The sequence below is a fragment of the Delphinapterus leucas genome, chromosome 9, assembly GCF_059928025.1.
Source record: "Delphinapterus leucas isolate spDelLeu-1000000601 "Yukka" chromosome 9, BTC_Dleu_Yukka2, whole genome shotgun sequence".
Lineage (NCBI taxonomy): Eukaryota > Metazoa > Chordata > Mammalia > Artiodactyla > Monodontidae > Delphinapterus > Delphinapterus leucas.
Window position 1 is genome coordinate 99,397,893 of NC_143137.1, and position 288,358 is coordinate 99,686,250.

Here is a 288,358-nt window from a genome sequence, read left to right on the forward strand (position 1 = left end):
TTTCCAGTCCAGGCATTACGGAGACTGCGTTAAGATTTGATACTGTGTAATATGGGGATACTGCCTTCATGGATTTTAAGAACTATTTGAAGACGCTAACTTTTACAAAAGGATATGAAACATCACGATGTGCTCTAATGCGGAGATAAATAGAGCTGGGACAAGGGGGAGCTCTTTTGAAAACCAGATTTAGAGAAGCGTCAGTGTTGGCTGAGCTCCTCGGGGGTCACTGAATGTTCTGTCCTTGTCGTCCAGGCACAAAAACTCACTTCCCTTTGTGCTGAGATAAAACGGGTGGAACATGCCGGACTCACTCCCTCTCCAGAGCAATGCATCACATTAAAACAGGGCACTGCTTCCACGCAGCACCCAGGGCAGGGCAGCAGACAGCTGGACTGAAACCGACCTGCACCTTCTAGCTTCTCAGTTTGGTGGCAAGAAGACCACCTTGCAGGGCTGTCATGGGAGCAAGACGAGACTGCATGAAGGTGCCCAGCGCGATGCCCACTGCAGGGAGGACCGAGTGAAGAGCACCTGTGCTCAGGTGAGGGCCTTTAGGGACTAGCTTGGGTTGGAGGCCGCCAGTCCCCTGGGGTGTTTGACAAATTATTGGAATGTGACCTCGGAGTCAGGAGGCCCGGCGCCTGGACCGTGGGAGGCCTGCTGGGTACAGTCTTGTGATTGATCAGGAGGGCCCCGATCAGCCGAGGGTGGGACAACAGGGCAGTGCAGGGGTCAGCGACCCGGCTCCAGAGCCCAGCCAGCTGCCCTCGGGCTCTGTGTGTGGTGAGCACACAGAGGGTGCAAAGACCACTTCCTGTTCACACTGGGTCTCGGGACCCAAGGTGGACCTGCAGGTGCTGCTGTCAGTTGGGATCCTGTCACTGTGGAGACGGGCGAAGAGGACCCGGATACTGAATGGGTCCCACAGGGCACTGTTGGCAAAGGGGGAGTGGCTTCCACTAAAAACAAGGAATTCCATTCATCTTTTCATTTGAAAAGACATCTTAGTTTTAAGAAGTCTTCAGTGTCTTTTCTAGGGACTCTGCCAGTATCAGGTAGTTGGGTTGAAGTCTGATGACAGGTAGGCAAACTTTTGAAGCCACTGTTGATCTTCAAAAAAAATTTTGGATGGATAGAGGAATTGAAATGTGAAGTGTTCCAATTGTTACATTTCTAAGGTCACACTATTAGGTGAGGATTCTTTTTTTTTTTAACATCTTTATTGGAGTATAATTGCTTTACAATGGTGTGTTAGTTTCTGCTTTATAACAAAGTGAATCAGTTATACATATATATATGTTCCCATATCTCTTCCCTCTTGCATCTCCCTCCGTCCCACCCTCCCTATCCCACCCCTCTAGGTGGTCACAAAGCACAGAGCTGATCTCCCTGTGCTATGCGGCTGCTTCCCACTAGCTATCTACCTTACGTTTGGTAGTGTATATATGTCCATGCCACTCTCTCGCTTTGTCACAGCTTACCCTTCCCCCTCCCCGTGTCCTCAAGTCCATTCTCTAGTAGGTCTGTGTCTTTATTCCCGTCTTACCTCTAGGTTCTTCATGACCTTTTTTTTTTTTTCTTAGATTCCATATATATGTGTTAGCATACTGTATTTGTCTTTCTCTTTCTGACTTACTTCACTCTGTATGACAGACTCTAGGTCCATCCACCTCATTACAAATAACTCAATTTCATTTTTTTTATGGCTGAGTAATATTCCATTGTATATATGTGTCACATGCAAATGAAGCAACTGACAAGGGATTAATCTCCCAAATTTATAACCTGCTCATGCAGCTCAATAACAAAAAAACAAGCAATCCAATCCAAAAATGGGCAGAAGACCTAAATAGACATTTCTCCAAAGAAGATATACAGATTGCCAACAAACACATGAAAGAATGCTCAACATCATTAATCATTAGAGGAATGCAAATCAAAACTACAATGAGATATCATCTCACACCGGTCAGAATGGCCATCATCAAAAAATCTAGAACCAATAAATGCTGGAGAGGGTGAGGAGAAAAGGGAACACTCTTGCACTGCTGGTGGGAATGTGAATTGGTACAGCCACTATGGAGAACAGTATGGAGGTTCCTTAAAAAACTAAAAATAGAACTGCCATATGACCCAGCAATCCCACTACTTGGCATATACCCTGAGAAAACCATAATTCAAAAAGAGTCATGTACCACAATGTTCATTGCAGCTCTATTTACAATAGCCAGGACATGGAAGCAACCTAAGTGTCCATCATCGGATGAATGGATAAAGAAGATGTGGCACATATATACAAGGGTTCTTTTTTGAGTATACATTTCAGGAAGCCTGAGCTGTCAGGGAAGCTGCCAGGGGAAGGTTTTCTATGGCAGCTCCTGAGGTCTTTGAGAAACGGCCCGGGGGGTGTGAGGACCCACAGTCAGGGTTCACAGGCATTTGATGTAAGATCGATGGACATGGGTGGGGCAATAAAAGCTGCTTTACCCTTGAGCGTGAGGGAGAATCTCTAGGAATACATGGAATTTCATGGATCTCATCCAGGAATACCAGCTTTTGAAAAGAACACTTCGGAAACATGATGGTGACACTTCCGTGCTATCAGCCCAACCCCAGTGGGCCTTAAGTTCTTTCACAGAAAGGCCAGCAGACGGGAATACAAAGCTACTTTTCAAATGCCTGAGGTCACTTGAAGATTTGAAGCCTGGGTGGGAAAGCTCCCCTGTAACCACCGTGGGGAAGTGGAGGAGATGCTGGGGGGAGTCCTGAAATGCACTTCTTATCTGTGCCCCTTCAGTTCCTTCCTGCCGGCTTCTCAGAGGCAAAGACAGCCCCAGGGATTGCATTTCACTGTACCGCCTCCTCTGGCTGACGGTTAAGAGAGGGGTGTTCGTGCTGAATCTTCAGGCCAGAGCAGCCCGGGACCTTGCAGTCCTTAGAGGGACTTGGCCCTTGCTCTAAGGCGAATCCCTCAGACGGACTGCAGGCTTCCTCGTGGGGCTCCAAGGCCCTGGACACGCTTGTCTCAGATTTGTGGTGAGGTTTTCCATGCTCCTTCCCTGCCTCTTCTCCTTCTGCACCCCTGGGGCCAACATCGTTAGCTAAGCACCGTGTTCTTTTTCACAAGCCTCAGACCCTTGAGGGCAGCTGCTTCCAGGTGATGAGCTGGCACCTGAACAGAGGCTGAGATCTTTCTAGACTTGCCTTTTCCTGCACCCCATGTCCTCACTTTGCTCTTAATTCCTGATTTGGGGCTTTGCCTACCTAACTCCGTTTTCTCGTGTTGTTATTTCCGCCTAGAACGCTCTCCCCACAGCCCAGCAATTCCTGCCCTCAGGCTGTGGGATGCCCAATGAACAACACGAACGCGCTTTCCTTTCTTCTCATAGGAAACTCGTGAGCATCCACGACAGACAGAAATGGAAAACAGCTCTATAGGGTGATAGCAAAAGAAGACCCTACCCCAATTTCCTGGGAAACTTTGACTCACATCACTGTTAATAAAGGCCAGTTAGGAAGTTAATTCTGAACTGTGTGTCCTTCCCCCCGCCCCGCCCCGCCCTGCGTCTCAGCCCAGGAGGGAGGGGTGGAGAGTATGGGGATTCATACCGCTGGCTTCCTGTAGCGGGACGGCGGCCACACCCTCCAGGATGCCGGGCTTGGATGTTCGGGAACCCTGTGCCCAACCAGATGGAATCTCCCAACACACATGTGGACAGTGTGGGCTGCAGACATGCTCCATACCCTGTTTTCATCACGGGGACCAGCCCTCGAGAGAGCTCTCCACTCAAGGATCTCTCCCTGCACGTGTCCATCGCCCTCTGCAAGAAAACATACAAACTCTGGTGTTTCCAGCAGCTGTGCTTTACTGCACCCTCCCAAAAAGCAGGATGTGCCTCTTCTCCCAAACAGGTCCAGCTCCACTCCATGTCAACACTTACAGCGGTGTAGAGAGTTTACATGGAAACCCCCTCACTACAAAATCCTCTACCTTTTTTCTTTTTTTCCCTCTTGGAGTCAGCAGCCTCATCTTTCCACCTAGAAGGCAGTGTGTCCGGGCCCCTCTGGCTGGGCTGGCTTCAGCCCTGTCTTCCCAGAGTTCTTCACACCATCTCTTTTCTTATGTAGCGTGATCTCCATAATTTGTATCTTCATTTTCATCCCTTTGCTGGTTTAAAAAGGATTCTCCTTGGGATTTACTCCCTGTACCAGATGCTGTTGGTACTATCCAATGTCTGTTCTCCCAGCTTTCTACAGTAAATGAACTCAGGGTGTTTAGCTGGACACGTGGCCACCACAACAGACCCCATCTCCCAGCGAGCGCGGCTCTGTGAGTACAGGGCACCAAGGGGATGTAGGCGAGTGTGGACACATCTTCTGTGAGGCGTCCTCCAAGACAGGAGGCGCACCCTTTCCTGCCTTTGTCTCCTTTTTGCCTGGAATGTGGATGTTATGGCTGGAATTAGAACAGCAATCTTGGAGGAAGAGTTAAAAGCTGTGTGCTGAGGACAGCAGGTGCCACAAAAGAGAAAAAACGGGCCCCGATAGACGATTAGAACTTCTATTTAAATGAAAACAATTTTAAGTTTTCTTTTCAAAACAAAGTTTAATAACATGTATACATAGGAGAGACCCAGGAAAAGTAACTCCTAAAATTTTCTTTATCGTATTTTTTCCTATATACATTATGATTGGAAAGAACTTTAAATTCCATGATTTGAGACTTATTTAAAATTTTAGTTTCTCTCTTAAGACTTCTGTTATTTTCTCATATCAAAGAAAATAAATAAAATAATTGATAATTTGAGTCTTAAAATATTCCACTGTTTTGATAAAAAAGATTATTGGAGTACTGGTAGCAGAGGTCAGATTTGGACACCTGATTTGTTTCTAGGTGTTCAAATCTTTAACTGAGCCTTCCGTTCAGCCTTCTGTAAAATAACTGAACTCTGAGACTTCCCTTGACAGCAACACGTGAGGAGCAAAGGAGACAGAAATTAGGGTGGAGGGGTGCAGGGGGTTATTCCCAGAGGGAGAAGAAAGTCAGTTCTTTTCCATGTTCCTGCTTTTCCGAAAGCGGGTCAAATGTTTCTGTCTGGGCAGAATGTCGTTGCTGGGTCTTCTACTCATTCCTGATGAAACTTAGACAAAACAACGAGACATGCCTGGGCCCAGCCCCTTGGACAGGGTTCAGAGCGCAGGCCAAGGGCTCCTGCCTGTGGGGGTGGGGCTCGGGGTGGGAAGACAGACTCTCCTTGGCTGGCCTCCAAGTTCTGAGGCCTAAAGCATCTGGAGCCATGTGGGGGGAGCGGTGGCCACGGCGCTCGACGGTGCTGGCCAGCCCCTGCTTTTACGGTCTGCGTGCTCCTGTCACTTAGTGGGACGAGGGGTGAGCCTTCTGCTTGATCCTCCCCCCTTAACCTTAAACTTGGGTCATGGACTGAAAGGAGGCAGCTCTGCAATCATACTTGATCTGGTAGAACCAGAGGAAAAGGCTCTTACTAATCCAGCTTTTCTGGTGCTCTGAAATTCAGAGGTGCAAAGTCTTAGCAAACCCAAAATATAATCAGGCCTCTGTTACAAAAAATGTGCAAGGTTCTGGTTCTCTGGCTCTCCTAGACTTTTTTTACCCAAGGAAGTTCCGTTTCATTCCCAGAACCATCTCTCTTCCCAGTCTCTCAAACTGAACGGTAACTGTTATGTAATGTACAACCCCCTGTGCTCACAGCAGGGTACAGGGGCTCGGAACCCAGGAGAGACAGCTAAGGTAAGAGCTACGCGTGCACACTCAGGAGGGCCTGGCTAAGTGAGAGGTTTATTTGGCATGGGAGGGCTGTATGTGTTGCATCTGTGAAAACTTGATAGGGAAGGTGGAGTGTGAGTTAAATCCTACAGGATGGAGGCGGGTAAAGGTCATCCCAGGCAGAGCACAGCTTCTGGAGGGCGTGAGTGAGCAGGGATTGGAATAGGAGATGGTGTGGGCAGCAGTGGTGGTGGGGGGATGGTGTCACACAGATAGAGACACCAGACAGGGGCTACTTCCTACAGGCAATATTCTGCATGCAAAGGGCAGTTTTGTATAATTTTGGAAGAAAAAAGTGATGGATGAGCTTGTGTGTGTCAGAAGCAAGAGCAAAATACAAAGATGCTTTAGGAGTGACAGGACCCACATCCTGGTGGTGACGTGAGGAGACCACAGTGCAAGAGGTGCTGAGGGAGAAGAGGGTGGGTGTGAACTGGGGCAGTGCGTGCTGCCTGGTGAAGGTGAGGCAGGGCTGGGGGCCCCGTGGGAGGACGCAGCTTCCTGCCTAATTGTGCCCAGTGTTTTCTGGAAGTGAGCTGGAAGGTCAGCCTCAGGGCAATTCCCTAAGGAAAGAATTTAAAACTCCCATCGCAGGCTGCCCCTGTATCACAGTCAGAGCAAGCCTTCCTGCAGAAGAGGGGTCAGGGCGATTTCCAGACTGACTGGACATCTCCAGGGTGGAGAACCCAGCACAATGAAAGGGAAGAGGCTCATTCAGCCCACGTTACTGTGAAATTTCGGAACTCATACGACAAAAGAAAATATTAATGGCTTCCAGAGAAAAATAAATACCAACAATAAGAACAAAATCCCACCACCCGGTGGCAGGATTCAAAATATTTAACACTTGGTATGGCCTGGGCACTGGCCCATCAGAATGGATGCCACTGGAAGTAGCTCTCCAGTGGGGTCTTGCTATACTGGGTATTAGCCCTTTAGCTGTTTGGATGGTGGAAAGGTCTAAAGGTCCAAGAGGAGCATCTGCAGGATGCTGGGACATTCCAGGGCTAGGGCTGGGGCTGGGGGTCATAGGATGCTGACCATGTACCAGCTGGTACAGAAGAATTTCTGTATTTTAGCAACAGGTGTGGTTGTGTTTCGTGTGGCCCAGCTGACTACCCGTCCTGCCTGCTTCCCACCCCACTCCACCAAAGCAGGGAAATGAATCAAAATGGTACTCTCAATACTGATTCAGTGCCTTTGGGTGTCTGAGAAACAAAAATTCAAACTAGAATTTTTTACTTAGCCGCATTATCTATCAAATACAAGTTATTTTCAGAATTGCAAGGCTTCAGGAAACGTACTTGCAGTACAGTGATAGGTTCAGGTTTGGTGGGGCGTGAAGCCTGTAAAATCTGGGGGGCCTCTCTTTCAGAAAAACATTAAAAATTACTGCTATATAATTAGATACAAAGTGAATAGTTATTTAGAATCATATGAGAAATCACAACTAAATACAAATATTAGCCTTAAGTATTATAAACAAAATCCAGAAAAAATTTGATTCACTGACTGATCATATATTGATTTGATCATATATTTTGATCATATATTTTCCCCATACTTTTTTGTTGCTTCTTCATAGGACAACAGTTTTATAGTATTTTTGTGGAGAGAAGAGAAGCATTCAGTCCTTTCTCTGCTATGGTTGGTCAAAATTTGTTATTTCTTACTGATAGTATAGGAAACTCCGTGTTCATATTGGGATATGACCTCAGGGCCTGCAGGGGCATGGCCTGTTGGGGAGAGAGGTGACGCGGTGAGTGGGGTGGCTCGTGGAAGCCGTTCGTTCTCTGGCTTGGCAAGAACCCAGCTCTCCATGGTGGTGGAGGTGCCGCAGCTCAGTGTGTTCCCCACTCAGCTTCCCCTCAGCCAGATTTCAAACACGCACTGGGGCTGCTCCACCGCCACCCAGCAATGTGGGGAATGTGACCGAACACAGGCGGGAGAGAGACGTTGCCTTAAACGGTTGCTGTTGAAGGGTCTAATTTTTGAAGAATTTATAAAAACACACAATCATGTGACTCTAAGGCAAAGGCCCTTCCTTCCCAGGCCCTTGGAAGAGGCTCATTAACAGCACAGTAAATCCACTTTAACTCCTGTGTCTGTCCTGGGAAACTAGTGCAAGGCGGTACTCTAGCAAAAACAAGGAGAAAATAAAAAAAGGGAGCTGAGGGGTCTAGGAAACAGTGGGTCCAACTCAGGAGCGCTCTGAAGAGAGTTCCTGGGAAACAGCAATTCTCAGTCCTAGAAAGAGCACGTGTTCACAGATTTGGAAGAAGGGGGCTCCAGGAGTACACGCATACGTTTCTCCAAAACGCAGGCCATGGATATCGTGAAGATGCCCAAAGGATTCCATGAAAGAGCTGAGCCATAGATGGCCAGTCTATGCATATGGGTCATCAAAAGCTCACACCACTATGATAATGTACACTTTGCAGTAGACTTAAAAAAACACTAAGATGGAAAGAAAACCAGATGTCCAGCTGACGCTTAACATCTCTGACAACTAGGAATCCTAATTTGTAAATCAGAGCAGATGTATTTCCCATTTGACTTTGATTAATAAATGAACATTGGCGATGATGTTTTAAAAAAGAAATACCACCTGTCTATAATTAATGAAGAAAGAAATAGAGATGTAAAGATGCAATTTAAAAATTATAAAGGTCACAAATAGATAAATTGAAAAAGGTATTATACACCTATATTTCATATACATATGTATGTAGTAGGTGAATGTGTTATGGGGAAAGATATTGAGGGTGTAAGCAAACTAAACCATCATTCAGCATAACAGTGGATAATATGTAGAGCTGATAAATCCAGAAGCAGCTCTGTGAGCTTGTTATTGGGAACTTCAGAGGCAGCCACAGAAGCAAATCAGAAGTGATTGAATCAGGTTGCTCTGGAGAGCAGGGCTGAGGGTAGGGGTGCAGGCAGGGACAAGTGGCTTTCTTTATCAGTGTCTCTCCTTAGTTGATTTTCAGAAAACGTGTACATGTTATTCTGATTGAAAATACATTTAAAACATTTGGAAAAGAGCTCAGGTTAGAAGCCTTACTTGAGTGGGGACCACGGGGCTCATGGATGTAACTGCACGGCACTGCCAGGCTTCCTTAGCTGTGCCACCTTGTTGTAGGTGTGTGTGTCTTTGTCAGCTCAGGCTGCTATCGCAAAACACCACACTTGGGGGGCTGCAACAGTAGACGTTTGTTTCTCACAGTTCTGGAGGCTGGAAATCCAAGATCAAGGTGCCAGCAGATTCGGTTCCCTGTGAGGCCTTCTACCTGGCTGGCAGATGGCTGCCTTCTGGCTGTGTGTTCACGTGTAGGGGAGAGGAAGCAAGCTCTCTGCTGTCTCTTCTTACAAGGGCACGAATCCCACCATGAGGGCCCCACCCTCATGACCTCATCTAAACCCAGTCATCTCCCAGAGGCCCCATCCCCAAATGCTACCACATTCAGGGCTAGGGCTTCCACATATGAATTTGGAGTCCAAAGCCACATGCAAGTGGGAATGTTGATGTGCCACTGTTACAGGGTGTTAGGTTTGGATTTAGAAAGTGTTTGGGTTTGACCGAGGCCACATGGCAAGTTCATGGCAGAGCCTGGGTTCCCGTCTGCAGGGCTCTTGTCTGTGGAGAGATGCCCACACGGTGCAGTGGTGTCCGTGGGGTCAGATAAGTCTGAACAGTGCTAAATAGCCCATCTCTCTCTCCCGGCACCTTGCAGAGTTCCAATTCATTAGCAGTTCAATGTTTCTGAGGAATTGGCAAGAAAGAAAACACCTTTTCCCCAAGCATACTTTTTCCCAAGGTAGCAATTCTTAAGCTTTTTAATTTCAGGACTCCTTTTCATTCTTAAAAAAGTACCAAGGGCTTCAAAAAGCTTTTGTTAATATGGTTTAGATCTATCAATATTTATTGAAGAAGAAATTAGAGGTAGGAAACTTTAAAAGTATTTACTAATTCATTTAAAAATAACAATAATAAACCAAATACATGTTAACATAAATGAACAACTTTATGAAAAATAATATTTTCAGAAGGAAGTTTAGTGAGAAAAGTGGCTCTGTTTCGTATTTTTACACACGTCTGTGATCTGTTGGAGTGTGGTCTTATGGTGGAAATGTTTGCAGAAAATCCACAAAAAGGAGGAGTATTTAAATAGCCACTTTGGATAATTATGGGTCTTCTTTTTTGATACTGCACCAAAACTCAACAGTAGTAGTTTCTTACAGGTTAGTTGCAATGTGGAATTTGAAACATGTCAATTAAATTTTCATACTCTGTTACATTAAAATCCATTGTTCTATCTTGCAGTTTGGATAGATGTTTTATCTGTGTATTATTTTGTCACATTTTGTGACATTAGCCATTTGGAAAACGCTGGATCCTTGAGGTGTGAAATTTATCAAAGGTTGACACATTTCATTATACAGTACTGAAAAATCACATCTGTTACTATCACCACTGATCTCGTTAACAGAAGTTACTAGGTCATGGGAAACGGTCAAGCTCATGGTGGCAGATTCAAGTTTTCCAAATTCTAGTTTTTGTTAAAAAGCTTGAATTTTCTCACTGGCAGCACTTACTCTCAGTTATTTCCTTGAAGCATCAGGCTTGGTTTGTCCATTTTTGAGAAAATGTCTGCCTAATACCCATGTGTGAATAACATATTTGTCTATCAGTTGTTCTTTCAAGTAAAACTGGTGTCCATGAGAAAGCTGACAAGCTCCGCCCACAAAACCCATACCATCACCCTTCAGCACACGGCACACACGCCTTCTCATTTCATCTCACACAATAGTAAAAGGACATGTATTAATGGGCCAAGATTTAATGAAATTAATAGTTTTTTTTTTTAACCAGTTTATCTAGAACATTCTTAAGAGAAACTGACATCACTTGTCGCTGGTGTTAACGTTTCTTTATTCGTGACTGTGCGTGCCTGGCGGGGAGGGCACGTGGCTTCTGGCAGTTTGCAGCTGGTGCGTCGACGCGTGCGAAGACTCCAGCGGGCTTTAGGCGCACTGCGTTTGCACTCTCAGTGTGAGTGTCAACACTGCGAGGTTTCCATCTTTATTTTGTATTTTGAGTTGGCGCTCTACTTTAACGAAGAACTTTCACTTCTCCTTATTTATGTGTCTTACATGGCTATGGACTCATGAACTCCTATTGATTCAATGAGTTATAATCTGTTACGATCATCACTTATTTTGTTGTTCAGATTGTTATAGCTTCGGAAATCTCTTGAAACTGGTTCTCATCTGCTTCTTCCTGCCCCCCACACACTCCCATCACACGTGGTCTTCCTGTCCTGTGCCTGTCACCACTAGCTCTGAAACTGCGAGACCATGTGGACTCTGGGCCATGACAAGTTCTCCTCGCGTTTCAGCTTGAAAGTGATGTCTTTTTCTCTGTCACTTACGGCATTTTTTCAACCTTCAGCTTCACGTGGCCTTTGCCTGGAAGGGAATTAGTTTGTAATGGAATCTTTTCATTTCAGGAGATACATCAATATTTATATTATTTTGGAATTTCAGCCCAGGTACTACTAAAAAGTTTGTTTCCACAGGTTATTGACTCAACACAAGATCTGGTTGCTTACCTAGAAGAGTTTCTTTTGTAGAGGTGACGTTTCTAAATTCTCCTTCGTACTGACATCAGACCGAGTGTTTATAATATATTAATGGCTATGTTTGCCAAACCAAATGAACCAGTCATTGTCTTCACAGAGTGTAAGTTGCGAAAGAGACATGGCAGATACACCTAAAGAGGGGAGCTTTTGGTTAATGCATTTTGTTCTTTTTGTTTTTCTTTATTATTTACTTTTCATTGACATTTGAACATGGACAGGGGTGAAAAGTAATGACAAACTAGGAAAGTAACAGTTCCCAGCACCTGCGAGTACAGACAAGGTCCTGCTCTGGGCCGTTCACATGCACTACACCTGCCAGGTGTGTGCTGGTGGCTCCCGGCTTATGACCGTTTTCCATCACAAAGAGGAGGCCCCGCAGCACGGATAAAGCTGGACGGGCGCTGGCACGGGGCCAAGGCCTGTGGAGCTGGCTGGCATCGGGCCGATAAGACAGGCCGCCGAGCACAGGTGGCAACGCTGGGCCGTTCTGACTCGGGCAGCCCTCGGCCGGCACTGTCTGTCCCTCGTGCTCCAGGACAGCCGTGTGGACGCCACTGGGCCAGCCGGGGAGCGGAGAGCGGTGCAATCGCTTCCGAAGGAGGAGCGGCTGGGTGGCCAGGACAGCAGTGGCCGCGGGAGGCCGCCGTGGTCCGCACCGAATGGCCGCAGTTTGTGCCGCGGCCGTCCTTGTTTGTTGGAAGCAAGGAGCGCGCTCTGAAATGCGTAACGAGCGGCTGCGAGCGCACGTCCCCCGCGGGGCTGCGTCAGGGTTCCAGCCCCCACGTGTGCCTGGTGATCTCTCCTCGCTGCCGCCCCCGGTGCACGTGCTTCTGGAAGGAGAGGAGGGCTGAGCGTGGCAGGGGGAGGGGACGTGGGGAAAGCCTGAACTAGGCAGCCCGGGTCGGTGGGAGAAAAGGGCAAGAAGTCTCTTCTGAGAAAGCGCCTCTTCACCACAAGCCCGCCCTTCGGCACCAGCCTCCGCGGCCTTTCGCGGGCCGCGGGCCTCAGGCTGGCGGCTGGAGGCCTTGGCCGGAGTCCAGGGAGGCTGAGCGGCCGCCAGCGGGCCTCCACGGACAGAGCCACCTGGCTCTCCTGTCACCTCGTCGAGACGCTTTTGCCTTCAGGAAATCAGCTAATGACACTCAGCCTTGTTCCAGAATCCCAGCTGGAGCCCTGGGCTTTGGTCTGGCACCCGCTGGAAGCCCGGGCTGAGCCCTGGCCCGCCTCCCAGGCCCGCGTCTGCGGCTGTGCCCGCTACTGTGTGTCTGTGATGGCCAGACGACAGGGCAACAAGGGAGGGGAAGGGAAAGCAGGGCAGGCAGCCATCGCCTCTTATTCTTCTCAATTTTGACTCACTGTTCTGCTGTCATAACTTGGTTATCACTTTTCACGAGAATGTGAGTCATCCTAGAAGACATTTGTTTCCCCAAATTGACATTCAGATAGCTATATGTTCTTTCAACTTGTACACCTTCCGAACTTATAGGAAGAGAATCTCATTTTACATAATCCTGTACGTACCATTGGGGTCCCCTTACAGCGTATGGCTTCCTCATGTTTGGGAACAGGCATTCTATAAAATATTTGCTTTGAATCGATGAGAAAATAATTGTGCTTGTAGATTACAAAGCCTGATTTTCTTGGAGATGAGTCCTTTGAAAATGATGGAGCGCATTTCCATAGAATCATTGCCCTTTTGTAGAAGCACCCAGTCTGCCTGGCGTTTGTTTCACATACGCTTGTAAGTCATGTTAATGGCTACCTTGAGGCTCTCACTGCCAAGAAAGTGGCTCCTCGGGTTATAACCCAAGCAGGCTTCCTTCCTTTTTTCAGAGAATATAAAACAAGGTAAGCAGAACAGTGCTTTCCCACCCTCTGTGTGAAATCCTCAGCTCCTTCTTCCCTTGTACTTTTTTAAAAAAAATAAATTTATTTATTTATTTTCTTTTTGGCTGCGTTGGGTCTTCGTTCCTGCATGCAGACTTTCTCTAGTTGTGGTGAGCGGGGGCTACTCTTCCTTGCGGTGTGCGGTCTTATTGTGGTGGCTTCTCTTTGTTGCAGAGCACGGGCTCTAGGCGTGCAGGCTTCAGTAGTTGTGGCTTGCAGGTTCTAGAGTGCAGGCTCAGTAGTTGTGGTGCTCGGACTTAGTTGCTCCACGGCATGTGGGATCTTCCCCGACCAGGGCTCGAACCTATGTCCTGTGCATTGGCAGGCAGATTCTTTTTCTTTTTTTTTTAACATCTTTATTGGAGTATAATTGCTTTACAATGGTGTGTTAGTTTCTGCTGTATAACAAAGTGAATCAGCTATACATATACATATATCCCCACATCTCTTCCCTCTTGCATCTCCCTCCCTCCCACCCTCCCTATCCCACCCCTCTAGGTGGTCACAAAGCACTGAGCTGATCTCCCTGTGCTATGCGGCTGCTTCCCACTATCTATCTATTTTACATTTGGCAGTGTATATATGTCCATGCCACTCTCTCACTTTGTCCCAGCTTACCCTTCCCCCTCCCATTGTCCTCAAGTCCATTCTCTAGTAGGTCTGCGTCTTTATTCCCATCCTGCCCCTAGGTTCTTTGTGACCTTTTTTTAAATTTTATTTTTAGATTCCATATATCTGTGTTAGCATACGGTATTTGTCTTTCTCTTTCTGACTTACTTCACTCTGTATGACAGACTGTAGGTCCATTCACCTCACTACAAATAATTCAGTTTCGTTTCTCTTTATGGCTGAGTAATATTCCATTGTATATATGTGCCACATCTTCTTTATCCATTCGTCTGTCGATGGACACTTCGGTTGCTTCCATGTCCTGGCTATTGTAAATAGAGCTGGCAGGTGGATTCTTAACCACTGTGCCACCAGGGAAGTCCTTCCCTTGTACTTTTAAAGTGGGAGGACAGGAGAGATGCTGGCATCCAAAGCAGGGGCTGTGCTGAGACGGTTTGCAGACCCCGTGAAGAGCGGAGCAGTTCTGTGCTTTGTCTCCCAGCAGGATTCTGCTGTGTTTGAACAGCACGCACTGTGGAGCAGGCCTCTGCTCGCATCCTAGCACTGACGTCCAGTAGCTGTGTGTCAAGTAACTGAATCATTAAGAAAGTGACCTACTGTATTTCAGATGCAGTTTCCTCATCTGTGAAATGGGAACAACATCACTGAGGTGCTGACTTTGGCAGGATGTGCAAGACACGAGGCCGGCGTCCAGGACAGGACAGAAGTGCAGTGAAGCTCCAAGATGCAGAGGAAGGTAACATCTGGATCCAGATTTCTTCTTCTGTACTTTGAACCTTCTCCAAAAATAGGTATCCACATTTGTTTGTTTTGTTGTAGACAGACTGTCTGATCTTGGGACTTTACAGGTGGTAGACCTTAAGGACCCTCTAACCCAACCCCTCATTGTAGGGTGGATGCGGGTTCACCCAAGGTCACACCCAGCAGTGTGTAGCAGAGCCCAGGTGAGCCCCTTGGATAAGGAGGGGAGGGTGTGTTCCTTCTCCAACCTGGAGATAAAATCACGCTCACTGATGAAATAGGTGCAGAGATTTCTTTTGCATTCTAATTTTAGCATCTGTAGAGTCAGCATGAGCTCATTTCTGTTTTCTGACAAAGGGGAAGGTCTTCGACAGAGGGGAAGGTGTCTCCTGCTGAAAACGTGCGGTGGTCTGAAGCCTGCGTGGCTCCAGGGAAGGGGGACCCTGATGGGCTTGGCAGGCACTCGGGGTGTGGGCCACGTTTCCTCTGGCCCCCAGAGGAGAAGACACGGTCGTGGGGTTGATTCTGTAGTCTGGAGGCGGCTCAGTACCACCCTGGAAGCCAACAGCCTTAAAGCTCCTTTGTTACTGGAAAATGCATATGGATGGGTTGGACTCAGACAGAGGATTTTGCTGTTTTGGTGAGAAGAAAGGCAGTCTGAAGCTCCTAGCACCTGCAACTAGTCTAGGTCCACCTCCAGCCCAGACTCGGGCTTGGTGAAGCACGTTAGTAAAGGGATGAGACATCTCTGGCTGCTGAGAACATGTGGGGGAATGTGCACGAGGAACAGGCAGTACAGCGTAAACCTTTCTCTCACCCTGGAGTTTGCCAGTAATGTTTCTGCTTTCTTGGATTTTTCCTAAGTTAAAGGATGCTAGAATTATGGAGCCAGAAAGGACCATGTGGTCCAGCTTCCTCCTTTCAGAGCTGAGCAGACTGTGTTCAGAGAGGAAAACTCACTCAAAGGCACACAGTGAATGGCTTGCAGGCTCCGGACCAGACCAGATCTTGTAGCTCCTGTTGCAGATGACGCTCCACACCTGTAGTGCCACAAGCACTCACGTTTCTTGCTGAAGTTTGTTTATTAAGACCATATGGAAGGTGATTTGAGGCTGAAGTCACATGCATTCAAGATCAAAGGAAATGTGGCTCATCATGAGACCCGTCTGTAGGCTGTGATGACGTCATTTTGGAACCCACTAAATGTACTCTTCAGAAACATGACCGTTTCCATTTTCTGCAGAGCTATTTAAAACCAGAGGAGCAATGACATCATTTTTGACTTATAAAAATAGCTCCTGTCTCTCCTAGCAAACATTATACACGCAGCAGCCCTCACCTACCTGGCCGGGAAATACCCTGACGCTATGCAGTGTGATGAGATGAGCCATCACCAAGTCCATCGTGGAGGACAGAAAGCCACTCAGGCTGAATGCAGGAGGAACAGGGCTGTAATTCTCATCAACTCTTGCCTGAATGTAAAAGGAACAACAGCACTGAAAATGAATTAACAAGCACAAGCAATCTTACCAACATATGTAGAATGGAAAAAGCAGCCCCAGGAGACCACCTAAATTAGAGCAGTAAAAATCAAGCAAAATGAAATACTATACCGTTTAGAAATTCATTGATTTGTGATAAAACACAATTCCGGATGGTGCTTACATCTGAGAAGGCTGCAGGGCGATGTGATAGGAAAGATGCAAGAAATTGATGATGTTCTTATTTGTAAGTTGGGGAAAAGCCGGGGAGGGGTAAGATATTAAGCCAACTTCTGGACAGGACCTCTGACTTGGTAGCAGTCTTTACTAAGCAAGATGTCTTATTCCAACAATTTCAGACAATTTACTAGCAAGAGGATGCTCTTTATTCTATATTGTTTAGGAATGAAAACTCCAAAATACATGAGGCCATGGGCACAGTGCCTCCTCGTTTCTTGTTCTGTAGTAAATGGTCATCATAACTACTCATGCTGTGTTCTGTTAGATGGAGTAAGTTGGGGAGACTAAGAGGTAGAGAGTGAAAACTGAGCTGCAGGATGCAAGAGATGACAAAGTCACGAGAGGAAGTTTGTTTTTAAGTTTGTTTTAGTGAATAAATGCATTAAGGTGCTTGACAAGATGGCTGTTGCACCTCCAGGCAGCAAATCAGAATTCCAGGTGGGAAGTGGGCCCAGCCGGCTGGGGCCTGAAGCACAGACAATTTGCGGACTCTAGTGGATGGGCCACTCCTGTATGGAAAGAGGCAGGAGTAACCCAGAGCGTACCCAAGTCTGGCACAACTGAGTAGAATTCAAACCCAAGTCAAGAGAACGGGAAGGCAGCAAAAGAAGGGAGGGTCCTTCTTCTTGACCTTTCCTCCAGAACCACAGACATAGAGAAGCACCTGGGCAGGGAGGTGGAGAGGGTGGGGCTGTCTCTGCCCCATCACAGGGATGGATGTGGAGGAGGCTGATGAACAAGCAGAGGTGAGTAGAAGCCGAGGACTGTGTTAGCCTCCCTTCCCCAGGCTGCAGGCTCCCCTTCCGGCCATGTTGCCTCAACTGGGGTCAGCTTTGACAGGACCTGGTCACGTCCACCAAGGACGGGGTGGACTAGAGAGACTCAGCCCCACCCCCAGGGTGGAGGCTAGACTTAGTTGTCCTGCTCTGAGCGTTGCTCTCAGAATTCCTGGACTATACCTGGAGGCAGTTCTGGGTCACTGCATGTCTCCTAAGTCCCAGCTTTCCTCTCTGGTGCTGGCTGCGTCCGCCTGGGCCATGCAATCAGCTGTGCCTTGGTTTCTTGGCTGCCTTCTAGCTTCCTCCTGAGGCTGCTGCCTAGCCCTGCACTTTGACCCCCTTAGCTGGGCCCACACACCCTGTTCCAGTTTTCCAGTCCCTGCTCTATGGGTTGGACTCTGCTCTTCATGTCACCATTAGCTTTCCAGGGTTCTGCTCCACACTGGGTAGAACATGCTGGGTAACTGTAGGATTCCAACATCCCCGGCACCCCCAACATTCTGGGAACACACCCCAGCCATTGGGAGCTCCCTACATCAAGCCTCCATTGCCACCTGGCCTGATGGAGCTGTGATGAGACTACTGGTCACCGCCCTGTTGAATTTGTACCTTTCCCATTGTCCTGTTTCCCCACAGATTTCTCCTTGTTGCATGCACTGGCTATTATCTATCTGACAGCATCTCCTCTCTCTTATTTTCTTCTGTAGTAGCCCAGTTGTTTAGGTGGCAGAGATTCCTTGCTCCTGGGAGGGTGAGCGACTACTCCAGCCCAAATGGATGGAACACGATGGTCCTAGAAAGGTTTTGGTACTGTTGCTGCCCTCGGTCAGTGTTCTGACAGATGATATACAGTCAAACATCTAGACTTTCTGATCCAAAGGCACTTATTTGACATTCCTCTTTACCTATTTACCCTTTCCCCACCTTCTTTCCTGGAATTTTGGCTCGCCATCGGGAGGTATAGCAGCCGTCCTGCAAACTAGGATGATAATGAAAGCCAACGCCGTGAGGATTGTTGTTGTTGGAAGGGAGAGTCTGGTGCTCCTTTTTGTTTGAGGCCTGGAAGTCTTGGAATTTAGGCTGTTTTCTGACAAAGGGGAAGGTCTTCGACAGAGGGGAAGGTGTCTCCTGCTGAAGACGTGTGGTGGTCTGAAGCCTGCGCGACTCCAGGGAAAGGGGACCCTGATGGGCTTGGCAGGCACTTGGGGTGTGGGGCACTTTTCCTCTGACCCCCGGAGGAGAAGACACGGTCGTGTGGGTTGATTCTGTAGTCTGGAGGTGGCTCAGTACCACCCTGGAAGCCAACAGCATCCATGAGTTCTTCTCAGAAAGATGGCCCTGACTAATGACGGAACCTGCCAAGATTTTTCAGAACCCTCACTGCCACCGCCTCCTGCTGATTTATATGGGGATGTGTTATTCTGCCAGGAAAACCAGAGAAGCATTTTTAAGGCTTTTTAGGAATCCCATGAACCTCCTACCGCTTAAGTCCCAGGGCTGCTCCTTGGGTTTCCAGGCTCTGTGGGTGGCGTGGGCAGCAGGGCCACTGAGAATGTTTCCCTCACTCTTCTCACCAAGTGCTGGGACTTTGGGTACACTGGGAGGTTGCAGGGCGGATGTGAGCAGCTGGTGATGAGGGCAGCAGAGCCGATGGGTGTGCCTTAGCCCCAGAAGTGCCAGCTGAGGAGCGTGCGGCTAAGGAAACTGCCTCATCGGGAGGATGTGTGGTCCAGCACCAGAGAGGGAGCTATGCTGTTGAAACTCATAAAGCTGAGAGTAAAAATACCCCGGAGACAGACAAAGATATGAGAAAACATTTTTATGTCCTTAGGGAAAAGGAAGACCTAAAATAAGATGCTCAAAGCAAAAACCATAAAGAAAAAATAAATTTGTATAAACAAAGTTAAAATTATGTTTACCAGTGGTAATAGTTACCATATAAACTGTATGTGATTAGAAAATTGAAAATGAGAATCCAGGGTATGTAATGAACTCCTAAATGTCAATAAAAAGAAGACAGACAACCCAATAGAAAAAGGTCACAAACATAATTGGAATGTGTAATAAAATAAGAAAAATAAATATATTTTTAATGTTTGTTTACCTTTATTATATGTTTTACTTACAATAAGCATTTTATATGCAGATATAAAAATTTAAAAATGCCCGTCTTCACTAGGAGAATGCGAAAGCACAAACAAAGAAAGCAAAAACAAAATCAGGACTTCCCTGGTGGCACAGTGGTTAAGAATCCACCTACCAATGCAGGGGACATGGGTGCGATCCCTGGTCCAGGAAGATCCCACATGCCGCGGAGCAACTGGGCCTGTGCGCCACAACTACTGAGCCTGTGTTTTAGAGCCCGCACGCCACAACTACTGAAGCCTGTGTGCCTAGAGCCTGTGCTCCACAACAAGAGAAGCCACTGCAATGGGAAGACCGCGCACCACAATGAAGAGTAGCCCCCACTCACCGCAACTAGAGAAAGCCCACGCGCAGCAATGAAGACCCAACGCAGCCAAAAAAAAAGTAAAAAACAAACCAGCTATTTAAGAGTACACGATCCCGTGTACTCTGCATTGGCAGGTGGACTCCCTACCACTGCACCGCCAGGGAAGCCCCTCCAGTCTTTCACTATTACAAACTATTACAAACAATTTTGCAATGGACATTATTTTATATGCCATCCTGTGCACCTCTGCAAGGCTCTCTCAGGGGTACGGCAACAGGGAACTGCTTTGTCAAATCATGGGATATTTTAATTTAAATACATACTGTCAAATTGCCAGAAGAATATGAGGGGCCTATTTCTTAACATCCTTGCCAATTCTTAGTATTATCAAACTTCATAATTTGTGTCAATTCAAGAGCAAGCTACTGAATTATAAATAGAGGAACTACCCCTCCTCACCAAAAAAAAAAAAAAAAGAGAAAACAATCCATTGCCATCGGCAATATTTGACTCTTTTAAAAGAGGGATGAATTCACATTACGTGGGTATAGTATTAAAGGCTATCTACCAGAATTGCAGCATTTATTCAGAGACAGGAGTGCAGTGACACAGCAGTCACAGCCCTGTAGGGGCTGGTAAAAGGGAGACTCAGTGAGGAGGTTTTAGGGGTCCTTAGGATAAGTAAATACCCCCCGAGAAAAGGGAGCCACCTGAAGAATCCACTGTGGCTGTCCTGGGAATTCCTGGGGGCCTTCAGATTAGATATTTTAAAATCATCTGTGTCATCACAGGAAAAGGGGGGACATAAGAAACAAGCTGTAGGCTCTGGGGGAGAGCAGGGCTTTGTTAGCTTTGTTCCCATCACATTTCCAGGGTCCAGAGCAGTTCTTGGCCCGTGGTAGGTGCTCAGTAATGTTTGTTGAACAAATGAATGAATGAATGAAAACCCCCTAGTGGTAAGATCTGAACAAGTAGTTTCGACCCGGCGAATACAGGATTTATTTAAAATGCGCTTCCCTTTCCTTTGGGACGATCCTTTAATGGTTTTCAAAGGATGCTCCGCTTCTGTATCTCCTGCGTTCCAGTCTGTACTTTTTAGACTAAAGGATGTCATCTTAGCTCCCACACTGGTTGTTTTGTTTATTTGCTTGCCCTTTGTCAGGCTCTGTGGTTTCACCTTGGCCGTAACCGTTCCGGTTGTCAGAATGTCCTCTGGCAGCTGAGGGCGAGGCGTCGCCATGTGTGGCTTCTGGCCAGCTTTCTCATGGTATGGTATTGCCGATGGCAATGGATTTTTTTTTTTTCTGGTGAGGAAGGGTAGTTCCTCTTTTTATAATTCAGTAGCTTGCTCTTTTCCCTCAGCAGTATGGTTTGGAAACCTCTCTCCATCATGACATAGAAATTCAGCTAATTCTATCTAAATATTGCATAGTATTCCATAGTGTAACCATACCTTTTTCTGATGGTATGGTCCCACACGTGTGCGCGTGCCTTCAACTTTACTTGCTGTGGGACACCAGCCTTAGTGTCTTCACAGCTCTCTGTGCCTTTCTTGGCACAGAGTAGGGCCATAAATGTTTGCTGCAATGAGCCGGTGTCCTTCATTGCTGGTGTATACTCTGTGGGCCTGTCACTCTCAGGGGGCCCAGAATGACCCTATCCCAGGGTTGCTTGCTTTGACTTTGTGTCTGGAGCCCAGGCAGTATGCAGCTGACCCCCAGGAAATACCCCAGCTCTGTGGGCTCTGGTCCCAAACAAGGCTGACGTGATTTTTCCTATGTCCAAAGCAGCATTTTAAATGTTTCTTCATCTGTAATATGGGAAAATCATTTTTCTCTCTTAGTGTAGATATGCACTTAGCACAGCATCTGATCTATGTTAAAAATCAATATATATTACCAATGATTATTGTTTCTTTAGTTAATTCTTTCATTAGTCCAAGTATTCATTAGCACTTTACTAGTGTGTTCCTTTTGGTTAGTGTAATGGATGAAGCTTGGAATCCTCTTTTACTCTTGGATGTCAGCCGGCCTTTTTCAACTTGGGTACCTAGAGAGAATTTAGCTCTATAGGAAGAAATCTAAGCGATTATTGTCTTGATTCTCCCAAGGATGGTGCATAACTGCACAATTCTAGACGGGCAGGGAGAAGTTTTTTGTTACATATAGTGGATTCCTGCATTAAGGCTAAATTCTTTGGTGGAACTGGGTTGAGACTGGCTTTGGGATGTGCTGCTTGAAGTGAATATATTTAAGGAAACTCTTCCTAACGTCCCCCTGCTCCAACTCACTTTTCAAAACACATTCCAAATCTTTCTGTTGCCAGTTCCTGTAGCCAGTAAACTTAAAAATATGGTTCTGTTTCTTAAGCATTAAAAAGTTATGTGTTGAAACTTTGACCTATAATGGCAAAGGCTTGGATACTTAGATCAGTATCTCATTTAAAGAAACAAGATCCAAACAGAAATTCCAGGGCATACTTGGATCTCGCTTAAACTGTAGAGTACATGTGCTCTCACTAAAGTCTTTTATCCTCCCTGAGCCTCTTGCATCCTAAAGTGAAGAAGGCTCTCTGTTATAGACTGAATGTTTGTGTCCCCCCCCAATCCATACATTGAAAGCCTGTCCTCCAGTTAACGATGGTGTTTGGAGAAGGGGCCTCTGGGAGGTAGGGTTAGGTCAGGTAGTGAGGGTATGGCCCTTGTGACGGGATTAGTGTCCTTATAAGAAGAGGCACCAGAGAACTCACTCTCTCCCTCTGTCTGCCTCATGAGGACACAGTGAGGAGGCTTCTCTCTGCAAGGCCTAGAAGAGGCCGCTCTACCTTTGCTTTGATCTTGGATTTGTCAGCCCCAAGATCTGTGAGAAATAAATGTCTGCTGTTTAAATCACTCAGTCTGTGGTGTGTTTTTATGGCACCCCAAGCTGACTAAGACGCCCTCACTGTGGAGGGGCTCTGTCACCCCATCCTCAGTGATCGAGGAACCTGCATGCTTATCCCAACTCCCTGCTGGCCACATCCTCCCGCTGCCCGCAGTGCCCCAGCACTGCTTTCTCCTTCCACTGACCTGTTCCCAGGAGACAGTACCACAAGGATTTTGTCCTGGGGAGAGAGAGCAGGGAGAAGAGAAAACAAAACAAGAAATTGCTAAATGTTTTGTTGTGAGTGGAGGGAAGGGAACTGACATACATTAAATTTTGTCCCAACACAACTGCCAAAGTAATATATATTCATTATAAAAGCCAAACAACACAGAAATATAGAAGATAAAAAGTGAAATTCCCTCCTTGCTACTTTGTTATTTCACATACCGCTCCCTACTCACCACCCGTCTCCACCATTAATGGGCTGACACTAATATTTCCAGATGGTTTCCAGATTGTGTGCACACACACCCACATACACACACACTCAAAGGTAGGTATATACACTAACATAAGCTTTTAAAAATAACAAAAATGTTATTCAGCAATTTGCTTTATTTCATTTAGAACTATATAATGAGGATTTATCCTGTTCTTTGTTACAACTGCTCAGAATTCCATATTATGGATGCTCCATGATTTATTTAATAATTTCCTTTTTGATGGATATTAAGCATTTAAAAATTTTTTTTCTCTATTACAAATAATGTTTTACTGAACATTTTCATTCCTATATCTTTGTATAGTTGTTTGAATATTTGTCTTAGCTCAGATAGCCAAAACAAAACACTGCAGACTCGGGGCTTAAACAACAGACATGGATTTCACACAGTTCTGGAGGCTGGAAGTGTGAGATAAGGGGCCAGCGTGGTCAGGTTCTGGTGGGAACTCTTCCTGGTTTGCAGACGGCTGCCTTCTCACCATGTCATCATGTGGCAGAGAGCGTGTGAGCTCTGGTCTCTCTCCTCTTGTAAGGACACTAATCCCGCTATGGGGTCTCAGCCTCCTGATCTCACTTAACCCTAAGTACCTCCCAAAGGCCCCATCTCCAAATTCCAGAACGAGAGCTTCAACATGAATTTTGGGGGGGAGAGATGTTCAGTCAATAACAGTATTTTAATAGAGTTTATTTCTACAAGTGAAATTGCCGTATCAGAGGATATACACATTTAAACTTTTTATTGTCCTCCAAAAAGTTTATGACACTTTATATTCCTACCAAAATGTGTGGTGAAAAGTGTTTATTGTTTCATTTTAATTGGCATTTTCTTGACTGTTAGTGAGGTTGAGTTATATTTTCATAAGTGTTATGAGTCATTTGTAATTTCTCCATGAATTGTCCATTTATATGCTGTCAAAGTTTTAGTAGGGTGTTTAACTATTTTTTATGAGTCCATTGGAATTCTTCATATTTTAAGATATTAATCCCTGATATATCTCAAAGTTTTTTCTCCTTATATGAATTTTGATTTTTTTACTGCTATTTCTTTCTTTAAAAACTAAAAAGAAGGGGATTCCTGCCCCTAGCATGCACCTCCCCAGAATGGTGCCCTGCCAACATCCCCAACAGACGTTTTCTGCATCCTCTGGGACCCGCAGGGTTGAGGATTCCCCAGAGTCGGCCAGGTCCACGCAGTCCATCCTCTCTGGCTGAGGCAGCATGAAGTCCTTGGGGTTTTACAAGGCCAGGACCTAGCTGTGGATGTGGGAAGCCAGCCCGTCAGAACACAAGAAGTATTTAAAGTATGTGATGAAGATAACAAAGGCTATCTAAGCAGAGAGGACTTTAAAGTTGCTGTTGTAATGCTGTTTGTGTACAAGCCCTCCAAGCTGTGTGGCTGACAGGGTCTTGGTGCTCTGGCCGAGTATCAGGCCTGAGCCTCTGAGGTGGGAGAGCCGAGTTCAGGACATTGGACCACGAGAGACCTCCTGACCCCACGTAATATCAATCAGCAAGAGCTCTCCCAGAGACCTCCATCTCAATGCTAAGACCCAGCTCCACTCAACAACTAGCAAGCTCCAGTGCTGGACACCCTATGCCACACAACTAGCAAGACAGGAACATAACCCCACCCATTAGCAGAGAGGCTGCCTAAAATCATACTAAGTTCACAGAAACCCCAAAACACACCACCGGACACGGTCCAGCCCACCAGAAAGACAAGATCCAGCCTCATCCAACAGAACACAGGCACCAGTCCCCTCCACCAGGAAGCCTACACAACCCACCGAACCAACTTTACCCACTGGGGATAGACACCAAAAACAACGGGAACTGCGAACGTGCAGCCTGTGAAAAGGAGACTCCAAACACAGTAAGTTAAGCAAAATGAGAAAACAGAGAAGTACACAGCAGATGAAGGAGCAACGTAAAAACCCACCAGACCAAACAAATGAAGAGGAAATAGGCAGTCTCCCTATTACTAAAGAATTCAGAGTAATGATAGTAAAGATGATCCAAAATCTTGGAAATAGAATGGAGAAAATACAAGAAACGTTTAACAAGGACCTAGAAGAACTAAAGAGCAAACAAACAATGAAGAACAACACAATAAATGAAATTAAAAATTCTCTAGAAGGAATCAGTAGCAGAATAACTGAGGCAGAAGAGTGGATAAGTGACCTGGAAGATAAAATAGTGGAAATAACTGCCACAGAGGAGAATAAAGAATAAAAGAATGAAAAGAATTGAGGACAGTCTCAGAGACCTCTGGGACAACATTAAACACGCCAACATTTGGATTATAGAGGTCCCAGAAGAAGAAGAGAAAGAAAAAAGGGACTGAGAAGATACTTGAAGAGATTATAGTTGAAAACTTCCCTAATATGGGAAAGGAAATAGTCAATCAGGTCCAGGAAGCACAGAGAGTCCCATACAGGATAAATCCAAGGAGAAACACACCAAGACACATATTATAATCAAACTATCAAAAACTAAATACAAAGAAAAAATATTAAAAGCAGCAAGGGCAAAGCAACAAATAACATACCAGGGAATCCCCATAAGGTTAACAGCTGCTCTTTCAGCAGAAACTCTGCATGCCAGAAGGGAGCGGCAGGACATATTTAAAGTGATGAAAGGGAAAATCCTACAACCAAGATTACTTTACCCAGCAAGGATCTCATTCAGATTCAACGGAGAAATTAAAAACTTTACAGACAAGCAAAAGCTAAGAGAATTCAGTACCACCAAACCAGCTCTACAACAAATGCTAAAGGAACTTCTCTAGACGGGAAACGCAAGAGAAGGAAAAAGCCTACAATAACAGACCCAAAACAATTAAGAAAATGGTAATAGGAAAATACATATTGATAATTACCGTAAACGTGAATGGATTAAATGCTCCAACCAAAAGACATAGACTAGCTGAATGGATACAAAAACAAGACCCGTGTATACGCTGTCTACAAGAGACCCACTTCAGACCTAGGGACACATACAGACTGAAAGTGAGGGGATGGAAGAAGATATTCCATGCAAATGGAAATCAAAAGAAAGCTGTAGTAGCAATTTCCATATCAGACAAAACAGACTTTAAAATGAAGACTATTACTTAAGACAAAGAAGGACACTACATAATGATCAAGGGATCAATTCAAGAAGAAGATATAACAATTATAAATATTTATGACCCCAACATAGGAGCACCTCACTACATAAGGCAGATGCTAACAGCCATAAAAGGGGGACTCGACAGTACCACAAAAATAGTAGGGGACTTTAACACCCCACTTTCACCAATGGACAGATCAACCAAAATGAAAATAAATAAGGAAACACAAGCTTTAAATGATACATTAAACAAGATAGACTTAATTGATATTTATAGGACATTCCATCCAAAAACAACAGAATACACTTTCTTCTCAAGTGCTCATGGAACATTCTCCAGGATAGATCATATCTTGGGTCACAAATCAAGCCTTCGTAATTTTACAAAAATTGAAATTGTATCAAGTATCTTTTCCAACCACAATGCTATGAGACTAGATATCAATTACAGGAAAAAAAATAAAAAATACAAACACATGGAGGCTAAACAATATGCTACTAAACAACCAAGAGATCACTGAAGAAATCCAAGAGCAAATCAAAAAATACCTAGAAACAAATGACAATGAAAACACGATGGCCCAAAACCTACGGGATGCAGCAAAAGCAGTTCTAAGAGGGAAGTTTATAGCAATACAAACCTACCTCAAGAAACAAGAAAAATCTCAAAAAAAAAAAACCCAAAAAAACCCAACCTAACCTTACACCTAAAGCAATTAGAGAAAGAAGAACAAAAAACCCCCAAAGTTAGCAGAAGGAAAGAAATCATAAAGATCAGATCAGAAAGAAATGAAAAAGAAATGAAGGGAACAATAGTAAAGAACAATAAACCTAAAAGCTGGTTCTTTGAGAAGATAAACAAAATTGATAAACCATTAGACTCATCAAGAAAAAAAGGGCGAAGACTCAAATCAATAGAATTAGAAATGAAAAAGGAGAAGTAAAAACTGACACTGCAGAAATACAAAGGATCATGAGAGATTACTACAAGCCACTATATGCCAATAAAGTGGACAACCTGGAAGAAATGGACAAATTCTTAGAAAAGCACAATCTTCCGAGACTGAACCAGGAAGGAATGGAAAATATAAAGAGACCAATCAAAAGCACTGAAATTGACACTGTGATTAAAAATCTTGCAACAAACAAAAGCCCAGGACCAGATGGATTCAAAGGCGAATTCTATCAAACACTAAGAGAAGAGCTAACACCTATCCTTCTCAAACTCTTCCAAAATATAGCAGAGGGAGGAACACTCCCAAACTCATTCTACGAGTCCACCATCACCCTGATACCAAAACCAGACAAAGATGTTACAAAAAAAGAAAACTACAGGCCAATATCACTGATGAGCATAGATGCAAAAATCCTCAACAAAATACTAGCAAACAAAGCCAGCAGCACATTAAAAGGATCATACACCACAATCAAGCGGGGTTTAGCCCAGGAATGCACGGATTCTTCAATATATGCAAATCAATCAACGTGATACAGCATATTAACAAACTGAGGGATAAAAATCATATGATCATCTCAGTCGATACAGAAAAAGCTTTTGACCAAATTCAGCACCCATTTATGATAAAAGCTCTACAGAAAGTAGGCATAGAGGGAACTTACCTTAACATAATAAAGGCCATATACGACAAACCCACAGCCAACATCGTTCTCAATGGTGAAAAACTGAAACCATTTCCACTAAGAACAGGAACAAGACAAGGTTGCCCCCTCTCACCACTGTTATTCAACGTAGTTTTTGAAGTTTTAGCCACAGCAATCAGAGACAAAAAAGAAATAAAAGGAATCCAAATCGGAAAAGAAGTAAAACTGTCATTGTTTGCAGATGACATGATACTATACATAGAGAATCCTAAAGATGCTACCAGAAAACTACTCTAGCTAATCAATGTATTTGGTAAAGTTGCAGGATACAAAATTAATGCACAGAAATCTCTTGCATTCCTATACACTAATGATGAAAAATCTGAAAGAGAAATTAAGGAAACACTCCCATCTACAATTGCAATAAAAAGAATACCTAGGAATAAACCTACCTAAGGAGACAAAAGACCTGTATGCAGAAAACTGTAAGACACTGATGAAAGGAATTAAAGATGATACAAACAGATGGAGACAGACACCATGTTCTTGGATTGGAAGAATCAACATTGTGAAAATGACTATACTACCCAAAGCAATCTACAGATTCAGTGCAATCCCTATCAAACCACCAATGGCATTTTTCACAGAACTAGAACAAAAAATTTCACAAGTTCTATGGAAACACAAAAGACCCCGGATAGCCAAAGCAATCTTGAGAAAGAAAAAAGGAGTTGGAGGAATCAGGCTCCCTGACTTCAGACTATACTACAAAGCTACAGTAATCAAGAAAATACGGTACTGGCATAAAACCAGCAATGTAGATCAATGGAACAGGATAGAAAGCCCAGAGATAAACTCACACATATATGGTCACCTTATCTTTGATAAAGGAGGCAAGAATATACAATGGAGAAAAGAAGGCCTCTTCAATAAGTGGTGCTGGGAAAACTGGACAGCTACATGTAAAAGAATGAAATTAGAACACTCTCTAACACCATACACAAAAATAAACTCAAAGTGGATTAAAGACCTAAATGTAAGGCCAGACAGTATAAAACTCTTAGAGGATAACATAGGCAGAACACTCTATGACATAAATCACAGCAAGATCCTTTTGACCTACCTCCTAGAGAAATGGAAATAAAACCCAAAACAAGCAGATGGGACCTAATGAAACTTAAAAGCTTTTGCACAGCAAAGGAAACCATAAATAAGACGAAAAGACAACCCTCAGAATTGGAGAAAGTATTTGCAAATGAAGCAACTGACAAAGGATTAATCTCCAAAATATACAAGCAGCTCATGCAGTTAAATATCAAAAAAACAAACAACCCAATCCAAGAATGGGTAGGAGACCTAAATAGATATTTCTCCAAAAAAGATACACAGATTGCCAACAAACACATGAAAGGCTGCTCAACACCACTAATCATTAGAGAAATGCAAATCAAAACTACAATGAGGTATCACCTCACACCAGTCGCAATGACCATCATCAAAAAAACTACAAACAATAAATGCTAGAGAGGGTGTGGAGAAAAGGGAACCCTCTTACACTGTTGGTGGGAATGTAAATTGATACAGCCACTGTGGAGAACAGTATGGAGGTCCTTAAAAAACTAAAAATAGAACTACCATATGACCCAGCAATCCCACTACTGGGCATATACCCTGAGAAAACCATAATTCAAAAAGAGTCATGTACCATAATGTTCATTGCAGCTCTATTTACAATAGTCAGGACATGGAAGCAACCTAAGTGCCCATTGACAGATGAATGGATAAAGAAGATGTGGCACATATATACAATGGAATATTACTCAGCTGTAAAAAGAAACAAAATTGAGTTATTTGTAGTGAGGTGCATGGACCTAGAGTCTGTCATACAGAGTGAAGTAAGTCAGAAAGAGAAAAACAAATACCATATGCTAACAAATATATATAGAATCTAAAAAAAAAAAAAAAAAAGGTTCTGAAGAACCTAGGGGCAAGACAGGAATAAAGACACAGATGTAGAGAATGGACTTGAGGACATGGGGAGCGGGAAGTGTAAGCTGGGATGAAGTGAGAGAGTGGCATGGACATATATACACTACCAAATGTAAAATAGATAGCTAGTGGGAAGCAGCCGCATAGCACAGGGAGATCAGCTCGGTGCTTTGTGACCACCTAGAGAGGTGGGTTAGGGAGGGTGAGAGGGAGATGCAAGAGGGAGGGGCTATGGGAAATATATGTATACATATAGCTGATTCTCTTTGTTATACAGCAGAAACTAGCACAACATTTTAAAGCAATTATACTCCAATAAAGATGTTAAAAAAAAAAAAAACTAAAAAAAATTTAGGTGGCCGTGTTGCCAGTCATTTTCTTCATGGCTTTGGAGTTATGTTGTTATGTGTCAGCATCACCTTCCCTGAGATCCAAGAATATCCACATACATTTTACCCAATGCTTTGATTGTTTTGATTTTGTATCTTTAGATCTTTAGTCCATCTGGAATTTGAAATAGAGCTCTAATTAATTTTCTAATTAATTTATTTATAATTAAATGTATAAAAGTTTTCTCCGAAATCATTCATTGGGGAGCCTTTTATTCCTCCACTATCTGGAAATGTCATCACTATCACATGTTATACTTCCATGTACACGTCTGTTTCCAAAAATTCTAATTTTTTTCCTTTAATTATTTCCTGTAGCTACCTTGGTCCTATGCAGCTTTAATTATTTTAGTTTTATGTAGTGTATTTTTATATCGTTGATATCACTACTCAATTGTTTTCCAAATGTTCCTGGCTACTGTCGTGCGTTTTCTTTTTTGGATTCCAAGTTCTAAAACTTCTACTTCTCAAAATAATGATTGAAATTTTCAGTTGACTTTATCTAATAATTAGGAGAGAATTGGTATTTTTACAAGATTAAGTCCTCATATCCATGAATACAGTATATCTTTTAAGTCTGTTTTATGCCTCAGCAAAGTTCTATAGTTTTTGTTTTCATACTGTTCTTGCACATTTAAGTTTATATTCAGCTATTCTGTAGTTTTAGTGCTATTTTAAATGGGATTCTTTTCCATTACATTGTCTAATTAATGATTGATGGTATGCAGGATTAATGACACTTACAGGTGGCCACCCTACTGAGCTTTCTCATTTTATTAATGTTGGTTAATAATGTTTTCAGCCAGTTGTTTGGGGTCAGCAAACTTCTTCTGTGAAGGGACCGATAGGAAATATTTTTGGCTTTGCTGGTCATAGGAGCCCTGTTGCAGCTACTCAAATCTGCCACTGCAGTGTGGAAGCAGCCGTCGGCAATAAAGGAATAGATGAGACCATGTTCCAATAAAACTTTATTTACAAAAACAGGCTGCTGGCTGGATTTGACTATTGGGCATGGGACAGGGTTTGCTGACTATATTCTAAGGATGCAAATATATTGTATATGAATAATATGCTTTTCCTTGTCTCCAAAACAGTGGATTTCAGAAGAGTGTTGAATAATAGGCATGATAAAAGTCACTCTTGTTTTGTTCTTATTTGAGGTGTTGGTATCTCACCATTAAGTTCAATGTTTCTTATTAAATTTTTGGCAGATATTTTTACCCAAAGTGTTCTCATCTATTCCTAGGTTACTAAGAGATTTTAACAGCAGTGTGATTGAATTTTAGCAAATGCCATGTATCTCTTAATATTCACATTTTCCCTATTATTTCTTCATGAATATAAACAAAATATCTTATAATGAACTGTCCTTGAATTAATGGAAGAAATGATTCCATTTCCTATATTTCATTAAAGATTTCTATATCTACATTCATAAATGAAGCCATAATTTTCTTTCTATAATATTTCTTCGATTTTTTAGTACTATTCTAACTTTTGTAGAATGAATTGGGAAACTTCCCATCTTTTTTTATGCTCTGAAATATTTTAAGTGATATCAAAATTAACTATTCTTTGCAGGTTTGCTAGAACACCCAGAAATTATTTGGGTTTAGTGAACTTTTTCAATGATGGGCTGTGCCATTTCCATCTCCTCTGTTATTCATTGATCTTTATGAAGCAGGGTCGTCCCAGCACCTCTTTGCCCCGGATGGCTAAAGCCTGTGTGCTGCGTGGGATCCGTTCCACTTAGACTTGCTGTTGTGGAAACTGGTCAGCCGAGTGGTCGTGAGAGCAGAAGAAACCTGTCATAGGTTAAAATGTCTCCCCCATTTCTGCTTGAGTTCCGGAATGGTTAAATTATACAATAAGGAAAGACAGAGGAGAAGCAGAAAAGGCAAGCACTTTAGAGATAAAATAAGTGGTAAGGAGAGGCCCTGAGCCGCTCCGGAGTAGAAAAGAGGGCGGGTACCCCTCCAACTTCTACTTGCACCCAGAGGGAGCAGGGCTAGATTGTTAAAGGGCATCACTGGTTCAAGGAAAGAAGGGATTTTGCACTTTGGAAAATTCGATGGGCGTTTAAGGCTCCTGGAAACCTTGGGCTTTCCACTCCCTGCTGAGTTGTCAGGTTGCCTTTGCTGGGGCCACACCAGCTTCAGCTCCGGGTGTTGGGGACCCTGGCTTGTAGTGCTCTCTAGCTCCCTCCCCCTCACCACCCTCGGATCCCTGGATACATCCTTTCCTGGGGGCGGGGTAGGAGGTAGGCAGAGCCCCCCTGCAGCCTGCCCTCTGTCTTCATGCTCAGGTGCTGGTCCCCTAGGGATTCCTTGCCCAAGCGGCCCAGCTGACAGCACCTTATGGTGGAGACCACCTGCAGAGGTGGGGGGCCACCTGCTGTGCGTGGGGCTGAGCCACAGGTGAGACAGAGTGGTTGACGCATGGCTCCCATCTGTCCTGCTCTGCGACCTGCACGCGTGATGTGCCTTGACGGGACAGCTCTGTGCTTGGGCTCATCGGGGTTGACTTTCAGGAATGGAGTAAAAGATGTATTTTTGTTTTCTTTAGAACCTAGTATCCAGCTTTTCTAGCTCAGTGTCCAGGGCAGGAGGAAGAGGCTGCAGGCAGAACCCGTGACGGGACCTCAGCGTGGACCTGGCCGTCCTTGCACTGTTGAGTCTCCCACGGCGCCATGCCTGCCTGGTGGGCCGGAGGGCGAGGCTCCTTCAAGGTACACATTTACAAACTGCAAATGGATGCCCTCAGGCTCTTTATTATATTTTGTTTACTGTGTTTTTGAGGCAAGGGCAAAAATTAGATGTGATCTTACAGCTTTTCTACCCAAGTTTTTAAATGCCCTTTCCCGGGTGTGAAGGAACGAACTGGATGGCCTGGAGGACGAGCCAGGATATGACACAACCTGGAGAACTGGCTCAGGAGGACTTGCCCACGCCCTGAACAAGCGGAAAACCCAGGGAAGAACCGTCTCATCGTTTTCAAACCCTCCTATTCTTGGGAAAGCTTTTCTCTCTCCAGAGAGCTGTGATGACTTTGCCTTTGTGATTCCAAAGGCAGAATCCCTTCAAGCTGAAACCCCACGTGCACTGCGCTTCAGCTAGGGCTCCGGGGGCTGGGCCGGGGGCGGGGGAGAGCGGGCTGCTGCTGCGTTTGCCCTGAGGTGGGGATGGAAGCCACGACCTTCCCTTGGGGGTGACATTTCAGGCTCCAGGCAGCCGGGGCCCCAGCACTGTCCCTGTCTGCCTCCCCCTTCTCTCCGTGAGGGTTCAGCCCTGATGGAAGGCTGTGAGCTCTAAGAGGCCCAGGGCACCGAGCACACTAGGGGCTGGGGGCTCGGGAGGCCAGGAGGCCAGGGAGGCCTGGGGGTCCCACAGCGACCCGGAGAGGTCCCTGGATCCGCTTATGCTTCCGGAACCTGGTTGTCCTGAAGTCCTGCTGCCACCTGAATGACAGATGCCCCTCAGCCTGTGCTGCACGCAGGTGATAAATGATCTTCGGGATGCACCACACCAAACAAAGCTGCGCCTCCCCTGGAAGTGATGGGCGTCTACGCGGCCAGCATCAGGGAGGTTGTGACACAGGGGGAGCCTGGGCGGTGGCCTCGGGAGGGTGGCACGGCTCCGGGTGACTGCGCCCCCTGCCTGGGCACTCCCTCCCACCACCCCGCTGCCCCTTACGGCCAGTTCAGATGACCGACCCCCTCCGGTTCCCTGAGCCGCTCAAGGATTTAATCTCAACACAGCATCTTCCCTCAGCGCTGCTGGTTTCCTCCACGGGCGAGTGAGGAAATGGCTCAGGGCGGGCAGGCAGGTCTTCCCCGTGGTACGGGGGGTGATGGGGAGAGAGTCGGAGCAGCTGGGTCCAACGCCCGAGCACAGGGTTGTGGTTTGTGAACGTCTCTGACTTTCAGTGTTTATTACGGAGCAGAATCGCAACAACAAACTTCTGGTGTCCCGAGGAAACACAGCCTTGCTACAGACTCATCTCTTCCGCAAGGAGGCCTCTCTCTTGGAGGAGATCTGGGAAGGGGAGATCTTGGGACGTGTGCCCCGCACGACACAGCATTGAGACGGCTCCACTCGCTGAAGCGTATCAGGCCCTATGGTGTAGACGGCGGGAGCGGGAAGCCTGGGGAGCAGAGGGCATACGGTAACTCTCCATAATTTCTCCTCGGTTTTGCAGTTGTTGAAACTCAAACTGCTCTAAAAATAAAGTTTATTAATGAACGTTAAAAAGTTGTCAGGAAAGAGCATCTACAGTAGGTCAGATATGATTCATAACTAATATCAACACTGCATTAACAGGAATGCAATATTACTTTTTGTAAGGTAAGTATAAGTAACGAACAATGAATAGTATACATCTAATTTTTTAATACTCCATATACAATCAACATGTTTTGATCAACAGTGTAAACCATATAAAAGAAAATCTTGCTTTCCATTTGTACAAATATTGCTTTCATCATAGCAAAACTTTACAATGTTAAAACGTACCATATAGAGAGGCTATAAAAAGTATTGCTTGTTTCAAAACGAAGTTATTGGCGTCTAAGTTACATCATCACCTCTAATATCAGTCACCAGATCCATAGCATGTCTTTGTTTCCAAGAGTTTATATTATACAGCAAGATTACTCTGTAGCTAAATTAAGTCAAAAGGGTTTCTTTTTTTAGAAAAATAAATAAGTAAACGCACCTAAAAATGTGTAGTTTTATCTACCAGGTGCTAGGGTGGGGATTTTTAGTACTTCTGCTGGCAATTCAGATAGGAATGTATAATCTCGGAGGGCATATTGTGCTTGTGGAAGAGAAAATAGTACCAATTGCTTCAGATTTTATCCCACATGTAATATATAAAAAAAATATAAGACGTGTTTCTTAAAGCAAGCATCCTCTCGTTGGCTCTGGTTTTTACAAACGCCATCCACCTACTCATGCGATCTCCTTGCCGGCTCCTTCTGTGGCTAACTGCTTCCCTTCTCCCTGGGCAATAAAGGATGCACAGCGGCTCCAGGCAGGGCAGCCAGCTGGTTGCACAAGCAGCAAGGATGCTCACGATCAGTCCACTTTCAGTGGAAGGCATGGAAAAAAGGGGTCTGTTCTGTATTTCCTTTCGGCCCTCTCCCCTCTAGTGCTTGGGCACGTGCCCTGGACCCTCCCCGTCCAACCAGGTTCCTGACGCTCAGCGAGCGATGCTGGGTTTTTTAAAAAATTAATTTATTTAATTAATTTATTTTTGGCTGTGTCGGGTCTTCGTTGCTGCGCACAGGCTTTCTCTAGTTGTGGCGAGCAGGGGCTACTCTTCGTTGTGGTGCAGAGGTTTCTCATTGCGGTGGCTTCTCTTGTTGCCCAGCAGGAGGCTCTAGGCTTACAGGCTCAGTAGTCGTGGCTCGTGGGCTCTAGAGCGCAGGCTCAGTAGTTGTGGCGCACGGGCTTAGGTGCTCCGCGGTGTGTGGGATCTTCCCAGACCAGGGCTTGAACCCATGCCCCCTGCATTGGCAGGTGGATTCTTAACCACTGCACCACCAGGGAGGTCCCATGCTGGGGTGTTTGTGCTTGGGACTTCTCTCAATCCTCAGGTGTCTACAACTGCAGAATCTGCCTGCAAGTCCACACACCTGTGGCTAATCCCTAGGCAGGTGGTTCTCAGGCTTGGCTGAACATCAGAATGATTTTAGGAGTTTTACAAAGTGTAAATCCTGGGTTTTGCTGGCCTGAGGCACGGCTGGGCCTCAAGATTTTCAAGAGCTCCCCCCTCGATTTCACTGTGCAGCCGGCGTTGAGAACCCCATCCCTAGGGTGCGGGAACGGCTTAGTTTGGAAGACCGTTGGTGGCATTCATCAAACATGCTAAACATTATTAGGGCTCTGCTGGTATTTCTAGTCTATATTGTAATTGCATATCAATTGTAAATACGAAAATAAAATACTTTGCATCAAAGTCAGATTGGGATAGAGAAACCAACAAAGTGCTCCGCTATTGTTTTTCTCACATTTACAGGGTCCCGTTGGCAGGTGGGTGGAGTACGGCATGCAGCTGAAGTTGTGTATTAGTCGTAACAGTGATTCTTTCCCACTGAATTGCCCCAGAGTCAAATGAACCTGCTTCAGGCCAAGAAACTAAATGTGCTTTCCACCTTTTTCTCACTTTATAGATATGAAAAAGAGTCTCCTCTTCATCAGGACAACGACCTAGCCTAGCTCTGCAGTGATGTGCCTTTTTATGAGAGAGAAGGGAATTTCCTCTTGTTTCAGTCAAACCCCTTTAAACACAAATTTCCGTTTCAAATTTTGATTCTCTTGCAGTCTTTCTAAAGTAACGTATTTCTTTTAGTAGAAAAGTGAGTTTTCCTATAAATATACCTTACAAAGTTCAGTGCTGAAAAAGTTACAAAAATAGGCTAACATTTAAACATCTTGTTGGAATGTGTCTTTAATAGTAAAAAATCTGTGCTCCTGATGCAGCCGGTGTGATTGGTGAGAGAGGTAGGGGTTTCTATTCACTAAGGTTTTACAGCCCCAGCAAAGAAAAAACACAGATCATTATTACGTTGTAATAATGTGCTCGTCATCAGGAAAGAAATGCAGAGTAGATGTTAAGGGCAAGTTCAACAGCTGTCGCTTTGGGTGAGCAGCTCATTCCCCGCAGCAGGAGATGGATTTTTCTAATACTTCTTAGGAAATGAAACTGTCCAGGGCTTTCTCAAGGCTCAGATTTGGGTATCTGCCACTTTCAGGATCAGTTAGCTGCTGGTGACAAGGAATTAGAGGCTTCTGGAATGGCCACCAGTGGCTGAGTCTCCAGGCACACCAGGGACTGTGGGCTCGTTCTGGCCCTGCCTCAGGAATCTCTTCCACACACACAGTTTCTCTGATTCTGCCCTGACTTGGGGGCACGGTGTAGACGCCTAGGCTTGTACAAGGGAAGGTGACTTTAGAGATGAGGGTTTCAACTCTGGTTGCCCATTACAATCACATGGGGAGCCCGTAGAATTCCCATTCAGTTGGTCCTTTTGAGCTCACAGGGGGTCCTGGTGGGCAGCAAGGGTGAGAACCGTGTCACTGAAACCGAGCAGCCGCATCCTACACGCTGAGCGTGCCACGCCGGCCCAAGGCTGAGTCTCCCCTGCAGAGCCTTTCCTTAACATGGCTGCTTCCCAAACTCTGGTGCTCATTAGAGTCACCTGGGGGAGCTCTGAAAATCCCTGGGCCCAGGCTGCCCTGAGACAAATTCAGACCCTTTTTGGTTGGGACCCAGGAGACTCCCAAGGGCAGCCAGCCTGAGAACCACGACCTTTGTGCTTCTGCAATTCATGGTTCATGTCTGTCTGCAGTGGGGGCGGGGGAGGACTAAAGCTCAAAATTAAGAACTTTCAACAAATACCTAAGCCTTAGTGTCAGCTGCAATGCAACCTGCTGTCTCCACCACTGTGCTCCTAGCTGTAGTATCAGTGACAACTTGGACCAGAGCAAACCTAGAGTTTGGAAGATTCATCTCTGTCTTCCTGAGGTGACAGAACAATTTTTCATAGAGTGTGACAACAGGGACTCCTTAAAGATTATGTGAGAAGATGTGTGTAAGGCCCACTGGACAGCTGACCCTGGAATGACTCAGGCTGGGGCGCTGACCCTTCTGAGCAGTGGACCCGCCAGTAACTTTAGTAAGTCGGCGCTCTGGAGCCTCCGGTTCTTTATCTGAGGATTCAGCCAACTGGGGCTCGTGTAGAACTGTCATGTTCACTAGTGAAAAAATCCACGCCTAAGGGGACCCGCACCCATGTTGTTCAAGGGTCAGCTGTAAGTGTTAGCCTCCGACTCTTACTTCCCCCTGACCTGTGTCCAAAGGCCTGGTCTGGAGCTGAGCCGTGGGGAAGGGTTCCAGGGATGGCTGGGGAGGAAACAGAAGACAGGCTCTCTGTGGGACCTCGGGGCCTCGTGTCAACTAGGAGGAACCAAAGGGGTGAGCGTTAAGCCCTGAGGTCCGGCCAGTCAGAGCCACGACGTGGGAATCCTGGAGCCCTGGGAGCCCCCCTCCTGACCTCCCAGGGACCCCCGGACTGGACTCAGGCTCTCTTGGGCTCTGAAGCATCTACAGGCCCCCCTGCACCTCCTTGGACAGACGTAGTGAGACCATTCTAGGAAACACAATCTTTAAGAGAATTTAGCAACTACATTTTATGCAGGAAAACAAATACAAAGAAGAAAAAAGCTGAATAGTTCTCGCTGTTTTATTATGTTAAAGTATTTCAAATTACAAAAATACTAGGGTTTTACTGCTACAGTTGGACCAGCACCCTGTGGTCCTCCCTCACCATCTGTTTCCTGACAAGTAAGTGGCAGCAGAATGTGAATGGTTCTGTTTCTCAGGGCTGGATAGATAGTGGGCTAAAGTATTTATGTTCTGAGGTGAATAAATAATGAAAGTGGTTTACTGACAAGGACATAAAATTTCAGATTCTTAAGAGGTGTTGTTTAATCTTCCCTCAAATCATTTTCAAATCCCCCGTGGGGACGGACCCGAAGGGCCCTTGGGGAATGTAACTCCCAGGCCGGAAGGGGCAGTGGGCCTGTAGACCGGCTGCACGAGTGGTTCCTGCAGCAAATGCTTCCGTGGTTGAGGCTCCCTCTGCTGGGAATGCACTTTCCATTTTCCAGTGGCTGACGCCCTGGGGGGGGTCTTTTAACCCAACTCCACCACGGCTCCTCCAGGACCCGGTCCCCCTTACTCCCTGCTTTGTGCTGTCACGGTGCTGGGCTGACATGTCACGTCTGGCATGTGTCATATCGTTTTAAGGCTGGCGTTTGTGAGTCAGTTTTCTTCGCTAAACTGTGAATTTCGTGGAATCACGGATTATGTTTTGTTTGTTTATCTTCAGTACCTATGCCAGGCTGGTAAGGTGTTCAAGGGTATTTGGAACACGATGTGATGGAATTGAATTGGATATAGTTTATATTTCCACTGAGACAAGATAAAATACTTCGGTAACAAAACTGGGGCCCTGATCCATCTGAGTCAATAAATAACTTAAAAGCTAAAGGAAAATCGTGTATGTGGGATGTGGGATGGGCGGCTGAAAATATTGTCTGAAACACTTCTTCCTGGCTGAGGTGGATGTTGACTAAGAGTGTCTATAACACTGTCTACCAAGAAGGGTGTTAACGGTCAGGGTGCGGGGACACAGGTGAGAAAATGCTGGTGCCCTGAGCAGCAGGTCCTCCGATTACAGGGAGTTGTTTTAAGGGGAAATTGTTTTCTTCTTCTCACATGCCTATAGATGCTATGAAGGCAGCATCATCAAAGTCAAATTTCATATTTACCGCTTGAATTCCACACGACACAAAACTGCTGTCTCTATTCTAAAGCGTGTCAGCGGTGGTGAGGGCGAGACATTTCCGCAGAGCTGCCCCAGAGCCTGGACCCTTCAGCTTACCAAGGGAAGGAGGAGCTTCGGGGCCGCTTGCCAGCGAGGGGCAAAGTACCCTTGGAGGAAAAAAGCCTGGAAGTGAAATAAAAAGAAAACTATCTTCCATGAGTAGCTTGAACAAATTTTTTTTTTTTTTTTTTTTTTGTCGCAGGGAGCTAAAAGTTGCAAGAGCAGCTTCGTTTTTGCAGTCTCCCGATACATGCCTGTCCCCCGACCCCCAAAGGACTTGATGTATTTCCTCTGAGACTCAAATCTGGGGGATTGGTCCCTTTTTGCACTGTCATTCCATCTCAATTAAAGGCAACTGGTCTGAATGCTGACGAATGAAATATGAACTGATCTTGGTTAGCGTCCCCTCCTGCTGACAGGGAAAGCATACTGAATTTCACCACAGTGGAATGGAAAAGAAACAAATCTGATACTTGTAATTAGAAAACACTGGTCGACCAATGGAGAGTTAAGTACCATGGAGACAGACATTCATATGAAAGTAAGTCTGAGGAAGAATTCTACCCCCCCTGTTTCTTCCTTGCCCAGGAAGAGTTCCAAGTGGCTTATCCTCTTGCACCTGCCGTGATTTGATACAGTACCAGTCGGGCCTGCTTAGGATCCAGAGGACTGGTTCGTTATTCAACTGTCTTGCAGTGGAAGAATCTCCAAGCGGAGCCAATGGAATCAAGTGTTAGCTGGAAGACTGACCCTTGCTTCTTGGTCACAGGTGGGCCTGGGTCAACTCAGTGCCACAGGTGCTACGAGCAAGACTGTCCCTCATTGGACAAGCCCACTGACAGCAAAATCAATGACAAAACCCCAGAGGTCCCCAAGCAATAAAACTCCTTAAACATATTTAGTGTTTTTCAAATATACCTCATTGAAAGGTGAACTTCTGCCCAAATGGACAACATTCTTTCTGGATGCCTTTTGTGGAAGCCCCACAGTTTGAAGACAAAGGAATGTCCCTGCAGCTCCCCTAAGTGCATCCGAGTCGGGGGCACTTGTTGGCTGAAAGATGGGCTGATCACGGCAGATGTGGCCAAACCAGTCCATGGGTCCAAGAGTTAATGTGAGTATGGCTGACGGGACTGAGTAGCTGCCGTGGCTTGGTCCTGGGGAATGAAGGGGCTGGAATTTTTAGGGCTGAGGCCGTCCTCCGTGGTCAGGCCCCGGTAAGGTCGCTGCCCGCTGGTGCTACCCTTAGGTATTCTGCATTTTCAGCGGCAGAACCCTTAAAGATGCCATTTGACTTGGCTTCCTTGGGAAAGAAGGCCTGCTGGTAGTCAGGGTTGTCCAGGCTAATTTGGTGACCGCCCTTCTGTGCCCAGAGGGCAGGGCCGTCGAGCACACCGTTGGTGCAGGCGGGAAGGGTGGTGTTGAGATACTCAGGGCTGTCCACGGCATTGCTGTGGGAATTCTGGTAGTGAGGGTCTCTGCCTGGAGCCGGGTTTAGAGGCTGATTGCGATAGACGGGGTTCTGGACAGAGCCCGCGGGCCTTTTGGGAATAGACTGGTTTACGTATTCTGAAATTGAAAAGAAATCAGACGTAATCAGCAAAGCATCATCCTGAGCAGGATTCCACGGCTCATTCTGAAGCCGTGAATGTTCTTCAATGAGGCAACGGGTGACAGAAGCAGGGAAGCCTGGGGAGACGACTCTCTGGCTAAAATAAATTGTGCTGTTTTCTGTCCTTCTCAAAGCAATGGGCACGTTTATCTTTTGCCAATTTAAAGTCCTCAGAGGACAGCCTCCCTTGAGGGGTGCGTGTGTGTGTGTGTGTGTGTGTCTGGGGATGAAGCTTAGATTAGGGAAATACATGTTTCACAGGGCAAGAATGGAGCCAGGAGAGAGAACAGAGATCAAATGTGTCACACACACACCCACACATGCTCACACACTCACACATGTATATCTCTGCTGTTTGCTTCAAATTCTAGAAAATGTGCAGATTCATTCTATAGACAACCTGGACATGCCTTGAGCCCCTCAGAGACCCGTGCGCACGCCTAGCGGTTTCTGTCGATCGGCCTCTTCCTCCATCCATCGTGTCTGCACGCGTGCCACGGGCCCCACCTCGAAAGCAGCAGCTGGCCGGGGCACTGGGGACGGGGGCTCAGGGGCATGGCTGCTTCCAGAGCGAGGCACTCACCGGGCGCTGGAAGGAAGGCGTCATCTATGCTGTCCTCGTTCAAGGTGCCAGTGGGGTCTGAGCTGTACCGCTGCAAGAAGCTATCTTCCTGGAGGGGATAGCTCTGCTGGGGAGGAGATGAGGCAAGGTTACTCCAGCCAGTGCCGCTCACTTCGGCGGGGGTATCAGGATCACCTGACAGCCCGTTCACCTGCAGATAATGACTCAGCAGGTCTAGGAGAGGACCCACACCACCCACAGGCGGCCCACAGACCCCAGGGCAAGTGGCACGGCCCTGGCCAGGGCCGTCCAGCAGGGCTTTCTGCAATGACAGACATGTTCCGTAATCTGTGCGCGTCCACGTGGTAGCTACTATAACCACGTGTGTGAGGAACTGAATTTTAAATTGTAACTTAGGCAGCCACATGTGGCTGGTGGCTGCTACACTGGTGAGTGTGGGTCTAATCAAGGCTTCACACACCAAGCAACAGCATCACCTGCAAGGTGGGCTCACATACAGACGGCCAGGCCCCTCCCCGCAGATCCTGAGTCAGCAGGTGCGGGGTGCTGGCCCGACCGTTCGCATCTCTAACAACGCCAGGTCCATGACCTGCACGACGCGCTGTCCTTCAACTCTACTTTCAATAGCATTTTGATAAGTGATAGCTAATTGCTGGCCTTAGGGTAGGGATCAAACAACACAGGAAGGAAAATCCCAGCTTTCTGAGTTAGGGTGGGCATTTCTTATGTCTAATAGAGCCATGGTACAGAGCTGTTATTTAATTCTCCTTTACAGGAGTTGATACCTACCCCGTTTCTATCACCGCAAGCCACAGTGGGCGTGTTGCTGGTGGAGCTCTGAAAAAGAATCACAGCTGTTTACGGTGCACGTGGACGCTCGCCCATCCCCACTGAGAGCAGGTCGGGGTGGGGGGGGCCTCCGGGAGTGGGCGCGGTTAAAGGGGCTTGATTTCGTCTTGCCTCATTAGCTTTAGAAAAACTAGATTTAGTTCTGATTTAACGCTGTTCCTTAGTGGACCAGAAAAGGGTATGACCCAGTTGTTGCAATGCAGTAAGATAATTAATACACTGAATTGCTTCATTCTGATTTTGCCTTTACCGTCTGGTTAACGTCTACTTCTTTGTCTCTGTGTGAGTTCCACAAGACGGCTATCATTTTTTGCTAAAACTCAACCTGTTCAAACCAGGAGGCAGAGCTTGAACAAGAGTGACTTTGGTACCAGAGAACTGAGGAGGGGCGTCCGGGAGCTGGCGGGGCTGTGGAAGAAGCCCTGCTGGGGGATGAGGTACTCGTCCGCATCCACAACATCTTGCATGTCCTCTTCGTCCATCAGGGTGCGGTAGAAGTTGGAGTCCGTGGGGCTTGGCAAATGCATTCTCTCGTCCCCCTGGCACAGAGATTGTGAGGCCATTAGAAAGGTCCAGAGGGCCGCTGCTCCACCCACTGGCTGTCGAGGCGGGTCTGCTGTCAGCAGGTGTTTGTGTGTTTGCCAGTTTAGTTCTAATACACTCGTCCCCCCTCCCCCTGCCCGGGTCTGTGAAGTACAGCTCCTCCTTCCATGTCCCCAGACCTGGAACTAAGACACTGAAAATTCCCTGATGCCTCAAAGTCCTCAGAGGAAATGCAGACGGCTCAGGAGGAAAGCGGAAGGGCCAAAGCCGCAGCATTCACTGAGCGCTGTGCTGTGTACAATGAGAAGTATACATCTGGCCGTCTCCCCTGCTCCTGGCACAGAGCTCCTAAACCCCTGCAATTCCCTATGTGTCTCTTACGTCAACCAGGAGACTTCTGGAAGCACCTAAAGATGGGGGCTCCTGGCCAGTGGAGACAACCATGTGATCACACGGTCGGAACTTTCAGTCTCGCCCCTAACCTCCAGGGAGCGCAGGGGGACTAGGGGTCGAATCTACTGCCAATGACCAGTGATTTAATCAGGGCTATGTAATGAAGCCTCCATAAAAACCCAGAAGGACAGGGTTCAGAGCTTCGGGGTGGTGAACCGCTGGAGATCTGGGGGGAGTGGTGCACCCAGACAGCACGGAAACTGTGCCCTTCTCCCATGCCTTGCCCCGTGCATCTCTTCTGTCTGGCTGTTCCTGAGTTATACCCTTCTATATAGTAAACCAGTGATCCAGTAAGTAAAAAGATTTTCGGAGTTCTGAAAGCCACTCCAGCAAATTAACGGAACCCGAGGAGGGGATTGTGGGAACCTTCTGCCAGATGGTCAGATGCCCAGGTGACAACCTGGACTTGGGACGGGCATCTGAACTGGAGGCAGGGGAAGCGGCCCTGGAGGACTGTGGGATCTGACGCTGTCTCCAGGTGGACAGTGTCAGATCGAGCTGAACTGAAGGACACCAGCTGGTGCTGGAGAATTGCTTGCTTGGTGGTGTGGGGTCCCTCCCCTCCAACACACACACCCTGTGATTGCTGAGCAGAACCTTTAGGCGTTTGGCAAAGTGTTTTGCATGTATTATTTCACTGAATCTTTAAAGCAGCTCTGCGAGCTTAGTTTTGTTAACCTAACGTTGTAAGTACAGAGTCAGGGATCTGAAGCCAGGTTTGCCCGACACCAAAGCCCTGGTCCTCCAGGAGAGCAACATAAGGCTTTGGCTAAGGGGACCATGATATGAGCCGAGTGTGAGGGGCCCACAGGGGCGGCAGATGGAGCTGGGGGCCCCACGGCACACTCCACTTAGTCCACAGCTTGGGCTGCGCTTGTTCTAATGCACTGAGGATTAATGGTGTGACCTGCGAGACGGGGGGGCTGTGTCGGCACCGGACGGAGCACAGTGACATTTGATGCATATTAGATGGATTTTCCCAGTGGGTGTGCAGACTGGGATCTGGTACCTGGATGACAAGGTAGCGCTGGGGGTCTCGGGCCATTTTGGAGAATTCAATGATCAACTCACGGAACTTTGGGCGACTGTCTGCATCAATCATCCAGCCTGGGGAAGGAAGGAGGAAAGTCAGTGCAATTAGAACGCTGAAAGAAGTGATAAAGATGGCATCGCTGAAAGAAAGCACTTACGGTGAGATTCTTTTAGACAAATAAACGAGGACGAAACCTAATCTTTGAGACGGGCTTTTCAGTCTTGGCAAACCGGCACTGATTACTGTTTCTGTGAACTGCTCGGACTGTAGGGTGCCCTGAGTCCAAGTCTCTCAGTAAAGTCCTCCTTTGACATTCACCCTCATCCATATTCACTCAGCAGTCTAGTAAGCTGGAAACCAGATTCGGTTTAGGGAAAATTGGGGACTTTCTTAAGAACCTCGGCGTTTGGGAATTCCACACCCTGGTGCTTTCACTGTATTACACACTGAAGCAATCACATGTGCACGTGACAGGGATGCTTCAGTGCCTTCCATGGTGGGGATACTTCTGTCAACCGTGCCAGTGCATTTGAGTACACGATGATCCAAGTCTAGATTAAACATGCTGGAGGAACAGCTATCGACTGGAAATCCTCCCGATTCCTGGGGGTTATTTATTTTCTATCAGCAGGATGTCAAGCTATTCTGGGCCAGACTGCTATGTGACCTTACACAAATCATGTAACCTCTCTGGATCCCAGCTTCCGCAACCTAAAGCAAGGACGTTAAAAGTGATTAACTCTGTGGTCTAAAGTTCAGAAAGGCTTAATATTTACATTAACTCGATCACATTCCCTGTGCTACCTTCTGTATAAGTGCTCATCATACATGTAATGTTACCCGCAGAGCCTACTGAATTTGTGATTCTGACGGTGCGGTAGTGTCACAATCAAGCTACACATTCTTACTTGGATTAAAATGTTTACTTGCTACCACTGCAGAAGGCCTCACATAAATCCACTATCTGAAAAGGTTTACGTCAAAGCAGAAATGCCGATTCTATTAACCTCTTGTGGCTACTCATTGTTAGGCATTTAAAAACAGTCTCTCTGGTAACAGGCTTCAAAAAGTGGGGCAGCTTTTTCACTGAGCAACTCAGAGAGAAGAATATTTTGGTGCGATGGCTTATGGAGGACTTGGATTTTACTTGTTTGCTTGTGAACATGGGCAAACGTCAGCTCACAGCGCTCAGTGCGTCAGGTAAGTGCTTCCAGAAGTGTCTGAGGGGGTGTTTACAGATGTGCCTGCCTATGGACTGTGACAGCATGTCTTCAGGGCGTCGAAGGCCTGGGGCGCTTGGCTCAGGGCAGCCCAGGGCCAGGTGCAGCCGGCCACTCACACTTGACCATGATCATGTAGACGTCGATGGTGCAGATGGGCGGCTGAGGCAGGCGTTCTCCCTTCTCCAGGACGGTTGAGATCTCACTCGCGGGGATCCCGTCGTAAGGCTTGGACCCAAAGGTCATCAACTCCCAAACGGTGACTCCTAAGAGGGAGAAGCGTTGCTGTGTGAGTCAATAATAATCACTGCACCTTGTCTTTAGTCATCATTGTTGACATACTGTTTCTAAGGTTTAAAAACCCACGTCTGTGGCCTTGGGCAATTTGCTTGATGCTCGAAGTCTCAGTTCAGCTCCCTGTAAAGGGGGGTGATGACAGCGTCTGCCTCATAGGACAGTTGTGAGGACCAAACAAGATAACACAGCTGCAATGTTCAGACGATCCCAGGCAAATAGTAAGCGGCCAATAAATAGTAAACTTTAGTAGTAACAGCAAAGGGAATACCACCACTCTGAAACATACGGATTATGGTCTGTGGAGCTGGAGTTCCACACCCAGATATCATCGGCCCCAGGTGACTTACCAGCAAGGTTATCAACTGTGTTTTTAAAGAATAAAAAAATTGGAAGAAAAACCCCCCGTGTTCCCTTCGATAAATATAAAAACCCCATACTTTTAATTTCAACATCAATCAATCGTCATGATTAAAAAAGTCAAAGCAGGAGTAATTTTAGAATTGGTGTTTTTAAGACTGTTCCGAAGCTCTGATGGTCCTTCCACCTCCGCGCCTCCCTTGATGGAATTCTCTGCTCCAGAAGCACACAAATGCCGCGGGGAGTATGTCCCCACCTGGGCAGCGAGGTGCCACTAGCGATGAGTGCAGTGGGCCTGAGCCCGGGTTCCCAGACCACACAGGGAGGGACCAGACACAGGGACCCGGGGCCTTCCTGGTCTCCAACTAGTCTAACCACCCCTTTTCTTGAGATTGGCTTCTAAATGTGTATCACCACGGATCTGCATAGATTTTTCAGAGGTCATTCCAAAACCGAATGACCTGAATTAACACACAAAATGCAAGGCTGAAGAATGAAGAAAAGCAGTGGTCCAGGGACAAGAAAATAGATTCTTCTGTCCTGCCCACCACGGAATCAATATGGACTTGATGAAAGAAAGAAAATCTCATGTCCAGATCTTTAAAGTCGATCGGTCCTTCTCTAACTAGGTTTAGACATTGCGTTTAAACACACACAATGAATTCCTGTGGGAAGGCAGCTTTTCAGGTTTCGGAACAAATGGTGAAAGAGGGCGGTGTGTGTACCCGGTTGTGGGGTATGAGTGGGGCTGGAAGGTGCTATGAATTCTCTCTCTTTTCAACTCCTAAGCGGAACACATAGGTCCCTAACTGACTAAACTACTTTGCCTCGACTGGAGCCTAGACAGTGGTAACAGGATATGTTTTTAGCCTAAAAACTCAGGTTCACGTTGTAACAGGTCTGGCGTACTGCCAGGACAACAGATTAGAATCACTGACAACATGATTTCCACTGAGACGAAAGACACAGCGCCCCCGTGGTGATGCTGACTTTCTGATGTCGGTTGTAATCATTCACGGGGATTAAGTCACTGAGTCGGAGAGTTTTCATTTACTGGACAAACGTGGCCCAAGTGCGGGCTGCGAGTGGACACACAGGGCCAGGGGAGAGCGCAGCCGGTAGGCTGGGAAAGGCAGACCACTTCTGATCCCAACTGATCACGGTTAGGGGCTCAGGTTTTATCTGGAACATATGTGGAACACCAAAGAAGGATGTTAAGCAGAGAAGCGAACGTCTAATGTAGTTTAAAAATACATTTTCCTGCTGTTTGGAGAATAGATGAGTGGGTGTAAAACAAGCCCAGAGAAGACCCAGGAGGAGCCCCTCCTTGGTGTCACTGGAGGTGGGGGGGGGTGGCTTGGGCTGTGACAATGACAATAGCTCTGGGCAGGACCACAAATGGGAAAGCGGCATTTCTTCCCATCCCCCTGGGGGAGTAGACATTTCTTGAACATGACTGAAAATAAGGCATCAGAATAGCTTTATTTCCTTATCTAGTTCATTGTGAGCAGCTCAGCTCACAGGTATAAATGAAAATTCACTTATTCATTCACAAAGATCTCCGTCTTTGTAAAGCTTACATTATAGCAGAAAAGACAAAGACCCATGCAATTTTTAAAAATGCATTCGGAATATCAGGAAGTTAATAATGCTGTGAAAGAAATGCTAAATGGACAATCTCCTGAATGATTTTGTTTTTGTAATAATGGCTAAATTCCTCTTGGAGATTCCTTTCACTATTGCTCTCCCCAAATACACGTTTCTATGGAGGTGGGTGACCCCTTCACCTCTGTTGCGTTCACAGCTGGGATAGGCTGCTGTTGCATACATAGTTCAATGCACGTCAGGTGTTTTGCAACCTTTGGGCTGATTCTGGGTGACAGGGAGGACTGCCTGCAGTAACACAGGTGGAAGCACCCCAGCACGGCAGCCAGTGGAAATGCCTTCCTGAAAGGCAAGGCCCCTGCGGACTCAGGAAATGCTCTGTACAGAGGACGAGGCGAGAGCGCGAAAGGTGTGTCTGAAGACAGGGAAGCCCGTCAGAGGACGGAGCACAGGGCTGCGTGGGCTTTGAAGGAAGAAGAATCAGACCCCGACGAGACGGCCTTCACGAGAGCTGGAAACAGTAACTATTTCCCTTTCCTCACATTTCCCCACAAACACACCCTCACAGTGCATTTCCTGAAGCCATTCTCTCTGATACACAAAGATGACCGCTCACTATATGAAACCAAAACCACCGCGAGGTAGTCCATCATAAAACCACAGTTCTCTACCGGGAAACTCTTCCCCATGAAACCTGATTTGTCATCTCCCTCTGGTTCACTTCAGATTCAGGGCAAGACGTCGCCTTTAGTTGGATTTGGGGGTACAGGCGTCTCCTAGGTTCAAGTTCCTTCCCTCCCGTTACCCGCTCTCCTGACAAGCTCACTGTTCTCTCCACTGACACTTGGTACGGGAGTTAGACTCAGTTTCCTTTTTCACGTTTTCTAGTACAGCAGACAGACAGTGGTGATTACGTGATTGTTAAGTCACGGTCCTGGACGGCAGAGCGCACAACGCGCATGAACAACACAAGCCGGTGCGGCCTCAGCCCTGATTCATCAGCCTCGGGATTTCGACTCACCGTAGCTCCAGACGTCACTCTGGTGGGTATAAATTCGGTGTAAAATTGATTCCAAAGCCATCCACTTGATAGGCACCTTGGGATGATGAGAGAGAAAAGTAAGAAGACAACAGTTAGCTCCCCTCTGTTGAATAAAAGTAAATCACACCGGAATACATTACAAGCAACAAAGGTGATGAAGCCGGGCCACCCCCAGCCCAACCCAGGCCCAGTGCACCTTCCCAGCCGGTAGGGAGAGGCTTTAGTCTGGTAGAGAACAGGGCCTCTGTTAGGTCCAGCGCTGAGGCCCTTTGGTCCGTGGGCTGTTCTGCTGAGCTGGGTGCACGTGCTGGCACCCGGGGGCCCTGGCTGTGCCCTGTGTCTGTGGCTGTTTGCAGGGCTAGCTGCTTGGAGCCGTGCGGGCCACAGTGAGAGCGAAGACGGGAGCAGCTGAGCCAGGGCGTTCTGGAGGGCCTATCAGGACACCCGCACCCCTCGCTGCTGGGACAGCCCCCCTGGAGAAGCCCCGGGCCCGTCCGAGAGGAAGAAGCCAATGCGGCCGTGGCCAGCGCCCCTCGGGAGCTGCTGGAACAACACGGGGCCCTTTCTGTGCCGCTCTCCCAGCTGTTCTTCTGAACGGGCTTTACCCAGGAGTGGGAGGTTGACACCTACCCTTGGCTAACGGTCACCTAGCGATGGAGCTGAGCTCACGTGTACCGCCTCTGGCCTCTGAGTGTATCAGAAACCTCTTTACGCACCTTCCCAGCAAGTCCTGCTCCGCGGGCAGCTCTGGCTGCACGGCCAGAAGAGCCTGGCTGGACCCAGGTGCTGGTGGCAGCTGTGAGCTCACCCAGCAGGCCCCGAGGATGGCCCCCACACGGGTCAGCCTGCTGGCAGGGCAGTGCTCGCCCTTTACAGGCCCGCTCCTTACCTTGCCCCCCTCCGCGTGGTATTCTTTCTCCTCGGCGCCGAGCAGTTTGGCCAGGCCGAAATCTGTGATCTTGATGTGCTGCGGTGTCTTCACCAGCACATTCCTGGCCGCCAGGTCTCGGTGCACCAGGCGCCGGTCTTCCAGGTAGTTCATGCCCTGCAACACGGGGCGGCGCGGTGAGGGGCGGGTGCTCAGCGGGCTCCCCTGGAGGGCGCGGCGGGGATCAGAGGGCGGGCGCCCCAGCGCAGGGTGCAGCGTCACGTACGCGACAGCCTCCGAGCCGGAGCCTGTCTGCGGACAGACTGCCCTCCACGGACACAGTGACTTGCACCTGGTCACATCAGAGACCAGAGTCTACCTGCTCCACGGACGAAAAGGGGAAGAGATGAAGACATAGCTAGCTGCTGACTTACTACCTTCTCTCCATCCAGTTACCCAAGTTTCAAACTCAGCTGAACAAATAGAAGAGGCCAGTGACACAGCAGGAGCCCCGCCGTCGGGCCGTGACCTGGTTACACGCTGCTCGCTGCTTGGGACGGCCGACCCCACCTGCCCGGCCTCGCCTTCCCCGCGCCAGCGCGTCTGGGGCGCCACCTCCCCAGGACCCAGGGCTCTCATCACGCTTTCCTGGACCATCGTACGTGATTCACGACCAGTGAAGGTTTTGGTCCTGTTTTATTTTCTCTTTTTGAAATTGAAATCACATGGATATTGAATTTGCTTTTATGGATACAAGGTGCCACTCCCTACCCCCTCCCTGGCTGCCTCCATAACTGCTGGAATCAGAATCAAGGCTGGAAGAGAAAGAAAGACAGAATACTTGAGAAGTACCCAGCACAGTGCCCGACACACAGTGAATTCTCGGCTGTACAGTCAGCCCCTGGTACCCATGAGGCTGGTTCTGGGACCCCCTCTCCCTGCCACCCCCCTAACCAAAATCCGTAGATATTCAAGTCCCTTACAAAAAAATGGAGCAAGTGTTTGTTACCTACACACATCCTCTTGCATACTTTAAATCACCACTAGATTACTTACAACACCTCATACAATGTACATACTTGTAAACATGTAAATGCTATGTAAACAGTTGTTTGCACCCCGCCAATTCAACTTTTGTTTTTTGGAGCTTTCTGGAATTTTCTTCCCACATATTTTTGATCCACAGTTGGCTGACTCTGCAGATGCAGGACCGCGGCTACGAAGGGCTAACTGTGTGACCCTTCACCTCTAGCCCTTGTCCACGGCCTCCTTGGTGTCTCTGTCACCTGCCCTTTCTCCCCTGACAGGCGGGCTCACTTCCTGCCCCTGTTCATGGCTTGAAGCCTGCCCAGCTGAGCCAAGCTTCCCTTGGACCCTCGCAAGCTCTAACCCGTTGACATGAGCTTGGCAGCCCTCGCCCCTGTGCAGGGCCAGACGGGCAGGCAGGAGAAGCCAAGCCGGAGGGTCAAGCTCTGCACACGGCCTGTGTGGCTGGAACCACGTCCTCTCCTACTTGCTCACAAAGGCGCCTCTCCTCTCCCCAGCCAGGGAGGTGGACCACATTTCCAGCCTCCTTTACAGCCGACACTCATGAACTCTCCTCCAGTGAAGGGCAGGCACCACAGAAATGCTTACCGAAGGGCACAAAATGGAAATGAACGGGCAAAACCAACTCTGCATTACTCTCGAGCCTTTTGCATGTAGCTCTCTTCATTTTAGTGCAAATGTAGGGAATACCTCTGTAGATAAGGAGAGATCCCAAATTTTCTGGCAAATTCATTGCTTCCTTTTGCATAGATATTAGGTAAAAATTACTAATTAACTTGTCACATCAAACTGAAGTTTACAAATTTTCTTTCTAGAGTTAAACTAGCCATCACAGGAAAGCAGGATCTTATAAAGACACTACCCAGGAATTAGTATTTGAGGGCTATTTTTGAAGCTTTTAATGTTTTTCTTTTCTTGGGGGGGAAAAAAAGATTCCCATGTGTGCACTGTATTATCTAGAAAGCTCCTGAATGTTTAAGATGCTGTTTGATTTAAATGGTTCCTTTCTAAGATGTCTCAGGTGTCGGGAAATAAGGTTAATGGGCTCACGTCTATTCAAGAGGAGGTGGGCAGGTGCTTCCCTGGAATAGCACTTCCAGGTTAGGAATCATTCCTTCGGGATGGAGCGTGGAGAGGGAGACAGAAGCCGGGCTTCCTAGCAGAGGAGGACTTCCTACTCCCTGGCACCTCCCCCGCTTCACGGGGCTCCTTTCAGCAGCATCCGTCTCCCCTGTGGTTCACTAAGCCCACAGGACGACTTCAGAGGGCATTTCCAGCTACATTTAACTATCATCGTGAACTTTCTTTCTGCCTCTTTACGTGCCTAACAGAGGATCTGGTGCACTGGATACATTTTTTACAAAAGCTCGCTTAAGATGACGGAAGGAAGGGATGAATGAATGATAATAGCGGCCGACAGTTCCGAGCCAGGCACTTCAAACACACCTGCGAAGATGCCTCTCCTGGTGATGGGAGGTCTGGTACCCACACAACAGCCTCGACAGCTGCCCCAGGGCCCCAGAGCTCTGAGGCCACCACTGGGACCGTGCCCTTAATTTCCTGCTGGGGCCTCCAAGTGAGACTTGTCTGCAGACCCAGAGATTGCTTCCGACGGATGCCACACCCCAGCATCTTGGCCCTGTGCCGCCAAAGCTGAGCGTGCCCAAGGGCTGGTGGATGGGAATCTTAACAAAGGAACTAGCTCCACCCCCGCCCCTCCCTCCCCACCGCCCCCCCCAACCCGCCTCAGATTTTTAAAGGAGCAGAGCAACTGCAATACACTGCAACGTTTTCTCATAACACCAGCCTTCAGAGAAGGCTTGGGAAAGGGCAGGAAAGAGCAGTACGTGTCTGGAGCACACAGCTAGAGGGGTTTAAATCAGACATAATTTTGGGACAAGATTAGACTCATTTGAACTTAGATAAAACTCTATTCCTTGGTCTCTGTCCCACATAATATGGCGGTTTGAAAGGCCATCTCAGTTATAACTCTAGGCCCAGCGGAGTTATAGTTTAACCAGCACCAAAGATAAGAGCCCTGACATCGCTCGTAAACTCTCAGAATCCAAACAGAGAACCACAGGAAGCAATACCATCAATGTCAGCCTCATTGGGCCTCTTGGAAACGCATCCTCTCTGAGGTCCTCACTTTAACCTAATGGAACGTATTTATTTTGCTAGTTAACACAGGACAGCTAGGATGGATGCTGCAATCCTGAGGTTAAAAGGGGATCTGAAGAGCCACCCTGGGACCTGAAGGCACAGCAGACAAAGGATGCTTCACGAGGGTTTTAAAGACTTTCCTCGCACAACACCCGGGGAAGGAGAGAGGCCTGGGCTGGGTGTGACACATACGGACCGGACCGTATTCCCAGGCCCTGCAGCATCCTGCAACTCTTAGGAGGCGCCCAGAGCGAGAGGCAGGAATGCGCTGCATTTCTAGTGTATGTTTTCACCACCATGTGGGGAAGTGGTGGGTAGTGGGGGCGGACACTGACTTGGTGACTGCGGAGGTGGCAGGATAGGAAGCGGAGGGGTAGGCAGAAGGTTCTGGCAGAGTAAAGCAAAGCACGGCGTCCACACCACCGAACCCCTGCCCTCAGAAGAGGCAGGGAAGTGTCCGAATTTCCTATTCCAGGCCCCAACCTCCTGCTGTGTAGGGACAGGAGGCCTGCTAGGCTCACCAGCCTGTGGGCTCCACTCTGACCCGTGACATCAAGTGCTGGGGAAAAGCACAGACTTGGGAGCAAGGAGCCCTGGGGTGGAATCTCGATTTTGCTACTTCCTAGCTTGAGACCTGGGCAAGTTACTTCAACACCCCTTGCCTCGCTCTCCCCCATATGTAAAACGGGCTACTCAGAGGATTAAATGAGTTAATCCACATGGAGCACTTAGGACGGGGCCCAGAGAGTCCTCCCTCGGTGCTGTGATTGCCATCATTTCCTCCTAAATGCCAAATCCATCCTCTCTTCTCCACCCCTTGTGCCATGACCTGCAATTAGGCTGCTGCCACGTCCTGCTACACTTCCCGACAAAGTCTGATCATGAATAACTTCCCGCGTGGCGCCCTTTGCTTTCGTGATGAAGCGGCGCTTGCAGGTTCCTGCGGGGTCTTCCCTCCCCTCCGGCCTGCCCCTCAGCTCCCGGCAGCCCTCAGTGTCTCTTGGCCACCTCTCACTGCCGCCTCAGATGGTCCCCAGGACAGGGACGGGCTCTCACTCGTGTCCACAGCACCAGAGCCACGTCCAGGCTCCCGAGGGTGCAGGGCGGCCGCCTCACCACTGCCGTCCCCGCACCTGGCTGGCCGACTGAGCCCACTGGGCCGTGCCCATGTGACGCGTAGAGCAGCCTCTGGGAGTCTGGTCCCTCGGCTCTCCTGCTCTGACCCACTCATCTATTGCTGCACTGTTACCTCTGTATGGATCTGTTTTCCTCACCTGTTTGCAAGTTTGGGGAGATAGGAAATTTTGTCTTCTTTATATACGTATTTCACATGATGCCTGACACTGACAGATAAATGCTCAAGAAATCACCAAGTGAAATGACCAGAAGTCGATGAATGTGCTTTAAGAGTACAACAGCTTTTGGCTTTATAGTGACATACTGTAAAGCGATCATTTAGGTTGAGTTCAACTGCAATCTTGTGGAACGACGTGAGAAGAAATTAAAAAATAATTCAAATAAGTAGAATATGTGGTAACCGGATCTGCTGTGTGGCTCTGCCCCTGTCTGCGGTCTTGCTGCCCAGGGTTTTACGCAGGTACCTGCTCTGCAGCTGAATCAGCTCTTAGGAAGCGTCTTCCTCTCTAGCCGCGTGGATGGAGGCTGGAGGCCGGAGGCTGAATCACCACCCTCAGGCTGCACAGTTAGTCAGCAGGGTGGGGGCTGCCTGGAACCTCACCTTTCACCTTCAGGAGTCCTGATCTGGAGCACAGGAAAGCCAGGCGATGGGGGAGCAGACATGGGCGTGAAGGCCAGAGCCACCTGGGCCCAGACAGGAGGCCGTGCACAGGACGGTCAGCGTCTCCCCCCTGCCCCCAAAGGCTGTGCGAGGCTGACAGACAACGGCCCCTCTTCCAGCATGATTTTCATTCTCTCCCACCCCTGCTCATCTCTCACGACCAGGCTATAATTTGTCGATGTGGGTGTCATGACACGGCACCTAGACCCAGACATGAGTGGCCAGCACGCTCTGCTACGTCATCGGCTGGACCACCTTCCTCTCCTCACCTGGATGGGTCTTCTCTTCGCTGCTCTCGTGCCCCGAAAGCGCCTAGAAATGTGTGAGCAGTGAAAACTCTGGGGCTTTTTCAGATGAATTTAGACCAAACTTAAGTATCCCGTCTGCTTGAAAACTGGATCCTTCGAATGGAATATTTTCTGAAGTTCATCCTTATTAAGTCTCATCTCATAGAACGAACTAGGCGTAGTTCGGTGCTTCTGAAGTTGTGGTCGGTTTCCTTCTGACAGCATCCACCCACCCCTCGACCCCAGCCCCCAGCTACCTTCAAACCTCACCAGGGCCTGGTCAAGTATCTGAAACGTATATCATCTCTCTAAAAACTCACTTCTGTGAGATCTTAATCCAGGTTAGGTGAAAGAAAGCTCTGTGGTCCCAAAGGTTTGTGAAAATGTGAAATTAATCACAGCCTAGAGAGCTGATTTATGCAGGAGTTGGCAGTCATGTGCTCTGCGGTGCTCTAAGAGGAATGAGCCTGGCGCGGCAGCGGTGTTCTCTAAACTGAATTGATGACAGACAGCATCTTTTGCATGCTAACATTTTACTACATTATTATCCCATCTAATGATTTTGGGATTCACTAGCTGGCTTATGTAGCCAGGAAGAATGCATACGCTTTCCGCAGCACCTAAGTCACTCCCCGTGAGTGAGAGCCCCCCGTACCTTCCCGAGCCAGGAGCTTAGGAAGCGGTGATGAGGGAGCAGGTGACGTCTCCACGGCCTCCTGAGACTTGAGTCTAGAATCCACTCTCACCCTGTGTGGAAGGGCACCTCTGCTTTCCCAACCCCAGCAAGATTCCCCACTAGGCCACCTCTGTTTTTTTTTCTCTTGCCCGTGATATAATTTTATTTGTCCTCTTAGCAGTTTAGCCAGGACAATAAACCTGCGTAATGGTACCCAGGTCTCCATCAATACTGGAAAACTTCCCAAGAGAGCCTGTGCCTTTGTGAATCAGGGAGGACGTTTGTAAGTCAATAAATCCCACCTCGAAAACGCCACCAAGATTAGTTTCTGGTCAGCCACTAAGTGTTTCTGGGTAGTTTCACTTCTAACTTTTACAGAGAAAACTGTTCAATCCTTAGGTAAACAGTCACTAACCCAAGAGCAAATTTCTCTCTTTACAGCTGAAGAAACCATTACTTTCCTTTCCCTGCAAGGACAGACACTGCATCGCCACAGCTATTCAAGTACAGTGGCTTAGGTTTCTCTTGTGAAATAGGAAGCAGCTCCATTGCAGACAAATCTAACAGCTGCAACGTGAACCGACTCTGGATGAAAGTGAACCTAAACAGAGTTCAACAGGCAGAGCAGTGGATTGAAATAACAAGGTGAAATTCTGAGTAATATTATATAGAGCACTGTCTTGGAAAACTTGCAGGCCCTGGAAAGTCAACTCAGGAACTTTGGAAACTCATGGCTGACCAGGGCCCGGGCACAGCTGAACTCGCCCTGTGGTGGGCACTGCCATGGTCAGGTGTTTGTTTCTTCCTCGTGCTGGCAGAAGACTGATTTTGGGGGTCAAATAAACTTCCATCTATGCAGACACTTGTGAACAGGCAGATCTGAATGTAGGGTTGCCAAGGAGAGAAGGGGAAAAGCTCATGAACGAGAGAGGACCAGAAATAGGAGACGCTGCTCTAGGGAGAGAAAGTCGATATAGAACTAGAATGAGACAATGTTTCAGCTTAGATTTTCGTCACAAATCTAACTTAAATTAGTCAAAATATGGCGAAAAAACCAGAGAGGTGAGCATGGGGTGCGTACTGGGGCCCAAGTGGGCACCTCACAGAGGCTACCCAGCACCGTTCTCGCTGCCGGGAGGACAGACGGCAGAGGCCCTTCTGCGGCCACAGAGAGACAACTCGCCTAAGAAAAGCCAGAATTGAGTTGTGAATCTCCCAGAGTCACAAGCCCGGTTCCATACCGGGCAGAACTTGCCAAGGCTATGCGTCGCATCACATAAGAAGTCACTTTTGTGGAGCTGCCAACTGACACAAGATAATCAGAATATGCTAAATACCTAGGCACCCTCTGGTGAGCTGGGCCTCTTCACCCAGGCAGGTGTGCAGAGCTCTGGATGCCCTGCCTGACCGGGGCAGCAGCAGCCAAGGCCTGGCTCTGATGGAGCTCACCTCCCAGTTTCAAGTTAAACAAGTAAATAAACCAGGTCTTCGCAGGTAGCAAGATGCGTTTTTAAAAAATAAAGCAAGTTAAGCAAGGTAATAGAGGCTGCCTGGGGTGGAGGGGGATAGCTTTGGTGATTCTCCTGCCTTAGCTAATCAGGGAAGAGACTAAGGAAGAATTTCTGGGGACAGGAGTCAGGACACGAGTAAACCTCCAGGAAAAATGCCATATTCAGCGAAAACTACTTGGGGCTAAGGACCTCCTCCCCGACCCCAGCCTCTGTTCTGGGCTGAACAGCATCCTCCCAGATCTCATGCCTACCCAGCACCCCAGAATGTAACCTTCTTTAGACATAGGGTTTTGCAGATCTAATCGGCCTTGAGATGAAGTCCTCCTGGATTTAGGAATGACTGGCGTCTGCTAAGAGAGAGGGTGATCTGGACTCAGGCCTAGGGCAGGAGGCCACGTGAAGACCGGGCAGAGACGGGAGGGACCTGGAGCCACCAGAGCTGGGGAGGGAGGAAGGATTCTCCCCTAGAGCCTTGGGAGGGGCACGGCCCTTCTGACACCTTGATTTGGAACTTCTGACCTCCAGAACTATGAGTAAGCTTCTGTTGTGGTAAGCCGCTAAGTTTGTCGTGCTTTTTGGTGGCAGCCCTAGGAAACTAACATGGTCAGACAGAGAAATAACCAGGCTTTTCATGAGACCACAGCACGCGAGGCGCACAGGCTCTATCTACCAGGACCACTGCCTAGCGGCGGCCACGTAACTCCTCTGCTCTGTGACCGGGGTTACGGCCGAGAGCACCATGTGATGGGCGGGCGTCCGAGAGGCGCGCCCACACCGCCGCGTGCCGGAGCCTCCAGGGCTGTGGCTGAGACAGCGACCCCGGCGGGCACTGGAAGAAGAGGGTTGAGGCAGCCTCCCACCGCCAGCTTCACCCTTCACCCTGCACCGCTGACCCCGTCCTGTAGCGAGTGTCTCAGGCGGCTTGTGGCTGAGCGGAGCCCAGAGCACGTTTTCGTCTGTCTTTAGTCACCTTCTACACCTGCTGGGGGTTGAGCGAGCGAGTTCAGAGCATCCTCAGGAGTAAATCTGCAGGACCGAGGGTGCTGCCGCCCTGGGTGAGGCAAGCAACCAGGACCTGGATGGGGCCTGGGGGACAAGGGCCGCCCTGTCCTCCCTGGTTCCTGCAGGCTCCCAACACCTGCCCCGGGGCTGAGGGCAGAGCCTGCCCACAGATTCCATTCATTCAGCGGAGTGAACGGTATACCCACTGTCAGGAGAAACAGAATTTAGCAAGTTGGGTTGCAGACAACTGATGCGCTACTGGCCTGAAGAGAGGGAGATCTGAAATGGAAGAACAGTCCTTGTGAGGCCCTATGAGCAGCTAACACCTGGCTCATTGCTGTGCTCCTGGTCTCAGCCCCACCTGGCCACTGTCTGCCCCCTCAGCCCCTCCTTCGCTCCGGATCTAGCCTGTCGACAGGGGGACGCGTACGGTGCCCCATGAAGCAGCAGAAACGTCTGTTCACCTCCTGCCACCGCACGTCAGAGCCAGCACCTGTCTGTCCGCCCGGCCACTGTCACCTGACAGCCTTGGCCTGGTTTGCTGGCCTTGTGATCAAGTCCTGCCTGGGTGAAAGCCACACCTCCTCCTCTGCTCCAAATTACCACAGGATTCAACAAAAAGAATGCCAGGGAAATAAGAACACTAACATCAACCATACTGAGAGCCCCCAGTGCAGAGAAAACTGTGCAAACGTAGCTGAATAATTAGATTTTCAATGTGCAGGGGGATAGGCACTGATCTGATGCAAAGGACAACTGATTCAATTTAATCCAAACTAAAGAAGACTGCATGCCACGTACATGCATGTGCGCACACATACACACACCCTCTTGGCAAATTCTATGCTGTCCTAGGATGGAGAACGTAATGATTAATTTCTCGGTTGTCTTTATTTCCCCTTTGCCGCTGTTCTCCGGGGCTCTCCCTCAGGATCGCATCATCCCAGGAGGTGAGGCTGGGGCGGCAAAGCGACGGTAGCCACCAGTGCTGCCTCGTGGCCCTGCCGGCCCTCCCTGCAGAGCTGGGCGCCTGCTCCGAGCACGCTCCTCTGATTTACCTTTGCGATCTGCACGCACCAGTTGAGCAGGTGCTGGGAGCCGATGTTGTCCTTGTGCTCGCGGACATAGTCCAGCAGGCAGCCGAAGGGCATGAGCTGCGTGATGAGCTGCACCGTGGACGTCAGGCAGATGCCCAGGAGGCGGCACACGTGCGGATTGTCCACACTGGCCATCACGTAGGCTTCCTGGGGGGAGAGGAGGAGAGGGCGCATCAGAAAGGCTCCCCGCCGTGGCTAAAGGAACAGGCAGACAGACCCTTTCCGGGTACAGAAGTCAAACACGATTTTGAGTTTGGAAATGTGCACGTGTGGAGGACAAGGGTGCCCGTGAAACGTCTAGAGCAGTGGACGTTCCCGTGGGGTCTCTTGCACGCAAGGCTGTGGAGTGGCTCGATGGGAGACGGCGTCCTCTGAGCGCACGTGCGGATTCTGCATCACAGAGAGGCCCGGGCAGCGCTCGCCATCGGCAAAGCGTTGAGTGAAAATGAGACCTGATGTCTCCAAGTTTGGGCGTTGCTGAGTCCTTACGAAGACCTCCACCTCAAAGCCAAAGATGCCGCCGCTTAAAATGGTGTCAGGGCCGGTGGGAACCCGTGCTTGGGGCCCACACCCTGGTGAAGACTTGCCTGCTGACTCCGGAACCCCGGCCTTGGGCACCGTGGAAGGAGATGCTGAGAGCTCTGCGGGGGGGGGGGGGGGGTGTTGGGAGAGGGAGGGGGACCTCACCTCCCCACAGAGCACCGGGGGCAGAGAGGGGGAGCCACCTCCCCCCCCCCGCACTGCCGGGACCACAGGCACCGCTGCCACGCACGGCAGAGAAGCCCTTTCGGTGCTTCAGAGTTTCTGGCTCTGAACCGGACGGAGGACGTTACACCTACAGCGATCGCAGACTCCGCTACGGCCCAGGATTCGTTTCTGAAGAGGTGGCCTGCGTCGCCCCTTCTCAGTCTTGGGAAGGGAAATCCATGCTGCTCTGCAGAACCCGCTCCCCACAGCCCCGCCCCTGCTAAGTCGCAGGCTGCCGTGGCGGGAGCCTGGCACAGACCCACAGCCGTGGACTTTATCTGAACCCTTCTGCTACCCTTGGGTGGAGGAAGCTGATTTCATTTACAACCATGCACATAACTCGGCCTCGCTTTTGTCTGACTAAGAATTAGGGAATCCTCAATTTCCACCAAGAAACTCCATCTCTTTCCCTTTAGAATCCAAAGGGGGGGGTGACATTTTATACAGACACAGAAGGGACCACCTGGTCTCCAAGAGAAAGTTCAGAGGCGCCTCTCCCCACCTGACCGCTGCTGTGCTCGGGGTAGGGCCCTCTGTGCAGAAGGGAACACGGCCTGGGCCAGGTGAAGGCACGCCAGGGGGATGCTGGGGCAGGCACCGCAGGAGCCTGAGGTGACAGTGGTGACAGACAGGTGGAGGGGCATGCACACATATCCCTAAACACAAACGTGATGGCCTGAACCCCTCCCCTGGCCTCACTGTTCCTGGGGAGCCCACCAGGCCTCGCAAAGCCTCTCCTCCCACAGACCCCGTGGTCCTCCTCCTTCTCTGCTCCCCAACTCTGCTTGCCTGCACCCGGGAGGGCCTTTGTCTGGAATGCCCTTCCACCTCCTCTTTCCCTGGCTGACCCCTCCTCAGAGGGCATCCCTGAGCCCCGATCTAAGTTAAACTCTCCTGGCATCTTGCAGTTTCTCCCTTGGGGGAGCAGGCTCAGTACGGCCTGCGAACTTGTCAGAGATGCCAACCCTTGGGCCTCACCCGGGGCAGGTGTGCCGTGTGAGATGCACGGAGCTGGGGCTTGTTTATCACCTCACCTCCCCAACACCTGCTCCTGCTACGTCATTCCCGTGGTGCCCAACACATCTCTAGGCACAGAGCTGCCTCAGAAACACCACGGCCGAACGACACTGAAATCATACGAGACAGAGACCATGCCACGTCCACTACGGAAAGAAACCCACAGCTCTGACATCTGCTGCAGAGCCACCGTCTGTCTGGACGCTGCCCCAAGTGGAGACGCCCTGCTCTCACAGGCAGTCGGCCTTTCTCCTCGTCCGTGTTGTAAACGCGGCATCACAACAGCAGAGCAGGTGTTTAATACTATGGACCTTCTGACAGCTCTTCACCTTTGAGAAGGGCTACTGATAAAAAGTTAAAACTGGATAAGGCCTGCAAGTGGTTTCTTCTCAAGCCATTATTTGTCTGAAGAGGAAACTGAGGCCCAGTGAACGACGACCAGAGACCACATTTCTTATGTCAGGGCGGGGCCCACACCCGGGTCTCCCCCGACCCAGGCCCTCCCGGCCCTCCCCCGCTTACCCCACGCACCGCGAGGCCTTGTTGAGTGCTCTGGCAGATGGGCTACCAGAAAGCTCCACACCTTATGACACAGAAAGAGCACGTATATAAATATGTTTTGCATTCTCGTTCTGTTGCCTGCCCTAAATTTAAACTGGAAAGTCTATGGAAACATCAATAGGCCATGCGATCGCCAGAAAAGCACAAAGCACGTCTCTCCCCCAGTCTGGGAAACTGTACAACCATAACACCAAAGAAATCCCCTGGCTGTTCTTATTTTCTTAAGATCTGGTGGAGACTTGGAAACATGTTGTATTCATTTTAGAGGGGAGAGAAATCTGCAGATCAGAGCAGTCTGAGCGGCCCATCTGCTGCGGGCCGTGGGGAGCTGACCTGGGGCTCAGGGAGCAGAGCATGGGCGTGGGTGTCCGGCCACACAGAGCCTGGAGCCCTGCCAGGTCCCCGCTCCTATTAAAATCTGGTACAGCCACAGATTTCTGCCTCCCGAAGCCCGGGCACAATGGGGATGCTGTCTGGTGGTGTGTCCTGTTCAGTGTGTGCAGGAGTTAACATGAGCTTTGTTTTTCTTGGAATCTCAAAGGTGCACTGTGACCTATGGCAAGAACGCTTCGTATATTCCCCAGCCATCTCTGATCGGCCACCCCCACCAGGCGTGCAGACTGGCAGGCAGAGCCCACGCTCGGAGGCTCCCAAGGCTGAGGTCAGAGTCACGTGGCAGGAGGGCCTCTGAGGCTCGGTGACCTTGAAAGTCTATTATTTTGTCCAACCGTTGAAATTTGGGGGGCCTTCCTTCTTGCCGTCTCCCTCATCTGTGAACTAGTTTACGTGAAAGATTGGGGAGAAAGGATTCCACTAGACTTTAAACTCCTTCAGGAGAGGCAGACGCTTAACTTTAAGAATATTTCTGAAAGTGTCCCGTTAACTAAGCCACCACTGACCGCAGCGTGCGCCAGGGCTGGAGGGTGTGCGTGCTGGACCTCAGTGCTGGCCTGGGCAGGGGAATAAGAGTACGGGTTGCTGGAGCTATTTACAAGTGCGTGTGAGTGTTTCAAAGCCCACGTTCAGGGCTTCCCTGGTGGCGCAGTGGTTGAGAGTCTGACTGCCGATGCAGGGGACGTGGGTTCGTGCCCCAGTCTGGGAAGATCCCACATGCCACGGAGCGGCTGGGCCCGTGAGCCATGGCCGCTGAGCCTGCGCGTCCGGAGCCTGTGCTCCGCAACGGGAGAGGCCACAGCAGTGAGAGGCCCGCGTACCGCCAAAAACAAAAAATGCCCACGCTCAGCCCCCTGGGCTGCCTGTCACAGAATTAACTTGCCTTTTAACTCACTGTTGAAACTGTCCCTCAAATCACTGGCGGCTGCTTCAGCTTTCCCTTCCCTCAGGGGCTCCCCACGGCTGCGCCCACCCTGTGAGGACAGGCTCCCTGTGCGTGTGGGGCACAGGGAGCTTCGGGAAAAGCAGGCGGAAGGCCTCGGGCTGCCGTCCCTCTGGTTACAGCCACGGGACAGGTGGTAGAGCAGGAAGAAGAAACTGGGGTGGGTGGGGGGACGTAGGGAGAGAAGGAGAGCAGGACAGAGACAGCGCAAGAGGCGAAATGGGACTTTACACTTTTTCTTTTTTTACCTTGTCAGTCTTTCCTTTCTCTATCTTCTACCCCAACTCTGGCCCACGAAAGCAGATTTCCTCCAGTTTTAGGGGTCCTGGAGGGCCCTTCTCAGTGAAGCTACTTCCTTCCCAAAGTATAGCTACTGTATTGTTAAAGCTCACATCTCAACACCGTTTTGCGAAAGTTATTAGAATGTCTTAAATGAGTAACAAATGAATTAAGGAAGCAAATTCTGCAAAAAGATTTTCTTTTTAACAGTGTAGGAGAAGGAGCTAGAGGTTGAAAGTGAAGAGACTTCACAAATCACTTGTTTGTTGTACTTCTTGTGGTTATGGAAATAGGAGTCGACATTACGTTAACAGACTGTACGTTAATTTGTAAACTGTGAAAATGAAAGAAAACTTTGCCTGGTAAGCTACCATCAGTGTGTGAGACCTTCTGTTGCACTGTGTTAATACATCATCCTTCATGTAGAAGATACTGGGGTGGGACTTTCCTGCTGTGATGAAAGGAGAGGAGGCTGCCTGGAGAAAATGGGGTTGGAGAGAGTGCGCTCCTGGGAAGCTCACTGCCTGAACGCTTTTTTAAAAAGGCCTATGTTTGCTTTGCTTACTGTATATTCTGTGGGTTAGATACAAGAGTGGGGAAATGTTATATTTGACCTTTGTCCTTCGTGGCTGTAACACGAACTAAGTTCTCTAGATTTTTGACTCTGTAAAGGCAGTCGTTTTCCTTTTTCATTGACTATTTCCCTAATTCACCGCTGAGCCCCTCCAGCTCCTCTTTCACTGGCTCTGCTTTGGGACAAGAGCGAGAGAAACCCACATCCACCACGGCAAGCAGAGGCCAGCGCTGTTAGCCCGGGACCCCAAGGGTGTGTCCACCGGAGCTTCCTGAGCTTCTACCTGCAGAGGGCTCTGCCCAGCTCCAGGCTGGCCCCTCCTGCATCCAGCCTCTTTCTAAGACTGTGCAGCCCCCTCACTGGCTAGTGAGGGTCCAGGGAAGGTGGAAAAAGTTCAAGAGAATCGCAAGTAAACACATGTAACAATAATCTTGTGGAGTATTTCACAGAGTCCATAAAGCAGCAATCAGCAGACACTGGAAATAACCTTTAAATTACTTTGAGAGAAAGTACAGAAGGCGAGCAACAGATTACAGAGTTCATAGAGCATCACAGTGTCAATCCTAGGCACCTCTACAAAGCCATTTCAAAGATGAGCTAGCTGGTGGAAGAAAACGAACATGCATTTCAGAGTCAGAAGTAACCACGTGCTGGAATCCTACCCCAGCCACGTGACCCTGAGCATCAGGCTGCTTCATGCCTCCGTTTCTTCACTGAAAGCTTGGCGGGCACAACACCTAGAGCAGCACAGGCCCGCCAGCGGCAGTCACTGAGACGGCAGGGGTAAAGCCACGAGCACAGGGACGGCCCCCGGTGGATGCCCAGGGACCGCAGGCTTCCGTACTTTTGGGGGCCGATAAGAGAATGGAAGAGTGAGTCTTCTCTACGAGAGAGAATTATACCAACTATAGCCAGAAGGAAAAAAGCCAGGAAAAGTGACCATTTAGAATGCGGTGATGACAGAGTCTAAAACAGAGCAACGTCCTGCCAACCACAAAGAAAGGTGGCTTCTGGCTTCCAGGCCTGCAGAGAGCTAGAGAATAAAGCAGAAACTCACATCAAGAATTTCCTTGTTGGCTTTTGGAGATGTGGCTTCTCTTAATTCCTTGATAGCCACAGGAATTTTAACCTTCTCGCCTTCTGGGATCCAGAGTCCCTGTGACGAAGAGAGGTGAAGACATTGGCTGGCAAGCATCATACACGTAACATGCGGCTCCTAGGCTGGCTGGGCAACACTAGTGACCCCACCCCAAAGGGCGAGGGGCTCGAGCACAGCTCTGCACCCAAGGCCACCGGTGCTGGGAGTCACGACAGCTCAGCAGCTCTTTAGCTATCACGTTCCAGAAATCAGGGTAGTTAGACAAAACCCCTAAGCTCGTGCCAGTTACACAGTCAGCGTGAGTCATTTTGTCCAGATTTCTGAGATTCTGGGTCTAGGCCTAACTGAAATCAGACTATGCAATGGGGATGTAGGAGAAAGAAATGAAGAGGAAGCTGTTCTGAGCCGGGCTTTATTCAGATGCTGCTGTGCGGTGAGAGGCAACCCTCTCTCAGGCGGACTTGTGCCACCCACCCCTCGGAAAGCTCACACTGTCCTCCTGAAAATGTCTGTGCCTGTGTACAGATCTCACCGCACCAGTTACTTGTCACTGGGATTATAAAAGATTTCCTCTAACCGCACCAGTTACTTGTCACTGGGATTATAAAAGATTTCCTCTAGACAACTTGAGAAAAACACTGGCATTTCCTAAACCCTCAGTGACACAAAGAGCATGTGACCACGATAAAGACCACCGCGGAAGACGCCCGGGACCCTCGGGGGGCTCACCTTGTACACCGTGCCGAATGCTCCGGAGCCCAGCACCTTGACCTTTTTTAATTCCGTCTCCTTTAAGATCCTCAAGAGAGCTTGGTTGGGAGCTTCTCCGCTGGGCGTCAGAGGCTCGACAAGCTGTGACAGACAAGAGGAAGAGACGATGCCCGCCAGGCCGGGGAGAGGGGTGGCAGGTCCAGACACCAGGGGACAGAACTCGCGGCTCTCCCTCCGGAGACTGGGACGCCTGTTCTAAGGCACTTGGTGAGACACTCGGAAGGAACAGGGACTGACCCCTCCCCTCTCAAAAAAAAGGCATCCTTGAACAGAACAGCTCCTTTGCAATAAGTGCAATTTCTATTTCTGTGTCCGGGCCGAGAACACTCGGGGAAGGACAGTGTTCTGTGGTGGTCACTCTGCTAACCGGTCGGGCCCCGCACAGCCGTTTCGCTGTAGCTGCGGTGGGTCTCTCTTCCCAGGGCCTCTGGCTTCTGACACGTTGTCGGACACGGATGCCGGTTGAGAAATCACGGACAACACGGTCACAAACGTGGCTCCAAAAGGAGCAGCCGCTGGTGTGGACAATGGCATTTTCCAAAGTAACACCTCCTGAGCTCACATTTCTGTGCGCCAGCCTTCCCCTTGGCCGGCCCGAGCGCCCGCCCCACGTGGGCAGTGGGCGCCCCGGCTTGGTAACCGGCCGTGGGACTTACCCTAGACACAGCTGCATTCCCCTGGATACAAGTACTAACATGTGCATGTAGTTGCTTATAACTGGACATTCAGAGATTCTTCCGACTTTTTGTTCGCGATAAAAAGAGCACAGTAATACATCTTCAAAACGCAAGCCTCGGGCTGCCGCGCCTCCCCGCCCCCTGGCGCGCGGCGCTCACCTCGCGCTCCTGCAGCAGCCGGCGCAGCGTGCGCTTGCGGACGATGCGACGCCTGCGCAGAAAGAGGCCGACCCCCAGGGCCAGCACCAGGGCCAGCAGCAGGGCGCCCACCATCCCGGTGGCGATGGACGGAATCCTGGGCCTGGAACGAGGTGGACACGCAAAGGGGTGCGGTTTGTTACCTTGGCATTTCACATATTTCCCGTACGTTCTGATAGCATGACGTCATTTAGGGCTAGCTCAGAAAGTGGAATATGGCGCAGCTCGTAAAGGAGAAAGGAGGGCGGACTTCGAGCCCCAGGGCAGGGTTTCCAACTTCCTTCAGTGTAGGAGCCTGCTTTGTCGCATGTTTTACACTGAGGTATCATTTGGACTTCTCCCTATAGGATCATACTTTTCAGCTGTTGATTAAGAAAACACATCATTTAAAAAGTAACTCAGAGTTCAGTCATGCTTTTCATATGAATCTGTGTGGCTCCCCGGAGTGTCTCCACGCGTTTGAGGCACGCCCTCCGCACGTGACACTTGCGATGTCTGCTGGCCAGGCTGGAAGGAGGGACCCTTTCAAACCTGTGGAGACTTCCCGAGGGGTCCGGGGCTTTCAAGATGGGACCAGAGCCGTAGGAAGTGCTGTAGCATGAGTGTGGAGGGGGTGAGGAAGTGACAGGATTTCCACACGGACAGCAGAGCTGTCAGGGATGAGTGATGTCATCCTGCAGCCACCCCTCCCCCCATAGAGCTCGGGGAGAGCAAACACCCAAAACTCAGGTTCTAAAGCTCACGGGGAAAGAACGGTCTGAATTAGTAGATTCTGAATTTAGAATCTTCATAAAGCTTTTATTCTCCAGCACCTGTGCCATCTAAGCTTCTGGCAAACTTCATATTTTCAGGTAGAAATGTTAATGAATATCAAAGATTAATCAGTAGCACCGTTTGCACCTAAAAAAAGTGCCAGTGTTCTTACAGATTTCTCATAAGTGCGTCACATGTGCTTCACGTAAATAGTATTTATGACACTTTCTTCTTAGCAAGCGCAAAAGTCATCTCCTGAGTTATACCATCTTCCCAGTTAATGCAGTTTGAATTAATGGGTTTTTACCATTTTGAAGGGGACACTGAAAGATATAAGGAATAATTTGTACAGAGTATGTGTTCCATGGGAAGTAGGGGGAGTGAAAAGAGAAGAAAAGGATTAAAAGGGTAAAAATATAACAAAGAATGGTCGTTGACCGGTTTCAGGGTGGGGATGTGACGGAAAACCTCATTACTAAGACGCTGATGGAAGCACGAAGAGAGGACGAAGCTTGCTGGTGTCCTCGTGGCTCAAGTGAAGAGGGGCGTAAAAGGAAATCTTTATCTCTGAGAAACTGCCCTATTTGTCTTTCATGTCTCACTTGATAGCAGGAGGGATCAGTTATCTTGGCTAATTCTTCGGCAAGAGACTGAGCTGACTGGCACTGAGGAAGGTTGTTGGGGGGAGGAATTCTGTAAACATTACTGGAGATGGCAGAGGTTCCTGGACGTTTGGCTGCTGTCTGGGGATAACTGGTCAGTGTCTTGTGTATAATTCTGATTCTTCGATAGACATTATTAATTGATAGTATCACTCTTTCCTGATGAGTCTGAACAGGAAGTCCCAATTCTGCTTTTCTCTGTGCAGCATTTCAGGCAATGACGGCAAAGTGATCACAACTGAAATGCTGAAGGAAGTCCTGTGTTTAGGAAAGGAAGTAAGGGGAGAAAGTCTCCCAAGGTGGAGCTCTGTCATTGAACAGACGGGTCATTCAAACACAGGTTCGTGGTAGGGCCAACTGGGTCAGCGAGGAAAGAGGAGGGAAGCTGGAGGAGAAGGACCCAACAACCCTGGTGACCTAGGGAGCAGGGCTGCGTGTAGAAGTGCTGGGCAGTGAGGCTGGCTCCGCGTGGAGGGGCCCAGCACTCCTGTCCTGCCCTCCCCCCCGCCACCCCCCCGCCACCCCTGCCCCCCGGCCCCAAAGCACAGCCAGCAGCGTGGGCAGGGTGAGCTCTGCTAGGAATGCCCAGGCTGGCCCAGGGTGAAGTGAGAACCGGCCAAGGCAGAGGGCAGTCGGAAAAGGGAAAGCACCGCCCTCGCCCATAGCGCTCTTGGTCATTTCTGATCAGGTCATCACATACAGTGTCACACTTACCCACTCACTGCACAGCCTTCAGAACCTGGCCCAGCACAGCTGTAGGAATTGAAAGAGAAATACACATTTCGATCATTTTACTTCTTTAGCACTTTTTCTTGGAGAGTTTTTATTAAATCATAAGGCAATGCGTGTTAAATGACTTTCAAATCATTACAATCACACTGCATCTCAATATTGCTTAAGCATTTGTTTCTTATGCATTTATTCATTTGTTCATTCACTCAGCAAGTATTTTGGAGTGTCTACTTTGTGATAGGGATTGCTCTAGCATTGAACAAAGTAGACATTTCTGGTCTTCATTATTGACATGTTTTCATGTCTTCCATTTGACAGAGGTTCAGCGAGCCCACAGCTGGCTCTAGAACATCAATGTGGGCAGGAGGTAGAGGGAGCTGAGACCAGAACCATTTCCTGGGGCACACTGATTAAGGAGCGGGGTGGGGGGTCAGATGAGTGAGGACATGCATCTCAGGGGCAGGGAAACGGGGACGATGATTTCAGACCCAGAAAGCCAGGGGCTGGCTCCATCCACTTCCACACAACTGCGATGTTGTACGTCAAGCAGGGACATCATTTGTCCTAACGTGACCCCTCAGCAGCTGGGTTCCCGTTCTGTGGGGAACCACCATCTGTTATTTTGATTACAGGATGATGGTTGAAAAGGCAGACTAAGTTGGCTTTGAAGGACAGCAATGTTTGTCAATAAAAACGTCAACAGGAAAATAAAATATTCCAATTAAATGGAGAGGACTGATGTTCACGGCCTGGGGAAAGATGAAGAAGCCTGGTTCAGGTATGTGAAGGGGACCGGTGCTAAGTTAGATGCGCACTGTCAACTGGTTCTAATCATTTTCTGTCTCATTCCAAGGGCTCTGATCTCTGTACTCTACTCCTCTTGGTTCTGAAGGTCTGAGACCTCTTTTCCGTGGCGTCAGACAACGCAGTCTCGGCCCTGCAAGCTTTCGGGCCTTCACCCCTACACCCGACACAGGCTTCTTCAGGCAGTGGAACATGCAAGGAGTTCTCCTTTTTTCACAATCTTTTATCTCCTAGGATAATCGTCAGAGACAACATTCTCTAATGGATAACCACTGGTAAAATTAATCCCTCCTCAAAATAGCCCTCCTCACTAGTGTTTTAATATTTTCCCATAATGCCTGTTTAGTTTCCAGGCCGTAATAGAATGGGAACTCTATGCATAGTGGTGCAAACTGGAATTGCAAACTTTGGACAAGAAGCAGGGTCTCATGCAGCCTCTGAAAGTGCTGCTGGGAAACCTATGGGGTTTCTAGCAAGAAGCTATGGACAAGGGAGATGCTCATAGGGAGAGCTCGGCCAGTTTACATTTGAAGAGCTGATGGACAAGGGTAGTGACTGGACAGGTGCCCTAAGAGGGAACCACCTGAGTGTCAAAGGATTAAGGGGTCCTTGGGAAAGCTGGTGGTGCCCTGCATAATTCTGCAGAAATGACTGTCAAATATCAAGCAAAAGAGGCCATATCATGCTATCGTTTAATTTTGTCAGAAAAATTATTCCTTGTCTCCCACTTGATTTATTATTTTTTGTTACATGTAATTAAAATAGGCAAAATTTCGTGTCATTTCGTTTAATTTATTGGCATAAAATTTCAAAGAAACCATCCCCTGACGACTTACTATAAAATGTGGTTCCGTTTAAAAGTGGACCTGCGGACTTCCCTGGCGGCGCAGTGGTTTAGAATCCGTCTGCCAATGCAGGGGACACGGGTTCGAGCCCCGGTCCGGGAAGATCCCACATGCCGCGGAGCAACTAAGCCCGTGCGCCACAACTACTGAGCCTGCGCTCTAGAGCCCGCGAGCCACAACTACTGAAGCCCGCACACCTAGAGCCCGTGCTCCGCAACAAGAGAAGCCACCGCGATGAGAAGCCCGTGCACGGCAACGAAGAGTAGCCCCCGCTCACCGCAACTAGAGAAAGCCCGCGCGCAGCAGCGAAGGCCCAACGCAGCCAAATAAGTAAATAAATAAGTAAATAAATAAATAAAAGTGGATTTGCTTCAAGTTTGCTGACCCATTCCCTGGTGTAAGCAGACCTGCCCTGCGGGAAGGGCACGGCTTCTGGAAGCAAGCATGCGCCTGTCACCTGGGCTTTGTCACTGCTGGCTGATGAGTCGTGGTGACCCCAGAGCCTTTCTAAGTGTTTCTTGAACAATACAAATGGGGAAAGCAGCGCGTTCGCTCTTAGTCATCGTTGAGACTATGTGTTTGATAATGCTGTGCACATCGCGGATACACAATAAAAGAAATGTTTTCTTATTTCCCCTCACCTCGTCAATATTTCTCCATATTTAAAAAATTAAATCCATTTTTAATACGTAATTCCTTTGGGAGAAGATAGAGATAGTAATAACAAGATTACGGAAAACTATATATTTTTCTACCAATGCTATATGCTCACAGACACACACACACATAGAAACACATTTATTTCCCAAAGATAAAAAAAAACAGGAAAAATGTATTTATTTTATATAGGTAGGATAATTCTATTTTAGAGAATCTGCTCTGAAATTGCTTATTTTGGGGAATATGAAAAAAATAGACTAAATGAAAAACTAGCAAATTACAGTTTATACTATGTTTTGTAGAGTTTGCAGAGTGGTCCATATAACCAGTGTGCTGGTATACCCAAAGGGAAAAATATGAAAAATCTTGAAATTCCTACCAAGGAGGTATTTGGTAAAGTTCAGAATTCATTCTGGATTTTAAAAAAAGAGTTTAAAAGTAGGAATAGATAACTGTTTCTTTAACAAGATAACAAGAATCTCACACTAATAGCAAATATTATTCTTAGTGGTGATTTATTACAGCCATTCCCACCACCATCAGATATAAAATTCTCATGTCCACTACCATTGTATCTGATATTATTCTAGAAATTCTTGCCCTTGTAATATGATTTGAAACTTTTGGAAAAGAGATGCAGATACCATTACTGGAGATGATATAATTGTTTTCCTGGAAAATTCAAGACCATGAACTAAAACGCTAATTTCAAAGGAAGTTCAGTAGAGACCACCAATACGAGATGAATATACACCTCCGCCAAAAAAAATCAAAGGCTATCTTATATATTAGATATAATAAATGAGAAGATACACTAGAAAACAAGGTCCACTTCACAGTAGCAAAAATAAATACAAAATGTTTAGGCAGAACATGAAATAACACAACTAAAACTTTACTGAAATATAAAAAAGAATATCTGAATGTATGAAGAAATGATCATTTCCTGACTGGGAGTACAAAATATTGTAAAAATGTTAGCCCTACTCAAATTAATTAATTGGCTTTAGTGGGGTTTGTGTGTGTGTGTGTGTGTGTGTGTGTGTGTTAAACTTGGTAAAATATTCCAGATCACTTGCAACACACCAATGGCTTAGACTAAGATTAGAGGGAGAAGACAGTCACATGCAAACCACACAGGAAATGCCCAGGCTTCCTACATGTTAGCTGGGGAGTCAGCTGCCTGGGACTGAAACTCTTGGACCACAGGGTCATGGAATGATGGAGCCCTTCCATTTACCCTCATGATGGCTGAAACTCAAGAAGGAAGGTGAAACGACGGAAGTTGACCAGGGTACCAGTCATTCCCAAATCACTTGTCTCCAGGCCCAGGCTCTTCCAAATAAATGCAGTTAAAATAGGTTTTTTGTAAAAACTTAGGACATACTCGGAAAATTTTCAAGACTCCTGATGTTTAGAAGTCTAACTGCAAGGTTCTGCACCCCTTCAGAACACTAACCATCACTGTCACGGTCATAATTACCACCGTCACTACCAGCAGGACTGGCACCGTTACCTCCTTCACCAGCATTATAACCGCCACCATCGTTACTGCCACCTCGTCACCAGCTCCGCACCGCCATCTGTGCAATCGCTGATTGAGTGCTCGTGTGGTCCACGCACTATTCTAAGTACAGTACACGTATTAACTCAAGATCTCAAAAATCCTGTGAGCGATGCAGTCTTATTATCCTAATTTACAGGTGAGGAAAGTGAAGCACAGAGAGGTTAAGACACTTCCCCAAGTCCACACAGCTAGTAAGAGATGGCTCCAGAGAAGAGTAACGGTGCCAAATAAAGTTGAGGATTATAGAGAGATAGAAGGGAATGTGAAATATATGGGACAACTTCTCCTTCTGATTTCTAGTAGTCCAATTTCATTGTCAAATTTATCATGTTAGTAAATAAGATATATACGTTCTGAGTGCTTCTACTAATTACAGTCAAAAGTTTTAATTTCCCTATTAACAGCTTAGCAATCAACTAGCTAAAAGAAAAAGCACCTTTAGGCAACATTCCAGGCAATGTTATCTTCTATTAATTGTAAACCAATAAAAGATTCCCACAGGAATCCCAGTCATCTGGAAAGATATATATATATATAGAGAGAGAGAGAGAGACACCTTTGGGGATGGGGCAGGACCTCTGCTCTCGTTCCCCCTGTCCCTTATTCTTCTTGTTGGGACATGCTGGCACCGCAGAACAGGGCCCTGGCACGAGACACACCTGGAGAGGCTGAGAGGCTCTCCCGCCAGCACCACGATCTGCCCACGAGCGTATCATTGCTGCTGCCGTGGCTGTGGGTCCAGAACACCTGGAGGAACTGACTCAAATACAGACCTCTGTACTTGACTGACTGGAAGTCTGGAGACATTTTCAATCTACAAATTTGCAAGATGGGAAGCACCCCGTTCTGCCTTTTCCTTTGCAGACCCAGAGCTTCCCGCACTCACCCGTAGGCGCAGCTGGCGTGGCACAGGTGACACACGTGACTGGCATCTGCAAACTTCCAGATCAGGGTGCTGTTTTCTCCTGTGACTCCAGCAGGGCAGGTCTTGACGCAGTGAGGGCCATCGATGTTGTGGGCACACTTTACACAGCTGCCTGGTCCCTGCACCAAGGTGGAAAAACCGTTTCATAAATCAAACATTTACTTATGTCTCTCTCTTTTTCAGAATGAAGTAACTTTTTTTTTTTTTTTTTTTTTTTGCGGTACGCGGGCCTCTCACTGCTGTGGCCTCTCCCGTTGCGGAGCACAGGCTCCGGACACGCAGGCTCAGTGGCCATGGCTCACGGGCCCAGCCGCTCTGCGGCATGTGGCATCTTCCCGGACCGGGGCACGAACCCGTGTCCCCTGCATCGGCAGGCGGACTGTCAACCACTGCACCACCAGGAAAGCCCCAGAATGAAGTAACTTTTTACTTAAAATGCTTCTCATGAAAAAAAATCAAACGACGTGGAAGTTCTTAAAGTGGATAAGCTCTTCTGTGACTGTGCTTGCCTGATGTGACCACTGTTAACAGCTGAGAATAAAGTCTTCTTGACTTTAAATGTGTACTTTATATACATACATACATATATATATATATATATATATATATAAAACATGAAAGAAACTGTACTATGTGCTTTATTACATTTTACTCGATACACTGTGGGCATCTTTCCTTGTCAAAGCATTCTTGATTGGCCTACATGTATATTTATATCCTTATCGGTCAGATGGACTTCCTTGTGAATGGTGTTTGGAGTTGAGGGGGCCTCTGTGGGAAGCTGGACTCGCCAAGGCCAAGCTGAGAAAACCCACACCTACATTTCTCCAGTGTTGAGAAGGTGGCACGTGTAAGTGCAGTGGTGGCTGCATAATTAACCGTGCAACACGCTAAATTTGATTCTGTTGGTCAAATGTGAATGCGTCGATAAAACCCACAGAAATGAATGCACCGGGGCTGCTTGGGTTGTGTCCGCACACTTCACACAGGGCTGAAATAACGTGGGTAGGGGAGGGTCTGCCTGCTGGCTCAGTGCTCTCAGGTCTCAAAGACTGAGTATTCCCAGAGCCAGAACAATCAGATGACTAAGTCAGGCAGCATCGCCAGTTATCTTATTTCACTGATGAAAATTTAGCCGAACACCAACCTGAAAACCAGTGGTTTCCTTTGTAACCAGCCATTTTGGCAGCCTGTACCTCAAAACTGAGCCTTACCGTCTTTTGTCTGATTTAAAGAACTTCTGAAAAATGTTTTCCGTTACTAGATTTAGATATGGCTGTTGAAATTCAAATCCAAACAGAGCTCCTCATATAAATAATACTGAGAATTAAGAACATGGGCGCACGGGTGTGAGAGGGACCTGCATTCTCACACTCTCTAGAAGATTATTACTGAACATGTAGGTGTGAAACTGAATTTTGAAAACCTTTCCTTTGTGATTAAAAAATACTCTTCAGGGCTTCCCTGTTGGCGCAGTGGTTGAGAGTCCGCCTGCCGATGCGGGGGACGCGGGTTCGTGCCCCGGTCCGGGAAGATCCCACATGCCGCGGAACGGCTGGGCCCGTGAGCCATGGCCGCTGAGCCTGCGCGTCCGGAGCCTGTGCTCCGCGACGGGAGGGGCCGCAACATTGAGAGGCCCGCATACCGCAAAAAAAAAAAAAAAAAAAAATTCTTCAAATAACGATAAACTCATGTTAAATAAGAATTTGGTGATGTTTGATTAAGACAATAAAGCAATGAAGACAGATGTCAGGAACACTGAAGGCTGCCTGTGGGTGTGCCCCGTCCACAGGGCACCCTGATCTGTGGTGTGAGGACGGGCATCACCACGTGCATCTGGGGTTGGACAGAGAAGGGGAATGCCCGTGCCAGCAGGGTATGTGCTGACTTCCCCTCAGTCACAGCCCCCGACGGCTGTGAGATGGCACGGCCTCAAGTGTGGACGGGGAGTGTGCTGGATGCGCGTCCCAGTAGGCACGGGGTGACGGGGGTGAGGGTCATCCTTGCGGGCTATGGCTGACGTGTGGGGTGACATTAAACATGCTCCTTACGTGTCCCGTGCAGGTCACGTTCATGGCCTGAGGCAGGCATTCCGGATGGCACTGCACGCACTCGGAGTTTTCAATGAACTCCCTGGGCTCTCTGACGGGAGAAGACGGGAAACTGGTCAGTGCCGTCCCTGGAGACCCTGCTGCAGGATGCTGTCTGGGTTCACCTGTCTGAGAGCTCAGATGACACAAATCACCTCTCTTAGAAAGTCAAGACAGTTTTAGGTAAAAGTCGAATGGCCGGGAATTTAGGACTATACTGTAACGTAATAAACTGATTCTTGTCAGCGGAATCTTTGGTCATCTTCTCCTGGAACAAAACCATCAGCTTCCGTTATAATCAAAACATCTTCCCTACATTTTTTCTCCAGGTGCACTTTTTGAATATTAGATAAGCAAGGCAACACATGGGAAAAAAAGAGAAGAAAACAGTCCTTAAGGTATCAGTCCTTAAGATTTAAGATACCCCCTCCAATATCAGATTCATGGATATTTAAATTAAGCTGCAAAGAAATGGTATCTAGACTAATGCCTGGGAAAAGGAAAGACAGCTATTAAAAGTTTCCTCAATGGTTATTCCTAAAAACAGCAAGTAGGGAACACAGGCGTGAAAAATTTTGCTTGTACTATTTTAACCATTCCTCAAACTTAGATTAACGTTAAGCGACAAGCTGATGTTTGATTGAAAAGACACCGTAGTTGTGGCAGGTGTTAAGACGACTGGTAATTAACTAGGCAGTGAACAAGGAGTGTTTACCCCCAAAGACCGTAAGTCCGTGAGTCCTCTCAGGCAGATGGCATCAATTAAACCAAATACGTCATGGGACTTTTTCCCCGTGCTTCTTCTCTGGGTTACCACACCTACTGCAGGAGCCAGCCTCGCAAGTGGAACAGGTGCTTCTGGGCACTGGGGTTCTCTAATGGGCAGAGCCGGGCGCCACCGCCGTGGATATTTTAATCACCTTGTCGCTTCAAAGAGACGTCAGCACTGAAGACATGAGAGCTTAGTGTCTGTTTGCAGCTGTAAGGACTGCACCAATATTTCTTACTTGTTGAAACAATACTATCAATTATGCAAATTACTCTGTTAGGCTAATGAGCCTATCAGCTAAAGGTTCTTACAGAATTGAACTTGGTCTTCTCATCCTGCTTCCGAGTATTTCTGATCTGAGCTGTAGCCCAAGCCCTGATAGCGAAACAGAAAGGAAGATTTCCTAGAGCCATCTGTAACTCCTACGCTCTTCTCTATCATGAAATTTCTTTTTCTTTAAATTAAAAAAAAAAAATTGCCTCTGCCAGTCTCTATCCTTCCATTTTACTTTCCTATTAATTTATTTTAGTCATTATTTGTGGTCATTCAAAGCCTTACTCAATATCAAAATTCCCATAGAATCAAACAGACTGTACTTTTTATTGATTGCAATAAATTCAACAAATGTTATACAACTGTTTATTTCTTTGTCCATGGGTATCTTTGAAGTTCTTTGCACTGTTCAGTGTGTCTTGAACATAAACAAAAATTAACCAGGCGCTGTGTTTTGACACAGCAGGAATGCCGTGCCACAGTGGCCATGGTCTTGGCCATCTGAACATCTGAACCACGGAAGACTGTTCTGTTTGTCTTGGGGACATTGTGCAGCTAGGAAAAATATAAGATACTTCCAGATAGAGAGAGACTCTATAAATCGGATTGGATTAAGTAATGAAAAAAGTTTGTTCACTTCCCTTTGTGATTAACAGTTGTCAACAAACAAAAACAAAGGAAAAGGAAAAGAATCCGACTGATTAACCATAAACCTATAAAACAATCTTAAGTCTTATTTTTTTAAAATCAAAACATAGGGATTAAGAAACAAAGCCTCTTACCCCTTTAGAACGTTGCACTTCTCCACACACTCCTTGCCACGGCTGAAGTTTCGGCAAGACATGCAGTCTTTGGGTTTTGGGCCCCAGCAGCCCTCTGACGAGCACAGCGGGTCACAGACGTGGCCCATGGCCTCTGCGAAGACAGGGTGAGCCACACGGGTCAGCCAAGGAACAGTGGCCAAGGGCCCTGTGGGTGAGGTGCTCAAACACATGCTGGGCCCCCTGGTAGAAGCAGTGATGCAAGCAAAAAAGGGCTTCCGGAGGCCCACTGCAAGTCCCCTTTGCCCTGCTGGGTGCTGAGTGTACCTGGATGAAACACTCAGAGCTGCCGGAACAGCACGGGAAGCGTGTGGCTCCTTGCTGTGTGCGAGGCACACAGAATCTCACCAATCCTCTCAACTGCACTATGGTGTGGGAATCATTATTACCTCCATTTCATGGATGAAGAAGACAAAGCCCAAAGATTTACGTAAACTGATGAAGGTCTCAAAGCCAGGAAGGGCTCGAGCCAGGATGTGAACTCAGGTCTGCTTCTGCCGGTGGCCAGGGTCTCACAGCACAGGCTATGCCGGTGCAGGCCCCGCTTCAAAAGCTGACTATGGCTCAAAACTCAGAACTGGAAATGCCTGTGTGAAACAGTCATCCCATTCCAGTGTGTGTGTTTGAGTGTGTGTGTGTGTGTGTGTGCGTGCGCACGTGCACGTGTGTGTCTAGCTATAGTCACTGGGGATGAAATGAGCAGGGAGGAACACACAGCTAAAATGCAATATAACTGGGGGAAGAGGGGTGGGTCGGGATGGTGGGATGAACTGCCATGTATACACTAATATGTATAAAATAGATAACTAATAAGAACCTGCTGTATAATAAATAAAATATTAAAAAAATGCAATATCATTAATACTAAATTTAGTTCTGTAAATTACCAATAATTGATAGCCTAGACTTCAAGGCAAGTTCATCCTATGAAATGAGAATGATCTAGAAACAATTCTGATGAACTCCACAATTAAGAATATACAGGTTTCTTTTAATTTGCTTCTTTATGGATGTAAAAAGTAATTTTAAGGTTTGGGAATGGTTCTTCAATATTCTAAATCAAAATAAATGACCCGTTGGAACCATCTCCACAATTGACCAAAGTGATGACTCACTGCACTCTTTTTCACTCCTGTTGTTTGTAATTTTGGTTTTCTGACTTGAGGTCCCAAAGAGTTTTTTCCAGTTTATTGTATCTGCGTAGCACAACCTTCGGTTTCCTGAAATGATCACATCTCCATCACTTATCTCCTTGAGGGAGCGTAATCCCAAGGACGTTATATCCAGGCCAACAACCGCCAGAGAAAACTGACCACTAAGTTGGAGAGAAGAAAAACAATGTCGTGAAAAATTATGAAAACACAGCATCACTAAAAACTTTGCTTTTCTGTACCACTTTAGATTTACCACAAACTGCCTTCCACGGGTTGTTAAGTCATGTTGTGGAAGGTACGTACTGCAACTTTGGAAAATTGCAAGTGCTTTTTAAAGCTAGTTCAGGGAAGAGCTAGGTCCTTGTTCATTTAGTATCTCTAATCCCAGTGGCAGACCAGGGGCTGAATAAATGTCTTAATGTCATTATTTGATTGGCTGCATTTTAATTTTGCCTGGGAATTGAGAACATGTTCTAAGTTCTCAAATATCCAAATACACTTAAGAGATCATAGGTTCATTTTCCCATCCATCCATCTACCCATCCGTCCATCTATCCATCCACCCATCCATTTATTGAACAAACGTTTGAGGTAACATGTGACTCATTCTAATTCTAGGTTAAGTGTGTGTTTCCTATTCTCAAAGAACCTTTTGTCTAGCGATGACACAATCATATGAGTAGATAATTTTAACCCAGCAGGGGTACCACGGAGGCAAAGAGTAGGGGTCTAAACAAGTCTGTGGAGGGGGTCTCCCGGAAGTGGTGAGGCCTGATTGTCAGGACCTCGGGAGCAGGAACTATGATATTTTCTTTGCTACCCAACCCTGTGCTAGGATCCTATGGGGTGATCAGTACGTGTTCATCAAGTGACCAGGTCCAAGTTATTCCGACTGAATGGAAGGAAGTCCTGAACCACCTGCAGGAGAACGTGACAGGCACTAAGAACCATGAACTACTGCTGGAGGTGGGCGGGGCCTGGGAGGGGAGCCTGGGAGGGAGGAAGAGGCCAGAGAATGGACCACCTTAGACACCACACGGAGGAGGTTTTTGTCTGCAAATGATGGGAAACCATAGGAAGGAGATTTGCATTTTTAGGAAGCTCACTGGACACCAGGACGTGGAATGGGCCAGTTGAGACAGTACAGCAGAGAGAGTGATAATGAAGGCGTGAGATGACAGAAGGCAAAGCATAATTTGGAGACTCCTTCTTCTTCTTGTTTCTTTTTCTCTCCCCACCCTTTCCTCCCTCTGTCCTCCCACAGCCTGGCTCCTGTGTATTAGACCTGCGCCCCTGCTGTTAGGAATCCCCCCGAACTGTGCCCAGGGGAGGCAAGCCAGCAGAGACAAAGCTGAGGTCTTCCCTGCAGGGCAGGTTTGGCTTTGCTGAGAACCAGGGGTCACACTGCCCCAGGACGGACGGTGCATCCTTGGACTTCTCAGCACATGTGAAAAGGAAAAAAAGTCATCTTTATCTTATTTAAATCCCTAAAACTAAGCTGAGAGGTACATGCTAGTCACCCAAGAAAACTAACCTAAATCTCTCATCTCTGTATGAACTTTGGGCAAAAGAAGTATTCCTGAGAACTCAGCACAGGGGCCTTTCTGGGAAGTGATATGAGCTGCCTGTTTAGCATCAGTGATGCAAAGCCAAGATGGTTTTTGGAAAGTGATGCTTATTTCACATGTACTGTCGTCTGACTCTCTTTAATATTGCACAATATCATGTAGCCCTCTGAGGAGTCAATTATGGGAAAGAGTTCTCGGAACCAGACGGTTTCCAAGGCAGGTTTGAACAAGAGAGTCCCAAACTTCCCCTCACCACAAAACTCTGCATTACCCTTATTACGTTAAAGGTGCTTGTGTGTGTGTGTGTGTGCGTGTGTGCGTGTGGGTGTGTGGGTGTGTTTCACTCTTGGAGCTGGAAAAGTGGAAATCCTGAAAGAAACACTCAATGTTAAAAAGGCTCTCAGGTCCCCTGAAATGACTTGCTGAAAAGGATGTGTGACCTCAGTGCTGTTCTTGCCAGAAGTGCAAAACCTCAGCTGAATCAGGAGAAAACACTGGCTATCCTACAAGATGCCTGACCAATACGTTTCAAAAGGGTCAAGGCCATGAAAGACAAGGAAGACAAAGGAACTGTCACCGACTGCAGGGACCAAGGAGACGTGACAGCCGCGTGCAGTGTGGGCTGACGGAACACACAAGGCGTTCATGGAAAAACTGGCGAGATCCCAGAAAGTCTGCAGTTCAGTTACTACTGATTTCTTTACTTGATTCTTATGCCACGCTGATGTAGGGTGTCACCATCGGGGCAGCCGGGTGAAGGATGTGTGGGAACTCTCTGTAGTGTCTCTGCAGCACCTCTGTAAGTCTTATTTCAAAAACAAAAAATAAGGGTCTACCAGGCTTTGGCTGGGGTCAACTTACTGTTGCTTCGTCCTGCCACGTATGATTTCCAGGTTCTCAAAAGCATGGAGGCCAGTCCTGTTTGCAGGCCAGGCCTGAATCAGCAAAAACCCTACAAGGCAGAAGGAAGGTTCAGGCACATACCACTTAGAAATTTCTATTCTGTGTGTGAGACATTCTTGTAGGATTTTCAGGAGTGTCGATGAGCAGGAGAGGTGAACGTTCTTCTCGTCATCTTCCCGAGCACACGCACGCATGCGTCGCTGTGCACCAGGCACGCTGCCCCTGGGCCGCCGCCCGGCTCTCACCCCGCAGGCTGTGCTCCAAGGGCGAGACCCCAAGCAGGCTGCCGTGCTCAATGACAGCGGCCAGTGCCGAGCTGTAGCGCCACAGGGAGGCTGACATGGTATCCTTATTTAGTTCCAATTCTCCAAACAATTTAGTCTGATTATTTCTTTTTTAGGGATGTCGGAAGTGGAGCTCTGACGGGTCCCAGGCCCAGGCCTGCCGGTGGTAGAGCAGGACGTGAAGTGCGTCTCCAGGCCCGGGAGCCTGCTGTCCGCTTGCCGCTGCCCCCCTCCCTCTACCCACCACGTCCTGGGCTGGTCCTCGGACGGCTGGCCTGGGCTGGGCGGTGAGAGAGCAGACGTGTTCACACCACGTCATGAGTGACGTAACTCTTTGCCTAAAGAGCTCACCTCTCGAGTGCAGGGGAGACTGCATTTTTGAAAAATATCGAAGAACTGATGACTCATGAATGGTAGCATTTCAGAATAAATGTTTTTATGCCAAAGGAGAAGAAAATACTGCTAAATGTTCTCTTCATAAAACACTGATTTCCTGTTTATGTTCATATGATATGTTAGCGGCACACACCTGTTATTTCCTTTACGGTTTTTAGAATGTCCAGTTCCTTTGGGTCCAGAGGTGGAGTACGTGTGAAGGAATCACTGAAACAAGTAACAGGATGATCAGTAACAACCTGCAGGTGAACAAAGCTGATTTCATTTTTTTCTATTATATCAGTAACTCAAAAATCTTTACTTACCCCTTAAATGCTACTGGCAGGATATGAAGGTCTCCACTGATCGAGGTGCAATTTCTGAAGTGTTTAATATTTGTAGCATTTATGGAAAGTGTGTCTTTAAACTCACCAATTCCTATTCCGTTACAAACTGTAAAGATAAGGGAGGTGTTTATTCCACTCGCATTTGTTGAACTAAGAATAGCTAGTGTTCCACAGGCAGAGGGGAGCAGGCAGGAAACTGCAGCCGTGGGAACTATTGCCGCCATGCTGTCATTCATTCACTCAACAAACACTGCTAGGCCTGCTAGGGCCCAGGGACCATGGCGGGGTTGGGGCTGCAGTGGTTACAGGAGACGCCATGGCTGTCCTCAAGGAACCTGCTTTCTCCTCCTCATTTTCCCCACTTGGGCCAGAGTACAGTTGCTCCTGAGGACTCCAGCTTCCGTCTCCATGACAGTGTGCCCTGCGCCGTCAGTGCTGTCCTGTGCTCACCCACGTGCCCCTACCGACCCTCAACGCCTCCCCTCGCCTAACTGGGCCTGCGTCTTGGTCTTCTAACTGAAAGAAACAATATGCATAGATTTTTTTGTTTTTAATGGAAAGAGCAAGATGCATTCATCTGAGAAAACCTTGAAAACACAGAATAAAGGGGAACAAAATGACAAGCAATTCTCCTATGTACCTTTGATATTTTAGAAAATTTCCTTCTAGCTATCCTCCATGGTTACGTCACACTAGATATGGAGCTGGGTTTTTTTTTTTCCACTTATTATGCTGTGAACATTTGTCCTGTCATTAAAACCATTCACAAACATGGTTTTTAATGGCCGTCTGATGTTACATCATAAGAAATACTGGAATAACTCTTATCAGATAAATTGCTTTTCTTCCACAGTGTTTACTTAAGCCATGTGCTTTGATCTGTGTCCTATTGTGACCTCAGTCTCAGATGCCTTTTTCCACACTCTGAGCCCATTTATTAATTTACATTCACTCCCGAATTTCCATCTCAAATGTCAGCCCCCTCCAAAGCCCATTTATCTGTTGTGGCTCTACTTCTAGAACTCACAGTGCAATCTTTGGTACCTCTCTTTCAGATTGTATCTTACTTTGAAGAATAATCATGGAAAATCTCATGGTTTTTCAATGAGGTTTTGAAAGGGGAGGATGAAAGGATGAGGGTGAGGTCCTCCCCTGGCCTCACCCAGGCCTCCCTGGGGACAAGGTCCCCCCGGTCCCTCCGTCTCCCTCTGCTCCACTCTGTCCAGAGTCCCTGCTGCTTGGGTTGCCACCTGGCAGTGGGGCCTGTCCCATCAGCACCCCTGGACCTCCAGGCTCGCCTTGCACTGCATCTGCCTCACTGTGGGCTTGGGAATGGGAGGGCGAGGCTGTTTTAGGGTTCCAAGGCTCTGGCTGACAACAGAGTGAGGCCGGCTTCCGCACAAGAAGCCCTGAGGCAGATGCCTGCCAATGGGGACTTGCTGTTTAATTACAGGTTCGGAAGAGATTTCCACATGTTTGAAAGAATATCCATTCTCTCTCTGTTTAGGTGTGACGGTGATGGTGGGGTTACCTGAATTCCTAAATTTGGAGATAAATTACACATTCACCCCTAGACCGATCAGATTTGGAGAAGTTGTAGACCATCGACACACGCATTTTCCAAACTTTGTTTTCCTGGCATCGCCCTATACCCGAAGGGATCTGAGTTGGCCACTACTCCAGGATATGAGCTGGGGGTGGGTAGAAAATAGAGCATAATGATTACAGGAGAATCGAAGTGTTTGTTGAACACAAAACTAACAGAAGAAAGACAAAAATCATCTCTGATTTTATTGATCCATTTGAGGATGCTGACGGTATAACCCTCTCTCTCTTCAGGGGTTTAACTCTTCTACTTCCTCTGTGCCAGGCACTGCCCCAGGTTCTTATTTTCTTCCTTCCATGTCCCCTCTGCCGGGAGGTCTCCTGGAGCCAAAGGACACTCATCTCTCAGGGCCCTGACACCCCTGCCACACAGGAGCTACAAGGCCAGGTGGCCAGAGAGACCCGCTGGGAGCTCGTGGGTCTGTAAAGTGGGGATGGTAATGGCATAGGCCCCCTAGGGGGGCTGGAGGGACTCGATGACGTGGAGCACAGAGGCTGAGTTTGCCCCGTGAAAGAACACACGTGCAATGTAAGAGCACAGAGGTGGTAATCGGTTTCAGCTGAAATCAGAGATGCTTCTTAGGGAAGGTGGCCTCTGAAGCAGATGTTCAAGATAAGTGGTTATTCATTGAGGCATTTTTTTTTATAACAGCAAAACAGTGGAAACAATCTAAATGACCATATACAGGGAGACTGGCTGGATAAATTATGGTAGAGGGGATAGGGTATAGGGGATTATGGATAGGGTTCGGGGAGCGCCCAGCAGCTGCAAAGTAGGACGAGGAGGATTCATACGAAGTTATCTGGAGTGATCTCCAGGGTATGCTAAGTTTAAGTGGCAAGGTACAAAGAGTGTAGATGCGTCTTCTGTGGAACTGGAAGACGTGGTCTAGGCCTGCCACCTGCCAAGGACTCAGGTGCCAACTGGGGAGGCTCCCACGGGCCACATGGGAGACAGTCTGGACATCAAAGTGAATGATGACAGGAGGGATTACCATAAACTGAATAAAAAAAGGATTCAATGACCTCACATGGGTACTAAAAAAGCTATTTTAGAAAAGAATGTCAACTAATAAATGTAGAAGACATGATAGAAATAGGAAATCACTCCTTTATAACCACCAAGAAATCTGACGCTACTTCAAGCAAATCATCGAATTTGTCATCGTGGTAACGGGATGAAATGGCTGTGCCACCTGGTGGGACGCAATGAGGGGAAATGCTCCTGCCCACCTGAGTCCCGCCTGGAGGAAAACCATGCCCAGGCCAGACGAGGGACGTCCTTGGGTCTGCACAGCATCGGGGAAAAGGGGGCTGAGAAATGGTCCTGAATTGACGAAGAGCATGGAACCCACAGCCCTCAGCTGGACTCTGGATCGAAAAGCAGCTAAAAAGGACATATTGGGACAGTGGGGGAGTTGAAATTAAACTGAAAACTAGAATTGCACTGATCGATGTTAAACTCGGGATGAGAGTGAAGCCGTCTTTTGTTACTTAGGGGAATGTCCCGTATGTAGGAAAAGTGTGCTGGCGAATGTAGGGTGAAGTGTTATAACACCTGTGATTGTCACTGGGCTCAGAAAACACACACACACATACACACACACACAGACAGAGTGAGAGCAACGTGGCGATTACTGAAAATTGGTAAAGTTAAGTGCAGGGCATATGGGTGTTCATTACACTATTCTTGCAACGTTTCTGGGTGTTGTTTGAAAAATTTCTCTATAAAAGATAAAGTACAGGATAAGCACGGATAAATTGGCATTGAGGACACCCAGGAACAGGGCAGAGCGTAAAGGAAGGGACACGTTTCCGAGCCTGGAGATCCCCTCACATCTCGTCTGAGCGTGATGCCGAAGGTCTGGGGCCAGGGAGCAGAGACAGCCGCTTGCCCGCACTGGGCGGCTTCCCACCTTTGCCACAAGGTCCGTCGCACTTTTTACACTTGCGGACGCCGTCCTCCTCCACCTCCTGGCTCTCAGAGCTGCAGGCGCGGACGCACGAGCCGTGGTCCGTCACCACGTAGTTACCTGGGGGACAGTGAAAGGAAGGTGGCGAAGGCGGCACCAGGTGTTCCTGGGCCTCAGGACCCTCCATGACGGGCTGATCCTCTGGTTTTGTTTACTTTAAGGACAAAGAATGAAAGGCTGCAAACAGAGAGGGATGCGGGGTTCATGGGTTCTCAGGGCCTCCTCGCCAGGTACGGTGTCGGGCTGCTCGGGGCGCTGCCTGCTCGCTGGTCACAGTGTTCCCCCACTCCCTGCAGCCTGTGTTCCCGTAGGGTCTACCTTCAGGACTTGTGGTTGAAGCTTGACTATTTATTAAAAAATTGGAAGCTACACAAAGACCACGCTTCCACAGGGGCTGCCACACCCGGGGCTGCCCTCATCCCCTCCAGCCACCATGGGTGGCGGTGCCCGTGCTCGGCACCAGCCCCGACGCCGGTCACTGTCTCGTTGCTGCCGGTGCAGCAACGTGTTTGTGTTAATAACCTATTAACACAAATATTAGTCTATACTTTTCAGGAACTCTGTGTGTTCCCTGCGACTTTCCCAAGTGGATCCTCAAACTTATTTGCTGGACATTTGTCATTTTCCTTCTGAAAACTGTCTACTTTTGTTCTCTGAGGCTCTGAGTGGTTTCCTGTGGACTTTAAACTCTGCCCGTTAAGCTGTCTCTCAAAGAGTATATGTCTGTGTCATGACTGTGGTGAATTTTTCTTAGCTTGTCATTTACCTTACAGTGGTTTATTATTCTAGTTGTGTGTTCTTTTTTCTGTTCCAAATTTATAAAATTTCATGTTCACAGATCTGGTAGGGCAAACCTCTCCCTCATAATTGTTCTTAAACATTTTTTTCTTTTTCCTTAATATTCCCTCTTGGAAATCAAGATTGGTTTCTAAAACAATTTAATGAGACAATTCTACACTTCCTCTACCATGAAATAATTCATGTTGCCATTTCCCTAAATACCAGAGCCATCTGTAAAGCACAAATAGAAATAAGCAAAACCCAAGCCCAAATGATTAAACAAAGCCAACTGACTAGCAAAAACCCCTCTGCAGTATTCCTAAGGGCACAACCTTCACCAGATTTTTAACCACTAAAGAAGGCAGGTCTTCTAACTACTCTCTAACTTAGGCCTTTTAAATACCTGCAAAGAGCTAACTGGGAAAATGGCCCAGTGGTCATGGGTTTGTGCCAATCAGAAGATGGGATATTCTGGGCGACCACAGCTGGGGCTCAGGACACAAGAACTGACTCGAGGTTGGAGCAGCAGCTGTCCCCTCACCTGCCTGACGCTGAGGCGGACACAGGGACCCAAGGACACGTGAGCGGGGGACGCAGGGATGCCAGCAGGAGACAGAACAGGTAACGGGGTGCCTGACAACGAAAGGGTCCCCACGAGGGGCACTCACGGGGGCACTTCCTGACACAGGTGGCGCCGAAGCTGTACTTCCCCAGCGGGTTGACTTTCATCTCGTAGGTGGTGGGGTCGTACAGCATGAGTGGCGGGCATGTGTCCTTGCACGTGGCTCCGTCCCGGAACCTGCGGCAGACCTGTCAGGGGAGGGGCGGCGGCTGTTAGACTCCGTGCGGGGAGCTGCGGCCGCGGTTCTCTGCGTCCAGGTGTTTGGTCAGAGCACACACGTCTAGCAAAGTACTCTCGGTAGAGTCAGAAAGACCCTTCTCTTAAAAGCATGGTTTTTCTTAAATCCACTGTCCCAGCTGTCAGAGCTTACGGATTATGATGAGGGAAAAATACGTCTCCGTTAACTTTCAAAACAAGGCAGGAGTACACACACGAGAGTAGTTAACTCTACGGTGAAATTATTCTTCGGCTTAACTTACGTCAGGTTTCCCTCCTAAACAACACTTGAGGATACATTTTAGAATTTATTGCCAAACGCAGAGAACCTGGACTAGGGGGTGTTGTGCAGAGGGGACCAGACCACGCACAGAGGGGCCCTGACCAACAGCCTCGGGCCGTCTCCTTCCAGCCGCACATCAGGACCGGCCCAGACCAGCCGAGTCCAAAGCCTGGGGGGCCTGTCCAGCCTCTGGAACTTTAGCCTCCCTGTTCCTGAAAACCAGACTCTTTTGGATCCCATCCAAGGTGAGTCTCCCAGTCTGGAGCTCGCTCAGCTCTGACTCTGGGACCCCGTCTGTCCGCCCTGGTGTCTCGGGACTCACAAGGCGCCCATGATCAGATGTGTGGCACCCGCGGCCCACGGGGACACTAGGTCTCGCGTGAGCTTTCTGCAGTAACAGGGACAATAGCGAGGGCATCGGGACCCCACGGGGGGTGAGGAGGTGGGGGGTGGGCGTGGAGGGATATGCGCAGGAGGCCTCTGAGCCAAGGTGGAAAGAGCAGAGGCTTTAGGGGCGAAAGGCACAAATGGAGTCGCAGCTGTCCTGCCACTCGGGATCTGTGTGGCCCCTTAACTTCTCCGTACACATCTTAGGGGTCCCTGCGGCATCAACGCCCTAGGTTTGTAATGAGAATCGAGTGGAGCAATAAACAGTGAGACGAGGCTGGTGCTGGCCACAAGAGACATTAGGGGCCCATAACACACAGTTCATACTTTGGCTCATTCTATGCCCAGGTCCTGGGTATGGAGGCCACACACACTGTGCTGTTTAGAGCACTTAACAGGTAGGTACTTTACTCTCCACCACTGTCAGACAAGGAAACTGAGGCACGGAGAGGTCACATAAGTTGCCCAAGGTCACCAAGTAAGTGGTGAAGGAAGGCAGGACACTAAAAGATGCTTTGTCACCCGGGCGGCTACAGACGTCAGTCAGTACAGTGCAGTCACAGGAAGGCTCTCTGAATCTCGGGCCAGAGAAGCCGCTGGGGTGGGTATTACCAGGCAGTCACTCTCCCGTGGCCCCGTGCAGCCGGCGGCACACTGGCTGTGGCAGCAGTCGCTGGGGGACCTGCCGCGGCAGCGCCCGGAACACTGCTGGGCACAGATGACTTTGGTCACTGGAAAGAAGCAGAGGCCACCCATGAGCTGAAGGGTTCGGGAGGGAGGAAGGATGCCTTCCCCGGGACCTCACAGAGCACTTGCAAACAGCGGATGAAAGATGGATCAATTTGGTGATTCTGAGTCTTGGTCTTTCTTACTGTACTTTTTTTTTTTTTTTTTTTTCCTACTTGTTTCTCATCACTTAGGAGAACTGACTCAGATCAACTCTGGACTTTCAGACTGCTGAATTAGATACCGATGAGAATTGAGTTTGGGGGTGGGTAACAGAAAGCATGTACAAATAGCATGACGCCTGCCAGAAAGTAGTGTTTAAAAGGACATAACAGTCACATCACAATTAGACTTAAAGTTTTCAAGATGACACGTCCCCAGATTCCTTGGCCATTCACGCTCCCGAACTAGGATTCCCGCAGAAAAACCCCCTTGAAGAAGAAGCTACTCTTGCTTCTCTGGAGGTGGGTACTCAAGAGAGGGGGGCAGCAGGAGAGGCGAGGACGTGAGAGGTGCCATGACTCAGGTAACACAGACAAGCCCCCATTCCCAGGAAAACCTGCCAAACATATTGTTCAGAGAGAATGGCGGGTACACGGGTGGCCCACTTGCACTGACTTACGACAGGATGGAGTGCCAACAACAGCCCGCGCTGGACTAACTGCACACGGGGAGATTTGCAAGACTGTCATTCACATAACTGCTAACATCCGGCCTTAAAATCAACAATGCTTTCGGAGTCTTCAAAGGGAAAACAAATGCAAGTGTAAGGGGAGAAGACGGCCAGTGAAACTCTGCTCCCCGACTCACGTTTCTGGCAGTTCTCCTTCCCTGCACCCCAGCAGCTTCCATTAAGACAGACTGGATCACACTTTGGGCCTAAAATATAAAAGTAATCATTAAATTCATATTTTAGGGAAAGGGAACAAGAAACTGATGGCCCCTTCTCAAGCCCCTAGGCAAAGCCACATCCTAGAAACAAGGAAGTGCTTTCAAATTTCTTATTCTGTTTGTTCAACTGGTTGGTTTGTAAGATGATTTAAAAAAGACTCTCATGAGAAAAAAAAAAAGAACCAGGTACTGCTTTTATTTACATTTCAGTTGTGGAAGCTGAGGAGGAGAGCGATTATTGACTTGTCACAGGCCATGAAAACTGGGATTTAAATGGACTCATGGGTCCACACTTCAAATCTGCTTAGGCTTGGAGAATTTTCCAGCATCTCCCACAATGATGTTAAGGACGCCTCATCTGGGGGGATGGGTATGTACCAACCACATTCGTGCCGTGTCCAATCCTCAGTGATCCCAGGAGTTGGGGTCCTGTAAATAAATACTCCCAGACTCCACGCCAAAGAGAGAGAGGCCTGGATGCCACACAAAGGGTAGGACGTGCATGGTCTGTGTCACCTGGTTGATTATCTAAAACTTCAGCTATTAATTTGCAAGTTACTGTCTGAAAATATCTGTAATTGATCAATCCATTCGTGCAGTTTTTGTAAATGATTGACTATAAATGACAGCTACTAAGGGTTTTAATCTCATTAGTTGTGTTCTGTTTTCATCGGCATTAAGAAATCTGAGGACCAAGTGTTCTATATACAGACACAGAGAAGAGCTGACCACCAAATTTGTTAGAAAGAGATCAGCCATGCAGATCACTTCCATCGCAAAGACACAGTAACCAAGGGACTTAACATGTGTCCCAAAGTCTCCCACAGTCAGGAATAATTCAGTCTCTGGGAGAATTTCGGTTTCAAACAGAAGAGCTGACGATTTGCCAAGTGATTGTTGGACCAGGGCACCCCTTCAATAAGACCGACAAGGTTTACAATCGCTCCCGGGGTGAGAGGCATCAGTGCAATGCTGGCACTTCTTAGAATCCTGAAGGATGGGAGGACGAGCCCCAAATGGATGGTGCGGGTTGTACATTGTGAAGAGAGACAGATGGAGACAGAAAGAGAGAAAGAAACTTAAGAGGAAAGAGCCAGAGTAACACATAGATATGTTCAAAGTGGTTGTGTCTGTACAATGATATCACGTTATCTTTCGTTTTTACCTGATACTTCCCCATATTTTCCAAAATTCTATTATAAGCATATAATATGTCTATGAAAGAAAATATTTAAAATAAAAACGTTTAATGGCATCTTTCTGTAACACAGGAAAACATCTGCCAATCAAGGGATTCAAAGTCTGCTTATGATTCTATTCTTAACCTTCTGTGACAAAAAAAGAATTAGACATTATTTAAAATACAGATAATAGAAAAAAGCAAGAAGAAGAAATAAGACTATCCAGAGGTAATCAATATAGGCATATAAGTATATCTACATATAAGAATTAATATCACACTAAACACTGTATTATAACTTAAAAAAAAACTGATAAAACGTTATGACAATTTTTCCATGCCTTTAAAATGTCCTTCTGGGACTCCCCTGGTGCCACAGAGGTAAAGAACCTGCCTTCCAACGTAGAGGACGTGGGTTCTACTCCTGGTCAGAGAGCTAGATTCTACATGCATGCCGCAACTAAGAGTTCACATGCCACAACTAAGGAGCCTGTGAGCCGCAACTAAGGAGCACACGTGTCACAACTGAAGGAGCCAGTGAGCCGCAACTAAGGAGCCCACCTGCCACGACTAAGACCAGCACAACCAAGATAAATAAATAAAATAAAGAAAATTAAAGAAAAAAAGTTCACCACAAAAATACACAAAAGGAAAAAAGGTCCTTATTTTTAAAAAATGATGATTAAGATGGTAAATTTTATGTTAAGGGTATTTTATCATAATCAGTCAATCAAATCAAAGAAAAAACCAAAAAACAAAGCAGCTCAAGTTGATTTTTTTTTTTTTTTTTTTTTTGCGGTACGCGGGCCTCTCACTGCTGTGGCCTCTCCCGTTGCGGAGCACAGGCTCCGGATGCGCAGGCTCAGTGGCCATGGCTCACGGGCCTAGCTGCTCCGCGGCATGTGGGATCTTCCCAGACCGGGGCACGAACCCACGTCCCCTGCATCGGCAGGCGGACCCTCAACCACTGTGCCACCAGGGAAGCCCTCCAGTTGATTTTTAAGATCCATATCATCTCCAAATTCTGAGACCAAAAAAACCCCAAAAAACCCCCAAAAAGCAAAAACAAACACCCATGCATCCACTGCATAGTTGTAGAGAAACAGAAAAAGGAAATGATGATGGCTTCTTATTTTCAAGACCGAAAGGTCAGCGAGATCAGGAAGGCCGCCGGCTAAGCGGAGCTTAGAGTCCTCAGAGTTTCCCACTGCCAACAGCACTAATGGGGCAGCCCTGACCTGCAGCCTGGCCCTGGCCAGCCTCTCCCTTGCATGGGCTGCTTTACTGATGAATGGCAGGGACTAGGTAATGGGCACTAGTTAAATATGGACAAACTCGTTGCCGTATGCTCCCCAATTTTGCTGGGGGCTCCATGTGGGAGTGCCCAGGCCCAGCAGCAGGAGGACAGAGTTCAGCCCCCAAGCTTCCAGAGGGCCTGGCGCTACTTTGAGTCTCAGCAGCAAGTCAGAAGCTCACAAAAGCCTAGGCGGTCTCCTCACACAAGATGTGAGAAGCCCCCTCGCCAGGGGTGACATGCCGGGCTCTTCTCAATGCCACATGAGGGCTTAGCTGTCCTGGGGTGGGGGTGGGGGCGGGTGATCTGCCAGCAGGGGAGGTGTCACCATGAAAAACAGGTTTTTTTCCCCCCTGTCTTCTAGTGAGCATATAATCTGTTTACTATCAATATTTACTTTTGTATTAGATTAATATAACGTAATGTTAACTCTGCTTTCCTGATCCCCACCCCAGCTCCACAGCTCTGCCCACCTTAAGAGCTGCAGGTTGGGGGCAGGGGTCATGTGGAACACTTACATCTGCTCAGCTGGCTCTGAAATTCAATCGACATATTGCTTAGAAAGTCGGTGTTGACGATGTCCCTCCACTGGACGGTGTCCATGTTGCAGAGGATAGGGTTGTTGCTGAATCGCACGGCGCCTTGCAGGATCTCTGCGTGAGAAAGGAACCACCATGAACAAATGCGCCATCTCTCCTAAATTCTCCTGAAGTATGCATGCATTTCTTCACGTTTTGCCTTCTGCTAAAAGATGGCAACCTGCAAATGAGACTCCCCTTGGAACTTCACCGGGAGCAGTGGAAAATAACCTGATGGACTCCTCTGTGGAAGAGTCAGGGTTCCCCTGCCCTGGGTCTTTGAACCATGAATGATCAGAATTTCGAAATATGGGGAGGAAAGAAGATAATGTTTTAGTCACTTAGCATAAACGACAAGTGTACAGTGAGTCGGTGGTTCCCGGGGAGGTTGGTCTGGGCTGGACCGGAATGACCGTGTGATGACGATGTGAAAGGGCAGACGCAACAGGAAGGGCGGGTGGAAGGGAGGATGCTGTGAGGGGCTTTGGCAGTATTTCATTTGGAGAAAAGGGGGTGGGAGTGAGGTGCAGCAGAAGGGTGTGTACGTGTGAGGAAGAGACGGGACGGGCACCGGGAATGCCAAGATGTAAACCCGTTCAACTGTTCAAAGGAAGAGCTGGGAGGACACGAAAAATCAGGGGTGATACGAAGAGTCAAGCCTGAGCAGAGGACAAGTGTTTTATCCATGACATTTGTGTAAACATTTCCTGAATGACTTGTGTACACAGAGCACAGCACCAAGAGCTGCGGGGTCAGTGGAGATGAGTGATTTCTGTTGGTCCCTTTCTAAGAAGCGACATGCGTGGGAGACACAGTTAATGACCTCACGTCCACAGCGGACCACGACTCACAACAGGGGCCAGTTGGGCTATACGCATGACCTGAGCTAATCCTCACGCGGTTCTCTGACTGTAACTCAAATCTAGATACATAGGTAATGCCCAGCATCCCACAGCGGGAAAAGGACGTGGCATCGGAAGGGTTCTCCCTGGGAAGCTCTCTGAGGCTGACGGAGAGAATGACATTTCCTGAAGGCTGACGGCGGCAGCACGTGGAGGAACCTGAGGGAGGGCGGGCGCTGCGGGCTCCAGTGGACACACAACCGCAGCACAGGCCCCGAGGGCTCAGGGGGGCGGTTCCTTCAGCAGACAGGGGTGGGGTGTGGGGTGTGGTGGGTGTGGGGGTGTGGTGGGGTGTGGTGGGGGTGGGGTGGTGGGGGATGGGGGTAGTGGGTGGGGGTGGGGTGGTGGGGGGATGGGGGTAGGGTGGGGTGGTGGGCGTGGGGCGGGGGCTACAGAGGCAGGCTGGGGGGGTCGGAAAGGGAGCTTTGGATGCGAAGTCAGAGACGGCAGCAGGACAACCAAGTGAAAACGTTCACCAGGAGGGAGCCAGAGTCAAGGGATAAACTGATGAGAGATCAGCACTGGAGACGCAGAAGAGAGACGTCAGGGCAGCGGGACCCTCGGGACGACAGATCAGGGGCCGGGAGAGCGCCAGCGTGGAGGCCGAGGGCCCGACAGAAGCCGCGGGCAGCGTGGCGAGGAGCAGAGGCCCGCGTTAGTTATCAATAACAGTGTGTAATTCTCGTCCAGTAACCCACATTAGAGGATTATTTAATAACATGAAATAATCGGGATCGATACTACCCCAATACCCACAACGGAAATAATACCAGGAGAAGAAACGGCTGCCCAGCGCTTCATCTGGAGTAATTCACTTAGTCTTCTCAGCCCCCCTCGGAAGTCTGTCACCATCGTTCATCCCCATTTTTTTTTTTTTGTTATACGCGGGCCTCTCACTGTTGCGGCCTCTCCCGTTGCGGAGCACAGGCTCCGGACGCGCAGGCTCAGCGGCCATGGCTCACGGGCCCAGCCGCTCTGTGGCATGTGGGATCTTCCCGGACCGGGGCACGAACCCATGTCCCCTGCATCGGCAGGCAGACTGTCAACCACTGCGCCACCAGGGAAGCCCCATCCCCATTTTTGAAGACACAGAGAACACGCTCCCGGGTGCCTCTGGTGAGCAATGGAGCCGGGGCTGGAACCCGCCAGTCCGCTCCCACCCGCCTCTGCCTGTCGCCACGAAACAGCGACACCGTGAGGCAAGATGGGAATCCAGGCAGGCGGAGCACAACCGAGCACGGACAGCACAACCCAGCGCCAGAGCTGCACCCTTTAGGTGAGGGGGTGGGAAGCCCTAAGGCCGCCTCCTGAATGCAGAGCCCAGGAGGCAACCTGGACAGCAGACGTCAGGCTCCGTGGGGCTTGGACACTCAGCCATCCCAGCACCGCGGCCTGGGACCAGGCCCCTCCCTGCCCAGCACCCTTACTCTGTCGTGCATCCTCTGCTCTCATCCCCCATTTGGGGTCGGCCCCCCCCGCTCGTCAGAGCTGCTTGGAAGATGCGAAGGCGAGGGCTCTGGGGGCACAGACTGGGTGGCCACCCCCGGCCGTCCTTTCGCTCATGTGGGACTTCAGGAGGGCTACTTTGCCACCATTTCTTTATCTGTAAAGTGGCAGAGCTACCACTTGCTTTCAAGGAAGGTTGTGGGCATTAAGTGAAGTTACCAATTTAACACAGCTGGCACTGCACCTGCCGCGTGGTGAGGGCACAATCACTGTTACCTTCAATTTTTAAAAATCAACTTGACGTCTTTTCTACGTCTTCTGTAGTTTCCTCTCACAGAACTCACACAAGTGCCCTACTCACAAGAATTCAAACTTCTCCTGTAATACCTTTATTCCCTATCCTTAACTTAAAAATGGTTTTCTGGATGTCAGCATTAATCTGGAAAACGTCTCAAATAAGGGTTGATTTTTTTTAATGTATGTCCCTTATACCTGAGGTCCAGGTAGTAAGACTGGCAGACTACCTAAGCATTCCAGCTCCAGTCACCTGGTCATACTCTTTTCCAGAACCTTTACCACTTTTTACCAACTCTCTGGATACTTTTCCACGAACCAGGGAGAACTGGTACTTGGCTTAAATCTTCCCTTCCCACCCCACCATCTACTATCTTCTTAGCGACTTCCACCTGCTGTATCTTGCACATGGCTGGCACGCAAATACCTCTGTGTCTGATGAATAAATGTCTTCTCTGAATGGAATTCAGAAAAGCACCAAGTCTGCTGAGTACCATCCGAGGTCACTCTCTGCATTTATAGCCTCCCCATTCCCTGGCCTCTCACCCTGTAAGTTTCTCATGGGCAACTCCCTCAGTCCCGTTTTATTTGCACCGTAGTTGGATAAGACCGCTAAGGCATGGGTGTTTTCATAGAGCACATTTCCTCTGATGATCTGCAGCTTTTCCAAAGGAATCTTCTCCACTGTGTTGAGGGCAATGAGTACATAGCCAGCAACCTCCTGGATGGTCTAAGGAGATAAAACATAAACATATTATTTCTCTTTTGAGGAACTCACAAATGCAAGATCTGAAACAGGTCCAGAGAGCCCAGGACACCTGGCTGAACAGTAGTGTTTGACAGATGCAAAGCATGCAGGTGATTACCACTGGATCCCATGAGAGGTGACAGAATTTACGATGATTCCTGCATTTTTTGGGTTTGTTTTTGTTTGTTTTTTTTTTTACTATACGCAGGCCTCTCACTGTTGTGGCCTCTCCCGTTGCGGAGCACAGACTCCAGACGCGCAGGCTCAGCGGCCATGGCTCACGGGCCCAGCCGCTCCGCGGCATGTGGGACCTTCCCGGACCGGGGCACGAACCCGTGTCCCCTGCAACGGCAGGTGGATTCTCAACCACTGCGCCACCAGGGAAGCCCTGATTCCTGCATTTTTGCCTCTTCAGCTTGATAACAATAACAAAGGACCATGTGTATTACTTAGGAATGCTGTGACTTTCATTTTGCTTGCTGTTCAACACACTGAGATGAAAATGGAAATGTTTTATTAATTTATTTTCTGTCTTGCAGGTTTTCCTATTAAAAAAAACCAAACAAACCCAGAAGAAAACCAATCAAATCCTAAGTTTACACCAAACTCAGAAGCCTTCAGGGCTGATTCCCATTGGCTCGTTAGAGCCTACTGTGAAACATTTGGGAATTTTGTGAATGAGTTGTTAAACTCTTGGTAGCTGGAAATCAACCATGGTGGGGGTATTTATACCCAGGAAATAGACAAATGCTACAAAGCCAGAGGTTTTTTTTTTTTTTTTTTTTTTAAAGAGCCAGTATGTCAGGATACCATGGCTGAAGTGACGGTTAAAAGATTAGTGTCCATGATGATCACGGAATGCCAGACCAGTCTGTTTCTCTTTGTTGTTCTTTTATAGCTATAACTTGACACTAGCTGGTAAAGTGGCCTTTTCATAAAACTTGCATGTGTAGGTCCCTAGGACTTATAATTGCCACAGCAAAAGTAAATACACTGCCAGTTAAATTCTGCCAAGGCCTTTATCTACTTATATTTACTTCTACTATATTTGGGTAAGAATCAAATCCATTGAACTAACCTTTAGGAAAGAAAGGTTGTAACTACTTTGCATGTAGGTAATTTCCAAATTCCCAAGGACCACCTCACAGTTATTGAACATCCTCTGGAGGCTCAGAAAGTGGTCTTCAAAAGTGCCCAACTGGGTGAGCTTGTTACTTGTCCCTTGGCAAACTGGAAACAAGAGGAAAAAGGGTATCACATGAAATGCCAAGTAGGAGAGCAAAACTAAAGTAAAAGGATATTCGCAATCTTCAACTAACTGCACACTTCAGTGACTTACGACATATTCCGATCGAAGGCCACTCAGGACAAATGTGACGAAAAATGTTTAAAAGTTTATATAAGGTGCAGTTCATAATAAGGACTAGTTCATCTCTATAATGCGTGGAATTGTTTAAAACTGTTAAAAGTTCAAGGGGAAATAGATGGGAATTCTATGAAAATCTTTAAGATAAAACAGTCTATAAGAGCTTTAGTAAACAAAAAATACATATCATAATATGCAACTCAGCATTACAATGATGAGTTAATGAACTCATATAATGAACTTTTTACTTTGCAAAAAATTGCATGTCACATTATTGCGTGCTCAAAGAATATTTACAAACATATTTTCTGACCATAACACTGTACAACCTAAAATCAATGACAAGAGTGTAAATTGAAACCCACTGGCTGGAGATGAAAAATATTCTAAACGAATGCACCAAAGAATAAAATCAAATATTATATAACATTTAGAAAATGACGACATGAAAACATATATTTAAAAAACACACTCAGCTACTAAGAAACCAACACGCCTTTGTGTCTGCCTACACTCCAAGGAGCCCACACACCCAGGCGCAGGTGCAAGGGTTTTGCATCCCCTGCTGGGATGTGGCCTTGGCATGGTTAACTCCCTGATGTTTTCAGGTATCAAACTTAATATAGGAAAACATTTTAAATTAGGGGACAAAGTTAGACTATGAAAATACGTTTGGTAGTCTATCTTTAAAAGCAAGGGAGAGGATTATAATAAAGCCATGTTTATAAACCTAGCTCTTTGAACAACATGTACAGGCAAGCATAAGAAAACAAAGAGGTTCGGGCCTTTTGAAGCAGGGAGCTGTTAAGGGACTGTACTTTGAACCCAAATTATCATAAGTGAAGAAATATGGCCCCTGGCTTTGGAAGTTAGATTCAGACCAGGCCAGGCTCTTCCACGGATGCAACCTGCAACCAGGTGGTGGAGAACAACACCAAGGCCAGAGTCAATATGCAGGGACTCCCTTCAGGAACTCTTCTCAAGTCTTCATTCCTCTTTGATAGGTCCTTTGTCCCCTCCCCACAGAAGTGTTCCGAAGAGCATCACCGTCCGCTCTTGCATTTTAGTGCCACGGCAGCGAGCACGTGTTCAGATACCACACAATCAATGCAAAGCATTTACACCAACGGTAAATATGAAGCAACCCGTGCTTCCTCGTTAACTGTGTGGGGTTTCCCTCTTTTCCCCTTCTGTGGCCTCATTCAAATCTGGTGGTAGAGAGAACGTTCCCACGGGAACTGCGACGGCCCACAAGACAGAGCCCCCGGCAGTGGCTCCAGGGCACAGTGATTCCATCACTCTTCCAACCATAACACGGGATGGACCCAACACCTCTGGCTGCTTTCACCCGGGAGTGTGGACCGCTCTGACGGGAACCTCAAGTTGGAACCGCTGTACACAGTTGGCTGCAATGCACGTGGACGGGGCCAGACTGATTTCCCAATTCTAAGGTCCTTAAAGATGCCACCACCAACGGAGGTACAGGGTTTTGACGATAAAGGGTGACCTTTCTGTCCGCACACCTTGGAACAAAAGCTGCCTTCCAGCTGACAGACCGTGGTCTCTAAATTTCAGCCTAACTGGTCAGCTCTGGTCTAGGGAGCCCCAAGTATCCATCATGCCCTTCACACCAGCCAGGTGACCAGTATTGACTAGAACTGGGTGTTGGAGCACATTTCTGAAGCGTTTCTTCTGTACACAGAAGGATGAAAACAATCCCATCTACTTTCATTTGAAAGGATCAGGGATACTAGCTTGTAAATTTCTCTTCGCTGAACCAAAGAATTTTTATTATTAAATCACGCAAAAGTGACTTTCATCAGTAGAAAAGGAAAACATGCCATGCCAGTTTAGCCTGTTATAGAAGAAAATAATTGCAAGAAGACTGTAATTGTGTTGTCATTCACTCATTCAAAAAGTGCTGAATGAGTATTTATTTGATGAATACCTACCATGACCCTTCACTGTTTACAATTAGTATGAATTACTTTTACATTCATAAAAGATCCTGTATTGGAAGATAATAGCAACATTACACATTACTGATATGAAGGTTAATTTGTAAAACATTTTGAGAAGCAACTGGACAACCTGTGTAAACAAATAAATATGCTTAAATTCCATGTCATGATGTTCCACTTTGGAAAATCTATTTTGAGGAAATAGACCTAAACTGTCAGGCAAGATGTTGATTTATTTTTTGATAATGGCAAAAAATTGTCCAACTGTCCAACATGTTTATGCTTGAGAAAAAGCAGTTGACACCTATTTGATTCAGCTTAAGGCAAGTCCATCTTGAGTTCTGTTCTGGGGTTAATTACTAAAGTATCAAAAGAAAATTTTACAAGGCTGTTTCTTCTGAGGCTTCCCCTGTCATGTGCCCAAAAGGAGACAGCAAATCTAGGGTGAGGATGGGAATGGCCTGGCCTAGGTTTCTTGACTGAACGAAGTATAATCTTGGTTCCATCTTTATACCAAATATCTCATGTTACGTAATATAAAGCAGTGAGAAAATTTCAATGTGAGAATACTGAATCAGTCATATTAAAAAATAAAAATCACTAACTAGTGAGGCAGATTTAAGACAAAACTGCAAGAGCGAGAGCCCTTAGCTCAGCCAAGAGAAAGTTTCTTGGTCAGCCCTTCATCCTTATGCAACACTGAACGACTTCCCCGAGCTCTACGCCACGCTTTCCTCAAGTACTGACTTGGTGAAAACAATTCTGGCCTCCCAGAATGGTTCTGAGGATGGAATGAACACAAAAGCTTCAACTTTCTTTTGCTACAGCTAACTACTGACAACTGTGACAGTTGTTTGACATAAGGTGCCTCTGGACAGACGTTGGGGGCCCCTGTGGACGTGTCCTTGTCCTAAGGTGCTGTCTGAACTGGGCATGTTTGAATCTGCCGATTGGCTTACTCAAATACTGGGCATTAAACAGAGTTACTTTATTCTTTGTCTGAAGAATATTTATCCAATCATAAGAAGAAAGAAAAAGAAATACATTGTACTTTAAGAATTTCATTAAAATATGCATTTAGGCATATTTAAGCAATTGATTCAAATAGAAATTTAATATGACCTTAGGGCTATGAAGTTGAAAACCAGACAATTAAAAGTGTTTGTGTCAAGCTCCGTACAGCATACTAGGGATTTGCTCTCCCTCCTGCAAATGTGAAGACAAATCCTACTGAACCAAGAACAGTAGGGCCCTGCAAAGCACTTAGCTTTTCACCTTCACAGTTTATTACGACGATTCATAAATGGACAGAAGAGCTAAAAGAATTGTACTGTGAACATCCTTAAAGTAGCAATTTACTACGTTTACTTGGTCACGTATCTATCCATCTTATTTTTTTGATGCATTTTAAAGTAAGGTACAGATGTCGGTACCCTTCACCCTGACATGCCACTGGTTACAGTTCAACATGAGTGGACAGCTGTTGTTGAGGTAATATCACAAACAGTGAGATAATCAGTCTTAAGCGTAGCACTGATGAGTTTCAACAAATGCATGCACCCGTGTAACCTGTTACCCCTGGAACATCACGGTTACCCTAGGAGCTCCCTCACGGCCCCGCCCCGACAATCCCTGCCCCACACACCACACACCGCGATCTGTTTTCACTTAGAATAGTTCTGCCTGTTTGGGGACATCGTTCTCCTGGAATCACGCAGCACCGTCCTTTGTTGTCAGGTCCCCTGCACAGCAGGTGTTTCTGAGATTCATCCTGGTGCCGGGCTTCACGTGGCTTCCAGGGAGTCTTACGGGAAGTTATCTGCGTATTACACTCGGACACTGAGAGCTGATCCAGAGTCAGGCTGTTCTTTTTCTCAAGAACCCCCCAAATTATCTTAACCGAAAATAAAACAATCTGCCTCCTTTAAGTCTTGAGATACCCCTGATGTGAGGGGGAGAGCCTGTGGCTTTCCTGTGTCATTGTGGGAGTGGGCCCTTCTCTTTGCCCACAAGCCCGGGCAAATGTGTACGGCTGATTAAGACAACATGAAAACAGGTTTCTCCAGATTTCTCGAAATCCACTTAGACGCTTGTGGAATTGCCTAAGTAAACTCATAATTGTTTTAATTTGTTTTCTCTACACTTCAACGGCAACCAAAGTCACTGGGCTGTTGCCAATCTATCCCCTTCTCCGAAGTTGTCTGTTTTTACTGTTACCCCATTTTCCACAGAGTACCTCATTTTGAAGCAGAAATCACATTGCACTGCTCTTGGTTTGAACGATCCAGGTTTCTCAGTATCATCAGAACACGGGACGGGCCCCTGCCCACGGCCTCCCCACCTCCTCTCAGTCTCCCTCCCCCCGTCCACCGGCCCAGCCACGTATGTTCTCCCCCGACACACAGCCCCGCCCCCGTTTCTCCCCGGTGCCAGGTTCCCGCTCCCTTCAGGGCTGTTCCATCTGCTTGGAATGCTCTTCCCTTTCTCCCCAGCTCTTTGCATCTTTGTCTCCCTTTTTATCACTGAGATTCCAACTCAATGGACATGACATCCCTTCAGAAAAGCCTGTCTGGAACCAGAATAGCTTAAGTCCCCACCATTGCATTTCTATCGCATTTTCCTGATTTCTCTTCTTCTTGGCATTTATCACTACTTAAAATTATTGTTTATGCAAATACACACACAGAATGGGGAGAGGTGGAATATGTACAGATATATCTCATTGGACTGACTGCTGGGATGTGAATACACATGTTGCATTTACATTTTAGACGTGGAAGCAATGGGTCAGTGGTGGCCACGTGACCAAAGTCTTGGATGACTTGACACGGGTCCCTCTGCCTCTCCCGTTTCCGTGTGTCTGGTGGTGGTGGAGGAGGACGCAGGATGTCTCAGAAGACTGCCAGTCCTCACAACTTTCTGGAGGGTTATCGTAAAGTCTTTCTAGGCTAGGTAACATATTTGATTAAGCTTTAAAAGCCAGAGGAAGATTTTGCCCACTTTCATCCTGAAAAGGTTTAAGGAAATCTCAAATAAGATATTTACATAATGGATTTAAAAATAAATAAGGAAAAGATACTCCGAGTTTGCTAGAGGTTTCATCGTATCAGGATTTATCATTTCTTTTGCCTTACTGAAACTGTGTTATGGTGGCAATTTCAAAATGTGCATGTATATACATTTCAACTATTCAAAAATGCACAGAAATATGACAGGAGGAAAATACACCAAACGCTGTTAACAACAGTGTTTTATGAATAGTGGGATTCTGGGTTTTTCTTATTTCCTCCTTACAGTTTCTCCATTTTTCAAATTTTCTATAGTGACCATATAGTTCTTTATATAATAAAACATTATGGAGGAGATAATTTACAAAAATCTGTGTTGAACAAGGCCAAAAGAAGGACATTTATAATAAAATACACTTCATAAAAATGGAGAAATGATTTTCAAAGTTTTGCATGTTAAACGGCTTTATGAAAGCAGTTTAAAAATTAGAAATAGGGGCTTCCCTGGTGGCGCAGTGGTTGAGAGTCCGCCTGCCGATGCAGGGGACGCGGGTTCATGCCCTGGTCCGGGAAGATCCCACATGCCGTGGAGCGGCTGGGCCCGTGAGCCACGGCCGCTGAGCCTGCGCGTCCGGAGCCTGTGCTCCACAACGGGAGAGGCCACAACAGTGAGAGGCCTGCGTAACGCAAAAAAAAAAAAAAATTAGAAATAACTGAATGAAGTACTATATATAGAAAGTGTTAGAAAGGTAAGCTGCAGCTTGTGCACATCAGTGTTGTTCAGAACAGCTGCATACGGCAGCCCCTGGGAAACGCCATGCATTGCACACACGTGGTTTCTCCTCAGATGATGACAGAAGTGAAGAGTTCCCAAGCTCTATTTTCTTCCTGATCTATCAATACATTTTTCCATTTCAGGGAGCAGAGAGTAAGTTTATCCCATAGAAAAATGTTATAAATTGTGATTACGGCACCCGACTAGCCTGTGAAACTTATTTAATCCACACAACAGTTGGTAGGAAACTAGATCTATGGGTTCAGTTATAATGAAATAATTGGGAGAATAATAAGAGTAAATACAAAACAGTATTTAAGTTTTCACTGTGTGTTTAATCAAAGGTTGTGTGGAAGGGGAAAAGTCTCATTACGATTTTGAAAAAGACTTTTCTTTATTTTCCAAAACTTTATATTTTATCAGGAGTTCCTTATTTTATCATATTTGATCTCATTAACTAATAAATAGTTCTCAGTTTGTAGGCATCCAAAGACTGTTGTCAAACTGAATTTCAATCTACATTGCAACTTGCAATATGCACATGTAATACTCAAAAAGTCCTCTTAAATACTTGATAATTCGCCACGTGCATTGTAATATGCCTACTGGACTAAACGTGCCAAGCCTCGGCACGTCCAACACATTTGCAAACTCAGGTAGATCTAATTAAGTTAACAAGCAGAAGACTTTAAATTACACCTATTTTATTTTTGAGTTGGGGCACAGAATACCCAAACTGGTTGACTTCCTTCCTCATGATTCTCCTCCTAGCCATTCAAATAATAAGCCCAAGCCCAGTTTATGACTTTTAAAAAATAGACTGAGTTAGGACACCTGTGCATAGTGTATCCGCTTTCTTGGGAGTTAACTGATGTTTATGAATCCCGGGAAGGCCCGGGAGGGATTGTGGAAGGTTTCCAGTGACAGCATCAAACATCTACCCTATCACTGTGAAGACTGTGATGTATCATTATGGGATGATCTCCAGCCAGTTATTGCAACTCTCTGGGTCTCGGTGTTCCCGCTGGTTGAAATCAGACCAGCTTGATGCATTTGACAGGGTAGTTGTGGGAAGTAATGAGATGGTGGACGTGAACGTGCTTCATAAATCACAAATCTCTCGAAATACAAATCACGTCTGACACTAAGGCTTCACCATAGCAGTATTCACAGTAGCCAAACCACTGCAGTCTGTTTCTGCCTATGTGTCTTCAAGGATACCAGCCAACTAGCCCCCCACTTACCCCCCCCCAGGATTTCTTTTTTAAATGCACTCAACAGAATTTGATGAGTTGTGTGGAAATTTGGGATGCTTTAAAATTCTGAAATTAAAGATATCACTTTTCATTTTTATAGGATGCTGTCCAGAGAATGGTCCTGACAATGGAAATGAAAAATCTTGAATCACAGGGCTGGCCATCAATTCCATGTTTATAGGTAGTTGAATGGCTGGTAGATCAGAAATGAATTGTACCTATTCTGGAATACCAGGAATGGGTTTGGACCGGAGAAGATTTCAGAAAGCCATACTCATCTTTTATTCATTCAGTCCAATACATCTCTTTGGAGTACTTGGCAACACGTTCTGTCTCTGGTCATCTGTATTTTAAATACATGGACATGTACTGAATGAAAATTCATGGATGGGTGAATGATACATATCCGATTACACATCAGAATCTATATCAGGTAGCATAGAACTGGACCTCTATGGGACTGGAGTGTTCCTTGATTGAACGTTGGATGCTGAGCAGGCTGCACTGAGGAAAGGACAGAAGGCTGGATTTGGTTTAAAATCTCTCTATGTGGAAATATAACACGAGTGAATTTAGTGTGTCTGGCTGTTCCTTTCTAGATATATTGTGAGTAAGCGCCTCCTCCCGACCCGGGTTCTGTTTCTCTAAATCTCCTAGCTGGGGACTATTGCTTACTCATGCTCAGGGCTCGCTCTCTGCACACAGGCATACTTCTGAAATGAGTAATGCCACTTCCCCTCCAAAGGTCCGCTGGCCAAACCACTGCTTGGACGCTTTGCCCGCACAGCGATTTTGGTGCTTCTGACCTATTTCTTCAGAGCCCCGTCGCGTTCTCAGGTGATGACTTCAGCCCGACCGGTGTGGGGTAGCACAGTAAGATTAGTACTTGACACTGCACAGCTGCAATGACAGTTTGCAAAGCTCTTCCTCAAGAAGGCGACCGCGGAGACCTGCCTGTCACCTGGACGAGGAAGGGCTAGTTATCCTCTCTCACCGCCCAATCACCCACTGGAATGGGATGGTCTGCCCATCCGAAAGCCAGGAGACTTGAAAGAGCAGGGAAGGACAGGGGGTGGGGTGGAGAAGGGGACGCGGATGGTTAGCACAGAGGAAAGCCCAGAGGAGGGCTGGTTAAGGAAGTGGGAAATGTAAAATCCCAGACGGGGTAGGTGTCAAAGACCACCGCTTGAAACCAGGGTCAAAACGTGACGTGACGGTTCAGAGTCTGACTTAAGACTGCACGCTGTCCCTCACCACCTCTCACCTCTGACTCGGCCTGACCCTCTTCAGCAGGGACCTGGTGAGCAGAAAGCAGGAGGAAGGTTGTGGCGAGCTCACAATCGGTGTCATTCCCAGCAAGATGGCGCGGAGGTACAGTGGGGCAAGGCTGACACGTCCCCACCCAACTCACATCCCTTCTGCTTTCCATTCTGCTCAGGCCTGCATGACTCCCTCTAATGACAAAGGCTGGGTAACACGCCCCGCAGTGGGAGCTGTCCCCCGGAGCTCATCACAGCCTGGCCTAGGAGCGCCCTGGCCTGGGGAGCCATCACCTTGGGTGTCGCTGGCCACCGAGTGAGGGTTGGTTCCCTCCTGCTCTGTGGTCTGCACCAGGGTCACGAGGGCTGTTTGTTTTTCTGATCATTCACTTCTTCAACTAAAACCTATTTCATATTTAATAAAATGGTTCTACAACAGTTGCCAGGAATGAATCCGAAGTGCTCACTGCCGTGAAGAAATGCGTTAGTCCTTTGGGGAGATGACTTTACATATGAAATAATCACAGGACATCCCACAGCCAAGCGGTGCAGAGCCGCTGAAGGAACCCAGGTTGACAAGAGAAGTCGCCAACCGTTAGCTACCCGGGAACGGTCCTCGCGTTTCTCACCGTCAAGCAAATGAAGCCACGCTACCCCACGTTCCCAGTAAAGAGCAGGCTGCCTACACGTGCCAGGTGCTGGGCTTGGTACTTCACTGTACCCAGTCACACAATTTGCTACACGAAGAAAATAAGGTTTCTTCCATTTCTCCTTCCCCCGCTGCATTCCCCTCCTCTGGGCCACCTGGGGATACAAGTGATCCTTCCTGGGTTCTTTACAGTTATCTCTAGGAATCACTTCTCCATGCATTCTTCTTATTGAAGGAAATTCTGGAAAAGATTTGTAATTTGCAAGGAAATAAAAGGTTTCCAATCCAGAATGGGGGGTAAAGACCTTTCCGGCAAGTATTTCTCTGCAGAAGCACTGTGTTTGGGTTCTATGCGGCTGTGTATGCCTACCCTCCACCCCAAGATGGTCTGAATGTCCTTTTAAATTTTTTCATCTATTATTACTCATGTTTTAAAGAAATCAGTCTCTAGTGCACAACTATGTTTCAAGGTCATCTCTCTAAACATGCACACATTTAAGCTGGTTTACTCATGAGCATTAGAAAAAAACCCAAACCCCCCACCACAACAAAAACCAAAAAACAAAAACCCAAAGCAAATGACGACAACGAAAATCTAAAGAAGGGAGTAATCACTAAGACACCGGGAGAGGCCATGACAACAGTGTTTTCTTCTGAAAACCAAGATGCTCCCAGCACCGCCCGCTGTGCTCCCTGAGCAGCACAGGCCACGGTAAGGCTAGGTCTAGTTCCTCAGCTGCCCTGTGGTGTTTGGGACCCGCCCGGCCTTTGCTGTGTGAAGACTTCCAAAGGCGGCCTTTGCAGAACCGCAGGAAAGCCCAGAGGAGACGATACGCAGGAGGTCACAGAGGACCTCTGACACTCCTGTGGGGGAACCTACAGGAATGGGGGTCACGGAAAGGAAGCAGAGGTGCAGAAGGAGGCCGGTCTACGGGGGTGCTGCTTGGGAAAGGGTGGATTGAGGGGGCGAGTGTGGAGGGGACAAAGCTAACACGGCTGAGATTTCTAAGCCACTTCTCTAGTCTGAACTTGCACTGTGCTGCTTCAGGTCAGAATTGCTCTCTGCAGGGGAGTCATCGTATCCTTTTTGCTGCTGGGAACAAATCAGAAGCAGTGAAAGGAGAAAAGTAATCTCCCTAAAAAGGTGATGGGCCTGATTTCACCCACGAGCAGAGTCTGCCGCTTGCTTTTTTTTTAAAGTTACTGAAACATGTCGGGTCCTCAGCACAACTACTTGAACCAGTGCTTTCTTACTCAGGTCATAAAGGATTTGAAAAGTCAGAAAAGGGGCAAGTCAACCGCCCCCCAACCCCCACCGACTTTTACAATGACTTGTCAATGACCAACGGCCTTGGAGCCACAAGGACTGGATAAGAACTCTGGTCCCACCACTACGGAGGTCACTTCTCCATCACATTGAGGCTCCTTTTCTTCACCTATAAAATAGGGACTCTTGGGAGGATTCAGTGACACGTGGTAGATTCAGTAAGTATTACTACGACTTGAATCTGAGTTAAATCTGGACTGGGTCCAGTCCAATGAATTGCTTCCTTCCTTCCAAGCACTCCCAGAGGCTGACCCCTCCGCCTTCTGCTCACATGGCTGTCTGTGGCCTGGTGAGCAGCCGTGGCTCCTGTACTGAGGCAAGGGGCAGTTGACACTGACCACCGCTAACTGGCCACAGGGACGAGCCCAGGGCTTGAAAGTGGGGGCATCTGGGCCCGTGTCTGACCAGGGGGTCTGTGCCGGGCACTTAAGGCTGAGGAGGCCACACCTACTGTGCGCCTTTTAGAAGAAGTCCCTGAGGAGGGCTCCAGCTTTCTGCTCAGAACATTCTCTGCTGTTGTTATTTTTCATTTAGAAGAAAGCCTCGCCTGACCCTTTGTGGTGGTTTTGTAAGTGCGGCTGGATTTGTGTGCTGTGTGTATGCACATGTTTTCAATTAACGCTTGTTTTAAGATGAACCATTTTTTCACTTACTCCTACTTAATTTAAATATTCCTTTTAAGTTTTATTTTAAAATGGTCCCAGTGGGGGAGGCCTGCAGCCTCTCTTTCCTTGGTTTGCAGTGTGGCCCAAAGCCCACCCCAATTCCTGGGCTCAGTGACTAGGAAATACTGACTCAGAAATCACTAAAAACTTCTAAGTTAACTCAGAAGAAGGCTGAGCCAACTTTCTGCCACAGAAGAATCTTGATTTTGCTCAGATACTACTGTTTCTAGAACATATAAGCTCTCCACGAGGAGCTAGCAATTCAAGGTAATAGTTTTCCTACAGAAGCATCCGCTATTAGATGGGTCACGTACCTGGAAAAATGCATGAACGAGTGATGCCAACCAGAGCTGCCTCTCACCCTGCAGGTCTGAGTCCAGAAAATACAGTCTGAAGCATCCTGTATGCTGGTCCAGAGCAGGGGCTGGCAAACTTTTTCTGAAAACAGCCAGAGTAAATATTTCTGGGTTTGCAGATGACAGGGCCTCTGTCCCAACACTCAACCCTGCTGTGGCCCAGAGACAGCCACAGACAACAAGCAATGCCAGCCAGGCCCCACCGTGCACCAATAAAACTTTATTTGCAAAACAGGCAGCAGCTGGATTTGGCCCCTGGGCTGTACTTTGCCAATCTCTGTTTTAGAGGAAGGCCTGACAGAAGGTGGGGAAGCACGTGATTAGAAATCCCTTTATTCTGTACTTTCTAGAAGATAAACCTGGTTAAAGTGAGTCATTTTGCTCCAAGGCCAAACTCCAGAAGGGTTTTCTTAGGGTTAAGCTCTTCCTATTTTATCCTCAGCTAAATAGAGGAAATGAAGATATACGGTACTAAGAACTTATAAGGAAGTGCGGGGCTGGAAGCTGTCATTTGTGTTTGGGCCGGTGAGGTTACGGGTCTGTGCGAAGCTATGTCATCTACTCTTAGAACTGGACATCAGCAAGAGGGAGGGGATATGCGGATATATGTATATGTAGAGTTGATTCACTTTTTTTTTTTTAATAAATTTATTTTTGGCTGAGTTGGGTCTTTGTTGCTGTGCACGGGCTTTCTCTATTTGTGGCGAGCGGGGGCTACTCTTTGTTGCGGTGGCTTCTGTTGCGGAGCACGGGCTCTAGGCACGTGAGCTTCAGTAGTTGTGCCTCGCGGGCTCTAGAGCGCAGGCTCAGTAGTTGTGGCACACGGGCTTAGTTGCTCCGCGACATGTGGGATCTTCCCAGACCAGGGCTTGAACCCGTGTCCCCTGCATTGGCAGGTGGATTCTTAACCACTGCGCCATCAGGGAAGCCCTGATTCACTTTGTTGTACGGCAGAAACTAACACACCATTGTAAAGCAACTATACTCCAATAAAGATGTTAAAAAGAAAGAACTGGACATCCTTAAGAACTGCGTATCCAGGAATCCTGGCTTTCCATATTCACGACAAATGGTTATCAAGTCCTGCTGGTCTTTCCGAGTGACTAAGAGTTTTAATCTTGCTAAGAGAGTTTGCGTAGCAGCCCACTCCTGACTTACAACTCTATCCCAGAATTATTCCTGACACTGATCCGAAGCTAGACCCATGATAATTTCCTCTGACTTAACACAGATGCAACTGGCCCTGCAGATACCGAAGACAACAGTAGCCTCTCACTGCTGTTCTCACCGCAGTGCTTTCCCCACCCTGACTCCACCTCCCAAGTGCTCTTGGGAATTCCACGTGTGTGGTCTCGCTTCACAGCTACACCCTCCAGAGAGGCTTCCCCATCAGCTTCTCCTCCTGTCCTGGTTCCTCAGCCCCGGCTGCCCCTGTGGATGTGCACTTGCTCATACTTGGGTGGTGAAAGCGTTCTGTTGTTTCACAGCACATCCTGTCTCTTTAAAGAATAATGTGTCACCCGAGAACGACAGCAAACATGCTGTTTCCTTTGGCTTCCCTTTTAGCTTATTACGCTGAGAAATTCAGCAAGCAATAAGGGATGAATAAATATTGCTAAACTACTATCTGTACTAACATCATATATGAGTTTTCAGCAGACTTGCTTCACTCCTTTTAAGTTTAATAACTAAAATGGCAGTTGGGCAATGAAAATGGAATCTCCATTGCATCTATTAATAGTAGGGCTGACCGTAAATTCCTCTCAGGCTTGGATGAGGAAGTCGTTTTCCTTGCTTGGGTCTCTCTTAGGTTTTAGTTTCTATTACATCCTCCTGGCCTAATGGAATTGGATTTGCTACTGACTGCAGGTACAGAATTCCGTTGTTGAAAGCCCACTTTCTGACTGAATCTATTTGGGATTTAACCAGAGTGATGTCTTCCAAACACATGGTCTGTTAGAATAACAGACAAGAAAACTTATCATTGCCCTCCTTGCTGCATTATTCATGATTACCCAAGGGAATACATAAAAATAACTCACACAGGGGATTCACAAAACATACTTCATATCTTCTTTTGAAACAATTCCTACCTCCAACTTCTCTCTTCTGCTTTTCTCTTACTCACAGAAGACATTTTTGTAATTCTCTCCCTTGCTCAGCTTTCTAAAATAGCCTTCATTTAAGCTCAATGACTAAGGTGAAATTGCTCCACCATGAAAATAATTCTAGGCCAAAGAATCCTGGAGTGGGGTTTCCTCATCTCTTAGTGGGAAACTATTTGAATTTTTTCCCCTTGGGGATAATCGGAGACTAATCTCCAGGAGCCACATATGCCGCTTTTGGTCATTGTTAGTGTCTTTCAAAATGCAGGTACTGTAAGTGAAGTTACAAGGCTTCGCCAAGACAGCCTCCGCCTATTTGCTTGTGACTCTTAAGTCACTCCTGGTCGTTAAGGGAGAGCAGTGGGGTGACGGGGCTGGAGCAAAGTACCTGGGTCTGGAAAACCACCGCAAGTGAAAGCTGCTGACCCGTACTATATGTCTAAGTACCAAATTCAGGCTCAACAATTCACTCCAGGAGATGGGAAAACTTTTTATTTGTTCTCGTGCCAGCCCCGGATTCTTGGGCTGTCCCATTCAGTCCGACAGAACACGCTGACAGACATCAAGTCATTCCTGGCAACCTGGGGCCCTGCAGGTCCCTGCAAGGCCAGTGCTGTGTGAGGATGGTGTCCAAGGTCTTTCAAATGGCCGGGGGGCCTAGGTGCAATGGACATATTTCAGTAAGTTGGTAATCTGTAACCTAAAGTACTTTTTTGGTTTGTTTATTTTTTGATTTTTAAGCTGACTCTCTGGTTATGGAGGCCAGTAACCAGAGAAGTGAAAAAACTGTATGTGTGCGCTTTATGTTTTGAGGACTCATCATTAAGCTGTTTAATCTGGCACGTTGTCAAATCTGCAGAAAGGGGCTGGTGGCAGCAGAAGGGGTCACCCAGTGGGGCTGTAGGAATGCCTCCAGTGAACCAATTTCTACCCTGTGGAATGGCCATGCAAACCAGACTTTTCTCCTTGAAGCCGAGAAAGTTTCCTACACAAACATTTCTTTGTAAGCTCAATTAAGTTTTACAATAATTTGTGCTTTTAGTTTAAGAACTACAGATGTTGTGTGGGTGTTGGTGAGGGGGTGGGAATGAGAGGGTAAAGGAGCAGGGATAGAGATCCTCCCCCTTTGGAAAATGCCGTAACACTTCCTTGCATGGAAAGAACACATCAGGTTTTAGAATTACTGAAAAATTTGAATCGTTTGTAGGACGACGAGAGAAAGCCATGGCTCTTTGGTTTGGGGGAGGCCAGACTGGGCCACCTCCCAGCATCCCTCCCTCCTAATGAGACCCAGGTCTTTGTGGCATGATTATCTGGAATTGTAATTTTTATGCGGGAAACAGTCCAAAAGTTGGAGTAGCAGAACCTAGCCATTCATCAAATGCTAGCCCAATTTGCAAAAGACATACAAAACCAAAAATATTAAATAGCAATTGGGAGCAAGTATTAATGTGCTAAGGGACAGGGGAACTCTTATTAACTAGAGAATAATTTAATTTTCACCGGGGAATGGTTTTTACCCCTAGAAATACACATGCACTACCCCCCACCTTAAGTCTAGTCACTTCTTATTGAATGTTGATTTGAGGTTAAAATGGGATGTTTGGGTATTACTGGATGTTTGTGGCTGTTTCATAGGACAATTCCACTACCCCCCACCTTAAGTCTAGTCACTTCTTATTTAGTGTTGATTTGAGGTTAAAAGGGGGTGTTTGGGTATTACTGGATGTTCGTGGCTGTTTCATAGGACAATTCCTAAGTCAATTTTATACCCCAAATCCCACAATGTTTTTCATATAATGAATGTCATATTCATTATACCCTCATCCACTTACAAAGAGAATTACATTTACAAAATGCTTTATACTTCACACTTGCAATTGATTTCAACTTTCTAATTCATCTCTACCTAATACTTAAGCTACTAAAGAAAATCAACCTAATAAGGAAACTACTGAGAATCTAGCCCACTAGGATGAAAGCCCCTTGTGACTGCACCCCGCTTAGCGAGGGCAGCACGGGGACCGCTTCCCTTCAGCGTTTGTACGGCAGATGCCCACTGGACACCCGACCGCCGTGTGTAGGGACCAGCGCAGAGGCTGCCTGTGGTGAATGCTCCTGTCTGAGCGCAAGGATTCCAGCTCCGATGCCTGCCTTTGAGCCAGCTCTGAGGGGGGGACCGGTGGGGTCACCCCAGGCAAATTATTTCCGGCTCAGCCTCGCTTTCCCTTCTCTGTAAAATGGGGGTAAAAGTGCCACCCTCTTGGGGTCGGTGTGGTGTGAGGACGAAATTGTTAACACCTGTGAGACCGTGTCTGCTCACGGAGGCCATCGCTGTTATCGTTGTCATCAGCACTGTCACTGTAGCATCAGTGTGCGTCAGGCACACGTGAGGTCCGGGCACACGGCTGAGATAGGTCTGACACTGTTCCTGCCTCGTGAAGCCTGCATTCCAGTGGGGAGACAGACAGCCACCAAATCGTGGATCAGTTCGGTGCTGCAGCGTGGCTGCGAGTGGTGTAGAGGGTCGACCCTGACGCAGTCAGAGCGGCCCTGGCAGGATTCCCTGAGCTCTCGGCCATTCAGCTGAGCTCTTAAGGACAAGAGGAGCTTGGCCAAGTGTGGGGAAGGGCTTGGGAGGCTTTCTTGCAGGAGGAGCTGCGACTGTGGAAGGCTCCCTGGCAGGACATGAGTCTAGCAGAGATGCAGCCCAGGCAGCAGCGAAAGGGGAGGCAGAGGGGCCGCCAAAGGGCTTGCTGCTGAGGACTTTCCATTCCATTTTAAAGGCATGAGAAGCCACCGACAGGCTTCAAACAAGGAGGAACATGCTCAGATTTGTGTTTAAAAAATACCTGCTGTGGGAGATCAGCTCGGTGCTCTGTGACCACCTAGAGGGGTGGGATGGGGAGGGTGGGAGGGAGATGCAAGAGGGAGGGGATACGGGGATGTATGTAAATGTAGAGCTAATTCACGTTGTTATACAGCAGAAACTAACACAACAACGTAAAGCAATTCTACTCCAATAAAGATGCTAAAAAAAGAAAAACCTGCTGCTTTTTGGAGCAGGACCTAGATGGTGCCCCGAAGAGGGCGTGTCCGTATGAGGTCCTGTGGGAGGGGATGTTCTGTGCCAACATCCTGGTGTTGCAAGATGCTCCACTGGGGAAACTACATAAAAGGTTGCACTGGGCTTCTCCGTGCCAGTTCTTACAACATGTGAGTTTCCACTTTTCCCAAAACAAGAAGTTTAATTACATTACTTTTTCAGAAGCACAAGCTGTAAGGCAGAAGTCTGGCAGGAACTGTCATCCTTAGAACGTGTCAGCTGTCGGAGAAGCCAAAGCCCTAGGTTGCAGCCCAGTGCTGGTGGTAATAAGCCTGGCTTCTGGCAGTGCCCTGGTGACAGGGGACTCTTCACCTCTAAGTGGGATATCAATAGCTTGTAATTTTCAAACGCTGCGAGTTTTTCTTATAAAGAGGAAAGCCATTATTATTTTTTAAAGACTACCATATCCTTTTTTTTTTTTAATTGGGGTATAGTTGCTTTACAATGTTGTGTTAGTTTCTGCTGTACAGCGAAGTGAGTCAGCAACACGTATACACAGATCCCCTCTTTTTTGGATTTGCTTCCCATTTAGGTCACCACAGAACATTGAGTAGAGTTCCTGTGCTACACAAGCGTGTGGTTTCTACGGTGCACAAGAATTATTTTTCTCTGTGCCATGTCGCACCTTCGTAAAATTAAATAATCTCCCTCTTCTAACTTAAACAAAAGGCCTTACTGCCCCGTGGAGAAGGTCTCCAGAGCAGTGTGGGGAGACCAAGTTAGGCAGCTGCAGAACAGTCTAGAGCCTCAAGACGCAGAGTGGGGTCTGCAGACGGGCAATGCTGGCCTCGCCTGGGAGAGCCTGTTAGAAATGAAGAGTCCTGGGCCCATCGCAGCCTCACAGAATCAGAAAGTTAATCAGAATCTTAACAAGGTCTCTAGGAGATGCCCCTGCACTAAGCTTTCCAAGCCCGACACTAGCACGGTGGCAGGGTCACGTGTAACCCCGACAGGTGTTAGAGTTTGAATCCACAGACCTGGGGAGAGCTTGTTATAGAAGCACAGAAGAGGCCTTTCCAAGTAAATATCTGGATTGTTTTGAGCTCGTCACGGCAGCAAGGAAAAGCGAAAGGCCTAGATCATAGGGAAAGACCTTGCGTTCAGTCCAGACCAGGCGAGAGGGGCTGCCCGCCTTGCATGGAGCCTAGTCTCCCTGCTCGGGCTGTAGGTGACAGCAGTGCATCCTAGGGACAAGCAGGTGGTGATGGCTCCTGACCGCCAGCCAAGTGCACTGCCCACAAGGGTCCATCCTTTGAGTTAGTTACGCCGAGTCCAAACCTGCATATCATGACAATGCAGACTTCAAAAAAGTCCCCAGATCCATGGTATTCACATAGGACCCCCATAGCTTTCTAACTGGAGGCCACAGCCAAAGGATATGCTGAACAACATCCTAATTGTAGAGTTTAAATTCGCAATTTTGAGATTCTGTAAACACCAACAATGTCAAACAAGTCTCCAGAGCCCAGGTCCACACTTTGTGTGGGGTTCAGCCTCCATCGTGAATAACTGAGCCAATTTAAGGCCTACACGTGCCTATACAAAAACCTGGTAGAGATCTGAAACATACTGATTTCAATAAAACATGCTGAAACAAAGCTTTCAGATTTGATTGAAGTGGTATGGAATGTCACGGGGACATTTTGTGCCAATAGCACAGGGGGAAAATATCGACAAGTCTGAACATTTTAAAACCATGTCTGATCTAGAGCAAAGAGTTTTCCTGTAACTGAAGCTATAGCTTTCCTGTTCATGTCCCTATTCCTTTATGCACTCTCTCTAATTAGGCTTTAGAAACACACACACACACATACACACACACACACACAGAGCTTTAATTCCGTGAGCTGGGAAAGTTCAGTTGCTCTCGTCTTTCATTACATTTTCCCCATATTTTGATCCCTCTCTGTCTTATCCTATAGGCTTTCCTTCTCAGAAACTGCATCTTAGATTTAAACTGACACTGACATTTGTACTAGTGAGACACTGCGGCTCTAAAGCTCCTCTTACAAAGCCTCATGAAATGAAGTACATGATAGAGATGGGGCGAAGCTCTTCAGGACGGTGCCAGCAGTTGTCTGTTACATAAGTAACCTCTGAAAACACTTTACATGAAGGTACACTTCAAGTATGAAGAAATGCATTTTCCCACAGACTCTATTCTAAACAGAAAGTAAAGACCAAAAACCGTAAGAAGAATATATCCTTTCTGGGCATATAATCTTGAGCAGAAATATGCCGTATTTTTAGTTAAGTTTTCCTCATGTTTGTTTATCAAAGGGTGCATTTTGAATGTTAATTTCTTAATTGCTTGGATAGATATTTATGGGCAAAAAATACCTCTTTTACCCCTTGGCTTTCACCACAGCATCACCATCATTCCACAAGTTCACCTGAAACTTACTAGGTCACACCGAGAAGGGTCTGTAGCCGCACATCACATTTTTTCCATACAAGAGATTTGAGACACAGCCTGGTAAAATTGGAGGAACCAGGTGGGTCATTTTCAATATCTTCTATAGGAAGCCAGTAGATTAAAAAGGAATTCGTGACCTAGTCTTGTGACTTTTTTCCTGATCACAGGCCATCGCTCTAAAACAACCCAGCATGTGGATTATGTTAATGTGATCTTTGCATCGAAGGTGTGCTACTGTAAACTATTAATTAATTAACCAATCAATTCATCCACCTGTCACCATATACTGAACACAAGGCACTTGTGCACTGGCCCCTGCCCTGAAGGAACTCCGTCCGTGGCAGAGACAGGACGCGACAGGCTGGAAAGAAGTTACGGCAACTGCTCAGGCTGCTAATGCTCAGCTAAGCGAGGATAGAGGGCGCCTTTCAAACAAAATCTTCCTAAAGGATCTGATGCTTGAGTGCATTGTGAAGAGTAGCTTTTCGTTGTGCAGAGGAACACGGGGGAGACAGAACAAAGGAACAGAACATGAGAAGACTCGGAGGGGGCGGGAAGAAGCAGGGAGACACAGGTCCATCCGCTGAGCGAATGCCAGCCCGGAACAGCAGCTCCAGGAGTGAGCCGGGCACTGATCAGAAGCAAGGAGCACACAAAGCGCTGGCAGTGGGGGGAGGGCATGTGGCTGGCTGGCTGGCAGGCAGGGGCCGCCATCACCGTGCGCGCTGCCAGAGGGCAGGGAGGACGAGGCCTGGGTGCCACAAGGGAGGCTGAGGGCTGGGAGCAAAGGAGGCCAGTGAGAGGTGTGGGTGTTGGGGTCTCAGAGGCAGAGCCTCCTGGGTCATGGTGAGGTCTCAGAGGGCTCTCAGGGAGGAGATTCCCATACTGCTTGTTTCACAGAGCACCTAAGTAAATTGATATCATTTCTTTCAGGAAGTGGGCTCAGATCCACCCTCTAAATCTTTTCGGGATGGACTCTAAGGGTCTGAATTGACTTAAAAGGAATCTAACAGTGCATCTATTTAATTTTTAAAAATTGTATCGTGTTAAGACATTTAACGTTGAGACCTATCCTCCAAACCGGTTTTCAGCACACAATACAGCACCACTGGATCGGATCGGACAGCAAGGAGCCCCCTGCACAGAACAGACGCCGACAAATACACTTGTTAGATGTCCGAATTAATTACAGCACACACTCGATTGCACCACTGAAATACCTTTTTAGTCTGGTAAAGGGGAGGGCCTTCTAATATTAAGTTCAATTAACTGACGTTATCCAGGAAAGCTTGGTATCTAAAACAAGAGATAAAAACCACCCATTATGCTGCAGGGTGGTGTGCTTCTTGTCTGCTTTTAATGGTGATTCTCTGAATGGAATTCAGATAGAGAAAGAAAGTGATAGGGGTGGTGGCCGGGCTGGGGATGGAGCGGAAGACAGCAGCGGAAAGCATGGCCCAGCCGGCTGGCTACGAGGACGAGTGCAATCTCTAGAAGGGCAGGATCTTCTGCTCTTCTTGTCATGGAATATGCAAAGATGTCCAAGACATTCCTCTAATGGCCAAGCCACTACCTGACAGGAAGAGATGGCACGATGCCATGGAGAGGACACGCCCTACCTGCCCTGGTCCCGTGCGGGGAGGGGCAGTCCCGTCTGCTTTTGACCTCCTCTGTTGAAACGGCTTCCGAATGCCAGCGGCAAGGACAGCAGGACAGCCTCGTCCTCGGGTGCCTGATAGAAGAAGCTCACCTCTTCTCTGGTATCAGAGTTTCATCCCCAAATCTACTCATGACTGTGCACTCAGAGGTCTGGATTGCATGGGGTTTCCAAGAGGACAGCGTGAAGAATTTTTGCTTTAACGTTCAACTGGGGGCTTCCTTATGCTGAACGGTCTGAGACATTTCCCTATGTTGTAACACTTGGATCGGGTTCATGGAATCGTCCCCACTTTCAAAACAGATGACCTCTCACTAGAAGATTCACTTATCTCTTTCCCCTCAGCCCCGTAAACCAGTCCAGCAAAGTCCTAACTTGTAACAAACAGGCAATTCACTCTACCAGACAACACAGTTACCTAATCTCCCAAAAATGACACCCGGCAAGTTTCTAACCATAATGCCATTTGCCTCGTTTCCATCAACATTTCTTCTTACAAGCAATATTCATAATGCCTTTTAAGTCTGAAGGCTCCATAAGCAGTGGAAAATAAAATAATAATAACTGGCAGCCCCTGACAAGCAGTCTCTATTCTGAATGAGTGTTTGAAGATTACCAGCGAAGTTCCCAGGAGAATGAACGAGCTCTTGCGTCATTCATCAAACGTTCACTGGCCCCAAATGTGTGCCAGGCCCTGTGCTTGTTACTGGAGGGGTGAACGGTCTTCGCCCTCACGGAGCTGACAGTCTGGGAAGAAAGACGGACACTAAATACAGCTGGGGATTCATGACACCACCACTGATGAGCTGATTTGCAGGGCAATGAGTAGATGCCTTTCCAGATGGGTCGTAGCCACAAAAATGTCCTCATGGAGGTCATACATTCTTTTCTCTATCAATGTGAACAACTTTCAAATGAAAGAGTGGAGGCGATTATTTGTCCAAGAAAGCAAGCACTTCCTTTTACTATTAATCAAGTTGCCCAACACCCCTGTGGGCCCCTAACCTGGGAGATGCAGCCACTGCAGTGCGCTGTCACACACGGCGGGAGGACGGAGAGACACAACAACGCAAGGGAAAAACCCAGAACGCAAGCCTGCTCTGGCCAGGTGGATGGCCTTGGGCCCATCCAGGATCACACGAAAGAAAAAGCGTCCCCAGTCATATCTAGCCACCCGATTAGATCACTGACCTCCGCAATAATCATACTCCAGGAGCTCAGGACACCGCTTCTCAAGCCCTGGAGGGCCTATGAATTACCTGAGATTTTGTTAAAATATACCACCAACAAGGAGAGATGAAGGAGATGGGAGAGCTGGGACAGGGCGGTCCCCCAGGCCACGAGGCAAAAGCAGACACCACGTTGTCCAAAGCTGCAAAAGCCTGGAGCAGGTGAGAGGAAAGGCACGGACCAGATCTCAACTACAGAGGCAGTCTCCGAACCTTTCCCAGATGAGTTTCAGTGGCGCGGTGAGAACGCGCGGATTATTCTGAGGAAATGCACACACTGGCCAGGAGGAGAAAATGCACAGTGACGGTCTCTACTCACATTTGCCGGGATAAGACCATCTCTGACTACATTGCAATTTGAAATTCTAGTTTCCAAGGATTAAACATTTGTTGGAGATATACAACTTTAGAGCCAACATTACTTCCATATATTTTCCCCAACTTCACTCAGGCGTCATTAACAAATAAAAAGTATACCTATGAAGGATGCACAATGTGCTGATTTAATAACACACGTTATGAAATGACTGCCATAATTAAGTTAATACATCCATCACCTCACAGAGTTACCGTGTGTGTGTGTGGTGATGACACTTCAGATCTACTCTCTTAGCAAATTTCAAGCACACAAGACAGTATTATTATCTATAGTCACCATGCACTTTTAAACACTCCAGAGGCTGCGTTGGGATCAGACACTTAGGTCATATCCTATCCTATCAAAGAAAGGGAGAGTCTGATGTTGAATTCTGAGCCTGTAATCTCACTGTGTTACATCTCATGGGAAAGGACGTGCAGACCATCACACAGACTGTGCATGCAGAGAACAGAGTACTCAGTGTAGTATTAGAGAAGGCTTTCAAAAGGCCTGCATTTCACAGCATTCATATTCTTATCAGATTAGACAATATTATGAAATTAAGGTCTTAATAATGCTACCTTTCTTTTTTTTGGTTTGTTTTTTTTTTTGCGGTACGCGGGCCTCTCACTGTTGTGGCCTCTCCCGTTGCAGAGCACAGGCTCCGGACGCGCAGGCTCAGCGGCCATGGCTCACGGGCCCAGCCGCTCCGTGGCATGTGGGATCTTCCCGGACCAGGGCACGAACCCGTGTCCCCCGCATCGGCAGGCGGACTCTCAACCACTGCGCCACCAGTGAAGCCCAAATGATACCTGTCTTGCAGTAATAAATGTAGTAACACTTTAATTGTAAAATGAGCAGTGGGGAAGGGCAAGTGCTTGCAGGCTTACCTGAACTTCCCACGGACCTCTATTCTTTTCTCCTTGCCTTTGGAGCAAAGGTAGGATTTGTCAAAAATAAAAATAAAAACATTTTTGGAGTGTATTTTTAAACTCTAGCTTTCCAGTAAGAATTCGCAAAGTGAAGTCACCAATTTTCCTGCCAGTTTGGCACTGAGAGCACATTTATGGGGATGATTTGCGCCTTCTGATCTGCCACTTCAGTGTCCCGCCACCCCTGGCGCCTTCCCGAGCTCACACCGCTGACCCCAGGGCTGTGAGTGACTGACTGACTTGCCGTGTGCCGGTGGATGTGAACTTTCTGTGGTGCAGGCAATGTGTCTGCTGGACTTGCTGCAGCCGTGTCACTGACACCTGGTCGGGGGAGGGTGGCGGCTGATACAGGGCTGACCCCATAGGAAGCAGCTTCCCCGGCAGTGGGCGGACCTGTTCCTCAGTGACCTGCTGGGCCTGCCCTGCTCTAGCATTTCTGCTGAAAACCTGCAGGGGGAACTTCCTTCTAAGTATTTTATGAAGACAAATAAAGGATTCATTAATAAAAACTTAACATGTGCTGGAGACCTGCGAAGCTCTCAACGAGGTGAGAGCGCACGTGCGGTTCCAATGTGGATTTACAGACGTGAAGGCTGGGGGCGTCAGCCCATTTCCTTGGTGTCCGTCAAGGGCATCCTACAAAATGCCTGTGGACCAGTCTGAGAAGGTGGCCCACGGATGGTACCTGCTGCGGAGGGTCTGGGTGACTCCACAGAGCTCCTACCGTTAGGACAGGACCGTGACCCGGACACACGTCTCCCCTCACTCAGTGCCTGGCCTCCAGGGTCGCCCTGGCTTTCCTAGGACCAAATGCTCCTCCACGCAGCAGCCACGGCCAAAAGGCCTTCCGTTTTGACAAGCTGCCTTGTTTTGGTTCTTGCAGCTTAACTGTAACATGCTTCTTAATTGTGGAAGTCAGAGAGGACGGGTTTTCCCAGAGGAAATGCCCCTCCCTTCTAGAATGTTACATCTTTCTTTGGGTGCCATGATCTCTCTTCCACTCACACATTCATTCAATAAACATTTACTGATCTAAAATGGGGGCAAGAAAACCTTTAACCACACCCCTGTCGCACTTTATAAACCACTGGAATCAAAAGAGCAAATACATTTCCTTTCGAATTTGCTGAAGACTTGTCATTGGTATGAGAGGTGTTAGATTTATTGTGAACAAGACAGAAGTTATATTAACTGCATATGTCAGAAGTTATTTGCATTTTCATTACGGCTTAAATATAGATTTACGCTGTATTGACTAGAGGCACCAAACAGTTCTGGAATCAGAGGGTCTGAATTCTAGGAGCATCCAGGCCACAACTGCCTGTAGGGTCTCGAGAGAGTCATTCTACCTCCTGACGCTTAGTTACGGTTTAATGGAGTGAATTGTTGGGCTGGAGGATTTCCACACTTTTTTTTTTTTTCTCTGTTCCCTGCGGCATGTGGGATCATAGCTCCCTGAACAGGGATCAAACCCCTGTCCCCTGCCTTGGAAGCATGGAGTCTTAACCACCAGACCACCAGGGAAGTCCCCAAGTTCTCTTTTAAGTGTCATCCTCTAGGATTTAGGGAATGGCCCTGGGAAAACTGTGAAAATTCATATCGTCTAGGGAGAGAGCAAAGCAAAGAGACCACATGTCAGCTCCTGGTCCTTGGTCAGAGCTGACTGTGGCCCATGGCCTTACACAACCCTCACGCTTTGTTGAAGAAGACAAGCTTTTCTGTAGCAAATGTGAATTTTAAAAAAACCTGCAGGGAGTGGGGTATAAACAACAAACCATTATTGAATGTAGCGCCTCAGGCCTTTTCTGTTTTCTGACGTTATGTCATTTAATCTTCACTTGATCCTGTCCTTTATTCCAATTTTACGACAGGAGAAACCGAGGTTTAAAGATAAGCTACTCAGCTGACAACGGCAGAAGCAATATTCAAGCCCATCTCTGCCTTATAGTCTGTTCCAGGTCCCACGCTGCCTCCTTGGCATAAAGGCTATATTTATAAATTTAAGAAAATTAATTAATTTTAAGAAGGTTAATGAATATTGACTTTCACCATTAGATTTCCAGGATAACAGTCATCAGAGTAGTTAAAATAAGAAAATCAGACAACATAAGCCTTGGGGCAGATCCAGAGCAACTGAAACTTTCAAACACTGCAGGTGGAGTACAGTTTGCTAAAACCACTTCGGAAAATTTTTTTGTAATATCTACTAAAGTAGAGCAAACCCACGCCCGACGACCCAGCAATTCCTCTCCTAGGTACCCGACGGAAACGCAGAGGATTGCGCTGTATTCACTGTGCAATAGTATTCAGAAACGTGCGATGGCACTCACTGTCTCGTAACTGCAAAAAATAACTCAAACGCCCGCCAACGGTAGATGGACAAATGCAGTGTAGAACTCTCTCATAATGGACTAGCCAGCTGCGAATGAGAGGAATACCGCTCCATAGAACAACATGGACAATTCTGACACAAAATGTTGAGTGAAAGAAACCAGACCCACCAGAGTACTTGCTGGATGATTCCATTTATACAAAATTCAAGAATAGGCAAAACCAATCCATGGTATTATCATTAAGATAGTAGTTACCATGCCCCAGAAGGAGACACAAGAGGCTGGTTATCCTGATCTGGGTGCTGGTTACAAAGGGGGGTTTGGTTTGTGAAATTCATCAAATCGCACCCCTTGATCTGTGCACTTTTCTGACTCTATGTGATACGTGAATTGAAATTTTCCTTGAAAAAATTCTAGGACTGCTGCTCCCTATAAGAAAAGCTGCCTGGGTTGAACAGGATCCCCCGTCAGGAATCAGGTTTTCTGAAGGGGCCATGCATGGGGCTGGCAGAATATACGAACAGGAGGTCCCCGCGGGGGCCAGGACAGTGCGGTCCATCCAGCTCAGGACCCTTCACGGCCTCTCACCAAGTCACCTGCCAAAGAGGAGAGCTGCCAGGGCTGGAGTTCTAAGCACAGTGTGGACACAGAAATCTCACTCACCTACCCTGGATCGGAAGTAGAGAGGGCCTGGACTTTCCCCACACTTGAGATCAGGGATCCACCTGCACGGAGAGGCATCTAAACAAAGAACATGCATGGTTCTCTCAAATCCATGCCATCAAGTCTCCCTTTTGCCAGGGCAATCTCTCCTTTCTAGCATGATTAAGCTGTATTTTCAAGTGTCAAACAAGTAAGGTTATAACAATAACCATGAACCCACACACTCTGCTCCCTCTTCCAAACTGAGGACGCTAATAAAACACCCTGAACCCTGACTTGCGGACACTTCTTTCCAACTTCAGACGCTTATCTGTGTTTTGGGACCCTGTACATCTTCCTTCACACACCTGCTGTCATTTAAAACGTAAAATTTTAACAATACATGATTGCCCTGAGGATTATAAAGTTTACTGGGGTCATTCTCCATTCCAGTTATGCAGTCCAGGGGCCAACCAGTCCAAGTACCCAGCAACGACACTGGCATGTCGTTGTGTAAATGGAATTACGTGGAAGAGGGAAAGGCACACAGGAAGTTCTCCATGGAACTGACAGAGTTGATGTAAATACATTACCGGGTCTGATCAGCAGCAGCCTGAGCGTCTGAAGGGAACTTGTGGGTGGGGAGCGAAACCTTGAGGAACCCGTGTCCTGCGGTCCCAGGGGCCCCTGCGCCAGGCCTGAGGGATTCCTAACAGCCTCCACCTCCGAGAAGGCTTCCAGGAAACCCTTCAGATTTACAGATCTGTGAGTCACTCTGCAATCCTGTGACTGATTACAGAATCTATTTTTAAAAGACAGAAGAGTTAAAGTCTTAGGTAATGATACATATAACTTCTTCAATGTGATACAGGACAATACACATTTATTAAACAGAATTCATAAAAATAGCAACCACTGAATACGTACTCTGTGTGGGCACTGTGCGTGGCGTTTCTGCAGTTATCCTGGTAGGTAAGATCCTGCTTCCCAAGCCTATCGTGGCGTTAAGAGATCATGCCTGTCAAGAGCCTGATGCACTTTTATTGTACGTTTGTCTAAGTAGAGTCTTGGTGATATTTTAACTTACAGTATTTTTTGAAATCATCTTAGGTTTTCATGTAAACTTAAAGAATAATAAATAAAAGGCTGCAATGTTTCATTATTTCTATGAAATTTCCTTCTCTCAAAAGCTGTTATGTACATAGGTGGTAACAATGTATTTCATTCTTTTTGAAATGCCAGGAAAACCCCCCCCAGAAACACACATATTAAGACTTCGAGTCTATTGGACACAGTGCCATAGAAGAGAATGAATTCTCCAATTACATCAAATCCAATCGTTCCTTATGATAAAAATTAGAAATGGACATTTTTAAAAATAGTATTTGTTTAAAAAATTGCTGAATGTCCAACACTAAGAAACTATTATAAATAAATGACTGTGCATAGATATAAAATTGAGTGCTCTAACAATGAAACATCTTTTTAAAACATTAAATGCCACAGAAAAATCTCAGGATACACTGTTAATGAGTAAAAAACACTTATACATACTAATCTGTTAACAATGGTTGTCTCTGGACGACAAGGTTTTTATTTACAACATGGCCATTTTCCAGGACAGCCATGTCTTACTTTTTAGACAGAAGACAAGGTATTAAGTGCTGAGAGAAAGGGAAGCACCATTCTCAGTGTCTTGGGGGCGGGGGGGGGCACTTCTCCCCACCCCGGGAGCCTTCAAACCCCCGCCCCCAAGGCAGGGCCCAGACCTGGGAAACAGCGAGTCAGGTCGGGTGAGCCTGGGCCAGCAGCGCTTCTTCAAAGCTCCCCAGGTGGCCCCAGGCTACCACAGTAAGACATGTGTCCTGCTTTCTAGAGGTCTGCGGGCCTTTGGGCGGGACTTGAACTCCTACCAAAACATTCCAGAGCCCATACACAGCCCTGCTTCTTACCAATTCACCTTGGGGTCTCTGTCGCAGATAAATTGCTTGTATCAGAATTGAAGTTCTGTGAATATACCGGGCTAGAATGTTGAACAAAAGCTGGATTTCTGAGGTATGTTTTTGGATCAATAGTGAACCTAATTAAAACTTTCAATGAATTTCCCCTTATTGATTCCTTACTGGAGGGCATCCATTGAAAAAATATCGGGAATGTGGAAAGAAGGTGATTTACTTGTCTACAGGGCAAAAACATAATGTTTATACACATCAAAGACTTTTCACACTTTCAGAGGAAAAAGGAGACCAAAAGGACCCCCTTGCCAACACCCAGGAGAACAAGAGCTGGGCATACATCTCACTGTACACTTCACCCGGGAGACGAGCGACTGCCTGGATGCCAGGAGACTTGACTAGGAAGTGTTTTCATGGGATGAACATGCTTATTGAGCACTCCCTGTGCAGCGGGCACACACGCTACCTTATTTAGTCACCACGACCATGAGACAGGGCGAGCTGTACTATCGGACTGTGTCACTAGCAGTCAGAATGCTTCAGCAACGAGCTGTCCCAGTTCACTCAACTCTCCATGTAACTGAAGCTGAGTGACAAACCTGACTCGCGTGAACCTTTCCGGGTGTGTGGGCATCACTGTTCTGCCCGCCCAGGCGCTTCTCTTAGCGCTTTGGCTCCAGGGTCTGGTCCCGTTATCCCCTCATTTCACTCGCAAAAGTGTGCTAGTTTGGAGGGGAAAATTGTATGGACATCCTGAATCTACAGGGCATCATTTCATCTTCCTTTGATGACTGCCCCAGGATCACCAGGATAAAATGATACCTATCTTTAGAAGATGGGACTGGAACCCAGGGACTTGGGCGGCAGTTCCTGTGTGACTGTCAGGCTGCGCGTCTGATACACATCACACAGGACTGAAGGTCAGGAGACCGATTCCAGGGCTGGCTCTGCCACGAAGTGCCTGGGCGACCTGGGCCGGTTACAAAAGCCCTCTGGACAGCAATTTCATAGCCTAACAAGGATCGTCGTGATGTCACATTTCAGACAGTATTCTGCAGCCACTCTTTCTTGTTTTTCAACTCTAGCAGCAAGCCTCGTAGGAAGACGCCCTCTCACTTTTCGTGTGAGGTGACCGAGGCCCAGGTGGGCTTTCTGATTTGAATCCGTGCAGCCCTTCCTTCCTCAACGCTTCCCCATCTGCGCAGAGCCTGCCAAGGAGCCCCACGGGGCTCACTCTGAGGCCACGTCCAGACGATGCTAAAGGCCTTGACTGAAAGTGACAACCCCCAGCTAATCGTCTGTTTGTTTTGACTGCGAATTACGGGTTTGAGCAATGGCCCCCTCCCACCAGCTGCCTGGTCACCGGGCTGTCGTGTCCCCATAGTTGGCCCAAGATTCTGTTGCCCGCCGAGACCACGGGACCAGGGAGGACACGGAACGGCGGCCGTTAGAATGTCCCCAAGATTGTGTTGATGTCACCGTGAATATCCATGAGACGCAGAAGGGAGGAACGCTCACTTGGTGTGGGTTTTTTCATACGTCTGTGGGAGGTCACTGTGGCACACAGGTTAAAGGCTTGCTCTTATTGCAGTGGGCTTTTTCCAGCCTGAAAAGGAGGAGGTAAAGGGCAGCTGCCCTTTTGCCCACGAATCCTGTGCACTGCCCAGCAGAGGGCTTTCAGGTAAGGCCGGGGTCGGCAGCGGTCACGGAAGAGCCCGGCTCTAGCTCTGCCAGGCCTTTAGCGCGAGCTGCCAACCCACCCCTCCAGCCCCATGCCCCCAAGCCCCTGCACCCCCTAACAGCAGCTCTGGGGTGCCCTCAGGCTGAGGGAGACGATGTGGATGAAAGCACTTAGCACAATGCCTGGCACAGGGGAACTATGATTGGGGTACACATTTCACTTATTCCCTGTTTTAAAAACCTTTCCTTTTAGTGGTACCGTCCTAAGCCCTCCTAAATGTGGCGTTTCCACGGTGTTTACCTGGTGGGCTGCTGACGTAAGAGGCCAGGCCGCTTCCCAGGGTAACACTCCTCTATTTGATCTCATCTTATTTAACTGAACACATTTACTCTTGAGGTGAGGCCAGCTCACCTAACGGTTCAAGTCAAGGAATTCATCTCTACAGGATTTTATTCAATCCGGATGGTAACAATATTTTTAGTACCTTTTAGGCCACATTTTAGGCAATTTTAAACCTAAGACCTTCACTGCTGCATTTTATTCAAGAAGGCTGGTAGGTCCTCCCGGAAGCCTGTCTGAATCCGTGGAAACAACAGGCTCAGGAAACGGAAATCCAAGTCTAATAAGAAAAAGGTGTGAGGTAAGAAAAAACAGCTAAGGAAGCAAGATGAAACCTGCCTCACTGGGCAGCTGCCCCAAACCCGTTACTGGGGGTTGAAATCATACCCTGGTTGACTGAGCCCAAACCACAAAGTGTCTAACGAACGAAGCACAGCACTGCAGCTCTGGTCACTTTGCTGTCGCACGGCTGGAGCTGGAGGACCTGGCCGGCTGGCTCAGGGGTGCTCGCACTTGGTACCTAACCCAGCTGGCAGGAATCTTGGGAAGAGTGCGGGCAGCTGTCTGCTAGCATTCAGCAAGTCCAAATCCAATTGCTATGGTTTGTGAATCAGTTCCTGGGATATAAATGGAAGGGGGAAAAGGCACAATGATGCTTCCAAGAATAAAAGCAGTATAAGTCTGGAAACTCCCCAAAACTCTACTCACTGGAAGGAAGCTTTTCTGAAGGCACTTGAATCCCCTTCAGTTCTGCATACTGCCAATGGAAAATGAAATCACTCCCTTCTTGGCTCTGAAACGTTTCTCTAGCTACTTCACACCTGGGCCCAAGATCTGCCAGGGGCCAGCTGGTCATTGTGCAGAGTCTGGTGGCTGATGGCCAGCAAGAGGCAAGAGAAAGGAAAGCGGAGCTAAAATTGGTCCCAAATACCGTCTGAAAAGCAATATTTGAGATTCGACTTCTGGGTGTGAACAGGAAGCAACATGGAAATGCAGTAATTACAGGACTGAGAGTGGCCTGGGTTCTTGATTCTGTTCATGCAGATACAGTCTCTTATGAATATCTTAGGTTATGGATACATGTTAATTGAGCTCTCTCTCTATATATATGACTAAATAATCTTAAGACACTTAAGATTTAAGACAAAGGCCTATAGACGATTGAGGGCAGTGTGCAAACCTTGGGTTGTGCTCAATCTCTGTTACCTTTCCCCTGGTGGGGCTGGGAGGGCTGACCCAGCAGCCGGGCTGTCCCTGCAAGGCTGGACGGGCTTGGCTGTAGGGACACAGACACACACTTCTGCGCTATCACCTAATGGGGATTAGTGGGGATGGATTCACAGAGCCATCTCTCTCTATCGAGACCCCTTGTCTCTCTCTGGAAATTCTCATGAGATTCATAGAAAATCTTCTCTCCTACCCTCTTCCCCCACAGACTCTTACAGTGATAATATCACACCTCCTGATATCTGTTTGCATGGTTATACCTCTCAATTTCTTCTATCTTTTTGCACCCCGTAACGTACTTCCACATTTGGTTATCTAGGTGACCTTGTTCTCAGTGGAGGGCTAGCTTGCCGGAGTTCCTGCAAGCAAGATACACAACCAGCCTTGGAGTAGTACCCAGGTTTTCTCTTCCTTCAGAAGTTCACTGGAGAACAATTTTGGTACTCATTCAGAAAGAGAATGTTTTTATATGCCTGTTTTTGTTTGTTGAAATACCAAAGGCCTCTTTGTCATGCAAATAAACACACACCCACAGTCCTAGGCTCAACAGATTAATAGAATCTATCCTTTGAGACAAAGGTTTACACCTAAGCCAAGAGGAAGAATCACTTTAAGGTCTGAAAAGGATTTAAGTCCTTCTGCAAAGGTAATTTTCTGACTAACAATGACTCATATGGGAAAGAGAGGAAGGCTTTGCGTTACTGCGTCAGGACCTGTCTCATCTTGCTTTCTGCTTGGTCTCGGGCCATAGGATCCCTTGTAACCAAGCACTGTGCTTTGTGCCTTGTACCGGCCCTTGGTTTTTTTGAAGACGGCCATGAGGCCACAACCTCAAGGCAGAAATCATCCTGCAGTTACTGTTATCTGGGAACACAGTGCAATGCCCGAAGATCTTTCACTCCTCTAGATACTCCTTACGATTCACCCAGCACGGATGTAAGTCTCCCAGTGCGACTACAGTAAAATTTGATCCTTGGGAAGAATATGAGTCCTTGAGGATACATTTTGTTTGGATTACATCCATATAATTTATGTTGAAAGAGACTAAATAACATTGCAGATCCCATAATTTCATCCTCTGTGTATATTAATATATTCCCTTTCTAACTTCCAAGGCTGTGGAATTTACTGCCTAATAAGGCAGACTGTTCTTCATTTGGGCCTTTACTGTTTATCCTATTAAATGCTCCCTTCATCCTTCTTCCCTTCTAGTCACTCTATCACAGGACCCTGTTTTCTTTCCAACCATCATTGACCAGTATCATTAATTTCCTTTTTCTTCTGTAAGTCTACTTCTGCATTTTCTGTTTTCCGAACTAAAATGTAAGCTCCACGAGAGCAGGCAACCGGCCAGGCCTGTGATCCTGCTGCCAAGGTGCTCTGTGCATCCTTTCTAAGCCTATGGAAGCCCCATAGCTTGGAGTCTGGCCCCGGCCCCGCCCACCCCCAGCCCCGCCTCCCTGCAGGTGGAGTCCATTCCTGCCCTGGAGAAACGCTCTTTGAAGATCTGAGGATGGCTGTCCTGTCTGCAGCCCACTCCCAATGTCTCCTGTCAGGGCTAAATAGCCTCAGCTCTTTCAATTATTATTCATGAATCCTGGGCAGGCTACGGTTCCTCAGTCCTCGCCAAGTTTCACACCTTCTTAAAATGTAACACTTAAAACTCTCACAAACCTCTGACCAGGTTTCACTTCCAGGAATTATCCAACAGAGACTTACCTAAGTGCATAAAAATGTATGAACAAGTATGCAACCTTTTCTAGAAATAAGCCAAATATCCAACAATAGAAGGTTGGTCAGACAGATTAGGGCACATTCTACTCCTGGTATACAGGGCGGCTATTAAAAGCATGCATCCACATGGAATCTGCTCAAGTTGTAGTATGAAGTTAAAAAGAAAAAAAGGAACTTTTAGAACACGATTACAAACATGAGTTACGAACTCTAAATTATAGGTTAGAGCATGGATATGATTCTATTTTTGTTGAAAATTCATTATGTATACACACCTCTCTCTCTATATATATATACACACACGTATATACATACACACACACATATATATATATGTCTCCATACACACACATATATATATGTCTCCATACACACACATATATGCTATATGAAAGGCAAAATTTGGGGGAGGGCTACAAACTTGTTATTTCTCAGTTGTGTGGGGATAGGTTTATGGGGATTTTTACTTTATGTCATATATTTCTATAATTATGGAAGTTTTAAAAATATATATGTATATATAATTATAAGGTAACTTGGAATATCACAAAAGCAAAGTGTTACTCCAGGAGAGGTCTGGCGAGGGAAGCAGGACAGCCCCAGTTCCTCGTTTGCTCTGAACACCAGCCATCCTTCCATTAATTCATAAGAGGTGCTCAAGGTGTGTTTTGGAACGCAGAGAGTAAGTTTGCACGAAGCTTGCAGGCAAGGGTCTACATATAGCCATTTCCTATCGCTCGTGGCTTTTCTAGGCTCCTACATGAAAAATAGACTAGCTCAGGGTCAGAGAATTTTGTACTTGGAATGAGTCACAGCACAGCTAAGAACCACCTTTCAGAAGTTCTGCCAACTTAAAAAGAATAGAACTTTTGTTTCAACTTCATCTTTCAAGGATAACGCCTGAAGAGGAAATACAGAGCTTTGTAAGAAACCCAGTGGGATCCAGTACAAAGATGTTTCATTTACACAGCAGTGGAGTTGTTCTCCAGTTATTCTTTGCTTATTGACATTTTTATGCATAGGGTAACACAGTATAACCATTTGCATGGATTTTAAATATTTTCCTTAGTTTGCAAACCATTTATTTTGCAAGTATGCCTGTCTTTTCAGTCGTTTGTTTCAGATAACGGGGGGGAGATCTAGTGAGTGGGCAAATTCTCTCCAGATAATGTATAGGCACTTGTGCAAAAATCATCCCACAGTTTCATATGCAAACACTGTTCTATCTCCAAATCTGCGGCCTCTGGAATTTGGAAGCCAAATGTACTCTGGACAAGCGGAATTCACTCCTGTGCTTTATGATGCACTCTGTCTGGCAGGACATGTCTGGGACATTACAAGATGCTGAAAAATAGGAACTCTGATATTTCCCACTCGCTGCAGCATTCACTCCTCACATATTCCCTTTCTTTTGGGTTATAATGCCAACATTTCACATGAAATTCATTAAACATGAACACCTGACACAGTAATCAATTTTTTATATCACTTAACTCTATAGGTGCTACTGAAAACAAAACAAAGCAAAAAAACTGGAAAATAGTCTATATGACTAATTAACAAGACCTAATGGGCATTTTCCTTCACTGAGGAATCGTATTCTTCTAGTGATCATGTGCTTGGCATGCAGCTTGCCAACGGAAACAGGAAAAAAAATATACACCAAGTATCAGGAACAAAAAATGGGGAGAAAGAGGAAGTGACAGACGGGAGGAAAGACATTTGTTACAACATGGACTATCTTGTGTAAACAATGAGCATGCCTGGGCTTTAATAAACCAGATGCTGCCAGCTTATGCTTGATATATCTTATTTCTGACAAAGCAGACTTACTTTTCCTGTATTGTAATTTTACTTAGAAAAGCACAAGGTTGGAGATACATATGCATGTTTTATATGCAAACATATTATACATCTATTTAACGTGTTCATTATGAAAACGAATTCAGGAACATCTGAGTTAGACCTGAAGACAATTCCATGGTTAATAGGGGAATGTCTTGACTCCTAGACTTTTAACAAGATCTCTAAACACCACTCTTTAAAAACTGATTGTAAAATATGCATTTGACAATGCAGGTGTTGAGGAATAATTGATAAACTGCTGCATTAAGGATACGTATTGATAGGATGCAACAAAATTCCAGAGTCTGGGGAAAACGTCTTAGAATTAAAGTCTGGAAAGTCACTTTGTATTAATCAAGTCTAGACTTTCACATGAGATGATTAATTTGAAAGGTTTTACTTTAAGTCTTTGATAAAGGTAAAATTTCCCTCAGGCCTGTGGACCGTGGAGCACACAGTGCATCCCTGGACGTGCAGAGTGATGCTTAAAGGAAACAGGACTGAGTACTGATCACAACCACCGGACAATTTGGTGCCCAAAGAAATGAGATCGACTTCAAGTTAGGAGCAGGGCAAAATGCATCATGAAATACAGAGATACAGCTGCAAATAAGAAGGGAAAAGATGGGCATGGCCCACTGGTGGGACATCTAGGTAGGACGACACTCCTGGTGACTCCTGACTCAGGGCCAGAAGTGCTCTAGTTCATCCCTGAACTGAGAGTGGGCGTGAACAAAGAGTAAGCCCCCAGCTAGTGCTGGGAGGGGACAAGTAAGAATCCATGTTTATCTTCACTATCCGGCCATGTACTATCAGAGTTACCCGAGTCTCTGGGCTCCACGTCTGGACACAAAGCTTCTACCTACTCTTCAGAATGGCCGTGGCCATTGGCTTTCTGCTGAAGTGGTCCAGCTCAGCCCTGACCTGGGTCTCTGCATCTCCTGGGGCCTCTATGTACTACCTCAAACACCTCCTTTAACAAAGTCTTGAATTTTGTTATCAAGAAAGAACTAAGAAATTCATGTGACAGCCTTCCTATTTCATGCTTAAAACTTTTATTACCTATTCTCACCATCCTACTTCTTTCAGAGGAAAGAATAAAAATAACTAGTTTTTAAAAACCCACTCATCAAATGAACATTTATTTTAAATTATGTCTTACCTATCAAATAGATCTTTCTCCCAAAACAGCTAAATTAAAAGTTTATACATTTGGAATAACCTTAAATATAAATGAACTTTAGAGTAAAATCAGGATTCCTTTTGTATGCACGGGCTCTGCGTTCTAACGTGGGTGAACCTACGCTCTGTGATTTACCTGGACGTCGTCAGCCCCTTTAGAGACAGGTACAGGTGGTCCAGCTCTGCGCCCAGTGCTCTGAAGGCCCCTCATGCTGTAACTGTGCCTTAGTCACTACATGTACCACTTATGCAGGGGCTGTTTTCACGGTGAAAAGGAGAGAAACAATTCATGTCTACATGTAGGCACTGAAACTAATGACGCAGATTCTCCCTTCTCCCCCCACCAACCTCATTGAGGAATAACTGGCAAATCTAACTGCACACATTTCAAGTGTATGATGTGATGCTGGATACACACGTGCACTGAGAAATGATTACCAAGATCAAGATTACCTCACACAGTTAAACTCTTTTTTTGTCTGCGTCATGAAAGCACCTAAGATCTACTCTCAGCAAATCTCAAGTATACAATACGGTGTTATTAACTGCAGTTACCAAGCCGCACTTTAGATCCTCTGAACACACTCCTCTTGGGACTGAAAGTTTGTACCTACATCTCCCCATTTCCCCCTCCCTCCGACCCAATTTCTCTTTCATCATAGAAGGGATGTCTAACGCTCTGTTTTACAAGGAAGTTATAGAGTAAATCCCTCTCTTCTAACAACAGGAAACTGACTTACAAAACCGCTTAGAATGAGATTTAAAACAAAGTAAAAGAGCAAGTCAACTAGTTTCCCCTCTAGTACCTGAAGCAGTGAAGGCACACCCTTTCCTTGGCTTCCCGAAGTACATGGAGCCACGCTGTAATCGAATGTGTTATTTCTGCCTGAGTGTTTGACATCGGGGGCGACAGCTAAAAATGCGCAATAAGGGCAAGGATGCAACAACTGCAAGATCATAACAATAATTTAAAATACCGATTATACTCCAAATCCTCAAATCAAGAGCAAACATCCATTGTACAATTAATTTTTTTTTTTTTTTTTTTTTTTTTGCGGTACGCGGGCCTCTCACTGCTGTGGCCTCTCCCGTTGCGGAGCACAGGCTCCGGACACGTAGGCTCAGCGGCCATGGCTCACGGGCCCAGCCGCTCTGCGGCATGTGGGATCTTCCCGGACTGGGGCACGAACCCGCATCCCCTGCATCGGCAGGCAGACTCTCAACCACTGCGCCACCAGGGAAGCCCTGTACAATTAATTTTTAAAGGGGCATCATTGTAGTATAAATTGACCATATTAACCAAAAAAAACTTGTTATTAATCATTAATACTATTTCTATCATGCAAAAGTTTGCTAACCCAAATTCCCTTCCCCCCCACCCCCCCCACACTTTTCTTCCATTTGAGTAGCTTTCTGAGAGCAGCTGATCTGTCTTAGATCAAATGAAGCCAAAGCATAAACAATAAAATGATTCTAAATCACTTTCCCTGCCAGGCTGCCCACTTCCTACTTCACTGGAAAGCAACAGAAAAAAACAAAAATAAAAACAAAACAAAAACTCAAAAAACAAACTCCACAGGGTCAGTGACATGGGTTTTGAATGGAAGGAGTCAGCGCTTCCCCAGAGTTGCTGGGCTGAGCCCTGCCTCACCATGGGGCGGGAGCTGGGAGAAGGCAGACGGGCCAACTTGGCTGCGACTCAACACACCCAGCATCTTTGCCCTGAGAATACAAAGCGATGCTAACCACCGTGGACCACGTAGTATATACCGGGTACTGAGTGCCATGCACATCCTTGGAATTCTTAAGATAACTACCTCCATAATCGGCCCTAGTTTTTCTTAATTTATAGATGAGAAAAACGAGACTCAAGAAAATGACCTTGCCAAGGTCATAGAGCATGTAGGCAGCTGGGATGGGATTTCAAGTCAGCATCCTACGTGACTTCAAAACTCCATCTACCCAGATGTCACTCATCCACGGCAGCCATGCAGAAAAGCTGGAACCCATGTGTGTGGGCTTCAGTCCAGCTTGGCAGGTTGTCACCTGCGTGGCCTTGGTATATTTACCTAGACTCTCTATGCCTCAGTTTTCTCCTGCTGAATTGCTTACAATGCTTTTTGCCACAAAGGGTTGTTAATGAGACCCTAAAGCTCACATGCCAGTGCCTATCACACAGTAAGCATTTGATAAACATTTCCTATTCCTATTAGCTACAGATGTTCTTTTATCCTCAGCACGTCCATTGGTGCTTCTGGGTGGGCATAAGCATTACAGATCCTATAAATTGGGTTTTGATTCAAGCAGAGATTAACACTGCTGTTTTTAATACGAGCACAGGCACTTCTACCCTCTGGCATGAAAAAATAAAACAATGTAATGCAAGTAATAAATTTTTAGGAACAATATCATTCAAGAAAAATTAATTTTTGTGAATTAAAAGATGTGAACTTCCCATACAGCATCCTTTATTCTTGTAACCAGAGATGACAAAACTTGTACGAATAGCTCCCAATGAAGAGACAGGTTCCAGAATATTTATAGGTTTCCCACAGGACATTATTCTACAGATTCTTGTGTTTGGAAGAACGTAGTCTGATGTCTAAATTTCCTTGACAATATTCCTTGCTCAGATTCAGACACCACCATCCACTGGTACCTTGTTCTTTCCAAACCACGCTACCTACACAGCTCTGTCTATACAAACTTTCTTCCTCAGATTGAGCTTCAAGTGAAATACGCCAGCTTTCACTCCATCTCTTAATGTGACACTACAGGTTCGTGAATGTCCAGTTAATTTTGCAAGGGTATCTTTACAGAAACGCGTTAGAGAGTGTTAGGAATGTAGAGACATTTTAAGGCATATTAAAATTATGAACTGCAATGAGGCCATCTAGTTAACTAAACCATAATATTAATTAGCAAAGATGTGGTGGCTGATAGGATTTCATGGATTCCCATAGGGTAAACAGAGCCTGTTGACAAGAGTGTTGATTTCGAAGCAGATAAGGGTAGCGGAGTGAACCACGTACAACTCAGCCTTGGTCAACATCTGTGCCACGATCCAGTAAATAAAGCCACAGAAATCAATATGAAACACTGGGATTCGGAACTGTATGTGCCAGGTGGCAGGATCGGATCCCAGGTGTCCTCAAGAAGCTAGAATGAAGGAGGGTTGATAACAGCATTAATTTTAAAAGGGGCAGATGACAAGTGCTTTAACTTAGGTTCCCAAACCCTGACATACCAGGATAGCTAGCAGCAGCTGGGAGAGGGCAGGAGTGGTCGGGGGGCTGCTTGGGAAGCATGGGGTCCCTTGGGCAAGTGACAAAGTGTGACAGGAGCCATCAGCTGGTTGCAGGGAGGGGGCTTCTCGGCCTCGGGAAGAGGACGCTCAGCTGTCTTTAAACTGGGGGGTTGGCACAAAGAAAGAAGGCGTCATACGTGGTGTCGGAGGGCCAGAAGAAAGGTGAGGCGGGGACACAGATAATGTACTAATGACAAAAAATTTTTTTTAATTATTAGAGCTGCTGAAAAAGGTGGAACACAGATTGTTTCGGGTAGCGGTGAGCTCCCTGCCATTGGCAGAGTTCACGGACTTCATGCCCCGGGCAGCCCTCCCAGACCTGAGGCCCAAGCCGCCCAGGCTGCTGCTTCCTGTCGCGTGTCCCGCAAGTCCAGGACCCCAAGGACTCCGCGCTCTAAGAGGGCGGAAGCCACGATCCCCCTCCTGGGCCTCGCGCACCACAGCTGTGAGCAGGGTCACCGCAGTGCACAGCTGTGGTGGCTCTGAGACAATTTAGAAAGCAGACAGCAGGGGGGAGGGGAGGTCCTGTAGGCTCTGCTCTCTTGGGGGCCCGCCCACCGAACCCAGGGGAGCTGGCCAGATGGAATCAACACCACTGTTTACACGGAACATCCTGGCTCGGAGGGGATGGGGCACACACGGCACAGCTGTGATTGGAGCCCTTCTCGACCGGCAGCCCACGGTGCAGGGAGCAGGGCCTTCTCAAAGCACTTGACATAGTTAACATTAGCAAACAGGCCCGCGGCTGCTTGGTGAAGGCTTGTGATCCTCTAGTGCTTTCCTTTCTCGAGGAGCATGGGAGGGTGCTCAAGGCTCCGCTCAAGGAGCATGTGCCCTGGGGAAGGGTTGGAGGTGCTGCAAGGCTGGCTAGCCATGCACGCTGGCCACCAAGGCCACGATGAAAGCCCACTTCTTTTTGACAAACCTGGCTTGCACGGAGAGCTCCTAGACCCAGCAGCTCTCAGAAAAATTTTAAAAGAAAAGATTACAATCATAAGGAGCCCACCTTGTAACACAGGCAGACCCCAGAGATACTTCAGGTTTCATTCCAGACCATGCAATAAAGCGAATATGGCAGTAAAGTAAGTCACACAAGTTTTTTGGTTTCCCAGTGCACATAAAAGTTATGTTTACACTACACTGTAGTCTAGTGGGTGTGCAATAGCATTATGTCTAAAAAATGTACATTAAATGTACTTAATTAAAGAGTACTTATTGGTAAAAATGTTACCCATCATCTTACAATGTAGGGTTGCCACAGATCTTCAATTTGTAAAAAACACAGGATCTCTGAAGTGCAATGAAACAAACTGCAATCAAACAAGGTCTGCCCGTATCTGTAAACACCGGTGCATTTAATGCATCAGTTCCATCTCTGAGATTTTAAACAAATCATTAGCCTATTTTCTTCTATCAGAAACATCCCAGTTGGGACTTCCCTGGTAGCACAGTGGTTAAGAATCTGCCTGCCAATGCAGGGGACACGGGTTCGATCCCTGGTCCGGGAAGATCCCCCGTGCCGCAGAGCAACTAAGCCCACGCACCACAACTACTGAGCCCACGTGTCGCAACTACTGAAGCCCGTGCACCTAGAGCCTGTGCTCTGCAACAAGAGAAGCCACCGCAATGAGAAGCCCTCGCACCGCAACGAAGAGTAGCCCCTGCTCGCCGCAACTAGAGAAAGCCCGCGTGGCAACGAAGACCCAGTGCAGCCGAAAATAAACAAATTTTTAAAAATGTACATATATATATACATTTTATGTTTCTTTTATATATATATAAAAGAAACATCCCAGTTATTGAGAATGGAGATCCTTCGCTTTTATTTTTTTTTAATTCCACATCTGTTCACAGAAGTTGGCAGAAGACACTGGGAGAAATTGTGAAATCCGTGCTTTCTCATGAATCAGCCCCTGGGAGGGGGCACACAGAGCCGTCAGCAGAGGACGTCTCCCACCCTAGCATGCCTTGGTGCAGGCACAGCCTGGTGAGACTGCCCTCGGGGGACAGCCACAGCTGGTGACAGCGGGGCACCCCTCCAGAAGGTGGCGTCGGCAGCAGCAGGTCCTGCAGTGGCTGATCACAGCCCTCAAGGCTGCTAAGTGCAAAGTGTTATTTTCCTGCCTCGCGCCTGAATTCCTCCTGTGCCTCTGGGACCAAGTATCCTGCTCAGCTATTCCAGGCAATTATTTCATCTTTTCATAGAAAGGAATGTTGCCCTCACCATCACACTGACTTCCAATTCTGAAAGTCAAACGGTGCTACCATCACAATGACTTCCACTTCTGAAAGTCAAACGGTGGTCTTTAATGCTTAAAAGAATGTAGCATTAAAAAAATATATAACCCATCCCACTGGCCCCAAACAAAAAAAGAGTCAAATGGGACCACCCTACCCTAGAACGGGCATCTGTTAGCTCATCTGAAATGTCTGTGTAACTGAGGAGATGTGGGGAAGTTTCACCGCAATCTTCACAGCGTGCCGGGGATGGGATTGCGATCCACTGACTTCCAGAGAATAAATCAACAGAGGGATACAGAGGAAGCCACCTATGTGCATGTGAGCAGAACAGGTTGGAGAGAACACCGGGGTATTTCTCGAATGATTTCCATTTCCTCTTTGAGGCCACGGGACAGAGGAGCGAGAAGGGGAGAAGACAGGCACTTGAGAAGAGGCTGGAGGGCCGCGTGCTTTGGGGGCCTTTCTCGGGCCCTCTCACCTGCTCCCCCTGGAGACGGCAGCTCCTGGGGCAGCCACTGCTGCCTGGCACAGAAGACTGCGATTTCAAAGGTATCAAATCACTTAATAATTCGGCTCACAGACAACACCTCCACCCCTTTAATGGTTTATTTATTCACATATTATTTCAATACCTTGTTGAATCTTTTTATCAAGTGAGAAAACTGAAGTTTCAAATCACAGAAGGATGATAGCTTGGAGGGCCAGGTTTGCCTGCCCTTGTTTAAAATAGTTCAATTACCTGCCCCGGTCCGGGAAGATCCCACATGCCACAGAGCAGCTGGGTCCGTGAGCCATGGCCGCTGAGCCTGCGCGTCCGGAGCCTGTGCTCCGCAACGGGAGAGGCCACGGCAGTGAGAGGCCCGCGTACCGCAAAAAAAAATAAAAAAATAAAATAGTTCAATTATTTCATTTTTATATTCTTGGAGGAACATGTTCTTTGAAGCATGACTGGCTTAAAGATAAGCAAACAGGAAAAAAAGACAGAACCAATGATCTTCACACGGTATTTGTATTTTCAGAATTCTTTCTACGCATACCGGGTAGGTAGGGAATTTATTTATAAAAATGGGACTCTACTACACATAATTTTTCACTTGCCTTTTTTCATTTAATAGACTGCCAAGTATTTTATTTTAATAAATATTTATCTACAAAATACTTTTTACTGGCAGAGAAGTATTTCATCATATAGAGTCAAGTTACATATGTAACGGGTCCTCCACTGTTGGAGCCCATGCATGTTTTCAGGTCTGCCACCGCGCTCGCAGTAGGTGAACAGGAGTGCTCCCTCGCCTGGTCCCAGCCAGGTCACAAATTGGTTATTCAAAGAAGCACAGGCTGTTTAGGTGTGGGAAAAAAAAAAAAAAAAAAAATCAATGAGCTTTCCATTTCTAATAAGGTATCTACACCCTCGTTTTTTAAAGTAAAGGGGATTCTTTGTTTCAGCAACTACACCATCAAGGCATAGGGCGGCTCTGGGGTCTATCCTGGAAGAAACGCCAATTTTAAATACATTACAGTAGTTATTACTGTGAGGCATGATTTGAGAATATTTTCTCATCACATTTTTAATTATTTTCAAGCTTTCTATAAAAATTTATCCTTTTCTATTTAGGAGAAATAATAGAATCAATACCATTTTTGAAGTTTGAGGCAAGATCAAGAGTACGGAAAGGTATAGGGCTAAAAAAATTTTTTGAGGTGCTCAGGTGCTCACAAATATATCACTGCCTTTTTCTTCACAAATGGGATTGTCCTATGGATGTTGTGGGCAAAGTACAGACTCCATCTTGGCCATCGCTCACCAGACACACTGTGATCTACTGCAATCTGTTTCCTGCTGGGCAGTATCCCCCAGGTGGCCCCAGAGGTGGACACAGGGTTTGTGGGCCCTGAGACTTAGGCATATAAAATTAGGTACAAAGTGCAAGTGAATACTTGGAATGAAAAATCACAAGATGTTTTCCTTATGCAAATTTCATAAAACATAAGGCCCTGCCAGCATACTGCTAGGACCACCCAGGGCCTTGGAAGGAGCTTCAGTTTCTTTAGCTTTGCAGTAAATTCCCTCTAGGTGATTTACTTACCCATTTGTTCTTTGATGGATATTTGGGCTGGTCAGTTTTATTTTGTTTTGTTGTGTTATTAAAACAATATTGGGTGGGAGGTGTGAGAGGGAGCTTTGTCAGCTGAGGTCATTCTCACAGTGGCTGTGTTGCCTTCCTTCCCCGGTGGATCTGATGGCCTGGAGGCTTCGGTTCTGCATTCCAGGAAAGTGGCTCAAGCCCCCTCGGGAGATTCTGGCTCTGTAGATCTGGGCGGCACACAGAAGTCTGCGTTTTGACAAACGTCCTCAGGAGTTTCTTTGCATGCTAACATTCTAGAACCAGTTATTCAAGCTCCAGAAAGAGCACAGGCTCGGCCTTGGGAAAGTCACACTCTCTCTTGCTTCCCTTTCTTTATCGGGCAAAGAAGGATGATAATATGCATCTGGAGGGTTGGTGAGGGGCTGTGGTAATAAATTCACATTACATTCATTCCATTCCATTAGCTCCATTGCACAAGCCTGGCACAGGGCAGCTTTTTTTTTTTTCTTTTGTGGTACGTGAGCCTCTGTTGTGGCCTCTCCCGTTGCGGAGCACAGGCTCCGGACGCGCAGGCTCAGCGGCCATGGCTCACAGGCCCAGCCGCTCCGCGGCATGTGGGATCTTCCCGGACCGGGGCACGAACCCATGTCACCTGCATCGGCAGGCGGACCCTCAACCACTGCGCCACCAGGGAAGCCCCACAGGGCAGCTTTATTAACATCTAATCTAGGCAGAATCTCCAGTAACTTCAGGAAGGGAGCAATCTAGAAACACTGCCACCCCAGAGCTCTGCCTGGCCCCAGCAAGGACACAGCCACCATTCACAGCCGCCCCTGAGCGGGTGGGCAGGAACGCAGCACAGACTCTGTCACCAGTGCAACGCAAAGGAGAGGTCTCCTTTTCCAAGGGAACCTGTACATTCCTAGTCGACAGATGTGAAAGTGGAAGCTGAATAAGGAGCAGCTGGCCCTGGAACACCTGATCAATCAACTTATGTCCGAGTGGGAAAAATATTTTGGTTTCGTGGTCCCTGAGATCATGATGCTTCACGTGTTCCTGCAAGTAAAATATCCATAGATAGAATTTTTTTAAAATAACAGGTGATCTCTGTCATCTAATTCCCACTGCTTGATAGAATTTTCTATAAATGAGCAGAAAAACTAAGCATGAATGGCAAAGACAGCTTACCCTCATGACATGGTTTAGGCTTTCGTCCACTGGCGTGCCAGAGTTAACTCAAAAACAGATCTCCGTACACATGGGTGTATTTTACAAGATTCTGAACTGTTACCAAGAACTTTGGTCCATACAACTACATAACTGGAAAATCAACTACAAGTTTGAAGTCTTCATTTTATCAAGGATTTGCAAAGGAAATTTTCTCTAAATTAGCAGAAAAAAACAGGGCTTCAAATCGCAGGAGGAATGACAATGACCGTGAGGATGCTTGCGCAGCTGAGCACAGCAGACGTGTCTGGTCAGCTCGTCCAAACCTGTCTCTTCCCTCGGCAGTTAGCGGGCCGGGGCACTTTCAACACAGCCCACAGACGTATATCAGAGACACAGAGGCAGTGCCCCGAGAACACGGGGAGGAACTGCGCTCCACACAGGCCTGTTTCCAAACCAGTGATGGTAAGTTAACTGCATACAGGTTTTAGTCTTCACCAAAACTGCAGAGGAAGGTGGCCCTATAACATCTGGAAACATGATGACGAGAGACTGGGGACCGGAAGGAACACTAGAATTTAACCAGTAGAGAAGAGGGGCAACATTCTTATAAGAGGGGACAAGGCTTCATTATGAAAAAATAAAATAGTATGAGGTGTTTGTGCAACCCTAGCTGCTCATTTTTTTTATTTTTTATTTTTGCGGTACGCAGGCCTCTCACTATTGTCGCCTCTCCCGTTGTGGAGCACAGGCTCCGGTCGCGCAGGCTCAGCAGCCATGACTCACGGGCCCAGCCGCTCCGCGGCATGTGGGATCTTCCTGGACCAGGGCACGAACCCGTGTCCCCTGCATCGGCAGGTGGATGCTCAACCACTGCGCCACCAGGGAAGCCCCCATTTTTTTTTTTTTTTTTTAAACCAGAGAACAGGCAGACCTTGGAGGTATTTTGGGTTTGGTTCCAGACCACTGCAATACAGTGAAAATCGCAATAAAGCGAGTCACACAGATTTTTTTGGTTTCCCAGTGCATATAAAGGTTATGTTTACACTATACCATAATCTTTTGTGTTCAATAACGTTATGCCTAAAAGAGCAATGCACATACCTTAATTTAAAAATACTTTATTGCTAAAAAATGCTAACCATCATCTGAGCCTGAGATCTTTTTGCAATAATAGCATCAAAGGTCACTAATCACAGATCACCATAACAAATACAACAATGATAAAGTCTGAAATATTGCAAGAATTACCAGAAGTGACGGAGAGACACAGAGTTAGCAAATGCTGTTGGAAAAATGGCACCGAAAGACCTGTTTGATGTGGGGTTGCCACAAACCTTAAATTTGTAAAAAAAAAAAAAATGCAGTGTCTCGGAAGCGTGACAGAGCAAAAGCACTGTAAAACGAGAGTTAGATTTCGGTTTCTGACATTAGGCTTCAAGATTTCTGAGGTGAAACAGCTCCAATGTCATGGGGGTAGGTAGGAAAGGTGATTTGGAGGTGCAGATCTCTGGGGTTCTGAATGTCATCCTCAAGGGCACTGAGTGATAAACCTCAAGGATGAGGAAGTGGGTACCTAAGATTGTCCCACTGAGAGCAGCTGAGAGCTCTGAGATGCCTCTTCGCACCCCTCTTTGCACCTCGGTACCCGAAATATGAGTTACGGTGCAGCGACTGCGGAGCCCTTCAGAGGAGAGCCAGAGCAAGTGGTCAGTGAATAGGTTCAAGATTTAATGTGGGCCTGGGCGGCACAGACACAGGGAAATGGACCGGGGAGGGGCCGCGTTAGCAGTCGGAGCAGGAGAGGGAGAGACGACAGGCAGCTGGGGGGCACGGACTAGGGGATGCATACGGAGCAGGTTAACGCCCCCGCCAGCAGCACCTGTTAGCATGTAAATGTCACACATGAAGAACGTGAGCCCCAAAGGTAAGGTTCAGGTCGACAACAAGCGGGGGAGTCAAGACAACAATCGGCAAACACTCAGCAGGCCCCTGAGAGAAACCTGCGGAATAAATGAGCGGGTGAACGGATCCTTCAGTAGCCATCACTGATGGTGCCTCAGGGTGTGCTGACGCGTTTGCTTAACCCAGCGTGACTGTAAACCGTTCAGAAACGGAACTGCTGCGCAGTAATCAGGCAGCCGCAATCAATAAGGAGAAACTGATGCACACATTCACCCTTCCATACTTGCTGGGGAGACAAATTCCGTCCCCCGTTATTTTCTAGAAAGGAGTCATAGGTGAATTCTGATCGACAGAGCCAGCACTGCCATGAAATAGAACCCAAAGTTGCCAAACCTAGAAGACACAGGTAGGAAGCTTGCATTTACAAACAAGGAAATTAAAGGGAAAGAACTTATTGACCAAATCATTGGGTCAGATATTCAGTAAGTCACGGTAAGGCTTTTAAACAATATTATTTGCAAATCAATCATTCTGGGGTAGCATGGGTGTTTGAAAGCCCTTCAGATGACTCCAGTGAACAGCCAGCCTTGAGAACCACTCGGCTGAGGGTTGTTGAGGGTCAGCTGCCTGAACCCGGACTGCCTTCCACTCGGCTGCACGGAAGTAGCTGCCGGATATTACGTGGGCCCAGGATTTAAACAAGGGTGCCTGGGTGTGCATGTGTATTTTAATTATGAGGATAGAGGCAATGAGTAATTATTTTGTTTTCACAATGCCCTGCTGTCAACCTAGCCTTCGGTGCCCTTGTCACCGTTCTTTTGACTTTTGCTTCCCACAGACATTGCTGTGTTTCTTATCACATTGATCCTCAAGTCCCTTTGAGGTAAGCTGCATACTTATAATCATTTCTTGCTATCAGACCCTACAGGACTAAGAGTTGAAAAAAAGACATTAAACAATATTTGAGTATGTGTACAGTGTGAGTGCGGGCAACTTTCATGGAGAAAAGGCTTAGGTGGAGCCCGGGATTCACTTCCGTGCTTTCTCACTTCAAACGGAGTCTCCATTTCCCCCTCTATAAAAAGGAGAGACTGAGCGTTACTTTCTCCTCCTTAACTAGGTGCTATCACCTTACCTCTGTGTGTATGTGTGCGTGTGTGTGTGTGTGCCCGCACATGCCTGTGGGACCCTGTGGTCACTGCACAAATTGGGAAGCTGCCCTGCACTCGGGCCAGTGCGCTGCGTGGGGTGATCACTGCCAGGTGGCCGCTGCACCAGCCGGGAGACCGGAGGGGACAAGGCAGTGATGCCACCCTCGTTCTCCTCCTCTAGGGTGCAGGAAATTGAGTCTAGGAAGGTGAAGTGATCTGACCTTTGGAATTTTGCATGACGGAGGGAAAAGTGGATACCAGACAAGACCAGAGACAGCGCGTGCCCATGGCTGGTGGGGTCAGCGCAGGAGGGCAACGAGCGCCACAAAGGGTGCAGAGTCAGGAACAGACAGTCAAGAGCGGGCCCCTGGCTGCGCCCCGGGAACCCACGCTGTGTCTGTACCACCGTCTCTTTAGGAGACCAGGCTCTCCCAGCTCCCTGCCGCACCCTGACTTTTCATCCAGGAAACAGTGGTAGGGGCTCCCGGCAGACCTGCTGGTGAGGGCTTGCCTGCCAGGATATCTGCTCTGTGGGTGACACAGTGGAACGTCAGTGATTTCAAGCAGAGGATCAGAAGGCAGAGCGAGTGAGAAGGGCCACTGTGAGGCCTAAACAAGATGTTTTCTCAAAAGTGGTGATGGCTCCGTATGTGCCACCAGGAACTGAAAAACAATACGTTCAATTCCACAAGGTGACAGAATTCTAAGACTCCTCTATAGATTTTACTGAATCATAAGCAAGAGAAAATACAAACTTGAGTTTTAAAATACCATTTTCTCCTTTCCCTGTGAAATCTATCCCTTACCAACATGAAGAGTGGATGTAGCCCCAGGATCACCCTGTGTTCACCACTGACTTTCCTGTTTTAGCTGGAGGCGGCTCTAAGTTTCCAAGGTGATGAATTCCTTTCCCCAGCATTTCCCAAGGGAATGCACCCTTGAGGGCACAGCGATGGGCTGGAGAGACCATGCCCTTAGTGCCACAAGCCTGGGCACCAGGAGTTACAAAAGAATAAGAGGATCAAGCAGTATCCTCAGGGAAATGACCACCTTTTGGTACACATTTGCAAGGCATTTCAACTGGAAAAGGATAAAGGACGATTCAGAATTATTGGGACACTGAGCCTTAATTTGAAGAAAGGGGATTGAAAGAACCATTGAAGGAGGAGGCCCAGAGCCCCCTCTCCAAGTCCCTAAAAGCCTTCAGAGCAACTTCCCAAGTCTAGATGTCCCCACAGAACTCTGTTTCTTTTGCTCAACTGAAGTCAGAGTCATGAATTTGCATTACTATGAGTCATGGTTTTGAATGATCCAAAACGCCTTGGCTAAATTGCTGGGACCTTTCTAATATTTCAAGGATAACTACGTATCTGCTAAAAAGCAGAGTCCGTCTGGAGCCTGCAAAATAAATGCCCGTGAACATGTACTGCTGAGCAATTATGATGGCCAGAAACAACCTAAAAGCACTATGCGTTCCTTCTTTTACCCTCTTCCCAAACCAATCTGAGATAGCTGCATGGACGCAAAGTCTTAGAGTATCTAGCATTAGTGAGAGATGAAGTTAGAAAGAAAATTGTTAGAATGCTCTGGAGTAGCTTCCTCTTCCTATTTTCATTATGGACTCTTAGTAGAAAACTGTGACCTAGATGTTGGTCACCGACTTAAGGAGTCTCCAAGCTCTATTGACTGCCCCCAAAGTAGATGCTTGAAAACCTCTCTCTGACTGGACCTCCTGATGTGACAGGCTAGCCTGTCCTGTACGATCATCTGGACAGTAGGAGGGCCACGTCCACGAGGCCCTTTTGCCATGCTCAGGAAGAGCCCTAGGCAAACCTCCCAGAATTGGTGCTGGCACAAGGCAGCTGCCTCTCATGACCGACCAAGAGCTCTCTCTCCCGAGGATGCAGTGCTGGATGCTGGGTTAGGACAATTCATTCTTCTCCTCACCAGTCAATGGAAACTCGCTTCTAAGGTTAACTTCCAAACGAAAAATGTTATCGCCAGATGTCATCCTGTCAAGCAGCCCCTCCTGAAGACAAACTTTCCTTTGTAATGGGGAAAACATACAAGCCTATGCAATGCATTGCATCTGTACAATAGTTTCATCTGTTATATGTTACGCGCATCTCACACTGGCTGTACTATAAGTTCTTGGTGGATGCACTTCCTGTCCTGGTTCTGCCCTCATCTGCGATACAGCTGACGTTTTATGAAGACAACTGCTCTGTGTCCGTCGGCACCTCCCGTGCTTCCTTGGCCACTCCCTGGGCCACCAGGAACAGTCACAGCGTGACCAAGAAGACCAACACCGCCGCCAGGAGTGGACTGGACTCAAACGGTGAGCCTTAAACCACACCGCCTAAGAGAAACTTAGGTTGATCCTTGGATAACAGATGCAAAAACTCTCCTATGTTTGAAAGAAAAGAACTTTAAAAACAAAACCCCAGTCTCCAGAGAAAGTTTCCATCAAAATTAGAGTAGATATAAATACAGTTTCCTCCTTGAAAAAAATCATTTTTTTCATTATTGATTGTCCACAGATATAAGCAGAAATTCCTGTTTCCAGAAGAGAAACTTGTGTAATACCATGAACGGACGAGGAAAAGTAGTGCAGAGGTGCTGCTCAATCAGGGTGAGAAATGCTCTTGTTTCTGTTAATCATTAACTAGGACTAAAACCTGAAAATGAGCCGTGGAAAGAGGATATGGACGTGGCTACTACAGTCATCTGTGGGATTTATTGCTAACTGTAAACTACAGTTTTTGGTTATGAATTGGCCAAGCTAGGGATTCCAAAACTAAGTGGAGTAAAAAATGACCCATACAACCACCAACACAAAGGCGATTTCATTTAAAAAGCCTGGACACATGACCTCTATAATTTCAAACATGGAAAGTAGAACTAAAAGGGTAGAAGGTAAATCTGTTCTCACAGGACACGACCAACAGAAGTGCCCTGAAGCCTTGCCCATTGTGAGGAGCTGACAGGCACGCACGCTGGAGGGGACCCCTGGGACCCTCTAGCTCATCTTCTTTTTCCGAGTTGTCAGTTGAGGAAATTAAGACACACATAAGGTAAATAATTTTTCCAAGTCCCATTTTAGTTTGGATTCTTTTGACTAAAATTAAAACATGTGAAAATGTTGGGCAAGTTAGAAAGATGGGACACATAAAAGTGACCAATTAAGGGACTTCCCTGGCAGCACAGTGGTTAAGAACCCGCCTGCCAATGCAGGGGACACGGGTTTGAGCCCTGGTCCGGGAATATCCCACATGCCACGGAGCAACTAAGCCCGTGAGCCACAACTACTGAGCCTGTGCTCTACAGCCCGTGAGCCACAACTACTGAGCCTGCGTGCCACAACTACTGAAGCCCATGAGCCTAGCGCCTGTGCTCCGCAACAAGCCACCATCTCGCAACTCGCCGCAACTAGAGAAAGCCCATGTGCAGCAATGAAGGCCCAACGCAGCCAATTAAGTGAACTTTGTCCATTACAGGTTTTCACATAGGTGTGCAGGCTGGACTCAGTCCTCTAACTGGTCATTTGTAGAAATGCTAGCAATAGAAGCCCTCCAAATTCCTAATCTCTGATCCCTCTCTACACTGACAGATCTTTAGCGACATCATCAAAACCACATTTATTATCTGCAAATTGCTGGAGATGCACCACCAGCTGGCCCTGCCCGGTGGCTGATGCCAGGGCAGGCAGCTGTAATTAGCCTGGCACAGGGATGACGTGACCTGCTCGTCACTGTGCCTGGTGACATTTGCTAGGACAGCTTGTTGTGAACCGGTGAAAAAGGTATATAAACTTGATTCCATAAACGTATTCCACATGATATACAATTTGAACACTTTCTTCAGAACCAATTATACAGTCATAAATATAGAAAAAACAGCAGTCCTCGGGGATGAAAAACGGGATCATTTACGTGCTGCAATCGCGGGCGTAGGTGAAATGTGAGTGTGCCGGGCTCTCGGGCTGGCCTGGATTTGCAAGTGCCCCCGACTATGCGGTTGCAAGGACACCGGAGCCTCCGCGGGGCACGCTGCACCCCAGGGCTGCAGTGAGGTTGCGCCGATGCTCTTGATGCAGACCTTGCTGCAGCAATTAAGGTGACTGCTCCACGACAGGGAGCACCTAATCTCGGCCTCCAGGGCATTTCCTGGCCTCCTCAAATAAATCTGCAGAACTCAGCATCTACTGGAATTGTCAGGCCAAATGCAAAGTGAAGCAAGGACAGTTTACGATATTTCACCCACAATACCGTGTTTCAGGCCATTCTGTTCCCAGCACAGCAGGAATCATGGGCACAGTGGGAGAACAGAGGCAGCTTAGTCATTAAGGGTGTGTGTTGTACACGCTGTTTTGCCAAACTTCAGTCATGGGTGTGCACACCAAGTTAGGACTGGGTCTTGTCACCTGTGTACAGCTCTGCAGAAGGCCGAGGGACCTTGTCTAAGGCAAGCTCTGATAGAGTTGCCACCACTCAGGGCCACATTTAGGACACAGTCCGGGCTCTTTTGACCAACAGCTTGAGCATTCCTTGAACTGTTTCCACTCTTCTTGGGATGACATAAAATTCGCAGTTTTAGGGATGCATAATGAAGGATGGTGTGGTGAAATGACATTATTTCTTGGTGTGACGTGACTGGCTTTAAACTTTTTCAGAAATGAAAGGATAGATGGTGAAATAATCTTGATGATTTGGGGCTCTGGATATGTATTACAACTTCTGGGTATAATGGAAATTTTTAAAACTATTGAAAAATCCACTGAATGGTCCTTACCTTCTAGCTCTCTTCTGGAAAACCCCTTCCTGTGTGCAGAGAAGAACTGTGTAAACATGTTCACTACAGCCCTCACTGTTCTGGCTAACAAATCCAAAGCAATCTAAATGCCCACCAGCAGCGGCAGGCCACCCTGAGGACGAGGGACAATTACACAGATGAGGCTGTTTCATACAGATTGCAATTTGGAAAGCTCTCAGTTAAAGTGAAGTTTAAAAAAAAAAAAAAGAGCAAGTAGCAAAACAATTTGCATCATACAAACTCATTGCGTAAAACTATAAACCAAACCTAAAGTATTTTTATTTGTGCATGTGTTTGTATGTAGAATACAGAGAACAACTTCTGGAAGGCACCTCCCAAACTCTGGCCAGTGGAAGTGGGATCTGGGAGGCGGAGAGCAAGACCCCCTCTATTCTCTGACTTTCTGCGACCACTGAACTTGTTACAAGGAGGAGGCGTTTTTGTATCAAGGAATTAAAATACAGCCAAACAAATAAACAAATGGAGACAGATAAGAATGGTGGAGGGAGGGAAGACGAAGGATGATGGGAGTGCAGGAAGGGCACACTGGCAAACCTCCGGAGCTTGCTGTCTTCACATTCAAAGGGACGGGAGTGAGGTGGGCAGAGGCCTTTCATTCCAGAAAGAAAACAGTGTCAGTGTTCAAAAAAAAAAATGGGGCTGATAACAGGGCTGTGCCCCATTAGCAGAATGATGGAGGCTTTCATCAGGGCTGAGAGGGAAGGTGACTGCCCTTGGTAATCACAGGAGCTGGATGACTGTGGAGGTCGCCCAGGTGCGCCCCTGTAATTTGTATTGTAATGACCTTAACCAAGGTGCCCTTAACTGCAGATGCCCGGCAGTTGACTTTTAAATTACTCTAAAATCACCCCTGTAATTTGAACAACCACAAGTGTGGCCAGGTCCAGGGAGAGTGCACATACTCAGGGCACACTGGTTGAGAAGTTAAATGTTCTTGAAGGCACCTGTGTTCTGACTCACGAAGACGTCCTAGGAACATTGCTGGCATCTGTTTTGCAGTTTTACAGACTGGATTTCAGGTTCTTTCATGGGGTCCTTTGTGCCAAGGGGGCCTGCCCTGATGGACCCCACCTTCAGAGCAGGGCAGGGGAAGGTGAGTGCAGAGTCTGAAACCAGGTTTTCTTCTCCGCGGAGGTGGCCACCTCATTCCCTTCTCGGTACCTCGGGCTTTGTGGGGCTGTTCATCCAGACGGGAGAGGAACGGGCACCGAGCAGGTGTGGCAGATGTCAAGCATGTGGGAGCGGGTGTACTTTTACTCCCTTTGTTATGCCAGGATCTGAGGAAGGAGATCCCTGTTTCCATGTATCACCTCCCCCGTGGGCCCATCTCGAGCAGCTAGGGACATACACACCCAGAGTTACTACTGTGGGTTCCTTTCCGCGGCCAGTGCTGCACCGAGGGAGGAGTGCCGTTGGGAGGGGCGGCTGCACACCAGGTGCTGGAATGTTCCCCGCTCACCTGCATGGGTTCCTGTAAGCCTTGACTCATGGCCAGGCCTTCCCACATCCTGGGTGAGAGCACGGCCCACGGGGCTGGGTCTCAGCTGGGGGCGTGGGTGCTCACGCACTGATGAACCCGAAAGGGGAGCTTCCAACTTGTCCCGAAAGCACAAAGCGCAGGTAAGAAAAGGCTGCTCTCTTAATCCTCCTTCAAAGTCAGTTCTTGTCATTCACGCTCCTAATAAAAATAAAAAATCTTTGGTGCCAGTAAGACGCATTTTGCCACACATCTGAAATGTTTTACGTGCTTCAGGCGCAAACCACCTTTTGTTAAAGCGTGCGCTCTGCCTCTTTTGGGTGCCGAGAATAAGGCTTAGAATGAGCGTTCCGCAGACCCACCGTCCCCTCCCTCCGCAGGCCTAGGAATACGCATTTTTAAAAGTGCCACAGCTCGGGTTGATCGACTCTCTAAGGAATGACGGGTTAAATAAGGGGGTTGTGAGCACGATGTTCAGAGCACGAAGCAGGGTTAGCCTGGAGCGTGCTGCTGGGCAGCAGGGCGTCCGGGTGCCTGTGGTCCGTGTCAACAGCACACTTGCGGCAGCGGGGGAAATAGTTTTCCTTGTTTCAAGTGGGCAGTGGAAGTAGTGAAAGCCTAAGTAAACTCTGGCCATTAGATAATGGGCCATTATAACTCTGGACAACTTCCTGAATGGCTCTAAAAAATGAGTTTCTCATTTCCTGCCCGGAGAAAAGAGAAATATTAGGACAGCATTGTGTACACAGAACGCGGGGCTGCAGCGGGGCGCGGATGGAGGGGGGCAGAGGGGACAGAGTCGGGGGAGACTGGGGTCGACTCACGGCTTAGAAGGGGAGACGAAAAGGAAGGCAAGACTTCAGTTCTCTCATGGGCCATCAACCCCCCAGCTCACAGCCCCCCACACCCCCTGCTCGGCCCGCCAGCGGCTGCCGCCTCCCCACCCCCACCCCACCCCCACCCCACCCCCACCCCCGGGCTGTGCGGGCCTCTAGGCCTCCTGGCAGGAGCAGAGGCCAGTGGCCCCTGTGCCGCGGAGGCTGGCCCCGGGCACTGCAAGCTGCACGGCTGTCCGGTGGGCCAGGCAGGGGCTCCTCGGAATTAACTAGGCAGAGACGGGGAGAGAGGTGGAAGCATAAAGAAAAAAAGTCACCCTGCAGCTCATATTAAAACAGAAAATTCTGCTATAGTTGGTTTTGTTCCAAGACGCTGCCAGGAAAGAACTGGCTCACAGAGAAGCCGTAGTTTCACTTTTCCCATGCTCTGGTGATACGTCTTTCCAGCACTCTTTCTTCCTCCACGGGAGCCAAATAATCTCACTTTTCTGGATTACCACAGACCGTCATTTTTTTGGGGTAAATCTTACAACCTGTAATGACTGGTTTTAAGACATTCAGAACGTTCTGAGTTGGAAGCCCTGGCTGTGTGAACGACAGCAAGTTATTCAGTCTCTGAGCTTCAATTTCCTCACCTGTGAAGTAGAGATACTTAAGCAGGAAAATTGTGAGGCAATATAGATATTGGATAACTCATAATAATTACCCAGCACAGGGCCTGGTACCTGGTAAACAGCAGCTACTATAATACTATCAATACTGCTTTTAAACTATGTGTGAGATGCACAAGGAGTTAGCAGTGGAAGAGGGTCGCCTTCCCCAGGGGCAGGGGGCATGTCCCTACGGAGCCCTGCACGTTGTCAGACTCAGGGCAGCACGTTCAGTGGACAAAACATGGAGCCCAAAACACGTGAGCTTGGCCATCGCATCTGCCACTGTGTCACCGGGGGCACCTGTGAGAATCAAGGACACGCTGGGTAAAGAACCCAGCACCGTGCCAGGAGACACAGGGACCCTGGGTGTCAATTCTTCTCCCTGCCTGATACTTAGCAGATCACATTTAGCAGAATTTCACCACACTGTTGACGTTATGGTGTGTGGTTAAAATGAAAATTCTACATGTTCAAGGATTCTTGTCTAGTTATTTCAGAAGTAATTTTCAGAAAGTAGAAGTGTTTATAAAGCACCAACTATATACTGTATTCTTTCTGTGTTGCTCTATTAAGTTTTCACGGACTCCTTTAGAGACAGAATCATCCCCATTTTACAGGAAAGAAAATGGCTCAGTGCGACAGAGCAGATGCCTACGGGTCCAGGAGCACACAGTGACCTGGGACCTGAAACCAGAGCCCACCTGACCCCAGGGCCCACCAGCTTTCCATTCCGCCACGCCATCCCATGGAAAAGCAGACACACGCAGAAAACTTAAAGAAGATGGAAATGACACTGAGTTTTTGCAATATTAAAAGAATTTGCATGAATGCAGTGGAAAGGGGCAACTGAATGCCAACTCTGATGCCTCAGGTAAGACATACCTGCAGCAATTCTTCAAGGTGGTATGTATTCTTTATATGATTAAATACGGAATACCTGTGTGGATGTGTTTTATTCTAGGCAGCTGACTACTGTCCACTTAGGCACTGGAAACTTCTCAAGGCTTCTGGTGTCCTGATTTTCTGGTGCTAGTTGACCCTTTGAGGGTCTAGAGAAATGAAGGGGAGGACACACCCTCCTTGGACTGGAGCATGCGCTTCAGTAGATCATTCCGATGGAAATGGGCCTTTGCCACGGTTACTTCCCTATTTCCTGAGTGTCCACAATATGTGTGATTGCTGAAGGCTACGGCCAGGGCTGTGCTCCTCTGGAATTCAGACAAGCAACTGAACTGGGGAGCCGGGAAGGAATGTGGCAGGCGAGTGCTGCGCTGGGATGGATGTTTCCAGATGTCTCATCGTGCCTTTCCAAAGGCCAAAAGCCAGTATGTCAAATTCCTCTTCCCAATAATAGCCCTTCAAATATTTGAAGATAACTCTTATATCCTCCCTTAGTTTTCTCCCAAACAAGCAGCCCAGGCCATCTTCATCTGTCCTTGTGACTTTTCTGAGTGCCTTCCCCACCCTTTGGCCCATTTCAATTTGCAAACATCCCTCTCAAGTGCAGCCCTGGAACTGAGCACTTCCAATCAATACAAGCTTATCCAGTTTTATGTCCCTTGCTTATTCCTTAATACAACTTGATCCAAATGCATGCTGGATATCACTCCTGTGAGTAGGTTTTAAGTCAGAGGCAAAGGGATCTTGCAGATGTCATTAAGGTCCCAGATCAAAAAGGAGAGTATCTATGTGGGCCTGACTTGATCAGGTGACAGCTCTTAACAAATGCCTCTCCTGGCAGAGACACTGTGGTCATGAAGAACCAAACAGTCCTGCTGTGAATGGGCAGGCAGCTGCTAGGGCCCAAGGGCTTCAGTCCTACAACCTCCAGGAAGTGGATTCTGCCAACAACCAGGATGAGCATGGAGGAGGGCTGGATAACAGCACTGTGAGCCCCTGAGAACCCAGGCACCAAACAGGGTGATGATGCATGTGTATTGTTTTAAGCCACAGCACTTGCAGTAATTTGTTACAACATCCCAGGTAGGGCTGTTATTTCCTTATGGTAAACTAAGCCTCACCTTCAATGGGTGCATCTGTTAAGCCGGCTTTCCTCCATCCTGTGTCTTTGCAGCTGGCTCTGCCTTGACCTTGCTGTGGATGAATTCCCTAATTCTGTTCCATTCATTGTGGTTTGTGTTTTAGGGTCCTGATCTTGCCAACCTGTATATTCGAATCCCTCATCATTTCTTGTATTAGAAAAACCTGGGTACTTACTGAACCTGGACAATCATTCCCAACATGTCACCTACTGACTCGTGTGAGTAATATACAGAGACAGTGGATTTCATTCACCAAAGACTTCTCAGTATACTTAACTAATGGCTGTCTGCATTATAGTTCATATTTATTTATTTTTTAATTTGTTATTGAAGTATACTTGATTTACAGTATTGTGTTACTTTCAGGTGTAGAGCAAAGTGATTCAGTAATATATATATATATATATGTATATATCTATATTTGTTTTTTTATTCTTTTCCATTACAGTTTATTACAAGTTATTGAATATAGTTCTCTGTGCTATACAGTAAATCCTTGTTGTTTATCTATTTTACATATGGTAGTGTGCATCTGTTAATCCCACACTCCCGATTTATCCCTCCCCTCTTCTCCTTTGGTAACCATAATTTTGATTTCTGTGTCTATGTTTCTGTTTTGTAAATAAGTTCATTTGTACTATTTTTAAGATTCCACGTACACAGGTATCATATGATATTTGTCTTTCTCTGTCTGACTTACTTTACCTAGTATGATAATCTCATTTGTTGCTGCAAATGGCATTATTTCACTCTTTTTATGGTTGAGTAATATTCCACTGTGTGTGTGTATATATATACACATATATGTATATATATACACCACATCATCTTCTTTATCCATTCATCTGTTGATGGACACTTAGATTGCTTCCATGTGTTGGCTGTTGTAAATAGCGCTGCTATGAACGTTGGGGTGCGTGTACCTTTTCAAATTAGTTTTCATCTTTTCTGGATATGTGCTCAGGAGTGGGATTGCTGGATCATATGGTAACTCTACTTTTAGTTTTTTTGAGGAACCACCATACCGTTCTCCATAGTGGCTGCGCCAATTTACATTCCCACCAGCAGCATAGGAGGGTTCCCTTCTTTTCACGCTCTCTCCAGCATTTATTATTTGTAGACTTTTTGATATGGCCATTCTGACCAGTATGAGGTGATACCTCATTGTAGATTTTGATTTGCATTTCTCTAATAATTAACAATGCCGAGTATCTTTTTATGTGCCTATTGGCTATCGGTATATTTTCTTTGGAGAAGTGTCTGTTTAGGTCTTTTGCCCATTTTATGATTGGGTTGTTTGTTTTTTTGTTATTGAGTTGTATGAGCTGTTTGTATATTTTGGAAATTAAGCCCCTGTCAGTCACATTGTTTGCAAATATCTTCTCCCATTCTGAAGGCTGTCTTTTTGTTTTGTTTATGGTTTCCTTTGCTGTGCAAAAGCTGGTAAGTCTGATTAGGTCCCATTTGTTTATTTTTGCTTTTATTTCTATTGCCTTGGGAGACTGACTAAGAAAACACTGCTAAGATTATTTAAGAGAATGTCTTACCTATGTTCTCTTCTAAGAGTTTTACGGTGGCATGTCTTATATTTAAGTCTTTAAGCCATTTTGAATTTATTTTTGTGTATGGTGTGAGGGTGTGTTCTAACTTCATTGATTTACATGCAGCTGTCCAGCTTTCCCAACACCACTTGCTGAAGAGACTGTCTTTTCTCCATTGTATATTCTTGCCTCCTTTGTCGAAAATTAGTTGATCGTAGGTGTATGGGTTTATTTCTGGGCTCTCTATTCTGTTCCATTGATCCATATGTCTGTTTCTGTGCCAATACCATGCTGTTTTGATCACTGTAGCTCTGTAGTATTGTCTGAAGTCCAGGAGGGTTATGCCTCCTGCTTTGTTCATTTTCCTCAGGATTGCTTTGGCAATTCTGGGTCTTTTGTTGCTCCATAGACATTTTAGAATTATTTATTCTAGTTCTGTGATAAATATCATGGGTAATTTGATGGGGATCACATTAAATCTGTAGATTGCTTTGGGTAGTATGGCCATTTAAACAACATTAATTCTTTCAATCCAAGAGCATGGGATATTTTTCCATCTCCTTGAATCATCTTTGATTTCCTTTATCAACGTTTTATAGTTCTCAATGTATAAGTCCTTCAGAAACCTCCTTGGTTTATTCCTAGGTATTTTATTTTTTTGACACAATTTTAAACAGGTTTGTTTTTTCTTAACTTTTTCTTTCTGATATTTCATTGTCAGTGTAAAGAACTGCAACAGATTTATGTGTATTAATCTTGTATCCTGCTACCTTCCTGAAATCATTTATCAGTTCTAAGAGTTTTTGTGTGGTTCTCTATATAGAGTATACAGAGATCTACATACAATAATAATCGTCCCTCTTCCCTTCCGTGGCTACACTCCAGACCCTTCGGGCTGTCTCCGAGTGGCCAAACCAAGTCCTCTCCCTGGGTCTGTCCACTGAAGCCAGTTGCAGCACATACCAGCATGTGCCCGTCTGGGGCTGGGAAGTGCAGGGATGTGGCCAGGACCGTCTGTCCTGGTCTCTCTCTACCCTGTGGGGCCACAGGCCAGCTCCCACACTCTCCTCTCCAGCCTCTGACACTCCCCATCTGTCCAGGCTGACCTCCTGGCTGGTGAGGGAGGTTCCCAGGGTGAGGGAACCTTTCCTCTTTCACGGCTTCCTCCCAGGGGTGCAGGTCCCCTCCTGATTCCTCCTCTTCTGCTTTTTCCCTTCATCCTACCTGGTTACACGGGGATCTTTTTTTGCATCTTTGGTTGTATGAGATCTTCTGCAAGCTTTCAGCAGGTACTCCGTGAGAACTGTTCCACATGTAGATGTATTTTTGATGTATTTGTGGGAGGAGGTGAGCTCAACATCCCTCTACTCCACCATCCTGATCTCCTCTTCACATATTTTAAAAACACAAGTTTGATTAATGAGTTGCAATTTTCGAAGGGCAAAAAAGGATTCCCTTTCCTCAGTCTTTGTTATCATCTGTAGACCCACCAGAGATCTCCACTCAGCCTAGCTGTAATTTAAAACTTGGGATTTATACAGTGTCTCACCATATCACTCTTTTTGTTATACTGCAGGTAAGCTGTCATTCCCCTGCAAGAGTGACCTACTGTGTGTCATTCTCACATTGTATTCACCAAAGAAAGCTTTCAGCGAGGGCTCTAGACCATTGGCAAAGATATCTGCTACAGTCCTTCTGGACTATGGGGAGGGCTCAGTGGAGTGAGTCATGAAGAAAATCCAAAGGAAGCCCTTCACTGGAGTTCAAGGCTGACTGACTGCAGACTAAGGAAGGGAACACAATGTTTTCAATGCATTTCAGAGATCATATGCTTCAAGCTGTCTGTGACACTGACGTTGCAGTGGTTACCACCACTAAGAGCAAAGTCTCCAAGTGGAATATGCAGATGACTGTGTGCTATGACTTGAACTGTTCAATAAGAGGTGTCCATGTCCTGACCTCTGGTATCTGTGATGTGACCTTATTTGGAAATAAGGTCTTTAAAGATGTAATCAAGTTAAAATGAGGTCATACCTGACTGGGGTGGGTCCTAATCCAATGACTGGTGGCAGAAAGGAGAAAAGGAAAATGGGGAATAATGTAAGGTAATGTATCTTCTATCCATGTGTGAGGTTCAAAGACTATCCTTCTACTCATTGAAGTACCAAAAACGACCCAAGTTCCTGATGCCAAAACAGTTCTAATCCAGATTCTGCCACTTTGTAACTAGCTTTAAACAACTTTGGGTTAATCACTTATCTACTAATGGCCTCAGTTTCCTGTTCTGTACATGAGAGTCATGCCCTAGATGCTATTTCAAACTGTGGGTCTCAACCCAGCAGTGTTGGGAAATCATCTTAGTGGGTTGTTATACCAGCATAACAGACAAGAAAAAGAAATAGAATGGAAAGAAAAGAAAATGGACAGTATCAGGGTGATATTATAAAGACGGTATTATTTCATGAAACTTCACATATAGTCATGTGTAAATGTCATAATTTTTAAAATGAATTTCTCAGTTTAGTAATGTTTGAAAGCCACTGAACCAAATGTTATCTTGACACCTTTCCTGTGCCAACTTTTTGTGACTCTACGACTGGCTTCAAAATCTCCTATAGGATAAACAAGAAAACACTGACAGCATGTTCTGAAGAGAGGAAAAGAGCTGGAAGGTTAAAAAGAAAGAAAATTCACCACTCCAAAATGATCTCTTTGCCCTTCTCTTCCCAGCAACACCAGGGAGTTGTGTAGAAACAGCCACTGTTACCCTAGGTTGGTGGGTAACTTGGTGACGGCCTGCTCGCCAAGGGGAGGCTTTGCCCATGGGGAATTTAGAGGTTGCCCCCCCCCCCCCGCTCTGCACCGTGGCCAAGGGCAGGTGCGCTCCGGCACTGCAGCTTGAGTTCACCCACACCCCAGCTTCCTTGGGACCTGGGCTCTGTTGGGGTTCTGCAACACACAGCAAAGAAGAAAGCAGAGCCAGGCTAAATACGTCTGCTTCCTACCAGCAGCAGGAATGACCAAGAAAAAGATGCACGTCCTCTGCCAGCACTGCATTTTCCTCCTGTTCCTTGCCGTGGACGAGGAAAGAGACTGTCCACAAAATCGAATGTCTGGGGTACGTGCCTCAGGCCCACACTAAGTCAAAAAATAACATTGCCTCTGCTGCCGGAAGTCCACAGTTGATAACCGCCCTGTTAATCATTTCCACTCCCTATCTGCAAGGAGCCCCACCAAAAGCATGTTTCAAAACGCTTTCTGTTCAAATTGCTTTTGTTTTACCTTAGGAAAAATTCCACCTGAAAAAACTGTTTGACATAAACGTGGTAACCATATACTTTTTTTACATTTATTTTTTTTAACATCTTTATTGGCGTATAATTGCTTTACAATGGTGTGTTAGTTGCTGCTGTATAACAAAGTGAATCAGCTATATGTATACATATATCTCCATATCCCCTCCCTCTGGCGTCTCCCTCCCACCCTCCCTATCCCACCCCTCTAGGTGGTCACAAAGCACCGAGCTGATTTCCCTGTGCGATGCGGCTGCTTCCCACTAGCTATCGATTTTACATTTGGGTAACCATGTACTTTTTTTTTTTTTTTTGGCAAGCGGGGGGCCACTCTTCATCGCGGTGCACAGGCCTCTCACTATAGCGGCCTCTCTTGTTGCAGAGCACAGGCTCCAGACGCACAGGCTCAGTAGTTGTGGCTCATGGGCCTAGCTGCTCCGCAGCATGTGGGATCCTCCCAGACCAGGGCTCGAACCCGTGTCCCCTGCATTAGCAGGCAGATTCTCAACCACTGCGCCACCAGGGAAGCCCAACCATGTACTTTTTTTAAGCACTTAAAGTCCAGAATTGAGCTTTCATGCTTTGCAGCGCACCTTTTGTGGGCATTTTTCTAACTGTCTGGTGGCTGGGTTGTGGTGAGGTCTTGTCACCAGCACCCCAACCACCGGGTCACCCTGAGGTCACAGTGCCACAGGGAGGAACGTCCCCTGTTTGTCCCCACCATGTCCACGTTGCAGTGACCGGCATTTATTATCAAAACAAAAAGAAACAACTCCTGATTATTACAGCTGTGTAATATGTCTTGAAACAGGGTAGCGTCTTTTCTACCGATGGCACAGGAGCAACTAGACCTCAGGGGCAAAAGAATGAATGGCGACCTAAAGCTCACACTTTATATTCAAAATGGATCAAAGATTTAAGTCTAAAATGCAAAACTATGAAACTTTTATAAGATAACATAAGAGAAAACCCTCAGGATTTGGACTTCAGTGCGGAATTCTCAGATATGACAACAAAAGCATGATCCATAAAAAGAAACACGTCACCTGCACTTCTTTGCTCAGCAAAGACCCTTCTAAGGGGTTGCAAAGTCAAGCTACGGACTGGGGGTAAACACTGCAAACCACATATCTGACAGAGGACTCATAAACAGAACATAGGAAGAGCTCTCAAAATACACAAATGTTCACTTCTGGCAACAGCCTGTCACTCACGGCAGGAAAGAGTGAAGAACCCCTACGTGCCGACCTTATTTTCTCTTCTCCCTTTTGAAACCGAAACTGAACACAAGTACTTGGTACCTGGAGGTGGAGGAGAGTCTGGTGCCCTGTGCTTGTTACCACGCTCCAGGCCATACAAGGATGTAGAGCTGCACGAAACAGCAGAGTTCCTGAACCTTTTGTTTACTCCATGCATCCTGTGGAGGATGCCCAGGTGATGGAGGGGATATTCTGGGACCCAGAGACCTACTCCCTCCGTCACCCACAGCATCCTGGCTCACCACCCATCGCCTTTCACTGGTGAAACACTGCGATCCTGTGCAGCTCTGTGAACCAAACCAAGCAGAGCCCGAGGGCGCCAGAGCCTGTTCTGCAGCCCCCAGCCCAGGACAGAACGTCCAGCTCTCTGTCACTGCCTTAGTTCAAAAGAAAAGCTGACGGTGCACCCAGAAGAGCACCTCTCCAAGCCTTCTTTTGCAAGAGCATTTCACTAAATCTAGCACCCGAGAGCCCCTGCGGCCTCACAGGAGGTTTCCACTCCTGCCCAGGGACCTGGGTTCCTGCTCTGGCCTGTTTCTGGCACTCTGGCAGACCTGGATCTTTCAGTCTACACGCTGCCCAGCCTGGCTTCCCCTGGGTTGGTTCCACTCGCGAGTCAACATTTCTGTCATTTAATTACATCACAATCACGCATCATCGATCTGGATGTTAGACTAGGAAGTGTGCAGTGGGGCACATGACACACGCATGCTTTTCACTGTTAGAGAAAGAGAAGGAAGCCAAAGTTTTACTTTCCAAGTAAATACCAAGACTGAGATTAGAAAATTAAGCAATTAAATTGTTCCACAGCTTATGTTGTGTAAAATATTTAGTTATTTACCATGTTAACCATCCAGGAAAATAATTTCACAGTCTTAATGTGATCTTTTACATTGAACTTTTATTCAACGATTATCAGGGAATTTCTATGTGGCCAAGGTCCTATGCCAGGCACACTGATAACGTGTTTAAAAATACCACATCCAGCACAGAATATTAAACTGCCAACTTCCACCTAGCTTTACAAAGAATGAAGATTTGATCCAAATATCTTCTTTGGAATCTCTGAGTCTAAATAATAATCTGTAATTGATCTCACCAAGACACTGGATGACTTAGCAACTCCTCTATTACTACATGGGTGTTTGTTCAACAACCGTGCAGACATTGGTAGCAACACAGATTTTTGTACAATTTTCATTCTGCCTTTATATGTCCCGTGATGGTAGTGAACTCGGTTTTCAAACACCAAAGCAGAGAAGGTTCAGGACTTTGGTTGCTAAGTCAATTTCCCTCATTCTCTGTTTTATTCATCATATATTTATTGACATCCTACGTGGCAACGCCAATGATGGGGTGGTATTACAGAGGTCCAGAATAAATGAAGGGGTGCTCAGAGCTCCATGGGTGTTATAGATCCTAACTAGAACAGCAGGGGAGGGACAATACTCTTCCTCAAGGGTGAATGAGCTGTATCCTCCACAAGTGAAACACAAAGGAGAAGAAACTATTTCCTTGCAGGGGAGACTGTTGGAAGAAGCAGGGATCAAGTAGGAAACAGGTCTTATTGAGATGAGCTCTGAAAATTGATATAGATGAAAAAGGTGAACGTGCGTGTGTGCGTGTGTGTGTTTGCTTGGCTGTTTTTGGCTGGTGTGTGTGAAAATAGGTGAACTAGATGAGAGAAATAAAAAGGAGAGTTACTCTCTCGACATTAAGTGTGTTCCTAAATCCAGGCCACATAACATACTGGAAATTTCAATCATCAAAGTGAATAAGCACAGGGGTTATTGGGATTCTCTCTAACCGATGCATCCAGCTTTTACTGGGATCCCTGAGTCTGATAACAAAACTGTTCCTCAGACTGAAGGAACTTACAGGTCTTTCTTACGTTTTACGGGTATTTAACATGTGTTACCATTTCGGTTATTTATTCAACTATGATGAAAATCATATTTCAATTAGAATTTTAGCTAGGTATGCCACCTGAAAAACTAATAAAACTCACACGGAGTTTGGATTGTAATACCTTTCAAGCTGAGGAAACATCGCTAATAGAATGTCATAATAAACAGTAGAAGTACCTTACTTAAATGAGATGTTCTAACAGCAAACACCCCATTCATTTCTAGTTAGTAATGGATAACTGCTAGGCTGGACAAGTGAACAAGGACAATTAATCGAGCTAAACAGTGTTGACATTTCCAGGTTATTGGAAATTACCGTGCGGTGAGCTTGTCTGTCTTTCTAAAGCCCTGCCCTGCAGAGCTACTCTGTCACAGTCCCACCACTGAAAGAAGCCCCTCTGATTCAACGGTCTTCTTAGCTCAGCAAATTCTGATCCGGAGAGTTGATTTGCATGGATTTTTGTGCAATCCTATTTACAAACCAACTGAAAAAAAAAAAGGGTTCCAATCCTGGAGTACATCGTGTAGCTCAGCGCTTGCCAGCCAAGGCAGCTGCGGTGCACTTGTGATGGGCCCGAGCTCCCGCCTCGTCTCCCCACTGCCTCTGGCCCTGCCCTGGGGTGTCCCTGTCAGAGGAGCCCGCGCTTCAGGGAGCCCGTTTGTAAGCGAGTTCAAGAAAATGTGTTCCCAAGATCTGGGAGGGACACGGCTATGTATCAGCTGCGACGTGAGCATGACCAAATCTGGGGAAAAATTCAGATTGCCAAATGTGTTCCAAGATACACGGGTTTCTTTTTTGCTTGTGTTATTGTCGTTGCTAAGTCCACCCCCCCGTGAGCACGGTCTGAAAACTGTTTCTATTCCAAAAGCCCTGAGATGAGAACTTCTGCCACGGTGCTTACAACTCAGTTGGTAGAATGACCTCCAGGAGAAGGGCTGAGCGAAAGGAATTGTGGCTGTAGGTGCCGAGGAAGCGTGGGCGAGGAAGGCCAGGTCGTCAAAGGTGGTGTCCCGGCTGGTGAAGCTGACACTGGCTCCTTTGAGCTTTGTCTTCACTGTGCCAATCACGAGCCCGCAGCCTGGAGCTACCTGACCCTGTTCTAGCAGCGGGCTGACCGTGCAGCCACCTGGACACCCCTGACCCTCACTCAGTGACTTCCAAATGTTCCGTAAGAGTTTTAAGAGGGTGACAAAGGAACTTCACTAGTATTGTGAAATGTCTTCTTGAGGTTGTTCTTATATCGGTTTTCCATTAATGTAACTGTTAGAATCTTCACCAAAGTTGTCTAAAATAGACTTCTGAGATACAATCTCATGGTTCAAATTCTGGATGGAAAGGTGTTGTTGAAATACTCTTCGGAAGAGAGCTCTTTATTTGGTAATTGGAATGATAGGTTAGCTACCTTAAGAAAATACCACCTCGATTTTGACAGCCAACAAGCTTACTCATTGATTACAAATTTCTTTTGACTTCAATGAATGGGTCAATTCGTAGTCGTAGCAGTTTATAACATGAAAATATGCATTCCTAAATATTAGATATTCTTTAGTAATACTATCTGTTGGGCCCCCGGGCAGGCCACCCCAAAACATGCCTCAAAGGCATATTGATTAGTTTGAATTAAAGTTACTTAACAAACAGCTGGTGGAAAAAAGGTATAAAACCCCACACTCTGACCCTCCTCTTTCCCCCAGAAAGTGGGAAATAAATAATCTCCCATGTGACGGTGTCCTTCCTGTACCAAGAGGATAGAGGGCATACTTGGCACCGGATTTAGGGAAATCAAGGCTAAGAAGGCCGTATAAACAAAATCTGGCCACTTCTTCATTAGGCTGCTGCCCCAAGCACAAGCCCCTTTGTTTGTTAAATCTTCACAAGTGTTTCTTAGTCTAAAAATGATATAAAAACAGTCTGCTCTGGTCACTTCGATGGTCCCATTTCTATGAAACCTTCATGCGTATGAATTAAATTGTTTTTTTCCTCCTGTTAATCTGTCTTGTGTCAATTTAATTATTAGACCAGCCTAAAGAACTCAAGAAGGGTAGGGAGAAATTATCCTCTCCCTGACACATCCTAGGTAAGAACATCATGTATTTGGGGAACAGGCAAGAAGATGTTTAAAATAATTAGATATTTTAAAAAAATCCATATTAGTCTCAAAAATAATTTTGAAAAGACTTTGAGTGGCCTTTCACACTGAGTGAAAGAATATGTCGATGCTCAACATCACTAATCATTAGAGAAATGCAAATCAAAACTACAGTGAGGTATCACCTCACACCGGTCAGAAGGGCCATCATCAAAAATCTATAAACAATAAATGCTGGAGAGGGTGTGGAGAAAAGGGAACACTCTTGCACTGTTGGTGGGAATGTGAATTGGTACAGCCACTATGGAGAACAGTATGGAGGTTCCTTAAAAAACTACAAATAGAACTACCATATGACCCAGCAAGGCCACTACTGGGCATATACCCTGAGAAAACCATAATTCAAAAAGAGTCATGTACCAAAATGTTCATTGCAGCTCTATTTACAATAGCCAGGACATGGAAGCAACCTAAGTGCCCATCAACAGATGAATGGATAAAGAAGATGTGGCACATATATACAATGGAATATTACTCAGCCATAAAAAGGAACGAAACTGAGTTATTTGTAGTGAGGTGGATGGACCTAGAGACTGTCATACAGAGTGAAGTAAGTCAGAAAGAAGAAAACAAATACTGTATGCTAACACATATATATAGAATCTAAAAAAAAAAAAGGTTCTGAAGAACCTAGGGGCAGGACAGGAATAAAGACGTGGACATAGAGAATGGACTTGAGGACACGGGGAGAGGGAAGGGTAAGCTGGGACGAAGTGAAGAGAGTGGCATGAACATATATACACTACCAAATGTAAAACAGATAGCTAGTGGGAAGCAGCCCCATAGCACAGGGAGATCAGCTCAGTGCTCTGTGACCACCTAGAGGGGTGGGATAGGGAGGGTGGGAGGGAGACGCAAGAGGGAGGAGATATGGGGCTATATGTATATGTATAGCTGATTCACTTTGTTATAAAGCAGAAACTAACACACCGTTGTAAAGCAATTATACGCCAATAAAGATGTTAAAAAAAAAAAGAATATGTCACTACTCACGCTTTCTGTTTCTATTTTATAAACACAAACCAGACAAGGGGAATCAGCTGTAAACCAGGGCTTTAGTTTGATGACATGCTCATAACTTTCAGCTCTGACTGAGACCGCCAGGATGTAAATGCAGCAAGGTATTAAAGTCGAGTAGTAATTGGTTAGCCAGGAGGAGACTCAAAATGGGATCTCACAGTGAACACGTGAACACACTACAGAAGTTTTTTTGTGGATCTGGATGGGGACTCATGGTCAAAACATATTCTGAAACATTTTCAGCATGCCTCAGATCAAGTGGGCAGGGCGGGGAGCCAGCCTCTTGGTTTTCTCTTGGGGTTAATAGTGAGCACCTTAGACTGAGCCAGGGCCCCTCAGGAGGAGCAGAGTCGGTGCCCCTGGTGGACCCGCAGGAAACCAGAGAGAGCACGCGCCAGGGACTGCCGGCCACGCCCAGCACCAGAGGAGCCCCGCCCACACCCAGTGGCTCCGCCCACTTCCCTCTCCAGGCCAGGTGAAGGGTGTGGCTTACACTCACTCGCTCAGAAAGAGCTAGTTTAACTCAATCTAAGACATGATTATTTCAATTCTAAAGGGGAAAAGATGCAAACAGTATTTTAACCGTAATTTGCCTAAAAGTTATTCCTTGTGGAAGATACACATCCCAGTAAGTACACAGTCTTCAAAGAAAAATATGTTATAATTGCTTGACTAAGTGAGAGTAGATAACATATTTGCCTTTTAAAAAGCATTTTGGCCACCCCACGCCAGGGTGGTGGGATTTTAGATCAGTCCCCAGGGACTGAACCTGGGCCCTCGGCAGTGACATCGCAGAGTCCTAACCACTGGACCGCCAGGGCCACACTCCCGTTTTTTTGTTTTTTGGTTTTTTTTTGGTACGCGGGCCTCTCACTGTTGTGGCCTCTCCCGTTGCGGAGCACAGGCCCCGGACGCGCAGGCTCGGCGGCCACGGCTCACGGGCCCAGCCGCTCCGCGGCATGTGGGACCCTCCCGGACCGGGGCACGAACCCGTGTGCCCTGCATCGGCAGGCGGACTCTCAACCACTGCGCCACCAGGTAAGCCCCCTCACCCCCGCGTTTTTTTTTTTAAATGAAGCTGATAACATCTTAAGAGGTGGGGAAAACCAAATCTGATGTAGGTGTGCCTGTCTCTCTACTTAACAGGGATGTGGTTAAGATGATTCTAGAAAGTATTCTAATTTCTGCTCCTTGGTTTCCTCATGGGAAAAATGGGACAAAGTAGATATAAATGCTCTTAACAGCAGCTAAGAGCCCATCATGTTATGTAAATTCAAAACTGACTTCACACTTGAACATTACGGAATAATACACATTTCACATCCCCATAGGCCACATACAAAGTGTGAGCTGCACTCAAAAGTCGCAGTGGGGAGTTTGGGGTGATACACATGTATGCATCACTACGGCATCTACACTGCACAACCCTTCTGTCGGTGGTACGTGCTCAGCCACTCACTGTGCTAAAGTCTTCCAGTGAGTATTTGATTTTATTCTCACAAAAAATCCTAGTAGGAAGGCACTACACTCACAGCTTTCCACAGACAAGGGAGCACGCTGAGTGGGAGACCTGGGAGGCTGATGTGGACGACAGCACTCAGCACACTCAGGCTGCCCAGGACTGAATCAGCCCTTCATTGATCCGGGACTCTCTGAACTGAGGAAATTCCTTCAGTTTTTGGAAAACTCAGAGATAATTAAGTGGTTAAATGACAGAAGAAAGACCGACAGGTTGGAAGGAAAATGATAACAAGGGGATCGGGGAGTGAGCGAAAGTGATCACACAGAGCAAAGCCTGAGCGCTTATGTACAAGTACTGAGACGTTAGCATAAGAAATTTTAGTCTGACTGGTGGGGAACCTTCCAGATGGTGAATTAAACTGAACTGTAGCCATGTACCTAAAAAGATTAATGAAAGTCCTAGGTATATGACATTTTAGAAGCTGGCAAATTCACAAGTAAAGAAAACAGGTTCACTTGGAGATGTCAGGTGACTCCTGGCATCTTTTCACCTGTGCTGTCATCTTTCAAGGGCCTCTTTAAGGAGACAAAACAGCACATTGTTAAAAGCATTTATCAGTATTTATCTAAACACATCCAAGCAATTTGACTACGGTGTATCCATGAGTCATCAAAAGGCTGAACAACCGTTCCTGGTCCTATTAGTGGAAACAATTAATGGGCAAATGTGCTGACAGGAAGCTGTCCTTATGTAGTTGGTGCCTTTGCACAGAAAAGTCACTTCCTTAAAAAGGGAAACCAGCACCACTAATGACAGTGGTCAACACACCATGTGCCGGGCTGTATGTGCTGAAGTCTGTTCAAAGTTCCCTGAGGAACTCACCCCCAAATTACTTTGCTAGTAATAGCTATGACACCTGGACTGATGTTCTGTAAAGTAACAGTTAAGTAGGCACTGGAACTTTATAAAGCATACCCATTTCACTTTCCTGGAGGTCACGTACAAAGGGAGAGAGAGCTGCACTCAATGTCGTGGTCAAGGAGGTGCTGGCACTGGTGCATACCTGGCGGAATCCCTACTGCGGGGACAGCGCTAATCCCAGCACTGGTTACAGGAGTCTTTCAGCTTTCTCGACACTGTTTTCTCTGTGTTACTTTCTGGCCCAGTCCAAGAGAAAAGTGTGCTGCAATACTGGCTCTATTCTGTTTATGTTGCTAAGTTACAGAATATTTTGCCTTGCCTTGTCCAGAAAACCATGTCAATTGTCTCTCAAGAGATAAGCTACATTCTGGAACATCTCTGTATGTGTGACCTGAGTGTGCCGTGAGTATATCTGTAAGATAAATTTTGTTTTCTCTTTCTCTTTCAACTACAATTTGGAGAGAATCCTGTGATTCTATGCTGATTTGAAATGCAGACTGCAAACATACCAGTATTTAAGCAGAAATACATCTCTTTAGAGTTCTTGTGAGCTACACGTGAGCACACACAGACACGTACACGCAGGCACATGGGTAAGAGTGGTTAGAAGCGAAGGAGGGTCACAGTCTGAAAGAGACGAAGAGACCCAAGAAGCCACTGCGTTGCCAGGACTCTGCCAACACACATGGGCGGCTTGTGAGGAGAGAGTCTTCGGGCCCTGGTTTAACGGACACCCTCAGGCTCTCCGGTTTCAATTCTCCTTTCAATCAAAACATTCTGAGAGAACTTTTCATCTATTTCTTGAAGATTCTGAATTTTTAGGCAAAACACAATTATAAGTAACAGAAGCAAAAGGAAGTATATATTCAAAGCAACTGTTTCTTTCCTCTTGCCCCCAAAAGCCTTAACCCCAAAACATACAAAGTCAATTTTGGAAACTGGATCTCTTATAAGTTCTCCACTGTAGCACATAACTAGTGGGGTGGGACAGCCCCTTCACCTCCTGCCTGCGAACAGGACACAAGTCTCCCGATTCCCTTCTCCTTCCTGGCCACGCGGAAAGCTGCCTACACAGCGTTTGCTCTGCTTCGATGGTCAGCGTCAGGGGATCCATCTGGATCTCACAGCAAAGGCCGAGGCACAGACGGGATGACAGGCCCGGCATCTACCTCTGGGGCCCGTCTCCACTTTGCCTCCTGCTTGAACTCGGCATAGACCTCACCTGCTCCAAGCAACTGAAACATCCAGTGGGATGTGTACACCCACGTTGCCATGGAATAAAGCAAAACTTTATAAAGCTGGGATTAAATAGGATTCTTCTGGGACGAAAGCCCATCAGCTTTGTTCATTCCTTTTTCTTTTCTCCACTTCCTTGCCCTTCTGCGGGACTGGTGTGGGGGAATGAGAGGAATGCAACACTGCTCAACGATCCTACCAAGATAGGAGGTTACCCAAGCCACAGTCTGTGTGATTTCTTCCTGCACGTTTGTTCATTTGCTTCTAAAATCAGCACTCGCTGTGAATTACGACATAAACTGGAAGACTGGAGGATCATTTGCCAATGACCATCTACACAGGCCTCAACTCTCTCATCTGTAAAAGCGGAGCATTGAACTGGAGACTGAAAACCCCTGTTCTAACTCCAGCATCTCATCATTTTTAAAAATGCTGTTGCCGGGACTTCCCTAGTGGTCCAGTGGTTAAGACGCCATGCTCCCAATGCAGGGTGTCTGGGGTTAGATCCCTGGTCGGGGAACTAAGATCCCACATCCCTGGTCGGGGAACTAAGATCCCACATACTGCTACTAAGCCCATGCGCCACAACTACGGAGCCCATGTGCTCTAGACCCCGCGTGCCGCAACTACAGAAACCCGCGCACCACGACTAGAGAAGCCTGCGTGCCGCAACAAAGAGCCCATGCGGCCAAGATAAATAAATAAATAAATTTTTAAAAAATAAATAAATAAAATGCTTTTGCCACTTTCTTGCATGTGGGTACGTGTGCACGTATGTATTTAAATCCCAGAAATCTAAATGGAAGTTAGGTAAGAAGTTCAACACTTTGGTTCTTTTCCCACTCCAGTTATGGCGGTCCTTTCCAAAATGGATAAGCTTGCTATATTTCAAGCAGTGGAGGTTTTGCTGAGGCAGGAAAGTTGGTGATGCTTACGATTACCTAGATGAGAATAAGTCAGTCAATGATATTAGGGGACTCAGAAGAGCACCCTTCAGGGATCAAAACCTACGCCTGTCTGACCAGAAATAAAAGAAGGTGCTATGCACTGAAAAGGTGAGGAAAACTGGAGCTTCATTACTCAAAAAAGAAGACATAGTGTATTCCCTTTCGTTTTTCCTAGATGCAGCCTGGGACAGGGGAGAAATGTCACATTCAGAGAAAGGTGGGATAAGGCATGTAGCGTTATTCTCCTTTTAAAAGAATTTTAATAACCTATTTTTCTAAATATATTTGTGTCCTGTCTGTGCTTTTCAAGCGTGATATTTGAAAAATAATGCAGCCTGTGTTGCTCTCTATTAGAACTAAGAAAAGCTCAGGTAATATCTCCGTTTGGTACATGATGTATTTCTGGAAACTCTTCTGAAAGTAGACCATCTGAAACTCAAGCAACCAGATTCTGTGTGTGTGTGTGTGTGTGTGTGTGTGTGTGTGTCAGCAGGGGAGGCTGGTGGGGAGAGAGAGAGAGAGAGAGAGAATGCATATTTGTGTGTGTAATCGAACCCCTGTGATTAGTGTAGGTAGCAGGTAGATCAATTTGGGGCACATGCCCTGTAAGGATTTTCTCCTCAAACACTAGGGAAGTCTTTTCAGGCATCTTCCTGGGTTCAGTGCATCTACCCGACCCCACTGTCAGTCGTCTAATATTTAAACTCTAGTCAGCAATGTCACAGGGAGGTGGGTGCTCATCACAGTATTGTGACCTAGAAGGTCTCCAATCCTTGAGAGGAGGACCAAGTGAGTAGGGAATAGGGAGTCTGGTCTTGGCGGGCAGAGTACCTGCTGGACTCTGTGGCACCCAGGACTGAGCAGGACCTAGGTCTGACGAGTCTGCTCAGTCTGGCCTGTGGGAACCCCGGGGGGAGTCAGGATGGGTGGAGCAAGGGGCTCTTTTAGACCTGGCACCACCCACTCTCTCTTCTTCCGAGGCTGTTTATTATTCGTTCAACAAATACTTATTGGACATATATGTGTAGCAGAGCAGAGCCATAACAAGGGCTAAAATAGGTGATTATAAGTGACTTCATCTTGTAGCTGAATACATGGAACTCCAGGGCCACCAGTGTAAATTTTTCTCTTCACGTGCTCATGTGTCTTAATTATCTGGTTTTAGAAGAAATATTAACTGTAGAGCTCTCACTGGTTTCTTTGCCTTTCCTGAAATGAGAACTCCATTTAAAGAATACAGTAAAAATAAGCTTCACACTCATCTCTGTAATCAGTCTGGAACTGAATGTCTCAAAACTGCTTCATAAGAGACTTTAGTCTCACGACCTTTCTCTAAAGAAACAGTAGCAAAAAGAAGTGGCTATTGTTCCCAAAGGGCCCCGGACTTTCCGTAACAAAGCCAGACCTCTCCTCTCGGAACACATGTCCTAACCCTCTCCCCCTGCTGCCCCGCCCCAGCCCTGCCCATCTGCTCACCTCCATACATTTCTGACACGAGCGTGGAGGTGAGCTTCTCTCTTCTCTCAGCTCTTCCAAGTTTGCTCCTAGATGTTGACAGAATACTGCCTCCTGGCCGAAGGCACTGACACAGTGACTCTCACCATGCACTGTGGTCACGGCTTCAGTGAGGACTGGCAGGAGGAGAGGACGGTAACCACCCAGGGCAAGTCCCCAGGGAGTGTCTAAGCAATCTTTGCTTTGACCTCGTTCGGTGTCTCACTGCAGACTATCTGTGAAGAAAACCATTGTCTGATCTGGATGTGCTGCTACCAGAAATAACCAGAAACACCATCCCCAAGGAAAACTGAGGGAGCAGGAAACAAGATATAAAAGAGAAGGGGCCTGACATCGATTCTTTTGAATCTTGTCTTTGTATCCTTCTCTATTTTCAGAAAAAAAATTTCAATATCGAGCCTGAAGTCTATGAGGACTATATGAGACAGTTCCACCCAAAACTATTAGAACTAATAGATGAATCCAGCAAGAATGCAGGATACAAGGTTAATATACAGAAATCAGATGCATTTTTATGCACTAACAATGAAAGAGAAAGTGTAAAAACAAACCAGTTTAAAATAACATCAAAAAAATAAAATAAAATACCTAGGAATAAACTTAACCAAGGAGGTGAAAAATCTATACACTAAAAACTACAAAACACTGATGAAGGAAACTGAACATGACTCAAAGGAACGGAAATATATCCCATGTTCTTAGATTGAAAGAATCAATATTATTAAAATGGCCATACTACCCAAGGCAATCTACAATTTAATGTTCTCCCTATCAAAATATGCAGGACATTTTTTCACAGAAATAGAAATAAATAACCGTAAAATTTATATAGAACCATAAAAGACCCCAAGTTGCCAAAGCAATCCTGAGAAAAAAGAACAAAGTTGGAGGTATAAACCTCCCAGACCTCAGACTATACTACAAAGCTACAGTAATCAAAGCAGCATGGTAGTAGCATAAAAACAGACACATAGATCAATGGAACAGAATAGACAGCCCAGAAATAAATGCACACACCTATGGTCAATTCATCTATGACAAAGGAGGCAAGAATACACAATGGAGAAAAGACAGTCTCTCCAACAAGTAGTGCTTGGAAAACTAGACAGCTCCATGTAAAACAGTGGAATTAGAACATTCCTTCATACAAAAATAAAATAGTTTAAGGACCTAAATGTAAGAGGTGACACCATAAAACTCCTAGAAGAGAACACAGGCAAAACACTCTTTAACATAAACTGTAGCAATATTTTTGGAGATCAGTCTCCCAAGGCACAAAAAATTAAAAGCAAAAATAAACAGATGGGACCTAATTAAACTTAAAAACCTTTGCCAGAAAAGGAAACCATCAACAAAACAAAAAGACAACCTATAGAATGGGAGAAAATAGTTGCACATGAGGTGACTGACAAAGGGCTAGAATCCAAAATTGTACAAGGAACTCATACAATTCAACATCAAAAGAACAATCTAATAAAAATGGGCAGAAGACCTGAATAGATATTTTTCGAAAGAAGACATACTGGTGGCCAACAGGCACATGAAAAGATGCTCAACATCGCTAATTATTAGAGAAATGCAAATCAAAACCACAATGATGTATCACCTCACACCAGTCAGAATGGCTATCATCAAAAAGTCTACAAATAATAAATGCTGGAGAGACGTGGAGAAAAGGGAACTCTCTTATATTGCTGGTGGGAATGTAAGTTGGTACATCCACTATGGAGAACAGTATGGAGGTTCCTTAAAAAACTAAAAATAGAACTACCATATGATCTAGCAATCCCACTCCTGGGAATATATCCAGAAAAGGCAAATATTCTAATTTGAAAAGACACATGCACCCCAATGTTCATGGCAGCACTATATACAATAGCCAAGATATGGAAACTACCCAAGTGCCCATCAACAGATGATTGATTTAATAGACACACACACACACACACACACACACACACACAAAATGAAATATTACTTGGCCATAAAAATTCATGAAGTACTGCCATTTGCAGCAACATGGATGGACCTAGAGAATATTATACTTAGTGAAATAAGTCAGACAGAGAAAGACAAATACTATATGATATCACTTACATGTGGAATCTAAACAATAATACAAATGAATGTATATACAAAACAGAAACAGACTAACAGATATAGAGAACAAACTTATGGTTACGAAAGGGGAGAGGGAGGGATGGACAAATTAGGAGTGTGGTATTAACCGATACAAACTTCTATACATAAAATAGATAAGCAACAAGGATACACTGTATAGTGCAGGGCATTATACCCATTATCTTATAAAAACCTATAATGGAATATAACCTGAAAAAAAGTAACTGAATCACTATGCTGTATATCTGAAACTGACAGAATAGTGTAAATCAACTTTACTTCAATATAAAATTTTAAAGAAAAGAATATATGAGACAGAAAAATAGTGTTGATTGAGGATTTTTGTCTGTGGAAAATTATTATTGTTCTGATATTTCAAAACAAAAGCCAAGACAAAACAATGACTGTTCTTCTGACACAGAGCAATGAGGGGTCCTCACTTTAAGTTTTGAATGTCATGGACCAGTAACTAACCTTTCAGGGACTCATCATTATTTTGCTTGCTTGTTAAGGCATTTATTTGCTTTAGTGTACATTTTCCATTTGGATGACTTCCTCTAATAAATGTAATACTTTGAAATAACTTCCTTGTGGGTTCCATTTCTCTCCTCATTCGTGTCCCTAATGAATCTTGAAAGTATTCTGGATACAACAGCATTTTCCAGCTCCAGCTTTTTAAATTCTGACCCTCCTCATCTACTCTGATGCCACAGAACCGTACTTACCTGATGCACCCCCTGTGCCAGGCACTGAGTAGGTGCCGAGCATCCTCACCTCACAGCATCCCGCAGCAGGGCTGCAGGAGAGAGACCCTGAGAGGTACAGAGCCGGCCTAAGATCACGTGGTCAACAGGCGGCGGAGCTGAGCCCAAGCAGGCGCTATCACCCTGCAGCCACGTGGGGCTCACCATCCTGCTCCAGGAACTGCCAACTCAATCTCGAGTTCTGTCACTTCAACTCTACGTGAACGTGTTAATTAGTTTTAAGTTTCAGAAGGTCTGCGTGAGCGTGAAATCATGTATTTTTTCTTGCTGTATCATTTTCCAAGCTTAGGAATGGCGCGCACATCATTAGTTTTTGCTGGGGTCCATTTCAAAGAAGAGGAACGTGCCACCGACCCCAGGAACAGCCGGAACAACCTGCCGGGCACAGTTTATCTTACCTTCCTAATATCAAAGTTTTTTTGACCTGCCCTTTTTTTGTGTGATTCAGCAAACCAAACTTGACGGTGAAAAGAGATGCCTCCATGCGGTCGTGAAGACAGTCCGCTATCGTGCGTTCTGATCTAATCTCCTGCAGAATCTGGGTTCTCTTCCGGCAGACGCGGGCCAGCCCTCGCCGCGTCCGGACACCCCCTGCCTCGGCCACCTGCCACCCACCCACCGCGCCCAGGCTCCTCCACTAGAACTGTCTGTTGAAAAGGGGCTGCGAAAGTCTGAAAATAATGGAGGCATGGCGATAACTCGTTTTCTATCAAATGCCACAATATTTTAACCACAGTGTTACAATATTGTGATTCTTCAGTTATCAATTCTGTGATTTTCTAAAACTTGGGCTGTAATTCTCCGAAGTCAAACTAGATTACGGTGATTCGCAAATTTTATTTTATATTTCTGAAGCTAAGGACACCACCGAACGAAAAGGAGTCTCTCCAAATCGAAGGAATGTGTTAACTTGCAAAAAAAAAGAAGCAAGAAAGGAGCCAGCCTCCACAGGGCGGTTCTCCACACGCTCATGGGGACATTTTAGCACCTTATTCAGATGTCCCGTGTGCACTGAACTTCAGTCATGTAGCCACAGCTAGGAAAACACAGGCTAGAAACGATCTCCAGCTTTTTGGAACAGTTCATCTTTTTCATAATCCATGATAGGAACAGACTTCCGGAACCCCTCTCCAGAGTTACAGAAGAATGCGGCAACAAAGAATAGTTTTGGAATGACAGGCTATATGGCTCAACTTCATTCTGCAGAAAAATTAGTTCACTTATCCTGTGTCCCCAAGTGCTTTCACCCCTGCCATGAATATCAGAACATGTTAGTGGAGAGAGGTGGGGAAATAATGGTCCATGTGCCCTACCACCACAGCACCTTCTGGTGATGCTTCATCTCACCTCTGGTTTGATTTGCAGACCTCTCTCCAGCCGGAGTTAACATGTTGACAACACGATTCATGCTGCCACGATCCCAAGCTATTTCTTTTTCCTTTTGCAACAGGAACCTTTTAATGAATACTTTCAAAAATGGGAAACTGGCTGTCCGTTTTTAATGACTTTCCAGCCGTTGCTCTGTACTTTTGATCTTAAAATAAAACTGATCTGGGCTTCCCTGGTGGTGCAGTGGTTGAGAGTCCGCCTGCCGATGCAGGGGACACAGGTTCGTGCCCCGGTCCGGGAAGATCCCACATGCCGCAGAGCGGCTGGGCCCGTGAGCCATGGCCGCTGAGCCTGCGCGTCCGGAGCCTGTGCTCCACAACGGGAGAGGCCACAACAGTGAGAGGCCCGCGTACCGCAAAACAAAACAAAACAAAAAAAATTGACCTTATAAAGGCTACAAGTGTGTTAGTATCACCTAGATACTTCTGGTGAGTAAATTACTCTCCCGGATAATAAATCAGAGGCTTTTGAAAGTGCATTAACTCTTTAGACTCACCCAGGACAGCTCACTTGCACGGGGAATTTCCACACAGCACATGAGTCATGAGCAAAGGTTACTCCTCATGCACCCCTCTCCTCCCTAGGGAGTTACTTACTTAGAACATCTAAGTATTCATACAGGAAAAGCCCAGAATGCAGCAAGAATCTCCAGGAAGCTAAGGAATTCCAGAATTACATTTCTGAGACAGTAGATGGGAAAATCCTCATCTGGTCCCCCATTTATTAAGGATCAAGCAATCTCCAAAAAAATGTCATCACCTTCCAGATAACTCAGGTTGACCTCTGTAAGCCTTGAGAATGCTTACTTCAATGCTTTTGGATAAATATTTGTAAAACATTTGCTCTGAGCCTTCCGATGTCACCATATTTGGTTTGTGGTGCAGCGTGTAGGTGACCCCCTCTGTAGACAATGCTGGGACACACCAACCTCCTTGGCCTCTGGCCTGTGTGGGCTGTTTGCTGTCACACAGATGACCTGCCCACTAGGCTTATGTCTCCTTTTCATGTCCTTTATTCATTGACTTTTTCTTTGTTCTAGAGGCTGTTATGAGAAGTTCTAAATTCAGAAGTCTAAGACCAATGATAAATTCTATCCTTGTGTTGTTAGCAGGCTTTACCTTGCTATATAATTGCTACACTATTTTTTCTTGCTGCAGTCAAACTTTTTAAATCCCTTGTGGACATGTAAGAGCTTCTGGTTTCTAATTAGGTTTAAATTGTCCCTAAAATAAGAGCAAATAGCCACTGAGTGAGAATTTGAAGGACCAAATGAGGGAACAAAAGTACATAAACATCAGTGGGATTACTCTAAGATCTCTGTTTGGTTTGCATCTATTTATGTGTTTCTTGTCCGTAAAGTGGACCCTTGAACAACCCAGGTTTGAACTGTGCAGGTCCACTTACACACAGGTTTCGGTCAACGGTAAATACTACAGCACCAGACGATCTGCTGTTGGTTGAAGCCACGGATACCGAGGGCCGACTGTAAAGTTACACTCACATTTTCCACCGCGCGGGGGTCAGTGACCCTAACCCCCGTGTTGTTCAAAAAAGGGAAAATGGACTCTGAAAACGTGAGGGGCCCTTTCTGGACGGCTGGATTCTAATATATTCTCCTAACAAAGCAATACAGGCTGCTCTGTGAAAAATACCCAGTTCTGGATTTTTGAAATTACAACCGACAGACACTACATTAAATTATTTTCCATTAAATTGGCTTACTGGTGGAGAAGAATAATTGACACAATTATTATGAATTGGAATTACTTCTACTTGACAGTCAGACAGGCCTGTGAATAATACACACGACCTACTATTAAACATTCATTCTGTATCGATAGGTTTGTACGTAAGCCTGCATGCATTTTTAAATTAAACTCTGAATATTAAAGACGTAGTTTGAAGAAATATATTGTTATACATCGAAAACTGATGTTTACTTGTGCTTTGCAGTTTTCCTTTAGTCCAGGAAAGATCATTCTTTTAAAAGAAAAAAAAAATCTATTATGTTCAGGCAAATAAACCCAGAACACCTGGTACAATTTTTCTGGTTTCTTGTGCATCACACATCACGAAGCGCTGCTGAAACAAGAAGGTTGAAGGGAACTGCCTTTCCATTAGCAGTGAAGGACAGTGGTGCTCAGATGACAAAAATGTACTAAAACCTCTATTTTCCATGTTAGGTTTTCACTCCCGGAGGGCTGTGTGTGGAGGTGAAAGGTAACAAAAACAAGAAAATTGTGCAGCACCAAGCAAAGAAGCCCAAGAACTCCTGTGCTGACTGATTCAGCCTTATTTCTTAGTTGAAGAAGAGAGCAGGGCTTCCCTGGTGGCGCCGTGGTTGAGAGTCCGCCTGCCGATGCAGGGGACGCGGCTTCGTGCCCCGGTCCGGGAAGATCCCACATGGCCCGTGAGCCATGGCCGCTGAGCCTGTGCGTCCGGAGCCTGTGCTCTGCAATGGGAGAGGCCACAGCAGTGAGAGGCCCGCATACCGCAAAAAAAAAAGAAGAAAAAACAAAAGAAGAGAGCAGTTGGAATTTACACCCCAGGACAAGCTGAGAAGTCCCTCCAGTCCTGGGGGCACCGCTCTGCTTCCTCTAGGTCACCCTCCTGGAGAGCGTGTCTCACGAACCCTCCCACCCACTGCTGTGCTCCCCTCGCTGCGCAGACCCAGCCCTTCACCCACTGCCAGCTCACGATGCACTTCTGTTGGCCTGGCTGATGCCACGTGCGGCCCAGATGGTCCCGAGATGGCCCCACCTCTCAGTAAGGTCTGTGTGCGCTGATGGTAAAATACTTTGGGGGGGATCTCGTGGGAAGAGAACTTTTCCAGTTAAGTGTAGGTTTAGTATTCATGAAAAAACATCTATTTTTTGTTCGTTCTATTTCCTCCCCCATGCCTGGTCTTTTCATCTTAAACACACACTGGACCCGTCCACAACTCTACTGCTGTCCAGAGAATTCCACACCTTTCCAACTGCATCGGCCCATGTGGGTCCATCTAAATTATGAACCGAAGTGAAACAAAGCCTGGACCTTAATGACTTCACCAGGGAAGATCAAGGAGGAAAAGCGGGGGAGAGAAGATCTGCCACAGGCAGAAAAGGTTGGAGATGAGAGGAGGCGACTGGACCAGTTTGATGAGGCCAGTCGGTCTGGCTTCCGGGCACAGATTTCCTGATTTCTCTTATGTTTGAAACTTGACCCCATCTGTTCTTTCCATTTGACCCTGAGTGATGAGAATGGAGATGCAGTGTGGTGTGGAGAAGCAGAGCGACCTTGGCGGCAGACAGCTCAGGGCTCGGGCTTGGCTCTGTGGGTTTGGAGTGGTCACTCCACCTCTCTGTTCCTCACCGGTGAAAAGGAGCCATGACGTTTCTCTTGCAGGCTGAGTTTAAGCACACAGGCTTAAAGCACAGTGCCTAGCATGGGGCAAACAACCACAGCATGGTAAGAGTCATCTCATACGAGCAGTAAGGGCTCCGTTGACTTGGTATTAAAAGTACATTTGTCGAGTTCAGAGCACAGCTTTACATTAAGTAGCTCTTCAGTGATGCCACAAGTCAGTTCCTGATTATTTCCAAAGAAATGGGAAGGAAAGAAAGCTACTGGGAAATAATACTGAATAATAATAATACTGTATAATACTGTGACGAATACCGAATAATACTGTTTGCCTGCCTATCAAATATGATCTAAATGGCACAAATACAGTGGAGAGGAACACCACAAAATTATACTCAGAAACCCATGTACACTTTTCCATGCAAATAAGCAGTGATGAAAGAGAAAATATGGCCGTTGAAGCAACAGGTATAAATGATCAACAGTCAATTACTGTAACTTATTTCTAGGGTCATTTCTATGATCTTAAATGAACGGTTAAGAAAGGGTACCTGGGGTGTGGAGCCCTTTGCCCTACTGTTCCTCCCTTTCATGGCCACCTGTTACTCCCACTTTAATTCAGATACTTTGGAAGCCAGAACTCCTGCCTCTTTCTCACACAGTGAATCACAAATCCCCCGCCTGTCTTTGAAGACCAATCTTAATTCAAAAATGAAGTTTCCGGGCTTCCCTGGTGGCGCAGTGGTTGAGAGTCCGCCTGCCGATGCAGGGGACATGGGTTCGTGCCCCGGTCCGGGAAGATCCCACATGCCGCGGAGAGGCTGGGCCCGTGAGCCATGGCCGCTGAGCCTGCGCGTCCGGAGCCTGTGCTCCGCAACGGGAGAGGCCACAACAGTGAGAGGCCCGCGTACTGCAAAAAAAAAAAAAAAAAAAAAAAAGAAGTTTCCTTTTCTACCATGTCTTGGGAGCTGCTAGAGCTGGGACCTAGTTCTAGAACAGTCCTTCGCTCCCCCATTATTCCACTTCTGGCTTTTAGCCTCGGGCTCTCTCATTCCTAAAGGCTAGATTTCTTACTTTTCACATCTCCCCAGCATCAGTTCCTCTCCTGGTTCACGGGGTTTGTTAGCTCCTCCTCCGGGGCCCTAAATTCCCCTGAAGCTGAGATTAGAGTCCCATGACCCTGAGCAATTAGATCCCCAGCCCCTGGTCCGCCCAGAGTGACAGTACGCACCATGTGCTCGAGCTTGTGAGGACCAGTCAGTCCAAGCCCCGCATCTACAGCAGTCGTACCCACATAGAGACAGTGGTGTCTGTGAGGCTCAAACAGCTTCGCTTTTTAAGTGCTGCACAAACTGTGTCCATCAAGGTATAAAATGCTTTGTAGGTCAAGGAGATCAGATCATAGTTGGTCTACCCTTTACAGTCTCTTGGCTAAGCTCATTTGTCTTGGTTCCAACAATCCACATACGGACAATGACCTTTTACACAGAGAGATGTGTATATTTATAGGGATTTTTTATATATGACATCCTTTGAGACCCATGTAGGGAGAAGTGTGCCTCTCCTAGCAAATCTGGGATATGAAACGTTGTCTAATCAGAGCAAAGAAATCCGTGCAGTGGTGAGTACCGCAGCGAGGGGAGGGGAGAGCTGTTATAAAAATCATCCGCGGTCGCTCCCCCGCTCTGTGGTTCAGGATCTGCACGGGCACAGGAGAACGGTACTGATAAAGGCACAAGGCGGGTTATGGATATCGGGGCTAATTGGAAGCAGCTGAGAACAATGGGAAGCAAACTCTCCACATCTGGACGCTGTTCTCCTTAGTGTGGGTGGGCGACTTGGTAAAGGCCCTGCAGCCTTCCCAGGGGTGGGACCTGAAAGCTAAACAGAAACACATACCTACGTGGAAGACAGAATCTCATCCACACGAGAGGCCTGTATGTCCGGTCCCAGGGGGCCTACTGAATGTCACGGACGAAATCCACTGGATTAGTGTTAAGTGATTCAGCGTGGGCTGGGTTCCCAAATGTCGCTGGTGGAGACACAGTCAGGAGTGGCATGCATGGGTGCCTAGGCTGTAGTTTACATCTTGTTTAAAGAGCAAGGAGTGTCTCCCACTGCTTCGTTCACCTTCTTTAGGGTTACTTTAAAACGCTGACATGTGGCAGAAGTGGAAGTAGAGTAGACTGGGCCATGTCTGTTTAACATCATCGAAAAAAACAGTAATTTGCTGGCCTCCCACTCTATGCTCATCGTTCCGAAGGCTCACGTGGTCACACGGTTGGTAACAGGCAGAGCTGGACCGAGACCGGGTCTCTCCAGCTCCAAAGCCAGGTTCCTTCTCCAGGCCACGCAGCATCCTAAGTCCTCAAACCTGCTCGTCTACTATTCAGAGGAAACTGCATTGTTACATTGGGAACAAGCCCAAATAACCTTCTAAACTATGGTGTCTATCATAACCTTCTATGGCTCCCAAAACACAAGATGAAAAGTTCTACAGTGTTTTCCTGAAATAGAGACAATGAGAAGCTCACTGCGGTCCTGCTCATGGGGGGATGGTATTAGGTCTTGGGTTCTTGAAACAGTCTGGCACTCCCCTACAAAAACGGACCGAAAAGATACTAAGGAAAGGTCTATTTAAAAATATTTGTGTGGGGCTTCCCTGGTGGCACAGTGGTTGAGAGTCCGCCTGCCGATGCAGGGGACACAGGTTCGTGCCCCGGTCTGGGAGGATCCCACATGCCGCGGAGCGGCTGGGCCCGTGAGCCATGGCCGCTGAGCCGGCGCGTCTGGAGCCTGTGCTCCGCAACAGGAGAGGCCGCAACAGTGAGCGCCCGCATACCACACACACACAAAAAAAATCTGTGTGCCTCATCATCAGAAAATCTACAAGCAACAAATGCTGGAGAGGGTGTGGAGAAAAGGGAACCCTCTTGCACTGTTGGTAGGAATGAAAATTGATACAGCCACTGTGGAGAACAGTATGTGGTTCCTTAAAAAACTTAAAATAGAACTACCATACGACCCAGCAATCCCACTACTGGGCATATACCCTGAAAAAACCTTAATTCAAAAAGACACATGAACCCCAATGTTCATTGCAGCACTGTTTACAATAGCCAGGACATGGAAGCAACCTAAGTGTCCATCAACAGACGAAAGGATAAAGAAGATGTGATACATATATACAATGGAATATTACTCAGCCATCAAAAGGAACAAAATTGGTCATTTGTAGAGATGTGGACGGACCTAGAGACTGTCATACAGAGTGAAGTAAGTCAGAAAGAGAAAAACAAATATCATATATTAATGCATATATGTAGAATCTAGAAAAATGGTGCAGATGAACCAGTTTGCAAGGCAGAAATAGAGACACAGATGTAGAGAACAAACGTATGGACACCAAGGGGGGAAAGTGGCAGGGGTGGTGGTGGTGGTGGGATGAATTGGGAGATTGGGATTGACATGTATACAGTAACATGTATAAAATAGATAACTAATAAGAACCTGCGATATAAAAAACAGTGAATTAAATTTAAAAATGTGTGCCTCATTACACTTTTTTGTAAAATGTGGGACTTTGAAAAATCAGCATCACACTGTGAAATTCAAAAATTTACCATGAGACTGCAGTAACTTCACTTTCTGAACTACACCCCAAGGAAATAATCCAAAAGAGAAAAATAATTGTGTGTAAAACTACTGAGGCACTAATAAAAAAAGAAATATCAAGAAACCACACAACTGGCCCAGTAAAAGAATGGATGAACAAACTAGAATACGTAAATTTAATGAAATAAAATCATATGACTTTAAATGGCAATTCTGTGATTAAGAGCAATAAAATGGCTCGCTGGGAAAGGTAAGAAAACTTAGAATGACAGAAATAAATTAGAATTAGGCTGTTCTTCTGTGGGGTGGAAGCAACCCCTGCACGTCCCCCTCAGAACCCCCTGTGTGCTCGGGGCAGGTGGGGAACCCACCTCAGCCTGCACCCCTGAGCCACCAGTGGGCACCCAGCACAGGCTCCCGGAGGCCCAGCAACACCTGGACACGAGCGCGGACCTCCGTGCTTCCAGCTCAACTTCTGCCCAGACGTTCTCTGGGTCAAGAACGTGCCCAGTGTCCCCTCAGCGCATCTCTGTGAAAACACTGTTTTCTCACAGTGATGATGAAATGGATAAGAAATCTTGCAAAACTATTGATTATTCACACAAATATTTATTCAACAAATATTTATGGAGCACTATTATAGGTCATGTAATTTCACATTATCAGAATGTGGTAAGCACAGAATAACACAAAGCATAGGAATAAATACATTTAGAAAAAGGTCAAGTGATTGCCACAAGTTCTGGGAAGGGAAGGGTGAACAGGTGGAACACAGAGGATTTTTAAGGCAGTGGAACTATTCTGTGTGATACTGTAATGGTTGAGCCATGTCCTTATACATTTGTACAAACCCACAGAATGTTCAACACCAAGAGTGAACACTAGTAAACTGTGAACTTCAGTTAACAATAATGTATTGTCTCTTGTGTCTCCTGCCTAGAGAAATTTCTTTAGCATTTGTTGTAAAGCTGGTTTGGTGTACTGAATTCTCTTAGCTTTTGCTTGTCTGTGAAGCTTTGGACTTCTCTGTGGAATCTGAATGAGATCCTTGCTGGGTAGAATAATCTTGGTTGTAGGCTTTTCCCTTTCAACACTTTAAATATATCCTGCTACTCCCTTCTGGCCTGCAGAGTTTCTGCTGAAAAATCTACTGATAACATGATGGGGATTCCCTTGTATGTTATTTGTTGCTTTTCCTTTGCTGCTTTTAATATTTTTCTTTGAATTTAATTTTTGTTAGTTTGGTTAATGTATCTCTTGGTGGGTTTCTCCTAGGGCTTCTCCTGTATGGGACTCTCTGCACTTCCTGGACTTGAGTGACTATTTCCTTTCCCATGTTAGAGAAGTTTTCCACTATGATCTCTTCAAATCTTTTCTCATACCCTTTCACTTTCTCTTCCTCTAGGACCCCTATAATTTGAATGTTGGTGTGTTTGATGTTGTCCCAGAGCTCTCTGAGACTGTCCTCAATTCTTTTCATTCTTTTTTCTTTATTCTGCTCCTCGGCAGTGATTTCCATCATTCTGTCTTCCAGCTCACTTATTTGTTCTTGTGCCTCAGTTATTCTGCTATTGATTCCTTCTAGTGTATTTCTCATTTCAGTTACTGTGTTGTTCATCACTGTTAGTTTGTTCTTTAGTTCTTCTAGGTCTTTGTTAAACATTTCTTGTATTTTCTCAATCTGTGCCTCCACTCTATTTCTGAGATTTGGGATCATCTTTATTATCATTACTCTAAATTCTTTTTCAGGTAAGTTGTCTATTTCCTCTTCAGTTATTTGGTCTTGTAGGTTTTTACCTTGATCGTTCATTTGTAACCCAAAACAATTAACAAAATAGTAATAGGAATATCCATATCGATAATTACCTTGAATGTAAATGGCTTAAATGCTCCAACCAAAAGACACAGACTGGCTGAATGGATACAAAAACAAGACCCATATATATATGGGTCCTTGGGGTGTAGTTCAGAAAGTGAAATTACTGCAGTCTCATGGTAAATTTTTGAATTTCACAGTGTGATGCTGATTTTTCAAAGTCCCACATTTTACAAAAAAACGTAATGAGGCACACATTTTAAAATTTAATTTAATGTTTTTTATATCGCAGGTCCTTATTAGTTATCTATTTTATACATATTAGTGTATAAATGTCAATCCCAATCCCAAAATACTAGCAAACAGAATCTAAAAGCACATTAAAATATATATATATATGCTGCATATATAAGATTTGCCTCGGACCTAGGGATACATGCAGACTGAAAGTAAGGGGATGGAAAAAGATATTCTATGCAAATGGTAATCAAAAGAAAGCTGGGGTAGCAATACTCATATCAGATAAAATACACTTTAGAATAAAGACTGTTACCAGAGATAAGGACACTACATAATGATCAAGGGATCAATCCAAGAAGAACACATAACAATTATAAATATTTATGAACCCAACATAGGAGCACCTCAGTACATAAGGCAAATACTAACAGCCATCAAAGGGGAAATCAACAGTAACACAATAATAGTGGGGGACTTTAACACCCCACTTACACCAATGGACAGATCATCCAGACAGAAAATAAATAAGGAAACACAAGCTTTAAATGACATAATAGGCCAGACAGATTTAATTGATATTTATAGGACATTCCACCTGAAGGCGGGAGAATATACTTTCTTCGCAAGTGCACCTGGAACACTCTCCAGGATAGACCACACCTTGCATCATAAATCAAGACTCGGAAAATTTAGGAAAACTGAAATCGTATCAAGCATCATTTCTGACCACAGTATTATGGGATTAGAAATTAATTACAGGAAAAAAACCCACAAACACATGGAGGCTAAACAGTGCACAGCTAAATAACCAAGAGATCACTGAAGAAATGAAAGAGGAAATTAAAAAATACATAGAAACAAATGACAATGAAAACACGATGATCCAAAACCTATGGGACACAGAAAAAGCAGTTCTAAAAGGGAAGTTTACAGCAATTCAATCTCACCGCAAGAAATAAGAAAACTCTCAAATAAACAATCTAACCTTACACCTAAAGCAACTAGAGAAATAAGAACAAAGAAAACCCAAAGTTAGTGGAAGGAAAGAAATCATAAAGATCAAAGCAGAAATAAATGAAATAGAAACAAAGAAAACAAGAGCAAAGATCAACAAAACTAAAAGTTGGTTCTTTGAGAAGATAAACAAAATTGACAAACCTTTAGCCAGACTCATTAAGAAAAAAAGGAAGAGGACTCAAATCAATAAAATTAGAAATGAAAAAGGAGAAATTACAACTGACACTGCAGAAATACAAAGAGACTAAGAGACTCTCTCATAAGAGACTACTACAAGCAACTATATGCCAATAAAATGGACAACCTGGAAGAAATGGACAAATTCTTGGAAAGGTACAACTTTCCAAGACTGAACCAGGAAGAATTAGAAAATATAAACAGACCAATCACAAGTAATGCAATTGAAACTATAATTAAAAATCTTCCAACAAACAGAAGTCTAGGACCAGACGGCTTCACAGGAGAATTCTATCAAGCATTTAGATGAGAGCTAACACACATCCCTCTCAAACTCTTCCAAAAAAAGCAGAGAGAGGAACACTCCCAAACTCGTCCTACGAGGCCACCATCACCCTGATACCAAAACCAGACAAAGATATCACTAAAAAAGAAAATTACAGACCAAAATCACTGATGAACATAGATGCAAAAATCTTCAACAAAATACTAGCAAACAGAGTCCAAAACCACATTAAAAGGATCTTACACCATGATCCAGTGGAATTTATCCCAGGAATGCAAGGGTTCTTCAATATTCGCAAATCAATCAATGTGATACACCATATTAACAAATTAAAGAATAAAAACCATACAACCAACTCAATAGATGCAGAAAAAGCTTTTGACAAAACTCAGCACCCATTTATGATAAAAAACCCTCCAGGAAGTGGGCATAGAGGGAAACTACCTCAACATAATAGAGGCCATATATGACAAACCCAAAGCAAACATCATTCTCAATGGTGAAAAACTGAAAGCACTTCCTCTAAGATCAGGAACAAGACAAGGATGTCCACTCGGGCCACTCTTATTCAACATAGTTTTGGAAGACCTAGCCACAGCAATCAGAGAAGAAAAAGAAACAAAGGAATCCAAATTGGAAAAGAAGAAGTATCACTGTTTGCAGATGACATGATACTATACATAGAAGATCCTAAAGATGCCACCAGAAAACTGCTAGAGCTAATCAATGAATTTGGTAAAGTTGCAGGATGCAAAATTAATGCACAGAAATCCCTCACATTCCTATACACTAACAACAAAAGATCAGAAAGGGAAATTAAGGAAACAATCCCATTTACTATCGCAATTAAAAGAATAAAATACCTAGGAATAAGCCTACCTAAGGAGGCAAAAGACCTGTACTCAGAAAACTATAAAACACTGATGAAAGAAATCAAAGATGACAGAAACAGATGGAGAAATATACCATGCTCTTGGATTGGAAGAATTAATATTGTGAAAATGACTGTACTACCCAAAGCGGTCTACAGATTCAATGCAATCCCTATCAGATTACCAATGGCATTCTTCATAGAATTAGAACAAAAAAATCTTACAATTTGTATGGAAACACATAAGACCTCAAATAGCCAGAGCAATCTTGAGAAGAAAAACGGAGCTGGAGGAATCAGGCTCCCCAACTTCAGACTATACTACAAAGCTACAGTAATTGAGACAGTATGGTACTGGCACAAAACCAGAAATACAGATCAGTGGTACAGGATAGAAAGCCCAGAGATAAACCCAGGCACCTACGGTCGCCTAATCTATAACAAAGGAGGCAAGAATACACAATGTAGAAAAGACAACCTCTTCAATAAGTGGTGCTGGGAAAACTGGACAGCTACATGTAAAAGAATGAAATCAGAACCCTACCTAACACCGTACATATCGGCACCGCAAACACCTGAGGATGGCTGTTATCACCACGAGTCCTTCCATCAAGCTGAATTACTCATGCGCGGTTTCTAATTCTCCTCTTGGCTACACTCCACTCCACAAACTCCCACTCGCCATGGTCCCTTTAAGATGTGCCCTGAATCAGCCAGCAGAGGCTACTCACCCCTGCCCAGCACCTGGCACTGGACCATCACCTCGTGGGGTCAGGACCCTGCACTTCCACCAACATGCTGCTGCACCCACACCACACTGTTGTTGGCTCACACTTAACCTGAGCCAACGAAAACACCCCATCTTCGTCACACGTACATAACTGGTGCTTTTTCATTCTGCCAGTCATTCAACAAATAGTGCCTTCAAGAAAAAAAATGTCCAAAAGTGGACAATTTTCCATAAGATGATTGGGCAACAGACTAAGGAAACACATGGACTTCTGACCTACAAGTGAACCCGAAATTAAATTTTTCCATGTTAAAAGTTAACTATTATTATCAGTTAGTTGTTAAAGGCAAAGCAGCCACGCAGAGTCCCAGTGTCACGTGGGAGGGGGCACTGCAGATGACGAGGTGAAGTCCCATCACGTCCCACCCTCATGCTCAGACGCGTGTGTTTGGAGGGGCACAGAGTAGATTGCTGAGAAAGAGCCAGATTCTGACTGTCGCCGGTTTGAAAATCAATGGAAGGCACATCTTTTAGTTCAAAATGTTATTCTTAGAAGTCATGTAAGTAGCACTCGTAGCTGCTTTACTGACTCTGACACATCAGACAAGCTCCTTAGTTTTCCAGGTATTACCCTACACATAAATACAGGATGACCATCTGTTTTACTTACATAGTGAAAACACTCATGCGTTTTCCTTAAACTCAAGCTACCAATGTCGCTTACGAGATGCCTTTATTCCCTCTGCCCTCACCCATCTGGTTTTCCATGTTTTGTGAATATTTTTCAGGTGCCAAGGGTCTAACTCACCTTTTGTATTCCCTTCTTAACCAGCAAACTGTCACAGAATCATGTAATTACTAAGAGCAAACTCAAGCTCAGAGCTGGAGAAACCCAATGTTTTCTTACACTGAGGCTCCCAGAAGCACCCTGGTTCATTCAGGCATGTTCAGCTCTGTGCTCATAAGCCCCATGAACACACAAAGCTCAAGAACTGACCTCGAGTAGGTGGAAGTCTACTTGACAAGACAACAGTGAACAGAAGAGTAAGTCACTCAAACTCAGAAAAGTTCACGATGCAGACGATGCGGTTCAGCATAGATGACACTGATCCTGGTGTGTGTCTGTGTGCGTGTGTGTCTGCTGAGTGGGAGGGAGGAACTGCTAGGGGAAGAGGAGGGAAAGAAGGGGAGAGAAGAAGTTGCACAGCTAAATGTGGTTACTTCAAGGACAGACCTCTCCACAGGTCATGCGCTTATGAGGAAAACAGTCATGTGTCATATGCAACTATAGGAACCAGTTCCTAAACAATGTCCCTGGGCCGGATGAGTTAATGCACAAGTGTAAATGTGTACACTGAGTCCAGACATGTTCAATTTTGAACATCAGACAAAAGGATCACCTAACAGAGTTAAGAAGCTCGTGACCTGATGTGATTAGCATTTTAGAACATTTCAGAACAATTCTAGCTAAACCACATGGAGAAGTTTCACAAAACACCTATGACGTCCACTCCAGACCAATTACAGCAGAATACCAGGGACTGGGGCCAGTGCTGGGATTTTTTTAAGGCTCCCCAGGCGATTCCAATGTGCAGCCAAGGTTTCAAACCACTGTTTTAGAGATGGCTCTGGCAGCCGTGCCGAGAAGCTCTAAGAAAGGGCAGGGGAGGGGGGCAAGGAGGAAGCAATGACACTGTCCTCACGGGAGATGGTGAGGGCCGACCCAAGAGGTCATCGTGGGGACCAAGGACAGGATGGACGCAGTGGGGAAAATGGGGATGTCTAGGATGGCTCTGGTGTGTGACTCTGGTGCATGTGTAAACAGAACCTGAAGTGGCTGTGGAACTGCCAGTGCAACCTCCAAGGGGCTCTATACACAAGTGTGCAGATGTGAGGCCCAGCCACGGTGAAGGCTCTGCATCCGGGGTCGGCAGGAGCCTTTAACTGTGAGCGCCGAGAAGAGCCCTGAGGGCAAGGAGGACGGGAGGGACAAGGATGGAGACGGCATGAAAATCAAAGCAACGATGTCCTGAGGACCTGCCACCACGGCAGGGGTGTGAGAGCAGAGGTGCTTGGTTTCCTACTGTGCCCAGGGTTTTGGCCACCAGGTGCTCCAGACTTTCCCAAGCAGATTTCACACATCCAGGCTCTCTGTCAAGCTGTGATTGAGACTAAGGGCCCTCATTTTGGGAACAAAGGACATCAGTGTGTGAGACAGCCTCGCTGACCCGTCCAGAGCGGTTGTGCTGGGGAGCTGGGTCCCCGCAGGAGGCCGGGGCACAGGCAGGCACGAGGCTCTGGGCCCAGGTGAAGGCAGCCCAGCCCGCCAGCCCCGCGCCCTCAGTCCTCAGCTGTCTTCCACGCAACCTCAGCTGGTCCCACACACGCCAACGGAAGGACGACCTGGGGGTGAAAGGTGCTCAAGTTTCATCAAAGGTGAAACCTGAGAAACTTGCTCAAGGTCAGCGAAGGTCGAGGTGGGGGGAACTGGACGGTCAGGTTCCTGCTCCAGGCTGGGCGCTCGGCCCAGGAGCTGCCTGATCCAGGCCAGGCGATCTGAGGGAGGGAAGCGTGGAGCGCCAGGCCTTCAGACCTTCCAGAAAGGGCGGATGGGAGTCCAGGCAGAGGACAGACGGGGAACAGGCAGCCCGATGGGCAGGCTTTCCTCTTCCGGGGTGGACAAGGCCCCATGCCGCGGCACTCGGCACCCGTCGACGGGTGTGGAGACTGTCCACCGATGGAGAGGGAGGGCACCTGCCTTTTTCACAAATTGAGGGAAATGAAAACTTTTCCTCAGAGACTGAAGAAATCATCAATGTCCCTTAGGAACTGGGTTTGTCCGCTTCCAACAAAACCAGCTTATTGTAAAGCAGATCAGTTAAGAGCTCAATCGATCAATCAATAAAAAACCAAAGAGTGCGAGCTCATGCGAATCACTTGAAGGAAGGGCCAGGCATCAGGTGTCCACTGACATGCGGCCCCCGCCCACCCCAGGTCGCCTGGGACACAGGGGCGGCTAGGCTGGGACAGGAGCCTTTCGGATTTGCCAACCTTTGCTTTTTTTTTTTTTTTTTTTTTAACATCTTTATTGGAGTATAACTGCTTTACAATGGTGTGTTAGTTTCTGCTTTATAACAAAGTGAATCAGTTATATTTACCCATGTGTTCCCATATTTCTTCCCTCTTGCGTCTCCCTCTCTCCCACCCTCCCTATCCCACCCCTCTAGGTGGTCACAAAGCACCGAGCTGATCTCCCTGTGCTGTGCGGCTGCTTCCCACTAGCTATCTATTTTACATTTGGTAGTGTATATATGTCCATGCCACTCTCTCACTTTGTCCCAGCTTACCCTTCCCCCTCCCCATATCCTCAAGTCCATTCTCTAGTAGGTCTGTGTCTTTATTCCCGTCTTGCCCCTAGGTTCTTCATGACATTGTTTTCTTTTTTTTTTTTTAGATTCCATATATGTTAGCATACGGTATTTGTTTCTCTCTTTCTGAGTTACTTCACTCTGTATGACAGACTCTAGATCCATCCACCTCACTACAAATAACTCAGTTTCGTTCCTTTTTATGGCTGAGTAATATTCCATTGTATATATGTGTCACGTCTTCTTTATCCATTCACCTGTCGATGGACACTTAGGTTGCTTCCATGTCCTGGCTGTTGTAAATAGAGCTGCAATGAACATTTTGGTACATGACTCTTTTTGAATCATGGTTTTCTCAGGGTATATGCCCAGTAGTGGGATTGCTGGGTCGAATGGTAGTTCTATTTGTAGTTTTTTAAGGAACCTCCATACTGTTCTCCGTAGTGGCTGTACCAATTCACATTCCCACCAGCAGTGCAAGAGGGTTCCCTTTTCTCCACACCCTCTCCAGCATTTATTGGTTCTAGATTTTTTGATGATGGCCATTCTGACCGGTGTGAGATCCTTTGCATTTTAATTGTAACTTGCTTTTTGGCCCCGGGGCAGCTAGCAAACGACTGTATAACCCACGGTTCTCCCAGGGCTTCCGCGGGCCTCCCCTGCAGGGACTGCATCTCGCTCTTGCCCAGCCGACGCCCACTGGGAAGGCAGCGCCGTCTCTAAGGGGAAGCAGTATGCGCCGAGCTTTGAATGAAACAGACAAAGCTCTGGGATCACGTGGGAAACCCTGGGAGGAGAAAGCGTGGCCAGGCGGGAGGCGGCTCTGGCGACCGCAGGCTGGGACGTTTCGGGACTCCCGGGCCGCAGAACATCTTGGCAAGCTGCGCACGCACCGGCCCACCAGGCACCGCCCCGCAGCCGGACCGCGCGGTGCTGGGCTCATTTCTAGGGATGCCTCCGTACTTCCCGGGGTCGGAGGTCTCCCAGCCCCCAGCGCCGAGGGCTGAGTTCCTCCAGGCGCCGGGCCGTGAAGTCTTATTTACTCCAACACTAAGTTATGACAGTGAAACATGTCAGGGAACCACAGGGATTTTCCCTAGATAAGCAGAACCCATATTAAACTGGTAATAATTAGAATAGTCTGCTCTGAGGAATGTGCGCCGGGCTGCATTCTCTCCCTGACCTAAGAAAGCTAAAATAACATACTTCTCTTCAAAACCGTATCCCTGAAATGCTTGCAGGGCACTGTTTGCACAGTTGGAGGAGGGCCTCTCCTGGTGCTGGGAACCCACGTTTTCTTTTATTGGCTCCTCTCCCAGTCCCCACGTGGCGCTGTCCTCAGGGTCGCCGGGAGCTGAGCGGCTTGGGTGCGGGGGTCAGAGCCCACGCTCGCCCTGGCCGGCCCTTCCTCCAGGACGGCTCCCCGCTGACCTCCGTCGCATTGCAGCCACTGCATCCCCACCGGGAGCCGTGGACTCGCCCCTTTCCACACGGCCTGCCTGGCATCTGCACTTTGGCCACTGACGTCGTCAGCCCTGGCATGCAAGAGCCCGGCCAGCATCCCCCGCTACCAGCCTGGGCGGCCAGGGGCACCTCTCTACCTGGTGGCACCTTCCCTTGTTCCATCACAGGGCCACAGTCCTGGGCGGGACAGACCCCCGAGGTTTCTGGGGAGAGCAGCATTTACCTTGCTTTCAGCGGAGCACAGCCGGCATGGGGCAGGATTACTCATTATCGTTATTATTATTACTACTACTACTGATTGACTGATTACTGAAACTATTGAAAGAAGTCTAATTTTTGAAGAATAGAAAGGGTTTAAATGTGAGGGTCCAGGCCAGTCCATCAGACACCAAGGTGCACAATCAGGGCTGTGGACACCACATTGCTCCCCCAGAACCCATTTCTCAACACATAACTAATTAATGAATAAACCGTGCCTGAGGAAGGACGGCGTGTAAGTCTCTTCTGCAAGGCTCGGAGCTGTTTCTCATCGTCAGTGAGCAAAAGCGCTGGCTCAGTGCCTGTCCGTGTAGTCCCCCGAGACACGCCAGCAAGGAGAATCTTCATCGTTTACAGGAGAGAAAACTAAGGCCCAGGGAGGACATGGGACTTGAGCAAACCTACTCAGCTAAAGCAAGCGCTGCGGAGCTGGGATTCAGGGTTTTTTTCACTCTCAGTGCATTTTGTGTCAGTCAACGTACAGTGGTGCTGGGCTCTGTGAGTACACAGGTGAAGGAAGCAGGTGAGAGCTCTGCCGTCGTGGTCCAGCTGGAGAGACATTTAAAGAGCAAACAAACACTCCACAAGGTGAGAAGGACATTACAATGGAAGATCCGGGACGAGCTGTCCAGGCAGCGGGAACAGCTTGTGCAGAGGCCCCGGGGGAGTAAGAACTTCAGCTTGAGAAACTAAGCAGTGGCCAGTGAGGCTGGAGCCCAGTGAGCCGGGGGACAGCGGGTTAACATGACACTGGGGAACAGGTGGGGACATGTGCATGAGCGCAGCTCTGCAAAAGCTCCCTTGGACACGCAGACTTCAGAGGGTCGTGACCCTAACTGGACCAAAGAAGGCAGAGCCTCATCTTTGTGTAAAGGCTTCCTAGGGCTGTGCCTGCCCCACAGGTCACTCTCTGGGGACCAGATACACTCATGCAAAGAGCTGTGACCTGGGCAGCATCAGCAATTTGCAAAAGAATGACTTAGCAGGGCTCTCCTGAGGGTCAGGAGCTGTCACACTGCTCAAGGGACATTTCCAGTGAGTTAGGCACTTAGGGAAGACCAGGATTTCCAAACTGAACCAGATGATGTGCCCACCCTCTAGGGGCTCAGATCCTACAGGTGACACAGACACATAGACACACACAGGAGGAGGGAAGGGGAGCAGGCGTGTGCCAAACCCCAGGCAGAGGCCAGGACACTTGAAGTCTTTGGGCTTTTTTTGTTTTGTTTTTTGCAGTACGTGGGCCTCTCACCGTTGTGGCCTCTCCCAAGGCGGAGCACAGGCTCCGGACGTGCAGGCTCAGCGGCCATGGCTCACGGGCCCAGCCGCTCCGCGGCATGTGGGATCTTCCCAGACCAGGGCACGAACCCGTGTCCCCTGCATCGGCAGGCGGACTCTCAACCACTGCGCCACCAGGGAAGTCCCACTTGAAGTCTTTGGATTTTGGGGTCTGGGGTTTTTTTTGAAAGAGGAAACAAGATTTCAGCAGGTAGCGATGTTGAAACCACATTCTAGATGGAGGGCAGAGTATGGACACAGGCAGAGGGCTATGGAGATGCAAGGCCCAGGCACAGTGATGGGCCAGACAACTCAGGGCAGGGCTGGCAGGAGAAAACTACAGGAGACCCTGGCCTTTATCCCATGGGCACAGGGAGCTGGGGAATACTTTAAGCTGGGGAGTGACTTTATCAGAGTCGGGCTTTAGAAGAGAACAGCTGACACCCATGTTCATAGCAGCATTATTCACAACAGCCAAAAGGTGGAAGCAATCCAAGTGTCAACTGATGAATGAATGGATGAACAAAATGTAAATAGCTACAATAAAATACTATTAGCCTTAAAAAGGAGGAGAATTCTGCAATATGCTATGACATGGAGGAACCTTAAAGACACGCTAAGTGAAATAAGAGAGTCGCAAAAAGCCAAATATTGTATGATGACACTTATATGAGACTTCTAGGGTAGCCAAATTCATAGACACAGAAAGCAGAATGGTGGTTGCCAGGGGCTGGGGAAAGGGAAGAATGAAGGGTTGTTTACTGGGGACAGAGTTTCAGTTCTGCAAGATGAAAAGAGTTCTGGGGATGGATGGTGGTGATGATTGCACAGCGATGTGAATGTAGTTAATGCCACTGAACTGCACACTTAAAAAGGGTTATGGTGGTAAATGTTGTGTTATGTATGTTTTGTCACAATTAGAAATAGTTGGAGAGACAGAGAGGGAGCAGGGTGGACCCGATCACGCCTGGACCTCCTAGGCATGGCCCACGACTGGGGAGGTTGTCCATCGCTCGCCTGCAGTGACAGCTGGGTCGGGGTGGGAGCAGGTGAAGGGGCAATTCAAGCAGCATTTTCAGAGGCCACGTGGGAGTCTATGGATGTGAGGGCATGCAGGAATTCTGCAGGTAAGACGGGCAGATTCCCACTCGGGCTGATTTAGAATCTGCCACCACGATGCATGCAAGCAAGGGGTTTGCGCTCCTCTGAGCTTGTGGACACACAGTCCTGATTTTGTTTGAGCTTATCATTCCATATGTGAAAGAGCCCCCGGCTCCCTGAGGCCCTGTTCCTGAGATGGCCCCGCCGGACCCCATCCCGTCGGTTCCACGCTGTGCAGAGCCTCGTACCTGCGGCCCCGGGAAAGGCCACGAGGGACGGCCAGGGGGCCGTGGCCAGGCTGCCAGGGGAAGGTCTGGAGGAGGACGAGTGAAGCAAGGAGCCCACGCTCAGCTACAGCTAGCTAATCCCCAACTGTCAAAAGTGAGATTTTGACACTGTGAGTCAAGTGTCAGATTTCCTTCCCCAGAGCCATCTAACGGCTGACAGGTCTGCCCGTGCAGCAGTGGCCTGTGGTGTGTCCTGTGAAACAGCGACAAGGGGCTGAGCGCTCACGAGTCCATGGGCCGGGAGGGCGTGGTCGCTCCAGGTTTTCCCTAATAGAAGATACATTAAAATTATACTCTCTTCGGGCCTCCCACAGGGGGTTGTGAAGCTGGGGTGGAACTTTCTATACACATACCAATAATCATCCCGACGTATTGCTACAATCAGTAAAGATCGTATTAAAGTTTATTGAGATCATGCGGATGGAATTCATACTTAGCTAATTTGGGTAGAAAAAGTCATGGAATATTGTACTGCATCAACGGCATCAAAATACTTCATGTGGCTAAAGCATACATACTAAAAGTAAGTAACACTTCCACTTATTTTAAGGGGTTGAACATATTATTTTAAAATAGCATTTTGAGTTTCGAGTTCTATCTTCAATGTACTGTAGGACACTTGTGTTTCCAATTGTTAAAGCACAGCCACTCCAGGCATCTGTCCCATTTCAACATCTTCTTGGTGAGAATTAAGCTAGCTGGTTTCTGTTTCCTGTTATCCTTCTAGCCTGGCTTTCTTCCTGCTGGTGTTACAGAAGTAACTGAGGTTGAAAGATCTGGGTAGGTTCCAACGCTCCATTAACTGGTCACGTGGTCCTCCGACCATGTTACCTATGGACACCAGTGCCTCAGACAGCACCCAGTTCTATAAAAGTTCTGAAAGCATGAGTGGTTCTGTCTACACATCTCCACCGATCATTCACAGGGAATTAAAATACTGACACAGCACTTTTTTTCTAATACAAGAATTTCAAACTGCTGCTCAGACTTACTATTCTTGGTGAATTGCGAGTGTGTATGTGGATAATAGCTGGGACTTGTTGAATACCTCTCATATCACAAGCATAACCACGCTTGCTTACTTTTAACGCCATGGGGGGGTGAGACGAATAAGTCTTAGACATAACAAACACTCGTAACAGAGTACTTTCGTTTTTAAAAAAATATTAAATATAGATTAAAATTTCCAGAAAGGTATGCTGTTTAAAACTGACACAGTAAGCATCTGGAAAGGTGTGATATGACTCCTGTAAAATTTAATCTCAGAGAACAATTTTAAGCATTGGATCAATTAGAGCACAAGTCATCTCACGCCGGTCAGAATGGCCATTATCAAAAAATCTACAAACAATAAATGCTGGAGAGGGTGTGGAGAAAAGGCAACCCTCTTGCACTGTTGGTGGGAATGTAAATTGATACAGCCACTATGGAGAACAGTATGGAGGTTCCTTAAAAAACTAAAAATAGAACTACCGTATGACCCAGCAATCCCACTACTGGGCATATACCCTGAGAAAACCATAATTCAAAAGGAGTCATGTACCACAATGTTCACTGCAGCTCTATTTACAATAGCCAGGACAAGGAAGCAACCTAAGTGTCCATCGACAGATGAATGGATAAAGAAGATGTGGCACATATATACAATGGAATACTACTCAGCCATAAAAAGGAACGAAATTGAGTTATTTGTAGTGAGGTGGATGGACCTAGAGACTGTCATACAGAGTGAAGTTAGTCAGAAAGAGAAAACAAATACCGTATGCTAACACATATATATGGAGTGCATATGGAGTACATATATGGAGTGCGTGTGAGTGTTTCAAAGCCCACGCTCAGGGCTTCCCTGGTGGCGCAATGGTTGAGAGTCAGCCTGCGGATGCAGGGGACGCGGGTTCGTGCCCCAGTCCGGGAGGATCCCACATGCCGCGGAGCGGCTGGGCCCGTGAGCCATGGCCGCTGAGCCTGCGCTCCGAAACGGGAGAGGCCACAACAGTGAGAGGCCCGCGTACCGCAAAAAAAAAAAAAAAAAAAAAGAGGGAGGAGATATGGGGATATATGTATATGTATAACTGATTCACTTTGTTATACAGCAGAAACTGACACACCATTGTTAAGCAATTATACTCTAATAAAGATGTTAAAAAAAAAAAAGATGACACCCCCTACTGTGACACCATTCAGAGGATAAGGGGCCTCCAAAGACAAGGATAACAAACACTTGTTTGGGGTTGATTTTCAATACAGGGTCACCCTTTGTATGTTCCACAGACACTGCATGAACAGCCAGGCTATAACCAGCGTCAGCAAAATACTCGTGGAGAAGAATTACCTGTAGTGGCTCCAACTTCAGGCAACAAAGGTCTGATGATTTTATTTCCACTTTATAGTATAATCCAAACACCCAGCCGATCACACCAATGATTCCCCTCTTGGTGTGGATCCTTACAAAGTATTCTGAAAGCAGGGCAGACGACCAGGGTTACTTGGTGTCTGCACCAAAAATCAGAGTGGAAAGTCTGGGAAATACTAACAGAAAAAGGAGAGCCTTGCTGGGCCGTGGTTTACCGTGTACTAACGGCTTGGTCACACCGTTTGTGCTAATAGTCTGGATTTCCTTTAATTAAGAGGCAGCTGTATTTGATGTACATAGCTCCTTCCTGAGAATAACCGGCATTCTATGCTATAGAGACATTCAAAGGAAGAAAATCTGTTCCGGGTCATTTAGTTTGCTTTTCTCCTTGGATGAATTCTGGATCAGCTGCTACCATATTTCACCTTTGCCCCAGATGGCACCGAGTCACTGCTGTGAGTGCCTACCTACTCGGCATGCAGTGTCCCGTTTGGTGCTCTGACAGAGGTGGAGACTCTACCCTCAATCCCAAGCGAGGACTCTGACACGGGATCGTGCCCATGGTCCCACGGCCAGTTTGAGCCCAGTCTGTCTATAAAGAGATGCCTTTAACCACTGTCTTCTATTGGCTCCATGAAAGTCTGGTAACCAAGAAAACACAGACAAAACCACTTTAAAAGCATCATGGAAGGTCCTGTCGTGCCAGGGAAGATGCACATGCACATCTCCAAAGGTAAATTACAGTGATGTCCAAGGTCACGCTAAGGCCATCGGGCAGTCCCAGCTGTGTTTACCTAAACTTCACCAACTTCATCAGCACTTGTAACTCAAATTCCACGCAGGGCCCTGGAGCCAGCTTACACAGCTTAACAAGGCACACGGCTGTCACCTACTACTCACACGCTGGCCCAGAGAAGCCATGTGTCATTACAAAAAATTATTTTAAATACCCTTCATTACTGCTGGAAAACCAGTGGACGAGGCTAGAGCAGGAAGGCCTAAAAGAGTCTGGATCAGCATCCCTGTTAGCAAAATACGTATTGAGAACATCCCCGTAATAAATGATTATTTAATTACAATGCACATAGGTAGCTGTACTAATACATGTTATGTATTAGGAAACAGAAAATGATGAGATAAAAATTAAATAGAAGTTTCTGCTCCTCAATGGAGTATTTTCCTAGTTAATATGTTAATGAATTTTTACTTGACTGATTATTTTCTAGCCCTGTGATAATACGCATAATATGTATTCAGATGATTTTTTTGAACCCTTCTTTCACCTCACAGTTACCTTTTTTGTGTGTGTAGTGAGAAAGCTTAAGATTCACTTTCTTAGTACGTTTCTAGTAGACAAGAGAATATTATTAACTATAGTCACCATGCTGTACACTAGATCCTCAGAATTTACTCATCTTATAATTGAAAGTCTGTATCCTTTCACCAGCATCTCCCCACGTTCCCCTCCCCGCAGCCCCTGGCAACCACCATTCTCCTTTCTGGTCCTACGAGCTCACTGTTTGTTCGTTTAGGTTTTTTTTGATCCCACACATGAGTGAGATCATGCAGCATTTGTCTTTCTGGGTCTGGCCTGTTTCACTTAGGATAATGTCCTCCAAGTTCATCCATGTTGTTGCAAATGGCAGGCTTTCCTTCTTTTTTATTGCTGAATAATATTCCATTGTATCACATTTTCTTCATCCATTCATTCATCAATGGACATTTAGACTGTTTCCACATCCTAGCTCTCGTGAATAATGCTGCTATGAACACGAGGGTGCAGATATCTCTTTGAGATACTGATTTAGCTTTCTTTGGCTATACATCCAGGAGTGGAATTGCTGGATCATGTGATAGTTCTATTTTTAGGTTTGGTTTTTTTTTTTTTTTTTTTTTTGCGGTACGCGGGCCTCTCACTGCTGCGGCCTCTCCCGTTGCGGAGCGCAGGCTCAGCGGCCATGGCTCACGGGCCCAGCCGCTCCACGGCATGTGGGATCATCCCAGACCCGGGCATGAACCCATGTCCCCTGCATCAGCAGTCGGACTCTCAACCACTGCGCCACCAGGGAAGCCCTATTTTTAGTTTTTTGAGGAACCTCCATACTGTTTTGCATAATGGCTGCACCAATTCACATTCCCACCAGCAGTGCGAGGGTTCCCTTTTTTCCACATTCTTGCCAACCCTTGTTACTTCCTGTCTTTTTGATAATAGCCATTCTGACAGGTATGAGGGGATACTCGTTGTGGTTTCAATTTGCATTTCTATGTACCTGTTAGCCATTTGTATATCTTCTTTGGAAAAATATCTATTTGGGTCCATTTTTAAAGTGGATTACTTGTTTTTTTGCTATTGAGTTAGTTGTATGAACCCCTTATATATTTTGGAAATTAACCCTTTATCAGACATATGGTTGCACACAGATTTCTTTCACCCTAATTTTAATCTTTTAAAAGCAGCAAGCCAGATCAAGTATACAAATACATTTTTTCATTTAAAAAACATTTGGATTGACTATATTAGGTTTTTTCTTTTCAGGCCTTTTCATACAGAAGTTTCTCTGTATACCAACACTCCAATAGTGCATAATCCTCTAAACTGACATCTGCAGTAACCAGATGTTGGAGGAGATCCCCCCCCCCAGAGCTGGCCTTGCTGCTATGACTTAGGCAGCAATCTACCAGGCCTGGGGTTGGGACCATGACGCTGCAAGGGCCTTCCCTGCAGCCAGGAGGCTCCGAGCGTGCGCTCATGCCTGGCTGTATGACTCCCACTAGCCTGCAGTCTCCGGCAGGGTCGCCTCCTCCTGTATGGCTGCGTTCTTTTTACTTCACAATTTCGCTGGAATGGCCCTAGTTTTGCAACTCTCATGTCTCAGCTACTTTCAGGAAATAGACTAATTATAAATAAATATAAATTGAAGGCAAACCTTTTGTAACTTTTTCCTTATTTTATTGATCTAAACGAGGCATTCTTTCAATATTGTCTGAGAAACCAAAAATAAGAAAGGTATGAATCAGAGGTCGACACACTAGTAAGAGAACAATTACTTTTTCCCCCTTCACTCTTTCTAGAGAAGCACAGTTATCAGCGATTTCTTCCAGCAAAAGGCAATCAGTAAGAAGCAGTCTCACATTTCCAGGGGGACCGTTTCAGCCTGCCTTCCCTGAAAACATTGTTCATGTGAAAGGACCCTTTTCATTAAGAGAGTGTTTTTGAAACTGTCTCAGTTTGGGCTGTGTCTTACAGGTGGGGTGTGTCTTACAGGTGTTCTTTGAAAAGGATTCTGCGGTCAAATAAACTTGAGTGACCACAGGTCATGACAACACCAGACAGGCCTCCTTACTGCAGGACTACCCAGAGTCCTTAACATGAAATGTGCACAGGAAGTGGCCTGGTACATGCAGGGCCTTCCACTGAAGGCTTTTTTCCAAGAACTATTCACAGTAACATGTGTCTAAGGAACAAAGCCGGGAACCACACACTGAAGAAGCACCAGGCCACGTGCTGCCCTTGAAAGGAGAGCCGTAAGCAAGGTCAGTGACGCTTTCTCAGTGGACCCTCTGAGGACCAAGGAACTAGATCGCCCTTCATTTCCTGGGGGCAGATTGACGCTTAAAGAGGGCCTCCCCTTGGCCAGAGCAGAACAGTCAGAGAGCAAATGAAATTCAGTGGCTTAGATGCTTATTCTTTTCAATCTACTCGGGCCAACCCTCTCGAGAGATAAAGCCTACCAGTCTAAAGATTCAGGCCCACACTGAGAGGGCTTGGGTGAAGGAGACCAGAAGCTATGGTCAAGTTGTGATAAAATCTGCTGCACCGTCCTGGGACCCTGGCTGCCCGCAGTACCCACGGCACCGCCCAGTACTGCCATTCGAACCACATACGTCTCTTAAAACTTTCTCGTAGCCACAGTAATAAAAAAGTAAAAAGAAACAGCTGAAATACATTTTAATAATGTATTTTATTTCATGCAATATACGCCAAATATTTTTGCTTCGAGGTGTCCTTAATTTTAAAAAGTGTTAAGATTTTTCACATACTTTTTCTTGTCCTGACTTAGTACAAGAAAAAGTATGCGAAAAATCTTATTTTTAACATTTTGAAAAATCCAGTACATACTTTCGGCACATAGCACATCTTAGTTCGGACAAGCCACATTTCAAGTACCCAAAAGCCACTGAATGAGGCTCATGGTTAACTTATTGGATGGCAAAGGTCTAGAAGCCACATCAATAACCACAGCGGCGGCAGCAGCAATAAAATAGGTTAATTTTTGTTGAGCACTTTCTACATGGCAGGCACTTTTCATGCATCACTTCCCTGAATTCTCATCACGGCCCTAAGCCCTAGCTGCCACTGTGCTGGTGTTTGGCAGGTGAGGAAACTGAGGCATAAAGAGGTGCTTCTCAAGGTCACACAGTCACTAAGTGATGGTGCTGACTCTGAGGCCACAGGACCCTCTGTGGACACGGTCCAGAGTCCTCCCCCTTTAGGCCATTTCCCTTAAACTCGGCAGGTACCTTAGCTACCGTGAGGTCTGACCCCCTTTTACAGATGGGAAAACTGGGGTCAATTACTGGGAAAAAACATATAATACAGAAATTCAAATTAAATTCAATCAGTTATGTAGCTGGGTGTAGTCACACTAAATTTGATTAAATGTGTCTAATTTATAAAAAAAGTTATCAGTTTGGTTCTCTAAAACTTATTAATTTATTCAGAGAGCCACACTTGTATTACATTCATATAGAGAGGGCAAGAACTAATATATATAGTAAACATTTTTAAAAAGTCTTACATTTGAAAATATCTATTTCATTGTTTTAGAACTAATAGTTATGTCGAGGTCTTCAGCCCCATTCTATTTATTCCTTGATTTTTCTCAACTCGGGTGATGCAGATTTGGGGGAGCTTGAAGCCTAAGCAATCCTGAAGGCTCTTTTTAAAAGAAAGCTGGGAGCAGAAGCGGGAGGGTGCCCAAGCCAGCACTGTCTGCTGAGTGGGTGTTCTCCTGGGGGTCTGTATGAGCACATAACCCACAGGGCCCTGCAAACCATGCCCATGAAAGCAACCTTTTCACTTGGCAATCGTAGAATCTCTGTGGACCTCAAGTTTCTTACTCTGTTAAGTGGGAGTTGGACCAAGAGCCCGTCAGTTCTGAACTCATTGATTCACTCAACAGATACTTATGGAGCCCCTGTTGTATGCCAGGCGCTGTTACAGGCATGACTTTAAAGTTCAAGAAATTATTGTGTTTTATGACACACATGAATTATGGGGGGCGGGGAGTATTACTGAACTTGAGCTCACAGCCAGATGTGCTTTCAAGTTGGCCTCCAACTCCAACAGGACCCTTGGTCACCTGCCCTGCCCAAATGCCCAGGGAACACCCCACAGGTGTGTGGCCCTGTTCCAAGACTCTAGTAACTCCCTTTAGGCACGGCCAAGAGCATGGTGACTTAGCCCTTTCGGGAGTCTCAGGCAGCTGGTGGGCCAGCACCCCAATACTGACACAGTGATCCCTGCCTGGCAGAAGGTTTCCTCCCCCTCTGCTAGGCCAGTAGGTGTAGTGATCTAAAACCTCAGCGCACACAGCCTCACTTTCAAGTACCATAAAGCAGAAACAGGCATGCATTCACTGCGCACTGTGTAATTCAAACTCTTAAACGCATTTCATCCTTGGGCAGGCTGCTATCAGGGAAAGGCTATTTCAGAATGGAGCAGCTGCCTTCTCTCCATGACAAAGCTGGGCTAGAACAAGCTGGGTTTTCTTCTGGTTCTGGGGAGCGGCGTGGGGAGAGATTTCTTCACCTAATGGCGCTCTTGCACTGCCAGGAGGGGGACAAAAGAAGGGAAAAGAAAAGCACGTGTTTTCTGTTAAATTTATGTTGTTTCTACAACAGTGAGAGAGCCAATTTCTGACTCCAGGACCTCGCGGATTCCTTTCTAAGCAAGTTTATGGGTGGGTATAATTAAGGCGTCTTCCCATGACTCTTGCTTTCACTCGGTAAGCGTTCAGGTTGGACAGGCTGGTGCAGGTGGAGGTGGAATGCTGGCTCGAGTGCAATCATCAGGAATGCCAAACTCCAAGCCGGCTGCTGCACTGCGGGCACACAGAAAACCCAGGCGAAGGAATAATTAACTCAAAGCCAGGAGGAATAAAGCCCGTGAGTGTATTCTGGTGTGATATGAAAAAGACGGATGAGTGAGAGCTGAATACGGTTGGCTTGGCCTAGCCCAGGGTTTCCCCACCTCGGCACCACTAACGTTTTGGGCTGGGGATTTTTCTTTATGGCAGGGACTGGCCCTGGCCTCTGCCCACTAGATGCCTATAACACACCCCAGTGTGAAAACCAACAACTGCTTCACACATTGCCAAATGTTCCCTGAAGGGGACTGGGGGTTGCAGGGAGCAAAACTGTCCCCGGTAGAGAACCACTGGTCGGGATCTGCATATTCCTGAAATCTGTTAACTTGATTTGCAGCTCAAGTCCTAAGTTCGGAGGTAACACCTTGCGTATAGTAGTCAGTCATTAAATGGCAGTTTGAAGGATAGATACCATTTGATTTGAAACAGGTATTTCTAAAGGATGCCAGCTTATAATATTTGACATTTAAATGTGATAGTCTGTTTTAAAAACTACAAAAGGAAGTTCACAGACAGCTTCTACTTCCCAGTAAAGTCACTGACGACGCTAATTTCCATTTCCAGGGGTAAATGGGAAAGAAGAAAGAACTATTTGTTAAACGTGTGCATGCAAAGCCAAGACCAATGCTCCTCCCCAGACTCATGTGTGCCAGCAAAGTGTGACCTGCTATCATTATTTTGTTTAGATAGTTCTTCTGATTCCCTCTATTTTATGTCTTCCGGTTTGAAGATTCAAAAATTTATCTGGTCGATGGTTCAAAATTTTATAATTTCCTCATACACTTACGTAGAGTAAATTACATGAACCGCCTTTGTAAAGGAGACTCTCACCCACATCCATGCTACATGGAAATATAAAATGAAACAGAGGAATCCTACACTGAGTGTAAGAAAGCATACGATACTTGGGATATGAGTCACAGAATTCAATGAACTTTGCTTTCCCTGTCCTTGAAATTCAATTTTATTTCATTGAAGCCTCTCATTCAGTACCTGTGGTCTTCTCATCAGTGTACCAACTCGGGGCAGATCCAGACATATAGACAGACAGGACCTGACTTCTGCCCCTTGTCAGTAATAAATAACCACTAGCCACTTGACTTTCACAACACTCTGGCGTGAAGCAAACTCACTGTTCATAATGTTTCTTGGGTTACAGTTAATAGCTATTTCCAAAATAAATGAAAGTCAAACTTATTTTTCTTGGATGTAATATTTAAGAGTTGTCATGGTTATGACCTTTTAATACACACTTAAAGTCACCTTATCGTATTCCATGCAAAAATAATTAGTTTTCTTTTAATTGCTAAGGGAGCTCTGAAGATCAGATGTTACTCTAAACTGCCTGCCAATTTCTACTAACTTTAATTAAAAAAAAAAAAATCTATGCCCCTGAGTTCTTTGGATGATGGTGAATACGGCAGATAAATCTCAGACCCTTCTATATGAAGAGGTCTAATCATGAATGCATGAAGTTAAGATATGTTTTTCCCTGATAACTCAATTTTCATCCAACTACTAATTCCTTAAAAATACTTTTAAACCAATGTCTGTTCTTGACTTTAGAGATGAATGCTCTGAAATGTAAAAGGAGAAAACACTTGGCACTCTCCTTCAGACATGCTTGTTTTCCTATGTACTCCAAATTAAGTACAAAGAAGGCCAGTGAGAAAATTTACGAATTGAGATCATTATAATCTAATCATCCACTGGTTTAGAAAGTCCTCCCCCCTTTTTAAAGACACATTCGTGCTTCTTAGTGAATAAAGATGTGTTTAGATTTCGGAAGTTTATTTGAAATGCAATCGTACCCTCGATATGTTCGATGCATTGCAGCCAGTATTTATTTACTGCTCTCTACGTACCCGGCATGGTGCTGGGAGTTATGGGCTGAATGAACCAGAAGCTGCTTGTCACACGGAGCTGACAGTCTAGTGAGAAATTTGTACCAGAACATAAATAATCTAGAATGTCCTAAAAGAAGTGCAGAGTACCTCAGGCTCACTCTATGGTTTTATATGTAACTTCTTCCACCATCAGTGACTGACTCCATGGGTGTAGCTATGACACTTCCCACCACAGAGGCCCGGGCTAATTTACTAAGGCGTCCACCATGGTGGACGGTGCAGAATGGCCTTGCGAACTCCTGAAGGACATGCAGTTGCTGGTCACTGAATGCAGATTTCCAAACAGAGCCACACATGTTCTTTGTCACATAGCTAATTTCATTCCTGGATGAGTAACAAACATCTTCTGATATAGATGCAATGCAAATAAAATTACCACCTGATAATTTTAGAAGTTTATAGTGGAATTCTAAATGTTCCAATGACCTCCTACCTAGTTAACAGCGTAAAGTATATACAAAGGTTACCGAAGTTCTCAAGCTCCCATAAACAAGATCAGATAAACATCCAGTGCCTATTGAATGCTAACCTGATATTTTCTGGGAAAAGGCACGCTGTCCCTAAAACACAGTTGTTCAGAAAACATGTTTTATAAGTAGACGCTGAAAAACAAAAACAAAGAAACATCTCTCTCCAGTTATGTAGTGATCTGATGGGGAAACTGCAGAGCAAAGAAGAGTGAGGAAAGCACTTTTAAACATTACTTTGTAGTAGTTCAAACCAGTCTTGAAATAAAAATAGCAACGCGTAAGTAAAAGGCATCGCAAAGGTCTGATTCACCCATTTTGTATTTACCAAAGGTTTTCCCTGATGGAGCACACTGTCACAGCACACAGAGGATGTAACTACGCAGATCTTCCAAGCTCACCGTCTTCTTAAGCATCTCTGGATCCTACTTGACTGTGGGTCTCAGGATTAATATTTCTTTGAAGAAATGCAGTATATACATATACAGTAGTTCTCTGCAGAAATCTTACAGGCAGTATAGCTATAGAGGCATGATCCATCTTTTATACTTCCCTAGGGGAGTCATTCCTCCGACCTCCACATGGCCAGATTCCAAGCTTGATGCAGAAAGGCACCCTTACAACAGAACTTTTTGATGAGCAGCTTTCTTTGTTGTAACAAGAGCCAGGGGAGACAAGGCTGGATCTACCCCATACAAAACTTGTTTAAAAACACCCTGTGACCCTCAGGGAGCTCTGAATTTCTGCTTCACTCTCAGTGTATTAGTTAAGAGGACAGTCATGTGTCAGAGCTTAATCAGTTGGTCTAAGAAAGACAAAGGTATCATCAGCTGGGAGCAAACCCACAGAGGACCCATCTCTTTCCTTCATTCTCAGTAGTTTAGGGACAGTTCCTTGCTCCCACGCCTGGGGCAGGGGTGGGGGGGGGGCTCATGTCAGGCAGTGCTTCCTTTGCAACCATTGTGACAGCACGACAGAGTACGGAAAAAACACGGGATGCGCAGAATTTATTTCTTAAATATCTACACACTCAAGCATTCCTAGCCTCTCTCTATAAACGAACGCCTCAGTACTAACCCCACAAATGACTGCTCCGTCTCCGACCAGCCCCGGGACAGAGGGGCTCTGCCTCAACCAAGCACATTCCTCTCTGGACAGAGCTGAAATGACTCGTGCCTCCGCGGGCCTCTGCTGTCCCTTCTCAGCCCCACACACTCCTCTCCCTGTCAACCTGAAGAGGCAGGTGTGGCCCCTAAAAGTTCCTCTCCTTCCCATTACATATCCTCGGTTGTTATAACTGTTCTTCAGGCTTCCACACTACCCTGCCATCTCTACTGCCCCTCACACCTGTTTTCCAGGTTCCCTTTAAAGCGTGGCGTGTACAAACAGAACTTCTGATACTTGGTTTACTTCTGCTACCCAGCATCAGCCGAGTGTTTGATGACCAGGTCCCTAGTACAGTACGTTGGACAAGGCACCTACCTGTTCGTTCCTCTGAGCTTCATTCATTTAGAGTGAGGTTTCTCACATTTAATACTGTCTGGGCCTTCTTGACAGAAAAACAATGTCCACTGGACCCCCAACTGGAGAAACACTGAAATTATAAAAATTCCATCCACACGCCTCTACTTCTGGCCACTTCTGGGTAACTGGTACGAGACTGTCCTCCTGCTATAAACCACCAGAAAACTGAGTGAAATATTTGAGGCAACTGTTGTCAGGCAGCAGCCACTGGTCAGTGCAAGGCTGAACGACAGAAGAGAAGGGAAACGCATGGTAAATGGGTGGGTCAGTATAAAATAGCAGCTTTCCTTTTCTCCTCTTAATGTCCTTATATACAAGTGACTGTTAAGATATCACTGGAGGGTGAGGTTTACCTACACACATGCGTACCATCGGGTTGTGATTTATTGCTACAAAATGGTTCAGCCCGCACATAAGTTCAAAAGAATTTAGATTATCCTCAAAATGAATAAACAAGATTTAAAAATCTCATAAAGTCCACAGGCTCTTCCCCCAAAGGGTACATCTGTGGCCCCCAAGTTTGAGAAAGCAACTTTAGAGCAGCTTCATAACTGCCGCCACTACTTACTAAGCTCGAGACGGGGAGCGGGTTTGCTCCCCAGCAGCCCCAGGCGGGGATGCACAGTGGGCTCAACGTTGTCATAGGGACCAGCGCACTTGCGCTGTGATGGGTTTGCTCAGCCCTTTTCCTGCGAACGGTCATGCTGTTCACAGCCCCCTCCCTCCCTCTCGAGGAAGATTCACTGTTGAGGAAAAGGCTGCAGGCAGGGTGTGTTTCCTCCAGTTTCCGGATTGTCACTTTCACACTCCTGCCTGCTCTGTCCTTAGTCTGACACCGGGGTTGTGGCCCCCACGGTACCGGACTTCCCAGGGTCTCCCCGCCTGTGTGTGCTCTTTCCTAACGCCAACCCACCTGAAGCCAGGTTCTCCGTTCACAATCACCCTCCTGGCCCATCTCAGGCCCCGTTTGTAAAAACCCTTCCAGGTGCCACACGAAAGGACGGCCGCGTGCACGGGGCTGGACCCAGCACTGAAATACTGCAGACAGCCTGACCGACTCCCTCCCTGCAGCCAGTCCCTGACGGCTCCTTGCCCCAGCTTCCCATCAAGTGTCAAAGTATCCATCTTAGAATCGGCATTCAGAACTGAGACGGGTCTTTTAAGGAAAGTAGTAAGTGTTCTGAGCGGGAAAAAGAAGTCAGCATCTTTCTGGCAGCTTCACCAAAGGATTGAAAATCTTACCTCTTACAACTATTAAGCTTATGGTAAACAATTTTAGATGTCAACTTAGAAACGTCAAAAGAGTTCAGAGATTTTCTGAACCAATTCGGTTCTGTGAACACAGAAGCTGGGGCTTGTAATCTACCGGATCACCCTGACAAAGAGATCAAAAAGGGAAATGAGGCTATTTTTTTTAAATTAATTAACTTTTGGCTGCGTTGGGTCTTCGTTGCTGCACGTGGGCTTTCTCTAGTTGTGGCGAGCGGGGGCTACTCTTTGTTGCAGTGCATGGGCTTCCCATCGCAGGGGCTTCTCTTGTTGTGGAGCATGGGTTCTAGGCGCTCGGGCTTCAGTAGATGTGGCACATGGGCTCAGTAGTTGTGGCTCGTGGGCTCTAGAGCGCAGGCTCAGTAATTGTGGAGCACGGGCTTAGCTGTTCCGTGGCATGTGGGATCTTCCCAGACTAGGGATCGAACCCGTGTCCCCTGCATTGGCAGGCAGATTCTTAACCACTGCGCCACCAGGGAAGTCCCCGAAATGAGGCTATTCTTGCATGATTATTCAAACAAGATAAAGTGTGTCAAAGGCTCTGAGAAAGCTGTGAGGGGCTCTGAAAGCGACGTCCTGATTCACAGCCACACACCAGCATCCCAGCAAACCCATTCAGGTTTCCTGCGACTGTCACTCCAGTTCTGAAGAACTCACAAACTACATGAGACCAAATTCTCACTTTCGGAAACTTGATGGAAGGAATGGGCTTCTGGACTGCAGGCTCGTTTGGGCAGAGACTACATTTTCTGACTATGGAACCCGGCCCCCAGCAGCTTCTTGGTACACAATACATGCAGTAAACATCTAATGCATGCCTACTGTGTTGAACTGAACTGAAAAGTTGGAAATGAAACATGAATATGATTCTGCTAAATTATACCAATCTACTAAGATAAAGCGCCCCTGCTGTCTTGCGAGCACAGTTTATGGCTGTGCACTGGAACAGGTGTAAGAACCAGGGCTCAGCATGCTTGGGGATCTGGGAATCTCTAGAGACTCCCACAAGAGGATCTGCGGTATGGGAATGCATTTGTTGTGTGCACTGGGAGCTGTCTTTACCACGGGATTGGTTTTCTCTTCTCTTTCCCTGTGTGGGTCTAAATATAGCTCCATGAGACCCTGACACTGGGAGGTAACAGACAGGGAAGGAAGATGTGGTTACCCTCCAATGACACTGTCCTTCTGCAAGGATTCTGCAGTTGGTGAGTACCTGTTAAAAGAGGCTTTCTCCTGGGGGGCTATTTTATGTATATGTAAGAAGAAGGAGTATGCCACTCTGATGCTATCCTTTTCCAACCCTATATTTAAAAGAATTTGTAATTAACTTAAAGTGAAGTAACAGGAAGAGCAGTCTCACTTTGAGTTGAAGAGATCGTTTTGCTATTTATACCAAAAGAAAGAACAGATGCAATGCCTTGACTTGGAAGTCCAATACTGTCCTTGAGATCCTGAATTTTCTAATAAAATCTTGGCTTTCCCTATAGGTTTTTTATCTTCTCTGCCGAGTGACTGTGTGTCCAGTATTTTAAACTTAGTACATGTAGAAAAGTGTACAAATCTAAAATATGCAGGTCCATGAATTCCTCACTGAGTGATTCCATCTGTGGAATCAGCATCTGAATCAAGAAACATGACATCACCAGCGATCCAGAAGACCCTCATCTAGGGCACCGATAATTAAAGAAGGCAAAATAGACCAAACAGATGAGAATAAACATGGGTTGGACATAACGGTACACACACAAAAACCCAACCACTTATGATCTGAACACAATATAAACTTGGCAAATTAACCCCAAAACTAGAAGAGAATGTTTGGCTTGTCCAATCAATCAAGCAAGAAAGCAATCTATCTCTCTATCGCTCTCTCTGTTTCTCTGTTTGTCTGTCTGTCTGTCTATGTTCTCCCTCCATCCCTCATTCCATTTCCTTCCTCATGTCTCCATGGCCTCCAAATTTAAAGACCAAAATTTTCTTAAAAAAAAAATTAACTTCTAAATAGTACTGTGAAGGCTATGATTTCTATATTATCACCTTACTAGCTAATTAAAATAGTGAGCATTTAGCCTAGGTTATAGTAGATAAGGACGTCAAACTAAATATTTAAAACTTTGCTAAGATGTTCCACTGGGGGCAGTTGGGGGTGGGTGGGTGCACAGGACCTCCCTCTGCCCATTTTGCAACTTCCTGTGAATCTGTAATTCTTTAAAAATAAAAAGTTAACAACAGAAAGCTTTGCTGTTGCAGCAAACCACCATTCATATTTACATAAGGTGGTCAGTGTTTTATTTTTAGTCTAAGGACTACAACAATTTCAAAAGTCTTCTGAACATCTCTATTAAGTAAAAACAAAACAAAAAATTATTGAGAAAAAAATAAGATCCAAATACTAAGTTCAGACAAATACCTACTCTAAAGTGTGTTTTTTAAAAAACTTTATTTACTTAATTTATTTATTTTTGGCTGCATTGGGTCTTCATTGCTGTGCGTGGGCTTTCTCTAGCTGCGGAGAGCAGGGGCTGCTCTTTGTTGTGGTGCGCAGGCTTCTCATTGCAGTGGCTTCTCTTGTTGCAGAGCTCGGGCTCTAGGTGTGTGGGCTTCATTAGTTGTGGCTCGCGGGCTCAGTAGTTGTGGCACACGGCTCAGTAGTTGTGGCTCGCGGGATCTAGAGCGCAGGCTCAGTAGTTGTGGCACACGGGCTTAGCTGCTCCGCAGCACGTGGGATCTTCCCAGACCAGGGCTCGAACCCACGTCCCCTGCATTGGCAGGCGGATTCCTAACCACTACGCCACCAGGGAAGCCCTGAAGGGTGTTTTGAAAGTGAAGAACTTATTCTCTCAAACGTTATCTAGGGAAGATACAGCAGTTTACTTCCTTAATCCTAACTTTCCTAACTGCACGTTTTCTTTTCTCCCATGCTTTAAAAAAAAACAACAAAAAAGAGCTAACCATAAAGTTAATTTTCTAAGAAAATAAATGTTTGTTTCCCAAAGGCTTACGTGTCAGGAGCGCTCACTGCTTCCCTGTGTGTCCTGCCTGTTTTCAAATGGCCCGCTTGCAGGCAAGCCACATCTCCACGACTGTGCTGTGTGACTCCAAAGAGCTCAAGGATGGCGAGCCCTAGCATGAAGGTTAGAACGCCCTTCAACCCAGTTGTAAATCAAGCGTCTCATAAACCTTCTCACTGCTTAAAGCAGCTACGCTGCTAACAATGCCTGTGAGATAAATTATCGCCTTCGGACTGTTAGCTTTTCCATTTTTGGTGTTTCTTGCAGCAAAAGCAATTTATTTTTACTCACAGATTTAAAACAACTTTAAAAATAACTTTTATATGCTGCTGCTAGGAAACAGCAAGTCTCTAGCATGTTCATTCATGACCTATCTGTTATCTTGCAAATTCAAAAACAATGATCAATAAAATGATAGACAGATAGATAGATAGATAATTGGTACATTTTCCTGGTCCCACAAGAGCACCTGCGGGCCTTAGTACAAACTTGGTGAAGAACCGGAAAGCGAAGGAAGTTCTGAGGCTGGTGCCACAGATAAAGGCAGCAGCCTCCGGGCAGGACATGCTGCAGCTCAGGACCCACCACAAGTGCACTAAGCAGTACCTGAAACAGCTTAACTTCAGATCAAGTAATAATTGAAAGGGGGAATACAGACCCATTTTTTTCTTTCTTCAGAAACTGAACTGTGGCTGAAAGGGCCAAGGGCTCCCGGCAGGGCATCTGTCCAGGGGACCATGAAGACATAAAGGTGGGGGAAACGTGTGTGGCCATCACTGCCATGTGCGCTGCAGTGATGAAAGGAGGGTGAGCAGGCCAAAGGGACGAGAAATGGGCCTTCACAGTGGCTGTAATAAAAGTGCTGATGTGAAAACAGCACAGGAACAAATCATCAGGTTGTACGATGAAATCAGCAGCATTTTGAAAACTGGCCCAGGGCCGCACAGGAGCAAAACAGCAACAGTGCTCTTCCGAGGGAAACTGAGGCCCTGACTGGGTCCACTGAGCCTTCCCTGCCTGCATCCCATGGCCTCCTGAGGATCCCCAGCCAGGGTGGGCACCTGGGGCAGAGGACGCCGGCTCTCGGGCAGGGGCCAGGGCCACGCTGCCTGGGTGGGTGAGCTCCGTAAGCGGTGTGACATTGCCCCACCCCAGGCTCCCCATGGACAACAGCGATCATAAAGGTCGTGGTGAGGGTTAGAGGTCAGAGTGCAAGTCAGCGGCACTTCACACAGTGATAACAGTGAGCTCTTCTGGAATGGACTCCATCCTCTAAACAAACCATTTGCTTTCATCCTCTGGGTAGCCCCAGGAGATAAGCACCATTACTGTCTCCACGCTACAGATGGGGAAAACAGGACTCATGGGGTTACTCAACTTGGCCAACGTGCCCAGCAACCAAGGGGAGACCGACCCAGACCCCACACGTTTCTGTGAGTGTGCAGGATGCAGAGCCTCAGTAAGTAACTTTTGCCCAGAAAAAGAACCACACAGCAGATCCAGAGATTTTCTGATGTATTCCTTGTTTTGTATATTTATATTTTAGTCCCATGTACACATTTTATTTTTCCTGTTTACAAAAAATTGAACATCAAACAGATGATAGCGATAATAATAATAACGAACGTTATTATTGCCTTTTCTAGCATGAAAAAGTCATCCGTCAAATGTTGGTGATGACTAGTCCTAGAATCGCAGGTCGAATGCATTCTTTAGCTTATTATAATAACGTTTAGATTGGAAAAATTACTCATAGACATGATCATTTTGGACACAGAACCAGTGAAATTCACAAACATCCACCTAATGGAAGCCTTTGTTTTCAGGGCAGTTACTCCAAGAGCCCTGAACAATTGGCACATGTGGCCTTTTGACCTCTGGTTTGGTGAGTCCTCTTCACCCCACAAACGTAGTCAATTCTTGGCTGAGGAAGTGTCCTCTTTCCCTGTTTGAGTCAAGAAACCCCAGAACATTTTCCCCATTTAATAATGACATTTTAATAAATGACATACACATTCCACTTTACAGCACCCCAAATATAAACGGATACAGATTCTTCAGGAAAATCAATTCTATACCAACTAGTGGGCACAGAAAATTGATAAGCAACCAGAAGCATCTGTGGCAAAATGACACCAACAACACAGCGAGGACAGTCACAGGCGGCCAGAGGGCAGCGGTCGCACGTCTCTGGAGGTGGCACACACGTGCCGCCGACCTGCAAACGTCCCAGCCGCGTGTCAGGATGCACACGACTCCCACCTGTCAGGGCCAGCCAAGACACACCAGGAGGCAGAGGTGTGGGCAAGCGGAGGTCTATGCAGAAAGAAACTTCACCAATCAAACGCTGAGGAAACTCATCTGCAGACACGCTCCTCCCACCTCACCGCACGAAGCCATTTCCTCAGACAGAGACGGGCTTCATCATCCCACCCTCTCCCCATCTCTGAGAGACACTGCTGAGTTGGCATTTTGATGGCTCATTTCAAAACCACTGGGTGTTAATTTATTATCATGTGTTACTTTTAAAGCTCCTTTTAAACTCAGCCCATGCCTTTTCTGGCTCGACAGAACGCCTCGTGAACAGGACATGTGACGGTCATGAGATCAGGACTGCGTACTGTTATTACATTACGTGGTACCCAGTGGTTCTCTCTTAATTAAAAAGCAACCTTGTACATAGTGTCCAAAAGTCACCCGGCCTGTGAAACTTCAACAAACATGCACTCAGCATCCCTGCGCTCACCACCGTTGCATTGCACCGTGGTTGCCACCTCGGTCTACCTCTCCCTTGTCACCTAGATGAGAGGATGCAAGCCTAGAAGGGGAATAAAGTCCAACGTCTCCCCAAAATGAAGTCCAAGGAAGAAAGAAAAAATGCAACAGAAGAACGCACTCCTGAGAACTGTCCCCACCGTGGCATCAAACACCCCATTCTCATTGGCTCCTAGGATGGCTTAGACCTTGAATTTTCGACTGCTTCTTTCCCTGGCTATAGTTTGAATGTTTTGTTTCTGCAACTGGGCAACATTATGACTATTTAGTAGCCGTTGCTCAACCTAAAAAGCTAGCTTTTCTAGCCAAGACTTTAAGGACAATCCCTATGTCACGAGGGAACATGGACTCAGGTACCCACCCAAGTCCTCCATCAACCTGGGGCTTTCTCACTTAATGCCCTCCCCCAGCCAGGGACATCATTAAATTTGCATTTAAACAAGAGAAAGTCTCTGGAGGCCGAAAGTGAAGTGAAAATCTGAGCAACTCATCTGACTGACTCTTTACATTGTCCCGTTTCATCAAATTGCTTAACTGTCTGTTCTGCCTTGGCTGGGCAGGCTTTGCTGATTGAAAGTGAAATGGCATAGCTTTTGCCAAGTAACTTTTGCAAGACTTAGAGGCTCGGTTACTAAAGTGGCCCTGAAATCAATATATTAGCTGCCTGTTCGCCCTAAGGGTCTATGCCATCTCAGGCTGCAAAAATCACGTTCTCAGTGACAGCCCCTACACCTGAGTACACAGGCTGCACCGCAGATCAGTTAGCCTACAGGGCCCTCCCTGGTGGTCCAGCGAGTAAGAATCCGCGCTCCCAATGCAGGGGGCCTGGGGTCGATCCCTGGTCAGGGAACTAGATCCCACACGCATGCCGCGACTAAAAAGTCTGCATGCCGCAGCTAAACATGCTGCAACTAAGACCCGGCACAGCCTAAATAAATATTAAAAAGTAAAAAAAAAGTATTCAGCTTACATACAGAATTTTCCCTATTTCACTTGATAATTATGAAATATAAACATGCTCTTGGGGAATTTCTGCTGGAGTACTGAAAGTTTCCACTATGTTAGGAATAAACAATAACTGAAAAAGGCTCTTTCCTTTGTAATGGAGGAGAATGAACACTGTATCTGGAAATTCTTTGAGGAAAGGTGTCTCTCCATCAATGAGGGGCCCACCCACCGTCATGTTCCTTGTTCCATCCATTTAACCGACAAAGCTCCTCAAAGCGGGACAGCTTCATTTTTGTAATAAATTCTCCTTAAGTCCACACTTCCAAGGATGATACTTGCCAGAATGGCTTTGTCTAAAGGGTATGACGTAGACGTGAGCATCCCTGGAGAGCACACTGTTTGTTAAGTGTGTCTCTTTTCATCATAGCTGTTTACACACCCTAATGAACTGAAGTATGTGCTTCATTTAAATCACAGAATACGATTCTTTGCACAACTGTGTAAGTAAATTAGCACACTTTGCCACACGCATTGTGAACTGACCCAACTGCTACATCAAGATGCTTTCTCCCCTGATTTTTTCTTCAAGTATTTACAGGTCTGGCAAATTTACATAAGCTTACGACTCTTTAAAATAAAGTTATACTTTTAATTTCTAAAGTAAATGTCTTCAAGGCTCATAAATTCAATGCCTGTATCTTATGCAACGGGCTATTACAACACATATATAAGAGACAACTCTCAAAAAATACTTCACAACAAGAGGAAAAGTGGGAAAGGAACAATACAGAGCAGGAATTGTGAGGGGCATTAATGACAAGTAATAGATGTATAACAGAAATGTTGAGGAGTGCTCTATGTTAGTTTTTTGATTCACAAGCAGGACTAAAAATGATAGGAAGCATCAACAGTGAAGAACCAGGGACGTCTCAGAGGAGGGGTAAGGAGAGTGTGCGGGACATCTGACACGGGTGACAGCGTGTCACCCGTGTCAGATGCGTCACAGGTGTCAGATGCATGACCTGTGTGACATGTGTCACAGGTGTCATATGTGTCATCCGTGTCAGATGTGTCAACCATGTCAGATGTGTCACCCGTGTCAGATACATCACCCGTGTCAGATGTGTGACCCGTGTCAGATGCGTCACCCGTGTCAGATGTGTCACCCGTGTAAGATGCGTCACCCGTGTCAGATATGTCACAGGTGTCAGATGCGTCACCCATGTCAGATGTGTCACCTGTGTCACACATGTCGGGAGACAGCGTGTGTTGTGAAGCAGGAAAAGCTCTCGGCACCTAAGTGTTGACTAGCCCAGTAACCATGGGCAAACTGCAGAACCCCTGCGAGCCTGGGTCCCGCACCTTCAAATGTGGATAATTATCTTCATCCCGTTGGGTTGCTGGGAGCCTGGGAAAGATGGATATTAAGGCATTTTGTAAACTGTGAAGTGATGTATAAATGCAAGGTGTCATTATTATTATTATGACATCAATGTTTTAGCATCTAAATTATAGGGACAATACGTTTATTATCGACATGTTTAAATATATATCTTGCATGCATTTAGATTTGCTTTTAATTTCATAGACAGTTCCAGCTGGCAGGAGGCTCAGAACCATCTGGTTTAGTTGTTTTTTGGAAGTTGAAACTAGGAAGGTAGATTCTAATCTGTTTTCTCTTCCTATTGTAACTAACAACAGATTACTGGGGGGGAAATACATTAAGCTACATACTAAGGAAAACTTCAGCAACACCACTTTTACGGAATGATACAAGAATACGCTTATTTGTACAAAAAAATCATAAATACTGAATGTCTTTGATACTTTCTAACTTAAAAAAATTACATAGTGTATTATTGCAGTCACTCGTCAAAGTTTTTCACTGCAATCTTTTGTCGAAGTTTTCTTTCTCTGCAAACGCTTATTCATAACAGCTTCCAAAAAGAGGGAAAGAGAGAAAGGGAGGAGGAAAGGAAGGACGCAAAGAAGGCAAGGGAGGGAGGACAGATTAAGGTAATACATTATTCTCACTCATAAATATGTTTCATGCATAAAGTCTATTAAAGTATCAGGAAATGGCAAGAGAAAGAAATCAGGAAGTAACTGTAAGGAAAAGTTTCTGATTCTCTATTAACTCTGTAGCAAATCAAAGCCAAGAAAAAGTTCTGAAATGCATTGTATTTAAAAATCAATACCTTAAATACCAACAGGTGATACAATAATGCTTCGACTAGACTACCACCTTTTGCTTTTCTGTCATTCATCTGGACTTAATCAAAAGTAGTGGGGTGTTTTTTTTCTTTTCTTGTGAAAAGAAGTGATAGTTTTTTAACTTTCTAATATTATGTTAAAGTATACTTTAGTTAAAAAAAAAAGAAAGGATCTTACAAGTTAGTACTGGAAGAAACTTAAAATAGTTTAATTTATCTTGTTCAGCACAATTTTAGCCATCTACTCTAGCTTATGATGCATACGAATGAACTAAGAGATACTGCGTAAATGCAGAAAGGGTATGGCAATAAAATCTCCCTACAGACTTCAGGTATTCCACATGTGCTGGTAAATAAGTAAAACCAGATTTCTGATATAAAAAAATTTTTTTTGCAAAACTTTCTGAAATCCCATTTACAATTATAAGAGATTTCTGGGAACACTTGCCTGTCCTTAAGGACTTGCACAGATTCAATAAATGATTTGTTTTTATTCCAGACACTAAAGTAGAGATGAATTTATGACTGAGGGCAAAGAAACTAAAGCATGCAGTTTTTCACATACATTCAGTTTGTCAAACTGAGAGACTATATGCGATGCATCAGTTTTCTCCAAAACCTAGAGTAAAAGAAAGGAACTTCAGCAAGTGGTCATAATGATAGCATGTGCAAAGGTCTACAACTGCTAAGGCCATCATGACATCATCTACCATGTGCAGGCCTGCACGTCTATAGCAGTAAAACCTTCAGGTATCACATTTCTGCGATCAAAATAAAATCCTTCATAAATGCTCTTAAAACAACTGCTAAGTAAACAGTGGTCTAGAACCACTTCCATATTTCCTTCCACTTAAAGGCAGGCACGAGTGCACAAGGGAGCCTTTCGCAGTCATTAATCCCCTGTTACAAATCTGCCTGGTTGTTTCCAAATGAGCTCTGCAAATAAACAGGTAGACCTGTGCAATTTTCAACAGTGAATCAGGAAACAGATGTCTTCTAATTCATAAGTGATAGTGGCTCGATTAATTTGAGAGATTTTCTGAGTTCAATGTGATTCAACATGTATTTATTGTGTCTAGAATTACGCAGACTTTTGTTGCCGTTTTCTCCTTGCTTTCTGTAGTAGGAGTTAAATAAAGGATTGGACGAAGTCATTTTTCTTATTCACAAAAAGTTTTAGGGACAAATCTTGCTATTGGGGAGAATGTTAAAACTATGAACTATAATCCAGATTCTAGTTCAATCCTTCATATCTGGTTAATTTTTAAGAAGATGACCAAATGACCATTTTATTTTTTAAATATAAAATGTGTCAGCTCTCGGGCACTTTACTTTTGACATTGTAAGTTTCCTTATGCTCATTCAGAAAAGGAACCAGGAAATGCTAAAGCCTTCACCTGTGCATTTATGAAGTGGCCAGCCATGGCGGGCCTGCTGCAGGACTACCAGCCACAGTATCATCTCTCTCTTTTCCCTTCGCATGGAGACCAGGCAAAAACCTCATTCTCTGAGCTCCAGCTAAATGTCCTCTTTCTGAGACACTGCCGCTGTCCCAGAGATAGACGCAACCCCTTTTCTGGGCTCCCACCGAAACCCCCATCACGTCTATCGTGAGACATTGTGCTACACGTGCCCCCCACCCCCAGCTCAGCCCTGCAAACTGTGCATCCAGTAAGGCCGAGCACAGTTCCCGCGTTCCTCGAGTGTGTACCCAGAACCCAGCTCGAGGCCTGCGGGCAGCATGTTAGCAGTTCTCGAACCCTGGCCCCAACCCCCAGTACCTTATTCAGAGGTCCAGGCTGGGGATTCAGGAATGTGCATTTCTCTTAAGTTCAAGGCGCTACTGCTGTCTTGGGACATACTCTGAGAGCCACTGTAGTAGACTTCTCATGTATCAATTCATGAAAAAAATGCAACTCTGAGACTCATTTATTAACGAAATATAAACCAGCCCCTCACTCCTGAGGAAGCTGATGTAATGAGTAAAACATGGGAATCAGAGAACAAAGACAAAATTTCTTCTCTGCCGCAAGCTATACACACCACTTACTCCACTCATCACAACCCCCTAGGGAGTTTTCAAAAGTATGTGCCAGTGTTCCATCCTCCAGAAATTTTGACTGGACTGGCCTAGGGTGCAGCAAGGCACCCTCTCTTTCAGAAGCTCCTTGGTGATTCTAAGGAATGTTCAAAGTGGAAAGGCTGCTTTTTTTTAAAAAAAAAGGAGTCACCTCCTGGTCTTTTTGGTTCAGTCACTAACGTACAAAACCAAGTAATCTGATGCTGTCCTAAATAAGACACGGCGGATTCCCATCTGAGGATGTGCAGTGGTACACAAATACAATTCCCACCGTACTTCGATGCGCGATGTATTATCCGTCAGTTGCTGATAACCGCCCCGGTCAGGCTGCTCACCATAGCAGCCTAGTCCGAAAAGCAGCTGGTGATCTACAACCTGGCCAGGCTCAGTATGGACGGTGACCGTGAGCACAAAGCAGGCTGGGGCGAGCTGTCCTATAGCCAAAGACAATGCCTGCAATTGAAACGTCTAATAAAACAATTCAAGGCCACACGGCTCCCTTGGGCTCCAGACCTGTATGCTCTACTGCCTCCTGGACTTTTCCCATCTGAGCGCTGCAAATCCCACCAATCAACTCCATCCCGCCTGGAGCGTTTGCAGCCTCCGTGAATGGATTTATATCTGTCCAGGCTTCCGAGTCAGAAGCCTGTGTGGCATCCTGGGATTCTCCATTTCTTATACTCGTTACACACAGTTATCAATCAGTTCTACCTCCAGATCTGCCCGAGTCTCTTGTTCTGCAACCTCACTGGTCCTGCCACATCATTTCACCTGCAGGAGTCACCCATCTCCCTAGTGCTACCGTTGCCCCTATAATCCATCCCCCACAATCCTGCTAGAGTCATCTTTCCGAAACACCAAACACGTCACGCCAGTTCCTAGCTTCGAACTCCACGGTGCCCCTCCCTTCACACATAGCTCCCCGCGAACTGGAGGCTCGGCAACTCTCCCTTCCCCTCCCATCACACTGAATCACCAGGGCTCTTCAGGACTTTGCCACTCTTGGCACTTCTCTCGGAATGCCCTTCACATCATACATCATAGTCTCTGGGGAAATACCCATAGCTTTTTGCAGGCTCAAACGAGTAATCCCTTCCATTTGGGGCTATACCTGGCCCCCTCTCCAGGTAGAATTCAAAGCAAGGACTAAATACCAGAAGACTTCTTTATCCGCGTGGAATTCTATCATCGCTTCTGTGACATTTTCACACTTGTTATCTATAGATCTCTCTTCCCATACTTGACTTCTAGACACTTAAGGGCAAGTATCAAGTCAGATTTATTCCTAGAGTTCAAAATGGGGATGGAACAGCACAAACTGTCACCATGGCTCGAACATAAAGAAAAAAAGGCAAATAAAAACCAAGGCTGTAATACATAGCAATACTCATCCTTTTATTCGAAGGAAGAACAACAGTGGTTAACTTATGTAATAATAATTAAATAAACTCAATTAAATGAACTAAATCAAGGCCATGTTTGCTGGCCCCCTAGTAACAGGTGCAATTGTGGCTATAACAAGAACTGTGTACAAGGCATTCTCACCTAACCCTGAGTCCACTAAATTGCAATTTGAGACTCTTGATAATGACAAGTTCCAGACAGAGCCAGAAAAGATACTTGGACTCTGGGTTTTTCCATGAGAACCCACCAAAATGGGATATAATGTGGGGCAGAGAAGGAAACTCTACCCCACTCTCAAGCTTTCACAGACGCCTTTCTTAAGCAAAAGCTGCTGACATTTGGTAGGAGTAAAGTTTATTTTAAGCATATGCAACTCACAGATGCTCAGTCAGCAGGGTCAGACATTTGATCTTATACTTCAGCGTCTTCGGAGATTAAAATGTCAAATCCAGTTCTTAGCTTCTAATGAGGCTAAGTAAACAAGCCACCACTGCTCGCCGGCCCCAGCTACCCCTCCTGCCCCAGCTGGCTCAGGGAACTTTCTAGACAACTGAATCGAGTGTTTCTATCTAAACCTGTTGCAAGGAAGCTGGACCTGATGACTCTGAAAATGTGAAAATTTCCGTCAAACCGGTTATTTGGCATAAGTCTCAAAGCCTGGATCCTTGCCCGAATTCAAGCTCACCTGCTTACGCCCATGGGCTGGATGGCAGACTATTCTTAGATGCTGTGCAAAGAGACAACTGTTGGAATTTTCTCAGAAAAGACAAGCTTTTAGAAGGGAGATGAAAAAGAAGGTATGGGCAGAAGCTCCGATGCAAACGGGAATGACCTACGAGAACAAGCTAAGATGTAAGTTCTGTTCCATGTGTGTTGATGGTTCAGAAATAAGCCAGTAATAATGAACTGAGACCAAAAATGTTTCTTATCATAATTTCGAATGTCCACAAGTGACAGAAGAAAACAAAAATGGGATTTGTTCAGCAGAAATCTGAGGGGCATAATATAATTTTTAAATTGTGTCCACAAGGAAACAACACGTGGGTGAGCCATGTTCTAGAACTTGGACCCTTTCTCAAAACATACCTCTGCTGGTGAAACCATAAGCCCGTTTCTACTATACTACGTCCAAATGAAAACACAAACACACACACAAGCACAACTTTCACAGCAAGCCACAGGGCGAGTGCCAGCCGATTTCTTAGGTGTCCTTCAACAAGCCGTGTGTCCGCAACACTCTGATCCTGCCCCCGTATCAGGGCTTGGGGCACCGGCATGGGGCTATCTTCTCTTAAACACCATGATCATCAATTTAATGTTAGAGCTGGCTTGCCACTCCTGTCAAGAAAGTTTCAGACACTAGCTGCTGGTCCTGGAGCTTTGATCAAAGGAAAAACAAAGAGTATTTTCTTTTCAAACAGGGCAGAATTCTTCCTCTTTATTGACACTACCTCTAAAAACATTTTAAAACATGTTAGTGCCATCACATGGACCAAGTCTAATGACACAGCACAATGGATTCTGGCAACCGCCTTCTTCAAACTTCAGAATAAGTTTCTGAAAATCTATGGACCATAAAACTAAACATTTCAAGCCTGAAATGGCAGTCCAAAGCCGATGGGAGCTATCAGCCTGTTACTGCTAGACGGAGCTACCCGGGTGTGGACAGATGACAGACACACAGACGCTGGTCTCCTTTTCAGATCTGAAAAGCAATCTACTAATACTTAATTAGTGGTCCAAAGAACCACTCTGGAAGCAACAACAGAAACCATTAAGATTACCCCTGCCCCTTTTAATTCATAAAGTCTGGCACATTCTGTGCACTCCATAAATATTCGTTGAATTGAGCAATGAGGGCTCAAGGACCTGGAGCTGGCAAGGGACATGTCCACCTTCACACAGAGCGGGAATAAGGACACAGGCTCCTGGCCTCCAGGCCAGTACTGAGTGGCAGTCCTCTGGTCTCCTTAGAGGAAGGAGGGTTCACGCTGGATACAATTTGGAATCCCTGAGTCTGTCCTCTTCAATACAGCCCAGACCTACTGAACCAAGGATGTCCTCAGAGGAGGGGCCAGGCAGGCTGGCTTGGCTGGGAATACCACCCAGGATCACTTCCGGAGTAGCGCCTTCACCTTTCCGTTTTGCAAGAGCAAGGGGTTTGCTCAACATCCATCCAGCAATCTCCACGGTCATTGCTCACTTGGTGATCGCGCTCCTCCACAAAAGGTGTCTCCTGAGGACGGGCAGCAGGAATCCAGACCACGCGCCAGGTGGGTTCCCCATCCCCGGTCCTCTTCCTCCCCTGCCAGCTTCCTACATCACACACACCAACAGGGCTCCCCCAAAACCAGAACTCACACAGGACAGCACAGGCAGGGGCTGGGGGAAGCCCTGAGTTTGAATCCTGCCTCTTGCTGGCTGTGGGAAAGTCGCTTCTCTGTACCTCAGTTTCCCCATATATAATGAGAGGACCCACCTCGTATGGTCGATGCAAGGATTAAGAGGACACTTAAAACGGTGTCTGACAGGACCAAGTGCAGGAAGAACAAAAGACACCATATCTTAGAAGCAAACAAATCTCTCTAAAATGAGTAAATTTTCTAGAACAGAACTGACCAAATTTGATTGATATGGGTCTTTCACACTTTTTGTTAATAATCTGCCCCTTACACTTTGGTCTTTTTATGTTACTTTAACCCAATGACATTTGCCCACCTACTCTCATTATTCTATCCAGGAGGATTCTGTTTTAAACAAACACGGGAGTAACATGCAAATTAAGTGGTATTTATATATTTCTTAGAAACAAATCGCCAAGCACTAACAGTAGTGTTCAAAGGGCTAACGGCAAGGAGCTGGGAACATTTCTGGAGTGAGAAAAGCGATGCTTTGGAGGCACTCCAAGAGTTTCACTTAAAATAAGGATGGGGTCCCCTTGCCACCTGCCTAGAAGAACCCTATTGTCAACTGATTCAGGCGCAGGACCACAGCCTCCCGGGTTCACAGCATGGAGTAGGGGAGTCCATCAGTGAAAAGACTAATCCCTTATTACTGAAATCACCCCCACGTCCTCGTTCCCATATTTTTGCAAGACTGTTAAAACTCCAGATGTTCCAAAAGAGCTTTGTAAACGGGCAGGTAATCTCTCCAGAGATTCCACCTCCATTGCCAGTGATTGCCAAACCCAGCTGCCCAACAAAAGCACCGGAGGAGCTTTTTAAAATACAGATGCCAGATCTCACCCCAGCCCAGAGAAATGAGAAAGTCTGCGGGTGGGAGCCACACATCATTTGTTTTGTTTTGTTTTAAAGTCCAAGTGATTCTAATTTGCAACCAAGTTTGGGAACCACTGCTTTATGCCTTAGCGCTCCCACGGCAAAGGCGCTCAGCCCCAAACCCAACTCCCTGTGCCAATGACATCAACAGCAAGTACAGACCTGACTCTCGGAACCCGGGCTGCTCGATCTTGAAATTGTGCAATTAAACCTTCTGAGGCATGTTTCTCGCGTCAAGTGACTTTATGGTCGGTAGTCACGAAGCCAGACTCGCTCATGTTGGGTCTGGGCAGGGCACACATGAACCATGGACATCAATCCTTTTTTTTTTTTTTTTTTTTTTAGTTAAGTTTAATATTTTGGTTGGCCTAATGTCAAATTTTTCAAAAAGCTAGAAGACACATCCCAAAGAGAAAAATCTCTGGATTTTGAGGAGGAAAGCTTGCTGTGAGTCCTGTTTTGAAACCGCGGGGCCCCGGCCAGGAAGGGTTCCGCCCCTGGGGCGTTCGCACCAGGACCCGGCTGTCGCGCCGAGGCCGGTCCCACCGCTCTGTCCACTCCACCGCGCAGCGCGGACACGCGGCCCCAAGGCTGCAGGTGGGGACGAGTCTCGGGAGTCCCGGGAAGCCACCACTCACAAGAGCCCACCGTCTGGGAGGGCGCGGACGGCCGGGGGCAGCTCGCGGCGGCAGGGGGGCCGCGGACAGGCCGTGCCGAAGGGAGGGGCGGCCCTCCCAGCCGCGCAGCACAGGTGGTTGGTGTCCGGGACGAGCTCTCAGGGTCAAGGGTGCGCCGGGAGGAGGGCTCGCGGGGTCGGAGAGCCGGCCCGGGGGCGGGGCGCGGGTGCGGAGGGCCGCTCCCGTTCCGGAGGTCCGAGGGGGCGGGATGGACCCCGCGCCTCTCTTCGGACCCCGGGCCCGGGCTGACTGCTGACGCACGTGCCGGGACGCACCCGCCCCGCACCAAGCGCTCGCCAGGGCTTCCACCCGGCGGAGGACAGGAGAGCGGACGGGAAAGCCACGCTCCGGGCTCCTCGGCCCGCCGCGCCTCGCGCCCGAGGTGCCCCGCCGCCCGGAACCGAGGCGCGCGTTCCTCGGCGGCCCGGCAGAAGCGCGGCCGCCCAGGACGGGAAGGACGGCGGCGCGGGCAGCCTTACCTTTCTTCTCCTCCAGCGCCGGACTCGCCTGGAAGTGCGCGGCCAGCAGCGCCAGGAGCACGGCGCGGCCCGCTTCGGAGCGTCGCATCGCGCCGGGCTCCGCACTCGGTCGGGACGCAGTGGCGGCCGTGCAGAGGGCGCGGGGCTCGGCGGCGCGGGGCGGACGGGGCTAGCGCGGGGCCGCGGGCGTGCGCACCGAGCCGGGGCGGAGGCTGCGCGCTGCGCCGGCCGCCAGGATGTCTAGCTCTCTGGGGCGGGGGCGGGGGCGCTGGGAGGCCGAGCCGAAGGAGGAGGGACCGGGAGGAGGGGCGGACGGCGCGCCTAGCGGAGGAGGAACCGGCGGGAGGAGCGTCGGTCGGCAGGACAGGGGGAGGCGGACAGCGGCGGCCCCGGGAGCGGGGTGCCCGGGGAGGGGGCGTGCGGAGCCGAGCGAGGCCTCGGGAGTTCATTGCCGAGCCGGGCGTTCCTCGCGCTGTCCCTCGGGACGCGTCCCCGCGGAATTGCCTGCTGTCTCGTTGACCCAGCCTACTGCGAGCCACTTTTATGCCAGGGTTCCCGTTTCCCTTCTTCCTCCCTTCAACTTGCCGAGCAAACTTGTTCTAGCTCCGGGCAAACTGGCCGAGCCTTAGGCCAAGGCCGGATGATGGTACTTAGGGGGAAACCACCGATTTATTCTGGCCCCCAACTCCTCTGAGCACCCCGGCATCCCAGTGGGGGGTCAGCGGCGGCCTGGCCTCCAAGAAGGCAGTTAGCCGGGCCCGCGTGGATGCGGTGGGTGCCTGGCCTCTTGAGATGCGCTCTCAAGTCCGAGGGTCCTTCGGATCCCGTCAGGCACCCTCGAAGTCGTCTGAAATAAGGGCACCCAACTCCTGACACAGAGACTAGCCTTGGAAAAATGTGTGTTGAAAGAGTGCATGGGCACCGAAGGAGCCCGCAGCATTTCATGTGCCAGGAGTACCTGAAAAGCAAATGCATGCAGTAAATCACTTCAAAAAGTCAAGCGCTGAGAATCAAGCCTCAGCACAAACACTAGCTAGGTGCCCCTCTGACCAGAGACCACCACGCTGTAACTCAGGCAGGAGAAAAGCCAGGGAGACCACTAAGGACTCGGGTAGAAGAAATTTGGCTTTCTCAGGCTGCAGGAACTTTTTTTTTTTTTTTTTTTTGCGGAGCACAGGTTCCGGACGCGCAGGCTCAGCAGCCATGGCTCACGGGCCCAGCCGCTCCGCGGCATGTGGGATCCGCCCGGACCGGGGCACGAACCCGTGTCCCCTGCATCCGCAGGCGGACTCTCAACCACTGCGCCACCAGGGAAGCCCCTGCAGGAACTTTTTAAGCTAAATTCCTTCAGCAAAGCCCGCCTACAGGACAGATGTCTTCTGCCTGTCTACAGCCAGATTCCCTCTCCTCACCAGGTCCACTGTGACATTCAGGCGGTTCAGCTCTGGTCTCCCCTGTTTAAGCAGGAATCACAAACCTACAGTAAATGGAGTTAAAGCAGGACCTTTCCTACGGTGGGAGGAGCAGAACTTTGCATCTTTCCTTCCCAGGCAGCAAGTCCATGGAACCTGAGACTTCTGTAAGTTTAGAGTCATCTGTGTTTATTTCTTTGTTTTAATGAATCAGGACGACCACTGAGCCTGCTGAACTCATCCAGCCCCTGGATGAAGAGGGCTGTGTACGCTCTGCAGTCTGTGGCTTCGGTCCACTCCACACGCTCCAAACGAGGACTTAAAGTGGTTTGTAAAGAAACAACCTCAGGAAAGGACAACCTGCTAGAGAAGGACACCGAGGCACACAGCAGTGGGGGCACAGAATGCAGCCAAGGGTGCGTCTCGTAGCGGATCTGCTCACAGAAATTCTGTGCATTTACTCCACAAGGGCCACAGACTGGGCCCTAAGCCATTGTCAAGGAAACGTTTGTGTGGTAGCACGTGTATACTGTCCATTAAAACACCAAGCTATTCAAGCTACATCAAATATTTAAGACTGCACAGGGATTTCTCCCATGACTCTCCCAAAAGGAGAGAGCAACAACCTTCATAGTGCATCCTTCCATACGACCTGATGGCATCTCAAGAAGCAGAGCTTTGTGAGAACAATTACTTGAAGAGGCAGGGTGACACTTCAGGCACACAATCCAATACGGGGTTGGTCCCAGTGACTGGAGAGGAACGGGGAGGCTCAGCATCCTCCTGGGACATGTATGTGAAGGTTCAGTTTCTCCTCTGAGCCTGTGATGTGAGGGGTGACATTCAGGATGATTTTATGCTCTTTGACAGGTACGTGGAGTGGAGTGTACTCATGAATGTGTTACTTGTTAAGAAAAAAACTGTGTGGCTGAGCTAACAGAAAGGACATCCTCTTGAGAGAACGGAGCTTTGCCCAGACTGGGCCCTGTAGACAGGATGCTTGGGCACCCAGCCTCTGCAAAAAGTGATCCCACGTCACATCCTGGGCCATATCCCAAGCAAAAGCTGCCCCTACCACCACCACAGGCATAGCAGGAGCAGCCTTGACTCCACTGTATTAAGTACTGATCAGAAATTAGCTTATCTGACCACCAATGAGCTAGGTTACGCTTTTGTCTGCCTTTTATAGCAAGATGATGCTGTGGCTGGGAAAGGTTAAGTAAATAACTTGCCCAAAGTCCCAAAGCATCCTTGCTAGTCATGAGGCCAGCCTTGAACTCAAACCCTGGCCACGTCCTTCGTCACTCTCGTACTGCCACTCTTCCAGACCTGAGACACATGGAGACTTGAGGCCCCCAAATTCTATTTCAGAATATCTTGGAAACTTTTTAGAGAAGGTACAACCAAAATTTCTACTTGGCCCCCAAATTCCTACATAAAGCATCCGTGCACACCAAGTATGCACTGAGACTGTAGTACATCCCGTATTAAATCTTCTGTGGTCCACCCATTTTCATAACACAGGCTGTTCATTACTTTGCTAGCCACAAATTGGAAATTTTTTCCCCTCCTCTAATGAGCAGTTCTCCTCTTTGAAGAAGTTTCTGAGTATTTTAAATAAGACTTTAATCCTTTCTGGAAGGAACATGGCAGTGAATCCCCTGAAACCACACACCCTGTGGAAGGGGAGGAGAAGCCGGGGTTATTTGGCAGGGTGACAGTGGGAGGGCTTCAAATATTTTAAGTTCCATTTTAGGCAAAAGGCATTTGACCACCTGTTTTCTCTGGCCTTTGAGGTCAAAGCAGGAATTGAAGAGGAAGAAACACCAGAGTGGCAGATTTCAGAATTTAAAAAAATGTCTTTTGTAAACTACTGGAGTTATCTAAAAGTGGGATGAGGTGCCTCCAAGTGGAAAGTGTTTCTCCATCCATAGAGAGGTTTGTATGCAGAAAGAGTGCGAAGGGAAGCCGTGAATTAAGGGCTGAACCAGATCCCTTCCAGTCCTAAAATTCTCTAAGAACATGCATGTCTAAAACAGGTTCCCATTTCAATGTACACGCACTCAACAACTCTTCCAAAGATATATTTTAAGAAGACACAAGAATTGTCACTGGGGAGGAGAGCTAGGTAGCTGGGGGTCAGGAATTAGAAGGAGACTTGTCTTTCAAATGTCTGTCCTTTTACACACTTACAATTTTATGCTGTGAGCAGGCATTACCTGCTTCTGAGACGTAGGAGTCAGTGGCCTCAGAAACCCCGTCGAGGTTCCTGGGCGGTGCTGGTGGCAGGCTTTCCAGGTTTCCTCTCCCTTTGAGTCGAGTTATTTGCATTTGACTCTGAGTTGAGACCTATCTCTGGCAGAATAGAAAAAAGCAGCTTCTTTTTCAGGGATCATACGCTGACACCAAAGTGCTGAGGCCTTCGTTTGTCATTAGTATTCTTAGTAGTAGTATATGTTATTAGTATTCTTCCTTATCTCTAGGGTTGAGGGTTACGTAATGCTCAAAAAGCAGGATCGCGTTTTGAATGCCAGTTTCTGGCGTTGTTGAGATGTTTGTTAATTACTTTGCACAGGGATCCTGTAGGAGGTTTCTGGACTCTGTACAATGCCTTGCCCATGTTAAGGGTTTAAAACTGACACTAAATATTTTGTCCAAGGTGTCACCACTTGTCTCAGGGAATAGTTATAACTAGAAACACTAGCCTGGAGGTTTCAACTGGTGGCCGGCAGACCAAGTTCAGGATACAGATGTGGTTTTGTGGGGCTTATTTAATATTTCTTCTAATTGAATTAATAGCAGCATTTAAAAATCAGGAGATTTCATATATAAAATGTGAATTTTGTGTTTCTTTTGAAAAATGGAAAGTGCTCGCCAATTGGGTGTGCTTTCATGCAAGCTGGCATTTGGCGGGGTGATCACTGTCCCCTTTGGAAAGGACACTGGGTCTTCAGCTCACGCCGACACCACCAAGCCTGACCCACCAGTTCATGGGGCCTGCGTGGCTGCTATAGGCATTAGCAAATGCAGCCTCAGCCTTCCTGATTAAATAGTGCTACTGCCACTTTTTAGGTGTGGTTTCCTCTCACCTCTCCCTTCCTTTCTCTATCCAACTCATTCTGGCTCATGGCCTGTGTGTGCATATCTATTTGTTGAGAGATTTTGGTCCAGAGGTCATAATGCATTGAATACCGTGATAGACCCTATGTTAAATTAGTATATTTCAAATATGGAATAATGTAAAAGGACAGATGTTTACCACAGCTCATGATTATACCCTATCATTATTATGGTTGACATTCTTGAGGCATAGAATTGAATTTAACCAATTAAAAACTGCTGGGGAGAAATGCAGCCCTGTTGTAGAGCCGAAAGAGAAGGCTCTACCTCTCGGTTATGGGATGTGTGTGTGATGAGCATGAACAGACCCTGAGCTGGCGATGGAGGAAGCCCAGGGAAGGAGGTGGAGCATTAGGAGGTCAACAAGTTTTGTCTGACCGATTTGTCCATAGTAAACTGTAACAAATGATAGAATGCGTGCTTTCTTAGGAAACAACTAAAGAGACTGAAGAGAGAGAATGGTATCAGTTTATTTTTCTTCACAAAGAATATAGATGCAGAGAAATTTTTTGAAAGTCTTAAAGTGTTCTCTCATGTTTTAGTTGAGATTTCACCCCCCACCCCAAACAAATGGACACTGTGTACGAAGAGTTCAAAATGGCCAGGAAAACTACTTCCTTTAGATTGTCTTTAAGTAAGAGAAGTACTGTGAAAGGGAGCAGATCACTTTTGAGAAAGTCCCCAGAAGTTAGATTCAAAGTGGCATTTTAGGTGATGGTAGATCTAGAGGGTCTGCAAGGGGGAGAATATTGTAGGTTAAAAATGATTAACAGGGCTAGAGCAATCCAAGGTAAATTGCTTTTCTGTTTCTGCAATTGAATGGAAAATCAGAAATTCTTGCACGTGTTAATTTCGTAGACCTGAGCCACAAGAAAGCCTGAGGCTGAAGCTTAGAGGTGAGAGGGACCTTGGAGATACGGCCCTGCCATTTTACAGGTGACAGGTAAGCACCTTGTCCAAAAGAATTGTTTCAGGGAGAGAGAAAGGAATAATAAAAAACACCTTGTTAATAAAATAAAACACATAGAAGTTTTCAGGGTTGTTAGCAATTTTATTAAACTTCAGAGTTGGAATAAGTGGCATTTACTAAATACTCACTTACTGAGTACAAAGTGGCTGGGAGACAGAGGTCAGCTACCAGTTCCTGCCCTCATAGAACTTACAGTCAGCCTGTAAAAGATTAGTTAGACTAACTAGGGGTGTGTGTGTGTGTGTGTGTGTGTGTGTGTGTGTGTGTTTGCGTGCATGTACGAATAGGAACCTTTCTATTCTTTAGTTTTCACCAATTTCACTGATTTTTCAAGGCCACCAAAATAATAGGATGTTTTACTCTTCCACTATAAAAATAAATGTCAGACGTAACTAGAATTCTCAATGCCTACATTTAGGGAAGTTACTGTTGTCTCACTGGAGATTGGTGAGTTGTTCTGATGGTGGCATTTAGTTTTGTCACACGCTAAGATCATTTGGCAAGTGCATTGCTGCCTTTCCTCTTTAGTAGTCTCACTGGAGACCAGTTCATTGTAGCCCAGTGGAGAAAAGTAGTGTGTCCCGCAGGGTCTGCCTGCCCTCACCCCCATGGGAGGATGGTACTTTCTGGTCCCCTGGAAATCAGCCTTCGACTTGTATAACATGTTAATGGAGGGATTCATGTCCCTTCTGGGAAGACTCTCAAAAGTGGGGTACACTTCCCCATGACACCCTTTCCTCTACCTTGGTTGGTAGTGGTCCAGAGAGTGGCTTGCTTCTCAGGCTGGGCCTGGAGAAAGGTTGCCAGCAGGGAGCAGACCCTTCAGCTAGTCACATCTACACGATGGACAGGAAGAGTGGAAGAGACACTCACCTTTGTTCGGCTACCTGGATGTGCAGGTTGTTTCTTACTCCGTTATACCCTGGCATTACTTAATTTATACAAGAAGGACTTAAACACCTAGTTAAAAATTTAAATGATATATTTTATGAATAATTTATATTAAATTATTTATTTTACATTTGATACATAAGTATTCATACATATATATTATACATGTGTGTTTTGTATAATATATATTATACACGCACTTACACACACACAAATATATATACTGGACGGGGGTGTGTGTGAAGTAACCAAATGAACAGTGATCTAAAAATTGCCATTAACTAAATGTGACTTTGAGCATGTTTTATTTATTCAGTCTTTCCAACCAAAATCCTTAGTTTTTGTCTCTGTAAATTGTCATTAATGCTTGCCACATAGGATTATTATGACTTGAATTAATGTAGGTAAGGCACCTAGCAGATAGCAAATGACAAAAAATACACTGTGTGCATGTGTTTTTCGGAGCTATGGGTTGTATATATAACATTCTTTCATTTCCCTGGAGATTTTCTAAGCCTTCCTCATATGCAGACAGAGCAGTAAACAAACACAGTTAATTGGCTCAGCTCTGAGCCCAGTCGGTGGAGCGCAGCCCATTAGATTTATCCTTCAGCTAGTCTTCATGGTCATATAAACAATCTAAACATAGAATTCGTCATTAAAAGTTAAAAAAAAAAAAAGACCCCTTCAGCCTCCCCACGGCACACATTAGCAACAATGATTTTTTTTCCCCTGAGATTTCTAATTATAAACTTGGAGGACCAGTGGTGTTCCTTGCCTTCCGAAGAACTGCTGTTGGTTGCGGCAGGTGCGGGGGGAAACGGGCAATGACCCTCCGAGCTAGCGCCCGCCTTGCGCTCAGCCGGCTGTGCAGGTGCCCCGGCGCCCGCGCTGCGCAGCGGCTCCCCTCGCCTCCCTTCCCGGGTGCCATGCGGCCCGCTTCCCCCTTCGCGGTGGCGGCGCCGAGGGCCGTCCGACTGCAGACCCGCGCGGCCACCCAGCGGCGGTCTGGCTCGGGGAGGGGAGGCCGCGCGGAGCTCGGCAGCGCGCGGCGGGGCGGGTCGCCCTTGGGGTTGGTTGTTCCGGCTTCTCCCGGCCCTCCGTCTGGGCCGCTTTGGGATGTGCTGCCTGTGCGGCGCTCTTTGATTTGACCGGAGATGATGGTCTGACCCTGTATTGTGATTTTGCGGGTAAGGATTTCATTGTAACTGCGTGTTTTTACTATTTTGCCCTCTCCCCCCACCTTATCCAAACTTTTGTGTGCTTTTAAAAAAAAATATTTAACTTTTAAATGAGGGATTGGAAGCAGGCCTAGCGGGAGAATTGGGTTTTCCATGATTTCAGCAGGACGAGGGAGGGCAATATTGGCTGCTTTTGTTATCCCTTCTTTTCTGAGATTTGCGGAATTTCTCAAGTTTGTTTTTCAAACACTACCAAACATAAACTAGATAGCTAGTGGGAAGCAGCCGCATAGCACAGGGAGATCAGCTGGGTGCTTTGTGACCACCTAGAGGGGTGGGATAGGGAGGGTGGGAGGGAGATGCAAGAGGGAGGGGATATGGGAACATATGTATATGTATAGCTGATTCACTTTGTTATAAAGCAGAAACTAACACACCATTGTAAAGCAATTATACTCCAATAAAGATGTTAAAACAAAAAAGAACAAACAAACAAACAGTGAGCGAGGTCTCCCGCGACGTCTGTGCCCGGCACCTGCCACAGAGACACCCGACCCCCGCCCGGACCCGCCGAGGTCTGGGGAAGCTGGCTGGGCTCGCTCTGCCGGCGGCTGGGAAGGGAGGAGCAGCGCCGAGCGTCCAGCCCCGCCGGGTGAAGCGAATTCAGCTCCTCCTCCTAGAGGTGTGATGGGACAGACCTGGTCCTTTGGACGTAGTCCTATCAAGGGAAGTGCCACGTGGTAGTATTGCAGGAAAAAATGGGGCTCAAGAGAATGTTCCTGTACCAGGTCTCTGCGATGGGCGCCAAGTGAGGGTCCTTGGCTTTGCGCAGGAAAGAATTCAAAAGGGAGACCATAGTAAAGTGAAAACAGATCTATTTAGAGGGATACTCGCTCCACAGACAGGGTGTGGGCCTGCCCAGAAGGCGAGAGGCAGCCCTGGGGGATGCACGGTCCATACACAGAACATGGTCTGTCTCAAAAGGCGAAAAGCAGGAGACATGGATGTGGTTACTTTTGATGGGCTGGGTAATTCATAGGCTAACAAGAGGGAGGGTTATTACAGCTATCTTGGAGAAAGGGTGGGGATTTCCAGGAATTGGGCCATTGCCCACTTTTTGGCCTTACACGGTCTTCCCTGGAACTGTCATGGCACCTGTGGGTGTGTCTTTTAGATGCTAATGTATTACAATGACTGTATAATGAGGCTCAAGGTCTACTGGAAGTCGAATCTTCCAGCATCTTGGACCTAGTTGGTTTTAACCAGTTTGTGTCATGTCTTTAATGGCTTTGTCATCCTTTTAAAGGTTGTGCCCTGCTTTCTTCCCTCCTTAGTATCCTGGTCACCCCCATGCACAGTCCCTCTAAACCGACTGTTATTTGACCAAGGGTGGAACTACCTTAAAGAGATCCACATCTTCTGAAGGACACAAACACCTCTGTAGAAGCTCTCACCAGGTCCTTGTCATCTAATCGGGGCAGTTCCCACACTGCAAGCCCTCCCACAGGTCAGCTGACAGTGTCTTTACTGGATGGGACACTTTTACCTAGCCTTAGGACACCTAATGACCTCAAGTTCTAGATAAGGAGTAAGATAAATTCTGTGGCATCAGCTTTCATGCACCAATCTGGTCAGTGATTACCTTCTCCTGAACCTAAGGGGGCCTCCAGGGGTATAAAATATTCTGGAAAAAGCAAATCCTCTGCTTCGTGTCAAGTTCCAGCTGCTCGTAGCCCCTGCAGGCATTCCTGGGCATAGAATTCCAGCTAGGAAATGTTACTTGACCCCGAGGCAGGGAATTATGCCACTGCTAACCAAACAGACTGTTGGGTTAACCCAGGACCAGCTCCAGCAGGCTGTGCCTTCTCCAAGTCAGTTTACAGAATCACCAAGTTCTTTCTCTCCAGCGGTAACCAGAATGTGCTCTGGTCACCTCCCAAGACAGCCCATTGATTTGTCACTTCTTCACCAGATGTGGGACACAGAGGTAGGAAGACTTGATCTTTGCCCTTGTTTCCACATCTTGTTTGGGGTTAAGGAGAAAAGTAAGTGGAAGATGGCCTTCAGCTAGCCCCAATTAAATGTGAAGTTGTCTGGTTTGTGTAGTAAACTCCTCGGTCACCATACTTGCGTGCATGCATTATTTGAGAGCCTGCTGTGTGCTGGGCACTGCTTACTGCTCCATCTTCCAATTGTTAGGACCGGGCTCAGCACATATTGCAGTGGGTGGAAGACTGCCAGTAAACATAGGCATTCTAGGGTAAGTGTTGTGCAGAACAATGAAGGAAGGAAGGAAGTAGCAGGAAGATCAATGGATTTGAAATGAGATGGTGGTGGTGACCGGGGTGGGGGTGGGGGGCGCGGTGTGCTCCCTGAGAAGGGAGCCCCTGAGTGCACGGAGGAGGGGCAGGCAGTAAGAGCTGGCACAAAATAATGATGAATCTGGGTGTGAGAGAAAGGCGAGGGTCAGCAAGGGGTTGATGGTAGTGTTTACTGAGATGGGAGGAGAGTTTTAGAAGGGAACATCTGAGAGTCTGATTTGGGACTTGCTATGTCTGAGATACTTTTAGATACTGGAGGAGTAGTTGGATTTATGAGTTTGAGCTTCAGGAGGGAGGTCCATGCAAGAGATAAAAACTATGATCATCCATATACAGATGCTACTTAAAGTCTTGAGATTGAATAAGGTCATAAAGGGATTAGAAGAAAATATAAACCGCAAGTAGCCCTGGGGCCTCCATTGTGAAGAGACACAGGAGATAAGGAGGAAGAAATCAAGGAGACTGAGAAGGAGTGGCCTGATCTACTGTCCTGGAGGCAAGTGGGGCTTCAAAGAGGAGACTTTAATCAGCTACATCAAAGCTGCAGATTCCTCAGTGGAATCTGGCACCGGAAGGTCACTGGTGTCCTTGTCAAGAAGAAGTTTCACTAGAGTGGTGGGGCGAGAGTCTGATTGGAGTGGGGTTTTGATTGAAATTTTATTAAATTTATAGGAATATTTAAGAGGTACTGACCTCTTTAAAATACTTTTTCCACCTGCTGATAATATTAAATCTTCACATTCAGAAAAATAATGTTTTCCCACTCATATGTCTTTTTTCCCCCCCTTTATTTCATAGGCAGACATCAAGTGATGATTTTGCTGTGCTGGGATCTGAAAGGTATCTGTGGAAGGAGGGCAGAGGGAGGGGCCGGGCTACTCCTTCAGGGCAACTACTGGAGGAAATGGAAGCCGGAAGGTCTGGGAGAGAACAAGTGTCAGATCCAAGCCTCCGAAGGAGCTGGGAGGGGGAAGGAGAAAGGAGGGGGGCGGGTGAGCTCTGCCCACTGGCTTGGCTTGGAAGGAGGTGAGAGTTCCAAGGACCCTTGACAAAAGGCAATGGCTTTTGATACACTTAGGTATGAAGATTGGTGGGCTGTTTGTGTCTACTTATTAAGTGAACTTAATTTAAACTTTGAGTAAATAAATTCACATGGTTCAAAATTAAATAGGATTAGGGACTTTCCTCGTGGTCCAGTGGTAAAGAATCCGTCCTGCAATGCAGGGGACACGGGTTCTCAATCCCTGGTCGGGGAACTAAGATCCCACATGCCACGGGGCAACTAAGCCAGCGAGCCACAACTACTGAGCCCATGTGCCTCAACTAGAGAGCCCCGCATGCCGCAAACTACAGAGCCCATGTGCTCTGGGGCCTGCGCACCGCAGCTACAGAGAGAAAACCCACGCGTCACAGCTAGAGAGAAGCCCGCGCCGCAACGAAAGATCCCACATGCCGCAACAAAGTTCCCACCTGACACAATTAAAGACCTGACGCAGCCTAAAATAAAAAAAATAAATAAACTAAATAGGATTAAAAATGTGTAGAGTGAAAATCTTCTGTCCCACCCCTGTCCTCCCAGTCAGGTGGTTTTCCTTCCAGGAATGGTTCTTCCAATACTCTCAATATACACAGTGTTCTTTCTTCACTTAAAAAGTATATGTAATAATACATTGTGGAACTATTTCACATCAGTATTTAACATCTTCTCATTCTTTCTTTCCATAGTAGAGTATTTCCTTTTATGATTGTACTATAATTCATTTACCTAGTTCCCTACTGAAGGACATTTTGAATATTTCCAAACAATGAATAACCTATAGCACTGGTTTTATGCATTTGCAAGTGGAATTTCTGAGTGTTTTGTTTCTGATTTAAAAATAAAATTTATTTTTATTCTCTTTTTAAGATCTGCATTAAAAAAATTAACATATAATTTACATGAAATGAAATGCACGTTTTTATGGTTTTATATGGTTTAAATTTGCCTTTCTCTATTGTTTAATGGTATTGAGCTTTTTTTCATGTATTTGTTGGCCATTTGTGAAGTATCTGTTTTAAGTCTCTTGCCAATGAAAAAAAATGTATTATCTATATGCATAACTGATTCACTTTGCTGTACACCTGAAACTAACACAACATTATAAGTCAACTATACTCCAATAAAATTTTTAAAAAAGGAAAAAAGTGTTATCAACTAGATTGAGGTATTGTTTACATATAATAAACTGCATCTGTTCAAAGTGTACAATACAAGCCCTGTGAATCACCACCACAGTCAAGATGCAAACGTTTTTATCACCCCAAAAGGTTTCTCATGCTCCTTGGCAAACCCCAGCTCTCTGCCCCTTGCCCCACTCAACTACTGATCTACCCCTACAGCACTATAGACTAGTTTGCATTTTCTAGAATTTCAAAAGGAATTATACCGTATGAAGTACACTTGATCCTTGAACGACACTGGTTTGAAATTTGTGGGTCCACTTCTATTACATAGAGTTTTTTCAATGCATACATCAGAAAAATTTTTTGAGATTTGCAACAATTTGTAAAAACTTGCAGACAAACCAAGTAGCCTAGACAAATCAATTAAGAAAAAGGTATGCCATGAATGCATGAAATATATGTAGACGCTAGTCTATTTTATCATTTACTACCATGAAATATAAGCAAATCTATCGTAAAAAATCTTGTTGAAGTCTAACAAAATGTATGCACACACAGGCGCCATTTGCAGTTAAGAGAAACGTAAACAAATGTAAAGATGCAGCATTAAATCAAAGCTGAATAAAATTAACTGTAGTACACACTGTACTACTGTAATACTTTGGAGCCCCTTCTGTTGCTTTCCCGTGAGCTCAAGTGTTGTATCTGCTTAAAACTCCCTGTGACGCCCATCAGCTCCCCCTGAGCAGTGTGTCTCTCCAGTAAATTGGATATCTCAGTAAAAAGTGATCTCTCAGGGTCCTCCTGTGTTTTTCATCATGTTTAGTGCAATGCCATAAACCTTAAACAACACAGTGGGACCCATGAAGGGCCACTAATGATGCTGGACATACAGAAAGAATTGAATTGCTTGATATGTGCGGAAGGTTGATGTCTGCAGCTGCAGTTGCTACCATTCCAAGACAAGTGAATCCAGTGTAAGGACCATTGTGGGGGAGAAAAAAAAGGAAGAAGGAGACAAAAAATTGTGAAGCTCTCACTGCTGCTATTCCAGCAGGCTCAAAAACCTTACACTTTTTGTGGAATACCTTTTTTATCTTGTACTGAAAAATGCAGCATTTCTGCGGGTGCAGGATTGCTATTAAAAAAGCATACCTATAGACTCTAATATGTTCTAGAGAAAGAGAAGTCATAGGAAAACTTAGAGCAAAAGGAGGGTGAAGGATCTAAAGCTGGAGAATTTAATGTCAGCAAAGGATGGCTTGATAATTTTAGAAAGAAATTTGGCTTTAAAAATGTCAAGATAATAGGAAAAACCTATTATCTATCTGCCACCCAGAGGCAGCAGATGACTTACCAGATGCTTTTAAGAAAATCACTGAGGAGAAAGGATATCTGCCTGAACAGGTTTTTCATGCAGATGCAAGTGCCCTATTCTGGAAAAAAAGATGCCACAAAGAACACTTATTAGTAAGGAAGAGAAGCCAGCCACCAGGGTTTAAGGCAGGAAGGGATAGGCTAACTCAACTGTTTTGTGCAAATGCGGTTGGGTGTATGAGCAGGACGGCCCTTGTCTGTAAATCTGCTAACCCCTGAGCCTTGAAGGAAAAGGTAAACACCAGCTGCCGGGCTTTTGGTTGTACAACAAGAAGGCCTGGGCGGTGGGAACACTTTTTCTGGATTGGTTTCATCGATGCTTTGACCCTGCAGTCACAAAGTACCTTGCCAGTAAGGGACTGTTTTTTAAAGTTCTTTTGATATAGGACAATGTCCCTGACAACCAAGAACTCCATGAGTTCAACACCAAAGACATTAAAGTGGTCTACTTGCCCCCAAACACAATGTCTCTAATTCAGCCTATGGGTCAGGAGGTCATAAGGACCCTTAAGGCTTATTATACATGGTACTCTGTGGAAAGGATTGTCAAGCTATGGAAGAGAAACCCAACAGAAAGAACGTCATGAGAGTCTGGAAGGATTACACTACTGAAGATGCCATCGCTGTTATAGAAAAAGCCATGAAAGCCATCAAGCCTAAAACAATAAATTCCTGCTGGAGAAAACCACGTTCAGACGTTGTGCATGACTTCACAGGATTTACGACAGAGCCAATCAAGGAAACCATGAAAGAGATTGTGGATATGGCAAAAAGGGTGGGAGGTGGAAGGTTTCAAGATAGAGATCCTAGAGATATTCAAGAGCTAATAGACACCACGTGAGAGGAATTGACAGAAGATGACTAGATGGAGAAGAGCACTTCCCAACCTGGGCCAGACGATGAGGAAGAAGACGAGGAAGAAGCAGTGCCCGGAAACAAGTTGATGCTGGACAACAGGGCAGAAGGGCTCTGATTACTCAGGACCACTTTCAACACTTTACAGCCAGGACCCTCTATGATATGGGCACTGAAACTAAAGCAAATGGTGAAAGAAGGATTGATATTATACAGAAACATTTTTTGAGAAGTGGAAAAGCAAAAACGCCAGACAGAAATTACGACGAATTTCCATGAAGCTACACCGAGTGCACCTGCCTCTCAGCCTCCGCTCCCAATTCCTCCACCTTTTCAACCTCTGCCACCCCCGAGAGACAGCAGGACCAACACTCTTCTTCTTCCTCCCACTCAGCCTACTCGACGTGAAGACGGCAAGGATGAAGACCTTTATGATGACCCACTTCCACTTAATGAATAGTAAATCATCATCATATCACACAGTTAATAAACTTATCTGTTTATTAACTATGCATGTGTGTCTCTGTGTGAACATCTAAGAACTGTACAGCAAGAACTATATGAGACTTTTACTGTGTCATCACCGTCAACGCCTGAGTATTCATCGTGTAGAACATCACGTGCAAGACCTGTAATGAAGTGGATAGGCTATCCTTACCTAAGCAGAAGGTGAGAGATAATGAATACAAAATTAATGACGTGTTGGTTTTCTTACGGTCTTATAACATTGTTTTCAAAGAATTACATTACCATACAGCATGCCTCTCTCTCTTATAATCGGAGAAACTATGTATCAGCCTATCATCACAGGTAAGGGTCTTTTTAAAAAAATGTAACAACATTTCCAATATTGCATTATGAATATGACTGTCCTACTGTATGCCATGAAAGTTTGGTAACAACTCATTCATTCGTGTATAGACTAGGCTACCATGAAGCAATTGACATTGATCACACTGGGCGACCGGGAAGCCATCATATTGCTGCTGTTTCATTATCAATGCATGAATCATTCTACCTGTAAATACATATGAATTTCTTTTCTACATTATCTTTTTATTTTTGATGTCTAGTGTTAGTGATATGTAAAACATCTACAGTGTTTTTTATTGCATAAGCCAGTATCATGTAGTTACTGACAGACAGATGGTTCATCTTGTAAACAGGCAACGTAAACTTAGGGTATCGATAAATGCAGTACACTGCTGTAAATGTATTATCTCTTCTTACGGTTTTCTTAATAAAACTTTTTTTCTTAATAAGATTTTATTTTAAGATTTTATATTAAGCCAGAGGCTTAATTTATTTTAAGAGTACAGTGTACAATACATATAACATAGATAATATGTGTTAATTAACTGTTTATGTTATCAGTAAGGCCTCTGGTCAACCGTAGTCTATTAGTCATTACATTTCTGGGGAGTCAAAAGTTATATGTGAATTTTCAACCCCTGTGTTGTTCTTTTTTTCTTTTTATACATCTTTATTGGAGTATAATTGCTTCACAATGTTGAGTTAGTTTCTGCCGTACGACAAAGTGAATCAGCTATATGCACACGTATATCTCCATATCCCCTCCTTCTTGAGCTTCCCTCCCACCCTCCCTATCCCACCCCTCTAGGTGGTCACAGAGCATCAAGCCAATCTCCCTGTGCTATGCGGCAGCTTCTCACTAGCCATCCATTTCACATTTGGTAGTGTATGTATGTTAATGCTGCTCTCTCACTACATCCCAGCCTCCCCTTCCCCTGCTGTGTCCTCAAGTCCATTCTCAACGTTCAAGGGTCAACCGTATTCTGTGTCTGGCTTTTTTCACTCAGCTTATTGATTTTGCGATTCATCCATGCTGTTGGTTTTATCAGTAGGTCCTTTTATTGCTGAGTTAGTAGTTAGTGCTCCGTTATATGGACATACCACATTCTGTTTATCCATTCACCAGTTGTTGGACATTGAATTGTTTCCAATTTGGGGCTATTATCAATATCAATAAAATTGCTATGAATATTCACGTACAAGTCCTTGGATGGACAGATGTGTTGATCTCACTTGGGTAAATACCCAGGAGGAGAATGCTGAGTTGAAGGACAAATGCATTTTGTCCTGCTCTTTATTCCTCTTCTGTTGCTGAGTCATGTCCACTGTAAAGCTGATGTATTTTGGTAGGGCTGCCATGTTTACTCTTAAAGGAATTCATTCTGTAGCAGTCATCCAAATGCTACCTCCAAGGTATGGGACAAATAGACACTCCAACACCCTCCCTCTGCCTTCTAACCTCTCAGGGAGAAGCGTCAGTCTGCAGTGTAGTAAGCTGGCCTTTATGCAGAGATGTGGGGAGGGCATTGATTGTCCTTCCTGGCGTGGGATGAAGCCTCAGTCTCATTTCCCTGATGCTTAGAGCTTGTTCACAACTCCTTTCTGACTGTTTAGAGCCTAGAGGAGCTTGAACAGTGTTCTAGTTCCACAGAAACTTTTACAAGTGACCCAGTGAAAGAAACCGTGGTATTTACGAGGTTCAGGGACTCTGGTTCCAGACATCAGATCACCAAGGCTGCTGCTGCTTCAGTGGCTGCCCTCCCGGCTGGACGTCCGAACAACCTGGACTGCATGGCAGGGGAGAGAAAGGGAGAAGAGGATGCACTTGCAAAGTCACAGAGCTCTCAGTCTCCCACCAACTGGAGGCCATCTTCCCTGTGCACCCGCTGCTCTGGCTGTAACAAGTGCACTCAGTTGAAAGCAGTAAATCTATGTTTAGCTAAGGGACATGGAATTACTACTTTTGTTTTCAGTATACACATAAAGTGGATGAACAAACCTATATGATCTAGAAGGGAGAGAATAAGGCAGTTACTAAATCAAGAAGGAAATGTGTAATATCCAGAAAGGAAATGGGAAAGGAGCTCTTTAGAGGTCTTCAGAGACTGAATGGATTCAGACACCCCAAGAAATACACACATGTGAATATTCAGTGATGCACTTACTATAGCATCAAGGAAATATAATCTTTCTGCCTGCTCTATAAAGGAACTGCAATATTTTGTGCTATAATATAATGTTGCCGATTAAATGGTCACTATGGAGACTGTGTAGAAACATGAGGCAATGCAAAATTTCAGTGCCAGTTAAAATAGAAACATACACAGCAATTTGGATGCAATGATTACAACAACGTAAGAGTAAAAGTTATCTTCTTAGGAGATGACATGCAAACATATAAGCAGTGATTTTGTTAGGGTAGAGGAACAGAGAGTACCATATCATTATTAGATATTTTTTAAAAAGTTAAGACTTCCTCAGTGTTTCAGTGCATGATTCAAATCTCCTTTGATCATTAGTTTGCACGTCTGAGTAAAGTGTCAACTTTAAGATGAGCATTGTGGCAGCAAAGTCAACCTCCTCTTCTCAAAGGTAATTATAAGCAAGTATTTCAAGCTTGTAGAGTATATTGGGTTAATTATTGGCATAGAGATCGGTTTATTAGAATTATTTGTTCCTCTGTCTTTGTTGCTACTTTCCTCTAAATTAAAAGATCAGTTTTTAAAACACTAAGAATGAACTTAATGACTAATAAAGAGGTAACGAGCAGAAAGAGAGACAAATGGAGGGTTGACTTCGATAACTTAAATGAGGAATAAATGCATGAGGTATTGTTAAAAACACTATATTCTGGGTTGGTAATAAATTCCACCTGAGGCAATGACAAAAATTATTAAAGTCTAAAATGATATTTTCTAGTCATGGGAGATCAATCTGGAAGAGTCAAACACTCATATGACATTCTCAACTAATTTCTTCTCATTAAATGTCAGACTTTGAAATTAGTAAATTTATAACCGTTTGGTTATTTTTATTAATGAATTTTTTGTATTGATGTCGAAGCAATGCATTCAGTCCTGGCTTTACTATGGCTAAGATATTATCAAACATTTTTTTCTGCCTTAGCAAATGTGAAAAGACTTTCTCAGACTGCACTTCTATTAGCTTTTTCAGACCTCTCACTTGTTCAGGCTCAGAAGGAGAGAAACTAAAGCCCACGTAGCAAACAAGGGACAAGACGTTCAAGACTCTTTCACTTGCAAATGTCAGGAAAAAAAAACCCCAGAAAACAAAAACCCCTCAAACCTGGAATGACTTAAGGCAAAAAAGAGAATTTACAGGCTGAGTTACTGAAAAATTGAGTGTGTGTTGGCAAGTGTAGTCTAGACCAACTCTGACTGATGGCCTGTTGTAAAGCCAGCAAGCTAACAACAGTTTCTGCTCTTTATAAATGGTTGGAAAAAATCAAAAGAGAATAATATTTCGGGGCACATAAAAATTATGTGAGGGATTTCTCTGGTGGCGCAGTGATTAAGAATCTGCCTCCTAATGCAGGGGACACGGGTTCAATCCCTGGCCCGGGAAGATCCCACATGCTGTGGAGCAACTAAGCCCGTGTGCCACAACTACTGAGCGTGCATTATAGAGCCTGTGAGCCACAACTGCTGAGCCCGCGTGCCGCAACTACTGAAGCCCATGCACTCTAGGGCCCACGTGCTGCAACTACTGAGCCCGCGTGCTGCAACTCCTGAAGCCCGTGTGCCTGGAGCCTGTGCTCCACGACAAGAGAAGCCACCGCAATGAGAAGCCCGCACACTGCAGCGAAGAGTAGCCCCCACTCGCTGCAACTAGGGAAAGCCCGTACCAGCAATGAAGACCCAATGCAGCCAAAAAAAAAAAAAATTATATTCAGTGTCTGTACATAAAAGTGTCTTGAAACATAGCTCTGCTCATTGGTTTACATATTGCCCTTGGCTGCTTTTGTGCTGTGAGGGCAGCTGAGCAGTCACGGTACAGTCCACAGGCCCACAAGGCCTAACTTATTCACTAGTTAGCCCTTTTCCAGAAGTTTTCACCCCTGCCCTGGAAGCACTCAAATTATTCTACTGACATCATCTCACTATCTCCCACTATTTCTTTTCTGTGTGTGGCTACATTTTCATCTTGTGAGGACAAAGGGCAGAAAGCCAAGCACACTTACTTCCTATTCTCTCAGCCAAGGAAAGAGGAAGAGTTTCTCTTTCTCATGCAGTCCAATGAACCAGACTGAGTCCCACTGGCCTGACTGTGGCCATCTGTGTGCCAGTCACCTTGGCCAGGGGATGTGCTCTGACTGCCCAGACTTGGGTCACTTGCCCACCCGTGGAGCTGGGGTGGATCTGCCCCACCCCAAGCACGTAGATCGAGTAGAACTGGTATGTTGAGACAGTGTGTTTAGGTGCTGTTATCAGAAAGAGCATTGGATACTGGACCAACCCAAGCAATCTGAATCCACTGTAGGTGGTCTTCAGGTCTGGAAGAAACTTTTCTTATGGGGAAAGGAAAAGTTAGGGGCAAGAATAGGAAAGACAGTCTTGAGCTGATCAAATTATCCATCTTAGATCTACACAAAATTGCTTCCAGCCCTACATCTAGCCCACAATTGTCAGACATTTTAACTCCACTGTTGCCCAAATTAAAAAAAATTAAAAGTTGGAGGAGATCAAGAGCGTGGAGTAGGCGGATGCTGAGCTCCCCTCCCCCAGTGCACACATCAAAAATACATCTACACGTGGGGCAGTTCTCACTGAAGCAACCTGAAGGCTGGCAGGAAGTCTCTGCTACAACCAAGGCTGTAAGAAAGATCTACATGGACTCGGTAGGAAGGGAAGAGAAGCGATGAGGTTGGAACCCGCACCCCAGGAGGGGACACAGAAGAAGAGGGGATTATACAGGCTCGGGGATCCTCCCTGGGCAAGGGGTTCGAGCCCATATATTGGGCACCCCATCCCTGGCATCCAACACCAGGAAGGGGAGCCCCCTTAGCTGGTTTGAAAACCAGTGAGGCTTACAGGAGGGCTGTAGGAAACCAAAACTCCACTTGTGAAGAGTGTGCACACCTGCTCACTCCTGAAACAAGGTGGAGGAAGCAGATTGAAACTGCCTGGGGCTCTGGCCTGATTCCCACGACTGTCCCAGGGTACTCCCTGCCTGTGCTGAGCACCTGTGCCCTAACCCCTCCAGCTCCGGCACAGCTGCCCACGAGGGTGAAGCTGCTGTTGCTGTGGAGAGAGCACAGTTGTGTTGATCCAGTTGTGAGCACCTTGTTGTTGATTGCAGAGGCGCTGGTTGGGGAGCTGTCTTGAGCTCTGACTGGCATCCTTGGACTAACCCAGTGCTCACACCCTAGCCAGCACTGGACACCCACTCCAGCCCCACTTGTTTTAGCACAGCTTCAACTGGGGCAAAGGTGCATTTTCTGGGGACGAGCACACACTTCGAAGGAACAGAACCAGCTTGGACTTGACCCTCAGGGCTTCTGCTCCAGCACCTAGGGACGCACCCCACTCCTGATACGGCAGTAACAACACTGAGCATAGCAGAAGCCTCAGCTCCTGGCTCGGGTTCCAATCCTTCCATCTCAAGGGCCACCTTCCACCATGGTGACACCCTGGGGAAAAATGTGACCTGTGCTCACTTCAGATCCAGCTTTCCCACCAAAGCCACTGGGCACATGCAGTCTGTATAAGGATGTTCCCACATAAGGACACCCTTTCAAGACCAAGATAGGTAACTGTTTCACCACGTTTCCTAGAGACAGAGAAAGTTAAACAAAATGAGAAGATGGAGGAATTTTTTTTTCAAATGAAATAGCAAGGAAAAAACCCTGAAAAAATAGCTAATGAAACAGAGATAAATGATTTACCAAATAAAGAGTTGAAAGCATTAGTAATAAGAATGCTAACTGAACTTGGGAAAAGAATAGATGAACACAGTGAGAATTTTAACAAGGAACTAGAAAATATAAAAAAGAACCAGTCAGAGCTGAAGAATACAATAATTGAAAGACACACTAGGAGGAATTAAGAGCCGACTAGGTGATACAAAAGAATGCATCAGTGATCTGGAAGATAGAATAATGCAAATGACCCAATCAGAGCAGCAAAAAAGAAAAATAAATTTTAAAATGAGAACAGTTTAAAGGACCTCTGGGACAACTTCAAGCATACTAACACTTGGATTAGAGGGGTCCCAGCAGGAGAAGAGAAAGAGAAGGGGGTTGAAAATGTATTTGATGAAATTATGGCTGAAAACCTCCTGAACCTGAAGAAGGAAACAGATATCCATGTATAGGAAGCACAGAGAGTCCCAAACAAGATGAACCCAAAGAGACCTGCACCAAGACATATCATAAATAAAATAGCAAAAGTTAAAGAAAGTATTCTAAAGACAGTGAGAGAAAAACAAAGAGTCACATACAAGGGAACCCCAATAGAACTATATGCTGATTTTTCTGCAGAAACGTTGCAGGCCAGAAGGGAGTGGCATGCTATATTTAATATGACATATTTAAAGTGGTGAAAGGAAAAAAACTACAAACTTGGATAATCTATCCAGCAAGATTATCACTCAGAATTGAAAGACAGATAAAGAACTTCTCAGACAAGCAAAAACCAAATTCATCAATGCTAAACTAACCCTAAAAGAAATGTTAAAAGGTCCTCTCTAAGTGGAAAAGAAAAGGTTACAACAAGATGTAAGAATCTATAGGAAAGGAAAAATCCCACTAGAAAAGGCAAATATATAATAAAGGATGTGGATTAACCACTTCAATATGCTTGTATAAAGATTAAAAAAGAAAAATGCAAAAACTATGACTACAATAAACAATTAAGGGATAAACACAAAAACATAAAATATGACATAAAAACACAAAATGTGGGGGAAGGGAGTAAAAAATGTAGATATTTTAGAATGTGTTTGAACTTAAATGACTATCAGTTTACAACAAGTAGTTATAGTTTTATAGTTTTAGGTCAAGACCTATGAACACCTTGGTAACTACAAATCAAAAACCTACAATAGATAATCAAAAAAAAGAGAGAAAGGAACACAAGCATACCACTAAAAAAATCATCAAACCGTAAGGTAGAAACTAAAAGAAGAAGAAAAGAACAGAGAAGATCGACAGGGATTGCATTGAATCTGTAGATTGCTTTGGGTAGTAGAGTCATTTTCACAATGTTGATTCTTCCAATCCAAGAACATGGTATATCTCTCCATCTATTTGTATCATCTTTAATTTCTTTCATCAGTGTCTTATAATTTTCTGCATACAGGTCTTTTGTCTCCTTAGGTAGGTTTATTCCTAGATATTTTATTCTTTTTGTTGCAATGGGAGTGTTTTCTTAATTTCACTTTCAGATTTTTCATCATTAGTGTATAGGAATGCAAGAGATTTCTGTGCATTAATTTTGTATCCTGCTACTTTACCAAATTCATTGATTAGCTCTAGTAGTTTTCTGGTAGCATCTTTAGGATTCTCTATGTAGAGTATCATGTCATCTGCAACAGTGACAGCTTTACTTCTTCTTTTCTGATTTGGATTCCTTTTATTTCCTTTTCTTCTCTGATTGCTGTGACTAAAACTTCCAAAACTATGTTGAAAAAGAGTGGTGAGAGTGGTCAACTTTGTCTTGTTCCTGATCTTCGTGGAAATGGTTTCAGTTTTTCACCATTGAGGACGATGTTGGCTGTGAGTTTGCCATATATGGCCTTCATTATGTTGAGGAAAGTTCCCTCTATGCCTACTTTCTGGAGGGTTTTTATCATAAGTGGGTGTTGAATTTTGTCAAAAGTTTTCTCTGCATCTATTGAGATGATCATATGGTTTTTCTCCTTCAATTTGTTAATATGGTTTATCACATTGATTGATTTGTGTATGTTGAAGAATCTTTGCATCCCTGGGATAAAACTCACTTGATCATGGTGTATGATCTTTTTAATATGCTGTTGGATTCTGTTTGCTAGTATTTTGTTGAGGATTTTTGCATCTATGTTCATCAGTGATATTGGCCTGTAGTTTTCTTTCTTTGTGACCTCTTTGTCTGGTTTTGGTATCAGAGTGATGGTGGCCTCATAGAATGGGTTTGGGAGTGTTCCTCCCTCTGCTATATTTTGGAAGAATTTGAGAAGGATAGGTGTTAGCTCTTCTCTAAATGTTTGAAAGAATTCGCCTGTGAAGCCATCTGGTCCTTGGCTTTTGTTTGTTGGAAGATTTTTAATCACAGTTTCAATTTCAGTGCTTGTGATTGGTCTGTTCATATTTTCTATTTCTTCCTGGTTCAGTCTCGGAACATTGTGCATTTCTAAGAATTTGTCCATTTCTTCCAGGTTGTCCATTTTATTGGCATATAGTTGCTTGTAGAATGAACATTGTGAAAATAACTCTACTACCCAAAGCAATGTACAGATTCAATGCAATCACTATCAAACTACCACTGGCATTTTTCACAGAACTAGGACAAAAAAATGTCACGATTTGTATGGAAACACAAAAGACCCCGAATAACCAAAGCAACCTTGAGAAAGAAGAATGGAGCTGGAGGAATCAGGCTCCCTGACTTCAGACTATACTACAAAGCTGCAGTAATCAAGACAGTATGGTACTGGCACAAAAACAGAAATATAGATCAATGGAACAGGATAGAAAGCCCAGAGATAAACCCACGCACATATGGTCACCTTATCTTTGATAAAGGAGGCAAGAATATACAGTGGAGAAAAGACAGCCTCTTCAATAAGTAGTGCTCTGAAAACTGCACAGATACATGTAAAAGAATGAAATTAGAACACTCCCTAACACCATACACAAAAATAAACTCAAAATGGATTGAAGACCTAGATGTAAGACCAAACACCATCAGACTCTTGGAGGAAAACATAGGTAGAACACTCTATGACATAAATCACAGCAAGATCCTTCTTGACCCACCTCCTAGAGAAATGGAAATAAAAACAAAAATAAACAAATGGGACCTAATGAAACTTCAAAGCTTTTGCACAGCAAAGGATACCATAAACAAGATGAAAAGACAACCCTCAGAATGGGAGAAAATATTTGCAAATGAAACAACTGACAAAGGATTAATCTCCAAAACTTACAAGCAACTCATGCAGTTCTATATCAAAAAAACAAACAACCAAATCCAAAAATGGGTAGAAGACCTAAATAGACATTTCTCTGAAGAAGATATATAGATTGCCAACAAACACATGAAAGATGCTCAACATCATTAATTACTAGAGAAATGCAAATCAAAACTACAATGAGATATCATCTCACACTGGTCAGAATGGCCATCATCAAAAACTCTACAAACAATAAATGCTGGAGAGGGTGTGGAAAAAAGGGAACCCTCTTGCACTGTTGGTGGGAATGTAAATTGATACAACCACTAGGGAGAACAGTATGGAGGTTCCTTATAAAACTAAAAATAGAACTACCATACAACCCAGCAATCCCACTACTGGGCATATACCCTGAGAAAACCATAATTCCAAAAGAGTCATGTACCAAAATGTTCATTGTTCATTGTAAATGTTCTATTTACAATAGCCAGGACATGGAAGCAACCTAACTGTCCATCAACAGATGAATGGATAAAGAAGATGTGGCACATATATACAATGGAATATTACTCAGCCATAAAAAGGAACAAAACTGAGTTATTTGTAGTGAGGTGGATGAACCTAGAGACTGTCATACAGAGTGAAGTAAGTCAGAAAGAGAAAAATAAATACTGTATGCTAACACATATTTATGGAATCTAAAAAAGAAAACAAAATCGATCTGAAGAACCCAGGGGCAGGATAGGAATAAATACGCAGACTTAGAGAATGGACTTGAGGACACAGGGAGGGGGAAGGGTAAGCTGGGATGAAGGGAGAGAGTGACATGGACTTTTATATACTACCAAATGTAAAATAGATAGCTAGTGGGAAGCAGCTGCATGGCACAGGGAGATCAGCTCGGTGCTTTGTGACCACCTACAGGGGTGGGATAGGGAGTGTGGGAGGGAGACGCAAGAGGGAGGAGATATGGGGATATATGTGTATGTATAGCTGATTCACTTTGTATAAAGCAGAAACTAACACACCATTGTAAAGCAGTTATACCCCAATAAAGATGTTTAAAAAAAAAGAACAGAGAAGAACTACAAAAACAAACAGAAAGGAAGTAACAAAATGGTAATAAGTACATACCTATCAATAATCACCTTAAATGTCATTGGACAAAATGCTCCAAACAAAAGACATAGAGTGGCTGAATGGATTAAAAAAACCAAGACCCATCTATATGCTTCTTACAAGAGACTCACCTTAGAGCTAAAGACACATGCAGCCTGAAAGTGAGAGAATGGAAAAAGGTGTTTCATGCAAATGGAAACAACAAGAAAGCTGAAGTAGCCATACTCACATCAGACAAATTAGACTTTAAAACAAAGTCTATACAAAAGACAAAGAAGGGCAACATATAATGATAAAGAGATCAATAAAAGAAGAGGATATAACATTTGCTAACATATATGTCCCTAATACAGGAGCACCTAAGTAGATAAAGCAAATATTACCAGACATGAAGGGAGAAATTGGCAATAACACAATAATAGTAGGGGTCTTTAACACCCATTTATATCAATGGACAGGTCATCCAGACCAAAAATCAATAAGGAAATGGTAGTCTTAAATGACATATTAGACCAGTTGGGCTTATTAGATATCTACAGGACATTCTATCCCAAACCAGCAAAATACACATTCTTTTCAATTGCACATAGGAGGTTATCCAGGATGGATCACATGTTAGACCACGATACAAGTGTCAACAAATTTAAGAGGACAGAACTTATATCAAGCATTTTTTCTGACCACAACAGTATGAAACTAGAAATCAATTACAGGAAGAAAAATGGGAAAAACACAAACATGTGAAGACTAAACAACATACTTCTAAAAAAGACCCAATGGATCAATGAAGAAAGCAAAGAGGAAATGAGAAAATACCTTGAGATAAATAAAAATTAAAATACAACTTTCCAAAATCTATGGGACACAGCAAAAGCAGTTCTAGGAAGGAAGTTTACAGTGATACAAGCCTACCTCAAGAAACAAGAAAAATCTCAAATAAGCAACCTAATGGAAATAGAAAAAGAAGGAAAAACAAGCCTAAAGTCAACAGAAGGAAGGAAATAATAAAGATAAAAGGGGAAATAAATAAAATAGAGACCAAGAAAACCCCCAGAAACCCAAAATAGGAAAGATCAATGAAACCAAGAATTGGCTTTTAGAAAAGAAATCATTGTGGTTTTTCAAAACCACAGTGAGATATAACCTCACATCTTTCAGAATGGCTATTATCAGCAAGACCACAAATAACAAATGTTGGTGAGAATGTGCAGAAAAGGGAACCCTTGTACACAGTTGATGTGAATGTAAATTGGTGCAGCCACTATGGAGAACAGTATGGAGGTTCCTCAAAAAACTAAAAATAGAGCTGTCATATGATTTAGCAATTCCACTCCTGGGTGTACATCTGAAGAAAATGAAAACACTAATTAGAAATGATACATGCACCCCAATGTTCTTAGCAGCCCTATTTACAATAGCCATGATATGGAAACAACCTAAGTGCCCATGAATAGATGAATGGATAAAGGAGATGTGGTATAGGACTTCCCTGGTTGTCCAGTGGTTAAGACTCTGCACTTCCACTGCAGGGGGCGTGGGTTTGATCTCTGAGTGGGGAACACAAGCTGTGTGGTGTGGCCAAAAAAAAGATGTTGTAGATGTAAACAATGGACTCTTACTCAGCCATGAAAAAGAATGACATTTTGCCATTTGCAACAACATGGATGAACCTGGAGGTTTTTATGCTTAGTGAGATAATCAGACAGAGAAAGACAAATATTGTATGTTTTCACTTATCTGTGGAATCTAAAAAAATAACACAAATGAATAAATATAACAAAAAAGAAACAGACTCACATACAGAGAGAACAAACTAGTGGTTACCAGTGGGGAGAGGGAATGGGGGAGGGGCAAGATTGGGGTAGGGGATTAAGAGGTACAAACTGCTATGTATAAAATAAATAAGCTACAAGGATACAGCACAGGGAATACAGCCAATATTTTATAATAACTTTCAATGGAGTATAATCTATAAAAATATTGAATCACTATATTGTACACCTGAAACTAATATAATATTGTAAAGCAACTGTATTTCAATTAAAAGTAAATGAATATGTAAAGAAATAAATAAAATGCATCCTGAAAAAAATGAAAAATTTATTGCAAACTGCTATAATGGAAATATATCTTAAATTTGGAATTAAAAGTTAATGGAGAAATATGATTTAGCAAAACAGCAACAGTCCCAACAATAAAAATGTGTTAGCCACAATTCAACTTTGTAAAGTCAAAACAATCTAAAGGTGAAGTAAAATGTTTATTGCCTTATAAATAAATTACATGAATTCTCCACTGATAACACCAAATCACCTTTACTTTAAGCCAGACACACCTGGACGCTGCCTAGGGACTGCCTGATATATATGAGCTATGGATGCTCCCAGGTCCTCTCAGGACTACTTCCCTGCTTTCTCCCTTTCTGCATTTTACAAATACTTGTAAATCATCTTTGTGCAAAACACTGTGCTGGCCCCTGGCATTCAGTGATGAGCAATCTCCACAGCCCCTGCCCCCACAGAACCTACATTTTATTGAGAAAGAGAGACATTAATCAAATTATACAATGTGTAGGTACCGATGAACAAGAATATTAGGTATTAGGGGAACTTGATCCAGTGTGTCGGGGTGTGTGTGTGTGAGGGGGGGTGGGATCCAAAAGGTACAGGGATTCCTGAGGAAGTCACATGTGAGTTGTGACCTAAGGATGACCAGATGAGGGGTGATCACAGGGCTGAGAATGTTCCAGAAAGAAGGATAGAATACATCAAAGTTCTGAGGCCAAAGGGAGCATCGTGGATTCTACAAACTGAAAGAAGGTCCTTGGTGGCTGAAACCCAGAAATAGAGAATTGGTATAGATTCACGTGGGCTAGGAAAGGCGGGCAGAAGTCTGATTATTCAGGGATATATAGAACCCGTATAAGCATGGAGTTTTACCCTGGTTAGTGGTATGATGTAGTGAGATTTGTATTTTAAAAAGATGTCTCTGGTGGCAACAAGGAGAATGAATTGGAGGAGAACAAGGGTGGAGGTGGAGAGACCAATTAGCTGTGGTTCCAGGAAAAAAAAAAAAAAAGGATCATGCTAAGTTTCTGCATTGCTTGAGTGGATACATGGGTTCAATCATCAGGATTGAACAGATGAATTTGTATTTGAATATATTACATTTGAGCTACTTTTTTTTTTTTGCAGTACGCGGGCCTCTCACTGTTGCGGCCTCTCCGGTTGCAGAGCACAGGCCCCGGATGCGCAGGCTCAGCGGCCATGGCTCACAGGCCCAGCCGCTCCACGGCATGTGGGATCTTCCCGGACCGGGGCACGAACCCGTGTCCCCTGCTTTGGCAGGTGGACTCTCAACCACTGCGCCACCAGGGAAGCCCTGAGCTACTTTTAAAATATCCAAACGGCAATGCCAAGTAGGCAAATTTGGAAATCAAGCCTGAAGTTCAGAAATGTATTGTAGAATTGGAAATAAATGCCTGAAAAGTTGTCAACATATCAATAATATTTAAAGCCATGGAAATTCGTGAGTTTACCCAGAGAGAAGACAGTAAAGACCGAGAGACAAAGGAGAAGGAGGTCTTGTCTTGATCTTGAAAAAACCCCACATTCATTGCCAAGTGGGAGGAGGGTGAAGTGGCAAATGACACAGACTTGGAGCAGACAGATATGTAAGAGAAGGACCAGGAGAGAGCGTGGTGGGGAAGCCAAAGGTAAACAATGATTCACAAAGGAGGAAATGGTCAGAATGCCAAATGCTACGGAGAAGCCAGGCATGATAAAGAGTAAATATTACCGATTGGATTTGGTGATGTCAAAGTCATTGGTAACATTAGTGAGAGCTGTTTTGGGAAAGTCTGGGGGTGGGGGTGGATGCCAGATTTACGTGGGCTGAAGCATGACTCAGATCCTGTTTTCATAGGACTCCTGACTTTTGATTCTGTCCATTTATAATTCCTTGTCTGCCCTTTGAACCTGGTCTCCCTGTCTTGACTATCAGACTTGACTCAGCCCCAATCTACAAGACCTTCCTTCTTTCCTAAGAGTCCCTTTGGAACCCAATTCTTGGTTCTACTCCAGCCAGCATCCCAGACAACACACAAGCTATTCCTTAAGTGAAGATAATTGAAGCTTTACCCATCAAAGTAATGAGATGTGGACCTCAGGCTTGAATCCAGGTTTTACCACTAATTGCACAGAATTGGAAAGTTGCTTAACTTCAGTTTCCTCATCATTGAAGTGAGGACTAATCATACCTATTCTACTGAGTCATTGTGAGGATTAGCATTCCTGGTACATGATGGTTGCTCAATAAATGGTAGTTACATTCCCCCAACTTTTCTCTCCTTTCAGGAAATAACATCTCTTTAAGCATCTTTCTAAGGAGCATTCCTAAATTTAAAGAAATGTTTCTAAAGTGATATATTGTAATCAGGGAACGTAGTTGCTTCCCTGGTGACATTGTTTTCTTCACCCAACATTTACTTGTCAAGACCCTTTTATGTGACAAACACAGAGCCAGGATTTGGGCAGTCAGTGATGATCAAGAAGGACATGGCTCTTTGCCACATGAAACTCATAATCTAGTGCAGCAGGTAGGCAATGTAACAGGAAAGTAAAGTCATAAATAACATGATTGTAAATTTTGATAGGTGCTGGGAAGGAAATATAAAAGGCGTTGAGAAACAGAATGATGGGTTAGGGCTGCTTCAAGGGGAGTCACTGGAAGGTTTTTCTTAGCCTTTGATGTGTAAGCTGCCATCTGAAGGACATGAAGGAACGAAGGACATTTGTCATTTTGACCTTCATTGAGAGCCTGGGCTACAACACAGAGGTCCCCGAGGAACGAATGAAGTGTGTTAGTACATTAGCCTCTACACGGAATCCACATCTAGGCGGCTATGCCTTATTAACTTGTAGTATTTTTCTTTCTCCTTCACCATCTGTCAGTTGATCAAGTCAATCACCTTTTAAATATTTGCTGTTTCTAATCTATTTGTGAGCTGAGAAATTTTAGAATCATGCTGGTTAGAAACACACAAAGATGAAAATGAAATTGGCTTTAGATGAGTCCTCTCTTATGAGTAAGGTACCTAAACTTCAGAGCCTTAACTTTACAGCAGCTCATCAAGTGTCTTGGGGGCCAGTTTTGCTTCTGGGGTCTTGGCTAAGTTCTGACAAGTAGGGTTCAGAGAAGGTGACTTTTGGGCAAGAAAAGTGATGCTGTGCAACCATAAGCAATTATGACATGTTATCTTTGTAAATTAGGCGACCAGGTGAATCTGCATAGAGCCCTAGCGTGCAAAGGATTAACTGTAAACCTGGGAGGGCCCTGGGCAAATAGCATGACTAGTTGCCTTTCTGATTTTGTGGTTTTTCTGTCCTTCCATTAGTGGCTGTCACTTCCACCACATGATAAGGTGTCCTCTCATTAGGACCTCTATCTTTGCATTCCTCTTAGTTGAGACAGCTTAGTTGAGAACTGTGTTTGGAGTGAGAGGAAAAAGGATGAGAGGAATGCCCAAGTGCCTCACCTCCTAAGTCACATTCAAGGCTGATCATTAGGGGTTGTTTTATTTTTTTTATTATTTTAATAAATTTATTTATTTATTTATTTAAATTTTTGGCTGCATTGGGTCTTTGTTGCTGTGCATGGGCTTTCTTCGTTGCGGTGCGTGGGCTTCTCATTGCGGTGGCTTCTTCTGTTGCGGAGCACAGGCTCTAGGCACGTGGGCCTCAGTAGTTGTGGCACATGGGCTCAGTAGTTGGGGATTGCGGGCTCTAGTGCACAGGCTCAGTAGTTGTGGCATATGGGCTTAGTTGCTCCACGGCATGTGGGATCTTCCCAGACCAGGGCTTGAACCTGTGTCCCCTGCGTTGGCAGGCGGATTCTTAACCACTGCGCCACCAGGGAAGACCCTAAGGGTTGTTTTAGAAGCTCAGAGTTGCCTGTTATATATTTGAACTTGAGTCTGAAAAGGCACATAGAAGAGAGAATAGAAGGAGTGTTGTTTTTAAAAAAATTTATTGAAATATAGTTGATTTATTAATTTCTGCTGTACAGCAAAGTGATTCAGGTATATATATATGTGTATATATATATATATATATTCTTTTTCATATTCTTTTCCACTGTAGTTTATCACAGGATATTGGATATAGTTCCCTGTGCTATACAGTAGGACCTTGTTGTTTATCCATCCTATATGTAATAGTTTGCATCTGCTAATCCCAAACTCCCAATCCTTTCCTCCCCCACCCCCTCCCCCTTGGCAGCCACAAGTCTGTTTTCTATGTCTGTTTCTGTTTCATAGATATGTTCATTTGTATTGTATTTTAGATTCCACATATAAGTCATATCATATGGTATTTGTCTTTCTCTGTCTGGCTTACTTCACTTAGTATGATAATCTCTAGGTGTATCCGTGTTGCTGTAAAAGGCATTATTTCATTTTTTTTTAAGGCTGAGTAATATTCCATTATATATATATATGTATATATATATATATATATACACTACATCTTAATCTATTTATCTGTCAAGGGACATTTAGGTTGCTTCCATGTCTTGGCTATTGTAAATAGTGCTGCTATGAACACAGGGATGCATCTATCTTTTCAAATTATAGTTTTGTCTGCATATATGCTCAGGGGTGGGATTTCTGGATCACATGGCAACTCTATTTTTGGTTTTTTGAGGAACATCCATACCTTTTTCCAAGGTGGCTGCACCAATTTACATTCCCACCAATAATGTAGGAATTTCCTTTTCTCCACACCCCCTCCAGCACTTGTTATTTGTAGACTTTTTAATGATGGCCATTCTGACTAGTGTAAGGTGGTACCTCATTGTAGTTTTGATTTGCATTTCTCTAATAATTAGCAGTGATGAGCATATTTTTGTGTGCTTATTGGCCATCTGTATGTCTTCTTTGGAGAAAAGTCTTAGAAGGAGTGTTTTTCTAGCACCCTCTCTTCCAGGGTGTACAGTTTCAAATGGCATTAACTTTCCCCTCCTACAGGAGAGCTTGGTGACGGGGAGGTGAGAAAAGGGAAGCAAGTCCTAAAATGATTTTCTATCCTTAAAGAGAAATGGGAATGACTGTGTTTCTTGCCCCTTTGTTACAACATCTCCCATGCAGGATAGTGTTTTCTTATTTTTAGAATCTCTTCTACTCCAAGAATACCAGCCCTGCTTCAGATAACTTCAAGTCAGGGCCAATGAGAGAGACAGAAGAGCAAAAGATAGATCCAATTTTGGGATTTTATTCTCACTATTGAAATGAACTTTTTGACTTTGTAGTTGAATTACAGAGTATGTCTCTCTCTCAGAAAATGAAGAGTTCATCCCCAGAGAGGACTCAAGAGTTACAGGACAAGTCTGCAGAAACTCTCGGTGAATTCGAGACAGAAATGTAGTATTTATGTACTCTTTCTGTTACAACTCTCTGAAAAGCCAACCTAGCCCAAGAACTGAGAAAGAGGTGTGGGAGACTGGGAGAGCTTCAGGGAGCCTCACCCTCTGGACACTAATTTTGGTGACAAATGATTGACAGGCAGCGAGTGCTGTGGAAGGGCAATGCAGAGAGCAATTAAGAGGCCCAGGGGCAATGGTTGACCCTGGGACTAATTCGTGCAACTTTGAACAAAATTATATAATTTCTTTTGGTCTTGATTTCCTCCTTTAAAAAATGAGATTGCACTTTAATAATTGTTATGGACTTTCCAGCTTGGAAAACCTGATTATGTGGAAAAATAGGGCATTACTAGGATCAATCTAAATCTACAGTGACCTTACAGAAGTTCTAAAATTCATTTAGATATTTTACATAAGGATGTCGAAGCCAATACAGCATTAAGTAGTTTAGAGGATTGGGTAGGTTAGAGGTGGCATGTGCAATGTGGCCTCCATATGAAAATTCTCCCAGTTGATAGTCTTAGTTATTGCTATCATTATGTTTAAAATTGAAATGAAATTATTTCATATAAAATCGTAACATAAATCATACAGTATGTAGAGGTGATGATAGCTATGAAAAGAGGACTCCTTTACACATAGGAAAAAAGATTGGAAAGAAAGGAAATGTACCCTTTTGAAAACAGTTATATTTGGAGGACGGAACTAAGAAGTGCTTTTTCTTTTTTCTATTGCTCTGAATTTTTACATTTTTCTTTGAGTATTGACTATTTTGTGATTAGTATATATATATATATATATATATATATATTTATTTATTTTAACATCTTTATTGGAGTATAATTGCTTTACAATAGTGTGTTAGTTTCTGCTGTATAACAAAGTGAGTCAACTATACATAAACATATATCCCCATATCTCTTCCCTCTTGAGTCTCCCTCCCACCCTCCCTATCCCACCCCTCTAGGTGGACACAAGCACCAAGCTGATCTCCCTGTGCTATGTGGCTGCTTCCCACTAGCTAGCTATTTTGCATTTGGTAGTGTATAGTGTATATATGTCCATGTCACTCTCTCACTTCGTCCCAGCTTACACTTCCCCTCCCTGTGTCCTCAAGTCCATTCTCTACGTTTGTGTCTTCATTCCTGTCCTGCCCCTAGGTTCTTCAGAACCACTTTTTTTTTTTTTTTTAGATTCCATATATATGTGTTAGCATACGGTATTTGTTTTCTCTTTCTGACTAACTTCACTCTGTATGACAGTCTCTAGGTCCATCCACCTCACTACAAATAACTCAATTTTGTTCCTTTTTATGGCTGAGTAATATTCCATTGTATATATGTGCCACTTCTTCTTTATCCATTCATCTGTTGATGGACACTTAGGTTGCTTCTATGTCCTGGCTATTGTAAATAGAGCTGCAATGAACATTGTGGTATAATACTCTTTTTGAATTATGGTTTTCTCAGGATATATACCCAGTAGTGGGATTGCTGGATCATATGGTAATTCTAGTTTTAGTTTTTTAAAGAACCTCAATATTGTTCTCCATAGTGGCTGTATCAATTTACATTCCCACAAACAGAGCAAGAGGGCTCCTTTTTCTCCACACCCTCTCCAGCACTTTTTGTTTGTAGATTTTTTGATGATGGCCATTCTGACTGGTGTGAGGTGATACCTCATTGTAGTTTTGATTTGCATTTCTCTAATGATTAGTGATGTTGAGCATCCTTTCATGTGTTTGTTGGCAATCTGTATATCTTCTTTGGAGAAAGGTCTGTTTAGATCTTCTGCCGATTTTTGGATTGGGTTCTTTGTTTTTTTGATATTGAGCTGCATGTGCTGCCTGTATATTTTGGAAATTAATCCTTTGTCAGTTGCTTCATTTGCAAATATTTTCTCCCATTCTGAGGGTTGTCTTTTCATCTTGTTTATGGTTTCCTTTGCTGTGCAAAAGCTTTGAAGTTTCATTAGGTCCCATTTGTTTATTTTTGTTTTTATTTCCATTTCTCTAGGAGGTGGGTCAAAAAGGATCTTGCTGTGATGTGTGTCACAGAGTGTTCTGCCTAGGTTTTCCTCTAAGAGTTTTACAGTGTCTGGCCTTACATCTAGGTCTTTAATCCATTTGGAGTTTATTTTTGTTTATGGTGTTAGGGAGTGTTCTAATTTCATTCTTTAACATGTAGCTGTCCAGTTTTCCCAGCACCACTATTGAAGAGGCTGTCTTTTCTCTATTGTATATTCTTGCCTCCTTTATCAAAGATAAGGTGACTATATGTGCGTGGGTTTATCTCTGGGCTTTCTTTCCTGTTCCATTGATCTATATTTCTGTTTTTGTGCCAGTACCATACTGTCTTGATGACTGTAGCTTTGTAGTATAGTCTGAAGTCAGGGAGCCTGATTCCTCCAGCTCCGTTTTTTTCCCTCAAGACTGCTTTGGCTATTCGGGGTCTTTTGTGTCTCCATACAAATTTTAAGAAGTTTTTGTTCTAGTTCTGTGAAAAATGCCATTGGTAATTTGATAGAGGTTGCATTGAATCTATACATTGCTTTGGGTAGTAGAGTCATTTTCACAATGTTGATTCTTCCAATCCAAGAACATGGTATATCTCTCCATCTGTTTGTATCATCTTTAATTTCTTTCATCAGTGTCTTATTGTTTTCTGCACATAGGTCTTTTGTCTCCTTAGGTAGGTTTATTCCTAGGTATTTTATCCATTTGTTGCAATGGTAAATGGGAGTGTTTCCTTAATTTTCTTTCAGATTTTTCATCATTAGAGTATAGGGATGCAAGAGATTTCTGTGCATTAATTTTGTATTCTGCAACTTTGCCAAATTCGTTGAGTAGCTTTAATAGTTTTCTGGTGGCATCTTTAGCATTCTCTATGTATAGTATCATGTCATCTGCAAACAGTGACAGTTTCATTCCTCTTTTCCAATTTGAATTCTTTTGTTTCTTTTCCTTCTCTGCTTGCTGTGGCTAGGACTACCAAAACTATGTTGAATAATAGTGGTGAGAGTGGATATCCTTGTCTTATTTCTGATCTTAGAGGAAATGCTTTCAATTTTTCACTATTGAGAATGATGTTGGCTGTGGGTTTGTCTCATATGGCCTTTATTATGTTGCGGTAGGTTCCCTCTATGTCCACTTTCTGGAGAGCTTTTATCATAAATGGGTGTTGAATTTTGTCTAAAGCTTTCTGTGCGTCTATTGAGATGATCATATGGATTTTATTCTTCAATTTGTTAGTATGGTGTATCACATTGATTGATTTGCATATATTGAAGAATCATTTCATCCCTGAAATAAATCCCACTTGATCATGGTGTATGGTCCTTTTAGTGTGTTGTTGGATTTTGTTTGCTAGGGTTTTGTTGAGGATTTTTGCATCTATATTCATCAGTGATATTGGTCTGTAATTTTCTTTTTTTGTAGTATCTTTGTCTGATTTTGGTATCAGGGTGATTATGGCCTCATAGAATGAGGCTGGGAGTGTTCCTTCCTCTGCAAATTTTTGGAAGAGCTTGAGAAAGATGGGTGTTAGCTCTTCTCTAAATGTTTGATAGAATTAACCTGTGAAGCCATCTAGTCCTAGACTTTTGTTTGTTGGAAGATTTTTATTCACAGTTTCAATTTCATTACTTGTGATTGGTTTATTCATATTTTCTATTTCTTTCTGGTTCAGTCTTGGAAGGTTATACCTTTCTAAGAATTTGTCCATTTCTTCCACATTGTCCATTTTATTGGCATAGAGTTGCTTGTAGTAGTCTCATAGGATGCTTTGTATTTCTGCGGTGTCTGTTGTAACTTCTCCTTTTTCATTTCTAATTTTATTGGTTTGAGTCCTCTCCTTCTTTTTCTTTATGAGGCTGGCTAATGGCTTATCAGTTTTGTTTATCTTCTCTAAGAGCCAGCTTTTAGTTTTATTGATCATTGTTATTGTTTTCTTTGTTTCTATTTCATTTATTTCTTCTCTGATCTTTATGATTTCTTTCCTTCTGCTAACTTTGGGTTTTGTTTGTCCTTCTTTCTCTACTTCCTTTAGGTGTAAGGTTAGATTGTTTATTTGAGACTTTTCTTGTTTCTTGTTTCTTGAGGTAGGTTTGTATTGTTATAAACTTCCCTCCTAGAACTGCATCCCATAGGTTTTAGATCATTGTGTTTTCATTGTAATTTGTCTCTAGGTATTTTCTGATTTCCTCATTGATTTCTTCAGTGATCTCTTGTTTATTTAGTAACATATTGTTTAGCCTCCATGTATTTGTGTTTTTTACGTTTTTTCCCCTATTGTTGATTTCTAATCTCATAGTGTTGTGTTCAGAAAAGGTGCTTGATATGATTTCAATTTTCTTAAATTTACCAAGGCTTGATTTGTGACCCAAGATATGATCTATCCTGGAGAATGTTCCATGAGCACTTGAGAAGAAAGTGTATTCTGTTGTTTTGGGATGGAATGTCCTATAAATATCAGTTAATTCCACCTTGTTCAGTGTATCATTTAAAGCTTGTGTTTCCTTATTTATTTTCCTTTTTTTAAAAAAAATTATTTATTTATTTTGGCTGCATTGGTTTTTTTTTTTTCTAACATTTTTATTGGAGTATAATTGCTTTACAATGGTGTGTTAGTTTCTGCTGTATAACAAAGTGAATCAGCTATACATATACATATATCCTCATATCTCCTCCCTCTTGCATCTCCCTCCCTCCCACCCTCCCTGTCCCACCCCCTAGGTGGTCACAAAGCACCGAGCTGATCTCCCTGTGCTATGCGGCTGCTTCCCACTAGCTATCTATTTTACGTTTGGTAGTGTATATATGTCCATGCCACTCTCTCACTTTGTCACAGCTTCCCCTTCCCCTTCCCCGTGTCCTCAAGTCCATTTTCTAGTAAGTCTGCGTCTTTATTCCTTTCCTGCCCCTAGGTTCTTCATGATCTTTTTTTTTTTTTAGATGCCCTACATATGTGTTAGCATACGGTATTTGTTTTTCTCTTTCTGACTTACTTCACTCTGTATGACAGACCCTAGGTCCATCCACCTCACTACAAATAACTCAATTTCGTTTCTTATTATGGCTGAGTAATATTCCATTGTATATATGTACCACATATTCTTTATCCATTCATCTGTCGATGGACACTTAGGTTGCTTCCAAGTCCTATTGTAAATAGAGCTGCAATGAATATTGTGGTGCATGACTCTTTTTGAGTTATGGTTTTCTCAGGGTATATTCCCAGTAGTGAGATTGCTGGGTTGTGTGGTAGTTTTATTTTTACTTTTTTGAGGAACCTCCATACTGTTCTCCATAGTGGCTGTACCAATTCACATTCCCACCAACAGTGTATGAGGGTTCCCTTTTCTCCACACCCTCTCCAGCATTTATTGTTTGTAGATTTGTTGATGGCCGTTCTGACTGGTGTGAAATGATATTGTATTGTAATTTTGATTTGCATTTCTCTAATCATTAATGATGTTGAGCATTCTTTCATGTGCATTATTTATTTTCATTTTGGATGATCTGTCCATTGGTGAAAGTGGGGTGTTAAAGTCCCCTATTATGATCGTGTTACCTTCGATTTCCCCCTTTATGACTGTTAGCATTTGCCTTAAGTATTGAGCTGCTCTTATGTTGGGTGCATGAATATTTAAAATGGTTATATCTTCTTCTTGGCTTGATCCCTTGATCATCATGCAGTGTCCTTCTTTGTGTCTTGTAATAGTCTTTATTTTAAAGTCTGTTTTGTCTGATATGAGAGTTGCTACTCCAGCTTTCTTTCTTTTTATTTTTTTTGGTTCAAGCAGAGATTTATTAGAGCTTTTAATTTTGAATCAACTGCTATCCAATTATGTCAAAAGCTTGGTATAGATTAGTGATATAGTATTACAGCAATCTAAGATGAATAATGTATTTTAACTTCTCTAAAATTAAGATGTATCTTATAATCAATGAGATTGTATAACTAAAATCTTTTTTTTTTCTTTCTTAGAAATACTGAAAAATGCACTGTATAGTTGATGGCATCTTACATACAAAATACCATATATTGGATCAATAGCCTAAAAGATTCCCATTTGGGTCAACATCCTCAGAATTTCCTGGAGAGTCCTCTTTAGTAAGTTTCTTGGTCTGTGTTAAATCAGCAGAATATCTTGGAGAAGGATCCAGGCATTTGCATCTAAAGAAGTTTTCCAGGTGATCCTTTTGTGTAACAATATCAATAGGGTCAGCAGGAATTCAAGGGTGGAATGAGGCATCCGTGACGCCATATAATTTATCATCCAAACCAAGACACTTCTTTTTTTTTTTTCTTTTCCTTTGTGCTTTGTCTAATTTTCCTTGCTCATAGGGGGCCCAGAGCAGAGGCCTTGCCTCTGGCCCTCCTGGTGCAAAACAGCTGTGTGGGACACTGCATCTCAGACACTCCGTGCAGCAGGGTTTCTCACGGCACTGCGATTCTCCACCTTTCTTTTGATTTCCATTTGCATGGAATATCTTTCTTCATACCCTCACTTTCAGTCTGTATGTGTCCCTAGGTCTGAAGTGGGTCTCTTGTAGACAGCATATATGCAGGTCTTGTTTTTGTATCCATTCAGCCAGTCTATGTCTTTTGGCTCGAACATTTAATCCGTTTACATTTAAGGCAGTTATCAATATGTGTTTTCCTATTATCATTTTCTTAATTGTTTTGGGTTTGTTATTGTAGGTCTTTTCCTTCTCTCGTGTTTTCTGCCTAGGGAAGTTCTGTTAGGATTTGTTGTAAAGCTGGTTTGGTGATTCTCAATTCTCTTACCTTTTGCTTGTCTGTAAAGGTTTTAATTTCTCTGCCAAATCTGAATGAGATCCTTGCTGGGTAGAGTAATCTTGGTTGTTGGTTTTTCTCTTTCATCACTTTAAATATATCCTGCCATTCCCTTCTGGCTTGCAGTGTTTCTGCTGAAAGATCAGCTGTTAACCTTATGGGGATTCCCTTGTGTGTTATTTGTTGCTTTTCCCTTGTTGCTTTTAATATTGTTTCTTTGTATTTAATTTTTGATAGTATGATTAATATGTGTCTTGACATGTTTCTCCTTGGATTTATCCTTTATTGGACTCTCTGTGCTTCCTGGGCTTGATTGACTATTTCCTTTCCCATATTAGGGAAGTTTTCAACTATAATCTCTTCAAATATTTTCTCAGTCTCTGTCTTTTTCTCTTCTTCTTCGGGGACCCCTATAATTTGAATGTTGGTGCGTTCAATTTTGTCCCAGAGGTCTCTGAGACTGTCCTCATTTCTTTTCAGTCTTTTATCTTTATTCTGCTCTGCAGTAGTTATTTCCATTATTTTGTCTTCCAGGTCACTTATCTGTTCTTCTGCCTCAATAATTCTGCTATTGATTCCTTCTAGAGAATTTTAAATTTCATTTATTGTGTTGTTCACCATTGTTTGTTTGCTCTGTATTTCTTCTAGGTCCTTGTTAAGCCTTTCTTGTATTTTCTCCATTCTATTTCCAAGATTTTGGATCATCTTTACTATCATCACTCTGAATCCTTTTTCAGGTAGACTGCCTATTTCCTCTTCATTTGTTTGTTCTGGTGGGTTTTCACCTTGCTCTTTCATCTACTGTGTATTTCTCTGTCTTCTCATTTTGCTTAACTTACTGTGTTTGGGGTCTCCTTTCTTCTGGCTCCAGGTTTGTAGTTCCCGTAGTTTTTGGTGTCTGTCCGCAGTGGGTAAGTTTGGTTCAGTGGGTTGTGTAGGCTTCCTGGTAGAGGGGACTGGTGCCTGTGTTCTGGCGGATGAGGCTGGACCTTGTCTTTCTGGTGGGCAGGACTGCATCTGGTGGTGTGTTTTGGGGTGTCTGTGAATTTAGTATGATTTTAGGCAGCCTCTCTGCTAATGGGTGGGGTTGTGTTCCTGTCTTGCTAGTTGTGTGGCATAGGGTGTCCATCACTGCAGTTTGCTGGTGGTTGAGTGGAGCTGGGTTTTAACATTGAGATGGAGATCTCTGAAAGAGCTTTTGCTGTTTGATATTACGTGAGGCCGGGAGGTCTCAGGTGGACCAATGTCCTGAACTTGGCTCTCCCACCTCAGAGGCTCAGGCTTGACACCTGGCTGGAGCACCAAGACTCTGTCAGTGACCTGGCTCAGAAGAAAAGGGAGAAAATAAAAGAAAGAAAGAAAAAATAAAATAAAGTCTTATTAAAATAAAGTAATAAAAAAATAGAGAGCAACCAACCAAAAGAAAAACCCACCAATGATAACAAGCACTAAAAATTATACTAAAATGAACAAACAGATAAAATGGACAGACAGAACCCTAGGACAAATGGTAAAAACAAAGCTATACAGACAAAATCACACAAGGAAGCATATACATACACACTCACAAAAGGAGAAAAAGAAAAATATATACATATAAAAAAAAGGAAGTGAGCAACCAAATCAATAAACAAATCTAATGATAATAAACTCTAAATGCTAAACTAAGATAAACATAAGACCAGAAACAAATTAGATGTAGAAAGCAAACCCCAAGTCTACAGTTGATCCCAAAGTCCACCACCTCAATTTTGGGATGATTTGTTGTCTGTTCAGGTATTCCACAGGCGCAGGGTACATCAATTTGCTTGTGGAGATTTAATCCACTGCTCCTGAGGCTGCTGGGAGAGATTTCCCTTTCTCTTCTTTGTTCACACAGCTCCTGGGGTTCAGCTTTGGATTTGGACCCGCCTCTGCTTGTAGGTCACCTGAGGGCGTCTGTTCCCTCCCAGACAGGACGGGGTTAAACTAGTAGCTGATTAGGGGCTCTGGCTCACGCAGGCTCGGGGGAGGGCAGGGTATGGAATGCACGGCGAGCTTGTGGCGGCAGAGGCCAGCGTGATGTTGCAACCGCCTCAGGCGCACTGTGTGTTCTCCTGGGAAAGGTGTCCCTGGATCACGGGACCCTGGCAGTGGCGGGCTGCACAGGCTCCCGGGAGGGGAGGTGTGGATAGTGACCTGTGCTTGCACACAGGCTTCTTGGTGGCTGCAGCAGCAGCCTTAGCGTCTCATGCCCGTCTCTGGTGTCCTTGCTGATAGCTGTGGCTTGCACCCGTCTCTGGAGCTCGTTCAGGTGGCGCTCTGAATCCCCTCTCCTCACGCACCCCAAAACAATGGTCTCCTGCCTCTTAGGCAGGTCCAGACTTTTTCCAGGACTCCCTCCCAGCTAGCTGTGGCGCACTAGCCCCCTTCAGGCTGTGTTCACACAGCCAATCCCAGTCTTCTTCCTGGGATCTGACCTCTGAAGCCAGAACCTCAGCTCCCAGCCCCCACCTGCCCCGGTGGGTGAACAGACAAGCCTATCGGGCTGGTGAGTGCTGGTCGGCACTGATCTTCTGTGTGGGAATCTCTCTGCTTTGCCCTCCGCACCCCTGTTGCTGCGCTCTCCTCCGTGGCTCCGAAGCTTCCGCCTCCGCCACCCTCAGTCTCCGCCCGCAAAGTGGCTTCTAGTGTGTGGAAACCTTTCCTCCTTCATGGCTCCCTCCCACTGGTGCAGGTCCCGTCCCTATCCTTTTACCTCTGTTTATTCTTTTTTCTTTTGCCCTACCCAGGTACGTGGGGGATTTCTTGCCTTTTGGGGGGTCTGAGGTCTTCTGCCAGTGTTCAGTAGGTGTTCTGTAGGAGTTGTTCCACGTGTAGATGTATTTCTGGTGTATCTGTGGGGAGGAAGATGATCTTCATGTCTCAGTCCTCCACCATCTTGAAGCTATCCCCGTGATTAGTAATTTGAAACATATTATACTGAAGCACAAGGTGAATATCTTTTATGCCCAACATTAATAGCAGCAAAATTACTGTGGCGTCTGGGCCAAATTAAGGAATCTTGAAAACTGCTTCACATCTATCCCTAAAAATTTGCATTAGATATTTAATTTCTATGCAAAAACTTGCTTTTAACAGAAAAATCTGAGGCAAAGGCAGCATTCAGTTTTGTAGTCTTTTCAGAAATATTTTAATCTAGGTGAGTTATTTGAATTTCGTAGGCCACAGTGGTAACAGAAAGAGAAAATAAGAAAACTCTTCTATTTAGCAGAATTTAGGAAATAGCCTTTTGGAAAAGACATCCTCTACACTTAGAAAACTCAGCAGTTAAAAAGATTTGCTGGAATTTTGGCACTGGATATTCCACATACTAGTTTCTTTTGTAGGATAAGAAATTGGAAAAAAAGACTCTGTTCTTTTTAGCAGTAAAAGGGTCATTAAACTCTCATTTTGGTTTGAAATTCCTCATTTTTTGTTATTTACAGTGGTTCTTATTCAATACTTCTTTCACTCTATATTTCAAATAAAGTTAGTTTTTGTTATTCTAATTTTAGCTCTAACCCTTTTCCTGCTACTGCCCACCACTAAAATATGAAGGCTGGATTTCATTTCAAGTTTTCAATTGCCCACTGAATGCCCCAGTGAGATCTTCTCGCTCCCTGGTTTGCTGGTGGGAAAATGTTTCTTCTCTCTCTCTGACGGGGAGTATATTGAAAACATTCTCTCTTTTCCCTGAGAGATGGCTGAGGTGATGCCTTTGGGGAGGGGATGGGCACTTGCTCTCTGTCCAATGCTTCTGTTAATTTCCAAATGATGAGATTTGCTGGGCCTTCTCATTAGAGCATTTGGAGAAAGAGATTCTCTGGGGTATGACTGCTGCCAGGAGCTAATGGGACCACTGAGGATGGAAGCACAAATGAAACTAGGTCGTGAGCAGCTGCACCTGCAATGAATAAGCACTGAGAGGACGGAGGCTGATGGCAGGCTCCCATGACACTGCTCTTTGTGCCTCTCCAGGCACTCTTACCTCTTAAGTCATTTGTTACATCCGTGATGCCCAGAGATCTCAGTGGTGGTCTAAAGGGCAACCTCAGCTCAGTCCACACAGAGCCCCATGGTGATGGGCACCTCTAGACCAAGCTCTTTTGATGAATGTCATTTGTTCATTCATTCATTCAACAATTGCTGGGCTTCCCTGGTGGTGCAGTGGTTGAGAGCCCGCCTGCTGATGCAGGGGACACGGGTTCGTGCCCTGGTCCGGGAAGATCCCACATGCCGCGGAGAGGCTGGTCCCGTGAGCCATGGCTGCTGAGCCTGCGCGTCCGGAGCCTGTGCTCTGCAACGGTAGAGGCCACAACAGTGAGAGGTCTGCCTACCGCAAAAACAAAAAAAACCCATGTATTATTCAATGTGGTATTTCCAACACCTAGCTGGAATGAAATAGGTGCTCAATAAATGTTGGCTTGAAATTATTAAAACAAAACAAAACAAAACAAAATCAATTATTCATGGAATGTCAGTTACGTGTCAGACACTCTGTTAGGTGGTAGGGATTTCCAAAGGAATTTTAAAATTGGCTGAGCATATGAAGGGAAGGCTAGTATGAAAGATCTAAATTAAAAACAAAGCAAAATAAACAATGCAATTGATTAGGTACCATAGACAAACCATAGGGTCCAGAGGAAGGAAAGATTAAATCTTCCTCCAGGATCCTCTCAGTCTTCATGGAGGAGGTGAATGTTCAGCCCTTCCTTTGGAACAGAGTTGGAGATAGGGCAAGAGTAGCATGCACAAAGGAAAGAGGGATGTAAGCGCCTGTGAGGTTTTTGGTATTGTTAGACCATAAGTTTCTAGGGATAGGGAAGTTGCAGTAGATACAGCTGGAGAGGAAGACAAGGGCTGTGTCCTGATGGGCGTGCATATCCTTTCTAAGGAACTTGTATATATTATATGAGTTCTGTCACTGCAAGAAAGAAGAGAGATATTGACTCTAACTCTGAAAGGTAACTCTATAAAATAATTCCCTGGCAGTGTGGAGCGTGGGCAAGCAGAAAGAAATGCCTGAAGTGAGTAGAAATGGTTGAGTGTATTGAAATGGTTTGTGGCTTTGGAAGTCCTGGGGAAATACCCTGGTCAGGGCTACATTCTTTCAGAGGAGAAGGGACCTAAGACTGGCAAGAGCTGTGAGACCCAGGGAGGTGGGGGAGTGAGTGAGTGAATACCCAGGAAAAACAGCAGAGGCTGCCAGGGACATGGAAAAGTTGACATTGATGTGACCTTTGCTTGTTCTTGAGCACGTCTGGATGCCCCTTGTGATGATGAAATTCAAATATTGTTCCTTAATGAACAAACACATTGAGTTTCTATAATAATATTTGTATTAAAATGTGGTTTTCATCAACCAGTCACTATAAGGTGAAATAGGTCCTTGTTCCTGTCCCTACCCCACTCTATTTTTTATAAAAGAAATGAAAACATGTACATTCCAAAATACAGACACATTTAATACACACATTGAGAAATACAACATGAGGCTTTCATAAACACTACTCGGCCGTGTGATATGTATTCTGAGTTAAGTACTCCACAAACATCATCACATCTGGTCTTCAAAATGACAGTTCTTTTATGTGGTATGTAGACAATTTTGCAATTATATGTTGCTCGTGTGCTATTAACTTGTGAAAGTGATTCAAACCACATTTTCATTGTTATACAAAATGGCATGAAGTGACTACATGTGCACTGTGTTGACCGAGAATTGTGAGTATAATACAGGCATTGCCAGTGAGCAGCTTACAAGCAATAGTTGTGTCTGGCCAATAGTCCACTAGGCAACAGTGGAAAAGGGAAAATCAATTGAATTAGCAAGATTAAAGTACATACAATAGTATAAAATATACAAGGTCTGCCTATAGAGTAATGAGTAATACCACAAACATCTTTTATTTGGACTGTGAAGAACTTTGCAATTGTGAAAATTGAGCACCTGGTGGATGGTGAGTTTCCTGAAGCTGGAGGTGTTTAGGCAGGAGCTGAGTGACCATATGTCAGGGTAGCTAGGCTTGTGGGCAAGATTGGCCTGATGAGTGCCCTATTCCATGCTTTTATGATGGCCAATTATATTATTACACAATTAAGACATGTAAATAGATGGTGATATACACAGTCAACTGTACAAATATTAGACATAGATTCAGTGAAAGATGGAGAGCCTGTCTCCCTGCTAGTACAAGAGTTCTTGGTGCGGCACCAAGGCCAGAGTAAAAATACACGAGTTGTGTGTTCAGAGATTAAAATCAAGTGACAAATTAATATCAGCTCCTTAATTATTGGGAAAATTCCCAACTAATTATGAAAATTAAACATCTGAATGCTCTTTTTTACTTCATATATAAATGAAAAAAGTAGGTTACTAGCACACTGCAGTGTTTGGCTTTAATAGCATCTTTTACAAAGATAAAAAGAAAATGATGGTTTAAATGGTGAAAATGAATTTTTGAAAGAGTAAAAATTCAAGTGAGGTTCTAATTATTAGACTATTCTTCATTAAAATAAATAAACAACACCTTGGCCTCCAAGTCCATGCTGTTCCACTTGCAGTTTCTCACCTTTTACACAGTCATGTCAATAAACTATCAAAACTAACCAAAGTGGATTTTACAGTGGGAAGCCTGACTTGAAACAGTTTTTACCATGGCGTGCCTTTTCCAGACAGAACTTATAAAATTACCAAGAAATGAAGGTTTTAAAAAACAATATTATAAAATGCTTCATCACTCCTGGGCAGTCTTCTTTATTTCTGGAGCTAAGGCAGTTTTGTTTCATCCTTTTGTGTCTCTCATGGAAACTTTGACCCTCCTTCTAAATCTTTCGTTTACTTGCTTGTCATCCTACAAGACGATAACCTCTTCAAGCTCAGGGACTGCGCTTTTATTGTTCTTGAAAATATTTTTTTGGTTGCTATTTGTTTAGGGTTAAAAATGGCACATATCCACAATTTAAAAATCATACAAGAATACAAAAAGAAATTAAAAAACACTTACCTCAAATCTCATTAATGAGAAGTAGCTATTTCTGGCACTAGATGCACATTTTTCTAAACATCTCAATGTGTAGTTGCAGATATAAAGATAGAAAAAACGAACAGAAATAATTTTAGAAAAATAGAATCAAATTACCTATTCTATCTCAAAATAAATTACATTACATTTAATTTTATTTGAACTTAAAAGAAACTAAGTGAAATAGAAAGAACTGAAATTTATTTTTGTCTAAATTCTAATAATTCTAAATAATCTCTTTACACTTAAAGAAAGGTTGTAAAAAGCCTTAAAAGACCAAAGTGATTATTTGAGTTAAATAAATGTTTCAACATTAGGTTTTAGTTATTTATTCTCCCATACTCCAAATTTTTCTTATTTTTATTATTGAAATTTTGAAAACTTGTATTTTGAGATAGTAGTAGATTCATATCCACAAAGAAATGTAAGAAACAATACAGAGAGATCCTGTCTACCCTTTATCCAGTTTCCCTCGAAGATAACATCTTGCATATATATACAATATCCCAACCAGGAAATCAACATTGATTCAATCCATCAATCTTACTCAGAGTTCACCAGCTTTACATGCCCTTGTGTGTGTGTGTTTAGCTTTATGTAATTTTATCACATGTGTAAATTTGTGTGACCACCAAAACAGTCAAGACTCAGAATAGTTCCACCACAAGTATCCCTAAAACCCCTGCACCAAGAATCTGTTCTCCATATCTGTAATTTTGTCATTTCAAGAATATAACCTAGATTGGACCCATACATTGTGTACACTTTTGATGTTGCCTTTTTTTTCCCACTCAGTATAACCCCCTTGACATCCTTACAACTTGTTGTGTGTGTCATAGTTTATTCTCTGTATCACTACTACCCATAGTATGAATGGACCCCAGTTTATTTAACCAGTCACCCACTGAAGAATATTTGGATTATTTCCAGTTTTAGACTATCACAAATTAAAATTCTATGCATATTCATGTACAAGTTTTTCAGTGAACGTGTTTTCAGTTCTCTGGGAAATCACCTGAGAATGAATTTCTTGTTTGCATGGTAGACAACATGTCTTAGTTTTGTATGAAACTGCCATATTCCAGAGTGGCTGTACCATTTTATATTTCCACTCACCCTATGTGAGTGATTCAGTTTCTTTGCATCCTTGCAAGCATTTGTTATTATCATATGGTATTTTTGGATGTCCATGGTAATAACATTTATATCTTTTCTTATAATCACTATTCACCACAATTATTTCTTCGTATAGTTGTATTCTTCAGTAGATTGAAAACTCAACACTAGTGAATGCTGCATTTAGATAGGTGGATGGATTTGGTTAAGCACTTTTGTTGTTGTGTCCTGTGTTTAAAAATCATTTAAGAAGAACCGTATCGGTGTAGTAGTTCCTATAGTCTTACATGGTTGAGAATATTTTGGGCATCAACTCTGATGGGCATTGCTTCATTGTCTTCTGGCATTTCTAGTTATCATAGAAACTGGCCCAATGTAACTTGTTTTTCCTGCCTGAATACTTTCATAATTCTTTATTATTGAAATACAGTAATTTCACTGGCTGTATCTTGCTGTGGATTTTCCTGAATGTGTTTATTTTGGGTTAATCTACATAGTCAAATACAGTTGACCCTTGAACAACATGGGTTTGAAGTTCATGTCCACTTATGAGCAGACAGCATTTCCTCAATGACTGAACAAATGAGTAAATTAACAAATAAATTATTTTCTTTACTAAGCAGAAATCTCAGAAGATGATAGTGCCCGCAATCAGCTAAAAGAACAACCAAGACTGGCTCTGACAACCATGGCTGAGTGACCCATTAAAGAATTTATCTGATGTTTTCATCATTTCCTGAATTGCTCATATATAAATCAAGTAAGTGAACCACTAATAATGTCTCTTCACTGTGAAAATTGCTGAAATAAATGGATCATTATAGTCCAGTAATTCTGGTTGTAAGAATATAGCTATCTTCATTAAGCTTCTAGGGCTGCCAGATTTTAACTATTGTATTTACTATTGAAATTTCATGGGGAAGAAGAAATAAATGAACTTCCAGGTGGCAAAAATAATCTGACCACCATAGCATCAGGTTCTTTGGGTTTTCTGATTGACCCTATTCTTTGTGTTTAACATAGGGCTGGGCACACAAGGTACAATAGCACCGGTCTGGTTTTTTGAGGATACTGGTAGAATCATGGTAAATAATTGCAAAGTGTAGAATTGTGTTCTGAAATCCTTTTGTCTTAGGTGCAAATATTCAATAAGTGTTTAGTAAACTTAACACATGTTAACTAAAACAAAACAAAACAAATTAACCAAGGAACTTTTGCACAATATTGGTGGGAATTGAAGTGGTACAAACATTGGAAATGGGAACTATCTATTAAAGGTGAAAAATGCATTCCCCGTGAACCAGAAATTTAACTTCTAGATATAGCCCTGACAGAAATTCATGCCCGTGTGCACCAAAAGACACACAAAGTATAGCAGCATTGTTTGTAGTGGCTCCAAATTAGAAACAACCAAATTGTTCATCAAGAGTAGGATGGATAAATACATTGTGGTAATTCATATGAGGAAATGCTATCTATTAATTTAAATGAATGAGGAACTAGAGCCACATGGATCAATCTCACAAACATAATGTTGAGTGAAAGAGACCAGGCTCAGAGGAATAAATATTGCATTGTTCCTTTGATATACATTCAAAACCAGGTAAAACAAATCTCTGGTGTTAGAAGTCAGCATGGTGGTTCCTTTTGAGTGGATGGAGAGGGTAGTGACTGGCCGGGGCCTGGGTGGAGCTTCTGGAGTGCTGGCAAAATCTTATTTCCTGACCTGGGTGAAGGTGATGTGAGTGACTGATGTGATCAGTCATCAAATTGTTCACTTTTGATTTGTGTGCTCTGCTGTATGTGTCATATACCTCAATGAAAAGTTGATAACATATAAAAACAAGCCATCAGAACAGAGACTTTCAGATGGGAGATTGCAAAAACAGGGGAAAGAGCAGTGGAAAATAAACCTGGCAACTGTGTATGTGTGTGTGTGTATTTGTGTATGTGTAAGTGGGTAAGATTATGCATTTTAGGAAGAGGAAATAGAGGCATAAATGACAACTCTTGAAACAAAGAGACAACCCCTGAGGGAAACCTGAATAAGTACTAAGTTATACTAGCAACACACTAGAGTTGCCTGGGGGTGGGGCAGAGAGAGGGGCATATGACCATGTTTTATTTTTATTATCATTATTTTAATTTTTATTGGAGTATAGTTGCTTTACAATGTTGTGTTAGTTTCTGCTGTACAGCAAAGTCAATCAGCCATACGTATATATGTATCCCCTCTTTTTTGGATTTCCTTCCCATTTAGGTCACAACAAAGCACTGAGTAGAGTTCCCGGTGCTGTACAGTAGGTTCTCATTAGTTACCTATTTTATACATAGTATCAATAGTGTTTATATGTCAATCTCAATCTCCCATTTCATCCCCCCCCACCCCCCCACCATGTTGTAAAGGTCACAATAGGATGAGACTGAAGGAGTGGGGAAATGGATCTATTTTAAAGGAACCCTCATGCTTCTGTGATGAGATAGTGATGAAATAGAATTTCATGGAGGGAAATAGCTGGTCTCTTGTTTTTAAAAAATAGCATCATATGTATCTCTGAGAGCACAGAAAAGGAAAATTACAATTAATGAAATGGAAATGTACAGTGAAAATTCAAAACAATCATGTGGAAATGGTATTAAAAACATAAAAAAAGACAAAAACAAAAAGAAGAATAACATAAAAATGATTTACGGGATGGTATTAAGTACTTCAGTCACTGCACTAAGTGCGGGCATCCTCTAAATGGACCCCAATGACCCTTGCATCTTGGTGTTCACATATTTGTGTAATCTCCTCCTCTGAATGTGGGCTGGACCAAGTGACTTGTTTCTAAGAATAGAAGTGGTTGGATGTCACTTTGGAGATTAGGTTACAAAAAGACTGTGGTTTCTGTCTCGGCCTGCCCTCTCTCGTTCTTCTGGTCACTTGCTCTGCGGAAAGCCAGCTGCCATATTGTGAGCTGCCTGTGGAGAGGGCCATGTGTCAAGGAACTGATGTCTCCCACCATGAAAATATATGAAGACCACCCACGTGCGAACAGGCAAAGGCTATTTATGCAGAGCTGGCTGCAGCAAAAGAGTCAACCATCTTCCCTTACATTTTGTCAGAGACTCAAAGGCAGGCAGAGGAAGGGGAAAGCTCTATAGTGGAAGAAGTAGAAGGTTTCAGGCGTGCCCTGGCTGGAGGTGGCTACTAGACAGGGGCATCCTATGCGATTTGTCAGAGGGACATATTTGGCTTCCTCTGGTTGGTCCTAAGTTGGAGGTAGGGACAAAAGTATGCTGTCGCTCGTTCATCAGGTCCTGGGCATTTGGGGCTGAATGTTGCAGGGGTTACTGTTTGACTTTCTGCATTGTCACTAGAGACAGCAGGCTGATTCCTGGGCTGGTTCCTGTGGAGGACTCTGGATGAGAGGTCGGTTCCCTGTGCGGGCTGCAGCGGGTGGGGGTTCAGAGCTCTATTTTTACATATGGTCTTGTATTGACTGTTTCTATACTCAGTGTCTCACCACCGAGGGCCAGAAATGACCCAAGTCCTGCCAAAAACCAGGGGTCTTGGTTGAAGCATCTGTTGTGGGTCTTCCCCAGTTGAGCATAGTAATGACGAAAGCCCTGGCCAATAACTTGATTGGAGCCTTGTCAAAGACCCTTAGCCAGAAGCATTCAGATAAGCCACTCCCACATTCGTGACCCAGAGGAACTGTGAGATAATAAGCCACTACATTTTGGGGTAAGTTGTTGAGCAGCAACAGATATGTCACAACCAAGTGTAAAAAAACTTGACAATCATAAAAGACTATCAGATTGTGTTAAGAAAATGAAACGTATCTATATTCTGTTTTAAGGAAGGATCTAAAATATGATAAAGAAAGGTGGAAAAAAGAGATGAAGATATTATATCCAGGAAATGGCTGGTGAAAGGGGGAACCTATTTATAAAAATATAAACGAAAATATATTTGACTTTATTGGTTACAAGGTAATATATTAGAAAGTTATTATTCCTCTTTTGTCCCATTATGGGTGAATTGTATTTTCTTTCTCATAATGCTTTGTTTTCTATTTTCCCTACACTAAACATAATATTTCTGATCAGAAAACACAAGGAAATGGAAAAGGATCTCCTCCTTCTTCTTTCCTTCTTCCCATACTCCCTGTCTTCTTGTTGAAGGGTTGACATTCCTTCAAATCCTTTTGTCATCCTTTATTTTATTTTATTTTATTATTATTATTTTTTTGCGGTACGCGGGCCTCTCACTGTTGTGGCCTCTCCCCTTGCGGAGCACAGGCTCCGGACACGCAGGCTCAGCGGCTATGGCTCACAGGCCCAGCCGCTCCGTGGCACGTGGGATCTTCCCGCACCGGGGCACGAACCCGCGTCCCCTGCATCGGCAGGTGGACTCTCAACCACTGCACCACCAGGGAAGCCCTCATCCTTTATTTTGATGCCAGTTATTTCTTGCTTTCAACTTTTAATCCATTGCTCTTCCTCCCCTTTCTGCCCCCCGCTTTGCCTTTTAGATATGCAGTCTGACTCTCTCTTCCTGGCTCCTGTGAGGCTCTGCTTTCAACAACCATTTCTAGTTGGAACACACCGATGCTGTGGGAGGGGTTTTTGGGTAGAAATCCCTCCCAGCTAACTGGACTTCAGCTCTTTTCTCTCTTGTTGAGGCTCCTCCCCAACACTAGTACTGCTCCTGGCAGACACCTGGGATCCCGGAATGTCAACTGTACAGATGGATAGGGTAAAAAAATGGATTTTTTACAAATTAATAGATTTGAGTCAAATATGTCATAAAATATTTTTTGTCCAGCACAGCGAACTGATTCTCACATTTATCTAATTATGATACTGTCAAAAACTGTCCTGAAAGATTAGTTTAAATAGATCTTAGCCAAAACATATAAAAACATAATACATGGGCATAGTAATTGGGATGCAGGCATACGGCATGTTTCTAGACAATTAAATTAGTGGAACCAATAGGGATTACCATTGTAATTATAGATCAATGACTTTAGAATTTAATAATTGATTTCTAGAAGGCCATTTAAAACACTTCAAAAGATAAAAAGAAAATACAGGTGTGGAGAGACTGGTTAGCAAATAGTTAATTCGTTCAATTACTTATTTAATTATTAACTCAACAAATACATATTAAACTCTTCCTGCCATTCTGTTCTAAGCACTGGAGTAGGGATACAGCATTGAAGAAAAGATATAACACCCCTGCTTTCATAGAGTTTATATTCTGAAGTGGGGAAAAATGTAAAAACTTTATAATTTATTTAAAAGTTTAATAGAAAATAAAATGATTGAAAAGCTATCAGAAATTATAATGAAGAATTAATCAGTTTCTACCTTTTCTTACTCTAAGTGAAAAAAACAAATTATAAAGGAAAAACCAGTTTGATTATATACATTATTTTCTTATTTAAAATTTGTTACTTTCTCTGATAAAAATATGTTTATTGTAAAAAATGATGATTAAGTGAGATTTCAAATTACTAGGGAGATGATGTTGGAACCCACAGATAATTTATCAAGATGTTAGATATCACATATAAAATAAATTTTGTTGAAATAATGTTTTAAAAAAACAAAAAAGGATAAAAACCCATGAAAGTAGTAAAAAATAAATAAGAGGCTGTTCCTATGTTTGGGGTGTAGAGGACCTCCTAAACAGGCCAGCAGATTATTGAAAAAAAGGAAAAAAGTCAGTTTTAGCTATATAAAAGTACGCAAATTCTACGTCGTGAGATCACCATAAGGGAAGTCAAAACTGAAGGTGCAGGCTCAGCGCTATGGCAGAAGAAATCACACGCAGAAGAGAGAAGAGGGCAGGTCGATGGAACGGTGTTACTGCCGAGTGGCTAGGAGAGGAGGAGGATTTTGCAAAGAAGGAAAAAAAGGAAGCTGGTGAAGGGGCAGCAGAACAACAGGAATTGTGGCTTCATGGAAGCCAAGGGCAGAGCGTGAAGGAGGAGGGAGCAGCTGGGACCCTTTCTGTGACATCATGGGAGAAGCCAGCTGGGAGGGGTGGAGGCATGAGTGGGAGGTGAGACACTGGAGATGACAAATTTAGACAAACTAGATAGGTTTTCAAGAGGAGGGGAGAGTCTTTCATAGCAGGACAGGAATTGGATGATAGAGGCTGATTTGCTGTTGTTGTTGCCTTCATTTTTTATTTCTGTTTGTGACAGATATTTTAAAATTTTAATTGGGGTATAGTTGCTTTACAATGTTGTATTAGTTTCTGCTGTACAGCAAAGTGAATCAGTTTTGTGTATAGATATATCCACTCTTTTTTAGATTTCCTTCCCATTTAGGTCACCACAGAGCACTGAGTAGAGTTCCCTGTGCTCTACAGAAGGCTCTCATCAGTTATCTATTTTATTCATAGTATCAATAGTGTATATATGTCAATCCCAATCTCCCAGCTCATCTCTCCCCCACTAACCCCCCTTGGTAACCATAAGTTTGTTCTCTACATCTGTGACTCTATTTCTGCTTTGCCAATAAGTTCATCTGTACCATTTTTCTAGATTCCACATGTAAGAGATATGTGATATTTGTTTTTCTCTTTCTGACTTAATTCGCTATGTATGACAGTCTCTAGGTCTATCCATGTCTCTGCAAATGGCACTATTTTATTCCTTTTTATGGCTGAGTAATATTCCATTGTATATATGTACCACATCTTCTTTATCCATTCCTCTGTCAATGGACTTTTAAGTTGCTTCCATGTCCTGGCTATTGTAAATAGTGCTGCAGTGAACATTAGGGTGCATGCATCATTTTGAATTATGGTTTTCTCTGGATATACGCCTAGGAGTGGGATTTCTGGGTCATATGGTAGCTCTATTTTTAGTTTTTAACGAATCTCCATACTGTTCTCCATAGTGGTTGCATCAATTTACATTCCCACCAACAGTGCAAGAGGGTTCCCTTTTCTCCACACCCTCTCCAGCATTTATTGTTTGTAAATTTTTTGATGATGGCCATTCTGACTGGGAGGTGATACCTCATTGTAGTTTTGATTTGCATTTCTCTAACAATTAGTGATATTGAGCATCTCTTCATGTGCTTTTTGGCCATCTGTATGTCTTCTTTGGAGAAATGTCTATTTAGATCTTCTCCCCAGTTTTTGATTGGGTTGTTTGTTTTTTTGATATTGAGCTGCATGAGCTGTTTGCATATTTTGGAGATTAATCCCTTGTTGGTTGGTTCGTTTGCAAATATTCTGAGGGTTGTCTTTTTGTTTTGTTTATGGTTTCCCGTGCTGTGCATAAGCCTTTAAGTTTAACTAGAACCCATTTATTTTGGTTTTTATTCCCATTTCTCTAGGAGGTGGGTCAAAAAGGATCTTGCTGCGATTTTTGTCAAAGAGTGTTCTTCCTATGTTTTCCTCTAAGAGTTTTATAGTATCTGGTCTTACATTTAGGTCTTTAATCCATTTTGAGTTTATTTTTGTGTATAGTGTTAGGGAGTGTTCTAATTTCATTCTTTTACATGTAGCTGTCCAGTTTTCCCAGACCACTTATTGAAGAGGCTGTCTTTTCTCCATTGTATATTCTTGCCTCCTTTGTCAGAGATTTGGTGACCATAGGTTCGTGGGTTTACCTCTGGGCTTTCTATCCTGTTCCCTTGATCTATATTTCTGTTTTTATGGCAGAACAATACAGTCTTTTTAAAAAAATTTTATTTATTTAATTTATTTATTTTTGGCTGTGTTGGGTCTTTGTTGCTGCGTGCGGGCTTCCTCTAGTTGCAGCAAGTGGGGGCTACTCTTCATTGTGGTGCGCGGGCTTATCATTACAGTGGCTTCTCTTGTTGTGGAGCATGGGCTCTAGGCGAGCGGGCTTCAGTAGTTTTGGCACATGGGCTCAGTAGCTGTGACTCACGGGCTCTACAGTGTGGCCTCAGTAGTTGCGGCACACAGGCTCAGTTGCTCCGTGGCATGTGGGATCTTCCCAGACCAGGGCTCAGACCCGTGTTCCCTGCATTGGCAGGCAGATTCTTAACCACTGCACCACCAGGGAAGTCCACCATACAGTCTTGATGACTGTAGCTTTGTAGAATAGTCTGAAGTCAGGGAGCCTGATTCCTCTAGCTCTGTTTTTCTTTCTCAAGATTGCTTTGGCTGTTCAGATTCTTTTGTGTTTCCATACAAATTGTAAAATTTTTTGTTCTAATTCTGTGAAAATGCCATTGGTAATAAAATCCTCAACAAAGTGTTGTTTTTTAAGTGGATCCTATTTGAGCATGTATAAGATGTGATGAGAAAGATCTGATTGTAAGGCTGACTTTGTGGATGGGAAACCCATGTAATCGGGGGGGTCTTGCGTTTTGTAGGGACCTGAACCTGGTTTGATGAAATCTGCTGTTGCCATCTTGAAACTCTTAATAGCTTTTGAACCAGGGATCCCATATTTTCATTTTGCACTGGGATGAGCAAAGTATGTAGCTGGTCCTGCCCTGTTGAGAGGAAAATGTTTAATATACAAAAGCAACAAGTGCTTCTAATTATTTCTGATGGAGTAGGTACAAAGCCTGGGTGAACTGATGGGAGGATATACAATTTCTCCAATAGGAAGGAAAAGGATGTACGAATCTATAGGTTACTTTTATACCTTTCAGGTTTTGATGATAAAGGAGTAATATCTGATATCTTCCATTTTTTCTTTAAAGTAAAAAGAGAAAGAATTTGTTGAAAGTGCTGGGGATAAGAGCAGAATTAGAAGTTTGGTAAGAGAGGGACAGATTTGAAATAGCAGAAAGTGTGATGCTAGTAGCTATAGTGACAGTCAAGGGCCCAGCTGATACCCACACCAATGTGAATCTCTGTGGGACTCTTCTGTGCCCTGTTTCCTGAGCAAAGGCTCACGTGAAGCAGGTACATCCTATGTTGTTTTTTCCAGGTGATTATAATGGAAATACATTTTAAGGTAGTAACAAAAATGCTAGTGACCTGATAGCCCAAGGAATCAAATGGAATAAAGAGAAAAGTCAAGAAAGGGGACATCTGGAGGGCTGGTAGGTCAGGACAGGGCATCCCAATGAGGGCAGAAGTAGGTCCTTGTGGGAATAATTGGACTAGCTGCCTGTCTGGAGAGGAGGTGCTTGGTGGAGGGACTGTGAAGTGTTAGCATTTAAGGGGATAATAAGCTTCATAAGAAAGTATTTCGTGTGGTTTTTCATCCTCTTTCTCTGTTTACCAGGTTTGGTGATGTCGTCTGGAATTTAGGGCCCATATTGTAATGGAATTGTTCATTCCTTATGCATAACCTATTTAAGGTGTTACTTCACGAATTACCTGTTAACTTGTTTTGGGTAACTGCTAAGGTTATTTTTAAAAAGTAGACTTTTGTTTTTAGAGTACTGTTAGGTTCACAGCAATATTCAGAAGAAGGTACAGAGATTCCCATGTACTCTCAGCCCTCACACATACACAGCCTCCACTATGTCCACCTTCCCCACCAATCGGCAACTATACCCCAATAAAAATTTTTTACCATTGAGAACTGACCTTCCTCCCTCCCTCCCTCCCTTTCACTATTTTTCTCTTTGCCATTAGTAGTCCATCTACTGTGAAATGCCTGTTCACGTCACTTGCCCATTTTCTACTGCTTTTTTTTTTTTGGTCTTTTTCCTACTGATTTATAAAGTTCTTTATATATTTAATCTGTTAATCCTTTGTGCAGTATATATCACAAATGTCTTCCCTCAGACTGTGACTTATCTTTTCAATTTTTTTATGATGCTTGCACCCTAAAGGTTTTAAATTTTGCCTTTCATGGTTTTTTTTTTTTTTTTTTTTTTTGCGGTACGTGGGTCTCTCACTGCTGCGGCTTCTCCCATTGCAGAGCACAGGCTCCGGACGTGCAGGCTCAGCAGCCACGGCTCACGGGCCGAGCCGCTCCACAGCATGTGGGATCCTCCTGGACCAGGGCACGAACCCGCGTCCCCTGCATCGGCAGGCGGGCTCTCAACCACTGCTCCACCAGGGAAACCCCTCTTTAATGTTTTAAATCAAGTGTTGAAAAATTTTCAATATAAATTTTGCACGTCTTATACTTATTAGTATTTTCCTATGTATCTTATGGATTTTAATATTTTTAATATGTATATAATATGTATTAATATAAATTTATATAGGTATAAATGTATATGTATATAAATCATGCTTTTAAGAATTGTATCTTTTAAGCAATACTACTTGCTTGTTGATGGCACACATAATGCAATTACTGGCCAGCCACTTAGTAAATGCTCTTATTATTTATAATATTCCATATATTCTTTTGGGTTTTATATGTAGAAAATCACCTGTAAATAATGACAGCTTTGTCTCTTCCCAATTTTTATGGCTTCATTTCTATATCTTGCATTATTGTACTAGGTAAGATCTACAGTGCAGTGTTGAGTGGGATTGTGATAATGGATACTCTATCTTGCTCCTGATTTTAGAAAGGTTTTTCAAACATACTGCCATCAAAGACTGGTGTTTTCTGTATAATTTTTTTGTAACTAACACTTCAGCTTAAGGAAGTTCCTTTTTATTTTGAGTTTGCTAAGAGTTTTTAAAAATTGTGAATAGTGATGAATTATCAAATATTTTTAGATTGAAGTATAACTGACATATAACCTTACATTAGTTTCACTAATGTAATGTACATTACAAAATTTTTTTTCTTGTGATGAGAACTTTTAAGATCTACTCTATTAGGAACTTTCAAATATGCAATCGAGTATTATTAACTGTGGTTACTTACCATGCTGTACATTATGTCCCCCTGCCTTATTTATTTATTTTATAACTGGTAGTTTGTTATACCCTTTGACCCCTTCACCCACTCTACTCACTCCCTCTCCCCTGCCTCTGATAACCATCAGTTTGTTCTCGGTACCCTATGGCCTTGGTTTTTTTGTTTTTATTTTTGTTTTAGATTCCACATGTAAGAAATCCTACAGTGTTTGTCTCTCTCTGTCTTATCTCACTTAGCATAATGCCCTCCAGGTCCATCCATGCTGTGGCAAATGGCAGGATTGCCTTCTGTTTTTATTGCTGAGTGGTAGTCAATCACATATATATACCACATCTTCTTAAACCATTCATTTATTGGTGGGCACTTAGCTTGCATATCTTGGCTGTTGTAAATAACGCTCCAGTGAACATGGAGGTGCAGATATCTTTTCAAATTAGTGTTTTTGTTTTCTTTGGATAAATACCCAGAAGTGGAAATGCTGGATCATATGGTAGTTCCATTTTTACTTTCCTGAGGAACGTCCATACTGTTTTCCATAGTAGCTGCACCAATTAACATTCTCATCAGCAGTGTATGAGGGTTCCCTTTTCTTCAACACTTGTTATTTCTTGTCTTTTTGATAATAACCATTCTGACAGATGTGAGGTGCTCTATGCATTTCCCTGACAATTAGTGATTTTGAGCATCTTTTCATGTACCTGTTGGATGAATTGTCAAATATTTGTTCTACATTTGTTGGTAGTTATATAATTTTTACTCTTTAAGCATTTAATGTGCTGAGTGATATTTATAGTTTTTTAAAAATGCTAAAGTCACTTTGCATTCCTGCCTATTTCAACCTGAGCATATGATATATTTATTATCTTTGCTTTATATTCTTGGCTTTAGTTGCTAATATTTTATTTATGGTTTTAATAAAGATTTATAATTTTAGCTAAAATTTATTTTTTCTGTTTATAAAGAAAGATTAATTTTGAATTTTTATTTTATACTGTTCATATCTGGTATTATTATAAAATTTTATTGGCTTCATAGCATGCTATGAGTATTTCCTCTTTCTCTATTTCCTGGAAAAAGTTTTATAAGATTGAAATAATCTGCTCCTTGAAAGTTTGTAGAACCCATCAGTAGGATATTTTGGACCTGTGGTTTTATTTGTTGGAATATTTTAAAATAATTTAATTTCTTTATAGTTACAGTAATATTAAGATTTTCTGTTTCATCTTGATTTGGGTTAGTTATATTTTTGTGGAACTTTGTTCATTTAATTTTTTTCAGCTGTATTAGAATAAAGTTGTTCTTAGTACTTTAACTAATTTAGTCTCTGATCTATCTGAAGTTATATCCACTTTTTCTGCTCTAATATTCTATTCGAGCCTTTTTTCTTGGTCAATTTCAACAAAATCTTACCTCTTTTATGAGTCTTTTCTAAGATCCTACTTTTTTTGGCTTTGCATATCCTCTCCATTTTATATTTGTTTTCTATTTAGGTGATTTCTTCTCCTATTCTTAATCTCTTTTCCTTTTAAATTTCTCTGGATTTATTCTTTTCTGTTGTAAGCATTTAGAGATAAACATTTGGGAAGTATATGCTTGGTAAAATTTTTAATCCTTTTAGTTTCAAATTTTCTGTGCTCTTATGATTTAGGTAAGGCTTTTGCAAGCAACATAGATGGGCTTGTTTTGGTTTTATTTGTTAAGAAATTCTCTGTATTTTTTTTTTTTTTTTTTTTTGGCTGCGTTGGGTCTTCGTTGCTGTGCACGAGCTTTCTCTAGTTGCGGCAAGTGGGGATTACTCTTTGTTGCAGTGTGCAGGTTTCTTATTGCGGTGGCTTCTTTTGTTGCGGAGCATGGGCTCTAGGAACACAGGCTTCAGTAGCTGCAGCTCGCAGGCTCAGTAGTAGTGGCATGCGGGCCCTAGAGCATGCAGGCGTTAGAGCATGCAGGCTTCAGCTGTTGTGGCGCGTGGGCTCAGCAGTTGTGGTGTGTGGGCTCTAGGGTGTGCGGGCTTCAGTAGTTGTGGCACGTGGGCTCAGTAGTTGTGGCTTGGGGGCTCTAGAGCGCAGGCTGAGTAGTTGTGGTGCACAGGCTTAGTTGCTCTGTGGCATGTGGGATTTTCCTGGGCCAGTGATCCAACTCGTGTCCCCTGCATTGGCAGGCAGATTCTTAACCACTGTGCCACCAGGGAAGTCAAAAAAACCACTGTATTTTAGTGGGAGAGTTTAGGTCATTTGTATTTATTATGATCACAGATTTATTACCAGTCTCTCTCATTTTATGTTTTTGCTCTCCATTTATTACACTTGCTGTTTCTTTTTACTTGATTTATATTCCATTTATCCCTTGATGTGTTGGAAGTTTAAAATCCTATTTCTATTTTTGTACTAAATTTTAAAATGCTACCATGTATATTTAACTAAGTTCAAAATTAATAGCTTAACTTCCCAACCAAATGCTACAGCAAACTCTAGCTTTGATTGATACTTCTTCCTTATTTTATTGTTTCCCAGAATTTAAGTTCTTTTTATTTGTTAGCCTTCAAATTAGACATTATTTCTATTATGTCATAGAGTTATATTTCTTTAGATATATACATGTTTACCAATTTTTTCCCTGCCATTCTTTTGCATCTCATA

At 45.3% G+C, this 288,358-nt stretch overlaps 1 protein-coding gene across 8 annotated transcripts; it reads right to left on the reverse strand.

Annotated features, from left to right (window-relative positions):
* Positions 1-26,976: 26,976 nt before the first annotated feature.
* On the reverse strand, positions 26,977-227,490 carry EGFR (epidermal growth factor receptor). 8 transcript variants are annotated; one of them, XM_089917909.1, is made up of 30 exons: positions 124,593-124,658; positions 124,259-124,467; positions 97,344-97,495; positions 96,064-96,247; positions 92,816-92,950; positions 89,743-89,811; positions 88,819-88,937; positions 87,367-87,508; positions 85,862-85,978; positions 82,320-82,446; positions 82,148-82,221; positions 81,293-81,383; positions 78,825-79,024; positions 77,671-77,803; positions 75,808-75,898; positions 73,718-73,875; positions 68,938-68,976; positions 66,770-66,911; positions 65,892-66,014; positions 65,121-65,219; positions 59,511-59,696; positions 49,990-50,145; positions 49,080-49,155; positions 45,919-46,065; positions 44,556-44,653; positions 42,922-43,089; positions 42,491-42,538; positions 41,702-41,807; positions 40,425-41,075; positions 26,977-34,332 (listed from the first exon to the last, which is right to left on the reverse strand). In XM_089917909.1, the coding sequence occupies exons 3-29, from the start codon at positions 97,422-97,424 to the stop codon at positions 40,714-40,716; spliced, it is 3,471 nt and encodes a 1,156-aa protein (XP_089774035.1). In that variant the 5' UTR covers positions 97,425-97,495; positions 124,259-124,467; positions 124,593-124,658; the 3' UTR covers positions 26,977-34,332; positions 40,425-40,713. The 8 variants fall into 8 exon arrangements, with proteins under 8 accessions (XP_089774035.1, XP_089774036.1, XP_089774034.1 ...); XM_089917910.1 differs by lacking the exon at positions 26,977-34,332 and adding an exon at positions 34,484-39,629 and having other exon boundaries at positions 41,702-41,804; XM_089917908.1 differs by lacking the exon at positions 26,977-34,332 and adding an exon at positions 34,484-39,629.
* Positions 227,491-288,358: the final 60,868 nt, after the last annotated feature.

Excerpts from the sequence above, each read along its gene's own strand:
- EGFR (XM_089917911.1), bottom strand. The coding sequence starts at position 151,989 with ATGACAAGAACTGACTTTGAAGGAGGATTAAGAGAGCAGCCTTTTCTT. Across the intron at positions 68,977-73,717 it reads CACGCCAGCTGCGCCTACGG|CTGTGCTGGGCCAGGTTCTG; the intron begins GTGAGTGCGGGA and ends CAATTCCTACAG. Across the intron at positions 65,220-65,891 it reads CATTCGGCACGGTGTACAAG|GGACTCTGGATCCCAGAAGG; the intron begins GTGAGCCCCCCG and ends TCTTCGTCACAG.